The 283,502-nt window shown below is 48.4% G+C and overlaps 8 protein-coding genes across 14 annotated transcripts in view; 2 read left to right on the plus strand and 6 right to left on the minus strand.

The window, feature by feature from the left end:
- The first annotated feature begins 10,133 nt into the window (after positions 1 to 10,133).
- CLCF1 (cardiotrophin like cytokine factor 1) lies at positions 10,134 to 19,709 on the plus strand. 2 transcript variants are annotated; one of them, XM_055308509.1, is made up of 3 exons: positions 10,134 to 10,281; positions 16,258 to 16,424; positions 18,268 to 19,709. In XM_055308509.1, exons 1-3 carry the CDS (start codon positions 10,266 to 10,268, stop codon positions 18,760 to 18,762), a joined length of 678 nt encoding a protein of 225 aa, XP_055164484.1. In that variant the 5' UTR covers positions 10,134 to 10,265; the 3' UTR covers positions 18,763 to 19,709. The 2 variants fall into 2 exon arrangements, with proteins under 2 accessions (XP_055164484.1, XP_055164475.1); XM_055308500.1 differs by lacking the exon at positions 10,134 to 10,281 and adding an exon at positions 10,842 to 10,913.
- A 7,400-nt stretch (positions 19,710 to 27,109) lies between these two features.
- Positions 27,110 to 28,926, plus strand: POLD4 (DNA polymerase delta 4, accessory subunit). Its single transcript, XM_055315211.1, has 4 exons — positions 27,110 to 27,410; positions 27,630 to 27,719; positions 27,936 to 28,047; positions 28,422 to 28,926. The coding sequence occupies exons 1-4, from the start codon at positions 27,314 to 27,316 to the stop codon at positions 28,444 to 28,446; spliced, it is 324 nt and encodes a 107-aa protein (XP_055171186.1). The 5' UTR covers positions 27,110 to 27,313; the 3' UTR covers positions 28,447 to 28,926.
- A 21,314-nt stretch (positions 28,927 to 50,240) lies between these two features.
- Positions 50,241 to 58,313, minus strand: SSH3 (slingshot protein phosphatase 3). 3 transcript variants are annotated; one of them, XM_055312307.1, is made up of 14 exons: positions 57,959 to 58,310; positions 57,425 to 57,462; positions 56,608 to 56,839; positions 55,590 to 55,708; positions 55,437 to 55,508; positions 55,026 to 55,091; positions 54,746 to 54,934; positions 54,566 to 54,659; positions 54,026 to 54,154; positions 53,899 to 53,945; positions 53,058 to 53,204; positions 52,665 to 52,865; positions 52,296 to 52,569; positions 50,241 to 51,237 (listed from the first exon to the last, which is right to left on the minus strand). In XM_055312307.1, the coding sequence occupies exons 1-14, from the start codon at positions 58,022 to 58,024 to the stop codon at positions 50,965 to 50,967; spliced, it is 1,947 nt and encodes a 648-aa protein (XP_055168282.1). In that variant the 5' UTR covers positions 58,025 to 58,310; the 3' UTR covers positions 50,241 to 50,964. The 3 variants fall into 3 exon arrangements, with proteins under 3 accessions (XP_055168282.1, XP_055168273.1, XP_055168289.1); XM_055312298.1 differs by having other exon boundaries at positions 57,425 to 57,465; positions 57,959 to 58,307; XM_055312314.1 differs by having other exon boundaries at positions 51,101 to 51,237; positions 52,296 to 52,471; positions 57,425 to 57,465; positions 57,959 to 58,313.
- Positions 58,314 to 59,107: 794 nt separating this feature from the next.
- On the minus strand, positions 59,108 to 69,259 carry ANKRD13D (ankyrin repeat domain 13D). Its single transcript, XM_055312320.1, has 15 exons — positions 69,012 to 69,259; positions 68,365 to 68,500; positions 68,125 to 68,249; positions 67,348 to 67,393; positions 67,124 to 67,267; positions 66,679 to 66,868; positions 62,460 to 62,526; positions 61,962 to 62,043; positions 61,697 to 61,758; positions 61,465 to 61,595; positions 60,455 to 60,612; positions 60,242 to 60,364; positions 59,998 to 60,161; positions 59,828 to 59,919; positions 59,108 to 59,480 (listed from the first exon to the last, which is right to left on the minus strand). The coding sequence occupies exons 1-15, from the start codon at positions 69,099 to 69,101 to the stop codon at positions 59,267 to 59,269; spliced, it is 1,824 nt and encodes a 607-aa protein (XP_055168295.1). The 5' UTR covers positions 69,102 to 69,259; the 3' UTR covers positions 59,108 to 59,266.
- Positions 69,260 to 72,098: 2,839 nt separating this feature from the next.
- On the minus strand, positions 72,099 to 91,054 carry GRK2 (G protein-coupled receptor kinase 2). Of its 2 annotated transcripts, none has more exons than XM_055314863.1 (21): positions 90,716 to 91,054; positions 80,816 to 80,892; positions 78,987 to 79,060; positions 78,774 to 78,875; positions 78,591 to 78,665; positions 78,403 to 78,464; positions 77,572 to 77,623; positions 77,165 to 77,256; positions 76,711 to 76,810; positions 76,538 to 76,616; positions 76,318 to 76,448; positions 75,951 to 76,045; positions 75,734 to 75,841; positions 75,467 to 75,533; positions 75,089 to 75,189; positions 74,486 to 74,552; positions 74,311 to 74,406; positions 73,996 to 74,158; positions 73,717 to 73,853; positions 73,486 to 73,599; positions 72,099 to 73,374 (listed from the first exon to the last, which is right to left on the minus strand). In XM_055314863.1, exons 1-21 carry the CDS (start codon positions 90,826 to 90,828, stop codon positions 73,210 to 73,212), a joined length of 2,070 nt encoding a protein of 689 aa, XP_055170838.1. In that variant the 5' UTR covers positions 90,829 to 91,054; the 3' UTR covers positions 72,099 to 73,209. The 2 variants fall into 2 exon arrangements, with proteins under 2 accessions (XP_055170838.1, XP_055170832.1); XM_055314857.1 differs by lacking the exon at positions 90,716 to 91,054 and adding an exon at positions 89,684 to 89,798.
- Positions 91,055 to 101,955: 10,901 nt separating this feature from the next.
- KDM2A (lysine demethylase 2A) lies at positions 101,956 to 217,340 on the minus strand. Of its 2 annotated transcripts, none has more exons than XM_055310134.1 (21): positions 216,842 to 217,340; positions 215,522 to 215,644; positions 151,163 to 151,301; positions 150,296 to 150,374; positions 149,567 to 149,613; positions 143,966 to 144,144; positions 138,967 to 139,073; positions 138,535 to 138,628; positions 136,770 to 136,923; positions 135,884 to 135,999; positions 130,046 to 130,172; positions 127,487 to 127,881; positions 116,693 to 116,776; positions 114,573 to 114,842; positions 113,868 to 113,999; positions 111,583 to 111,672; positions 108,953 to 109,665; positions 106,852 to 107,015; positions 106,290 to 106,448; positions 105,503 to 105,718; positions 101,956 to 105,090 (listed from the first exon to the last, which is right to left on the minus strand). In XM_055310134.1, exons 2-21 carry the CDS (start codon positions 215,561 to 215,563, stop codon positions 104,909 to 104,911), a joined length of 3,489 nt encoding a protein of 1,162 aa, XP_055166109.1. In that variant the 5' UTR covers positions 215,564 to 215,644; positions 216,842 to 217,340; the 3' UTR covers positions 101,956 to 104,908. The 2 variants fall into 2 exon arrangements, with proteins under 2 accessions (XP_055166109.1, XP_055166113.1); XM_055310138.1 differs by lacking the exon at positions 216,842 to 217,340 and adding an exon at positions 209,595 to 209,716.
- Positions 217,341 to 247,265: 29,925 nt separating this feature from the next.
- On the minus strand, positions 247,266 to 257,462 carry RHOD (ras homolog family member D). 2 transcript variants are annotated; one of them, XM_055314688.1, is made up of 5 exons: positions 257,308 to 257,462; positions 252,654 to 252,741; positions 251,553 to 251,662; positions 249,696 to 249,805; positions 247,266 to 249,110 (listed from the first exon to the last, which is right to left on the minus strand). In XM_055314688.1, the coding sequence occupies exons 1-5, from the start codon at positions 257,437 to 257,439 to the stop codon at positions 249,008 to 249,010; spliced, it is 543 nt and encodes a 180-aa protein (XP_055170663.1). In that variant the 5' UTR covers positions 257,440 to 257,462; the 3' UTR covers positions 247,266 to 249,007. The 2 variants fall into 2 exon arrangements, with proteins under 2 accessions (XP_055170663.1, XP_055170656.1); XM_055314681.1 differs by having other exon boundaries at positions 249,671 to 249,805.
- A 4,880-nt stretch (positions 257,463 to 262,342) lies between these two features.
- SYT12 (synaptotagmin 12) overlaps positions 262,343 to 283,502 on the minus strand; it is a 23,328-nt gene continuing 2,168 nt past the window's right edge. Inside the window, exons 2-8 of the mRNA XM_055308928.1 lie at positions 278,476 to 278,532; positions 274,171 to 274,364; positions 270,962 to 271,354; positions 267,612 to 267,827; positions 266,841 to 266,961; positions 265,844 to 265,977; positions 262,343 to 264,466 (exon numbers count right to left, since the gene is read on the minus strand). Of these exons, the coding sequence (XP_055164903.1) occupies positions 264,293 to 264,466; positions 265,844 to 265,977; positions 266,841 to 266,961; positions 267,612 to 267,827; positions 270,962 to 271,354; positions 274,171 to 274,364; positions 278,476 to 278,532 (1,289 nt within the window). The 3' untranslated portion in view covers positions 262,343 to 264,292. The remainder of the gene's footprint in view (positions 264,467 to 265,843; positions 265,978 to 266,840; positions 266,962 to 267,611; positions 267,828 to 270,961; positions 271,355 to 274,170; positions 274,365 to 278,475; positions 278,533 to 283,502) is intronic.

Raw genomic sequence — 283,502 nt, forward strand, 5'->3', positions numbered from 1 at the left:
GGGTCCCTCTCTGTCTCTGCAGCTGTTTCCTCATCTGTACAACTGTGGTTGGTGACGTAAGATGCTTACCCAGGTTGTTTCCAACCTTGATGTGTTGTGATCTTGACAGGGCCCTCGGCTTCTCTGGGCCTGTCATCTGGCCACAGCTCTGGAGAGGATCTGTAATTGGCATCCTGCTTCCCCAGACTGTGAGACTGGAAGGTAGATCTCCTGTCTGAAGCTGGGCAGCCTCTCCCAGTCCCAGCTTTCAGTTGGCACAGGCAATGATGTCTTTCTGGTCCAGACAAAGGAGGCACAGTGGAGGATGAGGGTCTCACAATGGTAAGAACACTTTGTGTTGGGAGAAGGATAGGTATGGGAACCCAACGAAAATTTGGGGTCTGTGCAAGAGGTGGAGAGACCTGGCATAGCTCCAGCCCCATTCACAGAGAATCACAAGCGAGCCAAGGCCATCCCTTGAGCCTGTTTCTTCCTTGATAAAATGAGAGGGTTGCATGAGATGCTCTCTCAGGATCCTTTCAAACCCCGAATTCTTACCTCGCACCATATTCAAGATGGTCTCCTACAAGTACATAAGCATATGGGTATTGGGGCATATGTGTGTGGTGAGGTGGATACGGAATGGAGGAAGGTCATTACCATTTCAAACTTTTAAAATAATTATCTGCTGGGAAACTTCTTCTCTTTAACCACTTCTTACCCAAATGGTTAAGTTTAAGAATGCAGGAATTCAGGGTTGCCTAGCTGGCTCTGTCAGAGGAACATGCGACTCCTGATCTCGAGGTTGTACGCTCGAGCCCCATGTTGGGCATAGAGATTACTTAAAAATAAAATCCTTGGGCAGCCGGGGTGGCTCAGCGATTTAGCCCAGGGTGTGGTCCTGGAGACCAGGGATCGAGTCTCCTCCTCCTCCTCCTCCTCCTCCTCCTCCTCCTCCTTCTTCTTCTTCTTCTTCTTTCTCCTCCTCCTCCTCCTCCTCCTCCTCCTCCTTCTTCTTCTTCTTCTTCTTTCTCCTCCTCCTCCTCCTCCTCCTCCTCCTCCTCCTCCTTCTTCTCTCTCTCGAATAAATAAAATATTTTTTAAAATAAATAAAAATTAAAAAATAAATAAAATGAAATCCTTTTTAAAATGCAGGAATTCCCGGAGCTCAGTCATTCATTTATTTAACCTGTATTAGACGCACTTCTCTACGGGAAGAGAGAGTGCAGGACAAAAGTCCCCGCCCTCAGAGGCTTCCACTCCTGTGGAGAAATACTGAGTAGAGAGGGAACTGTGCCAAGGCTCTGCAGGAAGTCCGCTGGGCTGTGCACACACACAACACAGTATACGTGTGGTCACTCTGGGGTAAGGGAGCTGCAAGCTGCCGGGGGCGCGGCACTGGCAGAGCACCCCTTGCCCGCCTGTGACACCAGGCACTGCCAGCCCCCTGCACACAAGTGCTGCTCAGGCCTTCCTTGGTCTCCGCCATCTCTCCCAGCAACCAGAACAAGCTTGGTACAGAGCAGCAGCTTAAGAAGCATATATTGAACGACCAGCGTCTAGCGTTTGGTGACTTTGCAAGACTTGAACCCAGACTATCTGCTATGGTGGACTAAGGGCACTCCAGGCACCAGCCTGCCAAGACAGGGCTCCACCACTTGCAGGGTGTGTGCACATGGACAGGTTGCTTACCTTCTCAGATTCTCACCTACAGCTTGGGCAGGGTGGTACCAGTCCTTCCCTCAGGGACTGTGGTGAGGGGTAGCCCCGCCAGGGTCCACAGAGCTCCTAGTACACACTGCCAGTGTTACTGTTAGTAGGGTTGTGTCCTGCTGCCTCCGTCTCTGGAGTGCACCTTCATCACACTTTAGGGTCAGGACTGGAAACAATGTAAATCTGCATGGACAAGGGCACCTGGGTGCCTCAGTCAGTTGAGCATCTGCCTTCGGCTCAGGTCATGATCCCAGGGTCTGAGATCAAGTCCCCCATTAGGCTCCCTGCTCAGCGGAGGAGTCTGTTTGTCCTTCCCCCTCTGCTCCTCCCCCTGCTCTCTCTCTCTCAAAATCTTAAAGAAAAAAAAATCCACATGGACAGAGCCCCAGTGAATCCCACTAGGAACCTGTCAGGAAAGTCCCCACAGAGAAACATTCCAGAGAGAGGCCCAGAGGCCACCAGGGACTGGAGGATCAAAGAAGGGCTCTGGTAGGGGCAGAAGTCAGCCCCAAGAAGAGAGGAGGTGCGGTGGAGGGAGGCTGCAGTGCTGCCACGTGCCCAACCTCAGTGCGGAGCCCGGAGCCCTCGGGGGCCCTCGGGACCCTCCGCCTCAGGAGGGGGTGGGGACTGCAAGTCCTGCTGTCCTTGCAGGCTGCCAGAGGCTGGCTCCGGGTAATGACTGTGCTCATGCGGCCCGAGGAGAGACCGAATCTCTTCAGGCTGCAGGGTAGAGGCAGAAGGGAGGTAGGATGGAAGTTCTTAAGCCCACAGCAGGGATGCGAAGGGGGAAGCTCCAGCTTGTTCACTAAAACCTGGCATGCTGGAGTTATAGGGCCCCCTTGGAGCACAAGTGAGGTAAGTTTAGGACAAATCAAAGGCAGCGTGCTTCACCCAGCAGGGGAGGACACCACCGATGGAACTCATTACTCCAAGATGTGGTCTCGGCTGGAAATATAAATAGCTTCACAAAAGGTTCAGATAAATCCATGGATGACAGTTCCATTCAGGGGTTGGAAGGGGAAGGAGGCTGTTTGGGGCCTGCTGGTCTGTGGGGAAGGCACCTGGGAGGCCACCCCTCGGGGCCGCTGTCAGAGGCTGGCTTCAGGCTTCCAGACTCAGGAGGCAGGGTCGGTGTTCCTGCTGAGGCTCCAGCTGTGCCTGAGTCCCCGGGGCCCTTCCCTCCACCCTCCAGTACTCAGCATCCTCCGTCTGGGGAGACGTGGATGCCACCAGCTCTATGGAAAACATCCTGGCCAGGCTGACCCTTAAGGGACCAGCAGAGGGAGACAGACACCGTGTACAGTCCCAGCTTCCAGAGCGGAGACTAGGCAGCTCAGCCCTGAGTTGGGCAAGCGAGTGCATAAGGGTGCCAGCTCAGTGTGCAATGCTATGCTACGGCCCAGGGAGGGAGGGGATGAGAAGCCATCCTCCCTGGCTGTGGTAGAGGGAGAGGGCAGAGAGACCTCAGGCACCTGGGGTAGGGCAAGGAGGAGGCCACTCCTGAAGAGCAGGGTGGTTCTGGAGCCACTTGCCCACCATGCCAGCAGATCTGGGGCCCCTGGGGGGCAGGGTGTGGATCTCTGTTGGTCCACAACGTTCCTCCTTGAGGTGCCTAGACAAGGGACTTCTGAGAACAGATGGGCTGCTGTGCCCCACAGGCCTGAGCACCAGCTCTCCCCGCCACCAGACATGGATTCCAGGCCAGACATGGCCTTCCTCTCTTTGCCATCCAGGCCCTCCTCAGCCCCTTGCGATCCCTCCCGGCCCTCTCCTCGCTCCACACAGCTGCCCTAGGTACAGCTTCTTGAACTCCTGAGCTGCATATCTTGTCACACCTCTTGCAGGGGGGCAGCAGCTGAGACTGGCTGGCGCTCAGGGTGCTCTGGTGAGAAGCACACAATGGGACCTCTGAGAGGTGCCCCTGGGGACCACAGAGGGGGTAGCTCCTCGAAGACCCAAATCTCTCATGTCTCACAGAGGGACGCACGGCCAAGAAGCCCAGATGCGCCCAGCTCAACCAGGACAGGTTTATGCTCTTATCATCCCCTCAGAGCTTCCTGTGCCCTGAGTGTCCACCCTGCCCCTCCAGCCCTCCTTTGATTCATGGAACCCCTAGGAGGAGGCTGTCAGGGTACAAAGGCAAATGCTTAGGAGTTGGTGGGAGGAGAGTTGAACAAGGAATGGCCCAACTCTAGAACTCTCCAGTCTTGTGTAGGTGCTCTATAGGGGGGTGAGTGGCTTGTGGGGACAGGCTTTGGGAGGAAAGTAAAATCTAAAGACATGTGGGCATGGGGACTTGGAAGGGGAAGGGCATCATTAGCCGAGACAGGAGGATAGGGTATGGGGAGCAGGTAACAATAATATTCAACATAATCAAGTGCTGAATGCCAGAGATTTGACTTGTATTAATTCAATTGCACTTCTTCGGAGGAAGGTATCATTATCATCATCCTGTTCTATGCAAGAGAAAAGTGAGGTGTAGAAGGGCCAAGTGACTTGCCCAAGGTCACATGGCTGGTAAAGATGGAGGGGCACCTCGCTCACTTTACTGTCCTGACAGCGCTGGGATGGCAGCCCCTTGGGGTGGGACTCTGAGTCGTTCCAGGGAGGTGCTGTCTGTCCTCTGACCTGTGGGGCCCCTGAGAAACCCAGAAGCTCTGGAGAAAGCCTGAGAAGTCTGAAGGAGGGTGGCTGGTGAGGAGGGAGGGGACAGGGCGGGAGGAGCCGGCAGTGACTCAGCAGGGCAGGATAAGGATCTCCCAGCCCAGGGAGAGGTAACCCCGCTTCTCTGCCAGGGGAGACAGAGTCACTGAGCCCAGGGCATGGGTTGGCCAGGGCAATGGAACATCCTGGGAGGATGGCGGGGAAAGCTCCTGGCAGGCAGGGGAGGAGGTGAGCAGGGGTACCCCTGCCTTCCTCATGCACTCATCACCCAGACATCCTTGCAGATGGGGAGACAAAGCCTGGGTAGGGCAGGGGAGAGGCAGGCCACAGGACTGGGTTCCTCTCAGCCTGGCGGGGAAAGCTGAGGGCAGGTAGGTGTGGTGTCCCCCGAGGGTTGAGCCAGGCCAGGTGTGGGTGGGGAAGCAGAGCAGGGTAGGGCCTTGACTGAGGTAGGAGGAGGTCCTGGGGCCGGCCCCCGGGGTTTCCGCTGACATCACTGCCAGCTCAGGGTGAGGCAGGGTCCTCTGGGCTCCTGCCCACTAGAGTGAAAGGGAAAGTGGACAATGGCCCTGCTGCCTGTCCTCCCCCTTCTGCTCTTCGTGCCCCCCCCCACACACACACACACTTGGTGGAGTATGCTGGGTGGTGATGGAGAGGAGGCTGCCTCAGGGAAGCGGATCCCAGGGAGCTTCGTCTGGCCTGGCAGCCCAAGCAGGGCCTCTGAGCCTCCCTAGTCCTCGCACAGCAGGCAGGATAGTCAGGCCCTCCAAGCCTCGGGAAGCCCTCACCCTGGCTGGGGCAGGTGGGTATCTAACACCCAGTTCAGCCTCATTCAGTGATTCAAACATGCTTACCTGCTCATGGAATCTATAATTCTAGCTGAGGGGAATGGAGCACTTTCCCCTCCCCAGGAGGGCTCAGGTCAGGCACCTGACCCAGCATCACACAGGCAGTTTGTGTCAGCCATGGGTGATGGGTGGAGGGCATGAGAGCCCAGGTCTCCAGCTCCAGGTGCAGACGGGGACGGGGGGGGGGGGGGGGGGGGGTTGGAGGGGCTCTCCTTCTTCCCAAGGTTCTTCTTAGTGTCCTTTAAAAACAGGCTGGCCCCAGGTGAGATACCTCATAGCCAGGGGGCTCTGACAAGTCCTGCTGCCTCTGGAGCCAGTCTTTGGCACCCAGCCTCTTCCCCTTTTAGGACCTCCCTCCCCATTTAGTGCCTGAGTGGTGTAGTTCAAATGGACCTTGAGAGCTTGTTTGGAGGTTTTAGCAGGTGAGTGCAGCTACTCATATACCCTTGACCAAAGAACGGTCCTCCTCTATCAATGATGGTCATCTTCTTCAACCAAGCCCTCAGCTTCTGGAGGGATGCACATGGAATGGGTGAGGGAGGAAGGAGACACTCACCTAGCCAGCCAGATCAGCCGAATCAACCCTGGTGATCAATGGGGTGACAGATGTCACAACCAGATCACCCTTACATCCTGAGTGGTATAGTTCAGAGGGCAGACAGTGCTGGGTTCCAGTCCTGGTTCTGCCCCTTGTGTGACCTTAAGACAAGTGACTTCACCTTACCAAGCCTCAATGTCCTCACATATAAAATGGGTAAATCATAGTTCCTATTTTATAGGGTTACTGTAAGAACAAGATGGTATCGTCCCAAAAAACCTTAGCACAGGACCCAACACAGAGTGAGAGCTCAGTATGTTTAAACTATTGCCAGTATTTAAGTCTTAGAGTCCTAAAAGGTATAAAAGTGTCACCATGAAATGTCAGGCATTGCATCAGGCACTGGCAGGCCCCTGCCTCTCCTGCCTGCACATTGGTCAGCCTCTAACCCTCATTTGATGGCCCTCTGGGGCTCCTCACTGTCTACCCAGGAGATGTTTGGTGAGCACAGGAATGAGTTCACAAGTGCCCTTACTTACCTCTGTGGGCTTCTTCAACAACATACTCTTGCTGATGGGTAACATCAGGAGGGGATTGGACCAGAAGTCTCCGTAGTCAGAAATCATGACATCCTCAGGGCTAAGACCCCCTCAGTGCCAATTCTGCAGCTGTGTGGGTCATGGTGTTTTGGGGGTGTCTGGAGTGCCTTTCCTGGGGATACCAGTTATGGGTGTAGCAAGGGAAGGGAGAGGGAAAGGAGGGGGTCTAGCCTGTCCCTGAGCCAACACTGACTCACCCCCACTCCTGTGGAGGACAACTCAGGCATCACCCAGTGCCAGCCCTGACCCCCTCCCAGCCACACTCCTTGGGGCCTGGTCTGCCACTCCCTGTGGATGATAAGGCCTGGAGTCTGGAAGGCAGAGTGAGCACCAAAGCAGTGTCCTCCTCGTGAGCTCACTGATCTCCCGCCATCCTGAGGGGGAAGAGGGCCTAGGTCGTCATAACTCATTCATGAAGGGGTGATGGCTTATCCCAAGGCCACACTGGGCAACCGGAAGGAAGCCCCTCACCCTGACTCCCAGCCTGGCGACCTGCAGAGATGCAGGGAGCCGGGTAGGCCAGGCCAGGGACTACCTCCATGCCTCTTCCTATGCTTGCCACTGCCCCTCCGGCCATACAGCTGTATTTCCACCCTGAAGCTCCACCTCCTCCTAGAGCTCTCCTGCCCTCTCCGTCCTCTGATCTCAGTTTAATGAGTGCCTCTTGTCACAGGACCATGAAATTCTTCAAGGCAGGGTTGGGTTTTCCTTGTCCCCTCTGTCCTCTGCAGTGCCTAGCACCCAGCAGGGGTTCAGGAAATGCCTGTACCTCCTACCAAGACAGATGGCTCTGGGGCTAAGGGGGCTGGAGTCTGCTGTAACCTCTGCCCTGCCCTCAGCAGCAATGCCAGAACAAGAATCCCTTGGGGGGGGGGCACGGAGGGGGGGGCGGGGGGCAGGAACCTGCGTGAGGATCCTAGCTGGAAATCAGAGGGCAGCCACCTATGTCCCCATCCCCACAGAAACGCTGGAGGGGCTATTCCTGCTCTGCTTCTCCTTTCTTCCTTCTATCCCACTCCCCCGAGTTCCAACAGCCCACCCTATTTGGGATTTGGCAGCAGAAAGGCTCGGTCTTTATTCCAGCCCCCACCCCAACCCAACTGGCAGCTCCTAGCCTGCTGCCTTTGCCCAGGCATGGCAGAGGGGCACTGGCAGCTTGGAGATGGAGCTGATTTTCCCTTTGGCAGTGGGAAAGATGGGGGGGGGGGCTTGGCCACCCCTGGGTGAAGGGAGAGGGCTGGCATGCAAGTCTAGACAAGAGGCAGAAGGAGAAGGGGACTTCCCCAGTGTGTGGGGTCAGTGTATCAAGCTGGGAGCTGGGGGTCAGTGTGTAAAGCTCATTGTCCCTGCACCTACTTGGCCTGGGTCCCCATTTTGGAGCCACGGCCCTCCGTTCCTGCAGACCAAGTTTCTGGACTCCTGAGGTGAACATTTGCTGTTCAGGGTGAGGGGGTGTGCAGCGTGGTGAGCTTCTCTCCCCTTCCACCACACACCCTGTTCCTCTTCCTCCTTGGGCTCCTGCCTCCTCCCCTCCTTCCCACTCCCACCCATTTATTTGCCTCCTTGCCTCTCCTCTTTCCTGCCCTTTCCTTCTCCTTTTCCCTCCTCTGCTCTCAGCCCCCACCCTCCTCCTTTGGCTCCCCTTTCGCTCTTTCCCCTTGCCCCCCTCCTCCTCTCCCGTGTGGGGGCTGCTTTCTCCCTGACTCAGCAAGGTGCTTTATAAGGTGCTGAGGGGGCTCAGCCAAATCCAAACCACATTGTCTGTGCAGACACTCTCCACAAGGAGCAGGCTGCAAACCAGGGAGAAGGATGGATAGTACCCCCCCTTCCCTTTATGGCTCCCTCCCTCTGAAAGGGAGGCACTCGAGGACCTCATGGCTGGCTTCAGTGCCAGTCACTCACTGGGCATCTGCCTTCTTGACCTTGGCATGGGCATCAAAAGATCGTGGGGCTCACCCGCCAAGAATGTCATTGAAACTCCAGAGTACTGGCTGGGGTGGAGGGGTGAGGGGGAAGAGGCCCCCCCAGCATTTTTCAGCAGGACACCCCCACACACACCCCACACACCCCCCGCAGGTTTCATCAGAGCTGCTACTGATGCCCCGGAAAGCCCCCTGCCCCCAACCCCGGACCAGCTCCCCTTTCCCAGCTCTTTTTCTCCTTGTTTAGAAAGAAAAAGGAGAAAGAAAGAAAGAAAGAAAGAAAGAAAGAAAGAAAGAAAGAAAGAAAACCAACAACAAAGTCTGTCCCACTCCAGTGAGGTAATTGAAAACAAACTTCTTCCCCACCCCTACACCCCCCCACCTCAGTCTGCACAGTGCAGAAAAGGGAAGAGCTGCCCTGGGAACCCGGCCCTGGTCCTGACCAATCCGCCGGCTCTGACCTGCAGGCTGGAAGGGCTGTGGCAGGGCTGGCAGGGTGCCTGCCTTCCTTTCTCTGGGGGCACTGGGGCAGGAGTGTGGAGTGAAGAATCTGATGCTATTCCAGAGAGAGCAATCACTTTCCAGGGCTGGCCCACCACCACTGCCTCTCCCACTTTGAAAAAACAAATAAACAACAGAAGCAACTTATTACCAAATGATTTAATTGGTGGTCTGGATCTAGAGCACTCAAGCCTTGGAGACCAAAGGACTGTCCCCCAAGAAGTAACCAAGAGGAGACTGTCTGCAAGCCCCAGATGGGAGAGAGCCATTTCCTCTGCACTCACTCTCCCTGGCAGCTCTCTGTAGGGAGGAAAGGGGGTGGGAAGGAGACCCTCTAGGGAGGGTCTAGGCTTATGGGTCTCCCAGGTATCCCCCCTGCAAGTCCTAACCCAGGCCAGAGGGAAGGAAGGAGGGAGAGCACTCTGCAACCAAACCACCCCTACCCCACCACTGGAAACACCAGCGACCCCAAACCCCAAAGGCGAGAGAAAACCAAAAGTCTTTTGGGGGAAGAATTTCACAAACGGGGACTCTTGGTCTGTCCATCGCCTTGAATGGGAGTATTCCCGCTGAGTCACCCCTGCAGCCTCTGGTGTTGAAACTGGTCCGGTGCCTCGTGCTGATTAATGAACTACAATTCCCCCACCCATGTGCACACTCCCGGCCACTGGGAAGGATGAAGGACCTTGTGAACCTGAGGCAAAAACCCTCCGCCAAGTGCCCTCCACTCTCCTTCGAGCTGGCCGGTGGGACTGCGGTGCCCTCTGCCGCCCCCACCCTAGGGGGCATAGCGAGCCGGTTAGTCACCTGCCCCAGCCCCAGCGCCTCCCTCAGCCCCAGCTTTTGGAAATGGGACAGGCGGCGGGACAATAGGCAAGGGGGGCGGCCAGCCCAGACAAAGGGCAGCAGGAAAAACACCATCACTCGCTACGGAGCCAGCTCGCTGGCATTTGGGAGAATGTGTCATTGCATTTACTCGGGGGGAGGGGGAGGGGAGGGAAGGTTAGAGATGAGGAGGCAGAGGTAGGGTGAGCGCCGGGACCCCACACCCCAGGTCGACGCCGTCCGAGGAGTACAGAACCGGGCGGCTCACTCCCCTGGCTCCAGGACTCTGCCGACGGACAGATGCCCTCCCCGCCCCCTCCCCCAGGAGGCCCAGGGTGGTACCGCCGCAGCCTCGCCTCACCTCACCCCCCCTCGGTGTTGTGGGAGGGAGAGGAGCCCCAGAAGCCCTCCCTTCCCTCCTCCCCCCCTCCTCCCCCCACCCCGGGGAGGGCCGCTACAATTTGTGGTTACAGCTTTACACGTCAGAAAAAAAAAAAAAAAGTTTGCAGAATGTCCCACACCGAAAAAAAAAAAAAATCCGAAACCGAGCGAAAAAAACCTGCGAGTGGGCCTGGCGGATGGGATTATTAAAGCTTCGCCGGAGCCGCGGCTCGCCCTCCCACTCCGCCAGCCTCCGGGAGAGCAGCCGCGCCCGGCCGGCCCGGCCCCCAGCCCCATGGACCTCCGAGCAGGTAGGAGCCCGGCGTCCGAGGCCCCGGCCCCCGCCTCCGCCCGGGAGCCGCGAGATCCGGTCCCCGTGCTCCCCCCACCCCCCGGGAGCCGCGAGCCGGGGCCGGGTGGGGAGCGGCAGCTACCCCGCCGGCGGGGCTCGGGCCGGGGGAGGCAGGGCGGGCGCCCTCGAGAGGGGCCGGGCGGGGACGCGGCATTCCTCAAGTCGGCGCCGGGGGCCGGAGCGCGACCCGCTGACCCGGGGAGCCGGCGACCTGGAGCCCCGCCAGGCGGGGTCCCGGGGCTGCCGGCGGAAGCAGTCCCGCGAAAGTTGGGGCGAGCGAGTCCGCGGCGGGGCGCGGCGGGGCGCGGGGGGGCGCGGGGGGCGCGGGAGGAGGCGGGGAGCCGAGGCCGCGCCGGCGGCAGGCGCGGGGAGGCCGACACCTCGGGCCGCCGCGCTCCCTCCGCGGCCCGCGGGGAGGGGAGGGCGGGAAGGAGGGCGGGCGGGAGGAGAGGAGGGCGGAGGGCGGAGGGCAGAGCCGGGCCGGGCCGGGCCGGGCCGGGCCGGGCCGGGCCCCGGGACTCGCGGCTTCCTCGCTGCGCGCCGCGCGGCCGGAGCCCACCATGCTGCCCGCGGCCGGCGAGCTGGCGGCAGGTAGGGGCCGGGCGGCGGCGCGGGCGGCGGCGGCGAGCCCCGGTCCGGCCCGCCGTGGCCTGGGAGTGATTAGTGCGGGGGACGGGCGCAGCCGCGCCGGACCGGGCGGGAGAACGTCGGTCGCCGGCCCGGGAGCGGGGCAGCGGCCGCTCGGCCCCGGCGGCCCGCGGGAGGGCGGGGAATTGACGCGCGGGAAAGGGCAGCGGCCGGGCCGAGCCCGGAGCCCGGCGCCCCGGACCCCGCCCCCGCCCCCGCCGCCGGGAAGGGAGCGACCGGGCGGGAGCGGGCCGGGGGCGGGGCCGGGGGCGCCGGGGCCACACAGGGGGAAGGCGCCGCCGCCGCGGGCAGGGGGCCGGGGAGCGAGAGGTCACCGCCGTGGGGAGGGCCAGCGAGCGGCCGCCGCCGGGGGGCCCGAGCCGAGCCCCTCGAGGGAAACCCCCGGCGCCCCGGGCCTCGCCGGAGTCCCCTGGTCTCTGCCCTCCCCACCCTCCTTCCCAGTGACTCCACACTGCGCCCCAGAAGGCCTCACCCCCACAGACCCCCGTCCCTGAGGACCCCGTCCCAGTTTCCTCCAGCGCCGGCCCGGCCCGGCCCTCCCGGCGGGGGCAGGAGGGGAGGGGCGCCGGGGGTCCCCAGCCTTGGAGAGAGGCTGTGGGTGACGGTACTGGACACACATCTGTGTCAGGCACTGTCTGACCCTGACCCTGACCCAGAGGGGCTGACACCTCCCGGCTTTCACAACCCCCACAGACCCCGTTTCCGGCTCTGAGCACACACTGCCCCTCCCTCGGGACCCAGGGACACATTCCTCTGACACACCAGACCCTGCCCCCACCCTTTCGCAGTTTGGCTCTGCCACCCTCACTGCCCTGGAGACACCCACTCAACCAGGGGAGAAAACAGGCACCAGGCAGATGGCAACAAGTGTCACCTAGCAGCCCTCCCTTCCCCAGTCTCTCTTGCAGACTGGTGTAATGGCTCCCTCTGCCCTCCACAGAGCCCTGCGCTCCGGCCCTGTTCACACTTGTGCACACCACCAGGCCACACCAGCTACTCTATTACTGACACTTCACATTCCTCCCCGCAATCCAATCCCACCTGCCTATTCACACCCTGGCTCCTGCCGGCTCCCTCCCAGCCCCTCCCACACCTCTGAATACCAACACCCTTTCAAACTCACCCACACACTTGCCCAGACTATTTCCTTTTCTTGGTCCCCTAGTCTGGCTCTCAGCTGGCTGCCCAGCACCCCCCACCCCCCATCCTGCACCCCTTGGGAACACCCAGGGTCCTCTTGCAGCACAATCCGGAACCCTCTCACCCTGACAGCTCAACTATATCCATATTGACTCCACAAGGCAGGGCAGCCGGCCCACCTGTCTGCTTCCTTCCCTGGGCCTCAGTTTCTCCTATCATTTAGGCTGGAAGAGAAACAGAGGGAGGGAGCTGTTGCCGACGACAGCAGAGATGTGGCCCCACACGGTTCTGCTTTCACGGGTGCTGCGCAGTGCAGTCCTCACACAAGCCCAGTCACCTGATGGGTTGGTGGCCAAGCTCAGGCTCCTGACTTCTGGGCCCCTGTGTACTCACTCACTAAGCACTTCTAGGAGACCTGGGGCATAGGAAACCCAGGAGAGGATGGAACGGGGATGGGAGAGGAGACGAGGGGAGGGCAGCCAGCCCAGTCTGGGACAAGGAAACATGGGCTGTTTCTGTGAGCTTTTCCCTGAGGAGGCAGGTCAGGAGGAGCCCCCAAGGGCCACTTCCTATAGTCTCAGTGCCTGGATCTCACACTACAGTGGACACACAGCCCCGGAATCCACTTCCTTACCCCAGTTCCCCTCAGTAGATCCCTCCAAGGTCACCGGGATGCTGGTCGGTATGCTGGTCGTGGGCAGGCTCCCACATTTTTCAGCACCTCTGGGGCTTTGTGATGCCTTCTTGGCTTCTATGTTTTTTGATTGATGGCTCCTATGCACCAATCCCAGGTGCAGTCTCCTGGCTGATTCGTCCTACCCATCCTGACTGCTCTGGCATAGCTGCCCCACTGAGCCCCCCACCCTCACTGAATGGGGTCAGCCTGGGCAGACGAGGGATCAAGGGGCAGCAGGCTGAAGACATGCAGATGAGGGTCTGCCTGCCTGTGCAGCCTGTGCAGTCGTGTCAGGGTGGCCATGCGCTTGCATGGGCTGAGTGTGTGTGTGTGTGTGTGTGTGTGTGTGTGTGTGTGTGTGTGTTCATGAGGGGAGCCTAGGTTCCCAGGGCCCAGGGATCTGGATGGAATTAGGGACCGCCCCGGTGGGGGCCAGGATGGGGGGTGGGGGGCTCCAGCAGGAAACGTGAGCTGTGCTCATTAGCTCCTCACGTGCTCAGCCGGATTTATAAACACAAGGGAAGACGGGATGTAAACAATCAGTGGGCAGCAGCCGGAGGCAGAACTGGGGTGGGGGCTGGGCTAGGGGCCAGGACTGGGGGGAGGGGGCCCAGGACGCAGCCCCCAGGGGCCAGGTCCACCTGCACACACACACAAGGATGGAAGAGGGCTCCAGGATGCCCACCCAATCCTCCCTCCTAGTGATGCAGGCAAGCTGCAGGCGGCTCAGAGTTGCACTACTTACAAGTAAGCCACAGGTGTTCTTTGCCCCAGATGGCTATCAGTTTGCTGTCTGAGATATGGGGACATCTTGCCCAGAGTGGAAGCTGTTGTAGTAGAGAGCAGAGCCCAGTCCCCTTTCTCCTGTTCTAGCCTCTTCTCCTTCTAGACACCTGAGACTCCTTCCTCTTTCCATGGGAGGGTCAGTCGGATCCTTCTGCTCCTTCCCCTGCCCCCACCCCACCCCCTGCCTGCAGTGACACAGTTACCTCAGAACTGAAATATTCCTGGAAACACGGGCCTCGTCTGGTCTGGTTAATTTCATGAGCCGTTTTTCTGCCCAGATGACTTAGCTCTTGTTTATCCAAAGGCTTCTCCCCCTGTTGTCCCTGCGTAGGGAGCCAGTTCTCCCCAGGGATGTCCTACAGACCCAGAAGGGGAGACAAAACAAGACCAGATTTGGGTTCCTGACCCTGTGCTCCACCTCTCCCATGGCGAGGGCAAAACCCAGTCTCAGGAGTCTGGCCAATAGGGCTGCCCAAAGCAGGGTGGGGGAAAGAGGTGAGCCCAGCTCCCAATCTGAGTTTCAGCTGGGACCCTCAGCACGGCTGCTAACTCAAGGCTGGAAGGGCCACTGCCCACCTCGGCAGGTCTCCAACCTCCAAAACCAACCCCATGTTGTACCCTTAGGATCTTGGGAGTGACTCTACCAGATACGCAGACTGAGGGCAGCCCAAGGCTTGGCATAGAGGAGCAAGGCCTGGAATCCTCTTGGCATGTGAGGAACAGTGGATGGAAGGGAAAGCAGTCAGCAGAAGCTAGGTGTGGAGAGGCAGAATGAGGAAAGGGGTGAAGCCGCGGGCTGCAGATGGGGATGAGGACAAGAGGGTCAGTCATGTGCCTGATCCTGATCTCTGACTTAACATGCAGCCACCTACGGTCTCAAACCAAGAGCCCCTCACCCCCAGGGGCAGGGTCTCTGAGCCTGGTGCACTCTCCCACCCTGCCCGTGCCCAGACACCATCAATAATGTTGTAGCCAAGCCTCTGAAAGGGTCAAGACTGATGGATTGGGCCACTGCAGAAGTCCCCACCTGACTCCTCTGCCCTGTAATAGACATTCTATACAGTTTGAGTCTTCAACCCTCTCTAAAACCCTGACCCAGCATTACGACTAGCTCCAATCTTCCCCTCTAAGTGCGGTCAATTTGTCAAACCCCGTGTCCAAGTCATTTCTAACTATCACGGCAACAAATGTCATTATAAAACTTTGAAAGTAGAAAATAGAAAGCAGAAGAAACTACTCGTGATCTCACACCTACTGGAGCTTAAAACCCAAACGAGCCCTACTCTTAGTGACGTACTGTGTGTTACCCCATCTGACATCTAAATCAACACATTCACAAACCTTGGCCCCAGCGAACCCTGTGCCTGTCCAAACCTAACCACATCCCCAGCTGGACTCAAACCTCAACCACACTCAATCAGCCAAATCCCAATAAACTAACCTGAAACTTTAAAAGTAACCCAGTCCTTAAACCTAACCTAACCCAATGCCCATTATAGCCTCACCCCAACCTAACCCTAATTGCCTTTACCCAGCCCCGGTGCCCACTGAATCCTAGCCTTGTTCTCTTCACCTTGGACCTCACCTAAAAGCCAGGAAAATCATGTTTCCCAACAACCTATGTCTGTCGTCATGGCACTGACCCCTGGGCTCTGGTATCCCAAGATGTCCAAATTCTCCAGCACCATTGGCTGACAAGCCAAACCCATCCAATACATCATATTCCCTCCCCTCTCTCACTTACCCCATCTCCACCCTGTCTCCACTGCAAGCTGATCAAAGGACCTCATTCAGGGGAGTGTTTGGGTGGCTTAGTTGGTTTCTCATTCGACTCTCTCAATTTCGGCTCAGGTCATGATCTCAGGGTCCCCCTCATGGTCCCCCAGTCGGGCTCCATGCTCAGCAGGGAGTCTGTTTCTGCCCCCCCGCCCCTCCCCCACTCATGCAACCCCCCCCCCCCTCTGAAATAAATAAATAGAATTTTCAAAAAACCAAACCAACCAACCAAACAACACTCATTCAGGTCACTTTTCCCCATCCAACCTCCTAGATAAGAATGGGGCAAATCTCCACCCTACCAGTCCATGCCCAGGAATCCTATGCTAGAATGTACCCACCACTGACTATGAGAGCCAGCCCTATGTCCTTCAGCCGGACCCTGGGGATCTAACCCTAGCCCTTGCCTCCTGTGGCTCGGCTTGGACTTGTCTTGGGGCAGCCTCTCCCGTGCCCTTCCCAGGGCTGCCTGCTCTCAGCTGGCAGCGGGGATATGTGCTGTTTCCCACCCCTTGGCTCCAGTGGGACTGGGAGGCTGGGGGAGGAGGCTGATCCCGGGAACACTGATTCACAGACCCTAGGCCTGGCCCCATCCCTCCACATACGCACACATACATGTTGGCATACATATGGTGACTCTTTATTAGCTGACACATTAATATACTCTCCAATATATACTGGTAGATGCACACACAGAGGCCAAATCCTCATCCACACATACGTGCCTCTATACTCACACACCCAGGACAGACATGCTCCCCTCCTCCTTCCCCCCTGCCTCCCATCTGGCGGCCCCCCACCCCCCTACCCGGCCCAAGGTGGGGACAGACACCCAAGGGGCGGCCAGCTGCATTGTTGTCCACTGGGCCTGGGCCTGCTCTCATGGCTTCTTGCCCGTCCTGTCCATAGGGGACTCGTGGGGGATGTTAGCTTGCCTGTGTGCTGTGCTTTGGCACCTCCCTGCAGTGCCAGCCCTCAATCGCACTGGGGACCCAGGGCCTGGCCCCTCCATCCAGAAAACCTACGACCTCACCCGCTACCTGGAGCACCAACTCCGCAGTTTGGCTGGGACCTACGTGAGTACCCGGGGCAACGGCAAGGTCTGGGAGCTGGGCAAGGGAGAGAAGAAGTTGGTGGGAGAGAGACAGGATGGTGGAGGGGTCCCGGTGGGCAACAGTGACCAGGGGGGCCCTTTGGTTCCAAACGGTCCCCATGTCTGGCCTATTGCCTGCCCTTCCCTCTTAGGTGCCCCCCTCCTCCCCATCCCTGGCCCCAGGACTAGGCATGTGGGCAGGCCTCGCACCCGCCTTGGCCCATTGCCCCACTGGCTGCCGGCCCAGCCGCCCGCCTCCCCCTGGGGGCTGGGGAAGTCTCTTCTGTTTACACCGTGTTGTGGTGTCTCTTGCACGGGCGGGGCTGGGTGGGGATGGAGGGGCCCCACCTCCCATGCCTGTGTTCCAGCTCGCCTCTGCCCCAGACCTGGGGCCCTGCTGCTCTGGACCCATGGGCCTCCCTTCTGTCTGCCTCTCCCATCCTAGCTGGGCCTCCTAGGGGGGACTTGGGGGAAGGGGGCTGCAGGAAAGCCAGGCCAGCAGTGCAGGAGGTTCAGGGTATGAATGAAAGTTGTGCCATAAGGATCTGGGGTCAATCCAGAGGTGTTCAGAGAGCCCAGGAGAGAAGAAAAGGGGGTCAGAGTTGCTGAGGACCATGGGGAACTGGCCCCCTCTTCCCGTGTTCCTCTTCCACATCCCAGACCCTACTCTGGAGCCAGGGAAAGAAAGGGGAGGAGGGTGGCGGGGGAGCTGGCTCCAGCCCCAGGATACACCGAGGAAATTAGTTTGTCTCTGTGCTTGTCAGCGTGTGAACCTCCCCCTGGGCCCTTGCCTATCCCAGGCCTCGCCCCACACTGCTCCCTTTCTCTCCAGCTGAAACGTCCCCCTCAGCCCTCTCCCTGGGCCCCAGGCCTCTCCCTTGAGGGTTGGCAAATCTCTGTCCACTTCCCCAGACTGCCTCCTATACCCTTCCTCCAGCCCAGTGCTAGAGACTGCCTCAGTTTCTTCCTTCTGCAGCCCCTGCTCCCATGAGCCCTGACTTGGGGTCTTCGTGTTTAGTGAGTACTGTCTATTCCCTGCCCTTCTGCGGGTAGGACCAGGCATGTCAGGAGGCCAATGGAGCTCTGATTCCCACGGGCCCCTCTGCCTTCCCACTCGCTTTTCCCTTCCCTGGCCAAAAACCTTTGCTTGACTCTGCTACCCCCTCTAGCTCCCGACCCTTTCTCTCTCCTGGCTTTCCCTGCCAAATTTCTCGAAGGAGTGGTCTACACCCTCTGCCTCCGCTTCCTCTCCACCCACTCACTCCTTAACCCCCTGCAATCTGGCCTCTAGGCCACTGAAACAGCTCTTTCCAAGGTTGTCAGGCACCTCCTCCCTGCCAAACCCAACAGAATTTTCTAAGGCTCATTCTCCTTGATCTCTGTTTTGCAGCCATACTGCTGAGCACTGCTGCCTTCTGAACTCCTCTTCTTGGCTCTGCACTCTTCTGGCCCACCTTCCACCTCTGCAGCCTGGCCTCCTGGGTCCTCCTGGCTCCTCTTCCTCTCTGCCCTGCCCCACAGTGGGCACATCCCTCGGCGGGCACGTCCCTCGGCTTACACACACAGCCAATCAGCACGTTCTCCCTGAGCATCTCCTGTGTGTTTTTCTCTTTCCACACCTCTCCATAGGAGAGTTCATCACCCCCACTGCCCCAGCTGTCACCTCCATACAAATGACATCCCTGGAGAAACTTAGGGGAGACCCTGGAACAGAGAGGGGCCCAGTGTCAGGGGACAGGGGACATAGAAGCTCTGGGGGCAGGTATCTCCTGGTGGCCGCTGGCTCTCGGCCCTCCCCCTTCCCCATCGCCCTCTCCTTTTCACAGCTGAACTACCTGGGCCCCCCTTTCAACGAGCCTGACTTCAACCCACCTCGGCTGGGGGCAGAGACTCTGCCCAGGGCCACGGTCAACTTGGATGTGTGGCGAAGCCTCAACGACAAACTGCGGCTGACCCAGAACTATGAGGCCTACAGCCACCTGCTGTGCTACTTGCGGGGCCTCAACCGCCAGGCCGCCACGGCTGAGCTGCGCCGCAGCCTGGCCCACTTCTGCACCAGCCTCCAGGGGCTGCTGGGCAGCATCGCGGGCGTCATGGCGGCTCTGGGCTACCCGCTGCCCCAGCCCCTGCCAGGAACTGAGCCCACCTGGGCCCCCGGCCCTGCCCACAGCGACTTCCTCCAGAAGATGGATGACTTCTGGCTGCTGAAGGAGCTGCAGACCTGGCTGTGGCGCTCAGCCAAGGACTTCAACCGGCTCAAGAAGAAGATGCAGCCCCCTGCGGCTGCAGTGACCCTGCATCTGGAGGCCCACGGCTTCTGATCTCTGACCTTTACCACCTCCACCCTCCCTTCCTCCTTCAAACCCTGCTCCTACTCTGGTGGGGGGGAGGGTGGGGAGAAAGCTGTGTGCCAACACCTGTTGAGCCAGGAGACAGAAGCCATGAGCCTTTGGCTCTCTCTAGTCTTGGAAGAGGGTGTGATGCAATAAGGCCTGTCCCTTCCCTGCTTCCCAGAGTCCTGCAGGTCTGGGGAAGAGGTGCAATAGGCCTGGTCCCATTTCCACAGGAAGGAGTGCTTCAGGGAGCTCTAAGTGGTTCAGGTTGGTGCAAAGACTCTCTTGGCTTCCTGCTTCCTGCCCAGCACTCGCTAGTGCCACACAGCCCCTCCTGTAGCACTTCCAGGAAGCATGCTTCTGGGGCAGGGAGGGGGGCCACTACAGTACATGCCTTTCTGGGGTGAAACCCTTTGGCTGCCCCACTCTTCCTAGATGGGGGTTGCTCCCCTACCCCCAAATAACTCAGTACACCCAATTCAGGAAACAGACACAATGGCAAGTCCAAACAGGAAGAGATGGGCTTTGAAAGTAGAAGAGGTAGGGTCTGCATTGTAGGTCATACCAAAAACATAGGGGCAGGGACAGACGGGACCCAGGGCCGTCGGTGGCACAGGATGACAGCCAAAAGGACCTTGCCTTGCATCTTGTCATTGGCGTCATGGTGCCTCCTCCCCATCCCCTTTCCAGGCTGTCTGAGGGTTGCCCAGGCTGGGGAGGGCAACCAGAGCCACAGCCACAGGGTTCCCTGAAAGTTTACATTGCAGTAGCATTGCGAGGTGCGGGGGGGCAGCTCCCCCAGGCCCTGCCCCCCAGCCTCACCCACTCATGACTCTAAGTTTGTTGTATTAATATTTATTTATTTGGAGATGTTATTTATTAGATTATATTTATTGCAGAATTTCTATTCTTGTATTAACAAATAAAATGCTTGCCCCAGGACTCCACTGTGGCCTTGCCCCTCCTCCTGGCCCTTCCCCTCCTGGGCTCCTGTGCGCCCAACTGGCTTGGAACCTGACAGTCCGGGGGATAGCTCAAGAGGCAAAGAGCTAGGGGGAGAGGCTTTGCTCTGTCCACAGGGAGGGTGTGCACAGCACACTCTGCTCCTCCACCCACGGCCTGTTCTTTTAGTCCTTCCAACATCTTGTCTTCCCCCTCGCAGCCTTTGCTCAGTGCGCCTCACCTCTCAAGATTACTTTAAGGGTCTTATAGGTCTGTCCCCTGCAGAGTTGTGCACCTACCCTTTGGATGGGCCATGCGCATGTCAGCCCTCAGCCTTACCAGGACCCCCACCTGTGGCCGCCCACTGGGGCCCCCAGCAGTGACCCTCACCTCAATCCCCTTGGTCTGCTGGGGAACATGATGACGGCGGGCCAAGTCACAAGTCTCAGCTGTGACTGCTTCCTTTCCAGTGTAAGACAGCAGGTTAGGAGGCAAGAGAAAACCTCAGATTGGTCTGCAAGCCAGTGGGGTACATGCTATTCAAAGGATGGCCTTAGCTCCAGGCCCAGCCTTGTAGCCTCCTGGAGTGACTTTGGAAAAATTACTTAAAGCTCTCTATTCTCCAGCTTCCTCATCTATAAAATGGGCATAATTAGATAGACTTCTAAGACTTTTTGAAGGATGAGAGAAACGATAAAGGTGAGGTGCCTGGCCACAGCAGCAGTGATTGGTAATCATAGGTTACTTGGGACAGATCAGCCTGCCATGACCCTCTAGTGAAGAGCCACTGGGTTAGTTAAGGGGCTGACTGCTCCCAGGTAACAGAGGTATTTTCCCAGGGCCTCCAGGAGATGTGTCCTAAGCAAAGCAAGTAACAAATGAAGCAAGTAACAAATGAAGCCAAGCAATTGATAAATACTTTAAAGACCTGCCCACCATTATGCTAATGAGTAGGAAATCCAGAAGTCTGAGACCTAACTTAGCTTCTGCTCTTGCGGAGCCTGCAATCCATCTGGGGAGAGAAGACCTGCTCACCTGAAATCACCGACGAGTGCATGAGTGCAGGTGCAGGAACTACTGGACTTGCTTGTGGGCGAGCTGGGTACTGCTGGATGTCCCAGAGTGGGAGGGAATATGCCCCGTAGAGGGTTGCAGCCTATTCCAGCAGGGATATCTGCCCAGGCTCTGTCTAGATATCCTGCCGGCCTGCTTCCTGCCTAACGAGATAGGAAGGAGGGGAGATAGGAAGGAGGGGGCATCTGGGCTGTCTCCACGCTGGGGCAAAATGAGTAGCAGCCTGCAATGTGTAAGGCACCAAGCAAGCTATACAGAGTACAGGGAGGAGGAAGGCATATCCTGCACTCCTGTACTGCAAGCTCCTTGCAGGGCAGACTCTGAGTTTTCCCCATCTCTCCATCCCAGTTTAGGCGCAAGCTTAAAGAAGGTGTTGAATTAGTTCGTTGAACAAAACAGCCTAGAAAAGGGATCCCTTGTTCTAAATGCTAAAATCTAAGGCAGGATTTGATTAACTACAGAAAGACCCAGGCGAAAGCCCTGGGAGTCAGGGAAGGGGTGATGGTGTCCCTCTGGGGAGGGTGCTGGTCTGTAAGCCCTCTAAGGGAGGCAGTGGTGTCTTCGGTCACCAGTGCCCTTCCAGCGCCTAACGCAGTCAGTCAGTCAGTGCTTCTGCATGGCCTCTCCAGGTAGGATTTGGACAAGGGCAGGACAAGGGTCAGTTCAGTATGTCTGTCTCCCTTTTAAGCTGACAGTGTCTCCAGGGCGGGTTTCACGATTTACTCATTTTAGTGTCCCTATGGCATTTTAGCACAATGCCTGCACCCCACTAAAGTATTTGATCATTTAATGTAAGCTGATTTAGAGAGTGTCAAGACAATGGTGTATGAGAAGTTAAGAGAAGAGAAGTGCCTCAGAAGCGCTGAGGGAAGAACTCTGGGGAAACCCACTGGGAGATCAGGAAGTCTCAGGTGACCTTTGCAAGAGCAGTTGGGCGGCAGACATCAAATTCTGAGCTTAAACGAGGTGGTAAGAAAGAGGAAGGGGTTGGTGGCAAAGGGAATACCGAGGCAGGTAGCAGGGTCAGGGAAGGTTTTTTTTTGTTGTTGTTTTTAAATTTTATTTATTCATGAGAGAGAGAGAGAGGCAGAGACACAGGCAGAGGGAGAAGCAGGCTCCATGCAGGGAGCCTGACGTGGGACTCGATCCCGGGTCTCCAGGATCACACCCTGGGCTGAAAGCAACGCTAAACTGCTGAGCCACCCGGGCTGCCCTGGGGAAGGTGTTTTGTGTGTGGTTGCCTGGTTTGCTGTTGTTTTTAAACAGGAGATCTAAACATGAAATTGCTGCAGGAGCTCTGGCAGTTGGAGAAGCATGTAGAGCCTTAGAGAATGGAACCAGGGATGAGCGGAGAAGGGGAATCAAAAGCATTGCTGGGCTGCCATGTGGAGCCAGGTGACATCAGCACACACACCTCTGTCATGGACTGTGACATTCTCTAGCAAGCCAGAGATGACCAGAGGCAAGGACAGAGAGAAGACAGGGTACTTTCCAAGGCTGAGGACTGACAAAACAGGAATGGCAGAGAATCGAGGTTCGAGACTCCAGAGGGCTGGAAATGGTGCTTTTGAGTGTCTGAGAGCCACAGGGCACACAGGACTGGCAGCAGAGGGGAACAAGGGAGGAGAGTGGCCGGAAAGGATGGGCCAGCACTCGAACTCAGTCCTGAGGAAGATGCAAAGGAGGTGCCCTAGGCAGCAAGCTGGGGGAGGTGGACATGGGAGGGCCAAGTCAGAAACCGAAGCATTACAGAGCTTGAGTTCATGAACTCTCCCCCAAATAGCTCCCTACTGATGGTGGTGTGGGGGTGTGAGTCACTCCTTTGGGTTTTGGAGCCGTGGACTATGAGGCAGGTAGCTCTTGGTCAACGACAAGCCAGGTGCCACGTTTTACATACAGCCTTAGAGTCAGGGGCCCACCCATGCAGAGGTCAGCCTAAGAACCTGGGGTGCCTGGGGCCCTGCAGTCCTCGGGGAGGAGGACACCTCTAGAAGTCCTTCAGCTCCAAGAAAGCTGGGAAGGGTGTGAGAGAGCGAGGGAGGGAGGGAAGCCTCTCTTCCCCATCACCTCCATCCAGATAGCACAGGGTGGATTAGAAATCCCAGCATCACCTTGGGTATCTGGAAACTGGGTATGACAAGATGTGCAGAAGGTAGAGAACTGTCACTTGGGGGAAGCAACTTTGGAGGCAGGGGTAGGAATGGGTATAGAGAGGTGGAGGGTGGCAAAAGGGTAGTTAATGCCTTGCCAGCTTCTTGCTTTTGCAAAGACTGGCCCAACACCCAAGGACTTAGGGCCCTCTCAGGACATGAACAGACTCATTCAAGCACTCAACTTATGGACCCTGTGCATGCATTCACCCACTGGCCACAGCCAACCCCAGATGGGGAAGGGCCAAGGGAAGCCCTTGTTCCCCTTAACCTACGGGGTAAGGGCCAGTGATCCAGGCCCCTGGCCGAGTGCTCTGATGGATGGCTGCCTCTCAGCTCCCCCTTCTTCTCTGGAGCCACAACTGTCCCTGCCTTTGTCCCTTCAATTCTTGAGCTCCCTGACTCAGCCTGGTTCCCCAATTCCCAGCAGTGGACAAAGCCCTTGTCAGTGAGGTGGGGGTGGGGACAATGAGGGAGTAGCTTAGAACTGTAGGACCAGACTTCCAGCCCTTTCTTTCCCTCAACCTTCAAGGTCTTTCAGCCTCCTGAGTTCAGAGATCTCCTCTAGGCCCCTTCCCAGCTTGCCCAATCTCTAGGGCCCGGTGGATAGGGTGGAAACTAACTGGATCTCCCACCCAGCTAGGCAAAGTCTGACACCTGGTGGCCAAGGTGAGAAATGGCCAGAAGGATCACTGCAAATCTCCCCAGTTTCTAAGGAGCCAGGCTGGCCAAGGTGAAAGGGGAGGTAATGGGAGCTTTGGAGGGGGTGGTTAGCTGAAAAGACAGGCAGTGGCAGAAAACCCCAGGTGCACGGGAACCTGTGTCTTCTACCGGGTTCCTGCCCCTTAAGCCCACTAGTCTAGAGATCCTGGAACAGGGAGAGGTGAGGTGTCTGGGAGGGTCAGGATGGACTAGGAGGAGCTGCCTGAAGGAATTTTTGCCCACAGGGTGGGGAATGGGGCCCAGGGAGTGTGAATATGTGGGGGCTGGGGATATGAGTATGGCTGCCCAGAATCTCCAGCTCAGGGTGGGTGGCAGGGCCTGAAGGCCTGAGGAAAGGGGGGTGCTGGGAAGAAGGAGGACAGCAGGCTACGCCCCATAGCCTGTTGGGCCCCAGGCAGCTGCTTCCTTCCCTCTACCTGCCCCCACCTTCCTAGCTGGAGCTGGCTCCCTTCACAAGCCCTATTGTGAGCAGGGGGAGGGGGAAAGGGCTCCCAGGGCACCTGCGCCTGCGCAATGCTGAGGCCCCCCCACCCTGCCACATTGAGCTAAGCCAGGCCTAATCCCCCTTCCCCTTGGAGCAGTAGGCAGTGGGCCTCAGCCTTCAGGAAGGTGCTGGGCTCCTGTTCCAATTCTTTGCTCTGTTTTTCTCTTGGGTTCTCCAGAGATGTTGGCAGGCAAGCCCCTTGAGTGTTCCCAGGCCCAGGTGCAAAGGTCACTCCTGCCAGTCCCATCACCAGCCTCTGGGGGGTCAGAGCTGACACAGAAACAGGCTCCTGGGTCTCAGGAAATGCCCTGACCCAGGGAGAAGGTAGCTCCCAACTCAGACCTCTGGCCTGGCCCTCCAGCCTGAAGCCTGACTTGTGATAGTCCCCATGTGACAGCAGTTTTGGGGACAGGCCAGGAGGCTGCCTGAGTAGGGAAAGGGGTTCCAGGAAGAAAGGTGAGAGGAGGCAGACGGGGTTGGACGAGTGGAGAAGGAAAAGACCTGAGGATGGGCAGGCCCAGGTTCTAGTGGCCGGCACACCCCAGGGATCAACTTGGTGAGATACCGAGTTGGGGAAGGATGTCTATTTGACAGGGGTGGCTCCAAAGCTCCCAGGGGGCACTCAGTCTCACTATTGTCTGACTAGGACAGGAGGGCAATGCTGCCTGTGGAGAGTTCTCTGGACTCCAGGGGAGAAACCCAGCCTTCGGGTGCCTGCACTTGAGTTGACAACCCTGATTCTTCCCCGGGACTGGGGGGACATCTTCCAGGCCAGGTGGGAGAGGCTAGCCTGGCCCGGGCCAGGCAGAGCTGGGGGCAGCTGGCAGGATGCCCAGGCAGTGCCCACAGAGCAGGTCAGGGTGCCAGAGGAGAGAGGGAATGAGCTCGGGCGGCAGTAGGAGCCACTGTGGCCGCCCAGCGGCACACCCCATTTCACGCTCCCTGGGCGGTGGCAGGGCCCCACGGCTATCAGCTTTCAGGGGTGGGAAGGATCAGGAATGAGGAGGGGTCTGCCCCACCCATGGCTTCCTACTCCCCCAGGGCTCTGTGGACTCCGGAGTGAGGTGCCACACACCTCTGGGAACACCCTCTGGGGAGAGGAGCCTGGGCACCGTCCCTCTGTAGAGTGTTTAGTGCCTGACTGGACACAGCACCTCAGCCCTCCCTGGGCCTGGTAGAGAGGGCCTCCTGTGTTCCTCCCCAGTGCACCAGGCCCCTGTCTCCCTCCATATGGGCCCCACTTAGTCCATGAGGCAGATGGGGGATTAGGCCAGGCCCAGCCCAGAAAATAAAGCAGGGAAGGGCCCTCCAGCTCTGTGCAGTACATTCATGAGCTCTGACTCCCACTCAGCCCTCCTCAAGGAAGTGGATAGGGAGAGCCAGGCAGGAGGAGGCCGTTGAAGACATGGCTGCTCTTGCTCCTTCCCTTTGGTGGTCTCCTCTCCAGAGCTTTTCCTCTCTTATGCCCACCTTACTTGTATCTTAGAGCACCCAGAGCCCAGAGCAGTTGGACGAGGGTGTAGACAGAAACTTCTGAGTGGACCCTTGTACTCCTGGAAGAACCAGATAGGATCTCTAAAGGGCAGTTAGAGCTGGGCTGGTCCCTGTGCTGATTCCCAGACTCCCACTGACCAGCACTTTTGCCTGCTGCCAGGAAGTTGGTGAGGGGGAGGCGGGTGTAGGGGTGACTCAGCGATGACAGGAGCCCAAGGGACAAAGGTCATGGGTGGAGAATTGAGAGACACTGTTTACAGCAGCCCGCCTCCTCCAGGAGGTCTTCCAGTGTTAAGCTAACGCTGTGGTCCAATTCCTCTCTGACCCACCCTTCTCCCCTTTCCTGTTTCTTAGTAATTTTGTCCTTGCATTGACAACTTGTGTGTCCCATCTGCCTACCCTGTTAGCCTCTGAGCTCCTCTGTGGAGAGGGCACAGAGGGCCTGTGATTTAACTGGGGCCCCACAATGCCTGTGACGATCAGCACTTCCTACTTTCAAAAACCATTTTATGGGGCGCCTGGCTGTCTCTGTCTGTGGAGCACCCAACTCTTGATCTCGGATCATGAGCTCAAGCCCCATGTTGAGGGGTAAAGATTACTTTAAAAAAAAAGAACTTTTTTTTTTTTTTAAGGAACCATTCATTTTACATCTATTTTAGTTGAGTGAGTATGTGGGAAAGCGCTGAGAACAGTACTTGGCACACCGTAAGTGCCATGTAAGTGTTTAGTTTATAAGGTTGGTATTTTCTGCTCTTACTGTCACATTGGTGAGACAGGGCAGATTTTACTGATAAACAAAAGTGGGGACACAAACACGCTGGCCTCCTGCTCAGTGTGGAATCTTCCTGACTAGTAGGGTGGGCATGGGCGCGCTACGTGACCCCAGGAGAGTCGACGAGGCCAACGCTTGCCTGGACTGAGAGTGGGCAGGGTCTTTGGGCACAGACTGTGAGAAAGGAGCTTTGGAACCCATGGGCTTCTCCAGCCGGGTCTCCTGGGGCCGGTGGGGGTGGGGTGGGAGCTGGGAAGGAAGGGGCTGGATTAGCCCAACGCTCCTCGGACCTCCAGACCTGCCCCCACAAGGCTCTGCGGGACAGGGGGTGGGAGTGGAGGCTCCAGCTGGACTCTAGGGAGTTAGCGAGCGGCCACGGGGATTACTGAGGCTGAAAAGCACATTTGCCTAGGAAGGGAAAAGGGGAAGTGAGAGGCCGAGGATAACGCTCTATTAGCCCCCCGAGACCCGCTGCGGCCCGATGGGGGGGGCAGCAGGAGGAGGCGCAGTCTGGGGCATCTTGACAGGTCCCCCACCCAGCCTCACCCCTGCTCCCCAGAACACAGCTGTGGCAGGCGCCCCGCCCCCTCGGCCTCCGCCGCCTGCCATTGGCTGGAGTCGGGCCCCGCCCCGCAGAGGCGGCCAACCATTGGCTTAGGTCTCTGCTGTTTGTGCGCCCGTGGGGGTGGGGACACGCGTCATTCCCTGGAACCGGCGAACTTCCTCTCGGCTTGTCTGGGTCGCCGCGTCTGCCTGTCGCTGGCCCCAGGCTCGCTCTCTGGCCCCAGCCCTCCCCTCTCCTCTCTCTCCCTCTCTCTCTCAGCAGCTGTCTCTCTCGTGCCCGCTGGCCTCTCTCCTTTCCCGCAGCCGCCTCCTTCTCTGCCTGCTTGGGTGGCCGCCATGGGCCGGAAGCGGCTCCTCACTGACGCCTACCCCGTAGTGAAGAGGAGGGAGGGCCCCGCTGGGCACAGCAAGGGGGAGCTGGCACCGGCGCTAGGTCTCTTCCGTGTGCGGGGGGCGGGAGCAGTGGACACCAGCGAGGGGCTTGCGAGGACGCGGGCGGACGGGGGTGCTGGAAGGGGAAGTGAAACATGTCCTCTACTTCCTACTGCAGGCCTGGCAGTGGCCGGCAGAGGCAAAGGGGTGGGGAGGGCCGGGGAGCAGTGGGGCAGCTGTGAGGCCGGGGGCAGGCCTGAGGAGCCGCATGTCATTGCAGGGGAAGAGCCCCAGCCCCTGAGCGTGGATGAAGCAGAGCTGGAGCTGCTGAGGCAGTTTGATCTCGCCTGGCAGTATGGGCCCTGCACAGGTGAGAACCCTCTCAGGCCCCAGGAACGCATCCTGGAGACAGTCCTGTCACCTGCAGGTCCCTGAAGCAACCCAAGCCCCTGCCTGACCCTCTCGGGCACTGTCTCCTGAGACTAGGGGGTGTGGAGGCCCTGACACACCCCTCCATACACATTCTCTGGCCTGAACTCCTCCCCACCCCCCATGAGGTGCCAGTGTCTTCTTCTCACTCCGGCAGGGATCACACGGTTGCAGCGCTGGCATCGGGCGGAGCAGATGGGCTTGGAGCCTCCCCCAGAAGTGCGTCAGGTGCTACAGACCCACCCTGGAGATCCCCGCTTCCAGTGCAGGTCAGAGACAGGCCAGGAGGGCTGTCAGGGGGGCCAGGGGTTTCATCAGGCACCACCAGCCTGCTGGCCCACAGGGTGGGGACTGCCCTGACCTGAGGAAGAAATGAATGTGGGCTTTGGGGCCTTGCTGAACAGGCAAGAAGGTGATCTCTAAGGTGCTTGGCTCAGGAAAGCAGAAGATTGCTTTAATAATCCTTATCTCTGAGCTAATGGTGGGGTAAGAGTGCACCCAGGACCCAAGGGACTATCTATTTAGTACAGAGGGGTTGGCCAGGGACAATAAGCCATGGCCAAGAATTGGGGCTGGTGAAATCAGATCAGGGACTTAATTGTCTCTCTCTGGTTTCTCTGCCCCCACCCCTTCCCTTGCACAGCCTCTGGCATCTCTATCCCCTGTGAGGTACCACCTAAGACTTCCTGCCCACTATCCCAGGACCTCAAGACACAAGTGAGAGCCAGTTGCTGCCCCCTTGGCTCAGTTCTGCTGTGAAGAACCTTTAGTAGGAAAATAATCTTATAGAGAAAAGAGGCTGAATCTGGAGGTCTCTGAGGCTCAGCCCTCCATCTAACCAGCAGACTCCTGGAGCTCCCTCTGAGAGCCAACACAGCTGAAGCTTGTACTTCCTACATGGAAAGTTGTCTCTGAGGATAAAGACTTGGCCATGACCCTCAGATGCCTGCTACACACCTCTTCAACCATAAATACTGTGGTCCTGGGAACAGTGTGGCAAATAGGCACAGCCTTGGACACCGCTAGACTCAGGACTCAGGCAGATGTCTAAGAGGCAAAGATGCACTCTCTACTCAAAGCTGGGAATCTAAGGGCAGAACTGGCAAGGGGTTCCTAATGCTTATCAATAAAGAACACTGAGTCTGGAAGCCTAACCTCCAGTCCCTTAATGTGGCCCTGAATGGGCTGCCAGCAACCAGCAAGCTGACAGGTGGGAGAGAACCAGCACTATGCTTTCCCTTTGCTGCCCAGCCCTAGACCTTGGCCAGAAGAAAGACACCTTAAAAGACCGTGGGACAAGTCCACATTAGAGCTGATCGGCCTCTGGCGCCCCCTGGTGGTGGACAGGGAAACAACTCTTTAGTCACCTTCGAAGACCAGCCAGAGAAAACGGACCTGCCGGGCTACCTAGCCTGCCCAGTGTGGCCCACCTCACAAAAATGGGTCCTTTGTCAGAGGAGAATCCATAGGGTTCACACCTCATAAGGTCCACACCTACACATTCCCGCCAAGCACCTCTGCTTCCCACACTGGGGCCACCTGGATCCAAAGCAGGGTTGACGAGGCTCTCAACCTGCAGGTCCTGCTCAGAGATGGCCATCATCTGGTGGGCTTTGGTGGGGGAACTGGGTAGAGCAGAAACAATGTTTAGGGGCCCCTGGGATGGTATCATATGGAGAATGGAGTCCGTGTTCCTCACGCTGTGTTTATCTGTACTGGCTGTCCAGCTCTGCATCCTGGGCAGAGACAGCACTGCTATTAACTCCTTGGGGACAGGCCTATAGAGCAGCCAAGTGGCCTCTCTAGCCCCCACTGTACTCGCCACTGCCCGTGCCTCAAGGATCTTAAATGAATCATCTCTAAAGTTCCTAAAGGGCTGTTAAGGTAGATTTTATAGAGAAGGAGCCTGAAGCTCAGAAAAGCTGTGTAGGGTTGCTGGGCAGCACTGGCAGGCTGGTGGTGGTACAGAGACGAGAGGCCATGTGCACCAGGCTCTTCATGTCTACAGCCATGCCCCTGCCCATCTGCTGGGTACTTGCTGTGTGCCGGGCTCTAGAGGTCCTCTTGGGTGTTGTTAGTGGTGAGGAGACAAAAGAAGACATACAGGTAAGTATTACCTGTATGTGGTAATGAGCCATGTGGTGGTCAGTGGTAGGCAAAATTAGGGATAGAGATCAAAGAATGCCGGGGGTGCTTAGAGAGGTTGATCAGGCAAGCTCTCTGACAGGGTGGGATCTCAGCAGAGATCTGAATGAAGTATAGGAATGGGACTGGCACCTATGGGAGAGCTCTGGACAGAGGAATACCAAGCATACTTCCCAAGAGAGGAGTGTTTACACCCTGGTCCAGGAACAGCGTGGAGGCCAGTGCACCCAAGGCAGAGGGAGCAAGAGGAGTATGCTGGGAAATGAGGCCAGAGAGGTAACAGGTCGATCCCACAGGCCTTTCAGGCTGAGATAAGGAATCTGGATTTTAATCTGAGTGAGACAGAAGACATTGGTGAGTTGTAAGCCAATAAATGACATAATCAAGCTTCTGTGTTGAAAACATCACTCTGGCTGTTTGTGGAGAACAGTTCCTGGGGTGAGGGAAAGAAGAGGCAGCAAAACCACTCAGGAGGCTTTTGGGGTTGGCCTCGAGAGAGGCGATGGTGATTTGGACCAGGGTTGGGAGATCAGTCGGCTGTGGGTCTGAGAGGTGCCAAGGAGAGAACTCCAAAGGTTTTGGCCTGAGCAGCTGGAAAGCCAAAGCTCCCATGACTAAGATGGGAAAGACCATGTGAGGGGCAGGGGATGCTGGGGAATCAGGAGTTCACACTTGACACCCAAGCAGAGCTGGGGAGTAGGTGGTGGATACTCAAGCCTAGAATTCTCGCGAGCTCGGAATTTGAGAATGTAAACATCGGCATTTTTTTATGATGTTTAAAGCCCAGAATGTGACTGAGGTTACCTGAGGGGTCCAAGGATGAGCCTACACTTTCTACGCTTAGAGGGGAGGGAGAAGGTGACAGAGAAGGAAGGTGGTGGGACTGGAGGAAAATCTGGAGGCATGGGCCTGGGAGGCCTGGGCAGGAGGTACTCCAGGGTCTCAGATACTTTGGAGAGGCTTGTAAAATGAAGCCTGAGGGCAGAATGCTGGACTTGGCAATGCAGAGGTCACTGGGGACAAGAAGTTTCCATGAGTGCCAGTATAAGAGTCTGCCAGAGGGGGTAGCCCCAGGGGCTCAGCAGTTTGGTGCCGCTTGCAGCCCAGGGTGTGATCCTGGAGACCCAGGATCGAGTCCCATGTCAGGCTTCCTGCATGCAGCCTGCTTCTCCCTCTACCTGTGTCTGTGTCTCTGCCTCTGTGTGTGTGTGTGTGTGTCTCATGAATAAATAAATAAAATCATTTTTAAAAAAAGAGTTTGTCCCTTAACTGACTGGGTTACCCAGGCGCCCCTCAAGGGAGGGGTTTTGATGTGTCATTTTGTCTTTTGTTTTGGATAGAGTGACACTACAGCATGATCACACAGTTAGAGAGTGAGCCAACAGGGAGGGTACCGTTGCCACAGGAGACAAAGGTGGGTGGTATGAGTGAGGCCTTTGTGAGAGAGACAAGGGCTGGGCCCAGGGCCCAGGGAGAGGGTGGCCTCAGGTAGGAGCATCCAGCGTGACAGGAAGGGAGGCCAAGGATGTGGGAGTAGATGCGGGTGGGAAGGTATGGTATCAGTGGGAACATTTGAGAATCTGATGTTTGCTGAGAGCCTCGTGCAGCTGGGAGGGGTCTGATGTTTACTAAGGGCCCTCCATGCCATCTGCTGGGCTGTTGTTTGACCAGAGTGACTCAGAGCACTGTCATTAGGTAAGTATTCTGCCATGGTTCACAGATAAGGAAACTGAGGCTGAGACTTGCTCAGTCAGGAAACCCTAGGGCAGGACTCTCAGCCAGGGTTGCCTTCCCTACTGCATCGCCCTACACCTGCACCACCATCCCGAGCCCCAGGTGGCTCAGGGTGCTGCTAAACAGAGATCTAACTGCAGGGAAAGTTAAAAAACAAACCAATGTAATACACAGGCTATGTTGGGGCAACTAGGTGTGGTATGGATACTGAGTCCTCAGGAAGGAGAGGGCAGCACGTGTTAGAGAGACCCTGACTCTGGGGACCCTGAGCACAGGACAACTGCCTCCCACTGCCATGGTTCTCCCTGATTTCAGGACCTCACCCCTTCCACTCACCACACCCTTCCTCCTCAGACCCTCCTGCTGCAGAATGAGTGCAGAGCCCCCTCCCAGGGCAGCTGGAGGCTGACCCAAGACACCTCTACCCTAAATATTCTTACTACTTGTATCTTTTATCTTCAGCATCTCTGGCCAGTTTTGTATTCTGCTCTGTGATATGTCTGAGTAGTTGCCACAACATTAAAAATGGATGAACTTACTTACCAAGTAAAATGACCCGTCCAGAGTTGATCTACCCCCATGCACCCACCACCACCCAGCCAGCTGGAGTAGCACTGCAGGAAGTGGCAAACAAGTGTTTATCGGAAGCAAAATGGGAGGTCAGTGGCCCATGAAGGGCGAGTACGATCAGGTGGGCAGAGAAGAGTGTTCTAGATTGAGGGACTGGGCTGAGCAAAGGTAATGAGGAGAGGCAGATGTGTGCGCCCAGGGGAGAGGTGTGCAGCTGCAGCACTTGCTTTATGAAAATCAGGGCAATGAAAAGCTAGCGTTGCAGTGCTCACTACATATCCAGCAGTGTTCTAATTGCCTTCTCTCCTCACAGCAATCCTAGAAATGATGATACACTTTGTATAAAGAGATTTTAAAGAGGAGATTCAGGCATAGCGAGGTTGAAAACCTGCCCAGGGTCACACAGCATGTAAGTACCAGAATAGAATCTGATGCCTGTGGGCATGTCATGTGAGATAAAGCCAGCAAGAGGGGCTGGGACTAAACATAGGGCCCGGAGTTTGAGGCCAAGGAGTCTGGACTCATCCATGGTGATGACAGTGCCAGAAGGCTGTTGAGCCAGAGGCAAATAGGATAAAAAGAATCATTCTCGAGAATCTGGCTGGCCAGATAGAAAGAAGGCTACAGGAGAGTGAACTGCAGGCAGGGAGACCACGGGGGAAGCTATTAAATATTCAGGACATGTGGCATCTGGATGGCTCAGTCAGTTAAGCATCTGACTTTGGCTCAGGTTGTGATCTCCAGCTCCTGGGATGGAGCCCCACATCGGTGGGAGTCTGCTTGTCCCTCTGCCCCTCCCTCCACTCCTACTTGCTCTCTCTCATAAATGAATAAATAAAATCTTAAAAAATATTCAGGACATGGGCACTGAGGCCTGGATTAGCAGACAGAATGCAAAGGATATTGAGCTACAAGAGATGTTGCAAAGACAAGTGGCAAGGCTTGCATTTGGGACGGGAGGACTGGGGAGGAGGTGTCAAAGATGACTCAAGATGTGAGCTTGGGTGGGTGAGAGAAGGCTGATGCCATGGGCAGAAAAATGGAAACTGGGAGGAAAGGCAAGCTCGATCTCACACGTGTGCAGTTTGAGATGATGACAGGACTCCCAAAAGGAAACATCCAGGAAGCAGTGGCAGCCCAGAGGGCGAGACCAGCAGGGAGGTCAGGGAGAGGTGGCATCCAGGGCACAGGGGGATCACCTGCATAGAACTGACACTTGAGCCCATGAGCATGGATGAGTTCTTAGGGGGTGAAGAGAAACAGGAAAAGGGCGTGAAGACAGGACCAAAGATGGCACTCGTGAAATCCTCTCTAGAAGGTGGAAGACCAGCAAAGGAGAAGGGAGTGGAGAGTGGCCGCATGGCAGGAGAGCCAAGGTAGCGCAGAGTCTAGGAGGTTCCTGGGAACTTCGAGAGTGGCTGGTGGCATGCGGCCAGGTATCAAGGGAGAGATCACAAGGAGATGGAAAGGAAGATGGCCTGCCCCAACTGTTCTCACATTTCCTGCGTCCCTCTGTCCCCATTTTGTAGTTCTCTCTGGTATCCCCAGTGGCCACAGTGACTACCAGTGCCACATCCACCAACAAAGGTCACACAATTCCTTCTCTATTTTTTTTTTTAAGATTTTATTTATTTGACAGAGAGTACATGAGCAGGCAGGAGAGGGAGAAGCAGTCTCTCTGTTGAGCAGGAAGTCCGACATGGGACTTGATCCCAGGACCCCAGGATCATGACCTGAGCCAAAGGTTGACACTTAACCAACTCAGCCACCCAGGGGGCCCCCAATTCCTTCTCTACCGATTCAGGTGTGGCAGCACTTATCTGCCCTCAAACTCAGACAAATGCACTAGTAAAGAGAAGGCTTCAGGAGCTAATTTGCCAAGAAACTCAAGTAAACAAGGGAAAGGAACATGTTTCTGAGCTGCTTTAGAAGTACAGCGAAGCCACAGCAGTGGCAGCTTGAGGTGGATTTGGGTTAACACGACCTCTAGGACTTATGTGATCCTCAACATGACTGCTAGTTTTCTCCATAGGTAGATCTCCAGTGCATTCACCCGAGTCCTAAACTAGAAAACAACTCTGTACCAGTTGTGGCATGTGTGATGGTCAGAACCCAGTGCCAAAGCTCTGAGAGCTTCCCAGGGATGGGGGTGGGGGTAGGGGGCGGGAAAGGACCTGCAAGCAAACTTTAAACATGGCCATGAGATGGTGTGAACGTGACACTGTGGGGACTCGAGCTTCCCGAAGACAGCACTGTAGCTAAGGATTTTATAACGAGTAGGGTGGGCACAAGGTGGGTGAGGGTACCCTTGACTACATGCTGTTTCTCTCTGTGCAGCCTCCCCAGGAAGAGTGAAGGATTTCTCCTCTGCTTTCTGCAGTAATGTTTCTATTTTTATGAGAGCACATTGCTTTGCTACATTTCATTGTCCCCTCTGCTAGACTGTTTCATCCTGGAGGTGTGTGCCTAGCACAGGGTTGGCTACATAGCAGGCACTCAAAGCTGTTAGAACCTTCCCACTTCACTCATACCTCCTGTTTGGTCCTGTCCAGCTTGTGAGAATCATTTATGCGTCAGCTGCGTGAAATCTCCTCCACTTCTGGGGGTTGTGTGGCCTTGAATCTGTTCCGAGAGCCTTCTCAGCAAGGGACGCATCAGAGCTGTCAACTTCACAAGTGGGCTCCTTTTCACTCCCTTGTTTGAAGCCTCTGGCTTCACTGGGCCAGCCCACGGAGAGCTCATCTAAGGTCCTCTCAGGCACAGAGTAGAGGAGATCATCACATCCAGAGTACACAGGGCCATCCAGCCCTACTCCTCTACACACTCTTGGGAGGATGACTGCCCAGGACCCTCCCATACAGTCAGTCCCCACAGTGCAGGGGTGTGAACTGGTACAACTCTGAGGATGTCTATTTGGCATTATTTGTCAAAATTACAAACGCACATATCCTTTTCAGTCCATAGCTAGAAATTTATCTTACAGATACACTTGTATGTGTATTGTATGTTATTTTATAACAGATAGAAGGTTATTTATTATCTTACCATTTGTAATAGCAAAGACTATAAACAGCCTACATGTCTATCAGTAAGATACCGGTAAAGGAAGTCATAGCACGCGATGGATACAACACTGAAAAAGTTCAAGCAAGCTCTGCATGTACTGGTATGGAATAGAATGAACTCTAAAATATATGTGAAAAAAAGTGAGGTGGGGGGAAAAAGGATTTATAGAACAGTGTGTATAATATGCTACTATTTGGGTAAAAATGTGTGCATTTACTTACAGTGAGCATAAATATCTCTGAAAGGACACTCAAGAAATTGACACCATTAGTTGCCTTTGCGAGGAGGTAACTTGGTGGGTTGGAAACAGGGAATGAGGGCATATTTTCTAACAGGGCTTTTGAATTTCCAACTACATGACTATATTACCTATTTAATCAATCAAGAAAAACGGTCTTACCATGTTCATGTTGACGTATTTAACAAGTATCAACAGTACTAGGGACAATTCAAATAGGGTAAAACAGCACTCTGCCGTGTATTGCAATGGCTTTGTGGATGTCTCTGGACTCACAATACTGCACTCTTTATACTACATTCCACTGGGAGAGAGGGTCTTCTACCTGTCTTTGGGGGTGGGGGCGCCGGCAGGAGGAAGGCCCATCTCCTCTTGCCCTAGACCTGTGCCGGGCACTTGGCACTGCCCACACTGGGACAAGAGCCAGCTGTCGTGGCGATGGGTTTCACGATAGTCCAAACACGATGAGTCTAGCAGAAGTCCAACCAGTTTGTTTCTTTACTCATTCAACAAATACGAGGCACCGTTAGTATGAGCAGTATGTGGAATAGGCAGCTTGGGTCTCCAGCCTCAGAGAGTTTCCAGTTCACCCTTAAGCGTAGGACAAGATGCCCACCTCTAAATAAGATTAGCAAAAGCTAAAAACCTTAGGCAGTATATTCTGTTGGCAAGGCTGGGGGGAAACATGTAGGAGCATAACATTGGCACAGCCTCCCAGGGAGAGGAATTTGGTAGTGCTAATAAGACGACATAACATTTACCCTCTGACGCAGCAATGCTATTTCTAGGAATTTATCCCAAAGATTCACTTCCACAGACATATAGCAACATATGCACAAGCTTACTCACTGTGGTATTGTAATAGCACGTTGGAAACTACCTAAATTCCCGTCCATGGAAGCTAATTAAATAAACCCACCAGTGCAATACTGAGTAGCTATTAAAAAGAGAGAGAGATTTCCATTATCTGATACAAAGTGATTTCCACGATAAATTGCTAAATATGTAGTGTGCTACCTTTGTATAAGAAAAAAGGGAAAAGAAGATACAAATCTGAAAGAAACATAGAAAGAGTAAACTAGAATAAAATGGCTACTTTTGGGAAAAGGTAAAAATGGAATGGAAGAGAAGATGGGAGTGAGATTTGTCTAAGTTTTTTTATTTATTTATTCATAAGAGACACACACACAGAGAGAGAGACAGAGACATAGGCAGAGAGAGAAGCAGGCTCCATGCAGGGAGCCCGATGTGGGACTCGATCCGGAACTCCAGGATCTCGCCCTGGGCCAAAGGCAGGCGCGAAACAGCTGCGCCACCCAGGGATCCCCCAAAATTACAGGTTTTAAGCATATATAGTTTTGGTAAATATATACATTGGTGTAACCATCAACCCAATTAAGATCTAGAACATCCAATCAGTCCAAAAGTTTCCTTGCTCTCCTTTGCCCCTTTTCGCCTTTTTGTTCTCAATAATTGGTAATTTGCATTTTCCCTCCTTTTTTTCTTAGTCTTGGTAGGGGTTTGTCAATTTTATTGATTTCTTTCCCAAAGAACCAACTTATTGTTTTGCTCTCTCTGTCCTTTGTGTATTTCCATTTCACTAATTTCTCCTCTCATTATTTCACTTCTTGGGGTTTAACTTGTTCTTTTTTTTTAAGCTTGTTTTATTTTAATCTTTGAGATATAGCATAATACATAAAATTCATCATTTAAAAGTATACAAATCAGGGTGGTGGGGCACCCGACTGGCTCAGCTGATAGAGCATGCAACTCTTGATCTCGGGCTCATGAGTTCAAGCCCTATGTTAGGTGTAGAGATTACTTAAAAAATAAAGTAAAAGGGTACAAATCAGTGGGTTTTGGTATACTCATTACATTGTACAACCATTGTCACTAATTCCAGAACATTTCCATCACTCTGGGAAGAAGCCTTTTTTACCAGTTGGCCCAACCCCCCCTGCCAATCACTATTCTACTTTCTACCTCTCTGGATCTGCCTATTCTGAACATTTCATACAAGTGGAACCACATAACATGTGGTCTTTTGTATCCAGCTTCTTTCACTTAGCATAAGGTTTCAAGGTTCATCCATGTTGTTACATGTAACTACTTCATTCCGCTTTGGGCTAAATAGTATCCCTTTGTGTGTATAGACTGTTTATCCATCAGCGGGGGGACATTCAGGTTGTTTCAGCTTTTTGGCAATATGACTAATACTTTTACAAATATTTGTGTACCAGTTTTGTATGAATATATGTTTTCAGTTCTCTTGGGTATTATATGTTTAGGAGTAGAATTACTGGGTCATATAGTAAAAATGTTTAACTTTCTGAAAAACTGCCAACCTTTTTCTAATGTTTTAGGGCAGAATCATAGAATATTGATGTTAAACGTCTCTTTTTCTTGATATAGGCATTTAAAGTTATCAGTTTTCCTCTAAGCACGTCTTCATCTGTACTACACAAATTTTCTGTGCTTTCGTTTTTGTTCAGTTTGAAGTATTTTTCCTTTTTTTGAAAGATTTATTTTTATTTTTTAAAAGATTTTATTTATTTATTCATGAGAAACAGAGAGAGAGAGGCAGAGACACAGGCAGAGGGAGAAGCAGGCTCCATGCAAGAAGCTCAATGTGGGACTCAATCCCAGATCCAGGGATCATGCTCTGAGCTGGAGGCAGATGCCCAACTGTTGAGTCCCATCTTTTTTTGAAAGATTTATTTATTTGAGAAAAAGAGAGTGCAAGAGGGGAAAGGGGGAGAGGGGAGAGGAAGAACAGAAAATCGCAAGCAGACTCCCCGTTGAGTATAGAGCCTGACACGGGGCTCGATCTCACAACCCTGAGATCAGGACCTGAGCCAAAATCATGAGTTGGACACTTAACTGACTGAACCACCCAAGCACCCCCAGTTTGAAGTATTTTCTAACTTCACTGTGTTTTCTTCCTTGACTCATTAACTATATAGAAACATATTCTTGGGGCACCTGGGTGGCTCAGTGGTTGAGCATGTACCTTTCATTCAGGTTGTGATCTCGGGGTCCTGGGATTGAATTCTGAAGGGAGCCTAATGCAGGACTTGATAGCAGGACGCTGAGATCATAGCTTGAGCCAAAAGCAGATGCTCAACCACTGAGCCACCCACGTGCCCTTATTTGTTCATTTCTAATTTAATTCCATTGTGATCAGTAAACATGTTCTGTGAGATTTTAATCTTTTTTAAAAAAAGATTTTATTTATTTATTCATGAGAGACACACACACACACACACACACAGAAGTGCAGAGACACAGGCAGAGGGAGAAGCAGGCTCCATGCAGGGAGCCTGACATGTGACTCGATCCTGGAACTCCAGGATCAGGCCCTGGGCTGAAGGCAGTGTTAAACCGCTGAGCCACCCGGGCTGCCCAGATTTTAATCTTTTGAAATTGATTGGAATTTACTTTTTGCCTAGGATATAATCTACCTTAGGGAATTTCCCGTGTGTGCTTGAAAACACTGTGCATTCTGCAATGATGGGATAGAGTTCCTTTAATGACAATTGTGTCTGGTTGGTTGGTTGTAGTGCTCAGATTTTCTATATCCTATTGCTTTTTTGTCTAGTTTTTCTATCAGTTATCAATGAGGAGTTTGCCAAGTTCTATGATTATGCATTCGTCTGTTTCTCCCTTTAGTTCTGGCAGTTTTTACTTCATTACTTTGTAGCTCTGTTATTAGGTGCATATACATTGAGGGTTATAGTTTCCTGTTCAGTTGGTCCTTTTCTGATTATGAAACGTATCTCTTTATCTCTGCTAATTCTCCTTGTCTGGACATTTACTTAGTCTGATATTAATGTAGTTGTACCAGCTTTCTTGTGCTTTCTATGTGCCTAGTATACCTTTTCTCATCCTTTCAATTTTCTGTGTCTGTAGAAAAATTATATTTCCGTTACATCTTATGTCGTGGAGTCTTGACAAGCTCTGTGTTTTAATTGGGATGTTTACATTTTAATGGAATTATTCACATGGTTAGGTTTAAGTCTGTGTTAGTTTGCTAGGGTCGCCATAACAAAATATCACAGACTGGGTGGCTTAAACAGCAGAAATTTATTTTCTCAGTTTTGGAAGCTAGAAGTTTGAGATCAAGGTGTTGACAGAATTGCTTCTTTCTGATGGCTGGGAGAGGATTTATTCCAGGCCTCTCTCCTTGGCTTGTAGATGGCCAAATTCTCCTGGTGTCTTCATGTTGTTTTCCTTCCATACATGTCTGTATCCATATCTCTTCTTTTTTTTTTTAAAGATTTTATTCATCTATTCATGAACACACACACACACACACACACAGAGAGAGAGAGAGAGAGAGAGAGAGGCGCAGAGACATAGGCCGAGGGAGAAACAGGTTTCATGCAGGAAGCCCGATGTGGGACTTGATCCTGGGACTCCAGGATCACACCCTGAGCTGAAGGCAGACACTTAACCACTAAGCCACTCAGGAGTCCCATATCTCTTTTTCTTTTTTTGTTTTAATTTTATTTATTTATTCATGAGAGACACAGAGAGAGGAGAAGCAGAGACATAGGCAGAGGGAGAAGTAGGCTCCCCACAGGGAGCCCAGTGTGGGACTCCATCCCTGAACTGGGATCATACCCTGAGCCAAAGGCAGACGCTCAACCACTGAGCCACCCAGGCATCTCTTCTTCTTCTTTCTTCTTTCTTCCTTCTTCCTTCTTTCTTTCTTCTTCTTTTTCTTTCTTTCTTTCTTTCTTTCTTTCTTTCTTTCTTTCTTTCTTTCTTTCTTTCTTTCTCTTTCTTTCTTCCTTCTTCTTCTTTCTTCTTCTTTCTTCTAGATTTAGCGTGAGTGGGGAGGAGAGAGGGAGAAGCAGACTCCCTGCTGAGCAGGGAGCTTGACTTGGGGCTCAATCCCAGGAACCTGGGATCATGACCTGAGCCAAAGACAGATGCCTAACCAACTGAGTCACCCAGGTGCCCCCAAATCTCTTCTTGTAAGGACACCAGTCATACTGGATTACGATCCAACCTAATGACCTCCTTGTAACTTAGTACCTCCATAAGCACTCTAGCTGTAAGAATAATCATCACATTCTGAGGTGCTAGGGGGTGAGGATTTCATTTTTTTAAAATATTTTTTTTATTTATTCATGAGAGACACAGAGAGAGAGAGAGAGAGAGAGAGAGGCAGAGACACAGGCAGAGGGAGAAGCAGGCTCCATGCAGGGAGCCTGACGTGGCACTGGATCCTAGGTCTCCAGGATCATACCCTGGGCTGAAGGTGGAGCTAAAGTGGCACATAGCCACTGGGCTGCCCTCCAGGGGTTCCAAGGTGGCCTATTCAGTTAAGTGTCTGCCTTCAGCTCAGGCCATGATCTTGGGGTCCTGAGATTAAGCCCCATATCGGGCTCTTTGCTCAGCCAGTCTGCTTCTCCTCCTTCCCCTGGAGGTGCCTTCCCTTCCTCTCCTGCTCATGTGCTCTCTCTCTCTCTCCCTCAAATAAATAAATAAAATGTTAAAAAAAAGAAGAAAGAAAGAAAGAAAGAAAAGAAAAGAAAGAAAGAAGAATGAAGAGACATGAAAATAAAAGCAGTCTGTGATCCCTGACTGGGCCTTGAATCTTTTTTTTTTCAAGATTTTATTCATTTATTCATGAGAGAAATAGAGAGAGAGGTAGAGACACAAACAGAGGGAGAAGCAGGCTCCTCACAGGGAGCCTGATGCGGGACCCAATCCCTGAATCAGGATCACACCCTGAGCTGAAGGCAGACGCTTGCTCAACCACTGAGCCACCCAGGCATCCCTTGAATCTTTTTTTTTTTTTAAGTTGTAATGGAAAATTTGGGGATATTTGGAGAAATGTAATTATGGTAGGCAATCTAGATAATGATATTGCATCACTATGAAGTCTCTCGGTCACTATGAAAACAGTTTGGCAAATGCTCAGAAAGTTAAATATAGACTTGCCATATGTTCCAGCAGTTCTGCTTTTAGGTATATGCCCTAGAGAACGGAAGCAGGGACCCAAACAGACACTAGTACACCCATATTCACAGCAGCATCCACAGTCACCAAAAGATGTAAACAATCCATGTGTCCCTCAGTAAATGAACAGCTAAACAAAATGTGGTCTATCCATGTGGTAGAATGTTATTCTGCCTTCAATTCTGGCACACGCTAGAAGCATAGGTGAACCTTGAAGATATTATGCTAAGTGGTGTGAGCCAGATACATAATGACAAATATTGAATGATTCCACTGATGTGAGGTATGTAGGATAAGCAAATTTATGAAGATAGAAAGTAGAATGGAGGGGTGCCTGGGTGGCTTAGTTGGTTGAGCATCCAACTTTTGACTTTGGTTCCGAGCCCCATGTTGGCTCTGCACTCAGTGAGGAGTCTGCTTCTCTCTCTCTCTCTCTCTCTCTCTCCCTCTCCTCTCCTCTCCTCTTCCCCTCTCCCCACTCTCATTCTCTATCCATTCTAAAAATGGACAGTGGTTATAGTGCACAACATTATGAATACAGTTCACGCCACAAGCTATAGAGGTCTCCTAGGCCTTTGGCAGATGGGAGTCAATCCACCAAACCAAGAAATGAACTGCACAGCTGTATGTGCTTCCGGGGTAGACAGGCAGCTACTGCCCTGAGCATGCCCACCCAGTTCCAAGCCTTCTCGGGCCACATAAATTTTGTGGGATACATATAATCAGCTCTGTCTCCCTGGCCTTTTGGGACATCTTCCTTCACCCAACCTGTCCCCCACCCCCACAAGTAAGTCTGACTTGAGTTAGGCCAGCAAATGGTGCCTTGCTTGCATCCAGGCTTGTTCCATGTGCCCCTTCCTGCCACACCTACCTACCCATCTTTACCTCTGAGGCTCACTGAGCTGCTGCCAGGTGTGCCAATGGAGTGGAGTGTGGCATTTTTACTGAGGCCAGGGAATCTCACCGGACAAACTTTGCTGACTTGCCTCCCCACCCAATGGGAGAATATCTTTGTATTCTTAGTCCTCCAACCAGATACAGAATCCCCTATGGTGTCCCAGTGATCCAAGGTGGCTACCTAGGAGCAGGCCAATCTGGCAGAGTAGGGGGAGGAGCACTAGCCTGGTGTGACATGCTGCCATGGGAGCAAGTCAGTGTCTAGTGAGGGCATGAGAGTGAGAGACTCTGGCCAAATACATCTAATAACAGAGAGCAGCTGGGCCAGGCTGGAAAACTCAGGAAAATGGGTAGGGAACTCTGGTTGAAATGGGAAGAAAGGGGAGTACAGGTCTACTTTCAGGTTAGCTTAGGACCATGGCCTTACGAGGAGGCAGATGGCACCCCTTTAGTTATAGCCAAGACAGTGGGAAGATTGCTGCTCTCAATGCCACCATTTGGCTCTTTGGTCTATAACCTAAAAAACTCAGATCCCTCAGATGGGAAAGGGAAAGTCATAATATAAGACTTTCTGGCCGCTGTAAACTGTAAAGGACCAGCATGTCCCTGAAGCAGGCTGATGTAGGCCCCCAAGGCAGGCACTGAACTGTGGTAACCTCCTCTCAAGTGCCAGGTCTGGAGTGAGTAAAGCTTCACGTGGCCCTTAGTTACACAGGAATCCTGACACACCCAGCAGACACCTGCATCCAGTGGGGTGGCAAACTGGAGCGACAGGACAGAGAGGAAGAACGGGACTCTAGGGTGGGAGCACAGGGTGCCAGGAAGATGATATAACTGCTCACTATGGGTCTCCTGTTTGAGAAAAGGAGCATCTGTAGCCTCCAGAATTCCTGCACCATCCCACATCTAGGGACAAATAGGCAGTCAGTTGTGCTCCATCCCTTCTTTAGTTGAACCCACTTAAACTTTCCCCAGCTTTCTCATTCTGAGGATGACTTCACCCTTTGTGAGCAACAGAGGATCTCAGAGGGGAGTCTATTTTTTTTTAAGTTTTTTTAAAAGATGTATTTATTTATTCATGAGAGACAGAGAGAGAGAGAGAGAGAGACTGAGAGAGAGAAGCAGGCTCCATGCAGGGAGCCCAACGTGGGACTCGATCCCAGGACTCCAGGATCACGCCCTCGGCATGAAGGCAGACGCTCAACCGCTGAGTCACCCGGGCTGCCCTCAGAGGGGACTCTAAACAGGACTTGGGAAGGTTTGCCCTGTCCTCAAGCCATTCTCCTCTAGATATTCTCTGCTTTGCCCTCCTCAAGTGACTCCTCTATCCCGGGTCCTAAGGTTGTTCTCAGCTCCCAGGGTCACTGGACAGCTGTTCTGAGTGGTCCGTTTCAGTGCCAGCTCCTGGCACAGGGTCAGCCCTGGGCAGGACTAGAAGTATGGGGCCCAGAAGTCAGCCTCAAGATGGCACTGCTGAAACCAACTTCATTCCTTTGCAGCTGCTATAGGCCTTGGCGTGGTGGACCCGGTTTCCATTCCCAGGTGGGTCATAGATGGGAGAGAAATTTCTTTGCAGGGGGAGTGGGCCACAGACAAAGAAGAGCCAAGAACAGATACATATAGCACTAGACAGACCCAAAGGGTATCCATCACTGGACCTCAAGACCTCTTCATAATCGTGTGCTGAGGTTTCTTCCCCTTGTGGTTGTTCAGCTCAAGTCCAGGGAAGGAGACTCACAAACCTTCCTACCCATTCATGAGACCCTATTCACTTGGCTCCCAGTTACGGTACTAAATTTGCCAACAATATGGTCCTTGCCCCATAATCACCTGCCTGTTCACATCCCCCTGCAACCCCCGTCACCAGAATGGTGTCTGTAAGACAGCATGTAAACTTAATAAAAGGGTCTCAGGATAATGCAAAGACCATATCTTGGCTCATCCCTGCAGGAAACTCATAGCTCTTGCTCCTTCACTAATATCTCCCGCAAGCTACCCACATGCCACGTTAGGAGTAAAACTGACCAAACCACAGTCGCTGCCTTCTCAGAGCTCACATCTAGTTAGGGTCATTGACATTTCTCTGCTGGGTCCCAGGGCTGCCGGGAGGGGGCCCACGATAACTTTGCCCTGTTTATTGGCATATCCACATTGTCCACATCCCAGGTCTGGCTGAAATGCTGTCTGTTCCTTGCTGCTCTCATGACAGCCACTTGGCAATGGTTTCTCCTGCCTCTCAAATGTGCACAGCAGATACCTGTACTTCTCTCACGACACATCACTTTCCTCTTGCATTATATGTTTTGTATGCATAACTGATCTTCTCTATTCACTGTTTTTTTTCTAAGTAGGCTCCATGCCCAGTGTGGAGCTTAATGAGGGACTTGAACTCACCACTCTGAAATTCAGACTCAGACACCTAATCACTGAGCCACCCAGGTACTCCTACAGACTGTTTTCTTGAGGGCACAGATCATTTCATACATCTTTCTATCCCCCAGACTAACCTACACGGTACCACGTATATAATAGGTAGTCATGAACTACTCATAGCACATGGCTTCCACATAAAGATGCCTGTTGGATGGGTGAAGACTTGTTTGTGAAGGCACTGGGAGTTCCCAGACTTAATAAATAAAACATTTTATCACTAATAAAAATTATAAGGGTTTTGCCAATTAATACAAAGTTTGAACTCAATGCAAGTAGCACAGGATTCTCATGTATTCCTTATAACTGTGTGTGTATCCAGTTCTATGTAAATGTTACATAAATATAATTCAATATTCAGCTGTTTTTGTATCATAGCATGTAAGTGCTCACATCCTCTGTGAATCTTAAGGAAGGAAAAGTATCTTCTGCACTGCGTGGTGTTGGGCTTTGCACCCTCCTAGATGCTGTGCAGTAATGATATAACCCAGACTACAGCTGAAAGGAGGAGATATATGCAACTTAAGCATCCAGTTGTGGATAAGACTTCAGGCTTCCCTGTTGGAATCAGCCTATAAAACCCTCCTGTCTAGGAAAATGGATTTGCCCAACAATAGGTCTCACAGTAGCTAAGGAAGGTTTCTTCAAATATCAGAAATGGGGGCACCTGGGTGGCTCAGTGGGTTAAGCATCTGCCTTCAGCTCAGGTCATGATCCCAGGGTCCTCTGATCAAGCCCTGCCTCCAGCTCTTTGCTCAGTGGGGAGCCAGCTTCTCCCTCTGCCTGCAGCTCCCCCTGCTAGTGCTCTCTGTCAAATAAATAAATAAAATCTTAAAAAAAAAAGTCATCCGAAATGATGGCTGGGACTTGGGAGAACACTTACTAGGTGCAGGCCTGGGCTTAAAAACTTCCACGCATTGGGCAGCCTGGGAGGGAGTGGTTTAGTGCCTGCTTTCAGCTCAGGGTGGGATCCTGGATCCTGGATCCAGATGGAGTCCCACGTCGGGCTCCCTGCATGGAGCCTGCTTCTCCCTCTGCCTGTGTCTCTGCTTCTCTCTCTCTCTCTCTGTGTGTGTGTGTGTGTGTGTGTATCTCATGAATAAATAGATGAAGTATTAAAAAAAAAAAACTTCCATGCATTATCTCATTTAATCTTCAAACACCTGAGCTGGCACTATCACTAACCCTTAAGAGATGTGATGACTTTGCCCAAAGTCACAAACCCAAGTTGCTCTGACTCCAGATCCTGAGCTGAGATTGTCGTTCAGACCATGCAGTTCCCTTTCTTTCTTCTTGCACATGGTGTGCAATGAGGGGGTAATGACCCCATATCCTCTAGAAGAGACCATAAAGATCATCTGTCGCAAACTCTCTACAGAGGAGGAAACAGGCTCAGAGAGATAAAGGGACTTGTTCCCGGGGTCGCAGAGAGCCAGAGGCTGCCCCTGCAACGGGATCGTAAGGTGCCCTAGAATTCCGCCCAAGCCGCACCGACAGCGGGGGACTGAAGCCCGGAGCGGTGAGCCCCGGGTCCCACCCCGGGCGCGCTCCCTGCCCTGCCCTGCGAGCCCTTCTCCACGTCCATCGGTGACGCCAACCATCCCCAGAAGTACCTGGCGGCGGCGCGCAGGCTCTCGGCCGGGCACTGGCCCCGCCAACCCGGGCCTCCCCGGGCCACCTCGCCTCAGAACGCCGAGGCCCCGGGAGCGCGCGGACGGCCGGACGCCAAGACTTTGGGAGTGCTGGTCCGGGTGCCTCCTCTCCTCAAGCCCCCTACTCTGCCCCTCAACTATCTGCAGACTCCGTCCCAGCTGGAGGGCACCGGACGGGGAGCGCGGCCACGCGGTCCTCCAAGTTACGAAGCTAGTGCCCCGGTGGCTCAGCGGTTTGGCGCCTGCCTTCAACTCAGGGCGTGATCCTGGGGTCCCAGGATCGAGTCCCGCGTCGGGCTCCCTGCATGGGGCCTGCTTCTCCCTCTGCCTGAGTCGCTGCCTCTCTCTGCCTCTCTCTGCCTCTGTCTCTCTCTCCCTGTCTCTTTCTGCGTGTGTGTCTCTCATGAATAAATCAATAAAATCTTAAAAAAAAAAAAAGCCAGGTTCCCATGGAAACGAGGGGCCTCTTCGCGCCTGCGAGGCACTGTGGGAACCGTAGTTCCCCGTCCGCCCCCCGGCGGCCGAGAGAACGGACACGAGATGGCGCCCGCGCGTCGTGGTGTGTCCCGCACCGCCGGGCCCACCGGCCCGGCCCCGGCCCGCTCCACCCCCGCCTGGGCGCTCGCCGAGTCGGGGAGGCCGGGGAGGCCTGGAAGGTAGCTTCCCGTTACAGCCGCGGCTCTGAGGCGTCCGGGGTGCGGGGTGAAGCGGCGGGAGCGCGCTCTCTTCGGCGTGAGACCTAGTCGTGACCGGGGGCCGGCCAGGCCGACCCGAGCCGGCGGCGGCGGCGGCGGCGGCGGCGGCGGCGGGCGGGCGCCGCGGAGGTGGGAGCTGGCCCGGAGGCACCTGCTGGCCGAGGGACGCACGGGGGTTCACGCGCCGAGAGGCTGCTGCCCCCGCGGGGCCCGCGCAGAGCTGGTGACCCAGGGCGAGCCCGCCTGGAGCTGCCCGGCCCGGCCGTCCGAGCTAAGCCTCCGACCCCGACCCGAGAGCTAGAAAAACTTAGCATGTGTCAGGCCCCATCAGAGATCCGGTGACTTCTCGGGGCCAAAACGGTGGTAGCTGTGATGCCTGCTCTTGGACTCCGGGAGTGTTGCAGGGTTCGCTGGAAATGACATCGCCGTGTTGTCGGCCCCACAGTCCTCTAGGGACGTAACAGGCATTCCCATTTGCTGTACGTTGGTACAACTTCTTGGAAGGAAATTAGGCAAAGCTTTTCAGAATTAAATGCATATGGGCTGTGCTTCAGCAGTTCTAGAAATATGTCCTACAGGTTTCATGGCATGTGTGCCCAAGGAAGTATATCGAGAGGACTTAAACGTTACTTGGAATGAAAAAAATTTCACGAACCACCTAAATGTTCATCGGTAGATGACCACTTAAATAAATACTGGAATCCATAGAACAGGATATGTATTGGGGCATCTGGGTGGCTCAGTGGGTTAAGCATCTGACTTCAGATCAGGTCATGATCTCAGGGTCCTGGGTTCTAAGCCCGCATCAGGCTCTCTCTGCTTCTCCCTTTCACTCTCTTTGTGCTCCTCCCCCCTCTCAAAGAAATAAATAAAAATAATTTATTTTTTTATTATTATTTTTTAAAATTTATTTATGATAGTCACAAAGAGAGAGAGAGAGAGAGAGAGAGAGAGAGAGAGGCAGAGACACAGGCAGAGGGAGAAGCAGGCTCCATGCACCGGGAGCCCAACGTGGGATTCGATCCCGGGTCTCCAGGATCGTGCCCTGGGCCAAAGGCAGGCGCTAAACCGCTGCGCCACCCAGGGATCCCCAAATAAAAATAATTTATAAAAAAGAATATATATGATTATTTTAGAAACTAGGTAGGTCCTGAACTGATATCCAACTGTCTCTGCTGTGAAAAAGGTTTTCAAAGTGCAGAATGTTAATAGGCTATAATTTATGTTTTTAAAAGAATAGATAAATATATTTTATGACATAAGCATTGGAGTGTCTTTGGAGGGACTGCCTCAGCAAGAAGATGTAACAGTGGTTGCCTGTGAAGGATTGGAAAATAAAATCAAACGTACTTTTTTTTTTTTTTTTGCCTCTTTAGCAATTTGTGTGAGATCTCTGTGTGTTTCTAAGTCATTTGCATTTTTCCAAAGTAATCTCTACACCTAATGTAGGGCTTGAACTCACCACCCTGAGATCAAGAGTCAGATACTCTCCAGACTGAGCTAGCCAGATTCCCCTGTCTGCATTTTTTAAAAAACGTTTTATTTATTTATTCATGTGAGACACAGACAGAGAGAGGGAAGCCAGCTCCTCACAGGGAGCCTGATGCAGGACTCAATCCCTGAACTGAGATCATGCCCAGAGCCATGCCCTGATCTGCCCTGAGGCAGATGCTCAACCACTGAGCCACCCTAGTATCCCCATCTGCATTTTTGATGCAAAGTTTCCCCTTCAGTTTTTGTTTCCCTCTGTGCTGAATTCTTATTTCTCAGAGTTCTCCACAGATTCTGGTCAGCCCAGGAGCTCTGGGTTCATGAGAGGACCCTCCCTCTCAGTGGCAGAGGCTGCAGGAGGGCAGGGCCCTGCCTCGGCTTCCTCCTGACACTGTTGCCCTACCTGCCCCTAACCCCAGCTTAGGACTACTGAAAAGGCAGTCTGGATGGGGCTCATGGCTGGCTGTAGGATGGCAGGTAGCCCCCACTGTTTGCTCAGAAGAGTGGACCAGCCAAGTGGTTCAAGCTTTCTCTGGACCCTACCTGTGACCCTAGGCACGTCACCCACAGATAGATACAAATTGTTCCTCCTCTAGAGAACATGTTGAGGGGGAATTCTATCAATATATAGATGACATATATTGTTAAAATACCAAAGTGGGGGGCACTTAGGGATTTCGTGGTCTAATCCATTTGCTTTATAGAAAGAAGCAGAGACTTGAGGTGGAGTAACTTCTGAGTGGCAAAGCTAGGGCTAGAACCCAGGCTCCCTGCCCCTTGGTACTCTAGGGTTAGAGCAGTGCTAGGGTCCTACCAGGGCCTGGATGAGATATGCCCTTAAAATGGGGCGTGAGTTCTCAATCAGTGAGAACATTTGGTGCTAACTCCTACCTCTGAGTCGGCTTTGAAGGAAGGAGTTGCATACCCACCCCCAATTCCAACCGAAGTAGTGTGTCACAGGGCAGAGAATATGATCTTGGGAAGACAGGATAGAAGTGACCAAGATGGAACCACTTACTCTTCTTGAACACTAAACCTGACCAAAAAGAACCCCTACGTAGAAGGCGAGGGCCCATCGAGGGGCCTTCTTCCTCAGCAGTGATGGGCTGGTTTGGAAAATCAGGCTCCATTCCATGTTAGCAGGAGGAAGATTCTTGGGACCCAAAATGTGCTCGAGAACCATCATCAAGTATCCAAAAGGAGCCTTAGTGTCTCAAACAGGTTTGGTCCTGTCCAGATAAGTGTTGGCAGCTCCCACTTTCTCATGGGTAACTCCCTTCAGCTGTCTCTGTTGAGCACTTGCTGCCCAGTGTAGACGTGCCCCTCCTGCCCCTTGCCAACCTGCCTGAGGGGTGCATGGGCAGCTAACATTTATCCAGGCCCTGCCCTCAGAGATGAGGGAGACAGCACCGGTCTCCCCTCTTCTCTTCCTCAAACCCTCTCCCTCCTCCCCAAACCCTCCACTCCCCCAAACAGGCCTGTCACAAGACACCTGGGAGCTGTGAGCAGACCCGGCGGGCTAGGAGAAACCAAATTCCTTGTGTAACCAGAGAAGGATCAGACTAACAGGCAGATAGTTTTATCATAAAAGTGAAAATAATATGAAAATGTTTATTATTTCTAAATACAAAGCCCAATACTATGAAGAAGACTGTAAAGGACAAAAAGAAGACTCTCTTTGGCCCGGTGTCCTGTGACCCAGTGCAGTGCTGCGGGGGAGTAGTGATAAGTTTGGGGCAGCAGCAAAAGATCAGCTGTTGTGGAGTGTGGGAAGGAGGCCCACCCGCCAGCCCCATCTGTGGGCCAGCTCTCCACTCCTCAGCGCCACCAGGACTGGGGACTGAGGTCACTCTCGGCCTTTATGTGCTGCTGGTTCTCTGGCTTAGTGGACCCCAGGAAGGAAGGGGACGGGTGAGGCAGGTGGGAATGGGTGAGGGAGTGAGCATGAGCCTTTCTGCACTGGGAAACTCAGTCTTTTTTAATTCTGTGGCTGCAAGAGGATGTTTCGGGCAGCAATGGAGAATGAAAACAAGGTGCTCTTGCCCTCAAAGGTATTGTCAGCGTCGTCTCTGTCACATCTCCATTATCGACAGAGAAGGTCTTGAGCCCTTGGAAAGATGGACATGTCTGAGACTTAAGGCTGTAGCAGCTGAGGCTGTAGTGATGGAGTCTTGGGGTCACCTGGGGAGGAGCTAAAAGGAATGTGGACAGGCGGGCAGGAGTGAAGGGTGCTCCTCCCAGGAGCTGTGTGCGGTCCCCTCTATTTGTGTCTAGGGGGCCGTGGGCATGTGTGAGGGCTCAGGCCTCACCCTCCTCCCCACTGCCATCCACGCTGGCCTGCCTCACCACCTTCCCTCGGAGCCTGGGTGTGGAGGAACCACCAGCCTCCCCCTGCTCCTGGAAGGCCTGGGTCCGGCTGGCCACCAGGGCGGCGCTGTTGAGGGCAACCACAGACTCGCGGGATTTCAGGGCAGGCCAAGGCCCCCTGCCACAACACCGGCGTCCCTTGGCCTTTGAGAGCTGAGGGAGAGGCTCTGGAGGGTCTTCCTCTGAAGATTCATTTGAAAACACCTGGCAGGGTCGGAGTAGAAGAATCATGAGAAGTCTTTCCAGGGCAGAGGCATTGAGCACAAAGCCTGGAAAGGGGCAAGGGTGGAATGTTATGTGAATGCAGAAAAACTGAGCTTCCTCATGTGTCACATTTCCACGGGAAAGAAGACAGCACCCCAGCCCCACTGTCCCTACTCCTCAGCCTTCACCTGTCTACAGCCTTTTGGCCCCAGAAGCCCTCCTGAGCTTTCCTTGCACCTGCCATATCCTTGGCACCCCCCTCTGCCTTTGTACGGTCATTCCTGAGAGCCTTCCAGGTGCTGGGCTCTGAGCCAGGTGCCAAGTGAAGACACTCTGACTTTAGGAACACCCACACTCATCCACAACCATCCATACCCAGTGCCACCTCCTCCAGGAAGCCTCTCCCAAATGTTCCCATGTTCCTGCCCTCTGTGACGAGCTCCTTCCTCCAGGTCAGCCACCTTGCCTTGAATCATGGGGTGGGGATGGGGATGGGGGTGGGGATGGGGGTGGGTTCTGGCTTCCTAAGGCAAAGGCCAGCCTCTGGTCTTCTACTTGTGCCCTGCAGCATGTAGCACAGAGATGATGCTCAACTGTGCAGCCAGTACTTGGTTGTGTGGATGCCATGACCCCTCTGCACCCATCCTCTGATAGGTTGCCCCTCAGATTTGGGAGGGGCTGCAAAGATCATCTCATCCACCTTGTCTAGGGTCAAATGTTGGTTGTTCAGCTCCTGGCCTGGGGGAGGATGGCTGGGGGGTGCCCTGGCCCTTAGGAAGCAAGTCTGTTCCTCAGGCTGAGAGTGCCTGCAGCTTCCAGCCCAGGGCTGGCTCGGCCCGGAAGCCCATGCGGATGCCCCCGGCCCCATGACGCTCTCCATTTCCCACAGAGGGCAGCGCTCACTGGCCTCCACTGGGTCTCCCTGGCTGCTCTGAGGGGACGAATCAGAGCTGCCTGGGGAGTGATCCCCATGGGAAATGAAGCACCAGTCCTGGTCTGTCTCCTTCCTCCAGCCATCTTCCCCCTCTACTCTTGTTCCCCACGTGCCCCAGCCTCACCTCTGGCAGGTCACTGTCCCCTGAGGTGCCTTCCAGCTCGGGGGGAGGCTCCAGGAGGCTGATGGACCTCATGACCCCCCGGAGGTTGATACGGGGCCGTGGCCCAGGCTCTTCTTTCAGGGCTGCCTGGCTCTCCTCCAGACCCAAAGCCTTCACCTCCCCACTGCCCCCTGGTTCTGGTGGAAGAGGTGGGAACGGTATGGAGACATCGGGGGCCAGGGGCTCCTCTGGGGAGGCCCCACCCACTTTCTGCTCCCAGACGTGGCTCTGCCGGCTGTAGGGAGGTAGCCCCGAGTCAGCTTTGAGTGACCCAGTGGCCACCCAGCTCCCACACACCCCTACTCTCTTCCCCCTGTCTCCCACAAGTACCTGGCAGTCAGGATGCCCTGGTAGGTCTGCAGCTGGCGCAGAAAGCCCGGGTTGGGGCGGGCAATGGGCCGGAGCTCCTGCACGTGGCGCAGGGCCTGCTCCAGGCTCCAGCCGTACTGCTTCATGGCATAAGCGATCACCGTGGCAGCTGAGCGGCTGACGCCCATCTTGCAGTGGACAAGCACCCGAGTGCCCTGCGCTCTGTGGAGGCAGAACACGGTCAGCTCTCTGGTCCCTGCCCGTCAGGTGCCTTGCATCATGGGAGAAGGCCAGGCAGTGGTCCACCCAGGGCAGAGCAGAAGGGGGAGGCCCTGCCGGCCAGAAGGGGTCCTAGAGCTGAGAGCAAAGCCAGCAGAATGAGGGCATGGGGACACATGAAGCTGGGGAGCCCACCTTGCAGCCTCCACGAAGCGGTGTGTCTCCTTCCAGTGGGGGAGCAGCTGGGCTGACTCCTCATCCCAGAGGCGCACGTTGTGGTAGATGAAGCGCTCGGGGTAGAAGTTGTCAATCTCTCGGGCCATGTTCAAGATGTGGCTGACCCTTGAGCAGAGGGCAGGAGGCCCACTGACCAACAGCCTGCCCAGCAGCCCTTGGCTGGTTCTGAGAGTCAGGCGGGGCGGGGGGGGGGGGCGGGGGGAGGTGGCAGCTGTGACCCTGAGCATCCTGTTGCCCTGCCCTGCCGGGGTTGAGATTTCCCCTCTGGCCTGACTAGCTGCTGGGCTGACGGCAGCACTCAGCCTTCTATTATTCTCAAAGGTCAGTCAGAGAAGAGCTTGAAGCAAAGCTGAGACTGGGTGGGTCTGTGGCAGCAGGGTGACGGGGCCACAGTGAGTTTCCCGGAAGCCCATGGTGGGCAAAGGGCAGGAACCTGTGAAAGCAGGCAACCGGGTCCCCCGGGGAGAGTGCCACGGGCTTCTCCCTCTAGGGGAGGTCAGGTGGAGAGGAGCTTTCCCACTGCCGCCCCTCTGCTCTGCAGGCCGAGCCCCTCCATCCAAGCCTTGTCTGGTGCTTGCTTCACACCATGGGGGGCCAGTGGACCCAAGGGAGCCCCCAGCAGGCCTGTCTTCTCTCTGCCTGAGGCCTCACAGGGGGAGCAGCCCCGGGCAGGGCGGGCAGTGGAACTAGCAGCTCCTGGGGGTCTGGGGGCGGGTCTGGCCAAGTTGCCCCTTGGAGGGAGGCCAAGTGAAGCAGGGAGACAGAAGGTGGCCAGTCCTGGGGGAGCTTGTGGCCCTACCTGTTTCTTTGTAGCTCCTCCAGGTTGGCTGCATTCCACTCTGAGCCCTGCAGAGGGAGAGAAGCATCCTCCTCCGTCCCCCAGAGGTGCGCCCTCCCACCCTGCCCTCCTGCACCCCGCTGCTCACCAGGTAGAGGTGGGGGAAGATGCGGGAGGCACGGTCTTGCTGGGCCATGAGAAGCAGCATCTGGTTATCAATGAAGTCTCGGTACTGCTGGAGCGGGCGGCCCAGGCGCAACTCCAGGGCCTGGCGGATCTGCAGGCAGAGCCCAGCAGATGGCGCTCAGGGGGGGTACCCTGCAGGCTCCCCGAGGCCCCACCCTTCCCTCTGGGGCCTCAGAGGACAGTACCTGTCCCATCTAGACAGAGGAGCTGAGGCCAGGCGTGGGGGACTGGCTCAGGAGCGGAGGAAAGCAAGGTGGGAAGGAAGAGAGGAAAGCTCTGGCCCAGTTGGAGGACCACCCCCCCACCAGACCCCCCGCCCTGCCAGGGACCGCTCCCTCCTCACCCCTGCTCCTTCCCAGCACCAGCCCACCTCTTTGGGTTTTTTGGATTTGTTCTTTTATTTAACATAAGCTCTATACTCAGAGTAGGGCTTGAACTCATGACCCCAAGATCAGGAGTCCCATGCTATAGGCCTGAGCCAGCCAGGCATCCCCCAGCCCACCTCTTTGGAAGTGACGCTCTCCAGGTCACTGGTGTCCAGCACCTCCCACAGCTCAGCCCGGATCGCCTGCTCCATCTGCTCCTGTTCCGAGGGCCTGGGAGCCGAGCCCATCAGTCCACAGACCCTTTCCCCAGGAACTCGACCACAGCACCCTCCCGCTCCACCCCTCCCCACACTGACCGGCCAGGCCCGGGACTAGGAGGCCGCAGAGATTCCAGGTCGGCCATGGCCATCCACTCGTTGAGGCAGCTCTGGTCAGAGCTCAGTTTCTCCTGGTAGTGTGCAGCCCAGGTCAGGGCATTGCCCCCTGGCACGAGACCACTGCCGAGAGCCGCCTCGCAGGCTTGGTGCAACACCTGGAGCGTGGCCCTGGGACAGAGGAGACTCTGGGTCCCACTGACCTCCCTGCTGCCCCGCCCCGCCCCTGCAGCCCGCTCTGAGGAAGCATGTGAACCCTTACCACATGGTCTGGATGGAGATCGGCTTGAAGATCCGGCTTTGCCCACCGGACGTCACACTGAAGCCCCTGAGGGAGATCAGGTGGGGGTGGAACCCAACTCCAGGCTCTGGGACAGAGCCCCTGGGAGGCCCACCAAAAAGCTGCCTTAGGAGGCTGGTCCTCAGAATATGTGCACATCCTGGGCTTCAGGATAAGCCCCATTTACCAGATAAGGGGCAGCTGAGGCCCAGAGAAGGTAGGCAACTTGCCTAGGATCGCACAGCAAACCTGAGGCAGAGCTGAGTAGGCCCAGGCCCAGGTACCAGCCTGGAGTTCACCTCCTGCTCCCTAGCGTCTAGATGTCCCATCACATGCATCACCCTGCTGGCCCCACCACTCCCCGTCCTCCTCCCTCTGGCTGCCACCTCTTACCCGTCTCCATCTAGGTACACCTGGGTATCACTCCAGAGTGGCAAGACCAGGCCTAGGGTGCAGCTGGAGGAACTGGCAGGGGACAGAAGAAAAGCCACTGTCTCCTCAGCATCTCCCTTCCTTGCCCCCCTCCCCTGCTTTCCCTGCTCCCACCTGCTGTCAGGGAAGTCTACCCCCAGAAGGATTGTCTCATTCTGGCTCAGGTGTTCCCTTGTGGAGACTACCAACAGGTAGCGGAGCCGGGGGGGCCGTGCTGCCTCCAGCTGTGCTGCCTGGGGAAGACAAGGTGGGGGAAGCCCAGGGTGACAGTGGCCCAAGAAGACCCTCCACCCCTGCCCCCACTGGACACACACCTAGGCCTAGAACAGACCTGCTGCCTGCCCTTCTCAGACACCAGACCATGCTTATAATCCAGGGGTTCCCAACTTTTGGATTTCATGGTCCAACAAAATGTTTAAGAAGATTTTTCTTAAAGGGGGTATATGTGGGAAAAAGGAGAGAATGGGCCTGACACAGATAGCCCGAGTTTAGCTTCTGCCTAGGAAGGAGGCTTAGAAACAGCCTTTTTACTCAGCCATTACCATCATTCAATTCCAGAAAGGTTTCTCACCCCAGAAATACTAAGGACATGATCCCACAATGAAGGACGATGCTTCTGTGGAATAAATTCAGCTTTATGAATGGCTGCCTGCATTTTGTCTTGCCGGTCTTGTTGCAGACAGTGCAATGCCCCAGAGGCATCTGGGAACTGGTCCTCAATCCTCAAGCTCCTACCTACGCCCCACTCCCACCCCCGTGGTGCCTGGCCCTCCTCCAGCTCAGCAGGACCTCCAGAGCACCAGGCCAGGCCTTCAGTACGGGGATGGACAACTCACGGTGTCAGGAAGGACTTGCACTCGCCTCTATAATTACCAGCTCTTGGCCCTAATCTGTCCTACAGGCTCAAGCAGGACGGACCTCCCCCTGTAGTTTCCCACACCTCCGGAGATCTGAAAATATGACTGTGCCCTGCTGAAACGGCGATTCATTGGGGTTTGGGGGTTCCTATTACCTTGCCCCCATACCACTGTTCCCCAGGCAAACACACATGTTAGCTCCCTTCCACCCTCTCCCTGCAACCCCCAGCTCTCTCCTCTCTCCCCTTCTCAGAGGGCTCTGGGTCACTGCTCACCAGGCGCATGTCATCCTGTGGCCTCAGGAGCTCCACCATGAGATGCAGATGCTGACTCTGCTCCTGCTTCCTGGGACTCTGGAGCCCATGCCCATCATCTGTCTGGTCCCCGTGGGGCTGTTTTTCACCCAAGGGTCTCTCCACTGCCTCCGGGCCAGCCTCAGCTGCTTCTCCATTGTCTTCTCCATCCTGCAGTCCCAGGACAGCCCCACGGAGCACTGCAAAGCTCTGCCTGGCAGGGCAGCAGGGAAGGCATTATGATCTGCCGTACCCCTCAGGGCAGGTGCACCAGAATCACCCACCAGGCTTGTAAAAACAGGTGTTGGGCGCCATCCTTGGAGAGTCAGTAGGTCTGGAGTGGAGCCTAAGAATGTGCATTTCTAACCAGTTCCCAAGTGCTGAGGCCATGACCACATTTTGGAAACCACTGTCTCAGAGGCTCTCAAGCCCTCAACCCACTTGTCTAAGGGGGGCAGGGGGCCAAGGGTTGCTCCCTTTCCCTTCCCACCCACCTAATTCAGGAGATGCTGTTAATCTGGTGGTGACTCAGGAGTCTTTGGGCCCTGTTGTTTCACCCTGCCCTTTGGCTTGTGACTACCGGCCTGAGCCAGGGTCCATGATGGTGGTGAAGGAGGGGGGTGATGAAAGCTAAGGGTAGCCAGGTCAGTGCTACAAGGCAACTGTGCCCACTGGCCATGCCCTCTGGCAACACTGCCCCGCATATTCAGTAGCTAGCTTTGGCTGTGAGTCCTGCAGGATGGCAGCAGCCAGGCCTGGCGGCTGGATGTAGGCGTCTGTGTTGGGGAGAGGTGCTCACCTTCGCTGGAGCCGGCTTCTCCGCTTGGATGCCTGGCCCTGCTGAGAAAGCGCCCCCCAGGGCAGAGTCAAGTAGGCAGTGGCAAGGACTTTCCTCTGTTCTCAGGGTTTGGAGGTGTAGGGGGGGATCTCTCCCCCACCACCACCAGGGACTGGAACCAGGAAAGGTGTCAGATCCCTTCCCAAACTAGTCCACTCCCCACCCAGAGGACCTGGGGGAGCCCGGGCCCAGGTCCAGGTAGGGCAGCTGGGGTGAGAGTGGGTGGGGGTGTGAGAGGTGTCCAAGAGTTTGGCCCAGTTCTGGGCCTGGAAGTGGGTAGGGCCTCCGCAGTCTGGGCTGGAGCTTCAGGCTCCAGATCTTCAGTCTGAGTTCCTGGGAGCAAGACCCCCTTATAATTCCCTCCAGCGTGATACTTGGGGTCTGCTTCCCCACACCCCCAGGCTCAAGGGGAGGCTGGCAGTGGGCAGGGCGCGCTCCCCTGGGCCCAGCTGGCAGCCAACTGCGTGGGCCGGACCACCGCAAAGCCAGACTTACCGTGGGCCCCACGGGCGTGGAGTGGCCGCTGGCCGGGGGGGAGCGGCTCACTGTGACCAGGGCCATGGGGCCAGGCCGGGGACACCTGGGCCGGTCAGGGCACCGTGCCCTCCCACGGCTCTACAGACAGTCCCTGCCCCGCAGGACCAGGAAGGAGAGACCGGAGCAGCCAAGGCCTGGCACCTCCTCGGGGGCGGCCCTTAAAGGGCCAGGCGCTCGTCCAGCCCGGCCTGCGGAGCCGGCGCCAAGCGGCCGCCGCCCCTCCCTTCGCGCTTCCAGGGTTCGGCTGCCTCGCCCCCGCCCGCCACCACGTTGGGGGCGGGCCCGGGGCGGGGCGCAGGTGCGGAGCCAGGCTCCGAGGGAAGTGGCCAGAGGTCCTGCAACTTGCAGTCTTTGTTCCGGGGTTCCGGAGTCCCTGCCCTGCCCCCCTGGCTCCGCCCTCTTAGGTCAACCAAGCCACTACCTAGAGGAGATGAGACCTAGGGAGGGAGGCCTGGGGACAAGGTCTTGGAAAGGATCAGACACAGTGAGTGCTAAATTGGGGGGCACTCCAAAATTACTTCTTGCTGATTGGCCCTCATGCTTCCACTGTCTGCACGAATCATTGGGAGACATGAAGAGCTTCAGGGGAAATAAGGCTGGATTTAGATCTAACCCTTGAGGCTCACAGTGGATCCTCAGGGCCACCTTGGAGGTGAGCAGGGCAGAGCTGCAGCAGAGGGAAGTGACTTGTCCAGAATCACCGGATAGAAAGGAACCCAGGCCTGGGGTGCAGTGGCTGCTCCCTGCTGGCTGGGAGTCATCTGGAGGCCCAGCCTCTCCATCTCTTGGGCAGGTGCACAGGTGGGTTCTGGGAAAGCCCAGTGAGTGGCAGAGGGACCTGGGTCTCCAACAGGTGGAACTGGCTCCAGGAAATTGATGTTTCCGGAGCAGCTACTCTGTAAGGGACCTGACCTAGGTTGGTTCATTTCACCCTCCTGACAGTCCTGGGGAGTGGGAAGCAGTCTCATTTTACAGCTGAGGAAACCGGGGCTCAGAGAAACTAAACGGGCACAGCCAGGATTCAAACCCAGGTCTGAGGCCATTGCCCACTGCATCTCCCATCAATGTCGCCTCCCCAGCTCATCTCCCCAGTGAGCAGAGTAAGCCTGCTGCTGAGTCTCTTTATTTTCACCTGGTCTCCAATGCAAGCCCACCTCCAGGGCTCCAGGCCCCAAGCTTGGCAGCAGACAGTTTATAAATAAATAAGTTACAAAAGCACGTGGGGGAGCAGCGTAGACCGCCCTCCCAGGGCTGGGTGCTGGGTGCTCAGTGCTCCGTGAGCGAGAGTTGCAGGATCCTCTGTAAGTCTTCCTCCTCCTGCTGCCCCCGTCGTTCCTGCTCCTCCTGCTCCCTCGAAGACAACTCCAGGGCCAGGCGAAGCTGTTCCTCAAAGCTTGGGGGGGCCCGGGCCAGGGGTGTCCTGTGAGGGGATTCTGGGCCATTGGGCTCTGCGGACATCTGCAGGCTTTCTTGGAGAGCCCTTTCAGACAAGGTGTGACAGGGAGGACAGACCAGTGAGTGCTGAGACTGGGGAAGAAGGCTAAGGGCTGGGACATGGCTGTGGAGGACACGGACAAGGAGACGGTGGCTGGGAACCCAGGAGAACCAGAGAAAAGAGGCAAGGCAAGGGGCCCCATTCCCCCCATTCTCATGCTGCCTCTGGTATAGGCAGCGCTGCTGATGAGGATGGCCTTGGAGAGGGCCTGGGATCCTGGGACCAGCACCTCCCCACTACACACCACCAGCAGCCAAGGACCCCCTGGCTGGGAGGGTCCTTGGGGCAGGACAGGCTGAGACATTGTCCTAGTAGGTTCTAGAGGGTCTCACCGCTCCAGCTGAAGCTGCTCCTCATAAGCGATGGCTTGGGGAGGAGGGTGGGTACCAGGCCGGGTGTTGGTCAGGGCTTCCCAGACAGTTACCTGTGGCAGATGAAGCCCCGAGCTGTCACATCTGCCACCCCTGCCAGCACGCAGGGGCCGGGCCTGCCTGTGTCCCACCTGCTCAGCCTCTGCGCCTGCCTCCAGCAGGCTCTGGCGGATGGCAAACTGTAGCAAGTCATCATCTTCATCACGAAGGGGCTCACTGCGCTCCGCGCCCAGCACACTGTACCCCTCGGGCACCTCAAACACGGCGGGGTCCACCTCACATGGGAAAGGGCTCCCTACGCAGGAAAAGAGCTGCACTCAGCCCCAGGGCCTAGGGCCGGGGAGCAGCACGGGCCCCCTCCGTCCTGTGGAGTACCTGATGTGGTGCCACCAGAGCCTGAGCTGGAGGTTGGCACCCACACCGAGTTCAGGGGCTCATCACAGCCACACAGGTTGCTGAAGGTGATGCGGGCATTGAGCACATGGAAAAGGGGAATCTCTGTGGGGAAACAGTGAGGCTGAGCCACCCAGGGCCAGAGGCCAGCCCCCACCCTATCCCACCTCCCTGGTACCCCCTACTACCCCTCACCAATCTTGACTGGGAAGCCAGGGGGAAGGCGCAGGGTGATGAAGTCGCGCAGCTTGGCAAAGTGAGCGTTGCTGATAGCCATCAGGTCAATGATAGGTGTCACCTGGTCACCCAGGGAGAGCGGGTGCTCCTCACTCAGCCACAGTGTTGCCTTGAACCTACAGTGGATGTGAGTCAGGGAAGCTTTGGTGGCCCCCTGCCTTAGCCCACCCACCCACCGTGGACACCTGCCTCTGCTCCTGCCCTCTGCCAGGCCTGAGCTGCCCTCTTCTCTGCTCAGCTGCCCTCACCTGTCTCCCCCAGGAGCTTATGTCTTTTGGCTCTGGAGGGGCCCAGGCTGGGGCCTATGGTAACCTGTGCCAGCTCAACTCATCTGGATGTGGAGGGCGGGCTGGGCTGCTGGCTTCAATCAGGACCTCATTCCATGGCTCCATCCTCCTCCATACCCCATACCTGCCAGTGCCTCTCACTTTGCCATATTTTGGGGTCCAACAAAGCCCAGAGGTCAGGACTACTGGGGTCCGAATCCCTGCTCCACCGCTCTGTGCTGAGTCTACCTGCAGTCCCTGGGACAGTGCTGGGCCCATCATGAGCTCATCAGAGCCTCCTAGCATCCTTGTGAGCAGGTGGCTGAGTGTGACTGTTATTTAACTGATGAGAATAGACTCTCGGAGGGGAAGACATTTCCTTGGACCACAAAGTCAGATGATTGAGCTGTGAGCCCTTCTCCTCTGCCACAAGCTGGCCTCTAGTAGGTGCTCGCTCATTCAATGGAATAGAAAACCATAAATGGGCGGTGGTGCTCATCACTCATTCATTCATCAAAGAAGAATAACCAGTCTTCTGGGCCAAGCCCTGAGCTGGGTGCCAACAACCACAGATAAGACGGACCTGGCTCCTGACCCCAAGGACAAGAGTCTAGCAGGAAGCCAGCTGGCTGAGTGGGTCCCCCACCCTGAGGGGGGTCCCCCACCCTGAGGGAATTCCCCAAACCAGCTCCAAGACCTCACCTCTGCACTTTGCTGGACATCTCAATGGGGCGGCCAATGTTCCTCGACTCCAGGCTGAAGTTGGGGTCGAAGTACTCACTGGGGGATATGGCTGTGGGGTTGGTGGGGCTGGCGGCCTGCTGCACAGGAGCCTGGGAGGACCCCAGGACCGCGCTGAGTGTTTAGGAAGGTGCCTGCCAGGCTCTGCCCGGCAGCCCCCTGCCCATGACCCCCCACCCTGGGCGTGGCTCACCCCGCTGTGGGAGGAGTGCTGCTGGGCCATCCCGAGGAAGGACTGGAATGGAGTTTTCCCTCCTAAGGAGAAAGGGTGGGAGCTTATTAGGAGACTTTGGGCCACTGCCCCAAGACGGCCCCCACCCACCATCCACCCTGGGAGTCTCTTATTGAGACAGAGCACGTGGGAATGGGGAAGGCTTCCCAGCTTAGCCCAGACCCCAGACCAGGGTGACCCCAGCAGATGGTGTGACTGGACAGCAGGCAGGCGCACCTGGGTTTACCTTTGCTCTTCGACTTGTCCTGATCAGAGAGGTGCTCCGTGCGAGTGCGTGTCACCAGCTCCACATTGGTGGCACTGTATACCTGGGGAGCAGGGAGACACAGGGGGAGCTGAGGGCTCAGAGCCTGTTGCCCACACTCAGCCTCACCAGTACAGGACCAAAGTCCTCCTCTCTGTAGGGACAGATAGGATCTTGCCCCCCCCCCCCCAAAGTGGAAGAGGTGGCAGGGTCTGAACCACAAGGGGACTCAGTAACGAGGGGAAAATGCTCCCCGTTTCATCGTTTCATCTCGGTAACCTGGGTTGGGGCCCGTGCTGGGGTGATCCCTATGTGCTTGGCAGGGCCTGGGCACTAGGGCCCCACTGAGTTCCCATGGCCACAAAGGGCTTACGAGTCCACAGGCTACTCTGTCTCTCCTCCACATGAGTGGATGTGGAGAAGTGGTGGAGTTCCTGGGCCTTGTCTCCTACCCCAGCCCCCACCACTAGCCTCTCCTGCCTTGGCCTCGTAGCCGCTAACGGTTTCCATCTTCTCAGACCGCCAGCCCCAGATACCACATTTGTTCCTGAAACAGACCAAACAGGAGCTCATGAGGACCCGTACCCCTCAACCCTAGCCAGAACCTTCCCTTCCAGAGACCCCTTCCAATTAGCCTTCCCACTGTGAAACACGCAAGGGCCTTGAGAGGTTGCCTGGACAGCCAGGGACAATCCAACATGGACTGGGGATACAACAGTACTAGGGAATCATCATTAATTTTGTTAGGTGTGACAACGCGGCGTTGGGGCTGGCTTTATAAACAGCCTCACCTGGCAGAGTCAGGGACAGAAGCATTTACTGTTAAAGCGATATGACATCTGGGATGTGCTTTAAAATAGTCCAGGGAAGGGGCACCTGCATGGCTCAGTTGGTTAAGCATCTGACTTCAGCTCATGTCATGATCCCAGGGTCCTGGGATCGAGCCCCTTGTCAGGCTCCCTGCTCAGCAGAATTTGCTTCTCCCTCACCCTTTACCCCTCCCCCTGCTTGTGCTTGTTCTCATTCTCTTTCTCAAATAAATAAAATCTTTTTTTTTAAGATTTTATTTATTTATTCATAGAGACACAGAGAGAGAAAGAGAGAGGCAGAGACACAGGCAGAGGGAGAAGCAGGCTCCATGCTGGGAGCCCGACGTGGGACTCGATCCAGGGTCTCCAGGATCCCACCCTGGGCTGCAGGCGGTGTTAAACCACTGTGCCACCAGGGCTGCCCCTCAAATAAATAAAATCTTAAAAAAAAAAAAAGTCCAGGGACAGGGTGCCTGGTGGGGCTCAGTGGGTTGAACATCTGATTCTTGATTTCTGCTCAGGTCATGATCTTGGGGTCATGAGATAGAGCCCCATGTCGGGCTCTGCAGTGGGCATGAAGCCTGCTTATGATTCTTGCTCTCCGTCCCTCCCCCCACCTCTCTCTCCCTCTGAAAAAATAAAATAATCTGAGGAGGGATGCCTGGGTGGCTCAGCGGTTAAGTGTCTGCCTTTGGCTCAGGGCAGACAAGTCCCATATCAGGTCCCTGTATGGTGCCTCCTTCTCCTTCTGCCTGTGTCTCTGCCTCTCTCTGTGTGTCTCTCATGAATAAATAAATAAAATCTTTAAAAAAATAGTCTGAGGAAAAAAGAAAAGAAGGAAGGATAGATTCAACAAAATTAACAGAATGTTGGTAAGTGTTGGGCACTGGGCGATGAGGACATTCTAACTATTCTCTCTTCTTTTGTACATGTTTAAAATTTTACAGACTAAAAAGTGAAAAATAAAAGTATGTCTCACTCAACAATAATAGTTTCATGACATCAATACCCCACTTTTGACAATGGATAGGACAAGGAGACAAAAGATCAACAAGGAAACGTAAGACTTGAACAACCCTATAAACCAGACCGAACAGACTTTCTTAGAACACTCCACCCAACAACAACAGAATACACATTCTTCTCAGGTGCACATGGAACATTTTTCAGGACGGAGCATATGCTAGGCCACAAAGGAAGATTCAATAAAACTGAAAGGAGGGATCCCTGGGTGGTGCAGCGGTTTAGCGCCTGCCTTTGGCCCAGGGCGTGATCCTGGAGACCCGGGACCGAATCCCACGTCGGGCTCCCGGTGCATGGAGCCTGCTTCTCCCTCTGCCTGTGTCTCTGCCTCTCTCTCTCTCTCTCTGTGACTATCATAAATAAATAAAAATAAATAAATAAATAAAATAAAACTGAAAGGAAAAAAGTGATACAAAGTATGTTCTCCAACCACAAGGAAATGAGAAAAGAAGTCAATAACAATATAAAGATTTGGGAAACTCACAAATGTTTGGAAAGTAAACACGCTCCTAAATGACAATATTAAGAAAAAATGAATAAATAAATAAAATCTTAAAAAAAAAATTAAAGGGGATCCCTGGGTGGCTCAGCGGTTTACCATCTGCCTTCTGCCCAGGGCGTGATCCTGGAGACCCGGGATCGAGTCCCACATCGGGCTCCCTGCATGGAGCCTGCTTCTCCCTCTGCCTGTGTCTCTGCCTCTCTCTCTCTCTCTCTGTGTCTCTCATGAATAAATAAAATCTTAAAAAAAAAAAAGGAAAACAATTAAAGACCTAAGTAAGTGGGAACTGATCTTATGTTCATGGTAGAGGACACTCAACATTGTTATGATGACAGTATGCTCCAAGCTGAGGTCCAAATTCAATGCAAACCCTATCAGAATCCCACCTGATGACTTCTTTGTAGAAACTGACAAACTGAATCTGGCATCCTGTGAAATCGCAAAGGACCCAGAACACCCAAAATAATCCTGAGCAAGAAGAACAAAGTCAAAAGACTCACACTTTCCAATTTCAAAACTTACCACAAGGCAACACTTACTAAGATAGTGTGGTATTGGCACAAAGATCGACATATAGGTCAATGAAATAGAACTGAGAATCCAGAAAGAAACCCATGCATCTATAGTCAACTGATTTTCCACTAGTGTGCCAAGACCATTGCATGGGAAAAGAACAGTCTTTTCCAGAAATGGTGCTGGGACAAGTGGGTCACACATGTGAAACTAGTGAAGGTGGATCCTTTCCTCACACCATATACAAATATTAATTCAGTGGATCAGAGACCTGAACGTAAGAGCTAAAACTATAAAACTTTCAGAAGTAAACACAGGGAAAAATCTTTGTGCCTTTGGATTTGACAAAATGTTGTTCGATATGATGCTAGAAGCACAGGTGACAAGAAAAAAATACATAAATTGTGATTCATGAAAATTAACATGTGCTTCAAAGGACACAGTTGAGAGAGTGAAGAGTCAGCCCACAAAACGGGAGAATATTTGCAAATCGTATACCCAAGAAGGGACTTCTATCTAGAATACATAAAGAACTCCTGCAACTCAATAGTAAAAAGACAACCCAATTTTTTTTTTACAACCCAATTTTTTAAATGCACAAAGGATCTAAATAGACACTTTTCCAAAAAAGAGATACAAGTGGCCAATAAGCACAGGAAAAGGTGTTCCACGTCATCATTAAGGGAACGCAAATCACAACCACAACGAAATACTACTTTTCACACCCGCTAGGGTGATTATAATCCAAAAATAAATAAATGAACGTCAATGTTGGTGAGTACAGGAAGAAACTGGAGTCCTCATACACTGCTGGGGGGGGATGTAAAATGCCTCAGGCACCTTGGTAAATGGTCCGGTGGTTCAATCAAACGTCCGGTTACCATGTGACCTAGGAATCATACCCCCAGGTGTCCACCTTAGAGAAACGAAAACTTTAGTCCACACAAGACCTTGTACACTAATGTTTACAGAAACGTTATTCATAACAGGCAAAAGGTGGAAACAATCCTAACATCCGTCAGTAGGTGAGTGAAGAAACACAATGTGAGCTGGTCATACAATGGAGCCACGACAGGAATGAAGCAGTTATAGGTTACAACCTGGATAAAATTTGAAAACATTCTGCTCAGTGAAAGAAGTAACAAGAAAGCATGTACCATATGGTTCCATGCACATAAGAGTCCAGAATGAGGAAATCTATAGAGAAAGTAAATGAGTGGTTGCCTAGGCTGGGGAAGGGGGTGAGGTCATGGGAGCTGATAGCTCCTGGATTTCTTTTTGGGGTGATGACAGTGTTCAAAAGTTGACTGTGGTGATTGTCACATTTCTGTGAACAGACTAAAAACCACCAAACTGTACGCTTTAAATGGGTGATCTGTAAGGTATACAAAATTATATTCCAATAAAGCTGTTTGTTTGTTTTTTCAAAAAGGTATCTCTGAAGTCTGTTCTGGGAACTGGGACATATGTTGTCAGAGAGAACAGCCTGGCCGGTAGGGTCAGATTCCTAGACTACCCACAAAGGGCTCTGGCCCAGAAACAGCCATACTACTGAGAAACCCACACTGGGCCAAAGAGCTACCCCGAACCACAGCCTAAATCCTTGTTAGGGGAAAACACGTGAAAGCAGGAGTCAGGCCCCTGGGGCCCCTGACCTAGCTTCCTCCCCAGGGAGACAGCTGCCCAAGGAAAGGCATGCAGGGGCCTGAAGGTTGCCATGGGACCTGCAAGCAGTCTGGGTGAGACACTGGGCCCGCAGGGACCCCTGCCCCCATCTGAGTGGCCTCTGTGGGTGGTTCACCCTCCCAGAGGCTTGGACCATGATCCACAGTGTGGCCAGGTCCCAACTGACCTCTCAAAGGCCACATTGCGAGTGTCCAGGTGGGTGGAGACGATAGGAGAGGTGAGGCGACTGGCCACGTGCTCTTCACTGGGCCGCATGGCGGCCAGCAGCGCTTCTGGCTCGTGCAGGGCAAGCCCCAGTGTCTCGGTGTGTACCACCTGCCGGTCGTGGTCCACTTCCATCACCAAGGCGCCTGCCTCTGCCAGCCGGTATGGGTGTGTGAGGGGCACAAATCAGTGCTGGGCTCCAGCCGGTGGGGAAAAGGCCACCACGGTGCCCACAGCCACCTGCTGCTAAGTGGGTGAGGCCCCAGCCCCTTGGTCCCCTCCACCCTCAACCTCAGTTTCCATATCTGGAAAGCAGAGAAAAAGAACTGCACTGTCCTCACAAGCCAGAGGAGGGTCTGGGAGGGTCCGGCCTGCTCATGCCCACAGGGAGTCCCCCCCCAGCTCACCCTGGCCCTTGAAGATAAAGCTTCTCCTGCCGCGCTGCCAGGTCATGTGCTCGAAGCCCAGAAGACTGGTGTCCACTCGCAGGCTCTCACCCCGCTTCCACACTCGGTACACGTCACTGGGGCACATCTTAGACACGAGGGGCACTGTAGGAGTGTGGAGGTCACCGTGGTTCTTTCCCAAGGATCCCACCCACACCCCTAGAAGCCAAGCGGTCCTCACTCACCCCAGCTGGTGAATTCCCACTTCATCTCCACGTAGAAATCGGGGGCCTGAGATAGACCAGAGCACCTGTCAAGGCCTGCCTGGTACCAAGGATCAGTGTGCCTAGGGGGCTCCTTGTCTGTAGCCCCGCTCTGGGAGTCCAGCCCATCAGCAAGTCTTAAAGTGCTATGTCCCAGGTACACCCCCACTACAACCAACCGCCTCCCAGAAAGGGTGAGCGAAGTGGGGTCCTGAAAAGGCCTTGGAATAATCAGATTATAAGTATCTGAAGCCTGGAGGTCAGTCTCTACCTGGCCACTAGCCTGCTGAGAGGCCCTGGGGGAACTCCTTGCTTCCCCAGAGTCCCAGAGTCCTCATCTGTAAAGAGGGTACAATGACCCCCTCTGGGCCTGGTGGGGGGAGGGGCACAGGGACAGACAGGTATTCCAGGGCACCAGGCCACAGAGTCAGGAAAAACTCTCCCCCTAGGAAATATGCATTTGCCAGGAGACCCACATCCAAAGCCCCGTTTAGATTTCTGTATGAGGGACCCCTGATGTGGGCAATGGCTTTTCTCCTAAAGGGCTCAGTTTCACCCACCTGGGTCTGGACTCCTCTCTTTCCTACATGACCCTGGGGTAGGGTCAAGATTGAGGATGTTGTCGACAGTGTTGGGAGAGCATGCTGCACAGACTGAGTGCGTAGTGGGTGACCAGAGTGACCCCATGCGGCCTGTCAGGGCCACTTGACGTGGCTCTCCACCCCTCCTTACTGGCCATACCTCTGTACCCTGCTGTACCTGGCGGAGTTTGTTGAGCAATTCTGGAATGCCAGCCAGCCTCTGTGTGGCCCTCTGGTAGTCCCGATACTGGAGCACCAGCTGTACCATCTCTGGGTCGCCAGTGCTGACTGCCTCCTGCAGGACTAGGGGCACCGGGCGCTGAGGGGAGCTCTGTCAATGGCCCCTGGCCTGGCCGTTCATTGCCGCGCACCAACCCCACTGCCAGCCTCAGGGGAGCCCCTCTGCCCCCTGCAGTACCTGCCCAGCCCTGGCAGCTCTCTTTGCCCACATTGGCATTGTGTCGAAGGAGGACTCTCACGGACTCCAGGTTCCCCAGGGACACAGCCAGCTCCAGGGGAGTGCGCCCCCGGGGGTCCTCCTGTTCAATGTCGTGCTGGGGGAGATGGGACATTCAGCACAGGGCAAGTAAAGAGAAGCAAGAAGGCCACTGGGCTGAACGTGGTTGGGAGCCATTGCGGGGAATAAGGACAGCACACAGGCCATGGACATGGTTGAGGGTGGCCTGTGGGTCCTCGTGGGAGGAGGGAGGGAGCAGGTGGGGAGGGCCTGCCCACCTCTCCTGCCTTCTGCCAGGAATAGAACTGGGGGTCCCGCAGAGGGGCCTGGTCAGGCAGAGGTGCAGCTGCAGATGTCTAGAATTGGAGGGACCTGGGGACGAACCAGGTTGCTTGTCCTCAGCCTGGCTCAGGGGTGGGGTGGCGCGAATTCGGGGACTGGATGCAGCGTGAAGCGGGGACACTGGCTGGGCAAGGCCCAGCGCTGGAAGCCGCGGCCGGAGGCTCAAGCGAGAGGGGCGGGTGACCCGGGCTTCGCATCAGGCGGGGCACAGACCACGGCTCTGGGCGGGCTGCGCGGAGGAGAGCCCGGGTGCCCCGCGGTCTCACCTGGCGGCTGTGCAGCGCGGCCTCCAGTTCGCGGTGCCGATTCGCCCAGACGAGCCGGTGCAGCGGGAAGGTGGGGCCCGGGCCGGCCATGCTGGGCCTCAGCGCCGCATCCCCGTTGGGAGGGCGGGCTCGGCGGGGGCGGCCCGGCCTCGCCTCGGCTTCGGGTCTGGCGCGGCCGCCTCGCCTCCGGGCCGCGCCGCGCCGAGTTGCGCCCACCGCAGCCCCCGAGCCCGGCGGCAGTGGCGGCGGCGGCGGCGCAGGCGGCGGCGGCGCAGGCGGCGTGGAGGGCGGGCCGGGCGGGCCGGGCGGGCCGGCAGGCGGGGCTAGCCCGGGCGGGGCGGGGCGTCGGGCCGCGCGCCCCCTTGCCTTCCGCAGCCATGGCAACCGTGGCCGGGCCCGCGCGTGCTCGGGGCCGGACGAGGGGGGGCCGGACGACGGGCGCCGCTTAGTCGCCTTGGGAACCGCGTCTCGGGGACCCCGGCTGCAGCCGGGCTTGGGTCGGCCGGGGGGCGGTCTGGTGGGTGGGTCCTGGCTCCGGATCCTCTCGCGGCCTGCAGGGGGCGCCCCAGGCCCAGCGCATATCCCTGCTTGCGGGTCCGGAAAAGGAAGGAGGGAGTCGGGGGGCGGGGCGGGGTTCAGCCAGGGGCGGAGCCTGGGCCCCTGGGACGAGCGCGCGCGGGTGCGCGTGCGTGCTCCGAGGGCCACGGTCCGGCTTCCCTTGGGTTATCCGCGTTTCCCCAGCAGCCAGCCCCCCGTGCCCCGGACTTCCTGTCCCAGGCGTACTGCCCCAGGCCTCGCGGCTGCCGACCATCCTGAGAGCAGATGAGGCGGGAGACCCTGGCTCCCCTTCTCAGCACTTCTAAGACGTCCCTAAATGTTGGCCAAGCTTAGCATAAAGCACCTTCCCCAGCGACCTGGGCCGGTGTCTGGCGGTCGCCTCAGCACGAGCTGGGCCCAGCGCGGAGGAGACGGCTCTGCCAGGTCCCTGGAGTCAGGGATGGGAGCATTGGGGGGCGGGGCCCCGCGCCTGGCTGGAGGCAGACCTCTCCCAGCGGACCTGCCACGTCCAAGGCTGCCTGCACCCACCGCACAGATCCCTTTCGCAGAGGCCGCACTTTGCTGCCAGTGTCGGGAGAGGAAGGAGTTTCGAAATCCGGGCCAGCCCCTCCACCCACACCGGAACTAGGGTGCAGGCCTCAGGCGCCTGAGCTCTGTGGTCCTTGTTACTCTAGCCTCAGCCTGGGGTCTGGTGGTGGTGGGTGGTGAGGCAGCCGCGAGGCTGGGCCAAGGTTTGCCCTCTACCTGGGTCTCCCTATTTGTAGAATGACTAACTGTATTTTGGTCTAGAAGTTTGAGCCGAATCTCTGGGCGAGCGTTTTCACCCTGCCCTCTCACTGTGGCCAGGTGGCTCCTGTGCTGTCTGGGGTTACTGTGCCACTCCTACCTGTGGTGTCGTCAGGTCACTGTGATGTCCTTGGCTCTATTGCAGCTCGAAGGCCTCCTAATGTCCAGAACTGGACACCCGGCCACCCTAGCCCACCGCAGCCTTCACAAGCCTCCACCTTCCTTGAAAAGGGCTCTCCCCTCCCCCAGCTCCTTCAACCCAAATCTAAGGACACTTTCTCAGGCCCCACCCCTCTTGACTTCTGCAGTCTTGAACACAACTCTCCACCAGGGTGAATCCTAATTCCCTTGTCTTCTCAACCCTCTTCCAGAACCCCATCTCCCTCTCCAGCCCCAAAGTAGGGCTCCCTGCACCCCCTGCCCCAGCTAAAAGCCTGTTGTGCCACCCCCAGGACTGCATTTTAGCTGCCTCTGGGACATCTGTGTGCCTGGTATCCCATGCTATCCCATTAGCATTACCTACAATCAGATTTGGTCACATTCACCTCTTTCCCCCAGGCTGCACTCCCTGGCTGTCCCGATTCTGAATGTGCTATAGAACTCGCTGTGCGCCCTCTTGGGACTCCTACCTCTTTCTTGTCTCCAGGTGTGGCCCATTCTTGGTGGACTGTGTTCTTCCCAGCTGGCCTCTCTTTGCATTTCTTCCCTGGACAGAAGCAGTGGCTCCTAACCTGTCTCCCTGCCTCCTATCCTTTGCCTTCCTCCATGCATCAGCATGTTTATCAGTGACTTGTTCTATAGCCGGCCCCATCACCCAGCCTGTCCAGAGCCTTGAGGCACTTCCCAGAGCCTATCCAAGTACAGACCCCATGTCCATTTTCATCTTCGTCACTGAGTACGCCCTGGGCTCTGCGCCAGGTTCAGCCTGGTGTTCAGGGCCTCCCAGGCTGGCTCCTTCCCACAGAGCTCCTAACTGAGCCACTCCTGACTGCCTGGCCATTCCCCGCATGAGGAACATCCACTGCAACTCCCCACCCCAGTGCTGCGGGCCCAGCTCAAAGGGCTTTCCTTCCCAAGACTCAGCCACTACCCCCAGAGCATCCCACCCTCAGCAGCCTTCCTTTTCCCCCTGCCATGCTGTGCTCTGCATGTAGAGGCCCCTCCTGCATGGAATGGACAGCAACAGACATCACCCACAGAGGGCCCGAAGGGCAAGGACATAGGGGAAATGAAGTTGATCAGAGCCTCCAGGTAGCGGCCCAATGCTGGGGCATCCCTCAGGCCCTCCGGACCCTTCCTGGGGATGGTGCAGCAAGGCAAGAGAGGAGGCTAAAGCCAGAGAGGTCCAAGAGCTCAGAGGCTGCTGTGTGACCCCAAGGGCAGAGGTGGTTGTCTGCCTGGAGGGTGTCCTCAGCACAGTGCCTGGTGAGCCGGGGTGCTTGCTCAATCAGTCCAAATGCAACACCAGGCACTGAACTGCAGGCACCTCTCTCTGCTTCCCTGGACAGTGGGCAGAAGACCCCTTCTGCTCCCTGAGGGTGGGAGGATGAGCTGGTGGGGTGGGAGGAGAGTGGAGCCCCTTGCCCCACCCCAGAGAGGGAATGGGCCAGGGCAGGCTGGCTCCGGATGCCTGATGTGGCAATGGAAGGGAGCTGGTGCCACCAAGACCCTCTTTCCTAGGGGCCCCAGCCCAGTGGTAGCTGAAAATGGTCACTGGGCACAAAAGAATCGGACACAGCCAAGTCAGGCACCATTTTTTTATAAAAACGCATAGTCTCATTTTCCACTCTTTAAAATCACATTCAAAAATCGGCAAAGGAACGCCCCAGGGGGTGAGTAGATGGGAGGGGAGGGTGTGCCAACCCAGCCCCAGGGGGAGAGGGCGCGACACCACACACGGCAGCGCGACTGGCACAAGGGGGCATGCGGCGGGCAGGATGGCACCCTGTGGGCAGTGGCATGAACGGGATGTGGGGCTACGGGGCTGGACAGCCCGGGAGGCACACTGACCAGCCAGGGGTGGCGAGAGCTGGCCCCACCTGGCTCCTCTCGCTGTGCTGCCCAGCCTGTCCAGGCTGGTCCCCCATGGTCCCAGGCACACAAGGCCTGGCCTGGCCCAGGGGGCAGGGGACCTCGGGGCCAGGCAAGGCCAGTGTAACATGATCCACAGCTGCCTTTCTGTGGTCCCTGAGCCCGGGCGCTTGGGGTGGAGGAAAGGGGTACTGCAGGGAAGGCAGTGGGACTTGCTGCCAATGCCACCCTCCTGGCCGAGCCCCTCAGCGTCCAGGGAACTGTGGGAACGGAGGCAGCCAGTGACACAGGGGTTCTTCCCGAGCAAGGGCACCAGAGCTCAAGTCACTGCTGCTTGGCCCTGGGGTCGGGGAGATACTGGGCCCCTCCTCCACCAAGTGGCTGGAGGACACGACAGTGCAGGACTATGCCCCTGTGGCAGGAGGGGCTGCGGTGGGAAAATTCAAGTACTATCCCTGTGCTGCAGCCTCCCCTGGAGTAGGGGGCACCAGGCCACCCTCAGAGCACGGCCCAGGGCCTGAGGGGGCACAGCTCAGTGTGGCATCATCCCTGGGGAAGGGCCAGGAGGGCTGCCGGTCTCCTCTCCACACGAAGACACCAGGAGGGGAGGCCCCTGGAGGGGCAGGGCTAAGGGCAGCTGGACAGTGGCTGGGTTGGTGGCGGCAGGAGCCAAGGCAAGCGGGCCCCCCCTGGGGGCTGGGCCAGGCTGGGGCCACAGGAAATCACAATAATTACAAAATAAAACCTTTTCCGCTTTGCGGGAAAACAAATAATAAAAATTCGACAAAATAAATTAGAGGTTTATAAAAGGCGGGTGGGCGGGTCAGAGGCCATTGGCACTGCCACGCTGGACGAGCGGCACCTTGCTCAGCTCCACGACGGGTGAGCGTGGCTTGTTCTTCATCTTGGGCACGCGCTGCACGAGCTGCTGGGCCTCGCGATAGGCATCGCGCAGCTCCTTCTTCCACTGCACCAGCTCGGGGTCACTCTGCAGGGCACCCAGGGGCAGGGGGCTGGGTGTCAGGCCGGAGTGCTCCCCAGGGCACCCTGAGGCTCTGGTCCCAGTCTGCCCCACCGACTGGCCCCTGGCCCCACTCACATCGCACTGCAGCACGAATTGTTTTCCGCCTCGGATCTTGAGAAGGAGGCACTTGCGCTCCTTGATCTGAGTCTCCTCCACAGACTGGATCTCCTCCATGGTCAGCAGGCTCTGCTGCGGGGTGGGAGGGGCCGGGCGGGGCAGGGCGGGGCGGTGAGGGCACAGGACAGGCCAGCCAGCCCCCCTCCCCCCATCCTCTCTTGCGCTCCCTGACCCCAGCCTTCTTCTTACCGGGGCCTCGCCCTCGCCCCGCCACTCCAGCCGGTTGGGGAACAGGTAGAAGTACCGCCGCTGCCACTGAGTCAGAAAAGGGTTGCCCATCTTGGACATGTAGCCGTGCATGATGCAGTCCTTGCCCAGGGCATAGTCTGACACGAGACAGGGAGAGGTGGACTCAGCCAGGCCGGCCGGGTCGGAATCCTGGTTCGGCCACTCTGGCCGTGAGCTCCGGTGGCTTCCTAAAATTGGAGCCTATTTCTCCATTCTAAAGCGAGCAGCGGGCAACCTCACCTTCCTCATGGCCCAACTGCTTATTTTTGGTTTTCTTGCGGGCCTCCATTCGGTCCGTCTCAGCATTGATGGTGTCAAAGACTGTCTCTGCCACTTCCTGCTGCCACCGCTCGGAGATGGTGAGGGGAAAGTTGCGGTAGAGTTCCTGGTCACTGTCCAGCAACTTCGGGGAGCAGACAGGGCCATCCATCAGCCATGGGCCTGCCCACCCCCAGCCAAGGCATGTTTGGGCAGGGGCCTGAGGCCCAGCAGCTGACAAGAGCCCTGCAGGCCAGGATTAGGGCTCAGGTGGGAGAGGCTGGGGCACCCCTGTACCTTGATTCCTTTTGTGTCCTCCTCATCAAAGGAACCAATGTCGAAGGCATCAGCAGCATTCACCTCCCCTCGAGGGGGGATCAGCGGGGGAGGGTACTGCAGTAAAACAAAGGCTGGGCATCAGCACCGGGCAGGGGCTCCAGGGCGCCCACCTGGCCCCGACCCAGGCCAGTACCTTCTGTAAGAAGACCATCTGCCAGTCCAGGGAGCGGAAGAATGGGCTCTCCTTCACCTCCTGAGCCCTGTGGGAAGACGCGGGTCAGGAAGCTGGGGCTAAGTCTGGGTGCTGGAGCAGGGGACCCAGGCTAACTCCCAGGGCGACCATTCTCTTGCTGTCACCTTGGGCAAGTTCCTTAAACCTCGGCCTGTTTCCTCATCTCTAAGATGAGGAGACCAACAGTTCCCACATCATAGGGCTCTTGTGAGTTTTCATATTTGTAAATCTTGCAACGTCATGCCCAGCACTTAGTAAATGTTTAATAAACATAAAAGGCTCTTGTCAGCATCATTATCATCACCATCTTTGTTGCAGGGGCTTTTCTGGAAGCTGGTCCCCAGCCAGCTCCAGCAGCTCTGACCCCAGGCAGCCATCCCCCCAAGAACACTGGAAGGGGCTGGTTATGTCCCACCCTGTGAGCCCCTGGAAGGCAGCTGGCACCAGGAGGGGGTTCCAGCAACAGGACATGGCCCTCATCCTCAGGCTGGCCTAGCGGCATGCCCACATGACCCTAGCAGGGAGGAAAAGCCTGGGACTGTGGTCCTGGTCCTGGGCACTCACCCTCGGCCCAGGCAGCCTAGTCTCCGGTTGACATCCCTCTGCAGCAACCCCTCCAGCAAGGAACGGAGTTCAGGGGAGAAGGAGTCAGGCAGCTCCACAGCCTGCAGGGAGGAGCAGACGTTGGCAGGGGCCCAAGAGGAGTCCTGGCCCCCAGCACAGAAAGAGACAGGGCATAGCTTCCTCACTCACCCCAGCAGGCATGTTTATTCTGACAACACAGGGATGGGGAGCCTCTGGGGCAGGAGGCCAGAGTAAGGATGAGTGGCCCGAGTTTGTTGTTAGTTGGTAAGAACCAAGAGTCCACAACCCTAACACACATAGGAGACCCCAGCCCCACCACAGGCCCCCAAGGACTCCACCCAGCCTCCCTACACTCACCATTGTCAACGTCATGCGATCGATCTCATGCTTATCTTTGGTCTTGTGCTGCCGGAAGGGGCTGTGCCTGGGAAGAGACATGCAGTCAGAGGACAGGAATGGGGAAACTGAGGCAGGCAGCCACAGTGATCTTCACCGAAACCCAGGGATGGTGCCACCCTAATACTCAGGCCACTGTATGCTCCCCTCCCCTAGGCCTCTAACCTGGACGAGGAAAGAACTCCTCTCCATTCCCTCCCACCCACCTGCCTGGGAAGGCCCACTTACCCCCGCAGCAACTTGAAAAGCATGCAGCCCAGGGAAAACCAGTCAGCACTGCTATCGTAAGCCACACCCTTCTGTAGGACCTCGGGGGCCATGTACCCATGGGTGCCCCTATGGAAGTAAGGAGGCGAGGCCGTGAGTGGGTCTGGTGGATTTTGTGTGTGTGTGTGCGTGTGCGTGTGTGTGTGTGAGTGTAGGAGGTAGGGGGCTGGGCACTCACACGCTGGCGTGGGGCTTCTTCTTGGAGAAGTCACAGGCCAGGCCCAGGTCTGAGATGCGCACGTGGCCATGCTCGTCCAGAAGGATGTTGGCTGGCTGTGGAGGAAGCCTAGTGAGCTGCCTCTGGGGTGGCTCAGGATAGGGTCTGGACAGGCAAGATGCTGCCTAGGTTACCATCCTCATTCTTGAGAATTAGGGGGTCCAGGGGCAAAGTCCCAGGAGTGGGGGGTCTTTTCCTCCTTCCCCCAATGACAATGTGAATCTAGAAAATGGCTTGGTGGTAGGGAGGGAAGGAAGGCAGCAGCTGGCCAGGTCCCAGAATGCCCCCTGCCAGGTGTGCTGAGGGGCTGGTGGGGCCAGAGCCTTACCTTCAGGTCCCGATAGACCACGAAGCGGTTATGCATGTGCTCCAGGCCCAGGATGATCTCGGCAGCATAGAAGCGCATATCGGCCTCAGAGAAAACCCCGTGCTGGGACAGGTGGTAGTGCAGGTCCCCACCTGAAGAAGGCAGCCCCGCAGGGTGGCACTCAGCTCCTGGGCCCAGCCCCCAGCCCCATGGTCCAACTGGGGCCAGGCCACACACTCACCATTCATGAGATCGAGAATGAAGCTGAGCTTGTCCGGCGTGTGGAATGCGTAGGACATGCAGACAATGAACGGGCAGTCCTAGGAGGACATAGGAGGACAGGTCAGCAGAGGCTGCACCCGGTTCCGGAACCAAAGGCTGCAGCAGTAACCAGCCTGAGCCCTCCTGGCTCACCCCAGTGCTGACAAGGGATAGCATGATGCGCTCGTTCAAGGCCAGGGTCTCCCCCTGCTTCATCTTGATGCGTTTCTTATCCAGACACTTCATGGCATACCTGGTGGGGAAGGGGGAGGGTGCTGGTCAGTTAATCAGCCCAGACGGACCTTCAGAGCCCGGGGCTGCATTTGGGGGGGCAGGCCTCAGGGCTCCTGTAGTGAAGACTAGACACTGCGACAAGCATAAGACACATCAGAGTCAAGAGGGAGAGAGGGCAGGAGCAGGTGCTGGGGAATCAGGGGCTCTGGGGGCCTGCGGGATGCGTAGCAGCACAAAGACAGGATGGAAGGGAACGGCACCCTCTGCAGAGGTCTGTTCACTCAGTACCTGGGGGCCCCCGGTCCCCACTGACATCCCAGGGGGCCCTCCCCTCCCTCAGGCATCCCACTCGACACTGTGAGCCGGTGCTCACATCTTGCCCGTGTCGGCCTTCCGGCACCCATAGACCTCGCCGAAGCCCCCTCGCCCGATGATGCGGTGCACGCTAAAGTCGTTCATGGTCAGCTGTGGGGGTGGCAACAATAGGCGTCACTGTGGGCTGCCCAGGCCCTGCCACTGGGCAGAGACACCCAGGCAGCAGGGGGCCAGTCCCATGCTGGGGGGCAGGAGTCCCCATATGCAGGGCCACCCACCCCATGCACTTACCTGCCCTGAGCCACCCCCCTCTAGGATTCTGGCACTGACCCCACAGCTACTGTCTTAGGGGCTGAAGGGCAGACTCCCTGGACCTCCCTGGTCCCAACCGAGCCTTGGTGCCTGGCCCTCTGGGGAGGGCAACAGGCAGGGAGCACAGTCCTTCATGCCCACCAGCCCACTCACATGGATGTTGAGCTCCACATTCTTCCACTGGCAAAATCGTGTGAATTTATCACTGTAAGAGCAGAACACCGGGCTCCAATGAGACTCAGGAATCAGGCAAAATGATGCTAGGTGCAAGCCTACTCCATATCATTCTATCGCCTGGGGTCCCGAGCCTTAGTGTCCTCTCTGGGACTACACGGGAAGAGTGCTTGCCCAAGTGGGGCCTGGCCACCTGCCTCTGGGTTTCAGATAAGCTTAAAGAAGAGGTCCTACAGTCTGTTCCAGACTTCTGGCTACCCCATCTCTGACAATGCCCATCCCACCCCTGCTTGCATGCCTCCAGTGGCACAGCACTCACTCGCCTGAAGCTCTCACTCCACGGCTTGGCAGCTGGGACTCTAAGAAAGCTGTTCTTGACATCAAGCTGAAATGAGCCTACAACTCCCACCCACCAGGCCAGCTCTGGCCATGAGGGCCATAGCAGAGAACAGTGTGCCCCTTTGTGTCTACCTCAACCATCACCCTGATGCTTCTCAGCCTAGGTGGGCCCAGCAAGGTGCTAAAACAGTCCACGAGAAGGAAGGTGGACTAGGTGGTCCCTCACTCCCTGGAGAATCGCCTGGGGCAGGCTCAGAGATGCCTGGTGCTAAGAAAGGCAGGGCAGGAGTGTGGAGAAGGTGATGGCTAGGAGCCTGTCTGACCTGAGGAATGTTGCACAGGGCCGTGAGTGGGCCAGGTACCCGAGTGCCCCTGGCTGAAGCAGGCTGGCTTCTCTCCCACACACCATCCACACCCCTCTCACAGTAGCCTCCTCCTCCCCTTCCCCTCTTACACATGCCCCGCTCTCACCTCTCAATGAATTTCTGGAATACATCCCCTCGGAGGTTCTGACAAATTTCTTCGATGTATGGCTAAGGGAAGAAGCTAGGGTTTGGTGACTGAGCCAGACTAAAAGCTGACCAGACTCTGTGACCTCAGCTGCCCAAGGATGCCCCTGGCTGGGCCAGGAAATAGTAGGGAATAAGCCCAGTACACACCTGGAAGAGATCTGGAGGCACCTGTTTCTTCACCAGGTGGCCCTGGACATGCTCGGTGGCACTTTTGGAGAAGGGCTGGAAAAGACAGAGGTGGTTGTGAATTCTCTGCAGGGTCCTTTCTTTCCACCCCAACACCCAGGCCAGTCTGGGCCAGCACCTGGGTCTAGGCCTAAGGACACTCACATGTGAGCAGGCCAGCAGCTCCTTCATGATATAGGTGTCGAAGACCTCCCGGCTGCGAGCCAAGCGTTCTTCTTCTGTCTCCAGCTTCTCATATTTCTTGATCTAGAGGACAACATCCCCACAAGTGGCATGAAGGCTCCAATGCCAGGCATCTTGCAGATTCAATGAAAACAGCCCAACCTCCTTCCCTCTCTCCAGGCAGCTGGGCCTTACCTCCTCGTAGAACTCCACCAAGGGCTTGGCCTCCTCGAGGTGTTTCAGGCAGAAGTCTCGGAAGAGCAGGTACCCTGAAAGCCGAGGTGTCAGGTCACACAGAGCCCCACCCCCTGAGGCCTTCCATCATGGTGGGCAGCATGGGCTTGGGGCCTCCTGAGCCCGAAGGAGGAGGTAGAGGTGGTTTCTGCCCCAGGCAGGGACTGGGCAAGGCGGCCTTAAAAGCTGCCACCAACTGAAGATTCTCAACTCTGGGGTAAGGAGTGCCCGTGTCTCTAGCCATCCCAGAATCTACTTTGTCAGGCGGTGGCTGGAATGTGATGGGCATGCAAGTGAAGCAAAGGCTTGGGGCTGACTCTGGCTCCAGGGCCTGGACCTGCTGCTTGAGGGCAGCACCCGTACTGGGGCAGGCCGAGTGGCTTCCCAGGGGGCACACGCCCCTCTCCCTGGACCCCCTCCCATATCATGCCCCCTCCACATCTGGCTGCTTTTCACAGCAGCCCTGAGAAAAAGTTATAGAAACAGACTTTAGGGAGGCCTGACAGGTGGGCCTGAGTAGAACCTGGGGCTCTTCTGCGATTGCAGGTCCTGGGAAAGACAGGCCGGGGGTGGCGCCTTGAAGGGCATAAGGCCACTGGTGAAGGTAAGAGGTAGGACGAGCTGGGGGAAGGGCTCCCAGGAATAAGACCCCCCCACCCCGGGCAGGCCAGGCCTCACCCCTTCCAGGTAATGGGGGCCTGAGGCCTGGCTCCAGAGCAGCCCTGGAGGTTCAAAACAAAAGTAAGAGCAGTTCCCACTCCCTCCAGCCTGACATGGGTGACCAGGCTTATGTTGGGTGGCTTCCATGCCTCTTTGGGGGCACTGTCTGGGCACCTCTACCAGAGCACACAGCCATCACCTCTGGTAAAGGTGGCCTGGCCTTTGAGTAACTTGTGACCTGGGTTTCCCAGTGGGCAAGGGGCTTTCACTGAGGTCACCTCATCTAGCCTTCCAACAGACCTGAGCAGCAGGGCATCTGATTCCTAATTCCCAGGTAAGGACACCAACAAGCTCAGAGATGTGAAGTGACGTGCCCAAGGTCACACAGCACAAGCCAGGGACCCAAACTATGTTTCATGATATACTGACTCCCCAAGACTGATCTCCAGTGCCTGATCTGGCCAGGCCAGGCCAGGCCACTCCCATTTCAGAGCTGAGATCCTGCTCTCTAGAAGGCCAGATCAGAGCCATGTGCGTCTGAAGGCTGCTTCCCTGGGATCCACCCCAACCCAATCCTGCCCTGTGGGCCAGGTCCGCAGTCCAGATACTAGTAAAACAAGGGCACTGGATGAGGAGGATCGGAGGGGCCGGCCAAAGCAGGTTGCTCACAAAGAGGGCCCATGGGGGAGGGGGTGGCGACCACAGCTCTGGCAGGCGCCACAGGAAGGGCCCCGCCCCTTCCTGTCAGTTCTACCAACGGCCCAGAGCAGCTGTGCCTGGGCCAAGGGGAAGCTGCAACTCTCAAAAACAAAAACCCCAAGGAGGAACTTCCCCGGCAGCCCTGGAAGACTGCTGGGCCCCCACCCCCCTTCACAGGGCTCCCAGGGCCGGCAGCCAGGGGCTGGGAGGCCCAAAGGGTCATGGCCCTAGCAGCCTTGCTGCCATCCCGGGAGGTGGGGTGCTCGCTGGTGCCCTGCCCCATCGGCTCGGAGGCCAGACCTCCAGGGAGAGAGGACGGGAGGCCAGCCAGCTGGGGTGGGGTCAGGAAAGCAGCCCCTGCCTCCCAGGGCCCGGGGAGCTGGACAGTGGTGGGAAGCCCTTGAGGCTGACAGAGCTCCTCATGGACTCACCCAGCTTCTGGGAGAAGATCTTCTCAAAGGTCACCTCACCCCGGTCCTCCAGGTACTTCTGCATGACACTGCGGATGCTGAAAATGGGGGGGCCTTGGTGAGCCAGAGCCCCCATGGCTCCTGCCAGGCCTGCTGGCCCCGCTGCCCTGAATGCCCGCCGCTTCCTCTCCCGGAATCCAGAGTGTCACTGCTCCCTCTGGGAAGGCAACCACCAGCCAGGGCCTTCCCACTCAGGCTCTGTCCCTAAAAGCTTGGGTGGCCAGCAGGTGGTTGCTCAGGAGTTTGGTCCCGGTACTGCCTCATGCTGGCTTCAGGAACCTGGCCAAGCCTCAAAAGCTAGGCCTCACCATCAGCAGATGATGGGTAACCAAAATGGGCCTATCTTTACCATATACTACTGCTTGGCCATAAAGTGGGATGAAGCACTGATACATGGAAATGCTACCACACAGATGAGCCTGAGCAGGCTAAGTGGAAAAAAAAAAAGAGTTACAAGAGGCCCCAAGTTCTATGACTCCACTTAATCGCGTGACCAGACCAGGCAAATCTACAGACACAGAGAGCAGATTAGTGGGGGCCAGGGGAGAGAAGAGGAGTGATAGGTATGGGGTTTCTATTTAGGATGATGGAAATGTTCTAGAATGAGGTAGGGCACAGGTGGCACAACACAGAGAACATACAAAAGCCCCCTGGATTGGACACTTTAAAATGATGACTTTTATGTTACGTGAATCCTAGCTCAAGTTTTTTACCTAGTAAAAACAAAACAAAAGCCAAGCCTCAGTTCCTGTGTCCCTAACATCTGATTTAAAAATGTGCCCCCTACCCCTGGGTTACTTGGGAGGGCAGCAGGGGAGCGGCTGGCCAACATGACCACCCAGCACTCCCCACCAGAAGAGCTCACCCTCAACACTAAGCTATCTGGGCAAGTAGCATGGGGCTATCCTTCATGCCTCAGACACACCTTGCTACCCCCTCCTACACCTTCCTGGGCCACCGTGGTCCAGCCCCACCAGTGCCTGTCATGATGGCTAGCTGTAATCATTCTGGCCTTCATGAGCCCGGGCTCCTGAGAAACACTCCCAGCCCTATACTGAGGACCATGCTGGGCAGGCACACCTGAGCCTGTGCAATGCTCACACGGCCTGTAGGATATGTGGGGCCGCTGATAAAAGACACTGCAACTGGCGAGGACCAGTATAAGAAAGTCTGGGCTCTGCACACCCGCCTCACTGCATCCCTTCTGGAGCCCAACGCGGATCCACCAAGGCCTGTTGGACATCATTGACTGGAAGGTTCCATGGACCCCTGCCCTCCAGGCAGTCCCTCTCAGGGCCCAATTTCTACATCTGTGGTTCTAAGACATCAGACAGTGTGTGACAAAGCCTGATGGGAGCCACGCAGGAAGGGAAGAGTATTCTGGACTGTCAGGAGAGGCTGTGTGGAGGAGGAACTTCACTGGGTTCCTCAGTGCAAACCAGATGTCAACAGGTGGCAAAGCCCAGGGCAGATGGGTGGATGTGGGGACAAGCAGGGGAAGACCAAGCCAAGGGTGAGCAAGAGGCTGTCAGGAGGGAACTCAGCAGAGGACATCTGAGGAGCTTGGTCCAGAGCAGACAGTCTACTAGAGGCACCAGATGAGGAAGCCCAGGTGATGACAACACACGGGGGATGACCAATAAAGAGGGAAAGAAACAGGGTGGGTGGGGGCAGGCTCAAGCCATCAAGTAAGCAGAAGAACTGACTGGGCCAGCCGATGGCAGGCCAGGCCGGCCAAAGTTCTGCCCATGAAGAGGTGCCCGAGGTGAGAGGGCTCCTAGCAGGGCCAGTGCTGTCAATGAATGTTGCCCAGCCTCTGGGGGACCCCTGCCCTTTCTGCTCAGCACTCTCCTTCTACGATGGTCTGGGTGGAAGCCCAGGCTCCAGCTCTCCCAAGCCTCTGTTCCAGTTTGAGCCACACAATGTAACAGGGGAGCATTCAGAGCTATTGTAAGCAAGGTCCTTAAGCAGTGACTCCCTCCCTTGCACCCCCACCCTTGAAAGCTGGAAGATGCCATGACCTCCTCCAAAAGCTGTCGCTAACAGGAAGACAGGTGCTAATGACCAGGACTGCTGTCCTATGTCCCCATCCTCTGACTCCAGCCAATGAGAGTAGAGTTCCTGGCTGAGGGCCAGTGGCTCAGTGGCCCCTTGCTGCCACTTCAGAGCTGGTTCCCCTGGGGAAAGCAAAGATGGCTCCAGGCAATGGGCAGGGCCTCCAAGGACAGCATGTGGCCCTCACCAATGCCGATGCTGGCACACACCGGCTCACACCCACCAGCCTCCAGCAAGAACATCTCTGCAGTCTCCTGGGACTCACAAGCACTCAAGAAGCAAGGCTAGATTCCAAGGCCCACTCTGTGCTTCACACATGGCAGAAGCTTGAAAAACCTGCCCTGGGGCGGGCCTCCAGATCAGAGACTGGAGCCCTACAGTTCCTCTCCCTGCGAGGGAGCACGCAAGACCTCCGTTTTGGAGGGCAGTGGTACCAGGCAGGGGTGGGCCACGGTGCGACACAAGAGCAAGGGCCCAGTGCAAGGCAGCAAAGGCCCGGGAGCCAAGAGTTAGAGGCTCGGGGCCTTGGGAACCCTGGAAGGGCCAAATGGCTGAATTTCCCTGGGAAGTGGACCAGGAAGGCTGGATCCTCACCACCCTTGGTTCAGCTCTTGGCACTCCATGCCTGTATCCAATTCTGTGCTTTGGGACAATTCTGGACAAAGTAATAAAGTGGGAAAAGATATCACAAACATCAATCCTCCATGGAGGCGAATGGTCAGATCGTGGTCAGTTGTGGTAAGGAGGGATGCCCAGATAAGTGGGTGACAGGCAAAGTGACTGCAGCCTGTGAAGGGTGACCCCAGTAGCCAGCTGGGCATGACCCGTGCGATAGGCACCGGGAAGCCCTCCTGAGCCCCAAACTGGCTTCCTGGGAACCAGTGAGACTGGCACCAGCTTAGTAACGGCAATACAAAGGGAATGCCCACCACTTCCCACCATGGGCCTTGGCGGCCCCAACAACAGCTATGAACTAGAGTCGCTAGGGAACTACACTCTTGACCAGGGACTGCACACGAGAGAGCCAGGATGGGTGCTTCTTGGGGAGCCGGCCTGCGGCACAGCCTTCTCCCTTCCCAGTGGCTCTGCTGTGGGCTCAGCCCAGGAAAGAACAGAAAGTGGGGCCCGGGTGGCCAGACCTTGCCTCCCCTCTGAAGCTGTATGTATAGGGATGGTAACAGCTCTCTTCCCAGCCCACAGCACTTCACTGTCTTCCTTAAAAAGAAAAAATGTTTTCTAAATAAAATAAACACCCCCCCTCCAAACACGAGATCAGACTGAGCAGAGCCGTTGAATGGAAGGCCCCCAAAGCGACAACGTTAGGGTTTCCTGTCTGTTCTCGTGGGGCTGGCAGCCGAGGCAGCTGGCAGGTCAGAAAAATGTGTTACGGACATACTCTCACCAGGGTGGCAAGTACAGGCTGGCATGGGAGGCGGCGGCAGCCTCCTGGGCTGGGTCACCTTGGTCTCCAACACCCGCTCCCAGATACTGGTGGAGTCTAGAGTGGCGACCAGCCCAGAGCAGCATTCCTGCCCCCACCCAGGCCAACAACGCCGATATCTCAGAGCACATGGCTGCCAGATCAACTCCGGGTTGTCAGGAGAACCAAATGCCTGCATCTTCTCCGCCAGAAGGACCCTAAGGCTCCCAGCCTCTCCGGGGAAGGGCCCCAGCCCCAAATTCCAAATGGCTCTCCTCAACCTCCCTCCCTTGAGGCCACGCCTGGTCACAAACTTTTAAATGCCCAGTTTCCTCATTTGTGAAATGAGGATGTCGACAAAATGCTGAATTGCCACCACCATGCTGGCCATTTAAAAAGCCTGAGGACACAGCAGAACTGTCCCAAGATGTCAGCCTTGCTGCGAGTGCTGTCAGCTCAAGACCCCTCCTGGGGGCAGCCCTCTTCCTGGGATTCCACTGCCTGTGCCTCTTCTAGAACACCATCCCAAGCTACTGGGCCTTGTGCAGGACTCTGTTCCACACTTCCCAAGCACGGAGAGGGTGCGGCCTACATACTCAGGGGGCCTCCTGAGTCAGGTGAATGGCTGCAAGGCCACCCTTCTCACAGACCAGCCTCACACACTTATGCTGATCAGGTGCAGGGGCCCGGGGGGGGGGGGGTGGCAGAGCCTGATACCTGCCCCAAGAGAGTAGCGAGGGCCCCTTGGCAGGAGGGCCTGCCCTGCCATGACAGGGAGCTGCCAGACCCTGCTGCCTACAGCCAGGGCTGTTCTCTCCAGCACCAGCTGCTCTGAGGAGCAGGCCAAGCCTGACACTGAGGTAGAGGGCACATCCTCCCTCCCAGCCTGGAGTGCGGGTAGGGGTGACAGGAAGGCAGTGAGGGCTGTGGGGGAGAAGTTCCGGTAGCTTCTGGAACCACGTGTTTCAGAAGAAAAGCAAGGTCCCTTGCTGTGTGGCATAGAGGCCTGATGAGCTGACCTGGGCCCTCACAGGTGACTCCCACAGAAGGTCAGAGACAGTAGCTTGTGTGTAGACTGGGAGAGAAAGCAGGGGTCAGAAGCAAACACACTTGTTTTGATGGTGAAGAAGTCTAGGCTAGAAGCTGAGCAGCTTGCACAGCATCCCACCCTGCATTAGTGGCCAGAAAACAAGAAAGCGTCCAACTCTCCCTGAGAAAAGTTGTCCCACCAGGCAGGGGCCTCCCTTCAGCCTCTTCAGGAGTTGGATGCAGGGTCTCAGGGGACCCCAGACTCCTGCCCCGCCTGCCTTTCCCTCCATCCCCTGCCAGTGCTGTGGGCAACGGGCAGCATCACTTCCGGGAGCCTGGCAGGCTATGGGCAGCTTTGGCCAGCACCTGCCAGGCCGGGGCCCTGGATCCTATGCTCCTGTGTGACAGGGATGCCAGAGTCATGAAACCCCAGGATGGAGTGAGCTGGCATGGGGGCCACAGGCCTGGCGGGTCTGGTGCGGCCACACCTCGAACAGCCACGCTCCAGGAAAGGCCAGTTAACAAGCCAGTGGAGCAGAGGCTGTGGCTGTAGCTCCTCTGTGGCATTTCCAGGAAACCTGGCACGGAGGTGGCAGCAGTAGGAGGAAGTCCCCTGGGGCTTCTTATTAATATTTCTCAATGACTCTCCCTGGGGCTCACAGTGTCCTCAGAGCTCAAGAACAGGGGAAAGCCGGAGCCCTGGGCCTGGGAAGAAAAGATGACACCCACCAGGCAGCACACACACATAGCCCCTGCACGCATCTGAAGGAACAAGCCAGGCTTCCAACGCTGCGGCAGCCACAAAGTGGCTCCTTGCGGGATGTGCGGAAGGGGGCATACTGGCAGCCTTGTCACATGTCACCAATTCTATACTAGCACAACATGAGGACCACACCCTGCAATTTACTGCTATTATGCTAAAACGCACCAAGAACAAAGTTCTAGGGCTCCTTGGCCCATGGTTCCCAGGAAGATGCTGTCCCCCACCCTGGCCTGGACGGCCTCCAGGGTCCGAGAAAGCCCCACTCAGAGATGGAGCTGCTAGCACTTCAACACCAGAAAACGCACTTCTGCAACCCTGCTCCTCTGCCCACATAGATGCTACTCTTTGAGGCAGCAGTGATGCAGAGAAGGAATGTTATTGTTTTGGAAGAAAGCTGCAGCCAAATGGGTCATTTTTAGGGTCTCTTGTGTGAAACACATTAGCGATAACTAGAACACAAGTCTGTCTTATATAACCAGCAGAGGACAGTGGTCCCTCGGGGCCTCAGGAAGAAGGGGGCAGGTGTGATGGAGGCTGCGCGTTCCTCAAAGATTCTCACATATTCCTGGCTTTTGCTATTTGTTCCAAGGCAGGAGCATAATATCCTGGAAGCACCCGCCGTGCGCACGCAGCCCCTGGGTGCCCGGGGCGGGGAGGAAACGCCGGCTGCAGAGTGCCTACACCTGACGTCACCAGGAATTTACTACTAGGAATTGATCGTGCATTAATAGGACACATTATTCCTGGTTTGACAGAGCCCAGATTCCCCTGCACAGATTCCAACCTGTAATGCTCACACTCCCTTCAAATCCACTTACTGAGGGAATGGCGGGAGGGCGAGCAAGCGACTTAATGACAAAAATGTGAAACCGTGCGCTCTGGAAAGGAGAACGAATGGGAAGAGAAGTCCCAGAGACCCATTCCTGTGAAGAGCAGGAGCTTCAAAGGCCCAGAGGGAACAACTAACTGCTGACCGCAGAAAGGATCATCTTGTTTGGGGGCTGGGGAGCTGAGGAGAAGAGCTGCTACTGGGGTGGAAAGTTCTGGGTAAGGGTAAGACTGGGAACAACAGGGCTTTGCTGGTGATGGAGAAGTGGAGGAGGAAGGGAGGAAACCTTCCCCTGTACCCCTTCTCCCCCCCACCCCCAAATCAAGGACAGGAAGTCCTGGAGGCAAAGAGTTAACAGGAATGAAGAAGAAGCAGAGGAAGAGTGGCCGGGTCTGGGAGACAGGCAAGCCAGAAAAGGACAGGAAGGAGGAAATCCATGGTGGGGGAGGGACCAGGAAAGAGCCAAGAAAATCAGAGGCTGCAAGAGGCACCGGGCTCAGGCAATCTGCTGCTGGGGCTGCCGCTGTCCCCAGGGAGGGCAGGGGTATCTCCTGGGGCCGCCCAAGCTAGGCTCCTCAGCCAAGAGCCCAGAGATTAATTACACTCGGCCTCCGTGGTCATATTAAGCAAATGACAGTAATTACAGGACCGCTGCTGGTGAAGGGAGATAGCAGCTCCTTCAGGGAGAAGCACAGACCACAGGCCTGAGAGCCAGGGGAGCACTGAGAGGGCATCTGGGAGCAGCCAGCCCCTGGCTTCACCCCACTGGGAAGGGAGGTGGGCGCAGTCAGGAAAAGAGCCGTGCTGGTGTCCCAGCGGGATCCAAAGCCGGGTCCTCTGGCTTCCGGCTACACGACTCTGCCTCGCTCCATGAGAAAGCAGAGAAATGGGTGTGTTTCCTCAGATTCTATAGGGTGACAGAAGGGGAGGACCTTGTGCCAACTCGAAGTGGCACTGTGCCTACCTGCCAGCTCTTGTTCCTAGCTCTGAGAAGTCAGAGCTGATGCCAGCCCCCAGCTCTGGGCCAAGCCACAGCCTGGGCGCCAGCTGCAGAGAGGCTGCCAAGATGGACCACCCCGAGGCAGGAACAACTCCAAATGGCACCTTGTCGTAGATAGACCACGACCTTTCTCCCTGACCCCGACCTCACAGGTGAGGGGAAGACATAACCCCAGGCAGGAGCTGCCTCCTCTAGGCACCAGGTTTGCCAGAGCAACTCTGTTCTGTCCCAGATGGCAGGGGCCAGGGTGCTGAGCCTCGTGAACCAGGGCAGCTGACAACAGAGGGGGCTGAGGTCACGGAGCCCAGATAGTGGTTCCCTGGACACGGGATGCCGGAGGCGGGGTAGACACGTATGGGGGCATGTGGGGTCCGGAGACCTAAGTTCAAATTCCAGCCTGCTTCTAGGACTCAGCCTCCTCCCCTTCCCCAGTCTCGGTTGCTTCAAATATTAAATGGGAGAATACCACCTGCTGTTCCTGCTTCCCACAGTTGCAAGAGGAATAAAATGGAGTGAAAACCGCTTTGCAAACTGGGAAGCAGAAGGCAAACGTGAGAAACAGTCATTGTGACCTTCCAGAGCAAGAGGCATCTAGCCCACCGGGTGTGTGAAGCACAAAGTAAAAGGCGGCATGTCCTCTGAAGTAGGAGAGGCCTGGCCTTAGCTCACTGACAGGCACTGCCAGAACTTCTATCCATCTCTTAGATGTGGGCAATCTATCCAATGTTGTGCTGCTGGATGGTAACTCTGTTTGAGAACCCATGGCACCTGGCTCTCGGTCTCCTGCTGTTCCCCAAAAACTGACTCACAGGCTGGTTTCAGGCATCATATAGTCCTGACGTTTCTTGAGCAACTATTACATGCAGTGCATGGCCCTGTCAAGCTCACAGGTTGGTTTTTGGATCAATTGAGATGACAGATGTCATAATAAATAATAAATTATTATCACTTCTACCATCATTCCTATCAGCGCCATCACTACCACAGATGGTAAAAGGGACAGGAAAAGAGGAACAGCTCGTTTCTCAGGGTTCTAACACCTGCAGAGCCAACCCAAGGCGGGGCCCCATCAGGAGCAATGCATTCTGGGGAGAGATTACCCAAACACAGAGAGTTCCAGAAAACGCTCTGCCTGACACTTTGTAGAAGTCCAACCTGCAGGAGGGTCTCAAGGCCACAGCCACCAAGAAGAGCCGCTGTGAGTCCCAGAGGTTGACTCTCCGTGCTTCCTCCCTCGTGGCTTTGTCATTTCTGAACTCATTTTTGTTCTAACTGTCACTGCTCCCTGGACAGCCCCCAGCTGACAGTCAGCCTGGTTCCTGTTTTGAGAAATCTGATTGCAAATGTCTTAGAAAAAAAAAAAGGGGGGGGGGGGAGCCTCAACGGCCTTTTCAAAATGCAGACCAATTTTCCTCTCCCAGGGTTGGTGTTCAGTCAATCCGAAACCCAGTGAACAGGGCACAGAGAAGGGGGCCAGGGAGGTAGGCATGGCACTCCTTGCAGCTTTGGGCTCTGCCTCAAATACTTAGGGCACCAGAGGGTCCCAACCCCCCATTTCATGCTATCCACATTTCACAGAGGAGAAAACTGAGGCTCAGAAACAGGAAGGGACTTGCCCGAAGTCACATGACTCGACCATGGCAGTGAGGACAGGCCCAGGTTCCCAGGCCAGCCAGGGTTCCAGCATGCCAACTCTCGGGTATGAGCTATCACAGTGGGCACACAGCTCTCACCCATGCAGAATGGTCGGGCGCCGGCTCAGGCCTGAGTGGTAGACATGATGTGGAAGTGGAAGCCAGAAGCCCTGACCTGGTGACTGGGCACCATCCTGGATTACCTGGGACACTGGGCAAGCCACATCTGGGGCTTCGGCTTCCCCACCTGTTCCAAGGAGACAAAACCGCACCTGTCCTATCTGTTCACAGGCTGCCAAGGGGCTCAAACAATGAGAAAATACTCTAGAAGCCATAACATGCTGGACAAGCCTCAGCAGTGGTCCATATCCTGAACAGAATGTGCCTACATCCTGAACAGTTTAAACTTTGATACCAGGTGCAGTGACATCAGTTGTCTCACAGAGAGGTGGCAGCCGTGGTCCAGCTGCTGCAGAGGAGCAGGGATATCCCCTGGCAAACAGCACCCACAGGGCACCACATACAGGGCCCACCAGGGGAGGAATTCGAGGACAGAGGGGTAGTGGGTGCCTCCCCGCCCCCCCACCGGGCTGGGGCACACACCACACCCTGCGCCCCACCACCACCAGCCTGGCCCCCAAAGCACTCTCAAACCCTACTCCGGCCGGTGACCCACCGGGGAGACCGAGAGGGTGGGGGAGACCGAGAAGACTTGCTGTCTCCCCCAAACCTCACGCAAGTGTCGACCAGAGGGGGCTAGGGGTGGGGGCAGCGGAGCCCAAGGCCGGGTGCTGGGAGTCGGGAGGGCAAAGGGATGGTGATGTAGCCAGGCCAGGTGGCCGGCGGCGGGCAGAGGAGCGGGGCCCCCGTGGGGAAGGCAGGGGCGCGGGCTGAGGAGGCGAGGGCAGGCGGGCGGCAGGGCAGGAGGCACTGCACGGCTCGCTCGGGGCCGGGGGCCGGGAAGCCAGGCGGCGGCGCTCGGGGTTCCGGTGCAGCGGGTCTGGGGCTCAGGGGTCCGTCGGGGCTGCCCACCCCGCCGAGCGGAGGCTGGGGAACGGGGTGGGGCGGGGGCGGGGGCGGGGGGTCACGGGCCGCGGGTTCGGGAGCGGGCCCGGCCGGCGGCCGCCTCACCTGGGCTCGGGCAGCAGGATCTTCTTGCTGGCGCGCGCGGCCGGCGTGGCCTTGCTCTTCTCCATGGCCATCAGGTAGCTCACGTCGGCCAGCACCGCCTCCAGGTCCGCCATCTTGGCGGCGGCGGCGGCCTCTCCCGCCGCTCCGCTCCGCTCCGCTCCGCTCGGCGCGCTCGGCCCGGCCCGGCCGCTCCGTCGGCCTCGGGCGCCGCCGCCCGCCTGGCCCCCTCGGCGCCCGCGGCTCCGCTCGCCGCGGCTCACAGGCGGCGCCGCCCCATGGCGCCGGCTCGGGCCCGGCCCCGGCTCGCTCCGCTCCCGCCGGGACTGCAGTCGGGCCGCCGCCGCCGCCGCCGCCGCCGCCGCCGCCGCCGCCGCCGCCGCCCGCGCCCCGGAGCCGCCGCCGCCTCCGGCCCCGCCTGCCGCGCACAGCGCCAGCGAGCCCGCAAGGGGCCAGGCGGGCAGGCGGGCGGCGGCGCCCCCTGGAGGCCGCGCGGGCTGGCCCGAGCCTGACCCCCGCGGCCGCGCGAGACCCTTCCCTGGGCCCGGCCCGACCCGACCCGGCCCGACCCCGACCCGGACTTGGACCGTGACGCTGACCCCAGGACCTGGAATCCGCCGGGCTCCCGGGACCGAAGTAGACCCTGGGCCCAGACCTCGGCCACACTTCGGATCCCAGCTCGGATCCCACACTCCACGGTAGACCATGGCCCTCAACCCCAGACTGCGGCTTCAGAGCATGCTCTTCCGAACTTGGCCCTCAGACCCGGGACATAACCCCTGACTTCTAGGCCGTGGCCGAAGTCCACGACCCGACATTAGACCTGGATAACATTCCTGACCCGGGCCTCCAAACAGGACCCCAATCCCAGACCTTGGGCCACTGTCTTAGACTCTGTGAAACGAGATCACAACCCTTTGTCCTGTCCCCCTACCACCCACACGATGACCTCAGACCCCCCAACAGGACCCCAGATCTAGTTTTTGGACCATGACCTCAAATACTGATCCCATCCTGGTTACTAACCCCAACTTTGAGTCCAACACCAGACCCAGACCATGATCATGACCCTAAACCCTGGACTTAGGAATGAGGACCAGACCATCTACCTCAGACCAGAGCTCCAGACCCAACATCAGGAACTCTGAACACAGACCCAGGACTGGGATATCCAACCAGGGACCCAGTCTGGACCTAGAACACCTAACAGGTCACCATGAATTTGGGGCTTGAACAATTGCAGTCACGCTCCAGGCCCTACCCCAGCCCCATTCCCCATCCCTCCTGCTTTTGACCCAGCTCTTGCCTCAGGATTCCTATGCAGGACGAGGGAGTCTGCACCAACCCCCATTCTCTGTGGACCAGCTTGTAGACCCAAGTCCCTGGCCTGCACCCCCACCCATCCATGAAATCTTTATGGACTCATCATGATTCCACAACATGGAATCAAACCTCTCTCAGCCTGGGAGGACATAGGACTGTCAGTGCTGCCTGGTAAGGGAAACTCACTGTATCAAGAAGACTCTGGGGGTGGGGGGTAGGAAGTTCCATGTGTCTCAAAGCAGCACCCCCTATCTCATCTCAACAGATGACAAGATCGCTTCCCAGCCCTGGGCACATGGGGCTCAAGCCTCATGCTGATCATAGGCCAGGATCCAGGAGCCTTTTGCAAAGCAGAGTTCCCTCCTCTGCGCGTTTCTCAGGCCACCTTCTGAGATCAGAACCAGAGCACATCAGAAATAACAAGGTCCCTTCTCAGTGGACAACACTACCATCCTCCCAGATACTCAGGTCAGAACTCCAGGCATCATCCTTAATACTTCCTTCGCCCCTGGCCTAATCTCTCACTACACCCTCTAGTCTGGCCTGAGAATCTTCTTAAACCTGCCCACTTCTCAGGATCCCCTAGTTGCTGCCCTGATGCAGACCCTGACCAGAGACACCTCTCCCAAATCTAGACCTGATGGAGTTACCAAGCATTTTGGGAGCTGCTGAGAGTGGGGAGCGGGGCAGGGAGTCCTAGGCTCTGTTTGCCTTCTTCCCTGGCTAATGACTGCTCATCCACCTCCCACCAGGTAGCCTCCCCCAACTGCCTGACCCCAAACTGTGCACATCTCCAGTTATTTTTTTTTAAGATTTTATTTATTTATTCATGAGAGACACTGAGAGGAAGAGACATAGGCAGAGGGAGAAGCAGGACTCCATCCGAGGACCCCGAGATCACGCCCTGAGCCAAAGGCATACATTCAACCACTGAGCCACTCAGGCATCCCTGTACGTCTCCAGTTCTGCACTTAGCACCGCACCTACTTTCTTGATTTGAAAACATCATTATTTGCAAAATGTATCATTTCAAGTGTTTGATGGGGTGGGGGTGAAGGAGTGATTGAAGTTTTCTTAAATGTTTATATCAATTGGAAAATGGATCCTGATATTGGAAACGCTGATGTAAAAAAGCAAAAAGAAGGTAATACAGTCTCCAACTGTAACTGATGCTCCCAGTTCACTCTTGCCCCACTGCCCACAACAGGACCAGACACAGAAAGGCAAAGCCCGTGTTTGATGAATGAATGAGTGACTGATTGAAAGAGCTCCAGGGCCCAAGATGGCACACTGAGTTTGGGGCAAAATGGAGCTGGAGGCACACAAGGATGCCACAACAGGAGGCCTCTAACCTCCCCTCCGCCCACCCCATCCCGACTCTTCAATTCTTAGGGACTGACTACAGCCACATACTGGCTTGGGTTTCCTGGAGCAGACCCTATTTTAAAAATTCTTCCTGAGAGCACCTGGTGGGCTCAGATGGTAGAACATGGGACTCTTGATCTCAGGGTTGTAAATTCAAGCCCCAAGTTGGCTGTAGAGATTACCTAAAAAATAATAATAAGGGTCACCTGGGTGGCATAGTTGGTTAAGTGTCTGACTCTTGGTTTCAGCTCAGGTCATTACCTCAAGGTAATAAGATTGAGCATTGCATTGGGCTCCACACTCAGAGGGGAGTCTGCTTAAGACTTTCTCTCCTCTCCCCTCTCCCGACCCTACTCCACCACACCCCAGAACACAAGCTCTCTCTCTCTCTCTCTCTAGCTCTTACTCTCAAATAAATAAATATTTTTAAATTTAATTAATTAATTAATTAATTGATTAATTAAATTCTTCTTGATGAACTTGCCCCTGTGGGCAGCTATCCTAGTCCAGGAGATGGATCTACCTTCCCCCCACACCTGAAAACCCCATCCCCACTTCTGCCCGGGGCTCCAACAACAACCCCAGCAGACCTGAAGCTGAGATCCTTTGAGAGAGAGCCGGTCTTCTCCAGGGCAGCCCTCAATGGTTACCGGAGCCCCAGAGAGCAGCGCTGGAGCCCTGGGCAGGAAGAAGTTGAGGGGAGTCCCTGGCCTTAGGGAGGCTGGTTTGGGGGATGATGCTGCCCCCTGGTGGTTGAGGGAAGGCTGATTATAAATTTGTTTCTTAGGGCTAGCTTCAGTTGTTTCTCCTCTTAACCAACTTTGTCAGGTCTCCAGACCTTGTCAGCCTCTGGCTGGGATTGCTGGGAGTGAAAGAGAAGTGGAACCCCATCTTTGCCCAACTGGCAGACCCATGGACACACCATTACCTGGCATCTCTCCCAGATGACTAATAGGTGTTGCAAACTTAATGCATCCCACACACAGCTCCGGCTCCTACACTCAGCCTGTCCAAACTGCTCCTCTCTCCCACCTACCCATACCAGTCATGGTTCCTCCTTCTTCCAAAAACCTGGGAGTCACCCTTGATTCTTCACTTCCCTTACCTGCCCCTGCCCCCACTCACACTCACACTGTCATGCAGCCTGTCCTGTTGACTACCTAATGTGTCTGCTTCCAAAGTATGCCCTGAATCCTTCCACTGTGCCCTGCCAAGCTTGATTCAAGCCCCACCACCTCCTGCCTGGTGCTGATACCTGCACCAGCCTCCTCACTGGGCAGTTTTTACAAGCTTGAATCAAACCCCACCACTAATGACTACCTTTGCACTAAGGAAAGATATACCCCATCCTCCATGGCCTATAAGAGTTACAGTGTCTGGGGCACCTGGGCGATTTAGTTGGTGAAGCATCTGCCTTTGGCTCAGGTGATGATCCCAGGGTCCTGGGATTGAGTCCTGCATCAGGCTCCCTGAAGAGCAGGGAGCCTGCTTCTCGCTCTCCCTCTGCCTGTTGCTCTTCCTGCTTGTGCTATGTCTGTCAAATAAATAAATAAATAAATAAATAAATAAATAAATAAATAAATAATATTTTTTTAAAAAAAATTATTATAAATAAATATAGGGGATCCCTGGGTGGTGCAGCGGTTTGGCGCCTACCTTTGGCCCAGGGCGCGATCCTGGAGACCCGGGATCGAATCCCACGTCGGGCTCCCGGTGCATGGAGCCTGCTTCTCCCTCCGCCTGTGTCTCTGCCTCTCTCTCTCTCTCTCTGTGACTATCATAAATAAAAACAAACAAACAAACAAAAACCTTTTTTTAAAAATATTATTTATTTATTTATTTATTTATTTATTTATTTATTTATTTATTTATTTATTTATGATAGACATAGAAAGAAAGAGAGGCAGAGACACAGGAGGAGGGAGAAGCAGGCTCCATGCAGGGAGCCCGACGTGGGACTCAATCTCAGGACTCCAGGATTGTGCCCTGGGCCAAAGGCAGGTGCTAAACCGCTGAGCCACCCAGGGATTCCCCCCATAAATAAATAATCTTAAAAAAAAAAAAAGATGTACATGGTCTGGCTCCTGCCTTTCTTTCTTCTTCTTTTTTATTTTTATTTTTTAAAGATTGTATCTATTTACTTATGAGAGAGAGAAAGGCAGAGACATAGGCAGAGGGAGAAGCAGGGTCCATGCAGGGAGCCTGACCTGGGACTGATCAGTGGGACTGGATCCTGGGTCTCAGTCCTGGGTCTCCAGGATCACGCCCTGGGCTGAAGGTGGTGCTAAACTGCTGAGCCACCGGGGCTGCCCCCTGCCTGCTTTTCTAACTTAACTCTATCTTCCCTTCCCCTAACCCCTTAGTCTCTGATCTATCTGGTCTTTCCTCTGTTACTACAACGAGCCAAATTCATTTCCACCTCTGGGGTTTTGACTTTATAATTCTCCTTGCCTGGAATGACTTTTATTTTCCTCCTTTCTGGCAAGGAAAGCTCCTGTTCATTCCCTATCTTTGATGAGATTGGGCACATTCAGGGTGGTATGGCCATAGACTCACTCCCTATATCTTGAGCTGAGAGGTTCCTGCTCAGGGGGCTCTCTCGTGGTGCCCCTGTTTGCTGTGGTCACAGCCAGGTCACGCTGTCCTCACATCCAACATGGTGCCTGGCACAAAGTTAGGATTGCAAAGAGAAACAGGATTTAGTGGTGGCCCACTCCTGTAGAGACAAAGAGCTTTAAATCTATACCTCCAGTTAAGCTGGCAGAGCTATAGTGTAAGGAGGGGGTTGTTCAGAAGAAGAGAGTTAGGGGAAGTGTTGGAGAAGGGTCAGGGAGGGCAGGGAAGAGATGGGGAAAGTCTTGAACTTTTGACATTGTGTGCATGAAGCATGAGTGAGGTTGGAGTGAGGACTGACCTGTGCCAAGACTCAGGAGTACCAGTTACCTCCTGCTGGGGCCTCCTAGGCTTTGAAGCTTGGGGTCCGGGCCCTTCCCTGACCTCACCAGGTTGTTGGGATTGATGGGGAGAAACTCCTGCCTCACATGGACAGCCACCTCTCTGATATCTGGGGCTTAGTGCCAGGCTCTGGCTGGAATGCTTGGAGCTCACTCACTCATCCAACAATGTTTGTTGAGCTCACTCACTCACTCACTCACTCATCCAACAATGTTTGTTGAGCTCCTACTACATGCTGGGCACTGATGCTTGGCCTTGGGGATCCAGTACAGGGAGAGACAAACAGTGAACCGTGGAGCCACCCAGGAGTCCCAATAAATAAGTCAAGGAAACCTCCAAGGAAGGGCGGTTTTGCCGGAGCCAGAAGGATGGGAGGGAAACAGCTTTGTTCCCGGGCAGGGAAAGGGCTTTTCAGGCGCGGAACAGTAAGTAGGTGCGAAGGCCCTGAGGGAGGAACCGGCTCTAGGTCTCACGAGGCTCCACTCTCCAGGACGACGGTCCAAGGCGCTTCATGGCCCGCTCTGCCCCCAGGCACCTGGCCACGATCCCGGATCCGCCGGGCCCGCTTTCTGGAGCAGCGCCTCTCCGTGGAACCCTCCAAAAAGTCACACAGTCCCCGCACTGCCCCGGGTCTCTGCCTCCCTTCCCGCCTCAGGAAGAGCCTTAGCCCGGACTTGGGCTCCGCCGGTGGCCCCAGGCTACCCTGGCCATGGCTCCGCCCCCGCCCCGGCGGCGCCCCGCCCCCAGCCTCCGGGGCGCCTTGGCCCCGCCCTGGCCCACCAACCTCCGCGGCCGCGCCCGCGCCCCCCCCCCCCCCCCCCCCCCCCGGCTCTCTAGCGCGCCTGCGCTCCGCCGCCCCGGGTCGGCCTGGCGCCGGAACCCGCTGGGTGCGCGCAGAGGGTGTGTGTTCTTGGCCCTTCTGGCTCGTCTGTGGTTGAAGCGTGGTCTCATAGTCCCCACGGGCCTCACGGTGTGGCCAGTGGTACCTGCTGTATCGAGGAGAGGGAGGATGTGTGTGGAAAAGACCTGGAGTCAAATACTAGTGTGACCTCCTACTGCCCAGGCTGCTTGCCCCAGCCAAGTTACTTAACCTTTCTGAGCCTTGCCTTTCTCATCCTTGCCCTCCAGCCTGACTTCACGGATTGCTTTGAGTTAACGGAGGTGCTGTGTGTGTGTGCAGTGGTGGGCTGGAGAGATGGCTTGCTGCGTGGCCATTGTCACACGTGGAGTATGGGGGCCACACTTGTATCTCCCTCTAGGCATCCTCTGTGGCCTCTTATCTCTCCTTTCTCCCCTCTCCCTCTTTCTCTACTTTTTCTGGATCTTTTGGGGTGTTCTCTCTCTGCATCTGTCTTTTTCTACTTCTGTCCTTCTGTCTTACCATCTTAGCACTCTCATGACACACTCTGGGGGGACAGGGCAGCTGGACCTTCCTGCTCTCTGTAACTCTCTGGAATGGGCAGATGGCAGAAGCAGAAGCTAGCTGAGCGCTAGGCTGAGAGCAAACCCACGTGCTCCCGACCTCAGGTGCCTGCTCACACTATTTCCTGCCCACTTGGGTGTCATTGCTGAGCTTTCCTTCTGGGCCCGGGGAATGTGGAAAGGTGGAGGTAGAATGGGTTTCTCCAACCAACAAGTGCCAGGCCTGCTCTGCTGCGGGCCTCCCAAATGGCACTTAGCACAGAGCTGGCCTGGGAGGGAGGGAGAGATCAAGGATTGTTCCTCCCCTCCAAGGCTAGCTACATGTGCATATACTGCAAATGAAATGCAGGGATTCCTGGTTCAAAGATTAAGAATTCATGATAAGAAAAAAAAAAAAAACCCAAGATGGCAATAGAGATTAAGCTGAGCGTGGGGTCCTTCTGAATGCAGGGCCCTGTAACAGAATGGATAGCTTTCCTATGAGGTAGGTTCTGCCTCCCTTTCCCTTAACACCCACCTTTCATTATACCCAGTAAATGTCCTTAGCCTACTACTCCTGGAACAGATGAGCAGGGAGGTTGAGCTAGCTAAGGCTAGCCCCACCCTCAAGGAGTTGGAGCCATGGGAGAGGGGTGGGTGCTAAGCAGGCCATGAGAGCTAGGGTAAAGTCTGTAATCCCTGGCCTAGTGTTCACATATATCCCAGCTCTGCCACTGACCTAGAGCCTTTGCTTCACCTCTCTGAGCCTTGGTCGTCATCTGTAGAATGAGGGCACCTGCCCCCTGGGCTGGGGTGTGAATGAAATGTTATCACATATACACAGAGAGGCTAGGGAGGCAGGTTGATAGGACTGACTCTAGGGCTAGCCTTAAGGTTGGTTTTATTAGCCAAGTCACTTCAGCTAAGATGTTCAATACCTATAACTCAGTTCCTCACATTTATTTATTTTTAAAGATTTTCTTTATTGCTTCATGAGAGACAGACAGAGAGAGAGAGAGAGAGAGAGAGAGAGAGAGAGCAGAGACAGGCAGAAGGAGAAGCAGGCTCCATGCAGGGAGCCCGATGTGGGACTCGATTCCGAGGCTCCAGGATCATGCCCTGGGCTGAAGGTGGCGCTAAACTGCTGAGCCACTGGGCGTGCCCCATTTCTTTAAAAAAAAAAAAAAAGATTTTATTTGAGAGTGAGAGAGTGTATGTGTGCCAGCTCATGAATCCGGGGAGGGGCAAAGGGTTAAGCAGACTCCCTGCTCAGTGGGGAGCCCACTATGGGGCTTGATCCCAGAACCCTGAGATCATGACCTGAGAAGTCAGACACTTAACCAACTGAGCCACCCAGGTGCCCCTCAATTCTTCACCTTTATTTTTTTTAAGATTTTATTTGTTTATTTATGAGACACAGAGAGGCAGAGACATAGACAGAGAGAGAAGCAGGCTCCATGCAGGAAGCCCAATGTGGGACTTGACCTCAGAATCCCGGGATCACGCCCTGAGCCAAAGGCAGACACCCAATCATAGAGCCACCCAGGTGTCCCAGTTCTTCACCTTTATATTGAGGACACCAATGGTTGGGTTGCTGTGAGGATTATATATTACTACATGTAAGTGCTTATAGCAGTAACCAACACGTAGTAAGGCCCATTAGGTGCCAGCTACTTTTATTATACTGTTGTTGCCTACAAGAGGCACCGAATGTCCAGGTTAGTCTGTTTCGGGGGTAGTGGAAATGAGAAGGGCTTCTGGAGGAAGAGGTTTGAAGGAAAAATTTTTTTTAATATTTTATTTATTTACTTATTTTTAAGATTTTGTTTATTCATAGAGACAGAGAGAGGCAGAGACACAGGCAGAGGGAGAAGCAGGCATCATACAGAGAGCCTGACGTGGGACTCGATCCCGGGTCTCCAGGATCGTGCCCTGGGCCAAAGGCAGGCGCTAAACCGCTGCGCCACCCAGGGATCCCTTAATATTTTATTTATTCATGAGAGACACACAGAGAGAGAGAGGCAGAGAGGGAGAAGCAGGCTCCATGCAGGGAGCCAGATGCGGGACTCGATTCTGGGACTCCAGGATCATACCCTGGGCCAAAGGCAGACGCTTAACCACTGAGCCACCCAGGCATCCCTGAAGGAAAATTTTCATCTTAAATACAAGCCTGAGCACCACAAATGGGTCATTCAAGTCCTCTTAGAGGCACCTATCATGTGCCATTTTACAGATGCCAGTGGCAGGATGAGTTTACCAAGTTTAGATGTGTACCTAAAGGATTATTTTTAAGATTTTTGTGTGCGTTTTAGGAAGACTAATTCATAGCTGGATGTTGGTTAGATTGGATAGAGTCCCGCCCCTCCCCAAACGAAGAGGCTGGTAGCATTAGTACAAGAAAGAAGTGTAAAGTTGTAGGAGGTCGGGAATCTCTGGGTAGCTCAGTGGTTTAGCGCCTGCCTTTGGCCCAGGGTGTGATCCTGGAGTCCCGGGATCGAGTCCCACATCAGGTTCCTTGCATGGAGCCTGCTTCTCCCTCTGCCTGTGTCCCTGCCTCTCTCTCTCTCTCTCTCTCTCACGAATAAGTAAAATCTTAAAAAAAATGTAAATATAAATATATAAAGTTGTAGGAGGTAATGGGAAAAGTGAGTTTTGAGAAGGTGGCAACAGACTGCACTGGGAGGGCTGGTCCCTGGGGGTCCCAGCTACTGGGAACATCACTTATTAGTAGCAAGCTCTGCACCAGCTGCCGTGGTTGATATGATGAGTAGCATGACTGACCTCTCCTCTTGTAGCTTCCTGGCTGGCTGGGGAGATGACCTGGGCATCCTAAAAGCTAGTAGGATACTGTGGGAGCATAGGACTAGTTTTTAATAGGGTCGGAGATGGCTGTCCGGGGGAAAGTAATGGTAAGTTGAGGCAGGTGAGCCAGAGAGAAAATAGCAAAGGTCCAGAGAGGGTAGGACTGAAAAAAGGTAGGTATGGGTGGAGAGGATGCTCATCAAGCAAATGGGGATGAGGAAACTTGAGGCTTTTGTCCTAAGAAACACACTGATGGGTTTTAAGCCAAGTCAAAGCTGTCTTGTAAGAAAAATGTTCTGGCTCCCAACATGGAAGACAGGGGTTGGTCTGGAGGCTGGGAGGCAGTCAGGGCTCTTGCTATGGGCAAGGTTCCAGACAATGGTGGCTTTGAGTGGAGTGGCAGAGATGAGGTAACCCAAGAGGCAGATGGGTTTCTGAGATACGATGCAAAACAGACACTCTTCCTTCTTTCCCTGGCAACATCCAAACATGGCCACATCCATATCCATCCTCAAAGAAACCAGTATGAAAGCAACTCCTCGTCCAAGACCCTGTCCTTTTCTAGAATGTGCAGGTCCTTCACGGTCAGCTTGGGGAGTAGGGTGGTCAGGGATTTCCCACTCCCTTGAAGGTAGTGGTGGAAGCCTACTCGGGACCTCCCAGATGGGGTTCAGCTCTGAGGTGCTGCCATCAGGGGTGAGGTGGTGGTCGACTGGCAGCACCTAGTACACCCATCTAAAGGCTAAAAGCTTGTACTCACCAAGCCAAACAAGCAGCAGCAACATGCGGTGGAACAAATGCTGACTGCAGCCTGTCTGGTCCAGACCTGGCCCAGTGACCTTGAGCAGGCACCCTGAAGTGCCAGTGCTGCAGCTTTGGCAGAGGGAGTTTGGCCTTGAATCTCCAGGGGATGGCAAGATTAGAAATCCCCAGGTCTTCTCAGGACAGCACTATGGAAGGGGCTTGGGGACTATGGTGAATCAGGCAATCGCATTTGCACATCCATTAAAAGTTTCACCTTGATAAAGTAAAATAGTATGGTGTTTCTAGAAACAAGTCATGCTTTTTGATATAAAAGGAAAAAAAAAAAGGAAAGGGAAGTAGTACAGGGACATAGCAGTTCTGCTGCTTCTGCTCAGAGAAGAATGAAACAGGTAAATCTTGGCCTTGGCCCCCAGCACCAGAGCCTGAATGACCTTCTGACACTTTCACACACTCACACCAAGGCAGAAAAGGTTTTTAGTTTTAGTTTTTAAAGCCGTTTTATTTAAGAGAGAGAGAGAGAGAGAGAGAGAGAGAGAGAAAGAGAGAGAGAAGCAAGGAAGGAAGGAAAGGAAGGAAGGAAAGAACCCCAAACGCAAAACACCCAAATCAAAATATTTCCCACTGGAGGCTAGTTCTTTTTTGTCTTTTAAAAATTTTATTACACAAATATCTCCCATTCCCATGTGTCAGAGGAAAGATGTCCTTGCTCCTTCTAAAACCAATAGTGGAGAACGTTTAGAAAACAAAAGTCCAACAAGCTTCCCTCCTTCCCTGGCCCAAAATAACCCCAATGTCTCAACTGAGATAGCAGGACTTGTCCCCTTAATGCTTACATTTAATTTAAATTTTTTAGCACAACATTGGAGATTGACTCTAAATCAGCAACAAAAAATATATATTTACAATATTTCTCCGAAAAACAAAAAAACACAACCAAACCCTTTAAACATAGTGACTTTAGGAGTTTTATTTATGTAGCAGTTATTTTTTAATCACCAAGTGATTTTATATTATATATATATAAATTTTCTTCCTTTCCTTTGTGGTTTTTCGCCCCGGTGCTTGGAAAGATGGAGGCGGGGTGTCTGGCCCTGCGTTCTGAGGAGGGCAGGCTCTCCTGGCAAGGCCACATCTCAGAGCAGATTACAGGAAATGCGATGGGACTCCCGGGATCCTCTGTCCCCAGAGACATTTCTTTCCTCCACAGGGACTAATAACCCTCACCTCTAAAAACCATTTCCCCCCACTCACAGTCCTAGAGAAAAAGGAAACCCAGCAAGGGCATAGGTCCATCTGCTACCACTCCTGGGCTCCCTTTCCTGCTGACCAATTTACGTGTGCGGTAAAAATGCTTGTTTTCCCAAACCAGAAACAAACAAAAATAAAAACTGTCCCCCACCCCCCCAACCATCATCTTGGAAATTTCTGTGGATGAAATGTCCCAAAGTCAGAGGCACTCTCCCGGCACAATCCCTGCTCTGAAGGGGTCTCTCCACCTCCCCTTTTATAAAAAGACAACAAAACGAAACAATCTTTTCAGTACTTTCCACAGGAGCAACCAAAAAAAGGCAGGAAGCTTCCAATTATAGGTCATTAACAATAATATTAATAAGGTTTTTGCTCAATACCCAGGGTTCTTTACAGAGAAGTTCCCCTAACTGAGGCACTCTGGAATAAGTCACTGGCATTTCCTCAAAGTTTCAGCCCCAGCTCACCGGGGCCTGGAGACCAATGGAAGGGGCAGAGGGTCATGGGAGCAGACTGCTGCTTTTAAAGGTGCAGCCAAGACAATCAGCAGATTGGAAGAAACAGACACGATGCCATCCCTTACCAGGACCCAGTTTTCTCTTAGGAGGCCAGTCAATGCCAGGCTCAAAGCTGGGCTAGGTGGCAAAGAGGGGGTCCCTCTGCCTCTATTGCTTTGGAAGTGGCAAGTGTGCAGTTGGCGTCTCTCCTCAGGGTGGCTCAAACTTCAGACCCCTGGTGCCTGGGCTCCTTCCCCTCCCCTGGAGGGTTTCAGGAGGAGGAGAGCCTGAGACTGGGCTGCAGGAAAGGGGCCAGAAAGGGAGGGGGTTGGAGGATGAGAAGGCGGGGCTCGGTTGTGCTATCGCTATCCTCACAGATGGGGAGCAGAGTGCAAATCCGCATCTATCATTTATAAGCTCTTGCCACAGGCTGCTGCTATTGAGCATCTCCTCACACACTTAAATATTGACCCAAAAGAAATTCCGACCGACCTTTCTTTTTTTTTCTTCTTTTCTTTTTTTTTTTTTTTTAAAGTGCAAAAAGCTCTCTGCTGCCCTAGAGAGAGGATCTTTGGACAGGCCGTTCAATGCAAAGTAAAAGGGGGCAGCTGATGGGGCTTGACACAGGGCGGTGGAGCGGGAGACACCATGCTCCCCTCCCTCCCTCCCTCCACACACACGTGTAATACACTCAGCCACACACACAGAGGCACATGCACACCCCCTTCCACGGCTACAGGCAGAGGGCAGGTGACTGGCTTCAAAGCAGGACCCCCCACCCTGCCACAAGGTGCCAGATCAGTGAGCCATTGGGCTAAACACAGGCCTGGGCTCTGGGGGCTACACCACACTGGACGCCCAGAGCCTGCTGGGAGGCAGGTGGGGATCTAGCCAAGTTCTCTGCTCTCCCCAGCTCGGGGAGATAGGCTGTTCCCTCTGAGGACATGCATCCTGGGAAAGCCCTGTCCAGGCAGGAAGGAGGAACATGTGGAAAGGGCAGTGGGAGGCTGAAGAGGGAGAACAAGGAAATGGTGCCTGTCTCAGAATCTGCCTAGGAAGCAATAAAATGGGGGTGTCCCTGGGGTACACAGTTCCAGCTCCTCTAAAGAGCTTCAACCCCAATAAGTGCAATAAGGACCTCATAGAGACTAGTGGGCAAGTCTGGGGTGGGGTAACCTCATTACGTGAACTACCACGGGCATCAGACAGGATCAAGCTAAAGGAAGGGGGAGAGCATGGACACGGATGAGAGGTTTTAGACACCTCAACAGCACCAGTATGATCGGCACGGGTCTGGCCTTTCTGGGGCTGCTGGCCCCTCCTGCAGAAGCCGGGAGAGTGTGGTGGAGGAGAGACACACACTGGACACCACAAGGAGAACCTGGCCACGGAGACAGGGCCGCTTTCTTCCCTGGAAATTTGCTCAGAACCAGGCACAGCTGGGGACCATGGATGGGGAGAAGGGCCCCAGGACCCGGCACAGATGACGGTTGCACAGACACCCCGAACTGAGAGCCCGGCCTCCTGGCCAATGAGCGAGCAGGCGGACGGGCAGGGGAGCAAGCAAGCAGGCACCATGACTGCACACAGCCTGTGCTTTCCCCTCAGATTCGGATCAATTTGCTACTCCTTTCTCCTTGGGAGGGAGAGGAGCAGGCAGGTAAGCCTGGTGTCTACCACCCTCTCTGCCCCGCCTGTAGGGGAAGGGCTCAAGGGACAGGAGAGCAGAGAGGGAGTGTGACGCTGGCCTCAGAGCCCGTGCAGGGTCAGGGAGAGAGGCTCTCCTGGCTGGGGAGTCAGGGGAAGATCGGTTTCCTGTTCAGTCTGGGCTGCGTGTATTTTAGCTGATCTTCTGTATCAGCTTCTCGTCAGACAGGCAGTAGAGACTGTTGATGGACAAGTCTGAGATGAAGTGCTCGCAGGCTTTTCGAGTGATCTGCTTGCATCCTCGAAGGTCGATCAAGGTGACATTGGCGATGCGCCGTAAGTAGATCAGGGTCTGATCTGTCAATTTATTGCAACCTGTGGGGAAGTGACCACAAGGACAATGCTGTGTACACACAGCCACAGGAGCCTGCATCTGCTGCTCAGTTCCCAAGCTCTTTCCCCCCTTAAAATGCTAAAGCAAAAGCCCCCTTAGTTTCTTAACTACTCGGCTCAAAGACCAGAAGGATCTCATGAAGACTCCCTCACTCCCTGCAACACAAGGCTGACCAAACCACAGCCGATGATGGCCACCTAACCCTTGGGCACCAGACAACTATTTGAGGTCTCCATCCCCTAATCAGTTAAAAGAGAGAGAAATCCATGTCCTTGTCCAGATATGAGGAAATGACATAATTTAGTTCAATCAACAGATCAGGTTCTCTGTTTTACTGGTCAAGCTCCAGGCAGAGCTGGGCATGGTCTGTCATGAAACATCACAGTAGCATACCTGCCATGTTGAGCTCTGTGAGGGAGTAGCGAGTGGAAGACCCGACAGCGGTGAGCAGATTAGAGGACTGATCTGTCAGGTGGCTGCAGTGACTGAGGTCGAGTCGAGAAAGGAGGGGCATGTGGCGAATGATGAGGCGAAGTGTGGCGTCTGTGATGTCAAGGCCTGCCAGCCGGAAGTCGGTCATGTTCCGGAGTTTACTGCGATTGTCCTGACCTGCACAAGCAAGGAGAGAACCTAAGTCAAAACTCTTCCCTCTAGTCTGGCTCCAAAATTGCAGACAGCTCAGCTCCTTCCTAGCCAGGCCTCCTTGCAGAGGTTAAGCAGAACTGCCCACACCCAGCCCTGCCTGCAGGGAGTGAGCGGTGTGTGGGGGCAGTTTCTAGGAAACCAGACACGTTTTCTTTCTTCTCAGCTGCTAGATTATGCCTCACTTACACAGTGAAAGGGTATGTGTGCAACGCTCCACCCCTCTCCATACTCCCACGCTTTTTTAGACCACTTTTAATGTCCTACCTCAGCCATGAAGCTTTCCTGGACTTCCTCAGGATTATACTATCTGGGTCCCAAACTCTAGTACCTCCTAAGATGTATTCCCTCCTTTGTCTGTAGGCAAGTAGATGGATGTAAACAGTAACCTGTACTTATACACAGGCCATCACTCTGTTCTCCATTTGCACATACCCACAACATCATTTCTGACACTTCTTTAGTTTCTGAGGACAAAGTCTATTGAAAGACAAAGCTACCCTAAGATGAATGCAGAGAAGTCAAGCCCAGAGCTTACCTGGTTTATCAGCTGGTGGAGTCAGCAAGTCCCGAATTTGAGGGTCCTTGATTCCTACTGCCCACCGAAGATCAAGGGTCCTGAGAAGGGGGCAGCTGGAGGTGCTGAGGGCAGAGACTGCAGACCAGGAACAGCCTGCTAGGAGGAGGTCTTTCAGTCCTGCAACAGGAAGAGATATAGACATGCAACCATATACTCTATTACACTGTCTTGCTTTGGTGGTAAAACCAATTACTCAGTTCCTACCAGAGCAATGTGGTAAGTGTGAGGACTTCCTATCTTCCTAAGACCTCAAAATGCTGAGGGGAACAAGGCATTCCTATGGGCCCGACCATGGCAGTATCTTACTCAAATCTCTTCAGTGGTTGTGCCTACTCTCTTCACTGTCTGGGGTGATAATCGTCTAGTCCAGCTAGTCTGGAGTGGTGCTTTGGGGACTGGCAGTTAGGGGGTCCTGGGTGAAGCCCCTGCTAAAGCAGGAAGAGGACAATGGCATGGGACTGCTGCCTGAAACTGCCCTAAAGCAATTTTAGGTAGCAATGCCTACAGCCAGCTTGCTCACCTGGCAGCCTGTTGACAAGCCACGTCAACTGTTTCTTGGAGATGTTGGTCCAACTGAGGTCAAGGCTGACTGGCTGCCTCTTGATGATGCCACTGAGAGCCTGGGGTACAATAGCCTTACACCTACTCAAGTCAATTTTTGTCCAAAGTCTCTTGTCGCAGCACCTGTGACAGAAAGAGAACTGGCCGTCAATAACCCAGTACCCCTTGTTGGAGGAGCTCCCATCAAAGGGTGCTGCAGGCTTTTGGATAAAGAAGAGTGCCTAGAGAGCTACCCTGCCTATGCTCTTCTACAAGCAGACAAGGACCATTCCCTATTGTTTTTTTTTTTGTTTTTTTTGTTTTTTTTTTTGCCTCAGAGAAAAGGGCTTGCCCTCTACGGCAACCCTCTAGGTTTAAATAGTAGATAATGACCAGTTAACCAATTTACTCTGGAAGGGTTAAGAACACAATTGTTAGGAATACACAGCAACCAATATACTATAACCCCTCATTTGCAGTAAAATGGTATGGCTCCCACCAAAGCTTGTGGAAGTTAAATACTAAAAAAAATGATTTACTGCCTGAAGTCTTAGGCTTGCTTCCATTTTCTCCCTTGTCAGTCACAGCCAGCTGCCTGGGATGCAGGGCATTCCTCGGCACAGCTACAATCCATCCTGCCTTAAGCTCTACAAAGAGCCCGTTACTGTATCAGGCCAAAAGAGGCTCTTTATTATCAGGCCAGGAGAGTCTTCTCCCTGTCTTGGGTTTCTGCTTCAGTGCTGTCCTTTTTATTTTCTGGTCCCATTCAGGAAAGAACTAGAAGGGAAAGGCCTGCCTTTCCACTGCAATCTACAGTCCATAGGCCACAAATAGCACTGCAATATGCAGGCTTCTGTTTAATATTTTACAGCCCTTGCCCCCAAGGCCAGCTCAGAGTCTGGTTAGCAGGGGAAGGGGAGACAGCATATAGTACAAGTCTTATATGGCTTGGCCTGGAAACTGAGGGATAGAGCCAGGCAGACCCATTGGCCCTACAAAGAGAAAATATTAGGAGAATTTAGTTAGGTCATATATTAATTCAGTTTTGGGAAGTAAACTTGTGTTTGCAGAGAATGATGTCTTTATTTAAAGACTGAAAATATTTCACCAGTGGCACATGAGACTTGTATGGCAAAAACAAGCTATTAATGATAGAGTAGTGAAGCTCAGAGTTTAACACCTATCAGAAGCCCCTGGAAAACATACAGATTGCCTGGCCCCACCCCCAAAGGTTCTGACTCAGGAGTACTGAAACAGGCCCCCAGAATCTGCATTTCTAACATGATCCCAGTAAGGACAGTGGTCTACAAGTTGTCTAATAATTACTTACGCTCTAAGAATTACTGTAATTGGGTTCGACCCAGACACAAGGTATGGGTTATGTCCTAGGGTCTAGGAGCTGCAGGGAAAATAAGGCCCTATGGAAACGTCTGTTTATCATCTTGAGGGACTTTTCCCCCTAAATGTTTTACTGTTTAACTTGAGAAAAAATGGTAGGTCTCGTTAGGAAGGACGAGTTAAGTCTTAAGTTTCAAAACTGGACCCTGCTTCCTGGAAAGGAATTCTGGGCCAGACTTGGGGGATAAGAACAAAACCTGGAAAACTGTGAAAACATTCACATTTTTTGGAAAGCATGTCCACCTCTTTCACGAGACAGAGAGGTAACTGAGGCAGGGGCTTAAAAGCAGTCATCAGTGTCACCAGCAAAAGAAGTGACTGGCACAGAGTCACACTCTCAACAAATGTGTGATGAGTATAGCCTATTTGAGGGGGAAACTGATGACTGAAGTTTTAGCAAAACTGTAAAAAATCCATCCCCCAAATCAGTTTCAAGTATCCAGTGAAGAGAGATGGGAAAGTATGGAGCAGGGAGAGAAAGCAAAGGGCCAAATTTTCCTGAGGATACCTGTAGGCACAATGGCCACATCTTTAATAGGACCCACTGTCTAGGAAACAGATGGATTGACTCAATCTTTTGGGACCCAGCAAGCCTCCAGATGCCAAGACACATGCAGTTCTCATATGGAAAACCTGCCACCTACTCCCGTACCCCTACTCCTGATCCCTGTATCCCTGCTCACCATTTATACCACGTCTTGCACACTCGCATACATTCACAAAGTTCTCTGCGGCTGAGGTAGCGGAAGACAGACATCCAGACCTCCCGCTGCATCCAGCTTTCGTCTCCATCCTGAGCCCAACTGCCCCGGCCATTCAGCCTGGCTGCACCCCCCTCCTCTGCACTGTCATCTTCCTCCTCCTCCTCCTCCTCTTCCTCCTCCTCTCCCCCCAGCCCCTCCTCGTCCCCACGCTGGGGGGTTCGGGCTGGGCAGTGCTGCACTAGCACACGGGGGGAATGGCGAAGGTTGGCAGATGAGGCCGTGATGGCCTGCAGCTTGGGCACAATGGATGTCCCGTGGAGCTCTTTGGTGGGCCTCTGTAGCGTGACAGTGAGGTACGATCCCCGGATCTTGGCTTTCTCAACTTCAGACAGCTCCTTTTTGCCGCTGGGATTGTTCTCCTTTTCCCGTACCATGGTGCGCTCTGTGGCCTGCAGCCGCAGCAACTGCCGCCGTTTGAAGCGCTCATCGCGGCTGGCACTGTGGTGGTCGCTGGGGCCAGCCCCAGGGGATGACCGAGTCACCATACCCCGGGGGGAGACTGGGTCATGGATGAGCTGCAGCATAGAAGTGGGTGAGTGAGGCGGGGGTGTGAGGGGCTCGTCGCAGCTCCGCAGGGGCCGCAGGACTTTGGCTTGCACGGCTTCTTCATCACTCTCTTCAATTTTCCGCTTCTGCAAAACAGGTCCCCCAAAGCCCCATCAGTGCGTTACTCCAAAACCCTCTAGATTTACAGTGAGCCTCACTGTTGTTCTGAGGAGACTAGAAGACAGACTAGACTGCTTCTCTTCTATGGGGAAAGGGGTACCTGCATGCTAGAGGGTGGTCACCTCCTTGGAGTCTGCAATATGCCTGGATCAACAACTGTGCTCAACTCTGTGCCGGAGAAAGCTGATTACAGAATAAACCCTTCAAATAAGTCACTTGGGAATCTACCTGTGACAGAAAGGTTTGTGTCCAAGTACAGAGGAGTGAGATCTAAATTTGGGCTGCATGATTCCACAGCCCACTTTATTCATCTCTTGCCCCAATTTTTGGATTATAATTCCCTGGATAAAGATATCCTTTAAAGAGGCCACAACTTTACCCCTATGCAATCTGACCATTTTAAATTCTGTCTCTAATTTAGCTCCTTCACCCAGGAGATGCTTCTGATTGTAGATGCTTGTGGTAGAGGAAAAGCATCCTACATATACCGTTTGAACTAGGACACAGAATCTGACAGCAGTAAACACCACTTTCAGCTCCACCAGCGTCTGAGCCAGGCTGCTGCTTCTACTCAGCACCCCACCCTATCCCTAGAGACCAATTGCAAGTAAGATAAAGCAGAGAATGAGAACCTCTGTGAGGAACTGTGATGCTCCAGAGGAATCTGTGCTGGATGAAGAAGAGGAATTTGGGTTCAGTGAAGCCAACATTCCATAAAGGCCTACAACCTCATCCTATGACACCTGTCTTGTCCTGGAGCCCACCGTGACTGATGTGATAATGCGGAACCAGTGTTCCACTAGGGATCAGCGAACAGTGGTTCACATTTTCCTCAAGGAGACAGTTTCTGTCCCTCAGCAACAAGCCCGCTCCCTTTTCTCTGTACCTTCTTAGAGCATTATGGTTGGAAGAGAATTGATCATCTTTTAGGTGCTGGCTTTTACAATGCAAGAAGGTTAACACTAAAACACAGCATCCATCAACCCACCTGCTGCAGGAGGGAGGCATACGCCCACCACTGGTATGCCAATGAAAAGAGATATAAAAGCTCCCAGTGTAAGGAGCAGGGGTAAGGAGAACTTCAGCACTGGTCAGCTCTAGAAATCTCTGCACTCCAAGAGAGACTGAAAATTCAACTACCTCAGCGCACAAGTGGGAAGAAATAGAAGACAGGAAACTTGTCCCTACTCCTGTGCAATGCACCTGGAGGAGACCACCAGGGCCTGGATGGCTGCCACTAGGCCAGCTGCCTCCTCCATATATGCCCTCAACGGGTCTCGTTCTTGCTGGCCTGAGTAACTAGAGTCCTTTTGGCCCTCTGACATTATCCATCGGGCCAGCAACCTCAGCTACGCAGGGCCAAGGTTATGGCACTGGTCCCCTTGCAGGGAGGGGCTGCCTCCGTAGGACATGTTTGGGCACATGGGTGGAGCTTTCTGCAAGGCCACAAAGGTGAAGAGGACAAAAATGCTGGGTTTGCTTAACTGGAAACTCCAGCACACGACTGTACCTACCAGCTGCCTCAGGTTACTGCCTTCCCTCTAGTTTCACTCCTCAGGAACAACTGTTCTTGCCTCACTGCTCTCTTCACACAACTCAGCTGTGCTACCTCTTTTTCTAGGATCCCAGAGTATAAAAAGACCTCAGCAATTTGCAGGCCCCAAGTAGAACAGTATTCAGTACTACAAAAAAGACAAACACTAAAAACTCAAAATAAAAGAAAAATAACCAAAGGAGGGAAGAAGATGTCAAACACAATACAAAATAATCTGTGGGTCAGAAAAACCATAAGAATAAAGTTGCAAAAGCAAATGTATTCTAGCCATCCCTAAGCTTGAGGTTTCCTTTTTTCTCCAGTGGAAATCTGGAAAAAGCTCCCTTACCTGGGCTTTCTCCGAGCTGTCCTCCTGGTAGCACTTTGGACACTCCCAGCAATTTGGCAATTCCTCATTAAGCAGCCCCTCTCCATCCATCTGAAAGAAGACAGAGATGTTAAATTAAAAAACAAAACAAAACAAAACGAAAAAAACAAATGCCCTTGTTTAAGTCTCCTTTATCAGACAATAACAGCCACATGGTTGAGAAAAATCTGGAAGTTACCCATTCATAAATGCATTGGCCCACCGGAGGAAAAACCCAGCCACAGGGAGAATGGCCACCCTCTGTCTTGATTACTTGATCAACTTAGATTCCATTAGGAGATTCCCAAGAGTTTGGGTCAATCTGGAGTCTCTCCTGACATACAAATATATATATCTCATTATATATATATATGGGGGTGTCTGGGTGGCTCAGTAATTGAGCATCTACCTTTGGCTCGGGTCGTGAAACCGGGGTTCTGGGATTGAGTCCCGCATTGGGCTCCTGCATGAAGCCTGCTTCTCTCTCTGCCTGTGTCTCTCATGAATAAATAAATAAAGTCTTAAAAACATTTATTTTCCTGAGAGTCTCATGCCACTTTGCAAAAGGAACTGATCAGACAATTTGGAAGGTGCCAGACCTCATCTTGATAGTGGGGCATAGTAATTATGACTGCTTGGGTTCAGACACTAGTGGCCTAGTCTCTGTGACTCTATGTTCTCATCTGTAAAGTGGGGGGTAAATAACAATTCCTATCTTATGGGATTGTGGTGAGCATTAAATGAATTACCTGTTAAGTGTTTAGGAAAATGCTTGGCATATAGTAAACACTTTTTTTTTATCAACATGGAGATGATATCCTATTTTATTGATCCTAAAATGCATATTTTTTCACACTTGAATATTTCTAAAATTGGGCTGCTTCTCACAATTAACAGTATCTTACAATCCCTGTCAGCCAGGTGGCAGTCATGATATAGTTGTCACCTTTGGAAAAATCAACAAAATATCAGCAACCAATGTTCTTTAAATTGAAAGAAATATGAAGAAATAGGGTAGACCTAACTTCACAGGGCTGTCTTAAAGATGTAAACAAGAGAGGTGCCTGGGTGGCTTAGTCATTAAGCTTCCGACTCTTGATTTTGGCTCAGGCCATTATCTCAGAATCGTGGGATTGAACCCTGCATCGGGCTCCATGCTCAGTGAAGTTGCTACTTGAGATTCTCTCTCCTTCTCTCTTTGCCCCTGCTCATGCACTCTCTCTCTCAAATAAATAATCTTTATTTATTTTTTTAAAGATTTTATTTATTTATTCATGAGAGAGAGAGAGAGATAGAGAGGCAGAGACAGAGGCAGAGGGAGAAGCAGCCTCCATTAAGGGAGCCTGATGTGGGACTGGATCCTGGGATCTCGGGATCATGGCCTGAGCCAAAGGCAGATGCTCAATGGCTGAGCCACCCAGGCATCCCTCTCACATAAATAATCTTTAAAAAACCAAAAAAACCAAAGCAAACAAACAAAAAAAGGTATAAACAACAGAATGCACGTAAAACAGAGGTTCCCTGGAGGCCCTGAGTGGCTCAGCTGGTTAAGTATCAACTCTTAATTTTGGCTTGGGTCACGATTGCAGGGTTTGAGATAGAGCCCTACACTGGGCTCGGAGCTGGCAGGGGAAGCCTGCTTAAGATTCTCTTTCAATTAATCAACCAATCAATCATGGTTCTCCACCCCAACTACATCTTAGTATCACTTAAGGAGCTTCTGCACAGGGTCCTTGCTTTAAGAGTTGATTGTGACCTCTTAGAGATTACGTCAACTTCCCTATTACTTTTTCTTAGAGGTCTTCAAGTGCATACCAAGACTGCTACAGAATAAGCACTCATTAAGTGTTAGCTGATACTATTCCTCTCATCATCTTTCAGGAACTAATATCCAGAGATACAGAGAAGTACGTAGTGGAGATGATTAAAGGCATGAGGCATTCCAAAACAGACCTGGCAGTTCCACAATGGCCTGGAGACTCCAAATACACTCTTTGGAAGCCAGACTGCGAGCTCCATGAGGACAGGAACAGGGACTACTATTTTGTGTCCTGAGCTATCCTCAGAGTCTAGCACAGTGGCTGACACACAGTCTAGACATCTGAATCAAGGCCAGATGTTAGACCATGACATGACCCATAGCTGACAGTCCAAATTAGGGATGCTGGTAGCCTCTTATGACAGATTCTCACACTCCTCTGTTCTACTCAGTGCCTTCAGACATTCTACCAGCTAAGGCCTCAGAGGCCCCTTAGGCCTCTCCTCACCTGGAGGCAGCCAGGATGAACAATCTCATTGCAGATACAGCATTCCATGAGTTTCTTCTCGAAGTCCTGTGTCTCTTCATTTTGATCCACCTCTCCACAGAGGGAACATGTGACAGAGTGAGGCAGTCTGGGCTACAAGAAGACGAAGATAGAAACCAAGAAAAGAGCAGACTTAGATCCTTATCGGTCCAGCTTCCCTTTAACTCAAGATGGGTTCTTTGTTTCCTGTAATTCTCTTGGGAGCACTCAGGGAACATGGAAACCAGTGGAGGAAGAAGACAGGGAGAACGAGAAACCTATAGAGACCAGTTTATTCTCCCCAGTCTGTCATAGGCCTTATAGGTCCCTCCACTTGAAGAGGGATGGACAGCAGTGATGTGCTCCTGGAATACTGTGTTCTCATCTGAAAACTGGGTGAAAAAGGATGAAAGATTAAATAGGATCATTTTTAGTATTAGGTATCTTCCTTCTGAACCCTGAGAGAAAAGGGACAAAACAAAGCAAGCCAAAGAGAATAACTTCTCCTTTCCATCTCTGGAGTCTCTCAAACTCTCACTACCTATACCTCAGCCCCTTTGGTACCACCCCTCCAGGTCTGGATGTGAAATGTGAAATGTCCATTCACCAGAATGGATCTATTCTTATCCTTCTGGCCCATCCCCCCTCCAACTCTCCCCCAAGGTCTTTACTCAGCATGCCACTTACTGCCAAGCACTGCCGAAGGACACAGGACTGCTTCATGCGGCCAGGTCCCCCAAACTTCTTCATGTCCCTGCAGTAGTGGCAGACACCACACTCTCCTTGCACACATGCCTTGCATTTCCGACAGCGTACTCGTCTCCGCCTGGCTCCTGACACTATAGGGGAGGCGGCAGCTGGCCTCACGGGTGTTAACCGAGGAGCTGGCTTCATAGTGTGAGGCTTTGTGATGGGGATGGTAGGAACCCGCACCTTTGGTCGGGCGGGGAATTTAAGCTGGAAAGAGAAAACAGTGAGGTCAAATATATCAAGTTGCTTTAAGGACTGGAAAAGGTAGAAGATTACACAGCCTGCCAAACTATGGCCCATGGACAAATCTGCCCACTGCCTGTTTTTGTAAATGAAATTTAACTGGAACAGAGTGATGCTCAGCATGGTCTACGGCTGCTTTCACATGCAGTGGCAGAGTTGAGAAACTGCCACAGAGATTCGATGGCCTGCAAAACTGAAAGTATTTATTATATTTACCTTTACAGAAAATGTTTGCCAATCCCTTCAGGCTATTTATTTCAGCTACATCCCTCTCACTCTGTTGAGCTGTGACACTTGCCCCTCCTTGAAGCTTTCTATGTGCCAAAGTCACTCCAAGGGCCCTCCAATATTTCCTTATCCTGAATATTATTACTCAGAAGATACTCATAAAGAAGACTATAAACTACTTCAGGGTGAGATGGATCTTGCTTATTTATTATTCTGAATCTGGTACATAACAGACACTCCAGTAGACCTTTAAGTTTAGAATACATCTCTCAGCTATATATTTATAATTTTATTACTTGTATTTGTCATAGTGATCTTTTCGAGAACAAGGACTGGATCTTTTAGTTCTTTAATTTTCCATGGTGCCTTAAACATGTTTCTTTCTTTTCTTTCTTTTTTTTTTTTAAAGATTTTTATTTATTTATTCATGAGAGACAGAGAGAGAGAGAGAGTGAGAGAGAGAGGCACAGAGACACAGGCAGAGGGAGAAGCAGGCTCCATGCAGGAGCCTGATGTGGGACTCGATCCTGGGTCTCCAGGATCACGCCCTGGGCTGCAGGCGGCACTAAACTGCTGTGCCACTGGGGCTGCCCCCTTAAACATGTTTCTTACACAACATATTCAACAGCCAGAAATGACTAAACTGTATAAAGGCAGTCTCATGCAGTCAAGCATAGGTTAACTGGGACTCCTCTACCTAGGAAGTGGTTCTTTGTCTTTTAGAGCGATATACCTTAACACTCTTGGAATGGGATGGCTCTGCAAATTTCAACTGGGAAACACCGAAGAAGGACCTTCGTATTTGCCAGACTCATGGACAGGATCAGAATTCTTACTTTTATTTAATAACCTTGACAAAGGACAATACGGGAAAAAATTATATGGGACCTAACTGAAGAGGCATGAAAATTCATAACTGGCAATTTATTAGCTAACAGGTAATTCCTTCTTTTTTCCATTTGATACTGAAAAATCCAAATTAAAGGTTTTTTTTTTAGTGTGCATTCATTCCATCATAGAAACACTCCCATCATTTAAATATATATGATTACTTTAACTAGTTAAAAAAATATATCTGTGAAATAACTGAATCACAGGGCCAAAAGGATAAGAATAGATCCATTCTGGTGAATAAACGCACACTTTTGCATCCAAACCTGGAGGCAAGTTCCTAGTTTGTTGTTTTTTTTTTTTTTAATTTTTATTTATTTATGATAGTCACACACAGAGAGAGAGAGAGAGAGGCAGAGACACAGGCAGAGGGAGAAGCAGGCTCCATGCACTGGGAGCCCGACTTGGGATTCGATCCCGGGTCTCCAGGATCGCGCCCTGGGCCAAAGGCAGGCGCCAAACCTCTGCGCCACCCAGGGATCCCAAGTTCCTAGTTTGATAGTTAAGAGAGTCACTTCCAAAGATAGTCAATTACCCTGACCGAAGAGTTAAAACAGAACCGAAAAATGATTTCCTGTCAGTTTATATTAATGCACCAAAAGCTGCTGCCTCTAGTTCTTTTTCTTTTTGGAATGGTGATAGTCAGCCAGCAACATGCTTCAGCAGCCTGAAGATCAAAAAGAATCATTTCTTACCTTATCCCTTTTTGGCCACTGTACTATAGGGACTCCAGTGAGGGCTAACTTGGGATCGCTGTTGGCAAGCTCCTCCAGCAAAATCTAAGGGTAGGATAGGACAGAAGAGGGGGAAGAAAGCAGGAACAGTGAACAAAGAGCCAACCACTCCCAGCAGCATTCAGACTTAGCCTCAGTCCCCAAGAGCAACATGGGAAGGGCAGGCTGGCAACTGTGTTTTCCTTTCATTTAGAGACTCACTGCAAAACAAATAAATTGAAGATGAAAGAGAAAACTCAAACTAGTGTGGTACTATCAAGACTTGTAATTTACCTTTGCTCCCAATCCCACACTTGTAATACTCACTGTACTGTTAGTATGTATGCTGAAGTAACTAGCTACATGGCGACAAGTGTTACTTGTCACCCAGTTCTATATATGGCAGTAAAACTTAATATTGCCCCTTTACTTTTCAGTATCAATGAATATTATCCAGGAGTACTGCCTTCATTTTGCAGATCTCAGCAAAGTGGCAAAAAAGGACTGGCTAATACTGGATTAATAGTATGAAAGGCAGAGTCTTAATGTATCGATTCAACCCAGAGTCATATTCTTATTTTATTTTATTTTATTATTTTATTTTATTTATTTATGATAGGCACACAGTGAGAGAGAAAGAGGCAGAGACATAGGCAGAGGGAGAAGCAGGCTCCATGCACCGGGAGCCCGATGTGGGATTCGATCCCGGGTCTCCAGGATCGCGCCCCGGGCCAAAGACAGGCGCCAAACCGCTGCGCCACCCAGGGATCCCGAATTATATTCTTCTAAGGCTGGTTATGGAAATCTCAACTTCAAATCAACCACTCAATCAATCTCTCACACACACATAAAGTAATTATTTGGCTTTATTCTTATAAATGGAACAGGAACAATCTTAGGGGCAACAGTTTTGATGGCTTTAACCAATCTAGTTTGAATGACTTGAGGACAATGCTACAGTAAGAAACTGCCACTTAAGTGAATCATACTAGTTGAGTGTTTTTTGGAAGACAGTCTTTATGTTTTAGACAGAAATTTCTGAGTCCCAAACCTTCTAGCAGATTGAAATCCCTCTTCCTTTAACCTCATGAGCCCTAATGCAAAGGTAAAAGCAAAAGAACACAAATCCAGAAGACAAGTTACAAGATTCCTTTCAGGCTGCCCTAGTATATTAATTGTTTCAACAAAAACTAAACTTTGATCCTGGACAGTGAGCATGCCTGAGCCATTTTTAATAATCATTTCCATAATCCTATGGGCTCTATGCCTAGAGACCAGGACTTTCTGAAGCATGAAGCCCTTTTCTCCAAGCATTTTCATTCTTAAGCAAAGGATGGTAACCTAAATCCCAGAGTTGGAACTCAGAAAGACCCTTTAAAACTTACACCCAGGAAGCTCCTCCACGAAGATCCCTTTTGCCAAGGCTCCAGATGCCTCTCACCCTCCCCCAAACTGATTTCATTTGCAGACGTTTTATTTACTTCAAGTTGCTATGGCATCCTATTCTGAAGCCTCCTGTTTAACACCCCACAGTGTGGGGGTGAAGAGGCGAGGTGCGGTGCCACGTGGGACTAGGCTCCAGTAGGGGCTCCTAATCTCCCTAGGGTGAAAAATTCAGGTTCATTCAAAATGTGTGCTAGGGAGTGTACAGTTCCCCTCCCCCATGTCGTACAGCCGAGGAGTAGGACTCTGCCCATTTCCTCTGCCGGAGAGCACTGAGCTGTCCACAAACAGGGACTTTCCACTTTCAGCAAAACAGACCGCACAGAAAGATCTGCGATTGTTTAAGAGGAGGAAAGGAACCTAACTGTTCACCAGAAGCAGTCTAATTCTACCTGCAAGATTTTTTGTGGGGGACAGGGAAAGGTAGGTGGAGAAACTGTGTCTGCGTGGGGGTGGGGGCAGCTGTTCACACATAGACGACATAGTTACTGGGGTCTGTGTGGGTGTGGAGGGAAATGCAGATTTCCTTCCAAGCCTTATTTTGTTGGGGCCATACAACCAAGCTCACCCAGCTTCATCAAAAAAGGCAGACTCCAGATGAGGCCCTCCAAGAAACCATATAAAGAAGCCACCACCCTTCACCAGAGGGGGTTTGGGACGGGGAGCAGAGAGCGGGGGTGGAGTGCGGAAAGGCTGACGCCTATCTAGGCTCCTGGCATTCGGGAGAACATTCAAACACAAGCCCACACCCCACACATCACAGGAAGGGGAAGAGAACAGTGGGCGTCTGGACAGAGAAGGGAAAAGGATTCCCAAAAGCCAAGCGACCCAATTCTGAAGCACATCCCACCAGGAGAGGGAACAAGTGCAATGACGGCTCAAACAACACTAAGTAACCTGAGCATTGTCCTGGACTTGCCCAGTAGGCTGTTCTTCTGCCTCTTTGCTGAGACAAAGTCCCTACAGTTACACACACCCCAAGCCAGAAAGGGTTTGCCGCCCGCCCGCCTGACCTTGTGTTTCTCGTCGCTCTGGAGCTGCCGAGGCTCTCGGTTGAAGTTTCCCCAGCGTCTTTGTTTTGTTTTCTGTATTGGAAGTTGTGCTGAAGGAGTTAGGTTTTCTCCCTCTAGGAAAATCCCAATTTACTTGAAAATTCTGGAATCTCCCAAAGTACATCAGGCAGGGCAGTCCGGCTACAACCCCTCAGGCTACCCAGAGGGAGCAGCGTGTCGTGCTCTGAGCTCCTTCTCGAGCCCTTCAGCTCAGCCGCGGCTTCCTGTGCCTGCGAACAATGCTGCTGCGTCACCCACATGCAGCTCCCAGAAATGCTTTGCAACGGAAGATGGCAGGAGGGGGAGCTGAGCTCGAGTGAGCGAGCCAGGCAGAGGGCCCAGCCGTCCTGCTGCAGAGTCGGGAGGGGTGTGCTTGGCGAGGGCTGTCGGGCCTGTGATTGGAGGAAAGGCTGCCCGGGAGGCGAGCTGGGCCGCGCCCCCCCGCCTCCTCCCTCCAACCACCACTGCAATAGGAGAACCAAGGCCGGCCCTGGAGGGCTCCCTCTGGCCGACTTCGGAAGGCGCCAGCAAAAGGAAAGGCTTTAACCCATTCGGCATCTGGGCCCGAGAGCGTCCTTGTCTCCATCCACACCCTTCCCCTCAGGGTCACCTCTTATTGTTACAGCCAGCACTCTCTCCCGCTGACCCCCCCCCCCACACACACACACGCGCGCGCGCGCGCGCGCGCACACACACTTCTCCCTCCTGCTCTTCAGGCAAACGGCAAGTCGCCCGAAGTTCAGCCTGTGCAAGAGCCAGGCAACCAAGTTGAGCTCCTCTGAGTTTCCTTTCTGCTGGCACGCCCGCCTGCTTCACCTGCCCTCACTCTCCCAAACCCAGAATCCAGAATGAGCATACGTGTTTCCAGAAAAACCTTCAGGAACGACACATTTTAACCAATATTGACATATTCAATACATATGTCTGTTTAATAACTACGTCTACAACAGATGCCTGCCTCTGGTTGGGATTGGGCACTCCACCACCGTTAACAGAAATGCCTAGGCAGCTCTTCTAGCAGCTCCATCATGACCAAGTCAAGCTAGCTGAGGCTAAATCTCAGGTTAAGGTGCTTTATTTTTCTGCCTTGGCACCAGCTCAAGAAACCACTGAATTTGTGTCCGCCAGTCTCCTGGGACCCTGCCCCTGAGACTGCTCCCACTCCAGCACTCCTGAACCTTTCCAATTCATTTTCTATTCTAGTAGTTTTGCCTGCTCCATTCTTTTTTTTTTTTTTTTAGATTTAATTTATTAGATATATAGAGAGAAACAGCACAAGGGAGGGGGGCAGCATAGGGAGAGGGAGAAACAGACTTCCAGCTGAGCAGGGAGACCAGGACCTGAGATCCCAGGACTCCTGGATCATGACCTGAGCAGAAAGCAGACGCATAACTGATTGAGGCACCCAAGCGCCCTTGCCTGCCCTATTCTTGGCGTTCCCTGAATGAAGCAGCAGACCCTGCATCTTGTCAGACATCTTGATGCCACTTCTGACAGTCCCTCAAGTGATGTGTGTCACAAACTCTCCATACACTAATTGAATCAGGGTGAAGCTCAGACTGAACAAGCAGTCTCAGGCTACAGTGCACTGTATTTTGGAGCCAAATTTATGTAATATTTAGATTCTCATAAATGTATGTGGCTTTTCCAGAAATTACAGAAGTTGCTTTGAAATAAACATCTCAGGCCACTAAGAACCTAGCTAGGAAACATTCTTATTTCCAGGACAGTTGTTTCAGTGAGTTTCTGGTGCAGAGTCAGTGGCTAATAGGCTCATTTATGAGGCCTAGGCTTTGCCTGGAGAGACTACATATTTTAATTTTTACAGTAGTTTACCAAGGAAAGGAGGGAGGTTCTCTGCTTTTTGACCAAGCTCTTCCTGAAAGTTTCTATGACCATTCTAATCCTAAACCTCTCATCTGGATTTATCTTAAGACTCAAAGACCAAGTGCAATCAGCCTATTAATGTCTGAAAAGTTTTCCTTAATAGTGTGAAAGGTCTTCTTGGAAAATCCGTTTTTCCTTTTAGATCTATCTAACCTGGAGGGATGATAAAGAACCAATACTTAGGACAAACATGTTATCAAGTTGTAGCAAGTGAAAACCCTAAAGGCTACCAGGAAAGAACAAAAACCAGAAAGGATACTAGGGAACTGACTCCCACTAAATTTCCAAATCATAAATTAAACAAGATCAATTTTTTTCTACTAATTTAGAATAAAAGATAGGCAACAAAGATCAGAATTAGTAAGCATGACATTATGTAATATAAAAATAAAAACTTTGAAGAATTATGTGTATTTTAACCTAACCTGATATGCCTTGTAGCTGTTAAATTATTTAAAATTTTCTATTTAGGAGCCCCTGGCTGCTCAGTCAGTGGAGCACATAACTCGGTACTGGGGTGGTGAGTTCGAGCCCCACATGGGTTGGAGAGTTTACTTTAAAAAAATAAGTAAACAAAAACAAAACTTTCAGGGATCCCTGGGTGGCGCAGCGGTTTGGCGCCTGCCTTTGGCCCAGGGCGTGATCCTGGAGACCCAGGATCGAATCCCACATCGGGCTTCCGGTGCATGGAGCCTGCTTCTCCCTCTGCTTGTGTCTCTGCCTCTTCTCTCTCTCTCTCTCTCTCTCTCTCTCTATCATAAAAAATTAAAAAAAAAAAAACAAAAAAAACAAAACTTTCTACTTAGTAATAATGTGTGAATTATTACAAATAACAGTAAAGACTGAAAATGGAGTGCCTGGGAGGCTCAGTCAGTTAAGCGTCTGCCTTTGGCTCAGGTCATGCATGATCTTGGAGTTCTTGGACTGAGCCCCCTGCTTTGGGTGGGCTCCCTGCTTGGCAGGGAGTCTGCTTCTCCCTCTGCCCCTCACCCCACTTATGCTCACTCTATCAAATAAATAAATACAATCTTAAAAAAAAACCCAAAAAACAAAAAAATTGCAAATTAAGTTTCATATATAGAAGTTGCCTCCCCCCCCCACCCCAATCTGGCTTCATGGATTAAGATCTAATATTGGGTCCTCTACCAATTCTTCTCTTTAACTAGTGGTAGAATCACCCCCCAAAGTGTCAGATGAAGCAAACCGTTTTTTAAAGATTTTATTTATATAAAGGTTTTAATAAAGATTTTATTTATTTTATTGAAAGAGAGCATGAGAGTACAAGCCGGGGGAGAAGCAGAGGGAGAGGGAGAAGCAGGCACTGTGCTGAGCAGAAAGCCCGATGTGGGAGTCCATTCCAAAACTCTGGGATCATGACCCGAGCCAAAGGCACACACTTAACTGAGCCAACATGGGGTGAAAACTCATGACCCCAAGATCAAGAGTCATAATGCTCTTTCGACTGAGCCAGCCAGATGCCCTTTAATTTTTGAATGAAGACTTCCCTTAGGGCAGAATTCAGCCATCTATACTCCGTGTTCACTCAGCACTTTATGTCATGCATGGTACCTGTAAACCTAGAGTGTACTTATTTTCTCAGTCCATTTATTTTTATTTTTTTAAAGATTTTATTTATTTATTTATTTATTTATTTATTTATTTATTTATTTATTTATTTGAGAAAGACACACAGAGAGAGAGAGGCAGAAACACAGGCAGAGGGAGAAGTAGGCTCCATGCAGGGAGCCTGACGTGGGACTCGATCCCGGGTCTCCAGGATCACACCCTGGGCTGAAGGCAGGCGCTAAACCGCTGAGCCACCAGGGCTGCCCTCTCAGTCCATTTAAATGCCTGCTTCACCAATGAATAGTAAGCCCCTTGAGGGCTTCATCCATAACATGTTTGCATATTTACACTCAGTTTGGTTCCTGGCACAGAGGCTAGGCAGGCATGATTCAGAGTAGTGGAATAAATTAACTCATACATTTGTAACATGTATTTTGTTTTTTTGCAATAGTGATTTGGCTTATTAAGTACTCTACTAACATTACCATTAATTTTCAGAATAGCTCCACTGAGGTAGATGTTATTTTACAGAAGAGAAAATAGGCTTTCATACATCTAGTACCTTGACCAAAAATCACATGTTTGCCAAGCTTATCAAAATAGCTTAGAGGGACACCTGAGTGACTCAGGGCATAATCCCTGGTGCAGAGATCGAGTCCCACATCGGGCTCCCTGTGAGGAGCCTGCTTCTCCCTCTATGTCTCTGCCACTCTCTCTATGTCTCTCATGAATATACAAATAAAATCTTAAAAAAAAAAAAGTTTAGAGAGGGACACCTGAGTGGCTTAGTGCTTGAGCATTTGCCTTCAGCTCAGGGCTTCATCCTCGGTCCCAGGATTGAGTTCCATCTTGGGCTCCCTGCAGGGAGCCTGCTTCTACCTCTGCCTATGTCTCTGTCTCTCTCTCTCTCTGTCTCTTGTGAATAAATAAAATCTTAAAAAAAAAAAAAAAAGCTTTGGGAACCAAGAAAATAAATATACAACACTGAATTTGTTTCACTAAGCTGGGCAGCCAAACACATTGATATATTAAAAACTTTTTATCTATGTACATATATTAAGAGTGACTTTATGACCTAAATAAATACAAACAATAAGGTCTAATTAAAAACTCAGTCTTCCAACTGACTGCTACCACACTGCTGTGACCCACTGTCAGCAGTTGAGATGTCCCTCTCTCCAGCACCCCTGCAATGCACATACAAAGAGACTTTTTCTCACATTAATGGGATTGTACTATACACACTGCTCTAGATTCTGTCTCTTTATTCACCATCTATCAAGCACAAGACTTCTCTATTTCAGAGATTCAAGATTATCTCACAGTGGGAGAGAATTCCATTCTACCTTTAGTACACTTTTAAGAGTCAAAGTTACCATACATTCCCAAACATACATAGTGATTACTTTCCCCTGATCTTTATCAATAAGTAAAGGGGATCCCTGGGTGGCTCAGCGGTTCAGTGCCTGCCTTCAGACCAGGGTGTGATCCTGGAGTCCTGGGATCGAGTCCCACATCAGGCTTCCTGCATGGAGCCTGCTTCTCCCTCTGGCTGTGTCTCTGCCTCTCTCTCTCTCTTTCTCTGTGTATCTCATGAATAAATAAAATCTTTAAAAAAAAGTCAACACTTTTTAATATCCCCCTTTTTATCTAATCCCTTCCAACTTTATATTCTATGATCTTTCTCCAACAATGCAGAATTTCACATTTTAGAATCTTCAAAGCCTTTTCCTACCATTACTAAAATGGCCTTTTCTTTCAGGGATACAGAATCATGGATCTTTCATCTCACCACTTTTGGTCTCATCTCTTCTGCTAGTTCTTCATGAGAGCCATACAGGCTGCAACAAGGAACAAGAAACAATTCCTCTCTCTGAAGGAAGAGTAAACTCTGGGCTTGCTGTTATCCTCTACTGCAGTGCAGGCTCCTATGCTACACGCACCAAGTTCTCTAGCACTGCAGTCTCCAGCTGTGCAGTACTGGCACCTACCCAATCCAAAACTTCTCTTTTGGATGATGTTCAGATTCTCAAAGTATTGAAGCTCTAAACTCACTATTGTCTGAAGCTCAGATTAAACACAAATGGTCAAATGTAGGAATAATTTAATCTATTTGATCTTAAGTGAAAGTACCTGCAGAGTTGGGATCTAAATCTGCTGTCTTCTGGTATCAGCTGCATTTTAACTATGTTCTTGGGTAAATAAGACAAGGTGTGGACAAGCCCCTGCAGGAATAATCAAACACTGCCAGCCTACTAGTCATTCTGGTGGCCATTCCTTCCTCATGCTCTGGTCTCTATGCAACTCTATCTTAGACTGTGGTGGCTGCCATGTTTTTCATGATTCCTGACAAATAAAAGGAAGCTTTCTCTAGATACTTTTCATAATGCTAAGAGCCCTCTTTAGAGATCTTTTTAACTCATTCCCTTTCTTGCTGCCTCCTTTTATTCTGCTTAGTATTTGATGCAAATTTTTCTACATTTTCCATCACTCTGCCTTTTTTTTTTTCACTCTGCCTCCTTAAATATCTTAACTATTTTAGTAAGGGAGTTTATGTACTTCTATCAGGATACTTGACCTTGTACAACTGACTAGTGGATTATAATATGGCTTCCTACAACTGGATTCAATGGAGTCAAATCCATTAATCTTTTTTTTTTTTTAAGATTTTATTTATTTATTCAAGAGGGAGAGAGAGAGAGAGGCAGAGACACAGGCAGAGGGAGAAGCAGGCTCCATGCAGGGAGGCCGATGAGGGACTCGATCCCAGGACTCCAGGATCATGCCTTGGTCTGAAGGCAGGTGCTAAACCACTGAGCCACCCAGGGATCCCCTAAATCCCTTAATCTTTTTAATGAAATATAGATATCTGGACCAAAGGAATGTCAGTGAGATATAAACTTAGAAATCTTTCTTCTTATGGATCCTAAAGGCAAGTTAATTAATGTTTCCTACATGTACCTATGATGGAATAGCTACATAAAAAAGAAACTTCTGAGGAAAAAAAGGAAAGATGCTAGAGTCAAACTCTCAGGAAAGTAAAAATACATATGTCCTATTATCACAATAGAAAAGAAAAAATTTAAATGTTCTTTGCTCATTCAAGGGTGGAAAGTGAATTTGGAATCTAGTTTATGAGTCTGGAAAAGTATGGCTAAGTTTATTTTGCTGCACATCAATCATTATAGAACTATCTGGAACTTTATCATCTCCTCCCCTAAATACAAGCTACAATGATAACACCTGTCTCTTATTTTATCTTATCATTTTATTTTATTTTATATTTTTTAAGATTTTAATTATTCCTGAGAATCACAGAGAGAAGCAGAGACATAGACAGAGGGAGAAGCAGACTCCCCACAGGGAGCCTGATGTGGGACTTGATCCCAGACCAGGATCACAAACTGAGCCAAAGGCAGACGCTCAAATGCTGGGCCATCCAGGCGTCTCAACACCTGTCTCTTTTAGAACAAACCTTATAAAACCAAACTATAAAACCAACTGTCCCATTTCTATCACTACTAGAGAGGACCAACCTCACCAGATACCACTCTTTTTTAGCCTCTTTAGTTTTTTACCCTTTCACTGATGCATAAATGATAAGATACAATTAAACAGTTTACCATAAAAAGAAAAAGCAGAAAAAAAAAAAAAAAAAAACTTCAGGTCCTATCCTGGAGATCAGAATTCTTTCCTGAGGTGGATGGCAGAAGTGGCCAAGGAAAAATGTGAATAAGGAGTCAGGGATGGAACAGACATACTGAAATATTTAGCCCATCTTTCTTAGGGCACATAAAATTATTCAATATAAATTCTTCTGTGGCTTAAAATAATCTGTATGATAGGTTTTGAAAATAAACACATATTACCAATTGCAAACCAGTTTTCTAATTCACATGCCCTGTACCCAAAATGTAGTTCCAAGTGATGATTTAAAGAGAATATTAATATTCCCAGCTTTATACTTTTTGGTATTCATGGTAATGGTTATTTGTGAGGAAAAACTTAAAAGACCTTCCTCCAATTTAGACAGCTGAAATCTGGATTCCTGAAAAATAAGTTCATTCCTTTGAGATCAATACATGAAGGTTGGAATAGGCTCTGAAAAGAACTAATACTGGGAGAGCTCTTGAAAAAGTAGAAAAAAATATAACGTGAAGAAACTTGATAAAGCAATAGGATAGGTTGTTATGTTTGTCTTTTCTTAAAATCTCTATGCCCAATGTGGGGATTGAACTCTCTACCCTGAGATCAAGAGCCGCATGTTCCACTGACTGAGCCAGCCAGGCGCCCCAGGACAGATTATACTTATAAAGATACTTCTCAAGCTGTCTTGATGTATTTAAGTCTTTTTTTTAATTTAAATCTTAGTAGTAGATAAATTTGAAACTAAATATGTGAAACCTATTCAACAACACCCAGCATAAAAAAAGCTTCTTGTCTGCTTGGGGTGAGACTGCTAGAGATGGCTATTGGCCACTTTTATTCTGAAACAAGCCTCTATCTGAGGATAACTTGTTTAAATTTAGTATTTCCTAATACTGATACTTTCTTAGGTTCGCCTTTATTTTTAGGATGTATCTGAAATCTGCATTTTTAAAACTAAATTTAAGTCCTAACTGAACATACAAGTGTCAGTATTTTCATAGCAGGGACTTAATCTCATTCTAGGAAATCAAACACTGTACAACACACACACTCACACATATATATTAACTTCTTTCTGAATGCACCAGGGATTAACCAGAATTCCTGTACTTTCTAAGAATTGAGAAAATGCCTGCCCCAGCCAGATCAATGGCTGTTATACAACATAACCAACCCTTACCTTCACGTCAGCAATAAGAGCATCTTCATCTTCTATTCCTGTGGGGACACATTTCTTGTGCAGTGGCAGAGACTCCAACTTATCTACAAGACAGCGAAGGCCTTCAAGCTCAAAATGGGTCAGATGCACCTGTCTGTCCTTTCGGGGACTACACTGAGGATCCCACACTTGGCCATTGTGGGAGCCCCGGCTAGAGTCAGAGGATGAGTCCCCTGACAAGGTTTTCTTCAGACTTGGAAGACTTCGGCAGGTTTTGCCCAGTCCGTCATAATCCAGGTTGACCCCATTGGCTACAGGGCTAGTGAGGACAGAACGCCTATTGCTCAGGCGCCTTGGTTCTCGATCCACTGCTTCCTCATCCCCATTTCCAGATTCCAACCCATTTAACTCCAAATCTGCCAGTAGGAAGAAAAAATATAGTAAGAACATGACACTTGACCATGTGATCAACAAGAGAAAACAGCAGCATGGGAGGGACCCTGAGGTTATAAATGATGAGGCTGTGACATTTTAAAATGGTCTCTCCTTATCTCAACCCATTTTGCCCACTGCTGAAAATCATAGTTACAGGTAAGAATATGTTCCTGAGTCAGAAGGACAACTATGTGAATGATCAACTGATTTTTCAAAAGGTTGGGGAAGAGTCCGTCAACTGTGTGCTAGAAATAAGTCAGCTGAAAATGGCTGTGAATTAGTTTCAAGTCCAAACTGAAATTTGAGGTTATGATTTCATAACTTTTAAAAAGCAGATAGTATGAAGCACATTACTCATAGTTTTGTTAAAAGTTCTGGTCATAAAATTACAAACTTCAGAATTGAAATCCTATCAATATGGCTAACAAAATAAAGCAAGTATTTTTTTAAAAGAAAGATTTTGATAGTCAAGTTTTAACAAAAGAAAAATTGTTAAATGTTCACTGATTCTTTATTATGAAAGTAATACAAGAAACAGATTCTTAAACATACAAACAAACTGATGGTTACCAGAGGGGTGGTGGGTGGAGGTATGGGTGAAATAAGTGATGGGATTAAGAAGGGTAATTGTGATGAGCACCAGGTGCTGTATGAAGAGACGAATCACTATACTGCCCATTGAAACTAATATTACACTGCACTAACTGGAATTTGAATGAACTGGAAATTGAATAAAAACTTAAAAAAAAGAAAACTATAAAAGTTAACCAATCCAAATGGGAAAAAAGATAATCTATATTTACTATTAATTTTGAAAATATAGGATGGTGCAAAGAATAAGTCACCTCTTATCCCTCCATCCTTGGATAAAACGTCAACAGCTGATATATTTTCTTTCCATCTTTTTCTTTCTCTCTTTTTAAAAATTTTATTTATTTATTTGACAGAGAGAGAGAGAGAGACAGAGAGAGCAAGAGCGAGCATGCACAAGCAGGGGGAGCAGCAGGCAGAGGGAGAGACAAAAGCAGGCTTCCCACTGAACAGGGAGCCCACTGAACAGGGAGCCCATCCCAGGACCCTGAGATCATGACCTGATCTGAAGGCACTTAACTGAGCCATGCAGGTGCCCCTCCATCTTTTTCTAAGCATATGTGCATGACTACGATTGCACTGGGATTATGCTGCATATACAATTCTGTATCCTGCTTTCATGTACTGGGTGGTCATTTTTTATTTTCTTTTTTAATTTTTTTTTTATTTATTTATGATAGGCACACAGTGAGAGAGAGAGAGGCAGAGACACAGGCAGAGGGAGAAACAGGCTCCATGCACCGGGAGCCCGACGTGGGACTCGATCCCGGGTCTCCAGGATCGCGCCCTGGGCCAAAGGCAGGCGCCAAACCGCTGCGCCACCCAGGGATCCCCCATTTTTTATTTTCAAACAAGAATATAAACTATCTTCAAAGGAAAATACTGAAGCAAAAAAATATCTGGCTTAGACTGAAGATTCCATGGAAGATGTGACCACAGGATATTTCAGTCTTGGCTCCTCTGCACCTTAGAGCATGTAACAGCCTAAAAATGTATAACTGAAAGTATCTTGCCATCTGATAAAATACTTCTCTTGATATAAATTGGGGAAACATTAAAGCATACAGGTTAAGGATATAGACTTTAGAGTCTTACCAACTTGATTCAAACTATAGCTTTCTCACTTATTAACTATAAGATCATGAACAAGTTTTTTAATCTCCTTGAAACTTAATGTCACCATTTGTAAAATGAAGATTACAGTACCTACCTCACAGGTAATAATCAGAACTTAATGTATGTAAACTGCTTAGTAAAGTGCCTGGAATATAGTAAAAGTTAGCATGAGGACATGTTCTTAGTGTTTATTGTGCCAAAGGCCATTCTTTTTTTTTTTTTTTTTTGCCATTCTTTATACAGTAACACATAGTAGACAAATGATTATCTTTCTTACAGAGCTAAAATTAACAATTCAGACAAAGGAGAGATCCAGATATTTCATTTTGCCTAGTAATTCATGTCTGGGTAGGAGATCAGTTGTAAACAGCGTTGAACTTCAATGAATGAATTTGGTAGTTCCAAGCAGGTAAATTCATGTTTATGCAGAACACTTACCCATACTGAGGGACTCTTTTTGAAATTCCTTAGTTAGGTGGGAGCGGTTTGTTATGCAGTACACATAGCGCTCCAACACGTACCAACACATCTCATAGTAAAATGGATAACGGAACTTATTTGGAACCTATGTGGGAACAAAATAATGAGAAAAACAAGCTGATAACAATTTACAAGATAAAAGAGTAAGACAAATTGAATCACTGCAAAAATAAACCTAGGGAAGATACTCTAGTCAACAGGTAGGGTGGCATTTGGAACAAGAACCTAACTGGATCTGTCAACCTAAAAATTGCTGGTCTTGGGAAACAATCACTAAAATTAAAAGGTATTTAAGAACCACCAAAAAGGTGTCTTGGGAAAGTATCAAAAAGTAAGTTCTGGGACAGAGTAAAGTGTTAAGACACAATATAATTTTTTTTTAAGATTTTATTTATTTATTCATGAGAGACACAGAAAGAGAGGCAGAGACACAGGCAGAGGGAGAAGTAGGCTCCATGCAAGGAGCCTGATATGGGACTCCATCCTGGATCTGGGATCAGGCCCTGAGCCAAAGGCAGACGCTCAACCGCTGAGCCACCCAGGCGTCCCTAAGACACAATATACTTAGTTGAGAAAACCGTTTCAGGGTTCTTAGGATACAAAGGCCTGCCAAGCAGTCATGCCTTTACTACAAGTTTTAACCCAGAAGGCCATGGGACAAAGATCTAATGGATCTAATGGATAACAGGTTATGAGATGAAGTTATATGCTTTAATTATGTTCTTACCTATAGAAAAGTATGATTAGAGACTCATTCTCAAGCTATGTCTAGTTTAGGACATACAAGACTGCATATTTTCCCACCATCAGCTCTCAGCTGATCTGTACAGTATTTTGCAGTCTGCCCCAATGGCAGGTCCACAAATTAGATTGCTGCTCCACAAGGCCTAATCAGCCACTGCCTTTAGTTCCTTTCATTCTCTCCAGAAGCAGCATGAGATCATTCCAGCTGAATAATAATAAAAAGAACTGCTCTTCAGATCAAGCATAGTTGAAACAAAGGCAAATCAGCATGGATTAATCAGTGAGGAAGACTAACAATGGGGACTACCCTATATATATATTTTGCCATCTTCTTTTAGAGAGGACAACTTTCAAAAGGAGAACCCAATAATACGTTTAAGATTGTTTTGAATATGCAACTGAGAACATTCTCATCTTCTTTTCAAAGCTCCAGATCAGGTAGTATTCCTAAATCATGGAGATCTGGATGCAAGACCCTTTTCAAAACCCTTCACCAGGTCACAGAGCATGCCTGGAATGAGGAGATTACTTTCCTTATTGCAAGGCAAGAGAGGCATGTACTTTTCACTAGGTTTCCAATTTAGAGGAACTAGGCTCTGAAACTATCTTAAGTGGCTACAGTTTTAACAACTAAAAGACATTTTTCCTCCTTTATTTTAAAGTCAAATTAGGGGCACCTGGGTGGCTTAGTAGTAGAGCATGTAACTTGATCTCAGGGTCTTGAGTTCAAGCCCCACATCAGGCCTAGAGGCTACTTAAAAATATATAAATAAAAGTTTATTTTTAAGAAGGTCAAGTTAAGGGATTCCCTGGGTGGCGCAGCGGTTTGGCGCCTGCCTTTGGCCCGGGGCGCGATCCTGGAGACCTGGGATCAAATCCCACGTTGGGCTCCCTGCATGTAGCCTGCTTCTCCCTCTGTCTGTGTCTCTGCCTCTTTGTCTCTCTCTGTGTGACTATCATGAATAAATAAATAAAATCTTAAAAAAAAAAAGAAGGTCAAGTTAATTTACTTTGGTAAGGTGTGTGTGTGGGAACCACATAATTTTTTTTTTAAAGATTTTACTTATTTATTCATGAGAGACACAGAGAGAGAGGTAGAGACACAGGCAGAGGGAGAAGCAGGCTCCATGGAGGGAGCCGGACGTGGGACTCGATCCAGGGTCTCCAGGATCACATCCTGGACCAAAGGTGGTGCCAAACCGCTGAGCCACCTGGGCTGCCCAGGAACCACATAATTAGTAGATATTAGGTACCCCCAAATTATAATACACAGGTCTCTTTGTTCATCTTTTACACATATTAACACTTTTCTGGAAGGGTTTTTATTAAAAGTTCAGGACAACCCAAAATTCTGAAGCCCTCTAGGATTCTGTTGAGAGCTAAGTAAAATACTGACAGTTAAAAAAAAAAAAAATAGAGCACTAAACCTTTTATTTTTTACTTAGAACTCATCGGAATGCATTAACAACAGCCAAGATATCACACACCCAACCTACCTTATTATATTTTATCTATGTTGCCAAACACTACAGAGTATATAAATTACAAGACTGGGTTAGAATTTTTGGGGGGAGGGGATTTTTTTTTAATCCTCCTTATGAATTATTAAGCTTTTAAGTGCTATTAGTAGAATAATCACCAACACTCCAGTTTAAATAGTATGGTATTTCCACACTGGCATGGCAAAAGAAACCAAAAATATTGTCTTAAATTCACAACACACTTTATTTTTGTAAATTAACATATTAAATGGATGCCAGATTGCTATTGGCACATAAAAGGTTGGTGTAAAAAGCAATAATAATAATAATTTTTTAAAAAACCCACTGTGTACATTATGCAGGTGACTCAGTGAAATTTTTATAGAAACACAGAGGAGTTCCTTATTTAGAATAAAAGAATTAAGCTATAGAGAAAATGGAATAATATGGTGGTTAGACTGAAATTTGACATTTCTTGATACACAAAGTCTAGGAATATTAATCAAGATCAGTTATTAGAAGTTTAACAGTCTGCAAGAAACTTCATGCACAGATAACTCATTTCACCTATGTCAATGAATATACATTTTCCCTTTCTTCCTCAGTGAGCAACTCAGCAATTACGTCAGTAACTCATGGGCATAATATAGTAGTTTTTAGCCAAAAAAGGGGAATACTTTCTAAAACCTGATTTTCAGATTAAGTAAATAGGTAGTATCATCTCTGAGAACCATGGAGTTAAGTAAGAGTACTTTACTATGAAATTATGTAATTTCTCTCTTTTGAAACATTTTACCTATTATCATTATTACAATTTCAAACTTATTACTTTCTTGTAGTTTCATTACTCAACAAATAGAAATACACTTTCTTAAAAAAAGATTTTATGTATTTGAGAAAGCATGCGTGAGAGAGGAAACATGAGAGGGGGTGCACGGAGAGGGGGCAGCAGAGGGAGGAGAAGCAGATTCCCTGCAGGGGCTTGATCCCAGGACACCAAGACCATGACTTGAGCTGAGCTGAAGACACTCAACCAACTGAGCCACCCAGATGCTCCTATAAAATTTATTTTAAAAACACTGCAGCATCAGCATCTTTTTTTTTTTTTTTAAGATTTTATTTATTTATTCGTGAGAGAGAGAGAGAAGGAGGCAGAGACACAGGCAGAGGGAGAAGCAGGCTCAATGCAGGGAACCTGACGTGGGACTTGATCCCGGGTCTCTAGGATCACGCCCTGGGCTGAAGGTGGCGCTAAACTGCTGAGCCACCTGGGCTGCCCCATCATCTTTTTAAAAAGATTTTATTTATTTATTTGAGATTGAGCGCTCAGGAGCAGGAGGGACAGAGAGAGAAGGACAAATGGCTAGCTGCTCAGCAGGGAGGGGAGCTTGATGCAGGGCTTGATCCCAGGCCCCTGGGATCATGACCTAAGTTGAAGGCAGACACTTCACTGAATGAACCACTCAGGCACCCCATTTTTTTAAAGATTGATTTATATATTTGAGCACAGGAGCCCCATTTAAAAAAATTATTTATTTATTCATTAGAGAGACAGAGAGAGAGAAGCAGAGACACAGGCAGGGGGAGAAGCAGACTCCATGCGGGGAGCCCGACATGCAACTCGATCCAGGGTCTCCAGGATCAGGCCCTGGGCTGAAAGGTGGCACCAAACCGCTGAGCCACCCGGGCTGCCCAGGAGCCCCATTTTTTTAGGAGCCCCATTTTTAGGAGCCCCATTTTTTAAAAAGACTTATTTATATATCTGAGAGAGAAGTGCATGAGCAGGGGAAGGGACATGGGGGAGACAGAATCCCGAAGCAGACTCCCCACTGAGCATGGAGCTGGATTCCAGGACCCTGATATCCTGACCTGAGCCAAAATGAAGAGTTGGCTCCTTAAATGACTAAGTCACCCAGGGGTCCCAGAACTGCATCTTCTTATTTCAAATAGGGTAATCCCTATAACTCCAACAATGGTACTCCTGTAAGATAATAGGTAGCTCCTAACCAAAATACAGGTTTCAAAACAGGCACTAAAATGGCTAAGCGACCATGTTCACAGTAAGTAAGTCAATGATCATTCTTTCTAAAAATTGTAAATTCTTCACTACTTGCAATTTTTTAAATTTAACTTTGAAAAATTTCAAATTCATCAAAAAGTTTTAAGAACAGTATCATGAACAGTGCCTAAAGCATTATTCGAGATTCACCAGCTATTAACACTTCCCCACATTTGCTAATCTCTATTCATATATACTCATTATTATTCTGCTGAATTACTTGAGAGCAAATTGGGAACAGCACTGCCCTCTAAAGACTCTATACTCTAATTTCTGTTTAAGGTCAATACCATCTATCTATACCATTCATTTAAGATTTTATTTATTTATTCATGAGAGACACCGAGAGAGAGAAGAGAGAGAGAGAGAGAGAGAGAGAGAGAGAGAGAGAGAGAGAGGCAGAGACACAGGCAGAGGGAGAAGCAGGCTCCATCCAGGGAGCCCGATGTGCGACTTGATCCCAGGTCTCCAGGATCACACCCTGGCAGACGCTCAACTGCTGAGCCACCTAAGCATCCCTATACCTTAATCATCTGTAATTCAGCCCTTACCAGCTTGGGTTCTGCTAAAGAATTAAGCCCTGTTTCCTTATGACATGGGTTGACCAGCAAACAGCAGCTAGTGGATCTGATCTATTTTTGTAAGGCCTGTGAGGTAACAGTGTTTTCACATTCTTAAATGACTAAAAAACCCAAAACAAACAAACACCCACTAAACTAAAATTAGAGCATTTTGTGATACGGGAAACCTATATGAAATTCAATTTCACTGTCCATAAATAAAATTTTGTTTCATTTGAGCATGCTCATTTATTTAAGTATTTCATTCTACAAGGCAGTGAAGTACTTGCAGCAGATATTGTATGGCCCACAAAACCAAAAACATTCACTATCTGATTCTTTATGGAAAAAGTTTGCCAACTCTTGCCAGGGCATCCACTGCATTGTAAGGAATTAACTTTTTTCATATATATCTAGAATGGTATCGGCTATGTACCCTCCCACAGAAAACTAAGAGAGTAAGATGCACAAATCATTTTCTAAAGGACTTCACTCTCTCAAGGAACCCCAGCTGGGAAAAGCAGTATCATATTGATTTATTCAAGCACAACAGTTTGGGTGCTGGACAGTAATTGGAGTAAAGAAAGATACATGAATTCAAAGTCGTAAAAAAAAAAAAAAAAAGTCGTGACTCCTAAATTGATAAATCCCATTATATCTAATTATTCTAAGAGCATAAAAAATAAAAACATGGCTCAAGAGATTCCCCAATGTTCACTTCTAGCCCTATAAAAATCCAAGATACCAAGAACCTCAAAGAATCAGAGGTCCCCAAACCAAGCAACGTAGACCTCATTAAAGCCTTCTTCTCAGCGCCCCTGAAATGTCAACACTGCATTTTAACTCACAGAAAAATCGAAGTTTTGAGATAACTACCAATGAATCTCTTATAATATCTGTCTTAAATGGACACAATCTTTTTCACATCCAGTTGCTACACAGAATTACTTACCCGTGTCCGATCTTCAATGTTGTATATTTTTAATTGCATGGGGATATTGAAACTATGCAAAAAATTGCCTCCAAAGACTAATGTGTCTGTAGGAGTATACACAGCATGAATCCAGCCTAGAAGAAAGGGAGTGGAGGGCAGTGGCTTAAGCACATGTTATAATACGGGTCTCTCAGAAAACTAGACTCCTAGATCACACATTTTACTCTGATTCTGCCATTTAGTGGTAGATCAAGTTATTAAATCTCTTGCAGCCTCAATATCCTCTATAAAACTAATGTGCTCTATAAAAATTAAACTTTATATGGTTGTTAGCATTAAATCAGAAAATGCATGTAAAGTGTTTGGCATACAGCAAGCTTAACAAATGTTGCTTCTATTTATGGGAGCACCTACTGTGAAGACACAGTACAAGAGAGTTTACATGTATTTCCATTTACCCCTCAAAACAAAATGTGACAGAGATTTAAGTATTTGACCAACATGGTATCAGCAGGTAAACACATAGTCAGAATTCTTTTTTTTTTTTTTTTTTAATTTATGATAGTCACACACAGAGAGAGAGAGAGGCAGAGACATAGGCAGAGGGAGAAGCAGGCTCCATGCACCGGGAGCCCGACATGGGACTCGATCCCGGGGCTCCAGGATCGCGCCCTGGGCCGAAGGCAGGCGCCAAACTGCTGCGCCACCCAGGGATCCCCATAGTCAGAATTCTAATACATGTCTGTGACTCCAAAATCTGTGCTCCCAACTACTTATTTTATAAATAGTGACCTGATAAAAAATATCACTAATTTCTGCACTCTAGCACTTGCAGCCATCCCTTAAGAGAATGGGGAACAATCAGAATAGTGGCTAAACAACCCATTTTTCCTACCTTGCTTACCTGAGGGAATGACGAAGGTATAGCCCTGCTTGAGCTCAATGCGCTGGCAATCTGACACCCGGTCACCCAGAAAGATGTCTCCCTGTTTCCCTGACAGCAGCCAATTCTCGTACAGCTCCAGGTTGTGGGCTGTAGGGGGGATGAGCCAGAAGACCTGTGAGTTAAAAAACTTCAGTCTGTTAACAGCCATTGACATGACCCAGTCGTCTCCCTCAACAGGCACAACATTAAGGCCAACAGATAGAAGAGCAGAAAGCAATTCTCCTAGCATATAGAACCTGACCTTTTGGGAAATTCTAAAGGCTCTAACGAAGTAGATCTTTTCTGTCCTTCACTTGTGGAAATGGCATTAGAGCTTCCCTGGGGTTTGATTATGGAGTCTAGAACACACCCAGGACTGAGAGAGAAGAGGGGCATTCAGTTTGTTACCCAGGAAATCCCTTACTTGCCCCTAGTTGTCTGGCCTCTATAGTCCTAAGAAATACAGTTAGGTACAATATCTTCAAGAGATAGGCCTAGGTTGCTTTGTTCCAGGATAGCAACCAAGACCAAAAGGACAAAACCTTTTTTTTTTTTAAAGATTTTATCTATTTATTCTTCTTCTTTTTTTTTTTTTAAATCTATTTATTCATGAGAGACACACAGAGAAGGCAGAGACACAGGCAGAGGGAGAAGCAGGCTCCATGCAGGGAGCCCGATGTAGGACTCAATCCCAGAACTCTGGGATCACGCCCTGAACCGAAGGCAGACACTCAATTGCTGAGCCACCCAGGCATCCCAAAAGGAAAAAACTTAAGAAATCACTGAAATGGATCCAAAATATACAAAATACTTTTGGATTTGGAGGAGGTACAGTTGTTCTAAATTAGGACCTCACATTTTATTTATTTTTATTTATTTATTTGTTTGTTTATTTATTTGAAGGTTTTATTTATTTATTCATGATAGACACAGAGAAGGGCGGGGCAGAGACACAGGCAGAGGGAGAAGCAGGCTCCATGCCTGGAGCCCAACGCGGGACTCGATCCTGGAACTCCAGGATCATACCCTGGGCCAAAGGCACACGTTTGCTAAACTGCTGAGCCACCCAGGGATCCCCAGGACCTCACATTTAAAAGCATTATATTTTCAATCCAGTTCTACTTTTTCTTTCACAAATGTATCCACTTCTAGCAAAGGGGAAAAAGGATAACAATAAGAGTATAATAGTATGAACCTCTGACATTAATCCTTCTATTCTCACATAGCATTTAGAAACAATCTGACAAGCTTGTTTGAACGTAATTCTTTATGAATAAAAATAATCTTTCAAAATCTATTCATATCCTTCCTTGGAAAGGAATTAAAGGCTTCCTTTGGCCACAGTTCAGATCAATGCCTTCATAATTTGTTGGTATCATTGTGAATCCATGCAAAATTTGTACTGCTTTCTATTACATTATTACATTTCCATGTAAAGAAATTAACTTGTCTTCCTAAAACCACTTCCTTGCTTCATGTGCAGAATTCTGCCCTGGGAATCTAAAAATAGAGGACTGTTGAGGTTTACTAAGTATTGCGCCAATATTGGTGTAATGATAGACTAGAAGAGTATCAATTCCTACTGAAGTCTAGCCAAGAAGGTCAACTTAATCTACAATTCTCTCTAGAATAGAGGACAATTCCCTAATAGATTAATTTCCAGGGTATATTAAGCATGCATGAACTGAAGCAGAATCATAAAACCAGCTTCAGATTCCAACCCCCATCATAACTATGACCGTACCTTTCCCCCTTGATGGATATGATACCAAACAGAGGTACCACCGAAGTCCACATGGAAGTCAGTATAGCAGCCTCGAACACTCATTAGACAGTACCTGACCCGAAAAAAGCAGTTATTAGTGCACTGATGAAAAAAAGAGAACCTGCTTTACCACAATGCCACATTCTCCCCCTTTGCACGCATTTTCTACCTAATCAATTCCAAGTGCAAGGAACACAATTTCAATGTACCAGAGAATACATTTTCTTTAAACTATGTAATCATGGTTATGACACACTCTTCCCTTGGGAACTGTAAAGCCTACTGTTTAAAGAATTAATTCATCTTTTTGATCATTCAGGACACAGAGCAAGGCTCCGAAGGCAGGAACCAATCTTTGCTATCACTTTGGTTTCCCAATGCACCTGAGGATATGCAGGGAAAGCCACTTACTTCTGTACTTTGGGGTACTGCATCTCCAAGATGGCATTTGTTGATTCAGTCTGACTTTCCTTCAAGTGCCTTGGCCACATGTTGTCTACCCAGTCAATGAAATCCACCTTGAAAAAGAAAGAAGAAACATTTAGGATTCAATGGAAGGATGGGGATTAAAGAGAACTTTAAAGTCAAGAAAAATAGAATTTCTCAAAACACACACTGAAAGACTATGACTTCTTTATTTAATTTACTTTTTAAAGTAGGCTCCACATCCAGCATGGAGCTCAATACAAGGCCTGAACTCATGACCCTGAGATCAAGACCTGAGCTGAGATCAAGAGCCCAATGCTTAACCGACCGAGCCACCCAGGAGCCCCTGACAAACTATAATTTAATTATAGACAATCTGCTGGTGAATCAAAGGGTCAGTAGGCAAACATAATTATTCGGTGAAAAAAAAAGACTAATGGTTCCATGAATATGATCATAAAGGTAGCACTAATCAAAATGATGTCATTAAAAACACAGTGGTATCTCTTCTGTGTCAATACTGGTATAATCAGCTGTCCTTTTCTGATTCAATAAAAGGCTTAGTCTGGAAAGTACCAATAAACTTACCAAAAGATGTAACTCTGTTAGAGCAGCTAAGATATCAAAACTTAAAAAAAAAAAAAAAAAAGAACAAGAAAAAGGAAAGAAATCCAATGGAGATTTGTAGACTTGCACAACAATGTGCTATAGAATCTACTAGGTTAGGAATCAGAAGTTCCAGGCCTGTCATGTTCTCTCACATGCAAGTCTCTGGAACTCATTTGTAAAAGAAGGATGATTAACTCAAAATGATATTGTGAGGACTACATGTAATAGATGCTAAAACTTCTTAAGATAATATTACTAGAATTTAGTAATCTATTTTATTTTTTTCAAAGACTTTATTTATTTATTCATGAGGAAGAGACAGAGGCAGAGACACAGGCAGACAGAGAAGCAGGCTCCCCACAGGGAGCCCAGTGTGGGACTTGATGCCAGGTCTCCAGGATCACACCCTGGGCCGAAGGCAGGCGCTCAACCGCTGAGCCACCCAAGCGTCCCTAGGAATCTATTTTAAATAATATGTGCTCAAAGAAAGTTACAGCAGTATGAACTTATCTGCACTTTACAATGAGTTGTAGCATGTCCTGTACCTTCAAATGTGTGTACCATCCAACCACTGACCTCCAAGAAAGTCTCAGGGAGATAAAAATGTGAGCCAAACCATGTTTCCAGTACAGTACTGACATTACAAATACCTAACTTAAGGCTATAAACACATGTATTTGGTAAGTTTTAAAACAAAATCTGTATTTGATTATTTATTTCCTATATAGACCTAGATAAATGCATACAAGCTGTGTATAATGTTACAAGGCAGGTGGCTAGGGAACACTCAGATGTAAACTGTGTGAGAGTGGCTTGAAGGGATCACCAATGACATGCAAGTCATTGTCAAGAGCAATTATGAAGCTTAACTTGCGGCTCTACTTTAAAGGATTTCTGTTCAGAAAGCCAACAGTTTTAACCAAGCATCCACTGGGCCTAGAACACTCCATGAACTCCACCTTCCTTTCTTTCCCACAAAGTCTACTTTCTGTTTTCTTCACGTAGTGGTCGGCATCTCTCATCTCCTGGTATTCTCCTTTGGAAAGCCTTTAACAAAATAATGAGTATCTTACTTGTTCAAGACACTATAAGCTCTTATGTCTGGATGGGGAAAGGAAGGGTTAGGAACACATGGATTTTTTTTTCCCCCTTAAGATTTTTATTTGTTCATGAGAGACAGAGAGAGAGGCAGAGACCTAGGCAGAGGGAGAAGCAGGCTCTAGGACCCTGGGATCACAACCTGAGCCAAAGGTAAATGCTCAACCACTGAGCCACTCAGGTGCCCCTTGGCACCTCCTTTTAATTGGTATTATTAGGTATCATCTGACTACCAAGAGAATATTGTGTTAAGATATTCATATTTTTCTCCTTAGGTTAATCTTTAAGCTCTGGATAGGCCTTTTGCTAAATGGCCTGATCCATGAGAGAGCAAGTCTCCAGTAGAGGTAATCACCAGTTTCTACCTGTTCTGCATCAATACTAGGGCCAAAATGGTAAGAAGTCCAATACTTAGGACCTAATCTATTCATATGCTGCACAAAAAACCCCCCATGCCTTCCATGAATTAACTTTCCCATTACCAAGCAAATTTGCACATTGTTTATGTTGTTTTTCATCTATCTCTCAGGTACTGATAGAATGACAGCAGAAAATAATCTCTCCTCACCACAGAATCCCTCTTTATGCTAATAACCTATAAAAGGCACTTAAAGGTTGCCCACTTTCCTTTCCTTGCTCCTACTTTTTACACAGACTACTCCTGCCTGGAATTCTGGTTTTCTTTCCCTTTGCCTCCTCGTTTCCTTTATGTCAAGCTTAGCTATCACTTCCTCCAAAGAGCTTCCCCTCCTTAATTCTCCTCCAGTTATGTTAGAGGGGTCCTTCCTATTGCTCCTACAGTACTCTATTTATTCACATTTAAGGCACTCACCATTATTGTAGTTTGCAGAAATGTCTATCCTCTGGTCTTTCTTCCCTGTGAGACTCTAAGCACTTTGAGAATGAGAAGGACTTTATTTTCCATAGGTCCTCTAGCACCTAGCATAGTGTTCAGCATGTGGCAGGCACTTGAACAAGTAATAAGCTAATTCCGAAGGTGTGAATGTCATAGAGAACAAAAGATTATGTAGTTTATGTGAAAGATTATTACATGAATAAGTGTATTTGTTCAAACTCATTGAAACGTACACTTAAAATGGGTATACTTTATTGTATGTCAATTGTACCTCAATAAAGTTGGTTTTCGAAAAAGCATTATTGAGATATATTGGAAAAGACTTAGATAAATGGAGGGATACACTTCAGGGAAAAATAATCCCGTAAATAAATAAATAATGCCTCAGCAGAATAAGCATACTGCTGCTTACATAGCAAGGTCATTAAAAGTTTTCCTGCTTTCAGGTGACCTTGGTAATATCTCAATCTTTCCAGCCATGTTTTAGGTCCCTAAAAAATACTGGTTCATTGTTTTCTGCCCACTAGAAAATTTTTTCTTTTAAGATTTTATTTGATAGAAAGAGAGCATGCACACACAAGCAGGTGGAGCAGTAAGCAGAGGGAAAGAGAGAAGCAGACTCCCCCACTGAGCAGGGAGCCCAGGACTCTGGGATCATGACCTGAGCTGAAGGCAGATGCTTAACTGACTGAGCCACCTAGGTGCCCCATCGAGAAAATGTTCTATTTCTTTTTTTTTTTTAATTTTTATTTATTTATGATAGTCACAGAGAGAGAGAGAGAGGCAGAGACACAGGCAGAAGGAGAAGCAGGCTCCATGCACTGGGAGCCCGACGTGGGATTTGATCCCGGGTCTCCAGGATCGCGCCCTGGGCCAAAGGCAGGCGCTAAACCGCTGCGCCACCCAGGGATCCCAGATAAAGCTTTCTTAATGAGAAATTCTGTTTGTTTGTTTTTCTTCATTTAATTAATTATTTTTGAGAGAATGAGAGAGCAAGCAGGGAGGGGCAGAGGGAGAGACAGAATCTTAAGCAGGCTCTGCTCAGTGTGGAACCCAACACTTGGGCTTGATCTTATGACCCTGAGATCATGACCCAAGGTGAAATCAAGACTCAGATGCTTAACCAATAGAGCCACCCAGGTGCCCCATATTTTTTATTTATTTTATTATTTTTTTAAAATATGGGACCAGGTGTATAGCCCAATGCAGACTCAACACAGGGCTTGAACTCATAACCCCAAGGTCAAGACCTGAGCTGAGATCAAAAGTAGGAGGACATTTAAGTGACTGAGCCATTCAAGCACCCTGAGAAATTCTGTATTTAGTTGTAGCATCTTCAGTAATAAGAAGTAGTGACAAAAAAATTATACTGTCTCTTCAGATAATAGTGAAATACTGAGAACATTTTCTTGCTGGTCTGTACATAACAATTCTTAGTGATGATAACAATGCAACTTACTAGTAAGCTAAATGTAGGTGTATATATAAAATAACAAAATAAAAGCAATCATAATTTAACTTTGAAAGTCAAAAGGTATAATTAGGATAATTTAAATGAAGAAAGAATAAAACACTGAGATCTTGACTTTTTTTTTTTTAAGATTTATTTACTTATTCATGAGAGACACAGGCTGAGAGGAGAGAGGCAGAGACATACAGGCAGAGGGAAAAGCAGGCTCCTTGCAGGGAGCCCAATGCAGGACTCGATCTCGGATCCCAGGACCACGGCCCAAGCCAAAGGAAGGCGCCCAACCGCTGAGCCACCCAGGCGTCCCTGAGATCTTGACTTTAAAGGAAATGATTAGAATATTACAAGTTCTGCTGTTGTAGTTGAAATATGTAACTCAAGTGAGTTCTGAGACAGGAATTAAACGACTAGGCATATTTCAAAAGCGAAATAAGTGTTTCAACAGTCTGTAGACAGCCACTACTTTGCAAAGAGATGAGCTAAATCAGTATCTTCAGGAGAGCTAAGGATAAAAAACAACTTTTTCTTAGGATGGCTTGTCAGTTTATTGATACTAGTCATCCAGTGGAATCTGCTCAAGAAACCATCTCATAAAATTGATCACTTGTCTCTAAACTAGTTTTCCCTCAATCTTTTCAGCAAGTGCAAACCCACAAGATAAAATTAGTCAAACTTCATACTGACAGTTCTTTTAAGAGTGAATTTCAAGACACTTTTCCATTACATGCAAAGACCAATGTTCTTAAATTAAGTTACTGGTAAGCATAATTAAATTGCCCGTCTCTATATAAAATTAAGTGATATAAAAATGGTGAATTTTCTAAAAATGAGTTATTATCAAACTATTTCATCAATTTCATCTTGGTATGTATAAAAAGTTATAAATTCTCCCCATTATATATAAACAACCCTTTGGATGACAATGATAATGTGGAAAAAATAATTAGACTAACCGTGGAGGGCCTCTGCACCATGTTCTCCAGCCTGGTGTGGCTGAACTCTAGGCTGATGACATTATAGAGTTTTTCTCGCTCCTCCTCTGGGGTTTCATAATAGCGTGTCCACTGAGCCATGGTCATTTCAATGCCTTTTTGTGTATTCACATCCATGACATCCACCATGCGACGACTCCCTGCCATGAAAGACGTATCAATCATCTCTACTGAGCCACTACTATCCTTAAATATATTAAGAATATAAAATACAAGTGGAAGGAAACAAACTATCCTCTATTTAAGATATTCAAGTAAAAAACAAAGACAGAGTTGTCACTTAAGAGGATAATCAACAGAAAATCAAACCACAGAGAATGGGAAAGATAACAGGTAATATTAAAAGCAATTTCCTAAAAAAAAAAAAAAATAAATAAATAAATAAATAAATAAATAAATAATAAAAAATAAAAGCAATTTCCTATGGCATATTTCATTATGGTCAGGCAACGAATCTTCTATTCAATAACTCACTCAATTCCAACAACTCTAAATGTTAAGTACTAATCTCCCTCCATTTCATAGATGAGAAAACAGGTGTTATGTAACTTGCAGGACAAAATCCTGGAACTCTAGACCAACTCTAGAATCAATGCTCTTATCTACTGAGCAACACTGTTTTGAAGCAATTTTGAGGACCTAGATCTATCCCCCATAATTTGAATAAAGGATCCACTATACAGTGATACATTTTTTTTAAAGATTTTATTTATTTATTTGAAAGAGTGAGAGAGAAAGTACAAGCAGGGGGAATGGTGGGCAAAGGGAAAGGGAGAAGCAGACTCCCTGGGGCTCAATCCTAGGACCCTGGGGATCATGACCTGAGTTGAAGGCAGACGCTTAACTGACTAAGCCACCCAGGTACACCAATTCTTTTGTTTAAAAGGGTTATTTCCCAAACCTGTTAAGCATTTCTTTTCTTTTTCTTTTTTTTTAAATTCATGAGATATATATATAGAGAGAGGCAGAGAAACAGGCAGAGGGAGAAGCAGGATCCCTGCAAGGAGGCTGATGTGGGACTTGATCCCAGATCCTGTGATCACGCCCGGAGCCCAAGGCAGACGCTCAACCACTGAGCCACCCAGATGCCCCATGCATTTTTTTTTTTTTTATGACAGTCACAGAGAGAGAGAGAGAGAGAGGCAGAGACACAGGCAGAGGGAGAAGCAGGCTCCATGCACCGGGAGCCTGACGTGGGATTCAATCCCGGGTCTCCAGGATCGCGCCCCGGGCCAAAGACCGGCGCTAAACCACTGCGCCACCCAGGGATCCCCGCCCCATGCATTTTTAATATAAATCCGCCTTTTCATTAATTCAACAAATATTTACTGAATGATAAAGATACTATGATGGGCACAAAGATCTATATCAGATTTTCAACCAGCTACAACAACTACAACACAAGGCAAAATACATAAAATAGCATGGGGGGAATAACAATAGCTTTAAAGCCAAAGATACCCTAAATTTAAATATCAGCTCTAATAATAGTTGGGAAAGTTATTTAACTTCTCTGAACCTTATTATCTTCTACAATTTGGGAATAATATCACCTTGTAGGCTGCTATGTGGATATAGTCAATGAAGTAAAATGTTCAGGATGAAGTAGGTGTCAATTAAATAGTAGTAATAAATGGAAAATATCTTAAAATATATATATATATATATTAGACTGGCTGGAGAAGACTTTTTATAAAAAAGGAGCAAGAAGAGACATTTAAGTTGGGACTTGAAGAATAAACAGAATCTCAACAAGAAATATTCAACAGAAAATTACAAGCATAGGTAGGATAGCTAAAAAGTTAGGATATAGTGATCAAGAAACGGGGAGAAAGAATAAAAACCTGCTGGTGAAATACTAAGAATACTATTCAATTTGTAAGAAACTAACAATAATACCTACTATATAACTGGTCTTCGTGGTTATAACCAGTGGTATATATAACCTGGTCCCGGGACACCTGGGTGGCTCAGTGGTTGAGCACCTGCCTTCGACTCAGGGCCCGATCCTGGAGCGCGGGATGGAGTCCCACATCGGGCTCCCTGCATGGAGCCTGCTTCCCTCTGCCTGTGTCTCTGCCCCCCCCCTCATGAATAAATAAAATCTTTAAAAAGGAAAGAAAAGACCTGGTCCCCTGCCTCTAAGAAGTTTAAAGTCTAGTCACAGATAAGAGATAATAGGAGGACAAGAATATGGCCACAATAAAGTAGACATGGCAGAATACAATAAATATAGCTGATAATACAAAATAATAAACCACACCCACCCTTCATATTTTGGAAAAAAATGTGAATGCTAAATCAAAATTGCCTTGAATACCATTTTATATCCACTGTGATGGCCTTAAGTCAAAAAAAAAAAAAAAAAAGAAGGGGAAATTAGTAAGTGATGGCAAGGAAAACTGGAACCCTCAAGACTTTGCTGGTAACAATGTAAAGCGGTGCAGCTACTATGGAAAATAGGGTGGTGGTTCCTCAGTAAGTTAAACAGCAAATGACCATATGATCTAGCAATTTCCACTCCTAGATATGCATCTAAAGAGTCAAAATCAGATGTTCAAACAAGAACTTGTACATGAATGTTCATAGCAGCTCTAGTCACAATAGTTAATAGTTAAAGGATGGAAACAGGAGTGTCTGGGTGGCTCAGTTGGTTAGGGTCTGCCTTTGGCTCAGGTCATGATCTCAAGGCCTTGGGACAGAGTCATGTATTTGGGGGGGGTGTCCCTGATCAGCGGGGAGCCTGCTTCTCTCTCTCCCTCTAAAGGATGGAAACCCAAATGTCCACTAATAAGTGAATGGATTAACAAAATGTAGTATACTCACGATGGAGTATTATTCAACACTAAAAAGGAATGAAATGCTGTTACATGCTAGAACATAATACATATATAACAGACACAAAAAGCTACATATTTTATGATTCCATTTATATGAAATACCCACAACAGGAAATCCATAGAGAGTACAATAGTGGTTGCTAGGACTGTGAGTAGCAGGTAATGGGGAGTGACTAATAGATATGGAATTTCCATTTCAGGTGATGAAAAAGTTCTAGAATTAGATACTGCTGATGACTGCATATTGTGAACATACTTAATGGCACTGAGTTGTATACTTTAAAATTATTATAATGGTAAATTTTATGTTATTTGTATTTTACCACAATTTAAAAAAGTGAATGCTTTTCTTCAAGAATGCAGATCAAAGCAAAAGCAATTCCATTCTGCCAATGGTACCAGAGCATCTAATACTCTGTATGTACCAGAGCATTTAGATAAAATAATGAATTGTAATAACACCTAACATTTACTAAGCATGTACTATGCGTCAGACACTATTCTGAGCACTTCATATTTAAGTAACTTGTCCAAGGTTATACAGCTAGTACTTAGTAGAGCTGAAATCTGAAACCAGACAGTTTTGTTTGATTCCATACTCTCAACCAATATATCCCATCACCTAAAGTGTACATGATAGATTGGTATTATTCTTTATGGGACATGAACTGACACTGGAAATGCAGCATTTTACGTTAGGTAGAAGTGTGGATTAGCCAAAGTACATATACTGATAATGGATTATTGCAATCACCAATATTTTGTTCACTACATTTTGACAATCATTAGTTATCCAAGAAAAAAAATCTGGACTTCAAACAACTTGGATGGGTGTAAAGTCAGGCATCAGCTGAAATTTATAGTAAGTCTATTAGGTTAGATACAATCACTGCTCTGTTTTAAAGATTTACTTTAGAGAGTCAGAGAGTGCACACACGCATGCGAGAGTAAGCAGGTAGAGGGGCAAAGGAGGAGAATTCTTTGAGTAGACACGCCACTAAGGATGGAGCCTGATGCGGGGCTTGATCTCATCATGGCCCACAAGATGATGAGCTGAGCCAAATCCAAGAGACAGATACTTAACCAATTGAGCCACCCAGGTGCCCCACTGCTGCATTTTAAATCATGGCAAAGATATCTACGATCACTCAAAGGTCTATTTGTTAAATATAAGGTTATGAAGGGCTTCCAAAGATCATTATTAGCAGTGAACATCTTACTGAGGAAATAGGGAAGTAGGGAAAAATTTAAAAGGAGACTAGTGAGTGAATAAGTGACTAAGTCCTTCTATTTGTATAACTCAGAAATGTGGATACTCTTGATGGGATCCAGAAGACTTTATTTTTAACAAGTACCACAGATAATTCTGAGGCAGAGCATTTGTGGATCACAAACCATAAGAATGCCTGACCAATAGAGAAAAGCTATGGTAGCCCATTAACTTATTACTACCCTGGAACTCTGTTAGGAAAAGAAGCCCAGTGATGAACCTGTAAGTACTCAAGACTTTCTGAGGTCCCCTGAGTGAGCCCTGCTTTGTGAAAAGTGGGAAAGCATTTTAATTACTCAACAGATTTACTGAATACCTACTATACTCCAGAGATCTTGTAGATAGTAGGAAATACACAGTGATAGGTAGATAGCTGCAATCTAACAAAGAACTAGTGTGGAAGTAAAAAATACAGGGAATTAGAGAATTTTTCTCTACCTGAGCTATATGTAGGACTTTCACCTCTTGGATAAACAAGTTATCCAGATCCCTAAAAAGGGCCCTCAAGTGGCTAAGAGACAGTACTGCAAATACTTAATTTCCAAAGCCGAAGGTTGCACTGGAACTTCAACATAGAGGACAAAACTTAATAGAAGTTGTAATGTTGGAAGGAAAACATCAGAAAAACCTCCTTTTGTTTCATGACTTGCTGGAAACATTTCCAAGAGGTTTAAATCCACCTTATTACTTAATGTGTATAGGAGAGTGACCATATCTGAATTCCTAAGGATCCTGATGGGTCTCAGGACTACACTGAATATGTATCAAATGATCTGTAGAAAATTGATCTGAATCTTTACTGACACCAGAAAGCTGTCTTCTTTAATTAAATTAATCTAATTTGCTTTCCTTTCCTAAATTTTGAATAAAATATAAATCATAAAATATAAAGACTCAAATTAACCAGTCACTGATAGAGATTTTAATATATCTATTTCTTGGCTTACACAGATTTAAAGTAATCTCTCCACCCACCATGGGGCTCGAACCTACAACCCCAAGATAAAAGAGTTGCATGCTTCAGCTTACAAAGTTTTAAATGTTAGCCAAATTACCAAATGTAGCATTGGTGAAAATTTCCTGGAAATTTCTCTACTGCTTGTCAGGAAAGAATCACAGATATGAAGTTTTATTCTTGATTCAGAGATAGAAAATGTTCTGGAATAGGCTCTTCATGGAAAGAAGGAGGGATGCACAGTGATAAAACAGTAGGTGTGAAAGAAATAGAGTTCTACGCCTAATGAGTACTCAATGAAGCTACTGTGTAACTCCCTTTGAGAAAATTCTCAGTTGCTAATAGTTTTTATTAAGGAACTACTTCATGTAGTATACTTCAATCAAATATGTACTTCCATAGTCCTAAGCCTTAAATCTTAGTCAGAAATTTAGAACTCCGTTTCAAGTCTTATATCTTTGACTCAATGACACAAAGGCCACAAGCTTAATACTTACCCACACACATTTTGACATCATTCACAGTGAAGTCTGGATCTGGCATCCTATGAAACAAACATCAGGAAGTATAAATGGGAAGCACACCTTCTTTAGTCAGTGTGAGTTTTTTCTTAGAGTACTAAAAACTTTTTTTTTTAAAGATTATATTTATTTATTCGTAGAGACAGAGAGAGAGAGGGGCAGAGACACAGGCAGAGGAAGAAGCAGGCATCATACCGAGAGCCTGACGTGGGACTCGATCCAGGGTCTCCAGGATCACGCCCTGGGCTGCAGGCGGCGCTAAACCGCTGCGCCACTGGGGCTGCCCAGTACTAAAAACTCTTAAGTTGAGACATATAAAGACTATATTTAGGTTTAACAATATATTTTAAATATATATAAAACTATATTTTAAATATAAATATAAAAAAGAATATCAACAAAATGCTAACAAGTGGTTATCTCAGGGTAATAGATTTTTTAAAATTTTTAAGATTTTTATTTATTTGTTTATTCATGACACAGATTTTAAGAGATTTAATTTATTTTTTAGCTCAACCAGTATTTTCTCATTTAACTAACAACCACGAATTGTTTTTGTAACAATATAAGAAAAATACATCCTTTTAAAATCTAAATGGGGGATTATTTTCAATTACTGCTTTGTGTTATCAATACTGCATTGTCTATAGCTCTGCTGTAACATAGTCATTCACAATCACATCCAATTAGGCTGAGAATACTTACTTTATTCCAAGTCCATCAGAATTCTTGAAAATCAGAGGGTCTCTTAAGCCACCTCGCTGGATATATTCTACATTAAAATCTGTCACCATAGGAAAACAGTTGTTAGAAAGGCAAGGGGTATCGCTGGAAAAAGATACAAGGACCATAAAAAAGATCCTAAGTAAGATGGTGGAAATAGTGTCTGTTGTTTCTGTGTATACAGTTTTGCTCAGACAATACACGCTTGTTATTAAGAAGCATGTCTCAGGATACAGGAAAAGCACACTGAGAGGCAGGGCTCAAAGAGTTTTGCTAAGTCTATATTTCCACAGTAAATTCAGAATTTAACCAACAGGAAGTAGTACTATTAATGAGTCATCTTATAAATCCTAAGCTGAAATTATCATCACCATGTCTCTTAATAGCCAAAAAATCCAAAATAGGCCAAAAAATGTAATTCTGTCCACTACAATACATACTATGACATCCTTGTCAGTTTGCCAAGGAGCAAAGCTACATGGTACACGTGGAATCCCACTTCTGGTTTTGTTTGGGGGAAGAGGGTACATGCATAAAATAATTTTTACTGTATTATTCTTAATTACATCTAAAACAAAGGATAGGAGAAGAAGGAAATGGTTTTCAGGGGAAAACCCCTGGCCCTGCTTGTTTCTTCTCATATAGCAGAGAATGACTCACAGGGTGGGAGGATTAGGGAAGGGTGGGATGTGTGTGTGTATGGCATTGTATTGTGTAATGAGAGAAAATAGCATCACAGAATCAACAGGCAATATTTTAGTTGTACAGATGCTGAGCCCAGTTCCCAGAATCTACAACTTCTGACCTTTCCCCTCCATAAAAGTAACAAAATTTGATACTGATACTGACCTTTTCCCTCCATAAAAGTAACAAAATTTGCATTATATTTGTTGGTGTGGAGCTTCTCTTCCAAGTCAAAAGTTCTTTTCCCTTCAATTTCATCATCTGAAATGCCATCATCTTCATAGCGTCGTCGCATGGTACCACGCTGGGGAGAGAGGGACATAAGGATCAATCTTGTACTTTTTCATGCCTCTCTAAAAGCTCATTAAGCACACTTCAACTTCACAAACTTCCAACTTCAGTTATTATATCAAACATCAATTTTCCTTGCCTTATATATCCTTCTCTCAACTAAAGGTCAGCTAATATTCTCAAGATGTACATAATATAACATAATTTTGATAAGTCACTGGTTCCCTACTTGTGAATTTTACCTATGCTGACTCTTTGAGTCTAGAGATACAAACTTAAAATAGAAACAGGTCAAATAGGGTCCACTAAAGATTAGGGACAAACTGACTTTTTAGATATTTCAGGTCAGAATACAAAATACACCATTTTCATAGGGGAAAAAGCTAGACCTGCATTAGCTTTCTTTTTTTTTAATATTTTATTTATTTATTCATGAGAGACAGAGAGAGAGAGAGAGAGAGAGAGAGAGAGAGAAAGGCAGAGACACAGGCAGAGGGAGAAGCAGGGTCCATGTAGGGAGCCTGATGTGGGACTCAATCCTGGGACTCCAGGATCATGCCCTGGGCCGAAGGCAGGCGCTAAACTGCTGAACCACCCAGGGATCCTCTAAGATAGTCTTTAAAAAGAGAATAAAACATTTTAATTAATGAAGCCAAAAATCCTTTACATCAGATAAAAGAAGAAAAGTTAAACAATAGCATTTCAAATAGCAAACCATCAGTATTCAGCTTTGAAGATACCTCCCTAAAGAAAATACACACAGGTGCTAGGCTGGCTCAGTCAGAAGAGCATGTGACTCTTTATATTAGGGTCATGAGTTCATGATGTTGGGTGTAAGGATTACCTAAATAAAACTTAAAAAAAAAAAAGAAAGAAAATACACAAATGGCCAATGAGCACATGAAAAGATAGCATCATAGGCATTAGGGGATATGAAATTTTTTTTTTTAAAGAAAGGTTTTTTTTTATTTTTTATTTTTATTTATGATAGTCACAGAGAGAGAGAAAGAGGCAGAGACACAGGCAGAGGGAGAAGCAGGCTCCATGCACCAGGAGCCCGATGTGGGATTTGATCCCGGGTCTCCAGGATCACGCCCTGGGCCAAAGGCAGGCGCCAAACCGCTGCGCCACCCAGGGATCCCTGGGGGGGGGGGGGGATATGAAAATTAAAACCACTTGAGACACCACTTCACATCCACTAGGATGGCTATTATCAAAAGGTAGACAATAACAAGTGACAGTGAGAATGTAGAGAAAATAAACTCCTTGTACTTGCTTGTGGGAATGTAAAATGCTGCAGCCACTCTGGAAAAGTTTAGTGGGCAGCCCGGGTGGCTCAGAGGTTTAATGCTGCTTTCAGCCAGGGCATGATCCTGGAGACCCGGGATGGAGTCTCATGTCGGGTTCCCTGCATGGAGCCTGCTTCTCCCTTTGCCTGTGCCTCTGCCTTTCTCTCTCTCTGTGTCTCTCATGAATAAATGAATAAAATCTTAAAAAAAAAAAAGTTTAGCAGTTCCTCAAAAAATTAAACATAGAATTATGTCCAATAATTCTACTTCTAGGTACATATCTGTATCTGGATATGTTAAAAATTAAAAACCTATGTCCACACAAAAACTTGTACAGAGATGTTCATAGCAGCATTAACCCAAATGTCAATTGATTAATGAATGGCTTAAAAAATGTGGTATATTTACACAGTGGAATATTATTTGGCCATAAAAAGGAATGAATTCTGATATGTAACTATAACACAGAAGAATCTTGAAAACATTATGCTGAGTGAAAGAAGCCAAATGCAACAGAACACATATCACAGATTATATAATTTTATTTATATGGTAAATCCAGAATAGGCAAATTCACAGAGCACAGAGACAGAAAGATTAGTAGCTGCTAGGGGCTGGGAAGGAAAAGGAAGTGACTGTTAACGGTATGGGTTTCTTTCAGGAGTGATGAAAATATTCTGTAATTAGAGAATGGTACAACTCTATGAATATACTAAGAAGCCAATTAATTATATACATTTAAATGTGTGAATTTTACAGTATATAAATATATCGCAAGCCATTTTTTTTAAAGATAACATATTGCTTCTGCTGCAAATTTACTTTCTAGTGTATTTACTTTAGCCAGTGTCAAATTCTGCTGAAATTTCTTGCATACCTACATACAGAACAACCAGTGTGGGAGTGGTAGAGGCAAGGGTAAATATAGTAGCCCTACCCTAGGATGTGTTAAGAACAATCAAACCTGGAATTTAACGTTAGATACTGGGAAAAGGTCTTTTGGGGACTGGGAGTTAGGGATGGGGCAGAAATGAGGCCTAAGAAATAAAAATGACCATTACATACCAGAGGACAGCTAGATTCAACACACCAGGATATGTTTGGGTAGAAACACCGAGGTATATCTGGTATCTTTTCCAGATTTGGCAAAAACTTCATAACACTCTTACCTAGCACCTTTGCTACCCTAAGTCCCAGTTCAAAAACCAAAAGAAGACCTAATTTTGGTAGACTTTTTCACTTATTTTAATAATGCCATCACTGCTCAAAATACTTTCAAAATGCCCTTATGAAGGGCAGTATTTTCATTGACAATTTCTAACATTAGTTTGTTTTTTAACAAGCTTTAATTCACTTTATTTTTCTTATATAAAACTATGTGGTAGCCACATCTAGAGCCTGGATCCTCTGCATGGAAACTCTCATGTGGGTCTATACAAGACAGTCAGTGCATTCCTGACAGGGAGACTTGGGTGAACATAGTCTCTTTCCAGAGGTCAAGGGTGAAATAGCTTGTAAGTCTTGGAAATGGCATCAAAAGCGGCCTCAGCAACGTTGCCCAGCATGGCAGTACTGTCCCTGGTGGAGGTGTAACAGTCACCAATAACGGCCACTATCAGAAGCCTCGGAGGCATAGGGGCTGAATGAATCTGTTTTTGTAAAAGATATTCTCAGGGTGCCTGTTAAGCATCTGCCTTCAGCTCAAGTCATGATCCAAGGTCCTGGGAACAAGCTCTGCTTTACGACTCACTGCTGAACTGAGAGTCTGCTTTTCCCTCTCTCTCTGCCTCTGCCCCTCCCCATATTTCATGCTCTTTCTCTCAAATAAATAAATAAAATCTTAAAAAAAAAAAAAAGATATCCTTAGTTCCTCACCTTACCATACTTCATTTATGTGTCTTTGAAGAGAGCTCCAAAAGATGAATTCCAAGTTCTCACAGAGCAAGGACAATACCGTCGGAATAAATGCAGATGTCCCTCCCGAAATTTAGAAAGTACCCATTTGTGCTGTAAGTTCTTATATGCTTGTCAAAAAAATTCCAGTCATGTTTTCAAACTTCAACTTTTCCTAGGTCTACCATTACCATTCTTCAGTAAGGAGGACGACGTGATCATCCTGATTATTCCAATATTTCTAACATGGTAGACAGAAGTTCCCCCAACCTTCTTTTTTCTTTATATGCTTTTTCCCATACTCAAGAGATTCCTTTTTCTTTTTTTAAAGATTTATTTATTTATTCATTCAGAGACAGCGAGAGAGAGGCAGACACACAGGCAGAGGGAGAAGCAGGCCCCATGCAGGAAGCCTGATACGGGACTCGATCCCAGGTCTCCAGGATCACACCCCAGGCTGCAGGCGGCACTAAACCGCTGCGCCACCAGGGCTGCCCAAGAGATTCCTTCTTCCATTTACACTTCCAAAATAGAGAGTATAAGGATATAGGGATGGGCAGCCCAGGTGGCTCAGCAGTTTAGTGCCGCCTTCGGCCCAGGGCGTGATCCTGGAAACCCAGGATCGAGTCCCACATTGTGCACCCTGCATGGAGCCTGCTTCTCCCTCTGCCTGTGTCTCTGCCTCTCTCTCTCTCCCTCTCTCTCTCTCATGGATAAATAAATTTTAAAAATCTTAAAAAAATAGGGGAATATTGGGGTGGTTCTTTTCCAGCCAAGCCACTTTAGACAACAGAAAAAATGAACCTGGATTGTTCTCTTTGATTATTGCAATTGGAAAGTCAGCAATAATGTGAAAATTATTTGTATTGGTTTTAATATTGTCAAGAATGTTCTTTTTTTTTTTTTTTGTCTGACCCCATCTTAACACAAATCTTGGTCAAAGTAAACAAACATGTAAAACAAGTCTCAAAATGCTTTAAAAATATATTCAATCCTGGGGCACCTGGGTAACTTCAGTTGGTTAAACATCTGACTCTTGGTTTCAGCTCAGGTCATGATCTCAGGGGTCCTGGGATTGAGCTCCGTGTCTTTTCCCTCTGCCTCTGTCCCTTTGCCCTCCTCCCAAAAATAAATAAATCTTTTTAAAAAGCACGAAATATTTCAATCCTTGAAACTTTAAACCTGGAAATCAGTAGGCAATAACACAATCTCCTACAGGTAAAACCCAAAAGGCAAGGCCACTTTAATACTAAGGAAAGCAGCCACCAATCTCTAGCCCACCAACATTATCAAATAATTCAAAATGGTTTACCAGTGTGCTGTGCTTTTTTATTCTAGGTGCTTTCCATACAGGCAATTTTAGGCAGCCCAGAGGAAGTTATTGGCTTCCCATAGATGTCAGCCCTGATTTTTTTTCTCTTTCCCTCTCTCTCTCTCTCCCTCTGTCTCAAATAAAATCTTTTAAAAAAATGTTTTTTACATCTTTTTTTAAAAGATTTTATTTATTTATTAGAGACAGAGACACAGGCAGAGGGAGAAGCAGGCTCCACACAGGGAGCCCGATGCAGGACTCGATCCTGGGACCCCAGGATCACACTCTGGGCCGAAGGCAGGAGCCAAACCACCGAGCCACCCACGGATCCCTATAAGATTTATTACATGGGACCCCTGGGTGACTCAGTCGTTGAGCATCTGCCTTTGGCTTAGGGCGTGATCCCAGAGTCCGGGATCGAGTCTCGCATTGGGCTCCCTGAGGGGAGCCAACTTCTCCCTCTGCCTATGTCTCTGTCTCTCTCGCTCTCTCTGTGTCTCTCATTAATAAATAAACAAAATCTTTAAAAAAATATTTATTATTACAATGGCAAATTGACCTTCAATATAATCTCTCTTTTTTTTTTCAATATAATCTCTAATGAAATCCCAGGTGCCTTTTTTCCTGCAGAAATTGATAAAATCATTTAAAAATTCCTATGGAAATGAAGGGAACCAGAAGAGCCAAACAAATCTTGAAAAAGAATAAAGTTGGAAGATTCATACTTCATCGTTTCAAAACTTACTAGAAGGCTATATAATAATCAAACCTGTGTGGTATGGGCATGAGGACAGACATACAGATCAGCAGAACAGAACTAAGAACCCAGAAATAACCCTTTATATTTATAGTCCATTGATTTTCAACAAGGAGGCCCAAACAATGCAATAAGAAAAGGAGCCTAACACGTCGCTCAAACTCACAACCTTGAGATCAAGACTTGAGGTGAGGTCAAGAGCTGGACACTAAAAAAAAAAAAAAAAAAAGAGCTGGACACTTAGAACCCACTGAGCCACTCAGGCACCACCAGAACAGAGTCCTTTTAAGAAATTGTGCTGGGAGGTGCCTGGGTGGCTCAGTCAAGCATCTGCCTTTGGCTCAGAGGCCTGGGATGAAGCCCCACAAGCTTTTCACTCTTTTCTCAAATAAATAAAATATTTTAAAAATAGCAAATCTTGGTAATACCAGAATAGGGTCTGATGTAGATTAATTCAAGACACACTGCTTAATAATGTTTTTGATAAAGCACAGTTTTTTCCTAAACAGTTGTCATAACCATTTTAGTTGATTTTATATGAATAGACAAATGAGGGATCCCTGGGTGGCGCAGCGGTTTAGCGCCTGCCTTTGGCCCAGGGCGCGATCCTGGAGACCCGGGATCAAGTCCCACATCAGGCTCCCTGCATGGAGCCTGCTTCTCCCTCTGCCTGTGTCTCTGCCTCTCTCTCTGTGTGTCTCTCATGAATAAATAAATAAAAATCTTAAAAAAAAAAAAAAAAAGAAAACAGAAAATCTTCAAAACATCGGATTTCTTAGAACGCCAAAAGAAAAAGAAAAAAACATACTGGAAATTAAAATTAAAAACTCTGGTACAAAAGATATTTTCAGCAAAGTGAAAAGACAAACTACAGAATGGGAGAAAATATTTGCAAATCATATATCTGATTATAAAGGATTAATATCTAGAATATATAAAGAATTCTTAAAACTTAACGAAAAAACCCAATTTCTAACATGGACAAAGGACTTAAATAGACATTTCACCAAAGAAGATAAACAAATGGCCAAAACAGGGGACCTAGGTGGCTCAGTCAGTTGAGCATTCAACTGTTGGTTTCAGCTCAAGGTTATGACATCAGGGTTGTGAGATCAAGGCCCCTGTCAGGCTCTGTGTTCAGGGTGCAGTCTGCTTGAGATTCTCTCTCTCCCTTTCCTTTTGCCCCTTCCCTGGCTGTGCATGCACTTATGTGCTTTCTCTCTCTAAAATAAATAAATCTTAAAAAACAAAAACAAATGGCCAACACACACAAAAAGATGCCCAGCAAATGCAAATCAAAACCACAATGAGATATACTTCACATCCATTAGGATGTCTATTATTTAAAAAAAAAAAACAAAATGACAAGTGTTAGCAAGGAAAGAGAGAAATTGAACCCTTTGCATTGCTGGTGGGAACATAATACAGTGCAGCCTGTATGGACAATAGTAAGGCAGTTCCTCAAAAAATTAAACATAAAATTACCGCATGATCCAGTAATTCCACTTTTAGATATACCCAAAAGATTGAAAGCAGGGACTCAACAGCTACTTTTACACTAGTAGTCATAACAGCATTATTCACAATAGTCAAAAGGTAGAAATCAAAATGTCCACTGACAGATAAATGGATAAAGAGAATGTGGGATATTGATACAATGGAATATTATTCAGCAATAAAAAGGAATGGAGTTCTGATACATGTTGCACCTTGGATGAACCTTGAAGACATTATGCTAAGTTAAATAGGCCAGATTCAAAAGGATATTGTATGACTCCACTTACATGAAGAACCTAGAACTTCATGTAGGTAAATTCATGGAGACAGAAAGTAGATTAAAGGTTATTAGGAGCTGGGGGGAGAAGAAATGGGGAGTCACTGCTTTATGTTCAGAGTTTCTATTTGGGGTAATGAAAAGGTTTTGGAAATAAACAGTGGTGATGGTTACACAAGGCTGTGAATGCAATTAATGCCACTGAACTGTACACTTAAAAACAATTAAAATGGCAAATTTTATGTTATATATATTTTGCCACAATGTTTTTAAAAATCACACAACAGGGCAGCCCGGGTGGCTCAGTGGTTTAGTGCTGCCTTCAGTCCAGGGCCTGATTTTGAAGAACCAGGATCGAGTCCCACGTTGGGCTCCCTGCATGGAGCCTGCTTCTCCCTCTGCCTGTGTCTCTGCCTCTCTCTCTCTCTGTGTCTCTCAAATAAATAAATAAAATCTTAAAAAAAAAATCACATAACATACCCAAAACCACCCCTAGAGAACCAATGTACAATTTTTATCATTTTAAATTCTGTATTAAATAGTTTTTCTTGCCTAAGATAATCACTCTATGAAAGGAAATAGGATGGTGTTATTTTACAAATGAAGAAAAAGAAAGGTAAAATTGACCTAAGTTTTTTTGGATGATAGGAAAACAAGAAAGCAAAAGTGTCTAAAGGGAGACCTTATCTGTGTCAATTCTATTACTACTTTGCCATGCGATTTTAGGTAGTTAAGTAAATATTTAACTTCTTTAGACCCTAGTTTTTTCTTGGATGTAAGTAATTTAAGGTTCCTTTGTGTTCTCTACAATCTGGTTGTAGATCTTAGCCTTGCTCCCATATAAATTATACAATGTGGAAAATTTGCTACATACCAAGTCCCCAGGTTGTCTCTCTTTATTCAAAGAATATCTAATTTCAGAATCAGCTCCCTGTGTCCTGACCAGGGAGACCTGGCGGAGTTTGGCAGGGTAGTCCTCCTAGGGACTTCCACATCTTCCTCATATTCCCCACAACCCCTGCCTGCTCCCATATTAAACAAACCTTCACATATCTCAATCTACCAGATGTCAGAAGTAGTTCTTTTTGGGGAGCATAGGCAATTCCCATCCCCAAAGGCACAAAGAAATCAGAGAGAAGGAATGAGTTGCATAAACTAGGAAAAGGCTGTTACTATTAATGACACGCAGATAGGCTACTGCTCTAAAAGCAAACAACATCCCTATAAGATTACTCTCTCAGGGTGCCTGGGTGGCTCAGTTGGCTAAGTGTCTTTGGCTCAGGTCATGATCTTGGGGTCCTGGGATCAAGCCCCACATTGGGCTCCCTGCTCAGTGGGGAGTCTACTTCTCCCTCTCCTCACCCCACCCCTCATGCTCTTTCTCTCTCTCTCTCTCAAATAAATAAATAAAATAAAACTTTAAAAAAGAAGAAGAAAAAGAAGAGTATCATCCTCCCTACTTTACAAAAAAATGAAGGACAGAAATAACTTGCCCAAGTTACAAAGCTAGTAAAATTAGTGTGAATGGGATTTGAACCATGACACTTTGGTTCTAGAACCAATGGTCTTAACTGTTAACTCTATGCTGACATTTGGAATGAAAACTTCAGCCACACCAATAACTTGAGGCAGCTGGAACAAACTGGCAAAGGAAAGAGACTCCAGACAGCTGAAACAGCTCTGGCAGAGAGAGGTGAAATGGTGGGACCTGTCGGAAACAAATGAGACTCTTCTATAAATTAGAAAATTGCTCTGTATATAGGAGGTTAACAAAGGATCTTCCCCAGGGTGGGAGATTTCTGGTGTTTGCTAAGGGACACTATATTTCTAGCTCTGCCACTGTTTATTCTACCATTCTTGATTGATTGATTGAGATTGATTTTAACACTTTTATAATTTTTAAGCAATCTCTACACCCAACTTGGGGCTTGAACCTACAACCCCAAGATCAAAAGTCACAGGTTCCAGCGACTGAATCACCCAGGTGTCCCTTACCATTTTAATTCTAGTTTTTACTTGACAAATTATGTTACTGGTCATTCACCTATTCTGGCTGAAAAATATTACTATTCCTAATCAGAAACCATTTTATATCAGAGTGCTTTGAACTTAGTGTATTTATTGTGTATGCTATTAAAATTTGTTCTTATTCTCTAAATTTGTAATCAAAGTGACATTTATTACACACCTTCTGTAAAGATGAAATTGCCAAAAAAAAATTGCCAGTATTTTTTTTTTTTTACCAAGATTAATTGTTTGTCTCCTATTTTCTCTAGGATTCTGATCTTACTCCACTGCCTGAGGAAAAAATTTTAATTATAGAACCTCTGCTGGTGATGGTCTAAGAAGTCAAGAAACAACTAGATTTTCCATGTCCCACATCATGATACTGTTATTAAAAAAAGGTTTGAGGGTATATTTTTATAAATGTATATGGATTAAATCTGAATTTTTGCAACATATACCAAATCCCCACTTAATTAGCCTTAATACACATTTATATACACTTTAAAAGAAGAAACATGGGGATCCCTGGGTGGTTCAGCAGTTTAGTGCCTGCCTTTGGCCCAGGGCGCGATCCTGGAGTCCCGGGATCAAGTCCCGCGTTGGGCTCCCGGCATGGAGCCTGCCTCTCCCTCTGCCTGTGACTCTGCCTCTCTCTCTCTCTCTCTCTCTCTCTCTCTCATAAATAAATTTTAAAAATCTTTAAAAAACATAAAAGAAAAGAAGAAACATACTCAAGCTCTCATCCTCCCCTACCCTTCACAAACATATGATCACATATCCCCCAAATCCAGTGAACTTTAAAGTGTTGTTCTCATTCTCTTTATTCCAGGTTTTTGAAAAATCAACATTATCTATAGCAAAGTCACACACACACACTCCGACAGAATGCTGTCTATACCCCCCCCAACTGTCTGGGTGTGTGTACCATAAAAATTATTATTTGAACATTTATTCATTCATAAAACAAGACAGACTGAATATGGAATAATAGCCAGATGCACCCCAAAGAAAAAAGCACAGTTCTAGCCCTCAGGAAGATTGCTGGCCAGTAGGGGGAGACAGACGTGTAAATGAATTGTAGTATTACAATTCAATGTGATAAGTAAGACAAGTAGATACAAGTGTTATTAAATGTTATTAAAGCTCAGGAGGAAGAACTAGCACACAGGAGTTGACTAAGGCTCCACTTAAGAACTGATATAAGAGAAATTAATTAAGTATAACTTTACTACATACCTACTAAGTTACAAAGAATACAGATTCTATGTTGTTCCTCTATCCAGGTGACCTCTTCAAACTTTTTTAGGCCTCCCCCTCACCCTAATGGATTTCTCAGTATCTCATTAATAAGATACAGGTAGAGAGAGCCAAAAGAATTTTTCAAAAATAAAAGGTTACAATCTTGGGAGACCTAGGTGGCTCAGTCAGTTAAGTGTCCAACTTCAACTCAGATCATTATCTCGGGGTTCTGGGATCAAGTCCCCACGTCAGGCTCCACCCTAAGTGCGGAGTCTGCTTCTCCTTCTCCCTCTCCCTCTACCCCTCTTCCCATTCTCTCTCAAATAAAATATTTTTTTTAAAAAAAAAGGTTATAATTTTTTAGAAAATCTGAGTAATTTCATTATTTATTAATGGGGGATTTTAATGGGAACATCCTAAGGTAGTACAAAAATAGGGGCAATCACTGCCTTATACGTTTTTTAAGATTTTATTTATTTATTCATGAGAGACACAGAAAGAGGCAGAGACATAAGCAGAGAGAAAAACAGGCTCCCTGTGGGGAGCTTGATGCGGGACTTGATCCCAGGATCCCAACTTGAGCAGAAGGCAGATGTTCAACCATTGAGACACCCAGAAGCACCCCCTTTACAGTTTTTATCTTTTCATCTATGTAACACTTACTGTCCCTAAAATAGTAAGAGACCTGAACACAACAAGGATTAGAGAACACACATTTAGTTTCTTTTTCTTTTTTTTTTTTTAAGATTTTATTTATTTATTCATGAGAGGTACAGAGAGAGAGAGAGAGAGAGAGAGAGAGAGAGAGAGAGAGGCACAGACACAGGCAGAGAGAGAAGCAGGCTCCATGCAGGGAGCCTGACGTGGGACTAGAGCCAGGGTCTCCAGGATCACGCCCTGGGCTGAAGGTGGCGCTAAACCACTGAGCCACCTGGGGCTGCCCCACATTTAGTTTCTTTAAAACAGAGCTGCTTAAATACATTACAAAGAATATGTACTGAACAACTGGCGTGGCTGAAAAAGCTTGCATTTCTTTCATTCATCAGCTATGTCAGCCTTCAAGTATTTTCTGGGCTGACTTAGATCAACTTCTGCAGAGATCAACAGTACATATAACACTTTCTATATATGAAAAATTTTAGGAGACCACACTTAATCCTAACAAAAAGACAAAGTAATCCATAAAAGGAAGATATTATCTACAGAATTTGGCAAGAAGCTTATTCACAGCTAAGTCTCTTGATTAAGGGGGGGGGGGACAACTGAGAAGGCAGAATGCTCAAAAGAAGAGGGATGTACAACACAAAGTGAACTTTCTCCTAAAAGTTCCCTTAGAACTAGTGTCAAATGCCTACTATATATAAAGAATGATCCTAAAATTCTCTGAAAGAGTCAGCATACACTTACCCTGACCACAAATATGCCCTCCACAAAACCAATTGGCTGAGAAACGAGTTAAAGTGCTGGATCCCTTCCATCAACATTGCCTGCTTTTCTACATACCATTTAGTATAATCAACTGTTCAGTGTGTTTGCTGCAAATTTAACCATGATATCACCACAATTCTGCAAAGGAAAAAACTGTGGCTACAAGTAGCAAAATCATCTTCTGAAATGCAGGATGAAGATAAGGCATCTCAAAAACATCCTGAAGAAAAATAATCTGAGTTCAGATGTTATACCAAAAGCACATTTTTGTTCCCTCAAAGGAACAAAAATTTGAATATACATACTCTTTTCCTTGGATCCTGGTAAAGAAGTATCAGCAGTATTACACTTTCTACCAACATGCAAATGTTTAATTAGTTTATCCACAAGTAGCTTGGCAGAGATGTGTAATTCCTCACTCTACCTTTTGTCTCATTCTTTTATATCTTTGCTTCCTTTTCGTCCTTTCCTTTTTTAAACTTACACTTTCACTATCTGATGTTTAAAAATTAGTCTAAGTGAAATCATAACTCCTTCCAAAACATAAAAGGTTTGCCTTTTCTAATTATTTACCTCCTAGAGCAAAAAGGAATTTTAGAAAGCTTAATTACTGGGAAATAATCTTTAAATTACCCATACACAACAAAAAATATCACCTACCAAAATGGAAACAATAATGAACTCAGAAATAGTTTGTTCCTCAACTCAACAAATTTCTTAACTTTACTTTTTTTTTTTTTAAGATTTTTATTTATTCATGAGAGGCAGAGATGCAGGCAGAGGAAGGAGAAGCAGGCTCCATGAAAGGAGCCCGATGTGGGACTTGATCTTGAGAATCTGGGATCACACCCCAAGCCAAAGGCAGATGCTCAACCACTAAGCCACCCAGGCATCCCTCTTAACTTTATTTTCAATAGCCAATGAACATCCACTGAGATTCAAATACTCCCTCAACACTTCTGTTTACTGATTTGTTTCTATAGCAACAGACACCCAGAACACAGAAACAAAGATAATGCCTAGTTTTTTCACCATCTTCTGTAACTGATGGAACTGATGCAACTGTAGGTCATTAGTATAATACATGGTGCAAGCCATGCCATTGCAGCTCCCAGAAGGTAAAGATTAGTATATCTGCTAGGCAAGAACAATTTATAGAAAAAGAAAAAAAAAAAAGCCCTAGAAGTTTATCTTAAATCTAAAGGAGAAGTAAATGATCTTTCTGTCTGTCACTGAGAAAGGTGCTGCAGACCTTAGAGGACAGATTGTTCTGAAAAACACTGACTTGAGACATTTGCTCAGTATATAACACAAACAATGAAATGTGCCACACATGCATCTTCTCCTAAGTCTTTCAGTGAGTTTAGAGAGATAGCAAGTAGTCCCTGGAAGCCAGATTATATAAGTGCACCTATTTCCAGCCTTGCTACATTGTTCTCATCAGGATGCTTTCCTCTATGTCCCTTTTCTTTAGAGCTAGCTATATGTTTGTTTGTTTGTTTGTTTGTTTAGAGCTATATGTTTTGATTCACAAAGGTCAATCTCTTAAGCAACATATGACCTTTTTCCCAAACTGTCAAACTTGAGATTTAAAGGGGTCATGAAATTTCATGTCTAGAAGTAGAAGCTCCAGAAGGAATTGGCAAAAGATCAGGAGCTGATATGTCCCCCACACATACATTCCTCCCTCTCCCATTCTCATGACTATATTATAATCCTGGCAAGACCTCTTTCCTTCTGAGCTTTCAGTCACCCATCTGTGCCAACTGAAGTTAAAGCAGAGAAAACTATGTCTTCACTCCTGTAACTACCTAAGAACATTAGTATAAGACTGGGAAACTGACCCTAAGCATTAAAAAGTCCAACAAGAAAATATTTAATAAAGCAATTATACTCAAGCTATCAAGAAAAACCAATAGTGCAAGTTAATGATCACATCTATACTAAACTTTTCTAGACTTAAGCATCACATCTAGAATATTACCAATCACCTTCCACCAACTTCAATTTCTTAGAACATTCAGGGGGTGCCTGGGTAGCTCAGTTGTTAAGTGTCCAACTCTGATTTGGGTTTAGGTCATGATCTCAAGGTTGTGAGACAGAGCCTCATGTTGGGCTCCATGGTGGGTGTGGAGCCTGCTTAAGATTCTCCCTCTCCCTCTGCCCCTCCCCACAACCCTCTCTCTCTCAAAAAAAAATTCACCTTCAGATATGACTCCTACATAATGAGAACAAAGGAACTGGAGTAAGAAGTGGATGTGGGCCTGGGTCTAAGTACCACATTGATAAGCTTCAAATTCCCTATGATGCCTTTCTCTTGGATGAAAATGTCAAGAACTTCATCTAATGCACAGGATTGTTGTGATGTTTAAATGAGAACATATGGAATGCCTGGGTGGCTCAGTTGGTTAAGTATCTGCCTTTGGCTGGAGTCATGGTCCTGGGGTTAAGCCCAGAGTCTGGCTTTCTGCTCATTGGGGAGTTGGCTTCCCTCTCTTCACCCTCTCCCCTCTGTCCCTCCTACTCATGCTTTCTCTAATAAAAAAAATATATATATATTTTTAAATGAAAACGTATGTACCAATATTCTGCAAACTAAGAAGTGCCCTATATATAAAAAGAGAGACTGTATAGAATAGTGGCAGGGTCTGGGATCAGGTTTCCAGGGTTCAAATCCTGGTTCAGCCTCTCACTATACATGAGCTACTTAACTAATAGAAGCCATCACCCAGGACTCTATGAGGATTAAATGAAATAAAAAACAAGGTAGCCAACACATGCTCAATAAATTAGCAACTGTGGTTTTGAACAAGAATCAAAATTGGGGGAAGCCTGGGTGGCTCAGCCTTTGGTTGAGCACCTGCCTTCGGCCCAGGGCATGTTCCTGGAGCCCCGAGATTGAGTCCCACATTGAGCTCCCTACGTGGAGCCTGCTTCTCTATCCACCTGCGCCTCTGCCTCTCTGTCTCTCTCTCATGAATAAATAAATAATCTTAAAAAAAAATCAAAATTGGACTGGGAAACCAACTATCTTCCCCAAAAAGAATGGTCTAAGTGACTAGAGGCAAAATCATACCTCACACGTCCCTTCTAAAATAGCATTAAACATCAGGTAAGAGTTTCTTCTTTATCATCCCAAGTAGGCTTCTAAAAAGTTTTTCAGGTAGCCCAGTTGGCTCAGAGGCTTAGTGCCGCCTTCAGCCCAGGGCATGATCCTGGAGACCCGGGATTGAGTCTCACATCAGGTTCCCTGCGTGGAGCCTGCTTCTCCCTTTGCCTGTGTCTCTGCCTCTCTCTCTCTCTCTCTCTCATGAATAAATAAATAAAATCTTTAAAAAAACAAAAATAATAAAAATAAAAAGTTTTCCAAGTCTACCCCTTTTAGAAGCTCTTTTTTGATGACATCATCTCTAAATCTCCTCACAACAAATGTCTAATCCTAGGGATGAAATTTTATGAAATCCAACAACTGCATCGTCTCCACCCCCCCTTCATTGCCAGTGGTTTAATATGAAGCGGTCATTTCTGGAAGGTGTTTATCTGGGAGAAGGCCTTGCTCTAACTAAGAGAATTGGTTCTGTTCTTGATTTCTGGGTAAACGGAACTTGAAGGAATGGTCAAATGTGAACAGCGGAGTGTTGAGCCAGAAGACAGAGTAGCAATGAATTTATACTAGAACAAGTTTCTGGACATCAAGACAGGTTAGAGCAGAAGGCTGAAAGCAGCCTCAATGAAGGAAGAGGAATGACTAATAAAAATAAAAGGCTTAAACAAAATTCACACCTGTTTGCCTGTGTTGCTCTAAATCTCAGAAGGTGCTTTAGAAATAATCATTATGTACACTTACAATCAAATTTAAATCATCCTAATCTGAATTATTTGGGATCTATTGTTATGATTGTCTTCTATTGTTGGAAAGTAATGAGAGAAACCCTGGTGAAAAGTACATCAATTAGGTTAGAATTTCATATCGCAAAGAGGTAGGAGATTAACCAAAAAAATAGATATTATTTAATAAATTATAATTTATCTTTCACTGTCCTTTTTTTTTTTAAGATTTTATTTATTCATTCATGAGAAACAGACAGAGAGAGAGAGAGGCAGAGACACAGGCAGAGGGAGAGGGAGAGAGAGAAGCAGGCTCCATGCAGGAAGCCCAATGTGGGACTTGATCCCGGGTCTCCAGGATCACGCCCTGGGCCCGAAGGCGGCGCTAAACCACTGAGCCACCCAGGCTGCCCTCACTATACTTCTTAGGAAGTCTATTCAGTAGTGGAAGAAAGTTCCTAAGACAGACTAAATAATAGAAGAGGGTCCTAAAAGCTCTTTCCCACCACCATCTTCATGAGAAGTGTAAGCCTGTGTGTCCCATGACCTTTGTATGAGGACTTAGACATCCTGAGTACTTACTACAGGCTGAGTAGTGTCTAAGACACAGCACAACAGAAAGAAATAGAAGAAAGCTGCTATTTTCAAGAAGCCCACAATTTGTTTTGAAAACAAAACCCATGGGGTACCTGGGTGCAGTTGGTTAAATGTCTGCATTCGGCTCAGCTGGGATCAAGCCCTGCATCCTGCTCATTGCTCAGTGGGGAGCCTGCTTCTCCCTCTCTCTGCCCCTCTCCCTGCTTGTGCTCACTCTTTCAAATAAATAAATAAAAATCTTTAAAATAGAAAAAGGAAAACAAAACGCAGATAAATTACGAATTAAGTCTAGAGGCAGAGGCAAGAGCAGAATGAGAACAAAAACTTGGAGGATGTTTAAACAATCCAATTTCACACAGGTGACTGTGGCCAAGAAATGCAACATCTAAATATCAATGTGGCTAGATGTTGCTACATATTCAATAATAGTAATAGCTAACATATGAATGCTTCCTAGGTACTAAGTATTTTCAAGGCCATTTTTCCAGCTCATTTAATCCTTATAACAGCCCTATGTAATAAGACAGTAAAATTATCAATTTTAGTTATGAAAAAAGTAAGAATCAGAAAGGTTCTTAAGGTAATTTAAGCCAGGATAATTTAAGTAGTGGCCAAATTGGGATTTCAATCTAGGTCCAACAGTTACAAAAAAGTCTACATTCTAGTCAAATTCAAAGAAGCAGAAAGTAAAATTGCCAGGGACTGGGAGGGAGGGGGAAATGGGGAGGTGCTGTTCAATGTTCGGATGTTCAGATGCTGTTCAAGATGAAAAATTTCTAGATTTACTGTACAACACTGTGCTTACAGTGAATAAGACACATTTAACAACTTATTATGGGTAGAGATCTCATGCCATATATATATATATTTTCTTCTTTTTAAAAATATTTTATTTATTTATTCATGAGAGAGAGAGAGAGGCAGAGACATAGGCAGAGGGAGAAACAAGCTCCCTGTAGGGGAGCGTAATGCGGGGACTCTATCCAGACTGAGGATCATGCCCTGAGCTGAAGGCAGATGCTCAATTTTCTTTTTTCTTTTTTTTAAATTTATTTATTCATGAGAGACAGAGAGAGAGAGAAGCAGAGACACAGGCAGAGGGAAAAGCAGGCTCCATGCAGGGAGCCCGACGTGGGACTGTGATCCTGGATCTCCAGGATCACACCCTGGACTGCAGGTGGCGCTAAACCTCTGCACCACAGGGGCTGCCCTATATTTTCTTTTTTAAACACACACACACACACACACACACCCCAAGTGTGACACCCTTCCGTCTCCCCCCAAGTCGACATTCTTAACCCTGAAACTTCTTAGTCTCAAGAACTTACATGCTTTTTTTTTTTTTTTAAGATTTTATTTATTCATGAGAGACACACAGAGAGAGGCAGAGACATAGGCAGAGTGGAGAAGCAGGCTCCTTGCAGAGAGCCTGATACAGAACTCGATCCCAGGACCAGGGATCAGGCCCTGAGCTGAAGGCAAAAGCTCAACGACTGAGCCACCCAGGCACCGGAACCCCTTACATTCTTAAAAATTACTGAGGATCCCAAACAGCTTTTGTTTATACAGGGTATTTATGTTAATATTTACTGATCACAAATGGAAAATATTTAGAATTCTCTAAATATAAAATTGCAAGACAAGGCCCTGTAAGGAGCCTGCTTCTCCCTCTGTCTGTGTCTCTCTCTGTGTCTCTCATGAATAAACAAATAAAATCTTCAAAAATAAATTGCAAGACAAAACAACAAACTGTACTTGTATTTCCACATAGACTCAAGGAAACCTCACTGGAACTCAATGAGGTTATAGAGATTACAGCATGTAGGAATACACTTGATCTTAGCCAAAAGACCAAGAAGCGATACAGCATGTAGGTATAAATCAAAAGTAAGAGCACAATAGGAGCACTAAAAATGGAGTTTAATCTCTGAAAAAGCACATTTATAGCCTACTACCTTAGGAAATTATAGAAAATACAAGAACACACAAATACACATGCCATTACTCCTGCAAGTAATGTCATCACTCATCATGTAGTTCTGGAAAACTCTGTTTCTGGAAAATCCCCAATTTGAGAATGAGAGAGAAAAAGACAAACAACATCGTAATTATTACTATGGAAATAGTTTTGACTTTGCAGATCCCTATAAAAGAATCCTGAGTATATACCATACTTTGAGCCACTGTTCCACACCAATCATCTTTAAACCATGAGTTACAAAAATCAATTTAGGTATTTGGGTTGGGGTGCCTAGCTAACTCATTTGGGAGATCCATGTAACTTCTGATCTTGGGGTCATGAGTTTGAGCTCCACCCTGGGTGAGGAGATTACTTAAATAAAAATAAAAAAAAAACTTAAAAGAAATCAATTTAGGTCATAAATGCATTTTTGAAAAATGAAATAATAAAACAATAAAATGGAAAATATCAGAAAACACAGTATGGGTAAGTTTCATTTCCTGAAACTTTTGTTAGTTATGTATACCCAGTTGTATGCAAAGTACTAGGTGGTATTACAGAATATATTTCCTATTGCAGGTCAGTCAACAATTGTGGAAAACACTGCACAACAACATAATTTTCCTACTCTGCCAAAGCAACGGCCATACACATAACCTACAATCTGAGACTGAAAACTGAGAATTTGTGATAAACTAGATATTCTCCAATAAGAAGGCAATTAAAGGTCACTTCACTGATGGTTAAAATTTCTTTAGACCTAAGAAAGTCACAGTTCAGGGACACCTGGGTGGCTCAGCATTAGAGTGCCTGCCTTCAGCCCAGGGCGTGATCCTGGAGTCCCAGGATTGAGTCCCACATCCGGCTCCCTGCATGGAGTCTGCTTCTTTCTCTGCCTATGTCTGTACCTCTCTGTGTCTCTCATGAAAAAATAAATAAAATTTTTTAAAAAAGTCACAGTTCACCTTACCATATCATCCTATTGCCTCAGCCATCAATAAAGCTTCTCCTACCGGACAAACAGTGTATGCTCTCACTCATTTGGGGAATATGAATAATAGTGAAGGGGAATATAAGGGAAGGGAGAAGAAATGTGTGGGAGATATCAGAAAGGGACACAGAACATAAAGACTTCTAACTCTGGGAAATGAACTAGGGGTGGTGGAAGGGGAGGAGGGCGGGGGGTGGGGGTGAATGGGTGACGGGCACGGAGGGGGACACTTGACGGGATGAGCACTGGGTGTTATTCTGTATGTTGGTAAATTGAACACCAATAAAAATTAATTTATAAAAAAAAAAAAAAATAAAGCTTCTCCTACCACCTTCTCTTCCACAGCCAATTCAGGGGAAAAAGACAAGAGAGGTTATCCAAGTTCATCAGCCCCAAATAAAGGTGTTCTTTCCTTCCCTCTAAACAGAGCTCTTGCTCTTAATCACAGGATTTACTTCCTAAGTGAAGGGCCTGCCTTCACAGCAAACGGGTCAACAATAACTTTGCTACGGGTATTATGTTCTCATCCAGAATCTAGAGGATTTCTTGGGTCAAAACTGCAGCATTCAGAACAGACAATGGTTCAAGTTGTAGATTTCCCTTGATATCATGGCAAAAAAAAAAAAAAAAAAAGCCTGCACCTGGTGAACTGCAACAAATGGAAACAGCACAGAGTGGAAGGCAAAGCCAACCTGCACCAACAGCTGAAGCTCCACCCACAGCCTGAGCACAATCCAGACACCTAGAGGTCTCAATGGTTTCCCTGAAAAGCCACAAAGATAAACTCTACTGGAGGCAGTGGGTGAAATATAAAATCATGGCCTCTTCCTCTCTATCAGAGCTGAACTACAGAATTTTATTTTTTTTTAATTTTTATTTATTTATGATAGTCACACACACACACACACACACACACACAGAGGCAGAGACACAGGCAGAGGGAGAAGCAGGCTCCATGCACCGGGAGCCCGACGTGGGATTCGATCTTGGGTCTCCAGGATCGCGCCCTGGGCCAAAGGCAGGCGCCAAACCGCTGCACCACCCAGGGATCCCCAGAATTTTATTTTAGAATTTTATTTCTCTGCCAACTAGTCCAAACAGACCAATAGGAAGCCTGATAAAAATTATCAAAGACTGAAACAGGGCTAAATTTAGTGATGTATCGTAATGGCATATACTTTTTAAAAAAGTGTGGTAACATGCATATAACATATGATTTATCTTTTTTTTTGATTTATCTTTTAAACTATTTTTGAGTGTACATTCAATGACATTAAGTCTATTCATATTGTTACGCAACCATCATACTATCTATTCTCCAGAACTTTTATTTTTTTTTAAATTTTATTTCTTTATTTATTTATGATAGTCACAGAGAGAGAGAGAGAGAGACAGAGACAGAGACAGAGACACAGGCAGAGGGAGAAGCAGGCTCCATGCACCGGAAGCCTGATATGGGATTTGATCCCGGGTCTCCAGGATCGCGCCCTGGGCCAAAGGCAGGCGCCAAACCGCTGCGCCACCCAGGGATCCCTCTCCAGAACTTTTATATGTCATCCCATACTGAAACTCTGTATGTACTGACATATACTTTTCAGTGATCTAATTTTTCTGCCATCAACATACCCTAAGATGCAAATGCATCCCCTATCTAAGGATAGACACAATCCCACTATCTTCTTGAAGCATAGAAAGATAAAGACAAATTCTCTCAGTAGAAGTCTTTCCTTTTACTGCTACCTACCACAGAACCTACCACATGCCTGACAAATATAGATTCAAATATTCATTTGTTACATGGCCCAAGTTATGACTCCACAAATTATTCACTTAATGTAAACGGAAATATACACTTTTACAATGGAAAGATCTGCCGGTTACCACTTTAACCAATCTTAACCATCACTACCAGTGGGACATTCTAGTACTGGGTACCTCCTTGGCTTGATGATTTGAAGTGCTCAATCACTCAGAAAGCATTCTTGCCAAAATGTCTCATATGAATCTAATCCTCTAGATCCAAGTTGCAGTTTACAAGCAATATGTTTTAGGAAAACAAACTATACAATGAAGAAATAAATTTATTTTAAATGATAATGTTACTCATACAAGTATAGTCAACTAATCTTTGACAAAGGACCAAAGATGATTCAACATTTCAATGTGGAAAAAAGGGTCTTTTCAAAAAGCAATTGGTGCTCGAACAACCAGATATTCATATCCTTCCCCCAAATTCAAATACTGACCATCTATGTTTCACAAAAACTAATGAAAATGGATCAGAGACTTAACATAAAACCCAACTATAAAATTTCTAGAAGAGGGGCGCCTGGGTGGCACAGTAGGTTAAGCATCTGACTCTTGGTTTCAATTCAGGGCATGATCTCAGCGTTGTAAGATAGAGCCCCACACTCGGCTCCACGCTCAATGAGAAGTCAGCTTGGGTTCTCTCTCCCTCTGCCAAACCCCTCTCCCATGTGCAAGTGTGTACATGCTGTCTCCCTCTCTCAAATAAATATTAAAAAAATAAAAATAAAACTTCTAGAAGATAACAGAAAACTTAAGTTTGGCAATGAGTTTTTAGCTGTAAGACCAAAAGCACAATCCATAAATGACAAAATGGTTAAGTTGTACTTCATTAAAATTAAAAACTGCTCCAAATAGAAAAGTCTAATTTAATTAAAAAATTTAAAACTGCTCTGTGTAAGACACTGTTAGGAGAATGAAAAGATAAACCATGGACTGGAAAAAAAATATTTGTAAAAGACTTTGGAAACATGTCTACACAAAAACCTGCACACAAATGTTTACAGCAGTTTTATTTATAACTGACAAAATGTGGAAGCAACCAAGGATGTTCTTCAGTAAATAAATGGATAAACTGTGGTACATCCAGATAATGGAATATTAGTCAGCTCTAAAAAGAAATGAGCTATTAAGCCATAAAAAGACATGGGACAAACTTAAAACGTGTATAACTAAGTGAAAGAAGCCAATCCGAAAAGACCATATATACATACTGTATTATTCCATGTATGACATTTTGGAAAAGGCAAAACTATGAACGGTAAAAGGGTAAATGGTTGCCAGAGGATATGGAGAGGAAGGAATGTAGGTAGGGCATAGGTTTTCAAGACAGTGAAAACTATTATATGTAAATAACTATAATGATGGACACATATCATTAAACATTTGTCAAAACATATACAGTGTACAACACCAAAATGTAAACTATAGACTTCGGGAGTAATGTCAATACAGCTTCATTAAGTGTTAATAAATATACCACTCTAGTGTGAGATTCTGATAGTGGAGGAAACTATGTGCACATAGTGGGGCAAGGGATATATGAGAAATCTCTGTACCTTCCACTCAATTTTGCTATGAATCCAAAACAGATCTAAAAAATAGCCTATTTTTTTTTAAAGAATGTCCATACAAAACCCACACACAAACATTTACAGGAGTTTTATTCATAACTGCCAAAAGTTGGAAGCAACCACGATGTCCTTCAGTAGCTGAATAAACTGTGGTACAGCCATACAATGAAATATGCATCAATAAAAAAAAATCAAGACACAGAAACATGGAGCAACCTTAAACGCATACAACTAAATGAAAGAAGCCAGTCTGAAAAGGCTACATACTATATTTGGATTCCAACTATATGACATGCTAGAAAAGGTGAAACTACAGAGACAATAAAAACATCACTAGCTACTGGTGTGAGGGCAAGAGGAAAGAGAGATGGGGAGGCATACGTAGATGGAACACAGATTTTTAGGGCAGTGAACTATTCTGTACGATATTGTAATGGCAGATGCATGATGACATACATCTGTCAAACCCATAAAATTATAAACACAGAGCAAACTCTAATGTAAACTATGGACTCTGGGTGATAATACCATGTCAATGTAGGTTCATCAATTCTAACAAATGTACCACACTAATCCAAGATATTAACAGGAGGAAAAACTGGGGGGCAGAAGGGTTATGTGGGAACTCTACTTACTGCTTATTTTTTCTGCAAACCTAAAACTACTTTAAAAATAAATTGTTGGGGTGCCTGGGTAGCTCAGTTGGTTGAGTGTCCGATTCTTTTTTTTTTTTTTATGGTAGTCATCAGAGAGAGAGAGAGAGAGGAGAGAGAGAGGCAGAGACACAGGCAGAGGGAGAAGCAGGCTCCATGCACCAGGAGCCCGACGTGGGACTCGATCCCGGGTCTCCAGGATCGCGCCCTGGGCCAAAGGCAGGCGCCAAACCGCTGCACCACCCAGGGATCCCCGATTCTTGATTTTGGCTTAGGTCATGATCTCAAGGTCATGGGATCATGCCCCATGTTGGTTTTCTACACAGAGTCTGCTTAGGATTCTCTCTCTTCCTCTCCCTCTGCCCCTCCCCCTGCTCATATGCTCTCACTAAAATAAGTGAAATCTTTAAAAAATAAAGTCTCATTAATTAAAAAAAAACCACTAGTCAATGTCACAAAAACAAAAAGATACAGCAACTGTTCAGAGTCAGCAAACTTTCACTACAAAGGGCCAGAGAGTAGATATTTTAAGCTTTGTGGGACATATGGTCTCCATCACAACTACTCTACTCTGCCATTGCAGCATGAAAGCAGTCATAGACAACACATAAATTAATAAGCATGGCTTTATTTATGGACACTGAAATTTGAATTTCATATAGTTTTCATATGTCATGGAATTCTATTCCTCTTTTGATTTTTTTTCAACTATTTAAAAACGTTAAAACCAAAGAACTGGAAACAGGTACCTAAACAAATATTTACACAGATGTTCATAGCAACACTATTCAAAATAGCTAAAAGGTAGAAACAATGCCAACATCCATTGACGGATGAATGGATAAACAAAATATGGTATACCTACATCAATGGATTACTATTCAGTCATTAAAAGGAATGAAATACTGATACATGCTACAATGTGAATGAAACTCAAAAACACACTAAGTGGAAGAAGCTGAACATAAAAAGTCACATATGGTACAATTCCATTTATGAGATATTCGGAATAGGTTAATCCATAGACACAGAAAGTCAACTAGTGTTTACCAGAAGCTGTAGGGAGAGGGAATGCAGACACTACTTAATGGTACAGGGTTTCTTTTTTGAGTGCTTAAAATATCTTGGAACTAGATACAGGTGACAGTTACACCACCAACTAAATATATTAAATGCCAATGAATTATACAGTTCAAAATGGCTAATGGTTTATGTTATGTGAATTTTACCTTAAAAATTTTAATGATATAGGAAAAAATGTAAAACTATTCTTGTCTGGTGAGCTGTACAAAAACAGGTGGCTAGCAAGACTTGGCACATGGATTATAGTATGTCGACCTCTGTTCTAGATAAAAAGAGACTAGAGAATCATAATTAAATTCGATGTCTAAACTTGGATTGACTCAAGAATTGAAAAAAGTCAGAAAAAAGGCTATTTGGGACATTTAGGAAAAAATTAATATTGGATACCAGGGAATTATTCTATTTTCTAACGTATGACAATAAATTTGTGGTAAGGTCATTCCTTATTCTTAGGAGAGGTATGCTGAAATATTTAGGGGTAACATGATGATGTGCAAATTATTTCAAATAATTCAGCTCCAAAATATACATGTAAAACTACAGAAATGTGGCAATTTTATAAAACAACTGGGGACTCTGAAGGATAGATAAATGTTCATCATACTATTCTCTCAACTTTTTTTTTTAATTTTTATTTATTTATGATAGTCACAGAGAGAAAGAGCGAGAGAGAGGCGCAGAGACATAGGCAGAGGGAGAAGCAGGCTCCATGCACCGGGAGCCCAATGTGGGATTCGATCCTGGGTCTCCAGGATCGCGCCCTGGGCCAAAGGCAGGCGCCAAACCGCTGCGCCACTCAGGGATCCCTCAACTTTTTCAAAATAAAAGAGTTTCAGGAAAAATCTATTTCATGAATGTAGAAAACTGGCTTGAGATGGCCCAATACAAAATCTGATAACATGTTAAAACTAATGTTCCACATTCCTCAGGAATAAGGGCTGATAAGAGGTGGGCTGAGGAATATACCTTGTGCAGAATACTTTTGAAAACCTGATGCTTTTCTATGGATAGGCTTAATCAGGTAGGAAGACTGGTAGGACCTGTGGTTGTGAACATGGGTATAAGATGCATCATGATCACTACAACAGGGAATTCCTGAAAAATAACATGCATGCATATAATCCAAAACACATGTAATTTGGCACTGTAATCCTATATCCCCACTGACTTATAAAATTAAATTAAAAAAAAAAAATCCGGGGGATCCCTGGGTGGCTCAGCGGTTTAGCACCTGCGTTTGGCCCAGGGTGCGATCCTGGAGTCCTGGGATCGAGTCCCACAACAGGCTCCCGGCATGGAGCCTGCTTCTCCCTCCTCCTGTGTCTCTGCCTCTGTCTCTCTCTCTATGTCTATCATAAATAAATAAATCTTTAAAAAAAAAAAAAACAGGTGCTCAAATATATATATATATTTTTTTTAATTAAAAAAAAAATCCCCCCCAGGCAGGGACGGGTTAAATGGGAAATAGGTATTGAGGGCACTTGTTTTGATGAGCACCAAATGTTAAGTGATGAATCACTAAATTCTACACCAACTGATATTACACTGCATGTTAACTAACTGGAATTTAAATAAAAACGAGGGCACCTGGATGGCTCAGTTGGTTAGGTATCTGCCTTCAGCTTGGGTCATGATCCTGGGGTCCTGGGATTGAGTCCTGTATCAAGTTCCCTGGCTGGCAGGGGGGTCTGCTTCTCTCTCTCTCTCTCTCTCTCTCTCTCATTCTGACCCTTCCCCCTGCTCATGCTCTCCCGTGCTCACATACTCTCAAAAAAAAAAAAAAAAAAAACTTGAAAAATTTCCCCCCAAGGGGGGGAAAAAATCTGGCCATATGGTGATTAAACGAGTGACGAGAGCTTAAACATTTTTATTGAACTAAAATATCTCAACATCTGGGTGGGGAGATGGGGTAACTAGGTGACATTCATTAAGGAGAGTGCATAAGGAGATGAGCACTGGGTGTTATACTATATATTGGCAAACTGAATTTAAGTAAGAGATAATAATTTTAAGACATTATTCAACATCTCTAGAATAACCCATATGAAATTTTACAGGAAGTAAAAAGTTATTTATCCCTAGAGCAGGTTGTTCTAGACAAGGCTCAAAAAGAAAGATAATGTCAGCTACATGCATCATTTTTTCTAAGAGCTGTATTTTTTAAGGTGAAATTAATTTTAAATATATTTTATTTAACTTAGTAAATCTATTCATATGTAATCAATAATATTATTTCAATATGTTATCATTATAAAAACATTTTGGAATAACTTACATTCTTTTTCCATACTAAGTCTTCAAGATTCACTATGTGTTTTATACTCTCATCTCAATTTAGATAAGCCATATTTCACATGCTCAATAGCCAAATGTGACTAGTGGCTTAGTATACTGAACAGGACAATCTAGCTCTTGGAAAAAGCAACAGAAACAGGGGATCCCTGGGTGGCTCAGCAGTTTCGCGCCTGCCTTTGGCCCAGGGTGCGATCCTGGAGTCCCGGGATCGAGTCCCGCATCGGGCTCCCGGCATGGAGCCTGCTTCTCCCTCTGCCTGCATCTCTGCCTCTCTCTCTCTCTATGACTATCATAAATAAATAAATAAATAGATAGATAGATAGATAGATAGATAGATAAATATAAATCTTTAAAAAAAAGAAAGCAACAGAAACAAAGCTTACAAAATAAGCTACAAGAAAGCAATTTAATGGACATATATGAATCTCCCAAGGCAACATATGCTAGAATTGCTCTATATTTTTGTATGATAATCAGGTAAACAACCATTTACCAAGGCATGGCCTACAAACTAATGTCAATCCCTGCTCTGGGGATCCCTGAGTGGCGCAGCGGTTTAGCGCCTGCCTTTGGCCCAGGGCGCGATCCTGGAGACCCAGGATCGAATTCCACATCGGGCTCCCGGTGCATGGAGCCTGCTTCTCCCTCTGCCTGTGTCTCTGCCTCTCTCTCTCTCTCTCTTTGTGTGTGTGTGTGACTATCATAAATAAATAAAAATTTTAAAAAAATCTTTTTTTTAAAAAAAATCCCTGCTCTGGAACCCTCCATGATACCCTCCAAGCAAAGAAGTTATCACATATCTCCATTCTAGGTAAGAGAAACTTTACTACACAGCCCCGCACACACATATACTGGATCAGGAGTTCTGTCCTTTGGCTTTCATCACCAGGTTAGTCCTGAAGATTAAACTGAAAGCTGAGTCTTTTGCTCTCTCTCCACCATCACTCTTCCAAAGTGATTAGAAATAACACCATTTTGGGGCACCTGGGTAGCTCAGTGGTTGAGCATCTGCCTTTGGCTCAGGGCATGATCCTGGGGTCCTGGGATCAAGTCTTTCATCGGGCTCCCCACAGGGAGCCTGCTTCTCCCTCTGCCTAGGACTCTGCCTCTCTCTCTCATAAATAAATAAAATCTTAAAAAACAAACAAACAAACACCATTTTAGGTTGGTATTTTCCTTTTTCCACTAACCCCTCTCCATATTAATTTTGTCTAATTGACTTCTAATTCCCCAGAGAAGACCAATCACGTCAAATCCATACTCTCTAACTCAGATCCCTGCTCCCAAATTAACTGTGGCCTCTTTCTCCTGACAGTCCCTTACTTAAAAAGAAAACTCAGGCAGCCCAGGTGGCTCAGCAGTTTAGTGCCGCCTTCAGCCCAGGGTGTGATCCTGGAGACCCTGGACTGAGTCCCATGTCGGGCTCCCTGCATGGAGCCTGCTTCTCCCTCTGCCTGTGTCTCTGCCTCTCTCTCTGTGTCTCTCAATGAATGAATGAATGAATGAATGAATGAATGAACAAACAAATAAATAAAATCTTAAAAAAAAAAGAAAACTCTATCAGAACAAGTGGCTTTAGGAGAACTAACATCACTTCAAGAAAAAGGAAGTGGCAAAATTTTCACATTTTTGAGAAAAAGAAGTATTTCTTACATGTCAGACCAACAAACAGTATCTCTGACCCGGAGCTGTGGAATTTAAGATAAAATGAGAGACAGCAACTTTCATAAGTTTTGATCTATTTAGTGCCCAGAAGAGCAAATGTACATTTTTCAGGTAAGCGGCTGAAGCTATGTTTATTTCTCCTGTCTTCTTCCCTTTGATTAAACCTTTCTAGTGTTATAAAACAACCCTATAATTTGGCTCAAGATCTGATATTACATAACAAATTGTTGAATTCTGCTATCGTTTGGTTACTGAGCCTATAAAATATAGATTTTAATAACTAATAATTGTAAATATTAAAAATTACTAATTCACTTTTTCTTTTTTTTTTTAATAAAGATTTTATTTATTCATGAGATACACAGAGTGAAGCAAAGACATACAGAGGGAGAAGCAAGCTTCCTGCGGGGAGCCTGATGCAGGACTCAATCCCAGGACCTGGGATTACGCCGAGCCAAAGCACTCAGCCACTGAGCCACCCAGGTGCTCCTATCTTTTTAATTCTTGATTTATAAAGAAAAAATTGTGTGTACGTAAAGAAAAAGACATGAAGATACATGAACTGATAAAATGGTTACTCCTGGGGAAGGGATTAGTATTGGAGAGTTCGAGGACCTCCTTAACCTTATCTGTAAAACTTTAATTTTCTGCAATAATACATTCATAATTTATTTGCATAATTGAAAAGCAGTCAGATTTTTAATATGTACAACTAGTTGGTTATATAACTTATGCAATTTTGAAAATTACCATACCATTTATTGAAAGTTCATTGTTTACAAAGCAGTCTGCATGAATTATCCCCTTAAATATTCAACCCTAAAAAGATTGCATTATTGCCCCACTCCCCATTTAGAATGAGTAAATTAGGCTCAGAGAGATTAGGAAGTACCCTGTTCAAGGTCATACAAATGTTGGGACCCAGAAGGAACTTCAAAACTACACTAAGGCAAACTCACAGGGAATTTAATGCATTGGTTATAATCCTGGAAAGGGAATACTGAGTTAATTCATGAGTAAAGAGAAAACACTTTTTAACTTTTGCCCTTATTAAAGAGCTCCAAGAGAAAATCTGCCGATTTATCTGTCAGCCTCAGTAAAGGAAGCAGTATGAACATTCTGAGGTATTTGACTGTCTTGTTAACCATGCTGAACATGGTTGTAACATCCTGAATCAATTGAAAGTTTTAAGAGATTTAAGTAGCACTGTAGTACTGCACTGGGTACTATACCTTAACAATAGACAATTCAGCTGGACTAGACTCTACTGTATGGATTATTTGTTTCTAATAAAGAAAAACTATGATTTGAGTTTTATCTACCAAGAAACCCCATAATTTTCTTTACACCAACTATAAATGATCTAGTAAAGACTAATACATTCAATCAATATGTATGTACCAAGTTAATTTACATCATCACTAAATCAGCTACGAGTCTTGCTAAAAGAATCTCTAATGTAAGGGACCTACTCAGTCCCTGGGGAAGCCCTTGATACCTGAAATTCTCTTTCCACCTTACTTAGTAAGGTTTAGCTATGTTCAATGACTCCTGAAATCCAGTAAATGGCCTATCTTTTAACCTGATCTTTCCCAGGACAGCACAAGAGATATGGTTAAGCCTGGATGAAATACACATAAGACTTATTTCTCCTCTAGATTCGTACACCAAATTTTCATAATAGCGTTGTTTTTAAGTGGATTATATACTCTGGACTTACATGACAGACATTTTAATAAATCATAGCTCTGTTTCAACTTCCATCTTGCATAGTTTTTCGGGCTATTTATATCTAGTTCAGGAAATCTTTACTGTTAGTGCTACAAATTAACTTTAGCACTCAGCCAGGTTCTGACAGAGTTTCAAACATTACCATGATCCTAAATGAGATCCAGAAAGCTATTACCTTTGAAAACGTTTATAATAAAAGTTATCCTCCAATTAAGGAATAAGTAGATAAAAACACACTAAAATGGGGCACCTAGGTGGCTCAGTCGGTTAAGGGGCTGCCTTCGGATCAGGTCAGGATCCTGGGGTCCTGGGATTGAGCCCTACATCAGGCTCCCTGCTCAGAGAGGAGTTTGCATTTTCCTCTGCTCCTCCCCCACTGTATGCGCTCTCTGTCTAATAAAGTCTTTTTTTTTTAAAACCCCACTAAAATGATAGGGAAAACATGGTATTACAATTTATAACAAATAATAAACTGAAGAGTTTTCTATGGCAAAAAAATAATAAGAGTAAATGGTTATTTTCCATCCACGGTTTTGGTATTGTTCACTTTATTATCAGTGGCATCAGTTCAAACAGTACATATACTGTTTCAAGTTCCTTTCCCAAACTCTATTCCCTGATCTACCATCTTTCCTTACAAATGATAACCTCACGACTTACTTTTTAAAGAACATCAAAACCTCAAAAGCTAGCAATTATAGTTTTGCTTTCCCGCCATGTTGAGGCAATTCCTCCCTCTTTCATCCTGCCCCCAACATTAAGGTACCTCATCACCCTCTCACTAGGTCTCAGTAAGTTCACTCAGATGTTAAACAACTAATTTTTATTTTAAGATTTTATTTAAACTTTATTCACTTTATATATTTAACAGTTCTAAAGTATTTATTTCTTGCCTTGACAAAAAATGAAAACTATAGGAGCACTGATTGACTCTTTAGGAGAAAAGGATTATATGTACAGTTACAGAAAGTTAAGGTTTCTCCTTTTACATACAAAAAAGTTAATAAAAAAGTGCTTCATTGATTGAAAAGGGCTAAGAGCTGCAAGCATTTATTCACACTGTACATCAGACCCAAGAAACCTGTACCATAACCCCTTGCTTGGCACCTGTCACTAGGAAGGGCACAATCTTTAATTAGACTGACTTCTTCCTACCTGCACCGCCAGACCACACAGAACGAGAAGAACTATACTCTTTCACTAAATTCAAACTCTGCAATCTGCTGCCACTGGGAAGTCAGAGACATGCCCAGATGCTCTTGGCTTTGCCTGGACTGAGCTCCAGGGAAGGCTCTGGGACATGTCTATTTTCTTTTTTTTTTCGTGTTATATTACTGTTTATTTTTTATCATCATTTTAAATTCCTGGTTTTCAGTTTATTTAAAACTATCTGCTTCGGGACACCTGGGTGGCTCAGCAGTTGAACATCTGCCTTTGGCTCAGGGTGGGATCCCGGGGTCCAGGATCGAGTCCCAAGTCAGGGCTCCTTGCGAGGAGCCTGCTTCTCCCTCTGCATATGTCTCTGCCTGTCCCTCTATGTCTCTCATGAATAAATAAAATCTCTTAAAAAAACAAACAACATTTGCTTCTTGAAGGACCACAAAGATTTACCCCAGGGAACCCTATCAGCACAAGTCATATTATGAGACAGAGAGAGCAAGAGCAAGAGAGGCAGAGGGAGAAGCAGAGTCTCTGCTGAGCAAGGAGCCCAATGCAGGGCTTGAACCCAGGACGGTGACCAGAACTGAAAGCTGAGGCTCAACTGACAGTCACCCAAGCACTCCAAGATAACTAAATTCTCTATATTGTGTTTTTCCACCTTCCTTTCTAAGATTATTATTTCTTTGGCTCTCTTCCCTCACCAGTTCAAGACTTACCATTCCCAGAGAAGCCATTATTTAATCCTGATTCCTGACTTCCTATCACTACAATCCATCCAGTTCTATCTACTTATAACCATGAAATAACTCTTCTCTTTTCTTTGCCACTACAACTAGACCAACAAAGTAAAGCTCAAATTCTGTCTTCTCTTTAAAGTTTCTACAACTAAAATAAATAAATAAATAAATAAAGTTTCTACAACTGATTGCTGTATTTTGTTTACCGATAACAGCAAAAAACCCTCAAAAAATTTTAACAGGCCAAATGTATGTGTGTATGTCTGTGTATGCTGTGCTGTGTTCTACTAGACTATAATAACTAAAATACAGAATAGTGCTTTTGATATACTTTATAGAATATACAACTCTAAAATAATTAAGAATTACTGAGGCGCCTAGGTGGCTCAATTATTTGAAATTCAACTCTTAATTTCAGCTTAGATAAGGATTTCAGGGTTGTGAGATCAAGCCCCACGTTGGGCTCTGGTGCTGGGTGTGGAGACTGCTTAAGATTCTCTCTCTCTCAGGATGCCTGGGTGGCTTAGCGGTTGAGCGTCTGCCTTCAGCTCAGGGCGTGATCCTGGAATTCCAGGACGGTCCCACGGGCTCCCTGCATGGGGCCTGCTTCTCCCTCTACCTATGTCTCTGCCTCTCTGTCTCTCATGAATAAATAAATAAAATCTTAAAAAATAAAAATAAAAAAGATTCTCTCTCTCTCTCCTTCAGGGAGCCTGGGTGGCTTAGTTGATTAACCATCTGCCTTTGGTTCAGGTCATGATCCCAGGGTCCTAGGTTCCGGCCCCATGTCAGCATCCTGCTCAGCAAGTAGGCTGCTCCCTCCATCTCTCCCCCACTCATGTGCACATCTATGTGCACTTTCTCTCTTTAATAAATAAAATCTTAAAAAAAAAAAAAAAGATTCTCTCTCCTTCTGTCCCTCCCCTCTTCTTTAAAAATTTTTTTAAAAAATTTAAAATAGGGGATCCCTGGGTGGCTCAGAGGTTTAGCGCCTGCCTTTGGCCCAGGTCAAGATTCTGGAGTCCTAGGATCAAGTCCCACGTTGGGTTCCCTGCATAGAGCCTGCTTCTCCCTCTGCCTGTGTCTCTACCTCTCTCTCTCTCTCATGAATAAATAAAATCTTAAAAAAAATTTTTTTAAATAAAAATTTAAAATAGAAAAAAAGATCTTACATTAAAAAAAAAAAAAAAAAACAATAAAGGGATCCCTGCGTGGCTCAGCAGTTTGGCGCTTGCCTTCAGCCCAGGGTGTGATCCTGAGGTCCCCAGATCGAGTCCCATGTCAGGCTCCCTGCATGGAGCCCGCTTCTCCCTCTGCTTGTGTCTCTGCCTCTCTCTCTCTGTCTCCCATGAATAAATACAATCTTTAAAAAATAATAATAAAAAAGAATAAAATAATAAACTAATTTAAGAATTACAAAGTTAAAAAAAAGAATTACAAAGTTATAAAAAAATAAAAATTCAATGGTGCCTTTGGACCTTTTCTTTTCTCTTGAGATCTAGTCCTCTTTCCTACAATAAAAAATACATTATTTAATTTTAAAATTTATGGGGTTCCTGGCTGGCTCAGTTGGTAGAGCATGCAACTCTTGATCTTGGGGTTGTGAGTTCAAGCCCCACACTGGCTGCAGACTATTTTAAAATAAAATTTAAAAAAATTTGGTGGTGGGGCTGCCTGGGTGGCTCAGTGGTTAATTGTCTGCCTTTGGCTCAGGTCATGATCCCAGGGTCTTGGGATCAAGTCCTGCAACAGGCTCCCTGTAGGGAGCCTGCTTCTCCCTCTGCCTATGGCTCTGCCTCTCTCTCTGTGTGTTTCTCATGAATAAATAAAATCTTTAAACCATAAAAGAAAAATAGGAATAGATTTAAAAAAATTTTTTTGCCTAACTTTTAAAGATTAAAGTATATCAGAGCAAGGAAAATAAATAGATGCTCAGGGAAATGTCGTTGGGAGAATCTCAAGTACCATACCACAAATTACTTCCTAATTTCAAAGACAAAATACATTTTTACAGGAAAGATCTGACAGTCATACCTGCAACAAAGTGATCAAACCTAGCACCACCATGAGTAAGGCAATCTGACACTGTCTCAGTAGGATGCAATACACAGTGGCAAAGTATTTTTGCCAAATATTTAACCTGAATCTAACCACCTAAAGCCTCATAAACTTAAACATAACTAAAATGCTCCTCTCCTGTTTTAGTCTCAATTTTGCCACTATCAAAAGGTCTCTGGGAGGACGCTCAACAACCCCCATAAAAAATGGAGTTGTAGGGCAGCCCGGTGGCTCAGCGGTTTAGTGCCGCCTTCAGCCCAGGGTGTGATCCTGGAGACCCGGGATCGAGTCCCATGTTGGGCTCCCTGCATGGAGCCTGCTTCTTCCTCTGCATGTGTCTCTGTGTCTCTCATGAATCAATCAATCAATCAATCAATCAATCTTTAAAAAAAAAAAAAAAAAGGAGTTGTAGAAACATATGGATTTGGAGTCAGACCTAATCCTGAATCCTGGATAGGCTACCAACTAAACTTATGTAAGCAGCCCTGGGCCTCAGTTTCCTCATCTATAAAATGAAACTGTATAATATCCTGCCAACTTCAGAGGCTGCCATAAAAATCAAATAACATATCTAACACATGTAAAATCTCTAAAATATTGCCTGGCATATTAGAGCTATTCAGTATATTTCAGTTGTAACCATAACAGACATTTGTTCTTTATGATGTGTCATGGTTAACAAACGATTTTTATATGCATACAGTCTCATCATCTGATCCTCCCTGTAAACCTAGCTACAAGTCAGTAAAAATGAATACAGTAACATAAATCTTCCTGCAAGGAATTAATCTAACATTATAAAAACCAAAGCATTTGTGTTCATTTGTACATACTCTTTATACCTGTAGTACTTGTTTTGCATACTCCCAATATCCACAAATTTCAGTTACCACAGTTTAGTTAGGTAACATCAGTCCCTCAGCAACATACTCCAAATTTTAATTACCATGGTATATGAACTGTTGGGTAGTTGCATAAACTAGAAACCTTACTGTGGGTTCCTCAGTCCATAAATCACTATGTAAACAACAGATGTGCACCATGATCAGTAACCAATCTCATCACTTCCTTCAAAGTCTCTTAGTGATGAGTTACTGGGCATGCTTTTCAGTTCATACACAAAAAGCAAAGTGTGTAGTAGTGTTGCCTCCGAGTCTACTAGGGATAAACCCATTTACAAAAATGGACCATCAAGAGAGGGAATTGGCCTACAAAGGTGAAAATAAGCAAAAAAAATGAGTGGCGCCTGGGTGGCTCAGTCAGTTGATCATCTGACTCTTGATCTCAGCTCAGGTCTTGATCTCAAGGTCTTGAATTCAAGCCCTGCATTGGGCTCCACACTGGGCATGGAGCCTACTTAAAAAAGAAAAAGAAGTGAAAAGTGATAATAATGGAAGTAAAATTTGAATAGAAAATAAATGGAGTTACATGCATCAGAGGAACTTAATATAGGCAAACTTTACAACATAAATGATTGTGACAAGCATGAAGATATCTCAGAGGAAGTGACACCAGCAAAAAAACTTAAAAACTCTCAAAAATATTACATGACACTGAAAATGCAAAGGATATATATATGATAGAAGCCATGGCATCCAGAAGATATTTGTTCCACATCATAAGTCATATAAGAAGTAGACAAGTACTACTAAAGTAGACAAGTACTACTTAAACTACTAGTAAGTTTTTAAAGTGTCTTTTTTTATTTTTATTTTTTGAGAGAGGGAAAGAGTATGTGTGTGCTCATGCCAGTGCAGGGTAGAGGGCAGGAGAGGGAGAGAGAGAATCTTAAGAAGGCTCCATGCCAGTGCACCCAACTCGGGGCTCAATCTCATGACCCTGTGATCATGACCTGAGCTGAAATCAAGAGTTAGACATTTAAATGAAAGAGTCACTCAGGTGCCCCTAACTACTCAGTAAGGTTTATTTTTTATTTTATTTGTTTTTATTTACTCATGAGAGACACAGAGAGAAACAGAGACGTAGGCAGAGAGAGAAGCAGGCTCCCTGTGGGGAGCCCAACACAGGACTCGATCCCAGGACTCCAGGATCACGATCTGAGCTGAAGGCAGACACTCAGCCATTGAGCCACCCAAGCACCCCTACCCAGTAAGTTTTTAAACTAAGAAATAAAACACTTTATTTTTTTAAAGATTTTAAGTAATCTGTACACCCAATGTGGGGGCTCACAACCTCAAGATTAAGAGATGCAACTGAGCCAGCCAGGTACCTCATGAAATAAAACTTTATTATTGATTGATTGGTTTTTAAGATTTTATTTATTTATTCATGAGAGACACAGAGAGAAGGCAGAGACAGAGGGAGAGGGAAAAGCAAGCTCCTCACAGGGAGTCAGAACTCTGGGATCACATCCTGAGCCAAAGGCAGATGCTCAACCACTGAGCCACCAAGGAATCCCTGATTGATTGATTTTTAAGTAGGCTCCACACCCAACACGGAGCTTCAACTCAAGACTCTGAGATTAAGAGTTGTATGCTCTACTGACCAGGTGCCCCTAAAACACTTTAATATTCCATATTTCTAATGCTTTAAATTAGTGTACCTAAATAAATCAAATAAGTATACCAAATATTGGCTTTATATACTTTTTCACTTCCTCATACATTTATAACCAACAATGAAATTGGTTTTTTTAAGTTTTAACAAAAAATTTAAAAAGTCACTTCATAATTTTTCCCATTGATTAATCATCTTGCATGGTTTCGGCTTACATGGTCATTTTAATAGTTTCACACTACCATGCAAAGTGAAGACGGTCTGTACATATGTATGGGGGCAGGGAGAGTTATATATTTTTTTCTTACTTAGTATCAAACCATCTAAGAGTAGTCAATTGCATAAATCATGAGTCTTTACCCCTAAAATACTTAAGTGTATATTGCCTAAGAATAAGAGTATTTTTTAATCTAACCACAGAACAGTAGTCAATTTAAGTTACTTTTCAGGAATCTATCTATTCTTCAGGGATGAAAGATGCAATCAATGCCTACTGTTCAAAGACAAAGACAGCAGCTATGAAATTTATAAATTAGTTTTTCAGATGTAATATAGTTCAGGCAATTATATAGTTTAACTTTGAAGTTTAAGACAATGTTAGTAGTAGAAGTAAATGGATAAAAATAAAGAAAATGCCAGGGGAAGGAGAACCGGGGTGGCTCAGTTGCTATGCGTCAGATGGAGCCCCACATCAGGCTCCATGCTCAGATTCTCTCCCTCTAATAAAAAAAAAAAAAAAAAAGACCATCCCTCTTCCCCCGCCCTGCTCACTCTCCCTTGCTCTTTCCTAAAAAAAAAAAAAAAAAAAAAAAAAAAAAAAAAAAGTAAACAGGGATGCTTGGGTGGTTCAGTGGTTGAGCATCTGCCTTTGATTCAGGATGTGATCCTGGGGTCCTGAGATTGAGTCCCGCATTGGACTCCCCACAGGGAGCCTGCTTCTCCCTCTGTCTATGTTTCTGCCTCTCTTTCTGTGTCTCTCATGAATAAAGAAAATCTTAAAAAAAAAAAAAAAGCAAATGGGTAAATAAAACTTCCTAAAGCTAGTCAAATATTCAATTCAATAATCTTAAACACTTCCTAGGTATATGGGGAATAAAAATCAATTTTTGTAACCCTTACTTTAAAACATATTACAATCCTGGGACGCCCAGGTGGCTCACTGGGTTAAGCAGCTGCCATCAGCTCAGGTCATGACCCCAGGGTCCTGGAATTGAGCCCCACATTGGGTTCCATGCTGAGCAGGTAGCCTGCTTCTCCCTCTCCCTGCCATTTGCTCTGTTTGAGCTCTGTCAAATAATTTTTTTTAATTAAAAAAAAAAAGTTACAATCCTTTCAGGGATTCCATAATCACAAATGGAACCTCATGATGCTACACAAAAATGCTAAGTTAAATACACAATAGGGTTTAAGTATACAGTACAAATAAATTAAATACACAATAGGGTTTAAATACACAGTACACAGTACTTGTCACAAGTAGTTAGGGAGAGAAATTTATTCATGTATTTATGTATGTACGTATTTCAAAGTAGTTTATTATTCTTATTTTAAGTAATCTCTACCCCAACACAGGGCTTGAACTCAGGACCCTGAGGATCAAGAGTCCCATGCTCCACCAACTGAGCCAGCCATGTGCCCCAAGAGAGAATTATATTTAATTGAATTCATGGCATTTTTTACCATCTGCCATGTGCCAGACATTGTCAATATGCTGGCTACTAAGTGTGGCAGGGCTCCTGCCCTCAGAACCTACAGAGAATATATGGAAAGACAATTAGGGTATTACCTACTATCTGCAGAAAAACCTGATGTTAGGAGAAGTGGAGAAGACGCACCTTATCTAGCAGGAAAGGAGAGAAATGCCAAAAATTTTCTAAAAAATATAATTCACATCTAGCTGAAGCTTGAAAGATAAACAGAATTAAAGAGAGAGGAAAAGTATCAACTCAGAAAGAACTGCATATGCAAAAGTCCAAAGTAAAAGAGGGCACAGAACTCTAAGGAAAAATAGCTGAGCACAGTATCATTTCCAGTTAATAGGAAAAGAGAAAGGGAGAATATGGTGTAATGGAAAGAAATTCAACCTGAAAAGACCTGGTTTCCAGGCTTTGCTCTACAACTTATTAGTTGTATAACTTTAAGACAAGTCTCTTTACTTCTCTGGGCCTCTTATTTCATAATGAGCAAAATGGGGACACTACCACATTCCCCCTTAAAAGGTTGCCTCCAGGATCAAGTTCTTTTTTTTTTTTTTAAGATTTATTTTTATTTATTTATTTATTTATGATAGACAGAGAAGGGGGGGGCGCAGAGACACAGGCAGAGGGAGAAACAGGCTCCATGCCGGGAGCCCGACATGGGACTCGATCCCGGGACTCCAGGATCGCGCCCCTGGGCCAAAGGCAGGCACGAAACCGCTGAGCCACCCAGGGATCCCCCCCTCTTTTTTTTAAAGATTAATTTATTCATTTGAGAGAGCAAGCCAGCGAGAGCACAAGCAGAGGGGAGAGTCAGAGGGAGAAGCAGACAACTCACTGAGCAGGGAGTCTGACATGGGGCCTGATCCCAGGACCCTGGGATCATGACCTGAGACAAAGGCAGATGCTTAACCGACTGAGCCATCCTGATGCCTCCAGGATCAAATTTTTAAAAGCATGTAACAAGCCATAAAAGCAAAAGAACGATAAAAAAAAGAATTTTGCTCACCAAAATATACCATTAAAAATATGTAATGTGGTAAATCACAGGCTGGAAAAAGTATTTTTGGTTCATACGTCTAGAAAGGACTTATACTTAAATATATGAAGAATCTACAAATCAACAATTAAAAAATGAGCCAATAAAAAGGGTGCAAAAGATCTAAACAGACATTTCATCAAAAAGATATACAAATAACCAATTTGCACATGGAAAGGCATTCAACATCATAGGCCATCAGACAAATTTTTTTTTAAAGATTTTTAAAATTTATCTATTCATGAGAGATGGAGAGAGGCAGAGACATAGGCAGAGGGAGAAGCAGGCTTCCTGCAGAGAGCACAATGAGAGATTCAATCCCAGGATCATCACCTGAGCCAAAGGCAGGCGCTCAGCCACTGAGCCACCCAGGTGCCCAAGAAATACAAATTAAAATGAGATACTATTTCATAATCACCAGAATGACCAATATCAAAAACCAAATGCTAGCAGGTATACAGAGCAAGGACAGCTCTCATACACAGTTGGTGGGGAAGAGTATAAAATCGAACAGCACTTTAAGAGTTTAGCAATCTCGGGGATCCCTGGGTGGCTCAGCGGTTTGGCGCCTGCCTTCAGCCCAGGGTGTGATCCTGGAGTTCCGGGATTGGGTCCCGCGTTGGGCTCCCTGCATGGAGCCTGCTTCTCCCTCTGCCTGTGTCTCTGCCTCTCTCTCTCTCTGTGTCTGTCATGAATAAATAAATAAAAATCTTAAAAAAAAAAAAAAAAGAGTTTAGCAATCTCAGGGAACCCTGGATGGCTCAGCAGTTTAGCGCCTGCCTTCAGCCCAGGATGTGATCCTGAAGTCCCGGGATCAAGTCCCACATCGGGCTCCCTGTGTGGAGCCTGCTTCTGCCTCTGCCCTCCCCCATCCCTGTCTCTCGTGAATAAATAAATAAAATCTTTAAAAAAGAGAGAGTTTAGCAATCTCTAAAGTTACACATATATTTTTCATATTGACCTAGCAATTACACTTTTGTCTATGAATACATGTCCATACCAACTTGCATAAGAATATTTACCACAAAAAAAAAAGAATATTTACCACAGCCTTATTCGTAATATCCCAAACAGAAAACCTATCAAAAGGAGACTAAAGAAATTTGGTACACACAGACAACAGAATATATTCAGCAATAAAAGGAACAAACTATGGAAACACATAGACAAGTCTCAAAAACATAATGGAACGTGAAAGAAGCCCCTTAAAAAGAGCATATGCTGTAATTCCATATATATATATACACACATGGACATGGTGTCCATATATACTTTACTTTGGGATATATATATATATATATATATATATATATATGAACACCAAATGGAAAACCTATTATGGTGATACAAGTCAGATACAGGGATGGAGAGAGACGCTAACTGCAAATAGGCACAAAGAACTTTCCATTGAGATGGAATTGTTCTCTGGGGGTGACTGGATGGCTCAGTTGGTTAAGTGGTTAAGCAGGTTAAGCGGCTGCCTTGGGCTCAGGTCATGATCCTGAGATCCTGGGATCAAGCCCTAGATGGGGCTCCCTGTGGGGAACCTGCTTTTCCCTCTCCCTCTGTCCTGATTCCTGTTTTCTCGGTCTCAAATAGAGTCTTTTTTTTTTTTTTTAAGATTTTATTTATTTATTCATGAGAGACACACACAGAGAAAGAGAGAGAGAGAGAGGCAGAGACACAGGCAGAGGGAAAAGCAGGCTCCATGCAGGGAGCCCGAAGTGGGACTCGATCCCAGGCCTCCAGAATCACCCCTGGGCCAAAGGCAGACGCCAAACTGCTGAGCCACCCAGGGATCCCCTCAAATAAATAGGATCTTAAAAAAAAGAAAAAAAAAGGAAAATGTTCTCTGTATACTGTTTTGAATAGCACTATACTGTGCTATTCTGAACACAAACTCACCAAACTGAACACAAGATTTGTGCACTCTAATGTATGTTACATATATCTCAATTTTTAAAAAATGACACCACAAATATACAATCAATAAAATCCAGAGAGTGGGAAATTCTGTAAGACAAGTAACCACATTTTTCCACCAAAAAAGAAAAATGGGGAGAAATGACCTATAGGTTAAGAGAGACTTCAGAGACATAGTAACTATACAAAACATGTGAATAATCTTAAAAAAAAAAAAAAGTGTGTGGGGGGTAATCCCTGGGTGGCTCAGCGGTTTGGCGCCTGCCTTTGGCCCAGGGCGCAATCCTGGAGGCCCGGGATCGAGTCCCAGGATCGAGTCCTGCATCAGGCTCCTGGCATGGAGCCTGCTTCTCCTTCTGCCTGTGTCTCTGCCTCTCTCTCTCTATGTCGATCATGAATGAATAAATAAAATCTTAAAACAAACAAACAAACATGTGAATGAACTTTGTCTGAAAAAGAAGACAACCAACCACTTAAAAAAAAAAAAAGATTAGGGAAAACTGAATAAAAATATTAAGAAATTATCCAGGGGCACCTGGCTGGCTCAGTCGGCAGAGCATGTGGCTCTTGATCTTGGGGTTTTAAGTTCAAACCGCACATTGGGTGTACAGGTAACTTAAAAATAAAATCTTAACAAAAAAATTTGTTTTACTGTGATACTGGTAATGTGGCTATGCTTTTGAAGTCTTTATATTACAGAGCAACATGATGAACCTCATAATATCAGGTAAAACAAACCAGAAAAAAAAGAATACATACTATACTATTCCATTTCTTCAAACCTCAAAATCAAAACTAAATTACAATGTTAGAAGTCCTTACTGGGTAAAAAAAACAAACTAGTGATTGGGAGAGGCATGAGGAAGCTTCTGAGGTGGTGGCAATTCCAATCTTGACTGTGTGATAGTTATAAATTTATTATAATTCAGTGAGTGATCAGAAAATGAACATCCTTGTATTTTGGGGCACGTGGGTGGCTCGGTGGTTGAGCATCTGCCTTTGGCTCAGGTTGTGATCCTGGGGTCCTGGGATCAAGTCCTGCAACAGGCTCCCTGCAGGGAGCCTGCTTCTCCCTCTGCCCCGTCTGCCTCTCTCTCTCTCTCTCTCTCTCTCTCTCTCTCCTCATGAATAAATAATCTCTTTAAAAATTTATGTTTTATGTTATTTTCTGTATTCGCATTATTCCTATTCACAAACAGTAATTTTTGCTTTTACTATTTACTAAAAACTTAAGATATATAGAACTAAAGTGTTTACAGATGAAATAAATAAATAACCCCATCTGGGATTTTTCTAAAAGATTTTGAGAGAGAAAAAGAGAGAGACAGCATGTACATGAGTGGGGTAGGGGGAGAAGCAGACTCCATGCTGAGCAGACAGCCCAACTTGGGGCTCGATCCCAGGACCCAAGATCATAACCTAAGCCAAAAGCAGATGCTTAACCAACTGAGCCATCCAGGTGCCCTATCTGGGATTTAATTTAAAATAACGGAGAGAGAGTGGAGGATACAGATGAAAGAAGAGTTCCTCATGTTAATAATTTCTGCAGTTGGTGAGAGGTACACAGTTCATCATACTATTGCTTACTTTGTGCATGTTTAAACATTTTCATAAGTTTTTTAATGTTTATAACCTCAATTACTATACTTCTAAGGAATGATAAGGATATACTGAGAGACAGAAAAACAGGGACACCTGGGTGGCTCAGTGGTTGAGCATCTGCCTTCGGCTCAAGTCGTGATCCCAGGATCTGGGAGTCCCGCATCGGGCTCCCTGTGAGGAGCCTGCTTCTCCCTCTGCCTGTGTCTCTGCCTCTCTCTATCTCTGTCTCTCATGAATAAATAAATCTTAGAAAAAAAAAAAAAGAAACACAGAAAAACAAATATATGATTAAGTTCACTTTGTTTTCATTTTGAATGCCCCCCTCAAAATGAATATAACCCAAAGCCCAATAACAGAAAAATGAGCAAATAAACTAGAGGCGGCCATGGTGTAAACTTTCACAAGACTTTTTAGTGACATGGAAATGATAGTGATAAACTTAGATATAAAATTAGGGATGTCAGGGTGGCTCAGCGGTTTGGCACCTGCCTTTGGCCCAGGGCATAATCCTGGAGGTCCGGGATCGAGTCCCACATCAGGCTCCCTGCATGGAGCCTGCTTTTCTCTCTCTGCCTGTTTATCTGCCTCTCTCTCTGTATCTATCTCTCATGAATAAATAAAGTCTTTAAAAAAAATAAAAAATAAAATAAAATATCAAGCATAATCTTAGCTACATAAAAATACTTTTATGTATGGGAACAACTAGAAGATATGCTGGTTAAGTGTGGGATCATGAGTGTCTTTCTAACGTATTTTTCACAACTAGCATATATAACTTCTATCACTACAGTGGGGGGAATCCTCTGAAAAACATTCTATCAGGGGAATCCCTGGGTGGCTCAGCAGTTTGGTGCCTGCCTTTGGCCCAAGGCACGATCCTGGAGTCCTGGGATCGAGTTCTGATCGGGCTCCCGGCATGGAGCCTGCTTCTCCCTCCGCCTGTGTCTCTGCCTCTCTATCATAAATAAATAAATCTTAAAAAAAAAAAAAAAAACACATTCTATCAAAGTTGAGGGAAGAAAGCAAAAACATTAATAAATTGTGGGAGAGTCATCAGTTTTACTTTCCAAAAAACTGATCAGTATGGAAAAAGGTAAAATTTTACCCATGGGAAAATCCTATCTGAATTTTTCTCAAGTCCTTTGTATTATCCCTGTATTTAATTACAATTCTAGGAGCCCTTTTAATATCAATTAATCCGTTAGTACAATTAGCCAATAAAGTATTTTTAGAATTTAATAGCATATAAAAAAGTATTTATACCCAAAGGAACGTCTTTTCAGAAACTGAATAGAAACTATTTCACAGCTAAGCCAGTGCTTCTGGTTTAAAGTCCTGTGGCAATGAACTTATCAGATGCTTGTGAAATGAACAGACAGATTTTGGTTCAAATGGACATGTGTCTGCTTGCCATTCTAGCCCCATTAGAGATTTAGCAGAAGCCAATGAATTTTATTAATATGAGCAGGTATACACATTCAAGTAATTATTCCGTAGAACAAGACTGAGAAATTTTAGCCAATAGGTTTCAGTTTTCAGATGAGTCCACCAAATGAGGAGATATACCTAGGTGATTAGAAAACTCTAAACCTATGAAAAATGAGAAAAGGCTGTTCTTACACAGGGAAGGCTGAGAGGCATAGAGATGTGCTACCTTCATCTAAAACCACTATGTACATTTGACCATGGCATTAGAAATTCCTATTCTACTTTTACCCAGTGGAGTTCTCTGGCTCTTTGTACCCAGTGGTACAAAATTCCAACTTGACTTAAGATGGCACAAGTACCAAGTGGGGCTTTCTTGAATGTGCTATTATAATGGCCACATGGACTCCATAAAGGGAGAAACTAAAAAAATAATAATAATGTATTTAGAATTACAAAAACATTTAACAAGGCTCTGTATAAAATTTTTACAAAAAAAATAAATTTTTTACAATGATTTTATAAAATTAAACTCTATGCCCAATCTGGGGCTCAAAGTCATAATCCTGAGATCAAAAGTTACATGGTCTACCAACTGAACCAGGTGACCCCCCAAATTTTTAAAATATAGAATCTGGAACAATTTTGTGTCACATATGAAGAATTGGTAAAAAAAATAAATAAATAAAGTACAAAAGAAAATGGATCTCCCCAAATGTTTGTGTCCTCCATAACATAATGTTTGGGGCAGTTCCTAATATCTTTATAAACGACATAGAGGACAACTTGGTGTAACACTGTGAACAAAGGGAGATAAATTGAGAAAGCTCACAAGCCAAGTGAATGAATGTTATATGATTAGCCTCAGACTTGGACAAGTGTCAGGTAAAAAGGCCTAGAAAAAATTAAGTAATTCATATAGTAATTAAAATAAAATGGTTTCACAACTAATTTTGCCCAACAAAAAGTCACCCAAATCTATTATGCTACCTCATGACATTAGCCAAGAATCTCTGGTAGAGTTTTTTCATTAAAGTACAATCATAATTGGTGAATAAAATAAAACTACACGATAACAGAAATGATTAACATTTAAAAAAATCAAAATTACACCTGCAGCTCCAGTTGTGAAAGAGGCTGACTCTGAGCTCAGATGGTTAAGGGCTGACTTAGTTTGTGCTCAGGCCACGATCTCAGTCCGGGATCAAGATCTGAGGTTGGCTCCTCACTCAGTGAGAAGCTGCTGGAGGAATTTGCACTCTCCTCTCCCCTTATGAAACTCTTCTCAAACAAATAAAAAAAAAAATCACATTGCGCATCAAAATGGCACAGCAGTTTACCCTCCAACTCTTGGTTCAGCATGGGTCATAATCTCAGCATTGGTCATGGAAAGCTTCAGCTTGATCCATGAGACTGATCCCCACACAGGCTCCACGCTCAGTGGTAAGGCTGCTGGACTCTCTCTCTCTCAAATAAATAAATCTTTTTTAAAAAATCAAAAAATATATATATATTTTTAAGATTTTATTCATTCATTCATATAGACTCCACAGAAAGAAAAGCAGAGACAGGCAGAGAGAGAAGCAGCTCCATCAGGGAGCCTTATGCTGACCTGGATCCAGGACCCCAGGATCACAGCCCTGGGGCTGATGGCAGGCACTTAAACCACTGACCACCTCAGGGGATCCCCCACCCAAATAGTTTCTTACCTTTGTATAAAAACCATGTATTCTCTCTTAGCCAATGGCACACCTATCAACCTAGGACTCAAAACAAGAACCTGCGAGTTATCCTCCTCTTCCAGAACATCTGATGAGATCACCAAGTCCCATCAACTCTGTGCCAAAAAACTTGATTCAGTCTAGCCTCCACCTCTACTCTTGGTACCAAACCTCTAGTTATCATTTCTTTCTGAACTATTAGATTCTTATTTCATTCCCTTGCCTCTGCAATTCTTCCTTCACCAGTCTATCCTCCACAACACCCTCCAACAGTGAAGTCTCTAAAACAGAAATATGATCGGGGTGCTTGGGTAGTACAGTTAAGTGTCTGACTCTTGGTTTCAGCTCAGGTCATAATCTCAGGGTCATGAGACTGAGCCCTACATCAGGCTCCACACTCAAATTCTGCATTAGACTCTCTCTCCGTCTCCTTTTGCCCTTCCTCACGACTCACTCACTTGTTCTGTCTCTAAAAAATAAGAAATATGATCAAGCCTCCCCCATGTTTACACTTCTTTTAATGTCTCCCCATTACCAATTGCATAAAGTATATACAACTTTACATGACTGACTCTTCACCTCTCCGATTCCCTCCCATTCTTATGTTCCAGTAACATTCAACTCCTGGCAATGCTGTTATGAACTTGTAACGCTTGTTTCAAACATATTTGCCTCTGGACTTGCTGGTTCCTCTTCTTTGAATTTCTTCCTCAGTCATTCCCTCCTTTCTCTTGCTTCTGTACTTTGTACCTTCTAAATTTCATTTATCACAGTATAGCATAATTATTTGTTTATATGGCTCTTATCAGACTATGAGAACAGGGTACAAGAAAACTCATTTCTGTATACCCAGTACATTCTTTAAACACCGAAAGTACGCCTGACAAGGTTTGTTGAATAAATAAATGAGCACAAAACCAAAAGAACAAAACTTCTGAGCTTATGATAATTCTTACAGTTTTGACAACCACACTAAGAAATAGTTAAAAGATAGAAAAAATGTGGAGAAAGGCAATTATAATAATTAAAAAAAAAAAGAAGTAACTTCCATTTAAGGAAAGACTAAAAAAAATAGGCTTCTTCAATTTACAAAGTCTGAGATGTGTTATAACTAATGGTACAGAAATTGTAAATGGAACAAATGATACTGTTTACCAAATCCTGGAAGCATTCAACCAGACAGCAACACTGTATCTTAAAAGGAGTTCTTTTCAGAAATTCCATTTCTAAAAGATTCCCTCTATTTAACAAAGTAAATTTAAACTCAAGGTATTAAGCCAAAACAACAATGGTCTAAGTGGGCCACATCTGAAGCACTTAGCATGGTGCCAAGCACAAAATATACATCTGAGATAAGCTATTATATGGATCCTATCAGTAAAGTATACAACTCCCTTTACAGGAAGTCAAGGAATACCAACAATAAGCACTTTCAGTCCACAATAACCTGTTGCAGGTAACACTGAGGCAAACGTTTACTGCTAAGAAAGCTTCTTGGTAATCACTATATTATACACCTGAAACTAATTTAATGCTGTATGTTAGCTTTGCAAGAACTAAAGTAAATAAAATTAGGGCAGCCAGGTGGCTTAGCGGTTTAGCACTGCCTTCAGCCCAGGGACTGATCCTGGAGACCCGGGATCAAGTCCATGTCGGGCTCCCTGCATGGAGCTTGCTTCTCCCTCTGCCTGTACCTCTGCCTCCCAACCCCGACCCCCGGGGTCTCTCATGAATAAATACAATATTTTTAAAAAATAAATAAATAAGCTCCTTGGCAAAGGAGGTTAAAAAAAAAAAGTATGTATACCTGCTACTACAAAAAAGCAACCTCTACTTTTTGATATGTCTAATTCTGCCATACCATTCTTTCAAGTCTGCCTCATTAAAGCCTGTACTTTACCATTCCCTTCCTTTAACCACTCATCATGGAGAAGTTTCCACGGATAACGAGGAAAAAAAAGCAGGTGTGTGTGTGCGTTAGGTGCACACATACAGATATAAATAAACACACATGTACATATTTTGTTTTGTGCAAGTGGCATTAAGCAGCAGTCTTCAAATACTTCTGAACTGAATGCCTCTGATTCAAATACTTTGGCTATACAGCTATGATCAGTAGTTTAGAAAAATGTCCACACGTTCAACTAGAAGGAAACACATGAAGAAAAGCTTTAAAAATAATTTTAAGGCAGCCCCGGTGGTGCAGCGGTTTGGTGCCACCTTCATCCCGGGGTGTGATCCTGGAGACCCAGGTCAAGTCCCACGTCGGGCTCCTTGCATGGAGCCTGCTTCTCCCTCTGCCTGTGTCTCTGCCTCTCTCTCTCTCTCTGAATAAATAAATTTAACAAATCTTAAAAAAAAAAATAACTTTAAGCTCTGAAGTTTAAATTAAGGTAGTTAACTTAATTTTTTTGAACACACAGAAAATAGACTGCTAAAATAATTCCAGTGGTTCCCAAACTTTATCATCTATCAGAATCACCTGGTGGGCTTGTTGAGCTCAGATTCCTAGGTTCACTCCCAGAGTTTCTGATTCAGTAAGTTTGGAGCTGGACCTGAGACTCTGCAATGCTAACAAGCTCCCAGATGATGTGGTCATCTTTGAAAACAACTAGTTTAGGGACGTCTGGGTGGCTCAGTGGTTGAGCATCTGCATTCGGCTCAGGACATGATCCTGGAGTTCCAGGATTGAGTCCCCCCCATATCGGGTTCCCTGCAGGGAGCCTGCTTCTCCCTCGGCCTGTGTCTCTGCCTCTCTCTCTCTGTATCTCTCATGAATAAATTTAAAAAATCTTAAAAAAAAAAAAAAGAAGAAGAAGAAGAAGAAAAAGAAAAAGAAAACAACCAGCTTAAACTATTAGAATTGAGAAAGACATGCAGATGAATAAAATAAAGCTTGGAGTCTTTCTGATTACCAATCTAAGGTTCTTTCCATTGTTAGCGTTCAATTTTTATGTTCTACAAATTTATGTATTTTAGAAAGTGCACAACACATTTTGTTCAATTCAACACTTTTCTGAACACTTAAATTAAGACATGATCCTTGTCTTAAAGATGTCTACTCCAGGGGATCCCTGGGTGGCGCAGCGGTTTGGCGCCTGCCTTTGGCCCAGGGCGCGATCCTGGAGACCCGGGATCGAATCCCACGTCGGGCTCCCGGTGCATGGAGCCTGCTTCTCCCTCTGCCTGTGTCTCTGCCTCTCTCTCTATCTGTGTGACTGTCATAAATTAAAAAAAAAAAAAAAAAAAAAGATGTCTACTCCAGCTGGATGGAAAGAGACTCATGGTCAAATAATTTTAACACATGACTGGTCCCACAACAGAAATGCATATAAAGTGCCTCAGGAATGTAACTGAGGAGAACTCAAGAGAAGAATATCTATGGGCTTGGAGGATAATTAGGAGCTTACCGAGAAGACAGAATGGGGTTGGAGGGAGAGCATTTTAGAGATGCACATTCACAGAAAAAAAAAAAAAAATTCATCTAGTACCTACTATGGGCCAGACACTATACCAAGCATGGGGATAAAACACTGAGAAAAGGCATCGTAGCAGCCTATACTTACAATCTGAAAGGGAAAAAGACAATCAAACAATTCAAGTAAATATAAAGTTGCAATTTTGACAGGTGTTATGCATAAGAAATATTTTATACTACAGAGAATTTATAACTGGAAGATCTGGTCAAGAAAATGCTTCCCTAAGAAAAGGGTCTGGAAAATGGTACCTTACCATTCTATATACCATGTTCAAACCTTTGCACATAGAGTGTTTGTAGACACTATTCTGTTAAGTGGACATTTTGTCTCCTGAAAGTTCAAAGGAGGAATCTTGGTAGGCTACTACTCAACTTGGCAAAAGGACTTTCAATTAACTTCCTCACAATGCCTAACACCGACAAATACTCATGCCTATTATCCAGGAAACCCATTTCCCAATATCAACAGGGGAACCAAACTAATTATGAAAGTAGCCCAGTGAACATAGTGTAAGAGCAAGGGTACAGACACCTGGGTGGCTCAGTGACTGAGCATCTGCCTTTGGCTCAGGTCGTGATCCCAGGGTCCTGGGATCAAGTCCCACAGTGGGATCCCTGTGGGGAGGCTGCTTCTCCCTCTGCCTATGTCTCTGCTTCTCTCATAAATAAATAAATAAATAAATAAATAAATAAATAAATAAATAAATAAATAAATAAATAAATAAAATCTTTAAAAAAAAAAAAGCAAGGGTAACTAGATGGTCTCAAGAAATAAGTAGCTTGTTTCTCCTCTTTTTAATGACCAGAACAACATATGGCAAATTTTTGTTCCTTGCCTTCCCTTCTCTTTGGTTCTATTCTAGACATTCTTCTAATAACTGTCAGCACTCAACCTCAGAATAAATTAATTTTATTACATTATACTTTGTCTTCATGAAAAGTTAACCAACCAGCAATGTGAGTCTCAATGAAGTAAACAATATTATGCTATGTGTGTGCCAGGGAAGTCCTGCCTTGTCCTCATGGAGCATATAATATAGACATAATTAAACTTTCTATCTTGTATCCAGTTAGACACCGTAAGAGGTAAGGAGGAAAAATTATGAGGATTTAGGAAAGAAGTTTCCTTCAATACACAGGACTAAGGAAACAATATTGCAAATAGGGTTTAGAAGATAAGAACTATGGTAGGGACAAGGAGACAACACAAGTGTGTGGGGAAAAAAACAAGAAGGTAGCTTGGTTTGGCTGGAACATACATGAATTAAGAGTACCTAATAAGACTGTAGTAGTCAACTGGGGCCTGAATATTAGGCGAAGAAGTTTGTGCCTACAATGGCAAAACCCTTCAATTTAACCAAGCACTTATAAACAATTTCCAAAAATTAAGTTTTATTTTCACTAATCCACACATGAAAAATTAAAGTTCATAGAAGAGGGATCCCCTGGGTGGCGCAGCGGTTTGGCGCCTGCCTTTGGCCCAGGGCGCGATCCTGGAGACCCGGGATCGAATCCCACGTCGGGATCCCGGTGCATGGAGCCTGCTTCTCCCTCTGCCTGTGTCTCTGCCTCTCTCTCTCTCTCTGTGACTATCATAAATAAATAAAAATTTATTAAAAAAAAATAAAATAAAGTTCATAGAACACCTGGCTGGCTCAGTCAGTAAAACATACAGGACTCCTGATCTCCAGGTTTTAAGTTCGAGCCCCATGTTAGGGGTAAAGTTAAGGTAATAAAATTTTTTAAAGTGTCAAAAAAAAAATTAAGTTCATCAAAGTTAAGCTTAATAAACTGAAATTCAAAGCTAGGTACCATGAACCAAAGTCCAGTGTCCATTCCACACCACTGACTTTACAGAATTTACAGAGGATAAGAACATGATCAGAACCTGAGAAACATGGGGATCCCTCGGTGGCTAAGTGGTTTAGCGCCTGCCTTCGGCCCAGGGCATGATCCTGGGATCTGGGTCCCAGGATCAAGTCCCGCATTGGGTCCCTGCGTGGAGCCTGCTTCTCTCTCTGCCTCTGTGTGTGTGTGTGTGTGTGTGTGTGTGTGTGTGTGTGTGTGTATCTCATGAATAAATAAATAAAATCTTAAAAAAAAAAAACCTGAGAAACACAACATTAAGAAACAATGGTAAAGATACCCACCCTCCCCCCAAAAAAAATCCAAGGAAGAGGTGACTATAATAGTCTAGACTAGGGATCCCTGGGTGGCGCAGCGGTTTGGCGCCTGCCTTTGGCCCAGGGCGTGATTCTGGAGACCCGGGATCGAATCCCACGTCAGGCTCCCGGTGCATGGAGCCTGCTTCTCCCTCTGCCTATGTCTCTGCCTCTCTCTCTCACTCTCTCTCTCTGACTATCATAAGTTAAAAAAAAAAAAAAATAGTCTAGACTAAGAGTCCAAACTGTTGGAGTGGCAGTGTAAACTACATAAAGATGAATATGAGAAATCCATCAGGTAATAGCTACTGATTAAATATGAAGGATAACACAAGAAAGAATAATAGATGATAGCACCATTAACAAAAAAAATACAGTGGTCTCTTCCATCTTAAAACATAACAAAAACATGAGAGAACCTTCTCTGGATCCAGCACTTTAACTGGTAACTATGACCTGCTCCCCTTCTCTCTTCACAGCCAAACTTCTCTACACTTCTCTTCATTCACTGTCTCTATTTAACCTCACATTTATTTTGAAGAATGTCTTCTGCTCCAAATTGCCACCGAAACTCCAGTTTAAAATCACCTCTATGTTGCCAAATCCAATGAAAATCTCCATCTTCAATATACTCAGCCTCTGGGTGGCATCCGTATCAGCTGACTATACCCTTCCTCTTTTTTAACACCATCAGTATGAAATGTTTAAGAATACCACCTGGAGGGATCCCTGGGTGGCGCAGCGGTTTGGCGCCTGCCTTTGGCCCAGGGCGCGATCCTGGAGATCCGGGATCGAATCCCACGTCGGGCTCCCGGTGCATGGAGCCTGCTTCTCCCTCTGCCTGTGTCTCTGCCTCTCTCTCTTTCTCTCTCTGTGACTATCATAAATAAATAAAAAAAAATTAAAAAAAAAAAAAAAAAAAAAGAATACCACCTGGAACTGGACAAACCTGGGCTCAAAAACCAATAACCTAAATAAATAAATAAATAAATAGATAGATAGATAAATAAATAAATAACCAACCAAACAAACAAACAAAAAACCAATAACCTCTCCAGTTGTTATCTGGTGGTCTTGGACAAATTATATAGCTCCATCTTATGGAGCTTTCCTGATCTATAAAACTGAGATAATAAAAGCACCTACTTCATAGTTACAAGCATTAAATGAGTAAAAACGTATTAACACTTAACACAGTGCTTGATAAACAGTAAGCATCACAATCCTCTGGCTTCTAAGATACCACTACTCTCTTGATTTTCCTCATACCCCCTGGCCCTCCTTCACTCCCTTTGTAAGCTACCCTATGTCTACCCAACTTTATTTATGCACATGTATGCCAACAAGACACAGGTGTATGCCAAAAAGCCATTCCTGTGGCCCAGAACCACAGCCCGTTACCTATTCAACAGTTCTAGAGATACCTCACATCCAATCTGACCAAACTTGCTCAAAAGTGAGCTTTATGCTCATCCCCTCAATCTCCAGACCTGCTTTTCCTCAGTGTGCTCTATCTCAATAAAAGGACATCACAAGTCATTCACATGAGAAAACCTTGAGAGTCATGCTTACATGAACCCCCTTAAAGTCACCCTCCCACACATCCAAGGAACCAATCCTGTGATTCTGTTTTCTAAATACTTTTCAAACCCTCCCTAATACCACTATCTGTATTCTCAACCATATTTCCATTGTATCTTACCTAAACCACTGCGATAGCCTCCTAATTGGCATCACCAAATCCATTCTCTCTCCCTCCCTGATCCTTTCTTTATACTGCAGCTGTTATTAGTCCACGCATATTACTCCTCTGCTAAACATGTGCCTTCCCACTGTCTTCAGAATAAAGCCCTACTTGACCTGACTCCTGACTACCTTGTCAAGATTTTAACTCTCTCCTGTACTTATTTCTCAGCAGTTTCACTAGCCTTTGTGGTGGTTGGTAGATTCTTCCAATAGGTCAGATTCCTTCCAACCACATATGCTAATCATTTCCTTTTTGCCTGGTTATCTCTTACTCATTCTTTAGGTCTTAGTTTTAAAAACTTTCTCAGAGAAAATGTTCTCTGATGCCTCCTCCCCACTCCTGAAGTTTAGATTAGGTCACTCTATCATATATTCTCACTGCAGCCTATATTTACTTTTGTAGTCCTTTGCGTAACTATAATTGACATTACTAAAAGAACTATTTAATTACTAACTTCCCCACCAAACTGGAAGGTTCACAACAGAGGGACCATGCCTGCCTTGCTGATTACTGTATCCCAAGATCTTTGCATGGTGTCTGACACTAAATTAAGTACTTATAATATTTTCTCATTCATACCACAGGGCTTTTTGCATTTGCTGGTCCCTCTACCTAGAGCTCTGCTGACCTAGATCTGGTCCCCTAAGCCCTCAAACTTTACAAGAATGACTCCTCATCACTCAGGTTTCAGTCACAAAATGCCATCTTCTTAGGGAGCCTTTAGTGACCATCCAATCTCAAAGAGTGATCCTCACCCTAAGTAGAGATGACTCTTGAACAACATCGATTTGAATTGCATGGGCTATCTTACATGCAGATATTTTTCAATAAATACAGTACTATAAATGTATTTTCTTTTCCTTATGGTTTTCTCAACATTTTTTCTCTAATTTACTTCATTATAAGAATATATAATTTATATAATATACAAAATATATGTTTGTTGACTTTGTAGTGTTATGGAATGCTTCTAGTCAAAATAGGCTATTAGTACTTAAGGTTGTGGGGGAGTCAAAAGTTACATGTGGATTTTCAACTGTGCTGAGAAGGTCAAGGCCCCTAGCCCCTGCTTATTCAAGGGTCAATTGTATATCATCGCCCTCTTAATTTCTTTCAGCACTACTTGAAACCACAGTATTTGGAAATTCTGAAAAAGTAAGGCCCAAGCAAAGTAGCTGCCACAGTGTAAGCACTGAACAAACATTTATGCGAATGAATCTCCTGAATGAGAAAAGATTACCTGGGGAACACCAAAGTTCATCAGTAAAACATATACAAACTGTCCTCCAACAAAGTTGAAAAAGAGGCAATATAGTTTAGAAGCCTTGGGAGCCAGACTGCCTGCTTTGAATTCTGACTCTTCTTAACTGGATAACCTCAGACAAGTTACTTAATTGCACTATGCCTCAGTTTCCAAACTAGAAAATGGGAATCATAGGACCTATGTCAAAGGGTTGCTGAGAAGTTAGTCAATATGTATACAGCGCAAGTACGAGGCACATGGTATACATTCAGTTAATGTGTGCTATTATCCATCAGATTAGGCTTTTTCCTACCTTGTTTCAAATATACAGGGTGTTGGGCAGCCCTGGTGGCTCAGAGGTTTAGTGCCGCCTTCAGCCCAGGGTGGGATCCTGGAGACCCAGGATCGAGTCCCATGTCAGGCTCCCTGCATGGAGCCTGCTTCTCCCTCTGCCTGTGCCTTTGCCTCTCTCTGTCTCTCTCCTGAATAAGTAAATAAAATCTTAATACACACACACACACACACACACCACACACACATATATACAGGGTGACTTTTTATTATCTTATTCACCCAAAAAGGCTCACCATTTTTTTTGTTAATTCACCACACAACTCCAAGGGCATCTGGAGTTGTAGCACCATCCTCAAGTTCTGGTAACCCTCCGGAATTATGATAATCAGAAGATATAATCAACAGAGAAGTACATTGGAAACTATAAAAGTACTATAAATCATCACTATATTTATGAATCTACATTCTCTTGAGGTCACTGTCAGAAGCAAGAGTGTGTTAGCTAGATTACTGCCCTGAGAGGACAGAGTTCCTAACTTCTGTGATCCAAGGATATAAAGAGATGGATTAAAGTTGAGGCTACATTAAATTCACAGAGGGCCACAACCAGCTCATGAAGTGCTCTCTTAAGAATGATCATAGATGGGATCCCTGGGTGGCGCAGCGGTTTGGCGCCTGCCTTTGGCCCAGGGCGCGATCCTGGAGACCCGGGATCGAATCCCACGTCGGGCTCCCGGCGCATGGACCCTACTTCTCCCTCTGCCTGTGTCTCTGCCTCTCTCTCACTCTCTCTCTCTCTCTCTCTCTCTCTGTATGACTATCATAAATAAATAAATAAAAGATTAAAAAAATATTAAAAAAAAAAAAAGAATGATCATAGGAGGGGCACCTGGGTGGCTCAGTGGTTGAGCATCTGCCTTTGGCTCAGGTCATGTTCCCAGCGTCCTGGGATTGAGTCCCCACATCAGGCTCCCTGAAAGGAGCCTGCTTCTGCCTATGCCTCTGCCTCTCTCCCTAAGTCTCTCACTAATAAATAAATAAAACCAACCTTAAAAAAAAAAAAAAAAAGAGAATGATCATAGGACAGGGGTACCTGGGTGGCTCAGTAGGTTAAGTGTCTGCCTTCGGGTCAGGTTATGCATGATCTCAGTGTTCTAGGCTCCTGTTTAGTGGTGAGTCTGCTTCTCTCTCTCCCTCTGTGAGCTCTCTCTCTCTCTCTCAAATAAATAAAAATCTTTTAAAAACATGATCATAGGGTATCGAGCTACAGGACAATTCATTATATTCCAATATTCGCTCACGTCAATACCACAGCTTTTATCTCATTTTTCTATCTGTGAGAGAGAGTATCAAAAGGAAGTTTCTTGTTCTAACTTAATTATTGATCTCACTACAGTGAATACTTACTTTGGTTATCCAAGTAAGTTGACCTTAGGATAAGTTAAAAGGAGTAATAAATCTGCACCTGGGTTGAGGATTTTCCATAACCATTTAGTTTTGTGAAAATTTGACAGCAACAAAAAACCCTTTATGCTTACTTTGGACAAAGCCCTGGGAAATGGAATCTGAGAGCACATTTGAGATGTTCTGCATTAGGCTTAAAACTCTAAAATTAAAAACAAAAAACTTTAAGATTAACAGCAGAAAATGAAGATGGAAACATACACAGAACCTATCTACGGAGTCCATCTACCTATCTTCTTTTTAGATTTTACCCATTTATTTGACACAGAGAGAGCACAAGCAGGGGGAGCAGCAGAGTAAGAGGGAGAAGCAGACTTCCCACTCAGCAGTGAGCCTGATGCAGGGCTCCATCCCAGGGCCCTGGGATCATGACCTAAGCCAAAGGCAGAAGCTTAACCAACTGAGCCACTCAGCACCTCTGGGTATTTCTTTTTAAACAGGGATTTTCGGGACAGCTGAGTGGTTCAGTGGTTAAGCGTCTATGCCTTTGGCTCAGGGCTTGATCCTGGAGTCCAAGGATCAAGTCCCACATCAGGCTCCCTGCATGGAGCCTGCTTCTCCTCTGCCTATGTCTCTGCCTTTCTCTATGTCTCTCATGAATGAATAAATAAAATCTTTTTTTAAAAATAAACAGGGGGGATCCCTGGGTGGCGCAGCGGTTTGGCGCCTGCCTTTGGCCCAGGGCGCGATCCTGGAGACCCGGGATCGAATCCCACGTCGGGCTCCCGGTGCATGGAGCCTGCTTCTCCCTCTGCCTGTGTCTCTGCCTCTCTCTCTCCCTCTGTGACTATCATAAATAAATAAAAAAAAATTTAAAAATAAACAGGGATTTTCAATCTCATACAGTGGACATTTTTTTTCCCCCAGTGGACATTTTTGACTCAGTAACTCCCAGCTAGGGGAATCCCTGGATGGCTCAGTGGTTTGGTGCCTGCCTTCAGCCCAGGGCATGGTCCTGGAGTCCTGGGATCGAGTCCCATGTCGGGCTCCCTGCATGGAACCTGCTTCTCTCTCTGCCTATGTCTCTGCCTGTCTTGGTCTCTCATGAATAAATAAATAAATAATCTTTTTAAAAATAAATAAATAAATAATTCTTGGCTTTGGGGGGTTGACCTGTTTAGTATTCTAATTGGGATACCTTCAGTAGCATCCTTAGCCTCTACTCACTAGAATACCAGTAGTACTCTCCTACTCTGACAATCAAACATGTCTCCATATATTGCCAAATATCCCAAGGAGGTCCCTGCTGAGAATCCCTGCTTTAAGAATCTGTTCCACTTTCCTAAAACATCCACCCGATGTTCTCTCCACTCCCTTTCAAAAATCCCTCCTGATCTTTCTGATAATCCAGACTTAATCCTAAAGTCCACCTTAATTCTTCATTTGCCTCCAAAATCCTCAGAAATCACTAAGTAGAACTCCTTCCGTGACAGGTCAGTTCTCTTGTTCAAAACAGCTGGTGATAAAGTTGATACTGGACTCAACACTCATGATCCTCAATGGAGCACTCTTTTCCATCATAACATGCTGCTATCCATCAGTCACCAAGTTCTGTCAGTCCTGCACTTTTCCTTCCTTTCCATTTCAACTAACTATACCCCAGAACAGTGGCTCTCAAACTTCTGCATGTATCGAAATCACCTGGCTTGTTGCAACGCAGATTGCTGGGCCCAACTTCCAGAGTTTCTGATTTAGTAAATACAGGGCAGGGTCCCCCAAATGTGCATTTCTAACATGTTCCCAGGTACCCAGAAAATACTAATACTGCTGGAGAGGGAACCACACTTCAAGAACCACTGCCCTAGAGATCAGGTACCTAATTACCTTAAGAGATAACTTATTTCAGTATTCTTTGAGCACATGCCTGACCTGAAACTGTAAAAATATTACTCCTAAAACACCGATTGGATCAAATTACTATTTGATTAAAAACAAATCATAATTTCCAATGGCTATTTTCAATACCTGACCTTCATAATTGTTTAAAATGTGTTCCCAACATTATCAACAGTGCCTCCCAAAATAAATCTACTTTAGTCCTATGAATCTAACGGTCATCCTCAGAATAGGCCTTATAAGCATCCCATTCCATAATAAAGCTTATGCTGTCTTTACCTCCTACAAGGCCACCCTCTTCCCTCCTCTTCTCTACCTACCTGAAGGAGGCCTTCACCACTGTATTTGCCAAAACCACTTGCTTGGTCACTATCTGCTGCCTTTTATCTTTACGGTTTAAGTTTTTACCAAGTACTCACAGATAGAGAAAACCCCCAAGAACCTAAAATTTAAAACAGAAAACAATGATATGAGTGAGATGCATAAATAAAAAGCTTGACATATACACAAACTGCACAAATACTGCTGTTTTACTAGATCAAGTGATAAGTTCAAAGTTCACAAAAAGAATGTGGCACCTTTTTCTAAACATGATGAAACACTGGCTGTCAGATATTTGTAGCTATATCACTTAGGATGTTAAGCAGACATCCATAAGGGAAGAAATTTTAAAAGTAGCAAAAAAAAAAAGCCTCAAAAAAAGAGAAAGGACTCAGCCTGCAAATTCCTACAACAGGAGTGAGTATCATTTGTTTTCTGTATGAAATAAGAAACACGGGGTTAAAGGTCTGGTTCCACTCAACAACTTTATGATTTCCGGCAAGTCACAGGCTAAAAGTTCCATTTCCATAATAAAAAAAAAATTAAAATTTAAAATTATACCATCTAATTTATAGGCCAGTTTTGAGCATTAAATAAGGTAATGTGTATGAAAGAACTACCCTAGTACCTGGCACATAAATACTTACTGAATTCTAACATCTGTTGATGCAAAAGCACAATGCAACAACATAGCATTATTTCAAAAATGAAATTACACAGAGTAAATTAATGAGACCTAGTCAAGAATGTCCATTTACCAAGAAGAAAAAAAAAATTTTTTTTAAGATTTTGTTTATTTATTTTAGAGAGTGGGGACAGACAGACTGGGGGAGGGGGGGTGACAAGCCAATTCCATGCTGATGTCACAACCCAGAGCTGAAACCAGGAGTCAGCCACTTAACCAACTGAGCCACTCAGGCACCCCAAGAAAAATATTTTAAAGGACATAAAATAATGGCATGTCTCTCTATATGGTATACAGTAAATACATCAATTCTTTGGCTTACTGGCCAAAACCAGGGCTTTGAGAATAACACAAACACCATCACTTTCAACTTCACAACTTTAAGATTATCTAAAAGGCACCAAAAATCTTGAAACAGAAGATTTAGGACAGGATTAGAAGTAGAACTTAAAATTCAGACTGAGCTTTTGAAGTTAACTAGACTTTTTTTCATTTGTTTTAATGGCCCAGATAATGTGTTCATCTGGCATGTGTGCTAAGCATACTTTTTTTTTTTTTGTCATAGCTTAAAGCTTCTGGTTCTGTCTATACTGCAAAACCTAATACCCAGATATTTTGCTCATCCCTAGATACCATACTCTTCTCCATTCCAGTGGCTTATTGCTAACTCTCAAGAAAACTGGTAGCAAAGAAAAGTATTTATCAGGGCTTTCAACAATATCAACAGATACTTGTCATGTTCTTTGTGTTGTAGACTGAATACTTTCTCTTTTTTTGAGGCTACTTACTGAGCACTTTCTATGTGTCAGACACTATTTGAGCATCCAGCCATATACCATAAACAAAACGAAGTCCCAACTCTCAAGGAGCTTACACTCCAATGGAGAGATACATACAAACAAAACAAACATGTATGTTAATAACAAGTATGATAATAATTAGTGCTCAGCAAAATAAAACAAGAGAGAATGATAGGACTTAAATACAGTTCTCATTATGGGCCCCCAAAATGTAGCTTATTGTGAAAGATTAATGCATAATAAAGAATTAGCTCCCTCATTATCCACATTTTGAATCACCCAAAAACAGGCAACAAGTTTTTCCTACATCATCAGGAAGGAGGCTACAACACTCAGAACAGTGTAACTCCTTCACTATCACAGATTGAAGGTTAAGTCTAATGAAATAATTATAAATAAGCAAATTCAACAATTTAGACCATTTATACTTTTTTCCCAGTTGTTAACAATATGACACTTTCATGCTAGGGGAAAAATGGCTTAAAATAGGATTTTATTTTGCCTAGTCCATTCCTGGTCAGAAAGACCTTATTGAGAGTGAGGTCATTCAGAGTGGGACTGTCTGTAAAAGGAATAATCTGGTAATTGCTGAATCTGCGAAGACAATTTTTAAGGGTAACCCCAAAGAATGGTAAGAACATCATTAGGGCTTCAGTGCACCTAGTTTCTTACAAAAGATAAATGATTTAGCTATTTCAAAGAAAATCATATGTAAGGAATATTAACAATATTGAACATCCAGTAGTGTAACAACATCCTTTAGAAAATCTCTTAATCTCATCATCAAGATTGACAAGCAAACTGAATTCTCAAGAAAATCAACATCTCTTCCTTCAGAGAACACTACTAGACTTAGGTGAATTCAAAAGAAAAAATACTCAAGTTATTTAAGTTCTTTTACCCTGAAGTATATCGTCTTCATTTTCTTTTACGTTGATTTAGTTGTCCATTTGTTTCTACAACTGCCTTTGGCAGGAGCTAATAAATTTTTTCCATACTAAATGTAATGATATGTACAATGTTATACATACAAGTTGAGGGACATATCATAACGTATCATGCTAAAATATATAACAAAGGTCATCTTTTCCAATAAAATTTTTTTTTAAAATCCCAGGTTAAAACAATATTACATAGCATAGAAATGTTTATGTAAGCATTTAGATACATGTTATTTTGTCCTTGATTTCTATGCAATAAGGATTACTCAGGATTGGTATGATTTCAAAAACCTAAAAGATCATCAATTATAACTGCTAAGGATTTAACATTTTAGATGAAGAAACTGTAAGCTATTGTGCTGAACATTCCCTACAAATAAACACACATGGACAGAAATAAAGATCTAAAACTACTCTAATTGTCTAACTCCTGAAATCAAATGAAGAAAAAAAGAAGATCTATCTTTAGTATTTGTCAACATTTCTCAATAAGGTCCTCCATCTAAATTTACTAGAAAGACTGAAATAAATCATCTTTACCTCAGGACAACCAAATAACACCCATCACTGAAACTGAAGCTTCTATCCCTCTTATGTAAATACCCTTTTTAGGTATATCAACTTGCCTTAGAGATCTGCCCTTGTTCTAGGAACCTATACATAAAACTACGAACCTTTTCATTAAAAAATAAAACAAAACTATGTCTTGCTTAAGAATAGTCAAACATTGTTCATTTCACATGCTGCAAAACAAGCATTCTAATTCCATAAAGCAGAGCTTACATCCCAAATCTCCATATATACACCATCTTCAAAGGTACAATTCTCTTCTCTATGTAATAGTAAATGGGTTAGCACAAGGCAAGCCAATTTTTTTTTAACTATTTCTGACTTTAAAAAATGACTTGTCACAAAGATGATATAAACATAACAAAATTTACCAAATTTAGCCTGTTCACTTGAAATAGCTATGTCAGTAAGAAGCATTAAAATGACTTAATCAATTTTAATAGTATTCTTACTAATAAGAATACAACTTTTTTTTTCTTAAAATTAGTAAAATGTCATGAATACAAAAAACTTCATTCCAAAATAAGTCTGGACTCAGGCTTTTAATACTGGTACTGTTCTATCTCGGGAGGTAATTTTGGAGGTATATCAAAGAGGGATGACCACTTAGGTATTGTCCCCTAAAACAACATGAAAGTAACATTTAATAATGCTATAATCAATATACTACATAATTAATTCAATTTGACAAATATATATTGTATGAAACCACACAAATTTTAATCACTAAGCCAAGTAAGTAAACCTGTCATTTGTGTCTTTCAAACTTTAAATTCTATTCTATTTACACAAAGTGTAAATTCTACACTTTGACCTACTTTAAAGAGAGACACAGTGTTAAAAAAAGTAGATAACTACTATAAATATTAGCCATTATGGTAGTCTTAAAATTCCTCAAATGACATCTAACTTAATCAATGAAATATGAAGACTCACTACAGAGACATTAAAAGTTTGGTAAGCAAACTTGTCACTCAAATGAGCTGCCAATATGCTCTCATATCAAAAGTTAAGTTATAGAAGAAATTTATACTTCAGATTTGATTTTGTCATGTAATCTTAGAAAGGAAAACAGACATCACTCACCCTAAATTTCAGAATTATTACCCAAAATTCTAAATTACGGAAAGATCCCTCAAAATATCTAATGCACTTTCTAATACAACACTGCTACAATAGCACATGAACCAAAAGAAAAAATATGCTAGATATGCAAAGGGCTAATATGTGCAACAGGCAGCACTTTACAAAAAAAGAAAAATCTTACCAGGATAAAAGTTACAGATTCCTTGGATCTCCTTACCACTATCTCCCTACCTTGTTAAAAAATGTGAACTTCTTCTAGCTGACTGAAAGGCTCTTCCTTTGAAAGACTGGATCCCAAGATCCAAGATCCCTCAGGTATTTATGTAACAGCTCAACAATTCTACAAGCCTGACATGATAAAAATGATTCCCCACATAGCTGGGAATAACCACCTGGGAAGAGAATTTTGCAGCATCCTCTTTCTTCTATGTTCCCAAAGTTTATTTTATTTTTAATTTTTTTTTTAAGATTTTATTTATTTATTCATGAGAGACACCGGGGGGGGGGGGGGGAGGCAGAGACACAGGCAGAGACAGAAGCAGGCTCCACGCAGCCTGACATGGGACTTGATCCCAAGTCTCCAGGATCACACCCCGGGGCCAAAGGCGGTACTAAACTGCTGAGCCACTTGGGCTGCCCTACGTTCCCAAAGTTTAATTTAACAAATGTCAAAACAAAAATAAATCCTAAGCATACAAAATTTCACTACTGACATACATAGTTTCTAAAAGTTAAAGAACTGTAGTTTATTTCTCAAAGAACTATATCCTCAATACATACATTGGGAGATGAGGCAAATCTCTGAAATAAGGCTTGCCAGAATATATGCCTACTGGATATACTTGCCAATGCACTCCACACCTTTCTAACAGTCACGTTTTCAAAAAGTAGCCTTTTCTCAAAAAGAGCAGAGATCATCAGAAAATGATTACAGAATCACTCATTTTTCCCCAAACTCAGTCTTAAAAACAAAGCCAAAGAAAACCATCATAAATTCCTCTCAATCCACCAAATTTCAAATAATACAGACAATTCTTTGGCTTTCCTTATAACTTACTCTACAGACACAAATTCAAATTTCTGAAATGAATATATGGTGAGAATATTAATAAACTTATCTTTGACTAGGGAAAACAAAAATCAAATTCTTAAACTTCAATAGGGAAACACTGAGAGGAAAGCAGGGCTTAAAGGAGCAAGTATTCATATGCACATATAAGCAAATTCCCTCCAAATCATTACTAAGTAAAAATTTCTTTCAACAAGATGTATCTCATACTTCCTTCCCAACTTATAAAATACAGAACTTTCAGTAGTCTACCTTTTCTCAATCAATCCCCACCAACTCTCTAAACCTATCAGTGTTACTTGTGTTAAAAATTTAAAAAGAAATCCACAGCTCTACTCTCCAGCTCAAAGCCACAAATTCTGACACACCATAATCTACAAAAATGACACAGAACTATCCTCCCTCAATTTTGCCCCTAAAATTTACATTCTAATCTAAATTAATCAGATTTATTACAATGTCAGTATTGCAAAATTAGTAATCCCTGCCATTTTGTAATCCACAAAATCCTTTGATTTACAATGGTTTCTATAGAAATTAAGGCTACATATAAGTCTATTTCCAAACAGGATAAACATTAAGGCCCTAAGTGCTTGGCCTAAAAACCAAATAAGATATTAATACACTTTCTATCCTCTGGTATACAGAAAAGCCACCTGAAAAGTTTTAATCACAGTAGGTTCACAAATGGAAACAAAATAGTTACTGTGCTTCAAAATGGAAAAAAAAAAAAAAAGAGAGAGAGAGAGAAAGAGAGAAAGAATAAAATACTAACCAATCTCTGGCTGTAACGAATCCTTTCTTCTTCGGGTTCCATCTCTCACTCTTGTTTAAATTACTGTAAAGAAACCACTCCAGGGCTGCCTTCCTCTTCCTCCTTAGGAACCAGGTTGCAACACTAAAGAATAATGATACAAGCAGAGATGAGAACTCAGCCCCAAACTCAAGCTTTCTTTTCACAGAAAGATTTAAGAAATATTTAAGTTAAAGGCTCTCTGACAAATCAGTTTCCTCTTCATCAGTCTGGGACCCCTCTGCTCTGGGGCAAGTGGTTCCATGCCATGACAAACGTTAATCACATTACAACAGTCAGAGGCCTAGGCAAAAGGAGATGATGTTGGTTTCAGTTCCTGGTGGATGGGCCACACCACTATTTCTCCCCACAGGATTACAATAAGCCCCCCCGCCCTTGATGGCAGCAGTAGCAAAAAAAAAAAAAAGGAAGGGGGAGGATTATCTGTATAGAGCTGACCAGGTGAAGCAGGCACTAAACAAATCCGGATCCCAATCAAACTCATTCTTGCTCACTGATATTAGAAACTAAAGAAAAAGGGGGCAGACTGTATTTAAAAAAGACAAGAAGTCTGGATTTAAAGAAAGATTCCAAAACAATTTCCCATACCCCTCTAATAAAGCCGTACACAATCGCCACTTTCCTTCCTAGATTCCCTGGATCTTTTCATTCCCAAACCAACACTCCACCCCAACAAGATGTGTACAACTCTTGAACAAATTCAAGAGAGTTGCAAATCAGGGACAAAATTCCATTAGATCTTTTTGGATAAAGTAATAAACTAAACGAACCCATCTATACAGAAATAAGTAAAAGACATCTTTTCCAAAAATTAAGACTGGTTTGCGCGACAGTCGATCCATAATACCAAGAAAGGTTTTCCTTTTTTCTAAATATTCTCAAGAATAATGGCTTCCATAGGGAATGCAGGGTGTTTTTTTTTTTCTTTTTTGCAACTACATTACAGCCACGTTATTAGCATCCTTTCAAAACTGCTACAAGACCAAAGGACCCAATGACACAGTTTGCAAGAGCAGTTCGTGGCAAGAGCCCTCCTAGAGGAAGCCCTAGTCCCAAGTCGGGAGGGAAAGAAGCCGCGTTTGCACCCCCTGGACGAGGACCGCCGGGGACCGAATGCAGCCAGGGCCGAAGAGGAAAAACAGCAAATCTCGCCGGGCTCCCCCAAGGAAAGGCGCTTCAATGGTTCACCCATCGGAAAAAGAAATAGAAACTTTACATTAAGACTTTAGATAACACGGTGAACCAAACTACCGGGGGGGGGGGTAGGAGGGGGAATCTCACCGGGGATTTTGCTTGTGAGTTCTTGTCCAAGTGAGAAGTAAAAGATTCCAAAAACTGAGAGGAAAAATTAAATCCCAAACGTCGTCTTCGTTTTTTTTCCGTGGACCAACCCAGTATCCAGAGAGGGTCACAGCGACCCGGAAAAGAGGAAACAGTTGCTGAATCAAACCTCCTCTTCAGGCTTCGGAGACCGGGAGTCGGAGGCGTCAGGAGAGGGGAGCGCGACCCCTCGGCGCCTCCCCCGGGGCGCCCCCGCCTCCCCCGGGCCAGCGGTCAGCAGCCCGAGTCCGAGCCCCGGGCCAGCCTCGGACGCGGGGAGCGCCCTCTTCGCCGTGCCCTCCGCGAGCAGCCGCCCGGCCGCCTCCGGAGCCCAGGAGCGGCGGCCGATCAGCTGAGACCGGCCGGCCCGAGGCTCCCCGCGCCGCCCCGGCCCCCCGGAACGCGGGCCCTGGCCCCGGGGGGCGGAGAGGGCGGGAGCGGCGCGGCGCGCCGGGCTGGGGGCCCGGGCTCCCCTCGCGTCTCCCCCTCAGCCCGAGCTCCGCGCTGCAGGACGAGCCCCCGGCTACTCCCCAGTCGCAGAGAAGGGATTCCGGGGGATGGGCCCCCTGGCGTTGCCCCTCCTCCCGGAGCGCCCCCTGCCCAGGATAGACGGAGCGGCGACAGGCCCAGCCGCTGGGAAGGTGCTCTGCGAGCCGCAGCCGCCGCCGCCGCCGCCGCTGCCGCCGGGGAGGGGTGTTGTTTCCCTCACACAGGAGGAGCCGCTGAAGCAGCCGCCGCCATTTTGAACCCGTCAGACTCTCACATACACACAGCTCTCCGCGGCGCACTGCGCAGGCGCCGCCCCCCCACCCCTCCTCCGGCTCGCCTCCACCCCCACCCCCCTTCAAGCCTCTCTTAGTTTCTTACCGCTCTCCCGGGCGCACGTGAACGCGCACGCGTCACTCCTCTCTAACGCGGACACTCCGCGGCGCGCGCACGCGCGGATGCGTCGGCCTCGAATCGCCCGCGCCCAGCGACGCCGACGCGGCTCCCCGCCCCCCTTCACGTCAGCCTGCCCGCCCTCCCGCCGGCCCACCGCCCCCGCTCCCCCCAGGGCCTTCTTCCTGGGCTTGGGGCCGACCCGCGGCTCGCGCCTGCGCGCTGGCTAGGATCCTCCTCCGCGCGCCCTCCCTTCCCACACGCCCTCGCTCGAACACACACATTTCGCCTCTGTGACCCCGCCCCTCGCCGGCCAGCTGCGCGGGCGGCCCTCCCCCACCTCTCCCGGGAGGGTGGTGACCCCCCCCCGGCCCCCCACAAAGCACAACAACCCCCCCCAAGCAGTAAGGAGAAGCGCCCCGTTCCCCTTCAACCGCCCTTTGCCCCAGTTGGCGCGTCACGGTCACACAACCTGAAGGCCGGGTGGCCTGGGCCAGAGCAGCCGTTGCCCGCCTCAAAGCGGGGTCTCCCGGGGTCAGGCTGCTGGGCCGGGCCGGTCCGACCTCTGCGCCGTGTTCGGGCCTGCCCAGGGCGAGGGGGCGCACGGAAGGGGCGCCTTCCCCCTAGCTGCCCTCCCCTTGCCCGCCAGCCGGTGGGCCGAGGGCGGCCCGCCCGCCATCCGCAGGCAGGCCCCAGCGCCCCCGCCGCGGGGCCGGTTCGCCCACGACTCGGGGGGCTCCTCGGTGTAGCGGCTCGGCCCCGCCTCACCCACTCCTCGCCGCTCCGAAGGGGCAGGAAACGGGAGTAGCATGTCTGTCCTGGGCTTGGCTCCCCCGGGGGAGCTCCAGGCGCTTGACAAGGGCGTCCACAGGTACCAGGCACGGGAGTGGTCTCCGCGACGGCCCGGGGGCGGCGGCGGCTGGCGCGCCCACTGCGGGCCGAGGCCCCCGGGGAGGTGGCCCTGCAAGCCCCCGCTCCTCGTCCACGCTCAGGTTTCCGCAGCGCCGGTGCCCTCGGCGCCCTGGGTGGGACGTGACCCCGCCCCCGGCGAGTCGGGGCGCCCCCCACGGAGGGGTGTGCGGGTCGCCACCACTCCGCGGGCCGACCCCGCCGCCCCGGGCTGCGGCGGGCGCGGGAGGCCCGGCTGGGAAGATGTCTCCTCTCGGTGCGCGCAGCTTCGCGCGAGGGTCAGCGACGGGGCAGCGGCCGCCCGAGCCGCGCCGGCCCTGCCCACGAACGGGCTCCCGCGGCTCGACCGCTGCCCGACGGGCTAGCCGGCTGGGGACGTCGACGGAGCCCGGCCAGAGGTATCTGAGCAATGCCATGCGAGCAGCTCAACCGCGATCGGGGCATTTCCCCAGCCAATCTGGTGCTTTGGGGCCCGTTTAAATTATAAATCCCATAAAGGACCGTGGTTTGGGCGTTAGGCATCCGGGTGGACGCTTGGCTTCGCTACACTCTTACTGAGAAGTGTCACACAGATCTTTTTCCCCTGCCTTCCTACTCTTTAACCTCTGATCCTGGGATGGGGGATTGCGGCGGGCGGGGGCGGGTAGAACATGGAGTGAATCATGTAACTTCTATCCACAACCTTCAACTCTTTTAGGAAGACGATCGAGAAGGACAGTTGGAATAACGACAGCTCCTATTTCTATCAAGGTTTGAACTCTAGGGTAAAGGCATTATGGACACCCAAGGTATTATTTATTACTATGGGATGTTTTTCTACATGAATACGTGGGGAATTTTAAAGTTCTTCTCTACTTTGTTTGACAGCATCCTTGGGAGTCAAGCTAATGTTTCTGGTAATATTGTATTCATTTTAAAGATAACTTAAGTATAGAAAGGTTAAACAGCTTGCCTGATTACTTGAACAGAGAGGAGTCCAGCTCTCTGCAATAGCGGACTGCAACACCCCCAACCACAAAAAAGGTTCATTAATGCACTTGTGATGAGCCCCTGGTGGTGTATGGAACTGTAGAATCACTGTATGTACACCTGAAACGCATTTACACTGTATGTAAACTGGAATTAAAACAAAAACTTAAAAAAATGATTTGTTATTATGGTCTGACCCTCTTGCATTCCGGTCACTGGGAAATATTCTTTGTTCTGATACTAGTTTTGTTCAGACTTCTTAGATTTTCAGGAACACTGATGTGAAGATCTTCATCAAAACCTTATCAGAGGGGGATCCCTGGGTGGCGCAGTGGTTTAGCGCCTGCCTTTGGCCCAGGGCGCGATCCTGGAGACACAGGATCGAGTCCCACGTCGGGCTCCCGGTGTATGGAGCCTGCTTCTCCCTCTGCCTGTGTCTCTGCCTCTCTCTCTCTGTGTGTGTGACTATCATAAATAAATAAAAATTAAAAAAAAAATCTTATCAAAAAAAATCTTATCAGAGGGATCCCTGGGTGGCGCAGTGGTTTGGTGCCTGCCTTTGGCCCAGGGCACGATCCTGGAGACCCGAGATCGAATCCCACGTCTGGCTCCCGGTGCGTGGAGCCTGCTTCTCTCTCTGCCTGTGTCTCTGCCTCTCTCTCTCTCTCTCTCTCTCTGTGACTATCATAAATAAATAAAATTTTTTAAAAAAAACCTTATGAGAACTACAGCCTTTTTAAGTCTTTCAGACTACAGTAAAATATATTTTAAAAGAAGCAGTCTTTCACACCAGCTTTACCAGATATGGTCCTAGAGGCAACTGGCTATCTGTAGGTATAGAAAAAGGCAGCAGCTTGTTTTAAGTGGAAGAGAAAGACTTTTGCCATTGTCAGTCAGATTAAGCAAGTGTTAGGCCTCATTGCTATTTGCAAAATACATGCCTTTATTTACTTCCCACCTGTCTTAATAATCCGTGGGATACTTGGGGGCAAAGAAAAGGAGGAGTTCTCGAAGTAGCTCAATGTGTCTTGCCCTTTTTCTTAATATCCCGAACCCCTTAAGTAACTAATCCTCAACTCTGAGTTGCTCATCTTCAGCTGTTGCCACCTACAGATTTAACCCAGGTAGGTACCATGGATGGAAACACAAGAAGGCTCTAAGAACAATAACAGTAAGACTTTGAACAGAACTGCAAGTAAGTAAAGGTTTGTCAGATTGCAACCACCTTTTTTCCAGTTGAAAACTAGTCTGCATGGAGGAGGTGGCATGAAAATAGCGTTTAAACAGATATACACAGGGAACCCTGGGTGGTGCAGCAGTTTGGCGCCTGCCTTTGGCCCAGGGCGCGATCCTGGAGACCCGGGATCGAATCCCACGTCGGGCTCCTGGTGCATGGAGCCTGCTTCTCCCTCTGCCTCTGTTTCTGCCCCCCCCCTCTCTCTGTGAGACTATAATAAATAAAATAAACAGATATACACAATGCATTTTCCACAAGCAATCTTTGTTAATATTTGAAAGCAGATGTACATGGAAAGATGAGAGATAGATGGCAGTGATGCCCCCTAAATCACAATTGGAAGGGTGTATTTTGAGGCTCACTGCTTTGCCCTAAAAGAGACATTTTCAATAATAAAGCTTGGTGATTCCCCAAGACGGGCACTAGAACTATGAACTGTATGACTTCAACTATAGCTGCAGGGAGATGGTGGATGCAGAGTGGTAAATGAGAAGAAGGAAAGAAAGGTGCCTTCTAGAAACATTGAGGGTAAGATCCCTGGCTGGAATAGGCTGGCACCTTAATAAGATATTAACAAATCTCTGCTTTTTAAAAAAAATTATTTATTTTTTTTAATTTATTTTATTTATGATAGTCACACACACACACACACACACAGAGAGAGAGAGGCAGAGACACAGGCAGAGGGATAAGCAGGCTCCATGCACCGGGAGCCCGACGTGGGATTCGATCCCGGGTCTCCAGGATCGTGCCCTGGGCCAAAGGCAGGCGCCAAACTGCTGCGCCACCCAGGGATCCCAAATTTTATTTATTTATTAGAGCACAAGCAAGGGGAGTGGCAGGCAGAGGGAGAGGGAGAAGCAGGCTTTCCACTAAGCAGGGAGCCCAGTGTGAGTTCCATCATGAACTGAGCCAAAGGCAGACACAACCAACTGAGCCATCCAGGCACCCTAAATCTGTCTTCTTGAGCAAAGCTGAGACCCAACAAATTCTAAGAGTCAAAATCCAGATCACTCACTTCTTTTGGGAGATTTTACTGGGTGAAAGAACTGCAGAGTCTCGCCAACCAAGTTAAACTATTTCTAGTTTCTCTTAAATGTTAAGGAGAAAATAGGGCTGTCCCAAACAGCGAAAGTCTAAATCAAAATAGAGAAGTTCCTTTCCTATGCTACCCTGTGAGGTAGCATAACCAGTGGTTAAAAAGCTTTGACATCAGAAACTACAGGTCTACTCTGCTACTATTTATTTGATCCTAATGAACTCCTCAAAGCCTCCATTTTCATCTAATGAAGTGAGAGAATGCCTGACTCTCGAATTATGTCTTAAAGCTCAATGTCTGGCACATAATAGCCTCCAATTATGAGCATTTACTATGTCTCTGACCTCTAGTTTTAAGGAAAGTTTTAAAGATGCTTCATTATTTTGGCAAATTGATGTGGAAAGTAAGTAGTCACTTAGAGCTTCTTCTCCTCTTTCCCTTTCTGGCGCCTCTTTCCTGAATTCTATCTACCTCTCTCTCATCATCACCCCACTCCTGAGGTTTCTTTCCATCACTCTGCCAACTCCTCACCTGCTGTGTCCGTTCCTCTCTCCCAGCTCTGTTGTCACCTACTGTATCCTCAGCAGAGCAGAACTTGCTTGCCCACTTCCCCTTACCCATCCATTTGGGGCAGTTAATCACATGCTCTCTTGTATTATTATCTCCTAAACATCTCCCTCCACCTCCTTCCACTAGGCTATAAGTTCCTTCAAGGCAGGAGCCAGGTCACATTTGTATGCATCAGAAAACCTTCCAAAATCAGTATCCCATACTCACTGTGTCAACCTTAGGAGAGAAAAAACTGAGTGCTGGGTGATTTTGAGTTTTAAGGGATAAAAAGTTTTCTTTTGAGTATGGAAGTAAAATATGAATTAATCAGGAGAAAAAAAGGAAGCCAGAAATGCCCTGAAGACTGTCATATCATTGAACATGAATAGCACATGAGAGTCTTGTAAGTTTCACGGACCATGGTTGATCCCTTCTGTAGGACTACCAGACCACCGCCCTCCCTGGCTCACTGCCTCCTTGCTGCCATTTTTTTCTGGGCATATAGCCTGCCTTTGTGTGGACCTGCCTCTCTTGACTTGCGGGGTTGACTTTGGCTTTTGGGGCAGTTACAGCAGCATCTGGGATCCACCTGCGCTTTTCTAGCCACCTTTTAGCAGCCTTGCTTTGCCTCAGGGCCAGGCCACCCTCACTTCCACTTCTAAAAGGGAGAACTGACTCCCTGCCTTTTCCAAGAGTGGATCTTGAAAGATGCCAAGCCCTGTGCCTCACTACACCTGTGCTTTGTTGGGGGCTGTTTCTGGAACCCCAAGGTTTCCGGGTCTATTTGCAACATTATGCTTGTTCACTGGCTAAACTCCTGACAGTTGACAGTGCTGCAGCCACATCCCCAAGGGGCTAGTTGCCTAAACACTTAGGCTTGCCCCTGGATCTGCCCAGTGGGTCTGATCTTTGTCCATCTTCTTCTTCGAGATGGGCCCAGGCCCTTAACCTAATAGGAACCCTGTTCTCTCCTTAATAAAACAGATTGGGACACCTGGGTGGCTCAGAAGTTGAGCGTCTGCCTTCTGCCCAGGGCATAATCCCAGAGCCCCGGGATCAAGTCCCACATCGGGCTCCCTGCATGGAGCCTGCTTCTCCCTCTACCTGTGTCTCTCTTCCTCTCTCTGTGTGTGTCTTCATGAATAAGTAAATTTAAAAAATCTTAAAAAAAAAAACAGAGAAGAATGACTCCTGCCCTGTTTCCTGCTGGGATTATTGTAGAATCAAATGGACTAATGCACATGAACACCCTATGGAAGCTAAAAGACAACACATTTAGACAGGATTGCTGGTTCTCCTATTTTTTCTCATTTCTTTTTTTTTAAACATTTTTTTATTTATTTATGATAGTCACACACACACACACACACACACACACACACACAGAGAGAGAGAGAGAGAGAGAGAGAGAGGCAGAGACACAGGCAGAGGGAGAAGCAGGCTCCACGCACTGGGAGCCCGACGTGGGATTCGATCCCGGGTCTCCAGGATCGCGCCCTGGGCCAAAGGCAGGCGCCAAACCGCTGCGCCACCCAGGGATCCCTTTTTTTTTTTCTTACACGAAAGATTTGTCATGTTATTGAGTACCTTGTGCCCAACTCTACATTGAATGCTTAGATGGAGACAAGAGATTTGAAAATTTAGAAAGCTTGGCTTTTTACTCTCGAAGACTTCACATCATAGAGGACATATCGTGAAGATGTGACATGGTGGGGGATCCCTGGGTGGCTCAGAGGTTTAGCACCTGCCTTCGGCCCACAGCGTGATCCTGGAGTCCTGGGATCGAGTCCCACATTAGGCTCCCTGCATGCAGCCTGCTTCTCCCTCTGCCTGTGTCTCTGCCTCTCTCTCTTTCTCTGTATCTCTCATGAATAAATAAATAAAATCTTAAAAAAAAAAAAAGATGTGACATGGCTTACAGAACAATCATCATCACAGTCAATCACCAGAAGATCATGTAGACAACAGAATCTGGAAAGAGAATTTCACTTGGATGTGGACCCTGGGGGATAGGAAACTTTGCACATTTTGTTCATTTTCATTGCTGCACCCCCAGTTCCTAAAATAGCGCCAGGCATAGCAGGCACTCGTTCGTCTGGGTTTATTGACGCAACAATAAAGCAGTGTAGCAACGCTTTCAAGAGACAGGAGTTGGAAGACTAGAAGGCTCTGAACCCTTGCAGGTAGTTTTAAATTTTGATAGAGTAAGAGAGGCACATGGCTTCTGGAGCAGAGAGTTGATGTGACAGCAGTTGTTGCAGGTGAACTATTCCTGCGCTGTCACTTCAGATGGAATAGAACTCATGGAACCTAGAGCCCCTACTACTGCAAGCCCAGCCAAGAGGTAAGGATGCAATTCTTGGGCCATGTGCTTCACCATCTTTATTCCAGTCTCTCTTATGATCCAGTCTTCCTGCTCCTTTTATCACTACCACCTCCAGTCCCTGGGAGTATAGCTTTTGATGTGATATTATAAACTTAATATCTCTAGTCAACTTTTTTTCCAAAATGCCTCTTTAATTATATTGTAATATTTGAAGAGTATAATTCTAAAATGACGATCTTTTTTATTTTCCCAAAATGCTTGCTAAATATTTAAACTCTGAAATGTATTCAGTTGTCTTTTTCTTTCTGGCTAAATCTATTTTTGCACTCTCTGGGGGAACCACAAGAAAATATTGACTGCATTTAAGGTGAGATTTTCATGTTGTATTTTTTGCAATTATACTTGATTTGCCACACAGCTTGGGGCCATGTTTTGATTTTGTCACAATTACTAGTTCTTCCTCTACCATTGATCTAATTATCTTCTTGTTGGTGAGTTGCATATTCTTAGTAAACTTTCTATTCCTGTATAATTTTATTGGTATGAGAAAAGTGGGAGACACTCTATGTGTATGCCTTAGCCTTTATTATTGAAACTGATGCAAGATTTACCAATGCCTTTGTTTTTAATGAATATGTTTGTATTGGTGAAGGCTTATGCTTTGCAAAAATGTTGGTATTTTCCATAACATATTTAAGCAATTTCTGTTTCATTTCAGTATTTAGTACGCATTTACTATTTCCTATATTTTATGCATTTTTATAGTCAACCAATTCAGAAAGTTGGGCAAATCAAATTCACAAATCCAGCTTACTAGAAGATAAATATAGAATCTGCAAGGTCTTTCTTTTTCTGAATCCACATTATTCCTCCTGAAGGGACCATATTTCTTTCTATATGCATTTAAGTTGCTCCTTAATACACCGGCATATAATTTGGCTGCTATTGATAAGAGAACAATGCCCCTAATTCCCAGTACTGTCTCTTCATTCTCTAATGTGCTTCTGATGAAACCTGCCACCCACTGTCTCACATTTGACTGGATCTCTGTATGACCATTAGCATCATCTACCACAAAATACATGCCAATTTTTAACTACCTGCTGGGTCCTCAGGATTTAAAATATAAAACTTGGACCTTGACCTCAAGGAGCTTACAGTTTAAAGAGAAAAGAAAAAAAAAAACCCAGCTACTTCAAAACTGTCATCCTGCATAGACGGACAACAGTATGACGAGGCTGGAAACAGAAGTAGAAGCACTTCCCACATACTTGAGGAGCTGCAGCAATATTTTCTCTCTCCCAGAACTTCCTGATGCATTTACTTGGTGCTGCGCTAACTTCTTCCTAATAATCTGTGAGGCCCTCATCTATTAGGGGACATTAGCATTGAATCACAGAACCTTAGAGCTGGCATGGAGCTTGGAGGTCATTTAATCCAACCCGCTCATTTTAAAAACTGGCAGTCTGAAACCCAAAGATGTTAAACAGCTTAGCCAAGGTCATGCGGCTAGTTTAGTCATGAAATTGGAACTATAAACCATGTCTTCTGATAGCTGATTTTTCTACTACTACTCAAATTGATGGCATTTTTAATCATCAGATCAAACATCATTCATGTGTTCCCTCCCCAGAAAGAGCACCAGCCTGTGCAGGACACCGTACTTGGCACTGGGGTTGATTGCAACATGAATGTGCACAAGACCACGTTGTGTTGGGGGGAGGGGGGGTTGTCAAATGACCATATAAATTATCCTCTAAACTGAGACCTTTTTAAAGAGTGAAAGGCTCTAATAATAACTATATGTACCTCAGGTATTAACTAGGACAGTGCCATCATGAACATCAAGTCTATGCAAGATACATACATGGTCTGTACATGATACTGTGAGGGCACAAAAGTGGGAGGGTCCAAATCTGCTGTGGGGGGAGGGGTGCCCAGTCAGGGAAGACTTTTTGGAGGAGATGATACTTGAAAGTTACTGGGGTTTGGGGACACCTGGGTGGCTCAGCGGTTGAGCATCTGCCTTTGGCCCAGGGCATGATCCTGGAATCCCTGGATCGAGTCCTACATCGGGCTCCTTGCATGGGGCCTGCTTCTCTCTATGCCTATGTCTCTGCCCCTCTCTCTCTGTGTCCTTCATGAGTAAATAAATAAAATCTTTAAAAAAAAAAAAAAGCAACTGGGGTTTTGATGTTAACCAAGAAGACAATGGAGGAAGGACGTAGCAGGACAGCTAACAAAAGCTGAACAAAAAAAAAAAAAAAAATTAAAAAAAAAAAAGAAGCTGAACCAGCAGAGGTGGGGAAATTCTATCCTAGAGGACCTCTCCTACCATATTCAGCAAGCAGATGGGGCACAGTGACCCGCAGTCTCCCTTGGATCCCAGCAGGTGTTTGGTCATCAAGGCAGCGATATTTACTGAGTATCTACTAGGTAGCAGGCACTGCTGTAGGCCCTGGGAATACCATGGACATGACAGGCAAGTGGCTGATCCAAGAGACAATGTGTTGTGTAGTCCTGCAGGGACCCTGGAAACGCACTGTCTGCATTCCCAGTCCAGCTGCATCGTGCAGCGAATATGTCACTTTGCTCAAGCCACAGAGCTCTTAGAGTTTCAGTTTCTTCATCTGTAAAATTGGGTGGTGTCCCTCCTCACAAGTGGCTAGAACACAGTAAGTGCTATACAAGTTTGTGAAATAAAACTGAGCTTACAGTTAATCAGTAGAACCACGGCAAATTATATATTAGGAAAACTCTATAAAGAAATTAGGAAGGCTTCTCTGAGAAGGTGACATTGGATTTAAGATCGCATAATCAAAAGGAACATTCCCGGGAAAGGTAACTGCTTGAGCAAAGGCCCTTGGTGGGAATAGGCATTCATGTACTCAGCAGCAGACCAGAGCGGCTGAGATGAAGAGTGGTATGAGATGAAGTCAGAGTGGCCAGGCTGGGTCACACAGAGCTTGCCACAAGCTGGGAATATACTCTCAGGGCAGGAGCAGCCCATGGTGGTCATGGACGCAAGGGGATGAGAAGGTCAAGAACTCTCATGCAAAAGCAGAATGCTGGAGAGAGAAATTCAGGTGTTCTGTCTATCAGTTTGAAAGAATTTGAGGCTATGGCCTCAAGCAGTAAATCTGGTATGGAGAGGAGAAAGGAGAGGTAGAAGGCAACTCCACAGGATCTGGTGACACAGACTGAGTGGGAAGTGAGGCAGAGGGAGGGGTTACTGCTGTGCTTTTACCTCTGTTGTATTTGCTCTGCCACTCCCACCTGAAGTGGGGAATCCAGGAGAAGCAGGGGCAGGGCCAAGAGGATGGGATGAGACTGGAGCTCAACCAGGGCTGGAATGGAGACGACTCTGCCCCCAGACCATGGGCGGAAGAAGAGGCCCACAAAGTGGAGGAGACCAGAACTGAAGGGATAAGTCTAGGAGGGCTGTGTCTGGCTCTTTGAAGTTGCTCGGTTATTGCTTCAAGAGAGAATCACTGTAGAAGTATCCAGCAAAGGAAGAGGAGCCCATGAAAACAGCTGAGAAGGAAAGACCAGAGAGGGAGAACCCAAAGAAGGAAAGCAGCATGGAAGAGAATGTCAAGCAGGAGGGAGGGATCAAGGGGAAAGATGCAGCTGGAAGCCAGCCCCTGGATGGGGAACAATTATGACATCACCTTTGACAATAGTGTCTGTGCAGATGGGGGTGGAGTCAGAATATAATGAGCCCAGCACAAATGGGAAGAAAAGGTGGCAAGGGTACACTCTTCCCTCTTGTGACTTGGCTGTGAAGACAAGAGAAAAGGAAGACAGGACTGGGGAGGCAAAGAGGGAGAAGTTGCGATGGGAAGGAAACAAGCTTGTGTGTGGCCTGCAAGGGACAGTAGAGAGAGAGCTTTGAGATGGAACCTGGAAATAAAGAAGGAATAGAGAAGGAGGTTCTTTGTGTGGAACAGCCAGCCAGGGTGGCGTGGCCCTGAGATTAGGTCTAGCTGAGACAAGATACCTTCCTCTGAACCTGGAAAGGCTGCACAGAGATTATTTGGAGGATGTGGGGGCAAGAAATTGATGCAGGTTACACCTGGAAACCCCTGGAATTGTCTTGGGAATGGAGAAGGCGGTGTGGTAGGTGTTAGAACTCCAATTCCTTTCTTTCTGACAGAAGCCATGTCTCACCACTCTTAACTGCCTTGGAGGCAGAAGGGGGTGGATCTGGGAAGCAGTAGGGTGCTTGCAGGAGGCCTATCTCCTGTGACCACTAGTCATGCCAGAGGTTGGTGAGGAAGGAGAGTTTGGGAGAGTCCAAAGCAGACCACGATGTCCTAGCAAACCAATAAACAGGTGTTTTTGCCTCCCTTGGGCTCAGCTCTCCTCTCCCACCATTGCCCTTGGACTTTTTTGCAAGGCATGGCTCTCAGCCCTTAGCTCTTCCTTCCCTCCCAGTATTCATTTGGTCTCCTAACTTCAAGTATCATCTAGAGGGGATTGACTCCTATGGCTCCTACAACCCTGACCTTCCTGGACTGCTTGGCTGGCAGCTTCACTGTTGGCACTTCCCCTGCACTCTCTCATGAGGAAAGAGGTCTCTTGCATGATTCTCGCCTCCAAACTGGCTCCCTCCTCCCTGGGCTCTCCTCTGCCCCTGGACATGCACACCAGGCCTTCCCTGCTGCCCCTGCGGATTCCCAAAGCGCTGTAAACCACTCACCTGGTTTGGCATTTACTGCATGATCTTTTGGGTTTTAAAAATCTCCATTGAGTATGTCTCATTCTCTTTCCTGGGGATAAGCCCCCTGAAGACTGGGGCTTACGTATGCTGGTTTCCTCCACTGTGTCCAGAATCAGTCTCGAAAACAGCCGTCTCCTTATTGATGCTGGTAAAGGTAATGAATGTGAGAGTAGGACGCTGTGTAGGGGCAGACAGCACAGGTACCAACTAGAGGGCTTGCCAGGGAAGAGGTGGAATTTGTAAAATAACTGTCAGAGGAGAACATCACAGACACCAAATATTAGCATCAGAGTGAAGACTCAAACTGAATGAAATGATGGAAGAGGCCTTCGAGTGACTTTGTCAGGAATGCCCAGACAGCAGGACAGGGGTTGGCGATGGAAGAGGAACAGGAGGCAAGGGGCCTGAGGATGAGCTGCTGGTGAGTTTAGCCCAGGATGGATGCTGGCAGCCACAAGAAGCACTAGAAAGGGTGGTGTCCTATACTCAAGGCAAGAGATAGGGCAAGCATCAGGCACCAGCGCTGGGCACCAGGTCAGCAGTCGCCAGAGCCTGATAATGGGGAGGGTTGGCGGTCACACAGTAGACTGAGGCAGTGATGGAGGAATGAAAAGAGGAGTGGAAACTAGGCAGAGAAAGACCAGTATGTGGCAGAGGGCATGGAATGAGGAGGGTGGCAGTGACTAATATAGTCTAAGCTTCACCCTGAGAGTGGGAGTAAAAGCATGAAGAGAGGCTGATGAATACTGCATTTTTTGGTGGTCCTCATCCAACTCTACTCAAAAGGGTTCGAGAGGCCTCATGTGTGGTCTCAAGGGAGAGTATGGTGTCTTCCTTCTGTGGAAGTTGAAGGGGCCAGCCCTCCTCCACCTCATCTGATGCAGTCTTGGCGGGTGGTGTGTGTGCGTGTGCGTGTGTGTGTGTGTGTGTGGCTTGTGACTTAGGTTTGACCCAGCAGATTCTTTCAGGATATTGCTCCTGAGCCAGGCGAAGTTCCCTGGCTTCCCACCAACCCAAACGTGTTTCTTCAGCCCCCAGTGAGTTCTGAGAGCCACCTCCGCCAGCACACACACACACACACACACACACACACACACTCACACACACTGCAATTACATTACTCTCTGCTTTGGTTAGCTGGAGTTTGTATCTCTTGCTTGTGACCAAGAACTCTGACTAAATCTGAGTCCAATCCTGTTGACTAAAGGTTGATAATGCTGTCAGATTCCTCTGTGGATGTGGAGTCCAAAGCATAATTCAGAAAAACCACAGGTTGGTTCACTGTTTTAGTTTCCTATGTGCCAGATACTGTGTGCTAGGTTAGGTACGGGAGATAGAAGGACAAGTGTGACATGTTTCTGGTCTTAAGGGTAAGCAAGTGAGCATTTCCTAGTCTGATTTTATCTGGAAGCAAAACCCAAACCAAGGATTCAAATGCAAGTAGTTTATGTGGGTAGTGGTCCTAGAAGTACTGATAGGGAAGTCAGAACATAAGACAAGGAAGAGAAGGCGGCTAGCCAAAGGTGCATCATCAAGCAAGATATGACAGTGGGTCACAGGAGCCTGGCTGGGGCCTCTAAGACACAGCAGAGAACAGGCCTCAAAGCTTCATTTACCCACCAGCAGCCGTCTGTCATTGGTTGACATGGCCTCCAGAGACCATGAGCTCCCCAGCACTTTCCTACCTTCCATATGTGCAGAGTTAGCAGCTTAAGTAGCCTTCGGGCAGAGACAGAATGTGGGCAGCTGAGGAGCCATGGGCAGGCTAGCGCAGAAGCTTCTGGCATCAGGGCCGTGGATTGCAGTGGAGGGAGAGTTCTCTGGGTTCTCTGAGAGAGCTGTGACAGGGACGGTGGGCATCAGAGGAGAGCAGTCAGTTTCTGAGAGAGAAAACATCCTCAGACTTGCGTCATGTTCTTCACTCAGGCTTTTTAGGCATGATGGGTTTTGAATTTGAACTGGTAGCTGTGGTAAAGGAAGTCCATCTGGAAAAAGAACCTGCTATGCCATGGTCCCCACCCCAGGAGGAGCCAGCCTGAGCGTGGACAGCCTGGTTGGCTTAGAAAGCAGGGAGGAATGAGGCAAGGAGAGTGGAGGCCTGCCAGGTAGCAGCATCTCACAGGCCTCCCCAGCCTTCAGTGGCTGCCAGAGATGCCCTAAGAACTTTTATTGGGGTGCCTGGCTGGCTCTGTTGGTAGAGCATGTGACTTTTGATCTCCGGGTCATGAGTTGAAGCCCCACACTGGGTGTAGAGATTGTTTAGATAAATACGTTGAAAAACAATACAGGTGAAGTCGTGTTCCTGCTTTTTTTTTTTTTTTTAAGATTTTATTTATTTGAGAGAGAGTGAGTGAGAGAACACAAGCAGGGGGAGGAGCAAAGGGAGAAGCAGGCTCCCCACTGAGCAGGGAGCCAGATGTGGCTAGATCCCAAGACCTGGGAAACTCTCAGAGGGCTGCTGGCTGCTCAGATGGCTGTAGAGGGCTTCTCCGAGGAAAGTGAACTTGATGGCCAGGCCTGAGTGAGTGCAGGAACATAGTGGGGAAGAAATTTCCCTGCACAGCAGACGGGGGGGGGGGGGGGGGGGCACTGCAAGGTAGAAGAAGGACTGGCCCTGCTGTCAGCCAAGACGGGAGTCACTATGTCAGGTGCTGGAGAGCACTAGGTTTGCAAAGGGTGAGGAAGACTTGGCCCTTTCTCTCAAACAGTATCACAATCCAGTGGAAGGATCAAAGAGCCACAATAAATGATGGAGGGAGATGACAGCTGCTGTGGCTGGGCGTGACAGCAGCCTGGGAATGGAGGAGGACATGGGAAGCAGAGAGTAGTGTGGCCTGATCCTGCCATGGAAAGGCAAGCCCTTCCTCCCGTATCCTTACCTCCCGTATCCACACACACCTCCCTCTTGCCTGCCGGCTCCAACCCACTCAGCACCCAGGCCCAGGCCACCTGCCTCCTCCATGGCCAGCAGTCAGGCCTGCCCATGACTCATGCCCCTTCCTCTCTCCTTGCAAGGTTCAGCAGGTTCTGGTTAACACAAATGAGCTGCAGTGCTAGAATAATCAGCCAGAAAATACCCCATGTCCATTGTCCTCTTTGACCTATGTTTGCATAAGGACATTGAGTTTCAGGCAGCAGCTGGCAGCAATGTGTTCTCAGGGGCCCAGATGGGGCCTGGGGGCTCATAGTCTTGTGACAAGTCTGAAGACAGCGATCCTCTTGGACGAAGCCCTGAGCCATCACAGCTCAGCTGTACCTGGGTGACACTGTGGCTCTTCGGGTACTGTGGTGATGCACCAGATAAAAAGCTGCTCCTCTCAGGGTGCCCTTCTGGAGGTACTTCGGAGTGCACAATTCAAGCTTTATTTCGTCTTGAGGTTCCCAAAGGTGGGCTTGTCAAGTGTGTTAAATTGAAGTTCTGTTCACTTCTGAGAGTCCAAGCCAGAGGTTAACGTGCCTTTCTTTCTCTTTCTTTCTTTCTTTCTTTCTTTCTTTCTTTCTTTCTTTCTTTCTTTCTTTCTTTCTTTCTCTTTCTTTCTTTCTTCTTTCTTTTCTTTCTCTTTCTTTCTTTCTTTCTTTCTTTCTTTCTTTTCTTTCTTTTCTTCTTTCTTTCTGATTTTTTTTTGTTTTTAAGCAATCTCTATACCCAAAGTGAGGCTTGAACTCACAAGCCCAAGATCAAGAGTCACGTGCTCCACATACTGAGCCAGCCAGGCACCCCTAAGGTGCCTTTTCTGTATTCCCCTCGGCAGTTGTGGCCAGGTGGGCTGGGTTTGTGCAGGGGCTGCAGCCAAGGGCAGACAGCAGAGGGAGGCCCTGCTTCAGGAAGGCTACTACATGCTCACAGGTACAGCAATGCCCAGTCTCCCTTGGGTCCCAGCAGGCTTCCACTGGGAGATCCTACTGGGGCAGAAGCTGGCCTCCCAGGGCAAGAGAGGAGGGAGTTGTGGCAGGCAGGGTGGCCAAGTCTGCAGGAGTCAGGGCAGCCTGTGGGCCTAGGACAGAGCCTCTCGTAAAAAATGGATACATGACTGTGGGGCCAGGGTTCCTTCCCAAGGGGAGATCTGTCCTGGGGCTTGCCCACAGCTCTGAGTGATGCTGATGTCCTAGGTGTCAGGTGTGTACTTGGTGGGAGCTGACAGAGCAGCTTTAGGGGAAGGGAGCCAGGCTGGGGGCATGAGCTGGGCCTTTCTTTGCTCCTTAGGTGAAGAGTCTCAATCCTGACCCTGACTAGTTTTCAACCTGAATATACACTTGGGCATCCTCCATCCTGCCTGTGGTTCTTGTTCTGCCCTGCTCTACTCTCAGCCCAGATGCAAAAATTCTCCAGGGTCCCCCTGCCTGGCTCAGCTCATCCTGAAATTCTTCCCTTACCACCACAACCCTCCATTCCAGGGCCCAGTCCCATGCACAGGTGACCACAGGCTACTGCCCTTGTGAGGCTGCATCGAGTAAAACTGCGACCAAAGGCTTAGAGGGGCTCAGGCCTAGTGAGTGCAGGGGTTCAGGGCCCCTGCTGACCACTGGACAGCTGTGCTTTGTGCCCCAGCTGCTCAGCCTCCCTGACACAGGCCCTGCAGTCTCCACCCCTCCCGGCAGGCTTTTATTTTAAGATTTTATTTATTTCTGAGAGACACACAGAGAGAGAGAGAGTCAGAGACACAGGCAGAGGAAGAGAAGTAGGCTCCATGCAGGAAGCCTGATGTGGGACTCGATCCCAGGGCTCCAGGATCACACCCCGGGCCAAAGGTGGTGCTAAACCACTGACCCACCCAGACATTCCCAGGCAGGGTTTTATTATTTTTTTATTCTTTTAAAAAGATTTTATTTATTCATGAGAGACACACAGAAAGAGAAGGGCAGAGACACAAGCAGAGGGAGAAGCAGGCTCCATTCAGGGAGCCCAATGTGGGACTCAATCCTGGGTCTCCAGGATCACACCCTGGGCTGAAGGCGGCGCTAAACCACTGAGCCACCAGGGCTGCCCCCCAGGCGGGGTTTTAATACCTGCCCTAATCCTTTCTGCTGACGTTGCCAGCAGAGGGGTGGAAAGAGGGGCCAGTGGGCTTGGACGGGCCCTGGGAGCTGTTCTGCCCACAACCCAAACACCTTAGGAGGGCTGTCCTGGGTCCTGACAACTAGTTTGTCTGGGACAAAGTACTTAGATCTGGTTTGAAACGGAATGATTGACTGCTGTGTCCTGGCTTCCCCAGACTCCTGGGGTCAGGGAACTTGGGCTTGGGCAGATAGGTCTGGTCTGAGAGTGAAACCCTGTGAGCAAGCCCATTAGGGGCTGTTTACATTTCTATTGTCAGCAGCCAGCTTCTGTTTGTTTAACCCTTAGGAGGTCTCCCCTGGCTCTTTCAGGTCTCTGCTTCAGTTGGGAACTTGAATTTCACAAGTCAGCGTGAATTGCACCCATTTATCTGTCCTGGCCTGGAGGTGGGACACTTCAAGCTTAGATAGCCCACCAGCATTTAATGAGCATTAAAGGCCTCAGAGGGAGGCCCTGGGGGGATGTCGCTAAACCCCTACGACTTTGCCATCTAGACACCAGTCGTGGCACAGAGGGTTCCAGCTCTGACAGCGTCTTTAGAGGCTCTCAGCTGAAAGACCATGAGGCCCTCACCCCAGCACCCATAATAGGATGTCCAATCAATACAAGATTTCTCCTGGTGACTACTTGGATTAATTTTGTAAATGCTTTTTTTTTTCCTAAAAGATTTTATTTATTTGAGAGAGAGAGAGAGAGAGAGAATGACGGGGGGGGGGGGGGAGGAACAAAGGGAGAGGAACAAGCATATTCCCCGATGAGCAGGGAGCAGGGAGCCCAATGTGGGACTCAGTGGGACTTGATCCCAGGACCTGAGCCAAAGGCAGATGCTCAACTACTGGCCACCAGGCATCCCAGCCTGGTATGTTTGTTACAATGTAATGAACCAATGTTTTGTTTTAGTTTGTTTTTTTTTAAGTAGGCTTCATACCCAACATGGGGCATGAACTCATGACCTTGAGAGTCCCTCTCTACTGATTGAGCCAACCAGACAATCCTAGTAATGAATGAATATTGATACGTTATTATTTTTTTAGATTTTGTTTATTCATGAGAGACACACAGAGAGAGAGGCAAAGACATAGGCAGATGGAGAAGCAGGCTCCCTGCAGGAAGCCGGATGTGGGACTCAATCCTGGGACTCCAGGATCACACCCTGGGCTGGAAGGCAGATGCTTAGGTGTCCCTGAATATTGATACATTATTTTTTAAAAGATTTATTTATTTATGATAGACACATAGCGAGAGAGAAAGAGGCAGAGACACAGGAGGAGGGAGAAGCAGGCTCCATGCAGGGAGCCCGACGTGGGGACTCGATCCGGGGACTCCAGGATCGCGCCCTGGGCCAAAGGCAGGCGCCAAACCACTGAGCCACCCAGGGATCCCCATTGATACATTATTAATTGAAGTCCATACCTTATGTAGATTTCCTTACTTTTTACCTAATGACCTTTTCTGTGCCAGGATCCCATCCAGGACACGACATTGCATTTGGCAGTCACGTCTCATTAGGCTCCTCTGGGCTGTGATACTTTCTTAGATTTCACTTGTTTTTTTTGTTTTTAATTTTTATTTATTTATGATAGTTACACACACACACACACAGAGAGAGAGAGAGAGAGAGAGAGAGAGAGAGAGAGGCAGAGAGAGAAGCAGGCTCCATGCACCAGGAGCCCGATGTGGGATTCGATCCTGGGTCTCCAGGATTGCGCCCTGGGCCAAAGGCAGGTGCCAAACCGCTGCGCCACCCAGGGATCCCGATTTCACTTGTTTTTGATGACCTTGTCAGTTTTGAGGAGGACCTGACAGATAGTTCGTAGAATGTCCCTCAGGTGGAGTTTGTCCAATGTTTTTCTCCTAATTAAATAGGGGCTCAGTTGGTGGAACATGAGGACTCAATCTTGGAGTTGTGGGTTAGAGTCCCACATTGGGTGTAGAGATTACTTTAAAAATATATTTTTTGGGGGATCCCTGGGTGGCTCAGCGGTTTAGTGCCTGCCTTTGGCCCAGGGCGTGATCCTGGAGTCTGGGGATCGAGTCCTGCGTCGGGCTCCCTGCATGGAGCCTGCTTCTCCCTCCTCCTGTGTCTCTGCCTCTTTCTCTTTCTCTCTGTGTCTATCATAAATAAAAATAAATAAATAAATCTTAAAAAAATAAAAATATATTTTTAATTAAAAATTTTTTTTAAAAAACAGATTTATTTATTCATGAGAAAGACAGACTGAGAGAGAGGCAGAGACACAGGCAGAGGGAGAAGCAGGCTCCACGCAGGGAGCCTGATGCAGGTCTCGAATCCGGGACTCCAGGATCACGATCTGAGCTGAAGGCAGGCGCCCAACCACTGAGCCACCCAGGCGTCCCTATTTTTTAAAAAATAAAATAAAAGGGGTGCCTGGGTGGCTCAGTTGGTTTTCTGCCTTTGGCTCAGGTCATGATTCCAGGATCCTGGGATGGAGCCATGTGTCAGGTTCCCTGGTCAGCGCAGATTCTGCTTCTCCCTCTACCTCTGACCCTCCCTGCTGCTTGTGCTCTCACTTTGTCAATTAAGTAAATAAAATCTTTATAAAGGGCGGGGGATGCCTGGGTGGCTCAGGGGTTGAGCATCTGCCTTCTGCTCAGGGTGTGATCTCAGGTTCTGGGGATCGAGTTCCACGTCGGGCTCCCCACAGGGAGCCTGCTTCTCCCTCTGCTTGTGTCTCTGTCTCTCTGTGTCTCTTACGAATAAATATATAACATCTTAAAAAAAAACAAAATAAAAAATAAATGAGGGCTATGGGTATAGAGGAGGAAGATCTCAAAGGTAAAGCACTTTGATTAATTTCTTTTTTTAAAGATTTATTTATTTATTTATTCATGAGAAACACACACACACACACACAGAGAGAGAGAGAGAGAGAGAGAGAGAGAGAGGCAGAGACACAGGCAGAGGGAGAGAGCCTGATATGGGACTTGATCCCGGGTCTCCAGGATCACACCCTGGGCTGCAGGCGGCGCTAAACTGCTGCGCCACCGGGGCTGCCCCACTTTGATTAGTTTCTAATATAAAAATCAAACTATTCCAAAATTGTTCTCCCCTCTCTCTGTCTCTGCCTTCTCTCCTATCTTCGCCTTTCCTTTTTCTTCTGCAGTACACCTGCTTTGCCTGCCTCAAACACTTCCTCCATCTCTTTGCTGGGTGGTGGAGAACTGGATGTGGCCATCTGAACTGAGGAGTTGAGGGGCGGGCAGGGTGCTCAGCGGGCCAGGGTGTGTGTGGAGGGAACACCTGGAAGGTCTTTGGGGGCAGGAAGGGCCAGTGAGGTGTAGCGATTGAGACATGGATTCCCTGGGTTCAAATCTCAGAGGGTCTTAACCTTTCTGCATCTGTGTTAAGAGCACCCACCTTGATAGGGTCATTGGGAATATTAATTGAGCTGGTAGTGAATAGATCCACTAAAGCAGGTGCTTGCGGTGAGTCCTAAGAGGTTCCGCCTGACTGGAGTGGTGGGAGGTGAGGAACAACACTCCCTTCCATCTCCTCCCCTGCCCCCAAAGGCCCTTTAGCAGCCCCTGCAAGGTCTGCAGCAGAAGTGCCCTCCAGGCTGGCTCTTTGCTGCAGGGCCATCACTAAGGACAGAGTGGCCTCCCTGGAACACCCACTAGGCTCCCATCTGCGGTGCACTCATGAGGTGCTGTGTTAAGTCCTCCCATACAAGATCTATTGCAACCATCAAGGTGGAGCGCCAAGGGAGGTACTATCACCACTTTACAGAGCAGGAAGCCGAGGCCCCACCCACTGATCTTAATCTGAGAATAAATCAATGTATCTGAAACCAAAAATGTCAGGGAGAAAGCCAGAATTTTTCCTTCTCTAAAACCTTTCTTCTCTAGTTTACTGATTCCTAGACTCCCTTTAACAATTCCAAATAAGGGGCACCTGGGTGGCTTAGAAGTTGAGGGTCTCCCTCCGGCTCAGGTTATAATCCCAGAATCCTGGGATTGAGTCCCACATCTGGCTCCGTGCTTCTCCCCCTGCCTATGTCTCTGCCTCTTTCTGTGTCTCTCATGAATTAAAAACAACAAAAACCCCACCAAATCAGTTCTGAATAAAAGCCATGCTAGCACCTCAATAAAGTTTCACTTAGAGAATAGCCAGTCAGCCTGGGATTTAGAGGCAGGAAAACCTAAACCGTATCTCTACCAGCCCTATGTGACCTTGGGCCCCCTATAACCTTTCTCCTTATCTGAGCATCTAGGTGTGTAGTGTGCGTGGAGGAGGCAATGGGCCACTGAGTAGTTAACACACGCTACTGATCTAGCGGGGCTACTATTTAAATAGAACTTGTTTTTTGAATAATCTTTTTAAAAAATAAAGAACTTGTTTTTTGTTTTGTTTGTTTCTTTTTTTTTAAAAAAAAAAGATTTACTTATGATAGACATAGAGAGAGAGAGAGGCAGAGACACAGGCAGAGGGAGAGGCAGGCTCCATGCCGGGAGCCCGATGCGGAACTCGATCCCGGGTCTCCAGAATCGCGCCCTGGGCCAAAGGCAGGTGCTAAACCTCTGAGCCACCCAGGGATCCCTCAGCACTTGTTTTTGAATATACTTTCTTATAATTTTCATTTCACTTTCCTTTTTTAAAAAAGATTTTATTTATTTTATTTATTCATGAGAGACACAGAGAGAGGCAGAGACATAAGCAGAGGGAGAAGCAGGGCCCATGCAGAAAGCCCAATGTGGGACTTGATCCCGGAGTTCCGGGATCATGCCCTGAGTCTAAGGCAGACGCTTAATCACTGAGCCACCCAGGCATCCCTGAAATAAGCTTTCCTATCTGTAAAACTAGAAACAATGCAAATAAATGTACAGCAGCTGATAGGTTTTAAAAAAACTTTTTAGAATATTCACTAGAGGAAATAATATGCAGCCACTAAAAATGATATTCGCCCAAGTGTACCATGCTATCCTGGATTGGATCTTGGAACAGAAAAGAGACATTTGTGGGAAAAACTGGTGAACCCCGAGTAAGGTCCAGAATTTGATTGTGTTAATGTTAATTTCTTAGTTTTGATAAATGAGTGTTAACATTAGGGGAAGCCAGGTGAAGGGTTTATGGGGACTTCGACTACTATTTTTGTAGTTCTTGTTTAAATCTAAGATTATTCCAAAATAAAAATTTTACTGATATTCACAAGCTGTTTGGAATAAAAGAATGTTTAGGCTAAATTTGGGGTTGTTTTTTTTTTTTTTGTTTTTGTCTTAGGCTAAAATTTTGAAAAAAAAAAGCAGAATTCAAAATTGTATGATGAAAAAAATTGTATAATGGTGTGATTACAACTATGTGTGTTTTCATAGAAAAAAGAGGAAAAGGAAATATGCAAATTATCAACAGTTGTTTTGGTTGACCATGATGCAGAGCAATTTGATTCTAGGACGTCTAATGTTTTCCAATTTTTCCTTTAATATGGGATCTCAACCACTCAGAGCTCTTCAGAGGCCGTGGACCTAGGAAGAGGCTGGTTCATTTCTTCAGAAAGGGCCTTAGGGCAAGGCTGTCTGGTCACTCTCAGGGTGAAGCCAGGGGAACAGGTCCCTACAGACCAGGTGACAGCCTGAGTGCTGGCCCTGGGCGGGCCACCCCTGCCCACTGTCTGCACCATGCACACATCTAGCCCAAGTTCAAATCCTGGACCCGTCACTTGCTGGCTTGTGACCTTGGACAAGTTTCCTAACCTCTCTGCCCCTTGTTTTCCCCATTTATTAAATGGGGCTGCTGACACTATTCCTACCTTGTGTGGTGGTTATGAGGACTGAATGAGTATGGCCGGTAGTGAGCTCTATATACTTAAGACAAAAAAATATTGCTCATGTCACCAGAATGAATTTAAATGTTCCTCTTTGTCTTCTCCAGATTCAAAGTCTTAAGTGCAGGAGGGACAGCAGGAGGAGTCAATATTGGTGATGTCCTAGCTGCCAGGTTAAGGACAGAGTTAGGGTCCATTGGGTGGTCCAGCTTCCAGAGAGGAAGGAGTGCTGTCTCCCCGTAAAGCTGCACACAGAATCAAGAAACCAGGGATGGGGGGGGGCAGTCCAGGGACTGGGCTGGGTGGTGCTCAGGAAAGGATGGTAGAGTGCATGAATGAATACGCAAGCAAAACAAACAAATACAACAACTTCAGGGAACAGAAAAACTAGTTAGGGAGGAGATCCCAGGAAGCAGGAGGAAGAAGTGGGGACAGCGAGACCAGAAAGAGAAGCTTTTCATGATGTGTCCCGTAAATCACCAGTGGGACCACGGGGGCATTTACGTCCTCCCCTGCACCCAGTGGTCAGGGTGGTCCCAGGCCCGGGCTGGGGGCAGAAATAAAGGTGAGGTGAATGGGAAGTTGCACACCATGAATCTAGGCACAAGGGCGGGGACAACAGTGTCTAACACTCTTTTCTATTTAGGGGTGGGGAATTGAAAAGAGTTGGAGAGCCCTGGGTGTCTGAGGTTGAGGGATGGGCCAGCGGGGAGCCCTGCCCTGTGGAGGCAGCCCTTTGTCACATGATAAAGTACTTTCATCAGGTGGGTGGGAGCATTGGAAGAAGACAGTCTCCACTCCACTGACCTTTCCCAGAACCCTCCCGCCTCCATCACAGGGTCTGGGTCTCCACCTGGGCTCATTCTCCAGCAGGAAGGATGCCAAGGTCCGCCAGGTACTCCCCTTCCTCCCTTCCCTCCTCCCACCAGACCCCCCCCAGGATACTCTGGTCACGTGGGGCACGCCCCCCCAGTGCCAGCCCACAGTGCCTTCCTTTCTGGGAGCCCTCCCTTGGGGTTCCTTGAAGTTCTGAAGTATTTTGATCATTTCCGACAACTATGTTATAAATTCTAGGGTAGGGTCAAGGGAGAGGAAGTCAGGGGCCGAGACCCCGTCTGCTTCCCCAGGTGTAGCACAGAGGAAATTAAGCAAGCCTGGGCTACGTGGCCCCATAAAAAATGCTTCGGTGGATGGCCTTCTTTGATCTCACTCCAGCCCACACGCTTGACCGTAATCCTGTGAAGCATAAGTGCTGGGCTGGGAGTCTAAGCCTAGATTCTTACGTTAGAACCCTAGCATGATTTTCACTTTAAGTCCACCCAAATTTGCTGGTGAAGTCACCTGGCCACTCTGAGCCTACTTTTTCTTCCATAAAATGTTGGAATGGGCATGGTTAGTGGGTGACGGCTGCTGGGAGTAAGGTGGTGCCCCACAGTGCCCCAGGTGGGGGTGATGGGACAGGTGTCCACTCCTGGGCCTCCTGCCAGCCTCCCCTGTCCAGGGGAAAGGCATCTCTCCTGGACCCTGCTGCCCTCTGCTGGTCAAGGTCCAGCCTCCTGCCCAATGCCCAGGGGAGGTAAGGAGCCTGGGCTGGGAGTCCCTTCCTGTATCCAGGAGCCCTGCTCTAATATTCACTGCTTTTTAAAAAAATATTTTATTTATTTATTTGAGAGAGACAAAGAATACAAACCAGGGGTAGAGGCAGAGAGAGAAGTAGGCTCCCCACTGAGCAGTCCCCCGATGTGGGACTTGGTCATAGGACCATGATATCATGACCTGAGCCAAGGGCAGATAGATGCTCAACAAACTGAGCCACCCAGGCGCCCCAAACATTCACTGCTTTTGGTGCAACTCTTTAGCTTTTTGAAACTGTTTCCTCCTCTCTGAAGTGAGGATGTGCAGAATGTCACCTATGGTACCTGGCCAGACAGCACTCTGTGATGCTTTTCTGGTGGGCAGATAGGAGCACGCATCCTAGAACAACTGTTTCAGATTTGTGGGTGGGAAGGGAGAACTCTTTGTGTGTGTCTTTCATTCAACAACATCCCCACCCCAACCCCAGCTCCCCTCCTGTTTATCTCAATGGCACAAGCAGGCTGCAAGTGAATGTCAGATGTTCCCTCCCCCACTGGTTGTGTCCACACTGGAACTCCCAAGGAGGATGGAGTATGGTGACTTGGAAGGCAAGGACCAAATTCTGCTCATTCCCACCCCCAGGCCCCGCTTGGTGTTCAGTATCTAGAACAGGGACCCCACAGGGTAGACAGCCAATATGTATTTCCTAATCAAACACATTGAGTGTCTGCCCTGTGATCGGCACTGGACCAGGCTTGGTGTCTCCACTGCTGAGCCCCCCAGGAAATTCCAGCCCATCCTCCTGCCTCCCTTTGGAGGATGGCCAAATCCAATCTGCTAAGGGAAGCATTTTGTTGGAGATCAAGCCCTAGAACGTGGGGTGGCCAGTCAGCTGTCCCACTCCTTGTGGGTCTCGCTACCCCTCTGCTCTCAGGCTTCGTTGCTTCCCTCTCCAGTGGCTTGGAGATGACTTCCTGGGGGCCGTGAATTCTCATCCTCCAAAGGAAAGGCCCCCAGGAGCCGAAGGAGGCCAGAGAAAACCAAGAGAGTGGCCCAGAGTTGGGTGATCTGGCCACGCTCCTCCCCCTCCTCCCCTCCCCCCCCCCTGCCCCAGCACCCAGGCACCCAGACGTGGGGCTCAGGGCACCACACAGGCGGAGCGAGAGAGGGAAGCTTCGTGACTCACCGAGTGTGCCACACCCTCCCGCCCAAGGATGCCAGGGAGTGGCCTGTTCTGGAGGAGGTGACTCGGGGTCCCCACCCCCCCTTGCCTTCCCAGCAGACAACCCCAAGGCTGATGAAGGCGGTATGGAGAAATGAAGACACTGTGGTCTGTGGTTTCTGGCTCCTGCTGGCCTCTGGGCTGCGTCTTCCCCTGGCTCCCACTAGTCTGGCCCCCGCCCTGCCCGGAGAGGGTGTAGGGAATTGAAAGAGGGGGCCTTGGCAGCTGAGGAGGAGGAGAACAGCCCATAATAACAACCCTGTCTTCAGCCAGGCATCTGCAAGGGCTGCCACTCACTGTGTCCTCCTGCGACACCTGGGATGGCCGTGCCTTCTCCCAGGGTCACCACTCCCGGGCAAGGGGCTCGCCTTCTCCAAGTTTCTCACGCAGGGGTGGGGCCTGCATTCTTCCCTCACCTTCAGCATCCCCACCCTTCCCTCCCTCTGTCCACCATGCCACCACCTGGGCTTCGCGGCCAGAAGTCACCCAGCCTTGACCTGTGCGGGCTTGTTTCTCTGTCGTGTCTGGATGCCTGCAGCAGCCGAACTGGTCTCCGACTCCCACCCCTGCTCTTCCGGCCATCCATCCTGCCTGGCCCACCACCAGGAGCCCAATCCAGCTGTTTGCACAGCAGGGAAGCAAAGCCCAGTTCCTTGGCCATGGGGCTGTGCAAAGACAACGGACCCTATAGGGTGCTTGCTTGATGGGGTCCACAGACTTCCTGGGCAATGAATGAATGTGGCGTCCAAGCTGGACTCTGAAGGATCTAGGGATGGAGGAGGATTTGAACTGGCAGTGATGGGGAGGAAGGGCATGACGAGGTGGGCCAAGAGCGTGAGCAAAGGATTGGAGGCTAGGACTGGTCCATGGTACTCCCTGGTGTGGCTGGGCATCAGGGGTCCGGGTGTGAGACAGGGCAGGGCAGGATGGCTGCCAGGTACAGGAGAGCCCAAGTCCCCAGCTGGGGAAGCTGGACGACCTTCCCTGGGTTGAGAGGCGGCAGGAGGCTCAAGGTGATGTAATGAGACTGGATCAGTGCTTTGGAGTACGGCTGTGCCTGCGGGGATGAGGAGGAGGAAGGCGGGGAGTTGACGTGGTAACCCAGGCAGGACCTGGTGTGAACCTCAATTCATGCAATGTGTATCTCTCTAGTGCTTTCTATATGCTGGGCACTGTCTGAGTTACAGGGGATTTCAACAAACCTGGTCTGTGCTTTGGGGAGCTGGCAGTCCAGTGGGGAGACCCACAGGATGGTGCCACACGGTGACAAGCTCTTGAAGAAAGTAAAAGAGGGCAGCCACAGGCAGCGTGGGGCAGAGAGAAAGCACATGTGTATTCCTGCCTCAGCTGCTCCCCTGCGGGGCACCATGAGGATGGGCAAGTGCCCACTTCCCCCCTATTCAGTGGCCCCAGAAGCCCCTTCCCTGCACACCACGGTATCTTCCATCTTCCTAACCCCCATCTTGCTTCCCCTCAGCTCAGAGAGCAGTTCTTCTGTGACTTTGACCTCCTTGCATGCATCCTGGGTGAGATTCAGGGAGGGTTGAGTCAAACTTCAGTCCTCCTTCTGGCCCCGTGACCAGGAATCCTGTCCTTTAAGGCCTTCCACTGATTGGATGAGGCCCACCCACATGACACAGGGTCACTTGCTCCACTCAAAGCCTGCTGATTCAAATGTCAATTACATTTACAAAATGCCTTTGAGGCAGCATCTAGGCTAGTGTTTGGCCAAACCACTGGGAAACATGACCTAATCAAGTTGACACACAAATTTAATCATTAAACCTGTGTATCTAATCTTCTCATTCCCGATAGAACACTCATAAGAAATAAAAGGCAAGGACTGGAACTTATTCCTCCCATTTGTCAGGTGAGAAGACAGAGACCCTCTCAGGACCAAGCACATCACTCCTCCTACCCTCTTGTTCATTCTGTCAGCCCCCTTGGCCCCACATCCCTTTGTCCTGCCTGCCTTGCAAGACTTGACACAGCATCTTGGGCTCTCAGGTCACCATGATGGGGCATATCATCCCCCATACTCACCCATGATCCTTTTCTCTCCAGATACCCTGAAGCACAGGGGATTCCAGCAAACCCAGTCTGTGCTCTTGGGGAGCTGGTGATCCAGTGGGGAGATACACAGGACCATGCCACATGGTGACAAGTGGTTGGGACCCCTCCTCTGTGCTTCTTCCAGGGTATTGCAAACACACCTGGCTTTGGGGGGGCACAGACCATGGTTCCCTGTGTAATATCCCTAGCCCTCGTCATAGTGTGCGGCACACCAGAGAGCTCCTGAGACACCAGGCTAAAGGAATAGATGACTCAGTCCCTGGTTATCTCAGGGAAGGAGCCCATGCCAGCACCTGTGTCTCCTGATCTCTTGTTCAGCATCTCACCCTCAAGTATAGGACATTCTGTCCAGCCCAGCTATTCTTCTTGCAAATCTGTCCCATGGTTCCTGCATCCTTCTTTCTGGCTGGCACTATACTAGGCACCTGACAAGTATTTTGTCACTTCCTTCCCACAGCAGCCCTGTAGGATGGATATGATTGTCCCCATTTGCCAGATGGGATATTGAAGTTCAAAGACTGTAACTCTTAAAAAAATCACATAGCTAAGGAAAATGGCAGCACTGACATCTGAACCCAGATCTGCTACTGACTCCAGAGATGCAATACTCAGTGCCAACAAGGCCAAGCCACATCCTCAATTAGGGGCCAGGGACAAAGAGATGAAGCAAACAAGGATCCTGAGTTCACGGAAGTTGAGATCTAGTGCAAGAAGAAGGATGTGCAAGGAGTCACTGTGAAAAGCATCATAGCAACATTACTCTCAGGGATCAAGGAATATATATTTTGGGAAATTAGAGAGCTGTCTGAGCTGGGCTTGGGGAGGGCAGAAAGGGGAGAATAGGGAACATACTGGGCACGGTGTATGCTTGACAGGGAGGAGCAATCAGGCTAGAAATCTAGGCCAGGAAAAGTTATTTCCCATTCCTGAGCAGTTTATAGTAAAACGCTGGAGTGGAGCCTGTAACCCACACGGGGTTTCTGGAGCAGGCCAATAACATCATTTCACCTGTCTCAGTTCAGCTCTGTAACCCAAGGCATGAGCCCTCACCTGGCACAAGGAGTCTCTTCCTTGTGCTGTTTATCTTTGTCTTCTTTTCTTTTCTTTTTTTTTTTTTAATTTATTTATTTATGATAGTCACACACACAGAGAGAGAGGCAGAGACACAGGCAGAGGGAGAAGCAGGCTCCATGCACCGGGAGCCCGATACGGGATTCGATCCCGGGTCTCCAGGATCGTGCCCTGAGCCAAAGGCAGGCACCAAACCGCTGCGCCACCCAGGGATCCCTGTCTTCTTTTCTTTAAAAAATTTTTAAAGGCTTATTTTTAAGAAATCTCTACACTCAACATGGTGCTTGAACTCACAACCCTGAGATCAAAAGTCCCATGCTCTACCAATTGAGCCAGCCATGTGGCCTATGAAGTAGTCCCTCCCTTGAGCTGTTTTAACTTTAAGAGAGGGAGAGAGAGTGTGAGTGCATGTACCAGTGAGTGGGGGTGGGGGAGGAGCAGAGGAGGAGGAGAGGGAGAGAATTTCCAGCAGATTCCATGCTGAACATGGAGCCCAGTGCAGGGCTCAATCCCACCACCCTGAGACCATGGCTGGAGCCGAAACCAAGAGTTGGATTTAACTGGCTGAGCCACCCAAGCGTCCCTCCTTTGAGCTTTTTTTTTTTTATGTTTTTAAGATTTTATTTATTTGAGAGAGATAAAGAGAGAGCATGAGTATAGGGAGGGGCAGATGGAGAGGGAGAGAATCCCAAGCAGACTTTCCACTTCCCTGACATGGGGCTGGATACCACAACCCTGAGATCATGACCTGAGCTGTAATCAAGAGTCAGATGCTCAACCAACTTAGCCACCCAGGTACCCTCTTACTTTTTTAAGACTTTATTTATTTGAGAGAGAGAGAGCAAGAGAGCACAAGCATGAGTTGGGGGCAGGGGCAGAGAGGGAGAAGCAGACTCCTCCACTGAGCAGGGAGCCCTATGTGGGGCTCGATCCCAGGACCCTGGGATCATGACCTGAGCTGAAGGCAAATGCTTAACTGACTGAGCCAAAGATTTATTTATTTATTTGAGAGAGAAAGAGCATGTGTGCATGGGGGGGGGAGGAGGAGAAAATGAGGGAGAGAAGCAGACTCCTCCATTGAGCCCAGAGCCCAATGTGGGCCCTGATCTCATGAGCCTGAGATCATGACCTGAGCCAAAATCAAGAGTTGGTCACTCAACTGACTGAGCCACCCATGTGTCACCCTGGAACTACTTTTTTTTCCTTTTCTTTTCTTTCTTTCTTTCTTTCTTTCTTTCTTTCTTTCTTTCTTTCTTCTTTTTCCCTTCCTTCCCTTTCTTTCTTTTTCTTTCTTTCTTTCTTTCTTTCTTTCTTTCTTTCTTTCTTTCTTTCTTTCTTTCTTCTTTCTTTCAATTTTAGGTATTTATTCATGAGAGATAGAGAGGGAGGCAGAGACTCAGGCAGAGGGAGAAGCAGGCTCCCTGTGGGAAGCCGATGCAGGACTTGATCCCAGGACCCTGGGATCGACCTGAGCTGAAGGTAGACACTCAGCCACTGAGCCACCCAGGTGCCCCTGAACTGTTTTTAATGAAACTGAAGGAGTGCGTTTTTGGGGCTGGTTCTTTGTGGGTGGGCCTTATCCAATCAGTTGAAGACCTTAAGAGAAATGACAGGTTTCTTGACAAAGGAATTCTGGCTCAAGTCAGCAGCACAGAAAGCCTGAGTATCCAGCCTGCTGCCCTGCAGAACTCAGATTCAAGACTGCGACATCAACTGACCTGAATCTCCAGCCTGCCCTACAGGTTTTAGACTTGTCAGCCCCCGTGCTCCTGTGAGCCAATTCCTTACAATTTCTCTCTCTCTCTACACACATCCTATTGGCTCTACATGGTTCTGTTTCTCTGGAAAACCCTAATATAATATTATTCAGTATATTACATCTATGCGATATTATATATTTATCATACATAAAAATAACACTTGTGAACCTTTTGTGAGCACTTACTGTGTGCTAAGCAGTTTGCATGTGTCTCATGATGTTCTTACTCATTAAAGGCTCCATGATATCATCTATGATTGGTCCCATTTCACAGATGGGGATACCAAGGCACAGAGGGTTCAAGTAATTTGCCCAAGGTCCTAAAGTGATAAAGCCAGGCTTGGATTCAGGTAGTCCCACTCCAGTGCCTACATGTGGTGGACTCTCATCTGCTGTGGAACATGTGTGTAAAGCAAAGCGCATGACATAACTGACAAGTGATGTTTTAGTTGTTACGGTCACTACTGGATGGGCAGGGGGGGAGAGAGGAGGGGCAGGGTGTGTGTTCTGGCCCTGGTCCTAGGACTGCCTGTTCCTGAACATGCAGCCCTGTGACAGCAGCGAGGTGGTGCCAGGCTTGAACAGGCTCTTCTGGATGTGTGGTCCAGGCTGGGAGCGGGGAGTCTGGTAGTCATTGTAAAGAACTCCAGGATGAGCCCTCCACAGGGCTGACAGGCTCTGGAACCCCCTTCCTCAGGCCTCAGGGGGGTTATGGTCTAGTCCAGGGATCGAAGCCCCAGGGTTGGGGACCCGGCCTTGGTAGTGTCCATCTGTTTGAGGTGTAGTACGGTGATCATGGTCTGGGGACTGGGTCCAGCCCGGCCAAGTGGGCAGCTCAATGCCCAGCTCTTTCCTGTGCTGCTGGGGTGATTGGGACAGAGAGGGCCTCAGGATGTCAGATCACCACACAAAAGGTCTGGGTAAGCCTCCTCCAGAAGTTGCGACTGCGGCTACTGAGGGCTACCTTGGCTGCCTCCTGGAAGACCGCGTGGACGTTTTCTTGGAGCAGGGCCGAGCACTCGAGGTAGGCCACTGCACCCACAGACCTCGCCATCTCCTGGCCCTAACAGAGAGAGTGGACAGGGCTATGTTGAGGCGGAGACCTCTGCGTGGCCTCACATCCTGCCTCCCCACAGCTCTCTTGGCTGTCCTAGGGAGTCTCCAGGACCAAACTGGAAGGCAAGTTTTTCTAGGACACCCACATCTCCTGCCCCCTGGCTTGACCAAGCAGTCTCATGGCTTCACTGGATTTCCTGCCTCAGTTCCAGGATGGGTCCCTGCCTCTCAAGGCACCAACTAACCTACTTCCTAGGCATGTAGCACAGAGGGGCCTGTAGACTAAAGAACTAGGGTTCCTCTCCAGGCCTCAGGGTCCCTATCTGTGAAGCAGGTGGGTAGGATTATCTGAATGGGCACATTACTTACTCTGCCTTTCATAGGCAGAACCTTTGAGAGTATTCTAGATGCCACTTCTAAGCCCAACCATTCCCAGATTACCCCTACCCTGACCCACCCCTCTGAGTGTGCTGGATGCCTTGAGCTGCTCAGAGGCTGGACGGGATCAGCATACCCAGAAGCTCCCCCTCTCAGGACCTACCCTCACCCCTGGGCTGGGTTTCCTACCCTGTGGTAGGTCACAGGCTCCAACCTATTTTTCCGTAGCTTCTTCAGCAGTGACTTGTCCTTGCGCAGGTCAGTCTTGCAGCCCACAACAATGATGGGCACCTCCTTGCAGAAGTGGTTCACCTCTGGATACCACTGTGGGGAGGGTGGCAGTGTGGGGCTGTGTGTTAGTCATCTGGATGCTGTCCCTTTCTGCAGATGGGGAGAAAGGGCCACCCTCTTGCTCCCCAGGAAGACTCCAGCAAAGATAATCAGTGCAGCCAACATTTAGGGAGAATTACTACTCTGTGCTGGGCTCTAAGACTTTACATTATGAACTCATCAATTCCCCCAAGTCTCTACAAAGCAAGTTCTATCGTCAATCCCATTGCACAGATGCAGTGACTGAGGCTCAGAGAGTCTATATAACTTGGCCTTGATCATACAACTGGAAGTGGCAAGATTTGAGCCCAGGGTTGGGCCCCAGAGCCCTGCACCCACATAGGCTAGAATCCTGCCACTCTGCAAGGTAAGGGCCCCCAAGACTGCCTCCCAACTGGGTGAAATATATAAAGAAATAAGTCATCCTTTAAAAATAAAGCAGTTTGCAAAATGGTTGGAGCAGCTGTTTGCCTGGTGGAGGGACCACTCCTATTCTGTGTCAGCTGCTCTTTGGAATGTGAGGCTCCAGGGCCTGGTTACTTCAGCCTGGACAACTGGAGAGTCTAGAATCTGGAGACAGGAAATTTGTATTTCCAGAATGAATGCCTACTCAGTTGGTCTGCTCAGAAAAAACCAGCATCAAACCGCCTGGCTTCTGGAGCCAGATGAGGCCCAAGTGGGATCCTGGGCAGACTCCCCATACTCTAACCCCTCCAGAAAACTGTGCTTGAGAATGGTCTTCACTGTGATTTCACTTTGTTTGATCTAACAGTGAACACTCAGCCTTTATCCTGCCTGAGTCCTGGCACCAGGCAAGGATCTCTCCCTCTTCTATAACCTAGTTGGCACTTTGCCCTAGGACTCTGCTCTCTTGGTTCTCTCCAGGTGACTTTCTCAAGTTCAAGGCTCTTCCCCACCAGCAGTTCCTAAATGGATCTGCCCAGCTGGGCCTGGCCCTCTCCTGGAAGCTGCACTCAGACCTCCATGCCTACCTGGCCTTCCCCTGAGATGTCTAACAGCCTTCATTTCTCACCTCATCCCCCACTTGCTCCTTCTCATCTTGGAAGCTGGCAAGTCCACATTCTACTTGCTCTGGTCAAAACGTTTCTCCCACTCCCAGTCTGGGGATAATACTACTATTGGCTCCATCAGGTTACCAGGAATAGATGAGTGAATGTGTCTAAGTGCCCAGAACAGTGTTTGGTACAAGGTAAGTTCTCAATAAATATTACTATCATTGCTGTGATTAATGTTGCTAATGCTGTCACCAGTTGCACTCTGAGGAATCCTGGTGCACAGTTTGCATGCCACTCACAGGGAGGCCCTGGAGCAGTGGTGTAGGAGCAGAACAACTCAAGGGACTATGTCCATGACACCTCTGAGCAGTGAGCAGCCTTGGGAATCCCTGACATACCGGGGGGGGGGGGCATCTTGGGAGGCTGCTGAAAGCTAGCAGTCACACAGAGCTGCCAGAAGCTGACCATGCATGCAACCTCAGGCAGGCCCAGCCTGGGGAGATGCTGGGGCCTCTGGGTCACCCAGCATCCTCAGGTAGGTGTCACGATGGAAAGAGCCATGGCATTCTGAGTCCAAACTCTGCCACTGAATCCCTATGGAACCTCTGGCAAATTGCTGCCCCTGCTCTGGTCTTCTGTTTCCCCATATACACGAAAGTTGCTGGACTTGATGTCATCCAGGCCTGGCTATAAGGGCTGTACCTCCCCAATCCCCCAGTACCTACCCGGTTAAAGATGTTGTCAAAGCTGGGTGGGCTGGTGACATCGAAGCAGAGGAGCAGGACACTGGCATCAGGGTAGAACAGGGGCCGCAGGCGATCATAGTCAACTTGCCCTGGGTAGAGTGGGGGTGATCACTCCCTTCAGATCTCCCCCAAGATCAGGGAGGTCATCTGAGCCTGGGTCAGGGCCTGTTTGTGTGCCTCATGGTGTTTAGGTGGCCATTCCACGTGAACACTTCCCCCTGGCTTGCCCGTGGGATGTGTTAGCCCTGGTCTGGGTGAGATTACTTGCTGAGATAGCCCTGTTCTGGAAGGAGTAGGGGACAAGGAAGGCAGAGGCCCAGCCTACAGGGACTGGGGCCATTGGTCAGAAGCCTGCTTTGCCCTGGGCTTGGGTGGTGAGGAGTTAGAAGCAGGTAGGACCCTGGACAAAGGCATCTTAACCCAGTAAGGGGGCTGCTAGGATACCCTGGGGTTAGCTTTCAGCTCTGGGGTGGATTTGACTGAACCCTATGTAGGTAAGCTCAGGAAGCTGGAGGGCAGAGGTCAAGTCAAGGTCAGGTAGATCCTACAGAAGTCAAAGCCAGGGGCAGCCCCGGTGGCGGTGGTGCAGCAGTTTGGCGGTGGCACAGCGGTTTAGCGCCGCCCCTGGCTCAGGGTGTGATCCTGGAGCCCCGGGATGGAGTCCCACATTGGGCTCCTTGCAGGGAATCTGCTTCTCCCTCTGCCTGTGTCTCTGCCTCTCTCTCTCTCTCTCTCTCATGAATAAATAAATAAAATCTTAAAAAAAAAAAAAAAAGAAGAAGCCAAAGCCAGGGTAGAATGCCTAGGAGACCAGGAATAGTTCACCCCTCAAAAGAAGAGAGCTCTGGATCCCCCCTTGTCTCCAGGGCATTGCTGGCTACCCTCTGTTGGTTGAAGGAGGCAGCAGACAGACACAGGCACAGAAGCAAAGAAGCTTCAGGTTCCCAGGGACCCTAATCCCGGCCAACACCTGTCCCTTGGAGATTGGTTGACCATGGTTCAGAAGGGAGTAGGGCTTGGCTCCTGGGCACGTGGGGCTCCTCCTCCTGCCCAGCCCCTCCTGTGGCCCCGCACACCCACCTGCTGTGTCCCAGATCTGGAGGTTCAAGGGTTTGCCTTTCATTTGCAGATTCACGGTGAGCCGCTCAAACACAGTGGGGGTGTAGCTCTGAGGAAGAAGGGGGCGAGGTGCAGGCTGTGAGGACAGCTTCTGAAGCAGGGTGGGCCCCAGTGCCCAAGCCAGAGCCCTCAGACACCTGCAGCACTGCCCCTCTTTGGGAGTCTGACGGTGGAGGGAGTTTCTGGGAAGTAGGTAGCCAGCGGGGTTGAGGGAGGCCTAGAGCTGCCGCCTCCTGCCTCCTAGCTCTCTGCCCCAGCATGGCACTCCATCTCCCTGGCCTTCTCAACTGTAAAGTGGGAATATTAAAAGTACCTACTGCAGTGTGTTGCTGTAAGGATTCAGTGAGAAGCTCTGCGCAGAGCCTGGCACAAAATAAGCACTCTACACATGACGGCTACTGTTATTTTTATCTTTGTCCCCCTGGATGGGGGACTGTTCCATTTCTGAGCCTTCCTTCATGCTGTCCCCTCCTCCTGGCATGACATTAACCTACATTTGTTTGTTTGATTGTTCGTTCGTTCATTCATTCATTCATTCATTCATTCATTCATTCATTCATATATTTATTCAGTAAACAGCACTTTCTCTGGTCCTGGATACTGGAGAGCAAGTAATAAACAAGACTTGCTATCTGCTCTGGGGAGCTTGTAGCTTTTGGGGGTCCCTGGGCCTCCCAACCTCTCATAATCAACCAAGACCCCTGCCCCGTGCCACCTTCCCCAGGATGCCTTGCTGGATCTCTTCCCATATCCTCTCCATTTCTGCCTTTCTTATTTTCCCTCTCTGGTGTCAGGAGGAAGTCACTCAGGCCACAAGCCCCTCCACTTCAGGCCTAGAGCCTGAGTGTACTCCGTCTTCATAAAGGCTGAATGAATGGAAACAGGATGGGTTTTGTATGCAGACAAAATGCAGGAATGAGAAGGGGGAACTTGTACACATAGGGTCTGAGCAACAAGTGAGAAGGTTTTCAAAACTCTATCACAAACAAAAGCCCTTTGCTGGAATGGCATGCGGGACCAGGCTGTAGCTGGTCCCCAGGGCTCGCTCACTTGCTCAGGGTTGGTCGGTGGGGTGGCAGCATGGGGAGCCCTTGTCCTCCCCATTTCCTATACCAGATGGGGCCCACACCTGCCCTGACTCAGGAGGATTTCAAGCCTGTCTGCCTGTCGGCCTGCCCACTGGCACTCACAGTCAGCCCCTGGGCTCCTGGTGTGTCAGTGTGGTCCTCCAAGCCACTGTGGAAGGTACAGGGGGAGGGTGGGAGAAAAGGTGAGTCCCGGAGTGGGCAGATAGAGAAGTCGAGGATGGCCCTGGGATAGGGGCTCAATCCGCCCTGGACTCTAGCCAGCTGTCACTCTCTCTATTAGTAGGTACAGACGAGGGTTCCATCTACCTCCCCAGCACCTGCCTGCCCAGGCCTCTCCTCTCAGGTCCTTTGCCTGGCGGGAGACATGGTGGCTAGAATACTGGCTTTGGGATCAGATGTTCCTGGCTTAGAACTGGCTCTGGCCCTCACCAGCTGTGTAACCTTGGGCCTGTCCCCTCACTGGTTAAAGGAGAAGAGTGGCCCTTTACAGTGTGATAGGAGAGACTGGCTGGCAGGTGAGGCTCAGCACAGATGCTCACTGCTTAGAAAGCTGGTCACCAGGGGCAGTGTACATGCCAACTGCCATCCATCCCTACAGGTGGCGTGCCCTGCCCTAGCCTGTCACCGTGGAAGGGACTGACACCTGCTGAGCTTCCACTTACCCACTCCCCTTTGGCAGGACCCCTCCTGATCTGAGGTGGAGGGCAGCTTGCCACGAAGCTTTTGGGAGACATGTGTCAGTATTTTGCAAACATCTGTGGAGATGACACTGTCATCCACATTTTCTAGGGATCTACTGTGCATAGCCCTCTACCTGTACTGTGTCTGATCCCTGTAACCTTGGGAAGTTAGCACTATCTCCATTCTCCTGATGGAGAGGGTTAGGGTTAGGGTTAGGGTTAGGGTTAGGGATGAGGACGGAGCAGGGAAATGACTTTCCCAGGGTGACACACTGGACAGCTGGCTAAGAATGGAGGCCAGTCTTCCTGGCTCAAGAGGCCAGGCTCTGTTCCAAGCCATTTGCTCTCCTGAGGTCACCAACTCTCTTAGCCACTGGTATCAGGAGTGGGCAGGAAAGCCCTATTCCAGACTACGGGGGTGGGTTGCTCCTATGACTCCCTGCTCACAACCCTCCCTGCCATAGACTTTGTCTATACATTCTGTTGTGTTCTTTGAACCACTAGGCAGGGTCACTCTGACCAGTAAGTGCCTAATCTTATCTGTTGAGCTATCCTTAGCCAGAAAGGCAGGGCAGGTCTGACCTAGACCAAGGCAGAGGTGACTCAGGCTTGTGTCTGGCCTCATGGGGCTCACAGACAGATCATTACAGGATAGGAGAACATAGTTCAATAAAGGAGAGTCAGGGGTTTCACACCCTGAGTTCCTATGTGACCAGGAGGAACTGAGCTGGTTCTGGAAGGTAGGGCTGGTATTCCCTGCCTGCTCCTGTTCCCACCCTTCTGTGGGACCCCTGGACTTTGGAATGGTTGCGGACCCAAATGTCAGCAAGGACCAAGCAGAGGCTGGTGTCCCGCCTGGACTTCCCTCTACCTTAGGAGCTCTCTCTACTCTGCTCCCCTGCTCTGAACTGAGGCTGGGCCACAGCCAGATAAGGGTCACTCAGATCCCTTCAATCCCAGCTCTTTGGGGGGACTCTGTATTCTAGCTGCTGGTTCCCTGAGCTTGGAGGCCTGCCAGGAGGAGGAGTGTAGGAGTAGGAGCAGAAGGTTGGTCTGGCAGGTAGAGTACTAGGGATCATAGAGAGTGTCCTGGTCAAGGGTGGGGAGATCTGGGCTCTTGACCTACACTGCCACTCCTGGTCCCTGCACCCCAGGGCAAGGCTGTTTCTCAAGCTTCAGTTTTCCCTCCTGTAAAATGAGGCTTTTCTGGAGCCTGGACTTTGTGATTCTTTTAAAAGAAGAGCTCTTTCTTGTACCTGGAGGTAGAGGGGTCCCCAAAAAGATTAAGAGCCCAGACAAAGTCAAGTCCATCTCCCGGTAATAAGCATGCCCTCCCTTCCCCTGGCCAGCCCCAGCTTGTCCTTCAAAACACACATTCCATCAACTTCCAGATGCCCGTTTCCATGTTCCAGCCTCTCTGGAATCAGGATGAGCCTTGCCATCCCAGGACACCTCTCCCAGCTGGTCTCCTGGACCCTGGCTGGCCTGGTCCCTCTGTGGCACTCTTCCCACCATGCCATAATTGTCGGGTTCCCATGTGCAGCATCTGAGGGCCCAGAAACTTGGCCTATCCAACTTAAGAAAAAATGTGACTGGCCAGAGGAGGTGATGTCAGCTTCACAAACCACAAAGCAAGAGTTGGCTGGATGCTGCCACAGTGGAGAGGGAGGTCTCACACTGTTACCAGGCCTGGTCTCTCCTGCCTCCCCCATCGGACTCCCCAGGGTCTGCACAAACTCAGGGGTTTGGAGGATGATGTGACAGGCATGAAGGAGAAGAGACCCTGGAAGCAAACCCGCAGACTCCCAAAACTAGGCTGAGAGGTGGCAGGGTAAGGGGCCCAGCCCCTATCGTGGTGCCTGTGAGCCTGCCTGGGCAGTTTGAGCACACCAGCCAAGGACTGACAGGTAATGTGCCCAGGGCGTCCAGGACATGCCAGGTAAACACATGCTGTCTCTTAGCCTTACCTAATTCCACCTCACTACCACTCTCAGGTCTCCCGCCCTCTGACGTTGTGTGAGGAAATGGGAGGCTCAGAGAGGTTAGGCAAGGTACGGAGGGACACAGTTTGTTAGAGGAGAGCTGAGCTGCCAACCAAGCTATCTGACTTGACTCTGGTGTGCTCTGACCCTCCAAGACAGAGCCCACCACATGACCGCTGTATGCACAACAGCTGGTGAAAAGACATTTGCGAAACTTCAGTGAGTCCTTCCTGCTGTAAGCTCAGAGCTGAGCCCTTGACCTGTATTAACTCTTCACAATGACTCTGGAAGGTGGGCACCATCCTTATTCCTATTATGTGGTTGAGAAAACAGGCACGGAGGGACACCTGAGTGGCTCAGTGGTGAGCACTGCCTTCCGCTCAGGGACGATCCCAGGGTTTGAGACTGAGTTCTGCATTGGGCTCCTTGCATGGAGCCGGCTTCTCCTCTGCTTGTGTTTCTCATGAACAAATAAAATCTTAAAAAAGAAAAGCAAAGAAAAAGGAGGCACAGAGAGGGTAGGGGATTTGTCCAAGGCACACAGCTTTCAGTGGCAAAGCCACGATGTGAGCCCGGGCAAGTCTGGCTCCAGTGTCCTCAGTCCCGCCTGGCCATGCTGTACCACGAAGTGCTCTCAGGATCTGCGGGGTCCCCAGGTCACTAAGTCAGTCCCCGTGACAACGATTCCAGGTAGGTGCCATTCCCGTCACTTTACAAATCTCGCTCCCGACTACGGAGCAAGACCCGCCTCTGGATCCACGCTGCGCTGGGAGACCCCTCGGGAGGCCGGCTGGGCGCCCCGGCCGCGCGTCCGGAGCTGCGAGGCAGGGTCGGGAGCGCCGGACCGGAGGGGGCTGGCACTCACCTCGGGGAAGGCCCCCTGGGCGAAGACCATCAGCAGCGACGTCTTCCCGCAGCCGCCGTCGCCCACCAGGACCACCTTGACGGACCGCGCGCCCGACGGCGCCTCGGCGCCCCCGGCCTGGGCCGCCTTCATCGCGCGCGGGCGGCGGGGCAGGAATGTGGAAGGGGCGGGGCGGCGGGAGGAAGTGCGCGCGGCGCGGCGGGGGGCGGGGTCGCGGGGCCAGGTGCGAGCCGGGGGCCGGGCGAGCGGCCCGGCTGGCCAGTCCGTCCGCGTCCCGCTCGGCCGCTCGGGGGACCCGTCTCGGGCCCCTACCGAGTGCGGGCGCCGGGGGCACGCGAGGGGGTCCCACACTCGGCCTGAGTCCTCGGGAGGGCACCGGGTCCGATGGGGAGATGACCAGGAGCCGGATGATGACAGTGTGACAGTGTGTAGGGGGAGGGTGGACAGGGAAAGGGGAGGACCTGGGCCACTTCCTCTGGGAAGAAGGAGGAGGTGGGGGTCGGCCAGGGGCGCCTACCAGCTCTGTAGGGATAAGAACTGGGTTCCTGGTGCCCAGCACAGGTGGGCCCTAAAAAAGCCAGTGACTTTGGATGAATGAATGAATGCGTGAAGGAATGAATGTGCACCCCCCCCCAAAAAAAAAACACCACAATCCTACCTCCAGATGTTTCAGGCCAGGTGGGAACGGGGTGACCCGGGCATGCCCTTATGGGTCAGTTGCTGGCCCTGCCAGCCTGGCCTGCCCTGCCCCAGCCAGCACCAGGAAGTTTCAACGCAGGTGGGTGGGTGACCACCAGTCTCACCTTTGGCTGGGGCATAATCTAAGGAATATGAGGGAACCTTCCACCTATAAAGTGCTCAGAGCAGGGGCATCTGGGTGGTTCAGTGGTTCAGTGTCTGCCTTTGGCTCTGAGCATGATCCTGGGATCCTGGGGTCCTGGGATGGAGTCCCACAGCAGGCTCCCCACAGGGAGCCTGCTTTTCCCTCTGCCTATGTCTCTGCCCCTCTCTCTGTGTCTCTCATGAATAAATGGATAAAATCTTTTTTAAAAAATGTGCTAAAAAAATGTGCTCAGAGCAGGGTCTGGTGCACTGTTGGTGACACTGTTAGTGATCCTTACTATTTAACCAACACCAATGCCTGAGGGCCTGGGGACCCTGAACCATTCCAGACGAGGTCCCTATCTTGAGAAGCCCACACCAAGAATGGGGGACAGGCAGGACATTGGTGTGGTAAGAGCTACAACAGAGGTGGGGACAGGGAGTGGGACAGGAGTAGGGAAGAAGGGCTCCTTACCTGGGGTGAGGGGTAGGGGTCAGGAAACCCTTCTGAAGAGAGGACCAGAGCCTTGAAGAAAAAGTGAAACAGTCAAATGGAGGAGGGAGCAAGATGCTCCAAAGTGAGGGAGCAGCACATGCAAAGTATGGAGGCAAGGGGGGGGTACTTTGCTGGGGTGCTGTGGTCCTTCTCTGTGATGGAAAGTGAGGGAGGGCAGGTCGGGAAGCTGGTGCTAGGAGAGGCTGAGGTTCAAACAGGGCCTGGATTGTGGAGCACTTTGGTGCTGGGAATAAATACAGAACTGAACTGAATTGAAATCTTTCGAAAATGGGCACAAGGCTCTTCCCAGATCCTTGACTGAGCGTTTTTAGTGAAGCTCCAAGGAACAGAAGGTAGTCTTTGGGTTTCACACACCCTCCCATGTCATGACATCATCCCTTGTGGAGTTCAAAGCTGGGCAGGTGGAAAAACACCTCAACCCGTGTTGAACTTCACTGTGGACCAAAGAGGCAGCTGGGGCAGGAGTCACTGTCCCCATTGCAAAGAGGCAGAGCCTAGACCCCTGACTCCTATTCTAAGCACAGCTGGGGCCACAGTTGGCAAAAGGAATGGAGCCTCATCTGGATGCCTCGAGGGAATATCTCATGACATCCCCACCCTTTAGGTGCTCTTTCCTCCCCGAAACTGCCAAAGGGCTGAGCAATGACTTGGCACTGAATTGGGTGTATAGCCACGGAGTAGGGCTCCCCGCCCCAAGGAGTGGTGGGGAGGGGCCCTGTCCCCCAACAATCAGCTGTCAGCCTTGTCATCCTCTCTTCTCCCCACTGCTGCTGTCATCAGGCTTTGGGTGACAAGGCTAGGAGGCAGGTGGGGCCAGACCGGAGGTGGAGGGAGCTGAAAGTCAGGCAGAGGCGTTTGGCCTTGGTTGCTATAGGGATAATCATTATAATGACATCCTTGAGGTATGTCATGCCTTACAGTTTCACTGAACATTTCCTAAGAATAACAGTGCCCATTAATGGGTGGCTAACTGTGCCGGCACTGTCCACTAGCAGGTGGATGAGGAGCATAAGGGGCAGAGAGGTTAAGTTCTTATCTAAGATCTATAGATTGTAAGAGGCAGAACTTGAATTTGAACCCAGATCTAGCCACACAGCAGGGCTCTCTCCTGATATCACACGTCATATGCATTATTCCATTCAGCCGTCAGACTGACAGACTGCCTGTGACACAGGCAGAGCAAGTGATCTGCTTCATTCTACAGGTTTGGGAACTGAGGCTCAGAGAAAGGCAGTGGCTTGTCTCAGACTAGTTAGACTTAGAGTCGGGATTTGGCCCCAGATCTCCTGGTATTAAATCCTAGCAGACATCGGGTGAGGGGAGTCTCCTCTGGTTGGCAGAGGATTTTCCTGAATGTCAGACATAGGCAGGCCCTGGACAGCAGTTTTTCTGGGGTTTATTTTGGAGGTGACCCAGGTCACAGTCTTCCTGGCCCAGGTGCCATTTACTGTTTTACTGTTTCCCGTGGGGGTCTATCCCTGAAGGCTTGTGGGTGACTCTGTCCCTTGAGGCCCCACTGGTGCAAAGCCCAGAGTTCTCTTGCCACCCCGCACAGTGGGCAACTGCTTTGCAGACCCCAGAACATCAGAAGTGGCCAGGCCAGCCCCTGGCCTGATGTGGAATCCTCAACTCAGGATGCAGGTGGCCAGGGAGGATCTCCTAGCCCCCAGCCAAGCCTAGAGCACTTAAAGGACAGGGAGCAAGGCCAACCTCTACGCCCCCAGATAGAAGTGCCTACCCCAGGCTGGCATCCAGCTGTGGCTCAGGGTGTTATGTCCAATAGACTGCCTGGTTGGACAAAGAGGAGAGAGGAAGGAAGATTCAAGAGAATAAACAAGCTGGAGACACAAAAAAGGAACAAAAGACCGCATTGGTGAAAATACAGCACACGATGTGATGGTAGGGGCAGCAGGCAGGTGACCATCCTCTAGCCTCCATTGGCTCCATCGTCTCCTGGCCTTGGTCCCCTTGCTGCATTTTTGACCCTCAGACCCCATCCTCCCGGAGGCCAGGAGTCCCCTGTGGCCCCAGCAGAGTCTCTGCTGCTGCCATGTGGCTGCTCTGCTCCCTGCGCCATCCTCTTGAGGGCTAGGGCTGAGGCAGGAGAGGAAGTGAAGGTCTGAGCGGCAGTGGGCTGTGGGCGCTACAGTGGCTCACCTTGCCCCATACACGCAGGTGTGGCCCAGTGTGGTCAGATATGGCCCCCATATCTGTCCTCTGGGGTGTGGCTCAGCCTATCCCTGAAGCCTCCCTGATGAAGGGGGCCTGGAACCCTCGAGGCAGGCCCATGGGCCTTGGGCTGGGAGGGGACATTGGGGGAAGGGGACTAGGCAGAAAGAGATGGCAGTAGGGCCATTTGGACTATGCTCAATGAACCTGAAACCTAAGGGCAACTTACACTGCTCCTCACTAACCAAGAGCAGCGCTGGCTGGTGTCCCTCCTCATCACTTCTAAAGCTGCTCAGAAGGTCCCCTTCCTCCCTCCCTCTGACCTGCTCCTTTGACCAGGCCCAGGACCCCTCCATGGCTCCTTACCACCAGCAGGACCAGGACATTTGGCTTCATCTTGGACATGAAGCCTCCCCAGCTCAGCCCCACGTGGCCTCTCCAGCCTCAGCTGAAGATGCACACATTCCCCAGACACATATGACACCAAGTTGTCCCCCTGCCTGGGAGCCCATCTCCCTCCTCTTTGTGTACAGTCCTCTCTGCACTGCAAGGCTAGTGCTCAGGCTTCCACCTCCTCCAGAAGCCCTTCCCTGGTGTTCACTTTTTTGTGATTCCTATCTTACTGGTTCCCTCTGTCTGTCCAGTATTGGTGGGGTACATGGGGGAGTCTTCACAGTCAGGCCCTGTGGTAGGCAGGCCTCCTAGGGGCTGCTGGTAATTCCCACTAGATCATCCTCCTACACTTACTGTGATCTTCCAGGGCAGGGGAGGGAGAAACTAGAGCAGCCTGGGATCCAGAGGGGCTTCTAGGCTGCCCCTCAGCCCACCTGGAGGAGTTGGGGAAGGGGGCAGTGTAGCCTTATGGTTAAGAGCATGGCCTTTGGAGCCACACAGCTGGAGCTTGAATCCCAGGTCTGAGGCTTTCTGGCTGTGTGATCTTCGGTGAGTTATCTAACCTCTCTGAGCTTCAGTTTTCATATCTGCCAAATAGGGGGATGACAACGGTAGGTAGTAGGGGTTCAGGGTTGCAGGCTGGCATCAAGCACTCACTGAACTTGTATGACCCTTCTCCCCTCTTGGCCTTTCTTTTGGCTCCCTTCTTCTCAGCCTCCCCCAAATTCGCTCTAGAGAAGTTGACAAATTGGCTAACTTTATGACCACTCCTGCCCTTTTGTGTATTGTTTCCTCTTCCAAGAATGCTATTTTTGGCCTTATCCATCTTTTTCAATCTTATGGTTCTTTTTGCCCTGAAGCCAGCTCAGCGACACCATCAGGGAGCCCTCCATGGTATCTCCTACTGCCATCCTCTCCACCAGGCCTGGCTCAGGGCCCCTTCTTAGAGCTTCCCAAGCTGTCTGATGGCATTGGTCCATGTGATGGTTTCCCCAGCCAGACAGCGGCTTCCTTTTCCTCTGGGTACCCAGAAGCAGGGCAATCCACTCAGAGCAACCCACACAGAGACCCAAGTCCGTGATTCCTGCAGAAGAGACGAAGGTGATTTGGGGCTGAGCAAGGCTCCCCAGAAGCTCCCTCCTTCCTGCCCCAGCTTTATTTTGGTTCTAGAATAATTCCAGTCAGCAGTCTCGGTCCCTACCATGCCCATCCCGAGTACACAGTCCACATTTCATGCAGTTAGAGGGAGGGAAAGAGGGGGAAGAGAAGGTGGGTGTAAATGGCCTGTACTGCATAGCCACTAGGGTGGAAAGAGTTTGTGGTCTCCTGGGATGCAGAGGCTCACCAGCTGTGCCCATGGACTCTGTGCTGGGGCAGGCAGACCTCCTGGTGCTGGCCACAGGGCTGGGCCACAGCTGTGTCAGGTGGGGAGACACCTCCAGTTTGCCTCCAGGTCCATGACCACCCTGGGCTCTCCCAGCATCACTGGGGGTAACTGGTTGGGCCTGGGTCTCCAGAGCTCATTGGGTCAGAAGCAGCCCGCCTGAGAGGCCATGCTCTGACCTGTGGGTGGTGGCCCCAGGAAGCAGAGGCTGCTGCATGCCCTCCCCCGCATGAACTGGCACCCACTCCCCAGCTGCCTGCTTCTCTGGGGCTGCTTTTGGCAGATGGGAGCTGCCTTAGCCAGTGACAACTGGAAGATATGCTTGCTCTTCCTCCAGCTGGGGTTGGGTGGTAGCCAAAGCCCTGTAGAGGTGAAACAGTCCAGCCCCTTTGCTCCTGGGCAGGGCCCCTCTGGGATGCTCCTCAGGCTACCAGGCTAGAGCTAGACACACTGGAAGCCACAGCTTGCTTAGCTTCGGCCCCTGCTCCACGGCTTCCCTCTCTCTCCGACAGTTTTCTCCAGAGGGCTCCCGGGCCCCTTCCCCATCAACCCCTTGCCTGAGAACCTCAGGGTCTGCTTCTGGAATTCGACCTAGGACACCCAATGCCACCTCCTTCCCAGTCCGGCATTCAAACCTGCCCCTCTACCCTGCCCTCAATCTGGATGCCCCTTGCCTTCCCCTCACTGCCCCTGCTCTGGCTGGGCCCTTCCTCCAAGGCCCACAAAGGCCTCCCCAACAGACCCCCTGCAGTCTGTGTTCTGGCTGTCCCGCTGCCCACCAGCTGTCCCTAGACTGAGGCCCCTCTCTTTCCTACGGAGCCTGGCCTGGAGGTACCCCAACAAACACCACAGAGCCAATGCCTAATTCAGTTGGGACTGAACGCAAGGACCTGGCTTTGGGCCTCTTTGGACCTCTGGGCCTTGCAAGGTTATTGTTCAAGGGAGTAGATTTCATAGAGTGTGACTCTGAAGCCAGTGTCCACCTGTAGGCCTCTGCTTTGCCTAGTCTCCTGGTCACTTCTCCCCAGAGAAAGGCCCTCGTGTCCACTGCAGTAGGCTGAGGACAGTCTGTGACAGGGTACTTCATGTCCCTGCCTTGCTTAGGCTGGCTGGCTGGCTGGGACACCTCAGGGCATGGCTCTCATCTTGTCCTCATGGTCCCCAGAGCTCTCCCAAGTCCGCATTCAGCACAAAGCAGATCCCCAGGGCAGGGGGGGGGGTCTTGTCTTCCAGACATCCTAAGGGTTGCATCCCATTCATGTCATGTCTGCTGGTGTCTAGCACAGTGTCTGACCCCAATACTCACTCAGTTCCGGTATATGACCCAGCTTAGCACTGGCATCCCAGCAGGGGTGGGGTGTGGAGAGCCCTAAGAGACCAAGCCCCAATGCCCCAGGCCCAGAGACAGGCCTATTGGGGATCTCAAAATGGGAGCACAGTGGGCCAGTGCCAGGGCCTTTCCTAGAGCGTTGCCCAGCCACAGCTGGTCCTCAGTGGGAGGAAGCCCAGGGTCCCTAGACACTTGGCCAGGCCCACTCCTCCACTGCAGTCTGGACAGAAGGACCAAGATGGCTCGTGGGGGCTCCAGTGGGGGACCCCAGCATTCATGGCTCCCGCTGGACTATGGAGGGGCATCAGAGCTGAGCTTGTGCCAGGCCCCAAGGCAGCTCTGTGCCCACCCTGGCCTGTTTTGCCAGCTGCTAGTTTCGCCGAACAGGGTGCCACATGGACACAGGCCTGCGCAGTGTGGCCAGCATCTGGTTCCAGTGTGTGGTGCCCATGCCACTGGCTGATGGCCCAATGATGACATGGCCCACGTTGTCCCCTCGGCCGTCGCTGCTGCTCTCAGCCACTGTCACACGGAGAGACAGGTCCTGGGGAGGAAATAACATGGGTACTGGGGACCACACGGGGTGTGCCAGGGGTCCTCCAGGCTGCTGTGTACAAGTGCCAGGCCCCCAGAGGTAGCTGGGTGTGGCCCCCTGAATCCTTATCCCCGCAGGCTTCTGCTGCTGTCTCCCTACAGAGTGACAGCACTGGATTGTCAATTGCAAACACTGGCCTCACCACCTGCCTTGCTATGTGACCTGGGGCAGTGACTTGGGCTGAACTTCCTACCTTAGCTCCCTATCCGTGACTTGGTAATTTAGTTCCTACCTGTTCTGGGAACAAAAGGAGTTAAAATGTGTCAAGTGCTTAGAACAGTGCCTGCACACAGAGCATTTTAGACATCTCATTATTCCTAATATAATCACATGTTAGACTTATGGATGAGGAAGGGAAAGAATGTGCTTGAGATCAAAGTGATTGCACTTCAACTAAAACTCACCTTGACTTCCCTCTTCCTCCTCCTCCTCCTTTCACCTCCTTGACCTTCTCCCTGGTCCCAAGAGGTCTCCCGCCCTTGGAGGCTGTGGAGCGGTAGCACTATGACCACCCAGGGGAAAGAGGGGACAGATGGACAGTCTGTCCCACAAGGGTGGCAGGACAGGGCAACAACACCCAGAGCCAATCAGAGATGCTGGGATGTTTGTCTGTATTGGAAACTCTCAGAGTGAGGCTTTCAAATTCAGATAGGGTATCAGATTAGGTGGGTTCTGCATAGCCCCATGATTCAGGGGCAGATTTCAGCTCAAGGCACAAAAGGGCTTTCTCACTGTCAGGAATGCCCAAGGATGGAAGGAGGTAGTGAGGGGAGGTGGTAAGCTCCCCATCCTCTGAGACATGCCAGTGGGGCCACTGGTGTGGTACAGGCCACATCCTCTGTTACCCCCCATGCTTGGTCTGTGATATCTGTGCCAGGAAGGGGGGTTTGCCTGGGGCCCATGACTTTTGGAAAGCCATGCAAGTAGGAGTTCAACAGAGCCTCTGCAGGTAGAGTCTCCGGAGATTTAGGGTCAGAACTATGGGTCCTTGGGTTAGCCCTGGCTCACCTCCCGGCCTTTGTAGCTCCTTCTAGTGGGAACTGTCTTCTCCCAGATCTCGGCTTAGCTCAGCCCTCCTGCAAAAGCCTCTGCTGACCGCCAAAGTCAGGCATGTTCTTGGTGGATCAGGATTGCCTGGGGACTTTCTACCTGTCCCTTGTGAGCACCATGGAAGCAGCACTCACCCTAGGGCTGGTACCTAGTGGGTGCTCCGTAAATACCTCTCCACTAGGAAAGTCAGGGCTTGAGGCAAACCATTGCCACCTGTGGGAGCCCGGAGAAGTGAGGCCAGAGTGGCTCCAGGCCCCTGAGCCATGTCTCCCTCACCTGGAGCACGATGGCTGGGACAGAGAAGATCATGGCCTCATTGAACACCGGGTTGGGGTCATCCCTCTTCACGGCTGTCTTCTTTTTGCTCATCTTCCTCCCATCCTGAAGCAGGTACACCTTGACGAAGGGGTCTGTGGGCCGGCGAGAGGTGGGGGTCAGGGCCAGTGCCACCCTCCCTTGCCATAGCCCTGCCCAGCCCTAGTGGCCTGCCAGCTCCAAATGCCTCCCACCTTCACCGCTGCTGGCATCCTCTGCCATCCTGCCATGGGGCCTTTATTTCTCTCCTATTTTACAGATGAGAAAACTGAGGCTCACATATGAGTCAGGAGAAGAGGTGGGCTTTGGGCTTGGGCAGCCTGCCTCCTGGCCCACACACGCAGTCCCCTCCTGTGGTGCTTGTCAGTGCCGGCAGACCCATCACTTCTCATTCTATAATGAGCACAGATGTCAGCCCTGAGTCACCCCCTGCACCCGCTCAATGGAGCATGACTCTGAAATAACAAGTCCCTCTCTGCTTGTCATCCTCCGCCCACTGGGTGTCCTTGCTATACCTGCCTGGACCCTGGGAGCCCCCCAGGCTCCCAGTAGGCCAGGTGCCCTGGCACTCTGTTTTCAGGTCTGCTCCTGTTAGACTGGGGGCATCAGGTCCTGCCTGGCACCCACGCCATTCTGGTCACCCTGTTTGGGATCTGGGATGCAGTCCAACTCCTGGGAATAGAGCCTCCGCCATGAATTCTAGTTCTGGGAAGTGGGTGTCCACCTTGGTTTCTTCCCAGTGCCTCAGCCTTCTGCTCTCAGACATCGTCTGTCCCTCACAGGGGTTCCCTGCCACCCTCTGCTGCTCTCAACTTCCTCACTGTGCATGGCTCCTGAGCTCAGCCAAGGCTGGGGGTGAGGGGCCTAGTGCCATGCTTCCAAATGCCCCTGGCTTTAGCGACTGGGCCACAGCTCCCAGCAGCCATGTGAAGGAGCCAGGCCTCCAGCAGGGCCTTACCTGCTGTGGTCTTGTCATTGGTCCAGATGAGATTCTTGGCTTTCACCACCACCACAGTGAGGCGCTCAGCTGTAGGGAGGTAGCTAAGGGAGAGCAGAATCTCGCCCACGGCGTCGGCAGCCTGGAGGACATGTGAGCAGCTCAGAGGGCTTCTGCTCCCTGGACTTGAGGGGCCCAGGGAAAGGCAGAAGCTTCCTTCTCCACCCAGAAGCTGTTTCTCTTGCCCTGACACCAGCACCAGGCTGGTGGGATTGAGAAAGGAACGCTACTCCCCCATTCCATGAGGTGTGCACCATCCCTCCCTCCTACCAGGTGTGCATCCTTGGAAGGAGGATCTGAGGTGGCCTGTCAAATGTAGCAACAAAATGCTGTTAGGGAAACTCCAGTCCAGGGAAAACATCCATGGTAGCAGCACATTGAGGTCCAAGTGGACTAGGACTGGTAGATCATTTGCTTAATTAACAGTGATGCTCCCCAAGCACTGCTATACTTAGAAAGGTGAGCTGCAGCTCGGCCTCTGAGATAACTCCCTTTACTGCCAGAGTACTTCCCAAACAGAAACCCTCTAGGAGCAGAGCTTCTGAAGTTTTGGTGGTGGGAGCGGTAGAGGAGCAGTGAACAGTAGTTGGAACATTTTTATTTCCTGTGGTAAACTGAGTTCCCTTGACCGTGGCTCAGGCCATGTCAGGGTTTAAGCTGCTGTGGAGGACAGTGGAGTCCCCTCGCCCCTGAGAGGTATGTATGTGACCCTGTCCTCATGGGTGCACTGACCTTGTTCTGGTCTTGTAAGTAGAGCCAGCCGCCAAAGGGCTGCAGCGGGAGGTCCAGCACAGAAAGTTTCAGCTCCACCACCCCTGTGCTGACGTTCCGCTCATCCTCATCAATGCCAAACACAGAGAACCGCAGGCTCTTCTCCTCCAGGGCCACAGGGTCCAGGGGGATGGAGAACTTCTCATCGAAGAAGATGGAATACGCATTCCTCTGGATCTGCAGAGAGAGAGGGACATGGTGTGCCACCCTCCCTGGGGTGGCAGCCAGGGACTCATGGGGCCATGGTGGAGAGAGAGCCCTGTCCAGTCTGGAGGCCTGGCTGAGAGTCCTGGCTCTGCTGCCCCCACAACCTCAATGCCAATTCTTCCTTTGCTGGCTCAGCCCTGAGGACTTTTTTTTTTTTTTTTTTTTTAAGTAGGCTCCATGTCCACTGTGGGGCTTGAACTTGAGACCCTGAGATCAAGAGTCACGTGCTCTACCAACTGAGCCAGCTTCCTCTCAGTGGTGGCCAATCTGGTGGCCTGGCATTTGAAACTTCTATAATCTGATATTAATTCCCACCCTCAGTGCCCATGGCTCCGTAGAACCTTCATGATGTCCTGGCTGAACCGGTCTCCTCCTTCTTGTGTGTGTTCACGTCCAGCTGTGAGCCAGGCATGAAGCAAGTACAGGTAATCATAGGGTTGGGAGCTGCTGATGCCCCAGCCCCCGCAGAGCCTGGCCCAGGATGGTCTGAATGCTGTGGGGTGGACAGACTGATGGAGTGACAAGGCAAGCCTGGGCAGACTCTGCTTCCAAGTCCAGTCCTGCCTGGTGGGCGCCTCTGGCCTCTTCCCAGGAAGCCGTGGGCAGGCCCCCTGGAAAGGTGCACTGGCGGGCATGCCCCCCCCCCTTCCGTTGGGGGCTGCTTTAGTCACTGCCTGGCAATATTTAGACAGGAGCTCTCCATCCCTGGCACCTTGCCTGAAGTCGGGGGGGGGTGCGGGGGGATGCCCAGTCTGGGGCAGCCACCTACTTGCTGGGACTAGCTGGGACTAAGATGCCTGCTTTCTTGGGAATAAATCCACCAACACCTCCAGGCTCACTGAAGCACACTCTCTGGTCACTGCCTGATTGTGGCAAGGCTTCTCTTCCACAGCTCCCTGGGAGCCACGTTCCCCACCCAGTTCCCTGCTTCAAGGGCTCCTTCTCCTGTGGGATAAAGTCTACCCCCTGATCTTGACCTTGGCATTCAGGGTTCTCATGATCCTCCAGGCCCATCTCTCCCTCCACTTTGCTGTCCCTTGCCCACAGGGGCTTGAGCTCCCTGACCATCCACACTCTCTGTATGTTGTGCTTTATGAGCACATGGATAGAGGAAAATGGGAACCCCAGGACCAAGTCCTGGATCTCCTGCTCATTTGCTGGGATTGTGTTGGGCAAAGCACCTTCCTGGAGCCTCTTCATCTGTAAGATGCCCTCGGTCCATCCCACTGGGGCTAATGAGAGGATCACAGATGTATGGACTCTGTGAACCAGGTTCTCAGCATACATAAGGTTGTTGTGGTTCCTGTCTGTAATGTTCCTCCTCAAGGAAGGTGTCCAGAACCACCCAGGATCTTCTAGGCAGTCCAGGCCATAGGCAGTGTGGATTCAGGCTCAATAGGGATACTTCATGGTCCAGAGATACAACCTAATTGAGTGCTTACCAGGGACGGGGCTGAGGACTTTGCATATATATTTTTAAGATTTTATTTATTTATCTGAGCAAGATAAAGAGAGAGAGCATGAGTGGGGGGGTAGGTCGGGAGAACCAGACCCCCCGCTGAACAGGGAGCCCAACATGGGGCCCCATCCCAGGACGCTGGGATCATGAACTGAGCTGAAGGCAGATGCTTGACTGATAGAGCCACCCAGGCGCCCCAGGACTTTGCATATATTAGTATATCCCCTCCTCAAGGATTATGGTGCCCATTTGACAGATGGGGAAACCCTCTCCCGACAGAGAGCTTACATGACTTATCCAAGCTCATGCTGCTAGGAAGTGGGAAACTGATATTTGAATCCAGACAGTGAGGTTTTAGGGTCCTGAGCCTCATCCCCCACTGGACTGCTTCTCTTGGGCCCACATGCACCAGTCTATGGTCAGTTGCTGACCATCCTAGAGTAAGGGGGACCGAGGGGGTGAGAGAGGGATGACAGTGTCCACCACTGAGGGTCAGCCAATTTCAGCATGGTAAGAGTGATTCGACACAGGTGGGTTTCTGAGGAGTCAGAAACTACTTGGTCCTGCAGGCCCTCAGGCTCCTCCTGCTCCAGTAAGAGGCCACAGGGTGTCAAACTTGCCTGCTTCAGAGAACCCCCGTTATGGCATCTGGACCCCTTTCCCCCCTAATCCAGCCTGGAGGAAAGTGTGTCTCTTGAAGGTTCTGTTCCCTCTTGGCAAGCTAGAGGGACCTGCAAGGAATAGCCTGATGTGGGAGGGTGCTAGGTGTCTCTCCTTGCCCTCCCCACCCTACTCTTGACCCCAGGGACTGACCTCCATTGGCTGACTAACAGGCTCCCTTGGCCTCTGGCTTCTGGTAGAGTCAGACTGTGTGGGTCACTCAAGAGAAACCAGAGGTAGAGGGAGCTGGGGTGCTTATTCCCTAGGTCCTTTTCTGCAGTACTGCTGTAGTCTGACTACATCGTGTCCTTTGACCAAAAGGCACAGCATTTATTAAGGTGGCCTCTCCACATGCCTCTCTCCTTTTAGGTCCAGTAGCCTCCTCTTCCCCTTATCCCTTCAGAAGAGGGTGCCACTCCATCTCTGAGGTCGCCCTACATCCCTCCATTGTTTTCTTTTTTAAAAAATATTTATTTTAGAGAGAGAGAGAGAGGGTGAAAGTGGGGGGAGAGGCAGAGATAGAGAATCTCAAGCAGACTCTTCCCTGAGCATGGAGCCCAATATGGGTCTCGATCCCAGGACCCCAAGATCATGACCTGAGCCAAAATCAAGAGTCAGATGCTTAACTACCTGAGCCACTCAGGCGCCCCTTACCCACACCACCCACACCATTGTCAACAGTCCTGTTATTAAGATCAAATTAACCAACCTAAATGTGTCATCCCCTTCTTGCCAGGACCCTCAGTTGACCCAGAGGATAGGTGGAAATGGACAATTACCCCACCCTGGGTTCACATTGTAGGGTTGCCCAGAACTTCGCATGATGTGGCTCCTAGGGTTGGTGGCACCTTCTCCTCTGGGATTAGCATCCAAAGCTGCCCTGCAGCACCCTCCTCACATCCAGCCTGGCCCTGCAGACCCACTCGCCTGCCTGGGGAGGACTCCTGAGAGCCCAGAGCACACCCCTGCCCTGGCCCCCACTTACCCGGGAGATGCCCACGATCTGCTCATCCGGCAGCAGGCTGACACGCATGAAGCAGGACTCGAAGCCGGCTTCTTCCCGCTCCAGGAGGTCCTTGCCCTGCAGCACGGCCACGTGGAGGGTGTGGGAGGCTGCATCGTAGTCCATGCTCACCTCCACCTGGCCCAGCGTGAAGTCCTGCCCGAAGGTGTTGCTCACAGAGGAGATGGAGTTCAGGGAGTCCGCCGACTGGGACTTGCGGAGGGTCCCAAAGGGGGCCAGGTCCAGCTCCCGACCCATCAGCTCCAGGGGCCCCAGCTCACTGATGCTCTCAAAGGTGTCCTCAATGCTGAGGCTGCCTTTGCGACTGTGTGGTCCCCGCGTGCTGGCCCGCTGGGTGTTCCAGGCAGGCACCCTCTGGGGGTGAGAGAAAGGGACACGAGAGCATCGCAAGTGCATGGCCTTGTGAGTCCTGTTCATTCAAGGCACCTCTAGTTCCTCTTTCACAGAAACAATCCATGTCTTAGTCAGGAAGTTCCTTATTTTTGTTTGTTTTTGTCTTTTTAAAAGATTTATTTATGTTCTTGAGAGAGAGGAGAGCACAAGTAGGGGGAGGAACAGAGGGAGAGAACATCTAAGCAGACTCCCAGTGAATGTGGAGCCCACTGCGGACCTCCATCTCTTGACCCATGGGACCAGGACCTGGGCCAAAACCAAGAGTCCAATGCGCAACCGACTGAGCCACCCAGGAGCCCTAGGAAAGTCCTTGTTTATTTTTATTTTTTTTAAGATTTTATTTATTTATTCATGAAAGACACATACAGAGAGAGAGAGGCAGAGACATAGGCAGAGGGAGAAGCAGGCTCCCTGTAGGGAGCCCGATGTGGGACTCGATCCCAGGACCCAGGGATCATGCCCTAAGCTAAAGGCAGATGCTCAACCACTGAGCCACCCAGGGACCCCAGGAAGGTCCTTGCTTAATGCTATTTTATGTCACTCCGTTTTCTCTCCCTAACCACGAGGGAAGAATGTCTCAAACATTGTCTCAAAATGTTTAGTGCCATGGACTGAATTCCATACATAAAGATGTTCACTACAGTGATGTCTATTAAAAGGGAAAGTAGGGCAGCCCTGGTGGCTTAGCGGTTTAGTGCCACCTTCGGCCTGGGGCATGATCCTGGGGACCTGAGATTGGGTCCTGCGTCAGGCTCCTTGCATGGAGCCTGCTTCTCCCTCTGCCTGTGTCTCTGCCTCTCTCTCTCTCGCTCTCTCTCTCTCTCTCTCTCTCTCTCTCTGCGTGTCTCTAATAAATAAATAAAATCTTTTTAAAAAGGGGTGGGGGGAGTAGTTAACAATCTAAGTTTCCAGCAGAAGGGGAACGGGTAAGAACACTTGAGTAGAGCTCCTCGACAGAGGACTGAGCAGCCTCGAGGGATGTTTACCAAAATATTTACACAAGTAGAAGTTTTCCATACTGGGTAACATGTACCCTAATATTCAAAGTTTTCTCCAAATTGACCTCAGGATTTGAGAAAACAAAAGCCTTTGTACCAGAAGCATCTATCATGCTGCCACACTGTCTTCATTACCATACTTTTTAAGGGAGCCCCAATCTGTCATCAAGTGGATTGGGGTGATTTACTTTACTATCCCCCGCCACTGTTGGACATTTATGTTGTTTCTTACTTTTCATAAATATAAATAACACAACATCAAATAGCTTTCTTAAAATCCTAGCTCTGAGAATATGGTCCTTTTGAAAGCTGTTGACACACATTGCCAAAATGCTCTTTGGAAAAGTTATGCCTATTTACAGTCCCCCCAACAGAATGGGAGATAGTCCCCCCTACACCCCAAATGAGTGAGCGTGTGGGGCCCCTACTGGTAACTGATTCTGGCTGTGCTCTCTGGAATGCTAAATGTTGTTAGAAAAATTCTCTGCCAAGTGTCTAACGATGAAACATTCAGTATTATATATTTAGAGCCCTAAAAATGTTCGTACTCCCTGATATAGTAATTCCACATCTGGGCATCCACTCAAAGTATATAATCCCAAATGAAGACAAAGTTTTACATATAAAACATTCACTGCATTATTTATAATGGCATTTAGTAAATCATGGCACATACATAAAAAGGAATCTGTCACAGCCATTAAAATGATCTTTCTGGGGCACCTGGGTGGTTCAGTCAATTAAGCGTCTGACTCTTGGTTTTGGCTCAGGTCATGATCTCAGGGTCGTGAGATCAAGCTCTGAATCAGGCAGGCTCTGTGCTCACCACAGAGTCTGCTTAAGATTCTCTCTCCCTGAGGTGCCTGGGTGGTTCAGTTGGTTAAGCGTCTGCCTTCAGCTCAGGTCATAATCCCAGCATCCTGGGATCGAGAGGGAGTCTGCTTCTCCCTCTCCCTCTGCCTCTTTTCTGCTTGTGTTCTCTCTCTCTCTCTCAAATGAATAAAATCTTTTTTAAAAAATTTTATTTATTCATGAGAGACATACAAAGAGAAGCAGAGACAGGCAGAGGGAGAAGCAGACTCCTCGTGGAGAGCCTGATGCAGGACTTGATCCCAGGACCCGGGGAGCATGACTTGAGCTGAAGGCAGATACTCAACCACTGAGCCACCCAGGTGCGCCTCAAATGAATAAAATCTTTAAAAAAATATATTAGATATTAAAACACATCATGCCAAGTAAGTGAGAGAAGCCAGACTTTCCCTCTCCCTCTACCTCCCCCCCCACTCCCTGTCCCACCCCAAAGTAAATGAATAAATCTTAGAAAAAATGATGTTTTATGATGGGGGCTCAACAATATGGGAAAATGCTTTGGCTGTGAGATAAAAAGAGCAGGGTATAAAATTTTATTTAGAAATGACACTCATAAAAAAACTACGCATGGAAAAAGGACTGGAAGGTAGATTAAAAGCATTGGAAAGAAATCAATCAAAATGTTAGTAGTTAAAATACAGTTAACAGTATTAATAAAGCCTCTGGGTAGTGGCATCTGAGGAGAGGCTTCTCTTATTTGTATTTTCCTGTATTTTTCACAGGATGGTTTTTAAAACCGAAAACCTTCATTTTCTCACCAAGTATTCACCTATTTCACAGCACTGGGCTATGTTGGAGACATGGAGGAGCACAAGGGTCCTGTTCACAGCAAGAAGTTAACCAGGAGAGAGCAAGGGAATACGGAGGGTTGGTCGGGGAGAGGCCATCTCCAAAGAGTGGAAGCCTCACCTTCTGCTTGGCCTCTGTGTAGGTCTCCCCATATTTCTGCTGGAGGTATCTGTAGTCGTAGTTTGGGAACGGGGATGGGCTGGGGAAGTTCCCCGATGTCCAGAGCTTCCACAGGCTCACAGCTGCAATTCCCAGCAGTGCCAGGGCCCCAGCAGTGTAGACACCCACCTCCCAACCAGGAGGGCTCTTGATTACTGCAAGGCAAGGGCAGCCTGTCATTAGTAGGCTCTGAGGTCCCTCGGTAGTTATAGACTCCCACCCAAGAAGCAGGTAGTTCAGCACTGACTTATTTATTCATGAACAAATATTTACTGAGTAGCTATTATGCGCCAGGCTCAGTGCTAGGTGCTAGGGGATCCAGCATTGAATACGACATATGTACCCTGGGATTTCTGTTTCTATCTCCTTTTCTACAAAAGCATACATTTCTACCAGAATAGGATGGTGGTGGGGACACTTGGCTAGATCAGATGAAGAGCTGTGAAAATGGTTAAACAAATAGGGTTATGCTTCCCTCTTTTGAATTCTCTGACATTATACCTTCAAAAGATCTCTTCCTTCCAGATAAACAAAGCAACTTTTTGAGGTCTGGGGGAAAAAAAGGAAGGGAGTTTGGGGAGAAAAAGAAATGACATTGTTTTTGCCTCAACCTGATCTAGAACAAACCAATGTCCATCAACTGATGGGTGGATAAATAAAATGTAGACCATTCATACAATGTAATATAATTTGGCAACATAAAGATACTGGTACATGTTACATGGTACACAGATGAACTTGAACACATCATGCCAAGTAAGTGAGAGAAGCCAGACACCAAAACCCACATCATATGATTCTATTTATATGAAATATCTAGAATAGGCAAATCTATACAGATAGAAAGTTGATTAGCGATTGTCTGGGGCTGGGGGGAGTTAGGGGGCAATGCAGAATACAGGTTGCTTTGGAGGATAATGAATATATATATATTCTTAACGTCAATAGTGTTGATGGGTACAAAATATGTTAAATCCACTGAACTGTATGCCTTAAGTGGGTAAATTGTACGGTATGTGAATTTTATCTCAATAAAGTTGCTACCACACACACAAAAAGAAGTCTGAGCCAGAGATAAGAGGTAGTTTTTACACTGTGCAGGGCTTGGGGACAAATCCAGATGCTCACATGCTTTCTCTCCAATGATAAGTAAAGAACTTTCCCTATCTGAGCCTCACTGTCCCTAGACATGTTAATTAACTGTCCCCTCAACTGTGTTGGGTGAGCTCTCACCTAGCAGAAGTGACCTTCTGTTGGTAAATATAATTCTCTAGACCTTTCTCAGTGCTGCCTCTATACCCAATTCAAATGGGGAAACTGAGATACACGAAGGATAAAGACCTTGTCCAAGGTCACAGAGCCAGGAAGGGGTGATACTGGGTTTCCAACTCTGGCAGCCAGACCTCAGACCAAGCCGGAGTAACCACTGCCCCACCCAGCCTCCACTCAGTACAGTTCCACAGAAGCTAGGTGGAAAGGGGTGAGGAGGGTACTTTAGGGGTAGAGATTTATCACTGCACATCTGTTGAACACCTACTATGTACATGCACCCTGGTGAGGGAATCAGGCCCAGGCCCGGTGAGCTACTTAGTAGCTCACAGTCTAGGGATGAAGTGAGTAGGCAAATAGGTAAGTAAAACAGAGTGATGAGAACTGTCCAGGAGGATTTCCTGGAGGAGACACATCTGAACTGAGATACAAAGGAGGAGCAAAACATGTGCCAGGACAAGGAACCAAGGACAAGGAGTCTAGGGCAAGAAGAGGAAGGGGTGTACAAAGCCCGGAGCACTCAGAGTGTCCAGTGGGAGAGATGGAGTGCGGCATTTGGGTCTGGGGAGCTCCTTGCCACCACTCCCCCAAAGCGGGGTTGCAAAGGTATCATGAAGCAGTGGCAGCCCCTCTGGCAATGGGAGACCTCAACCTGCCCCAGCTCTCCTGAGCCGACAACTCTAGCCAGAATCCACAACACTAACTCACTCCAGAGAAGGGTGGGGCTCAGCCCATAGCCCTGGCATTTAGCCAGCACTAAGTACCCTATGAGGTCCCTACCTCCATTTGTTAGAGGAGGAGAGCTGAGGCTGGGAGAGGCTAGAGAGCATGCCCAGCCATTGGCCCAAGGCCACAGGGTAAGAAATGCAGAGCCTGGCTGCCGTCTAGCCATTCTGAGCTTGAGCCTCCTCATCCAGAGAATGGAGATGACCACACATCCCCCACCAGCAGTCCCGCCCTGGAGAATTTATCTTGCGGAAAAAATTCCAGGAAGTTTTATATCTGGTGTGAGTCACTGAGGCTGTATTTATAACAGTAGAAATCTGGAAACAGCCTGAAGGGGTTAGTGGGTGCAGGTGGTGCTGATTCGGAAGGGAATATCACTAGCCTTTGATAATTGAGGTCATTAGGATGTCACTGTGGCAAAGCAGGAAAACGTTTTGGGCCTTGTTAAAAGGAAAAAAGAAAAGAAAGAATCCACAGCATGGTATAACCACACAACGTTAACATAAAAATCACACAGCCTCTGGACAAGGGCTGGGCAGGACCAGGGATGAATGGGAAATCGGGATGGAGGGGCTGTGAGCAAACCCTGTTTTCTCCTGACCTCTGTTGACAGAATGTAATTTGTGAGTTAAACCAAAGCCACAACAGAGATCTACAGAGGGCCCCAGGCAAGCCGGGCCGAGGCAGGAAAGTTCTGAGAGTCTGGTGGCCTGGGAATTAAGGGGTGGCCTGGGAATGGGCCTGGTAAACTGCAGTGTGAGTTGTACATACGAGGGGCCCCGGCCAGGATGCATCTCTGCTGGCTTCCAGCGGGGCTTGCCTGGGTGGTCACAGGGGTGGGCCAGTGGGTGGGCATGGGGTCTGAGGTCCCAGCAGATGATGGGCAAGGCAATGTGGCACAGCAGAGTCAGGCTCTCCGAAGAGTGCTGAGGCACTGAAGCCAGAGTCCTGGCTGGCAGAAAAACAGGGGGCACGAGAGGAAAAGCCTCAGGAAAGTGACACAAAATGACGACTATTAATGCTCATTCATTTATTCATTTTATTGACTACCAGACTCAGGTGGTATGGGAAGAATTCCCAAGGGAAGTGAAGTCTCAGCTGGGACCAGAAATGAGAAGGAGGAGGAGGAGGAGGCGGTGGAGTGGCAGGTAATAAAAGCTTCCTTTACTGTTTACGACTTGCCAGGCCCCATTCCAGCACTTGACTGTATATTAACCACTGAGCCCTCGGAAGCTGAGGGACAGAGGAGATACTCGCTGTCTGACAGTCTAGCTCCAGATCTATGCCTGGGACTTCCACACCAGTCTTGAGGGCTTAGCCACGCAGAGGCAGGCAAGGACTCTGGGCAAAGGAAAGGGCATGCACAACGGCTTGAGTTGGCACTTTTTGGAAGTTCCGTCACTCAATCTTCCCAGAGATTCCACCGCCCCCGTTTCGCAGATGAGTAAGTGGAAGCTCAGAGAGGTTTCATCACTTGTCCAAGGCCATTTCATAGATCCTGGACCAAGGCCTGTGGGCCTGTGGGTGAAAAGTGAGACTCCCTGGCTGGGGGCTGGGAAAGGTGGTCCCTGGCCCACCCTTCAGCTCAGCCCTGGGCTGGTGGGGGGCTGTGCTAGGGGAGCAGCTGGAATGATTGGGAGCACTGGCCTGGGAGTCGGGAGACCTGGGTTCACGTCCTGTGCTGAGCCCCCCTTCTCCCATCTGTAATTGGGGAGGGGAACCTATGAGACAAGAGGGCAAGTATATTTCAGATCCGACAACACCCACCATTAGGTGGAGAGTGGTTACTCTCGACAGATGGTGGCAGTTCCCAAGCTCAGCGCCCCCCAGGGCACACATGGGGAAGGTCAGAGCTGCTTCCCAGGTATTTGCCATCTGGGGACTGGGCCATCTCTGAGCTTATTGTCCGGTGGCTCTGACATCAACCTTCCTGGGGCTCTTCTTACTTGGCTACTTGACAAGCTCCAGGAATGGCCTCTTGTAAAGTGGATTCCATTCATGGTTCCTCCTTAGGGGGCAGTCAGACATGAGCCTCCTGGGGGACCCCTTCGGTCAAATGTAGGGAGGTGGTTCCACAGGAAAGAAGCACTGGAGCAGAAGGATGAAGAGACCTCAGACTGGTCCCAGCCTGGTGTCTCCAAGGCTGTGTGGCCTTGGGCAAGCCACTTTCCTTACTGGTAAAATACGGTGCTTACTGGCATCCTACTGATGCCCCCCACCCCAGGCCTGGTGGGAGGGTCTGTGAGATGACACACTTCTGCTGGGACTCACCGCTTAGCTGGTATTCTGACACGTCCATGGCCATGATGCCCACTGCAGCAGCTGGCCCTGGAACGGAAAAGAGAGTCAGCAGAGAGGGCTCTGGAGGGCTCACCAACCCTCATCCTACTCCTTGACCTTCCTGATGCCCAGGGGCCAGTCCAGAGCTCACATTTACCTGTGAGGAGAGCTCAGCTAAAGGTAGGTGGCTTTTAAATTACTTTTAAAGAAATTTTGTTTATTTGAGAGAGAGAGAGAGCACAAGAAGGGGGAGGGTCAGAGGGAGAAGCAGACTTCCCACTGAGGGGGGGGGGGTGCCTGATGTAGGACTCAGTCCTGGGACCCCAGGATCATGACCTGAGCCGAAGGCAGACACCAAACCAACTGAGCCACCCAGGCACCCTTTAAATGGCATTTTTTAAAAAATGGTGGGAAAAAAAAAAAGGTGTTTAAAGCTCTTTTCAACCACCCTAAGACCACCTTAATTTCTATGGTGATAGATAAAACACAGGATGCCCAGTGACATTTGAATTTGATTTGTTTTTAGTAAAAGTATGTCCTAAATAGTGTATGGGACATGTTCATACTAAAAAAAAAAATCATTGTTTATCTGAAACTCGAAAGTTCCTGGGCATCCTGCATTTATATTTGCTAAATCTGGCACCCCTACCTCATTTCCATCCTACCAACATCCTACAGACAAGAATTCTTTGATTCTTTGCGATTCATTACCATGGGACCTTGGAGTGTTTGCTAAGCCTCACTTCATGAGCTTTTGTTCTAATTGCAAAGGAAAGGCTGCATTTCTGCAATATCCTATTACCAGGCCTTTCACTGCTCAGGATGGTTTCCTTCTCACCCCACCCTCCAATTCCAAGTTTTATGAATGCTGAAGGTCTGATTCAGTTTTTCTAGAAAGGTCTGGGAGTCATACAAGCCATTACCTGAACCCAGGTGACTACTCATAGTTTTATTGTTGCTGAGAAGTAAATTTGTCTCACAGACATGCGCTAAGGGAATGGAAAAGGGAGGCTGGGATAACCCTATCTGCCTCAGCTCCAGGGACACAGGAGGACGGGATAGCCAGCGCCCCCACAGGGGTGGCTGCAAACAGATCAGGGTGTAAACTGCAGAGTGCTTGCCCACCCAAGGGTTGCTGCTTTTCTGTTCCCGAAGGAATGCCAACCTAGCATTGCTGGATCTTCTGGTTTTAAGATTTTATTTTTAAGATATTTAAACAACCTCTATACCCAATGAGGGGCTCAAACCTACAACCCTGAGATCAAGAGCTGCATGTTCTAGGGACTGAGCCAGCCAGGTGCCCCAATCTTCTGGCAGTTTATTTTATCTGTCTATTTACATATCTTCTAGCTTTTTATTTTTTATTTTTTAAAAGATTTTATTTATTTATTCATGAAATACACACACACACACACACACACACACACACACACACACACACAGAGGCAGAGACACAGGCAGAAGGAGAAGCAGGCTCCATGCAGGGAGCCCGACATGGCACTCGATCCCAGGTCTCCAGGATCAGGCCCTGGGCTGAAGGCGGCGCTAAACTGCTGAGCCACCCGGGCTGCCCTCTTCTAGCTTTTTTTTTTTTTTTTAATTTTTTTTTAAAATTTATTTATGATAGTCACAGAGAGAGAGAGAGAGAGAGAGAGAGACGTAGAGACATAGGCAGAGGGAGAAGCAGGCTCCATGCACCGGGAGCCCGATGTGGGATTCGATCCCGGGTCTCCAGGATCGCGCCCTGGGCCAAAGGCAGGCGCCAAACCGCTGCGCCACCCAGGGATCCCCCTCTTCTAGCTTTTTAAAGAAAAGCCAGATACCTGGATTTTTTAATGTACAATTTCTTGATTTTTATTTATTTTTAAAAATATATGTACATATATTTTAAATGTTTTATTTATTCATGAGAGGCAGAGATACAGGCAGAGGGAGAAGCAGGCTCTCCATGGGGAGCCTGATGTGGGACTTGATCCCAGGACCCGGGATCATGCCCTGAGCCAAAGGCAGATTCTCAATCACTGAGCCATCCAGGTGCCCAGTTTCTTGATTTTTTAAAAAAATATTTTATTTTTTTACTCATGAGGGACACAGAGAGAGAGAGGCAGAGACACAGGCAGAGGGAAAAGCAGGCTCCCTGCAGGGAGCCCGACGTGGGACTCGATCCCAGGACTCCGGGATCATGCCCTGAGCAAAAGGCAGACGCTTAACCACTGAGCCACCCAGGTTTCCCCAGTTTCTTGATTTTTAAATGTTGTAACCAACTCACAAAAAATGTAAACACTGTTTAGGCACAGGGTAAAAAGCTCCTGGACTGTGGCTTGGCTAACTTGTTCACAACCCTTGAAGTATTCTGTGGGCTCCCTTGGGGACTGGGGTCAAATCAGAGGGTAAACATTTTCCTGAATCCTGGGGTTCTCTCCAATCTGTGGCTCTAGAGCTGAAAAGTTAGGGCAGGAGACCTTGAGAAATGGCAGGTCAGAGCCCTGGGGCAAAGCTGTTGGTGGTCAGCTATCCTGATGATGCTCCTCTGAGATGTTGGTCTTTCATGGTGATGGAAGGGAGATGCTAACTAGGGAGGCTTCACCTATGCTGACTCGGATGGGAAGCTCATTCCTGGGACCCTGGGCTGCAGATCTTTTATGACAGTTAGCTTTGCTGAGCACTCCTTATGCCTGAGAGTGTGAGTCTAAGCATTCTGCATATATATTACCTCATTTAATCCTCTAACGACCCCAGGAGGTAGGTACTATTATCATTTTTGGCTTGCAGAGGAGAGTCTTGAGGCCCAAAGGTAAAATCATGTGCCCCAGGCCACACAGCTAAGAAACCAGTTCACTCAGGCCATCTGGCTCCACACTCCTAACTTCTGTGCTTTACTGCAGACGGGCATATGGTTTCAAAACTTTCCTAAGATCATGTAGGCCAAATTGGTCCCTGTGGACAAGTCCAAGGTGGCCCTAGTTCCTGGCAGAACAGGGTCTAGACACACTAACACACACGTTAAGGTGAACACAAATGTCACAGACTACCTCCGCCTTGCTGGGAATCCAATAATGCCATCAGCTTTCTTTCCTGCTCACTTGGCACAAGCTGGCTTCCAGAATGAGGCTGCACTGGGACAGCCAGTGCCAACAGCACACTGGCATGGGCTGGGTACACCCCTATGGCAAGCACACATGGTATAGGGCGGAACCCAATATCTGCCATATCAGACCTAGAACCGTTGAGGGGCCCCCAGCCCTCGGAGGCTGGTCCAGCTCAGACCCCAGACTATCACACTGCACACTTTCCCCACACCCCTCATTATAATCCCCCTAGGAGCTGTGATTTCTGTGAGCCTGTGAATGACTCTAGGCACACCCAAGCTCCAAGTTCTGGGAGTGGTCCTCAGAGAAGTGGCAGAAACCAGACCACGTCTGCCTGAATGGAGGGAGGAGAAAACTGGGGCGGGGAAGGGGAAAGGTAGCCTAAGCACAGCTCTGAATCCCAGATCTGCCCCCTCACTAGCTCTGAGCCTCAGTTACCCATCTGTAAAATGGGGCTCATGACTGCCTTAGCAGGGCACCAGGAGGGCAGAATAAGAAGTAAGTGCAGTCTGACTTGGTGAATATTAGCTGCTGTGGTTACTGTCCTGACAATCAGCCCAAGGGCCCCCTAACTAACCCCTAGGTTGAGCAGAATTGTGTGGGCAGCACTGCCAGCCTACAGATATGTTTTGATTTAAATTAAAGGGAGTTGCCAACGGTTAAAAATTGGGAAATTTCCCATTAAAAATAGATTTCTTAAAAAAAAAAAAAACAAAAAAGCCGTATTTACAGCTTTGCTTTAAAAGTTAGAAGATCTGGGGGATAGTGGATCTGTCTTCCCACACCCCTGCAAAAATAGCCAAATCTGGAAACTGAAGAGGTTCTGTCCCTTTGGATAGGGCATTTGTTCTTCAGGCCTGGTGCCTCCCATCCCTCCATTCACTTTCAGAACCTCCTGGTCCCTGGAGCATCTCCATTCATAAGCCTGGTAAGCAGGCTTTAGGATGAGCTATGAGAGGTTCGGAAAGGTAAAGTCACACAGCCAACAGTGGTAGAGCTGGTCCTAGCAGCCATGCCTCCTGCCTGGTCCAGTGTCTTCCATTCATAGCCACAGCCCCCGAGAATTTCATGTGCGTCTTCTCCATCACCTTCCCCAAGACTACAATGGGGGCACATTCTATTATTAACCTCACTCCATAGAGGAAAAGAATGAGGCTCAGAGAAAGGCAGTGAAGTTGTCCAAGTTTATCCAACCAGTAAGCAAGGAGCTGAGACTGAGCTAGAGCTGGCTCTGCAGCAAGTGCCCTTCTTAATGGCTTTACTCACTATCCCTGAGACCCCCTGACTCCATCTCGTTGACTACAATTCAGCAGGCTCCCACTGCCAGCCTGGAGGTCCACCAGGGAGAGGGGCTGTGGCTTCAGTTCGCAACCGGATGCTGACAAGGCACATTGGGAGGCCAGTGCAGCCTATGAGTAGAGGTTCCCTGAGCTTCTGACACACAGGAATGAGCCAGAGCTGCCGCAAACTCACACTCGAGCTCCTCAATCCATGTCCCCTTCTCTGGCATCCTTTCCCATCCAGTCTATTCATTCTGGCCCCAACCCCAGAACCTGAAACTGCATGGAGCTTGCTCATTTGAAACAACTCTAGGTTCAAATCCAGGCTTAATTATACCTACCTGGCAATACCTACCTACTGTTGTAAGCATTACACACAATATATGCTAAATGCTCAGCATGGTGCCAAGTTTGGACTAGGCACACAATACAGACATGATGCTTGACTGGATAAATGGGTCCCCATTTTATAGATGAGGGAGCCAGAGCCCCAGGTCACTCAGTATTTGAGTAGCAAACTGGGATTGGCGCCAGGGTATGATGGATCTGGGCCTGGGCTCTTGGCCATGATGCCACCTCCTGACCAGGCCTTTCGGGGGTGGAGGTGGGTGGGAAGAACTGTCACTGGCCTTGCTGGAATCTGACCACA

Source organism: Nyctereutes procyonoides, unplaced genomic scaffold (assembly GCF_905146905.1).
Source record: "Nyctereutes procyonoides isolate TBG_1078 unplaced genomic scaffold, NYPRO_anot_genome, whole genome shotgun sequence".
NCBI classification, from domain to species: domain Eukaryota; kingdom Metazoa; phylum Chordata; class Mammalia; order Carnivora; family Canidae; genus Nyctereutes; species Nyctereutes procyonoides.

Excerpts from the sequence above, each read along its gene's own strand:
- CLCF1 (XM_055308500.1), top strand. The coding sequence starts at position 10,883 with ATGCTGCCCGCGGCCGGCGAGCTGGCGGCAG. Across the intron at positions 10,914-16,257 it reads GGCCGGCGAGCTGGCGGCAG|GGGACTCGTGGGGGATGTTA; the intron begins GTAGGGGCCGGG and ends TCCTGTCCATAG. Across the intron at positions 16,425-18,267 it reads GCAGTTTGGCTGGGACCTAC|CTGAACTACCTGGGCCCCCC; the intron begins GTGAGTACCCGG and ends TCCTTTTCACAG.
- POLD4 (XM_055315211.1), top strand. The coding sequence starts at position 27,314 with ATGGGCCGGAAGCGGCTCCTCACTGACGCCTACCCCGTAGTGAAGAGG. Across the intron at positions 27,411-27,629 it reads GGAGCTGGCACCGGCGCTAG|GGGAAGAGCCCCAGCCCCTG; the intron begins GTCTCTTCCGTG and ends ATGTCATTGCAG. Across the intron at positions 28,048-28,421 it reads GATCCCCGCTTCCAGTGCAG|CCTCTGGCATCTCTATCCCC; the intron begins GTCAGAGACAGG and ends TCCCTTGCACAG.
- SSH3 (XM_055312298.1), bottom strand. The coding sequence starts at position 58,024 with ATGGCCCTGGTCACAGTGAGCCGCTCCCCCCCGGCCAGCGGCCACTCC. Across the intron at positions 57,466-57,958 it reads CCACGCCCGTGGGGCCCACG|CAGGGCCAGGCATCCAAGCG; the intron begins GTAAGTCTGGCT and ends GCGCTTTCTCAG. Across the intron at positions 55,709-56,607 it reads CACAGGATGACATGCGCCTG|GCAGCACAGCTGGAGGCAGC; the intron begins GTGAGCAGTGAC and ends TGTCTTCCCCAG.
- ANKRD13D (XM_055312320.1), bottom strand. The coding sequence starts at position 69,101 with ATGGCCGGCCCGGGCCCCACCTTCCCGCTGCACCGGCTCGTCTGGGCG. Across the intron at positions 60,613-61,464 it reads ATGTCCAGCAAAGTGCAGAG|GTTCAAGGCAACACTGTGGC; the intron begins GTGAGGTCTTGG and ends CATCCACTGTAG. Across the intron at positions 59,920-59,997 it reads CAGGCGCAGAGGCTGAGCAG|GTAACTGTCTGGGAAGCCCT; the intron begins GTGGGACACAGG and ends CATCTGCCACAG.
- GRK2 (XM_055314863.1), bottom strand. The coding sequence starts at position 90,828 with ATGGCGGACCTGGAGGCGGTGCTGGCCGACGTGAGCTACCTGATGGCC. Across the intron at positions 78,876-78,986 it reads TGGTGGAGTTCTACGAGGAG|ATCAAGAAATATGAGAAGCT; the intron begins GTAAGGCCCAGC and ends GTTGTCCTCTAG. Across the intron at positions 75,842-75,950 it reads AAGAAGCCCCACGCCAGCGT|GGGCACCCATGGGTACATGG; the intron begins GTGAGTGCCCAG and ends TTACTTCCATAG.
- KDM2A (XM_055310134.1), bottom strand. The coding sequence starts at position 215,563 with ATGGAACCCGAAGAAGAAAGGATTCGTTACAGCCAGAGATTG. Across the intron at positions 105,719-106,289 it reads TCCACCAGCTGATAAACCAG|GTCAGGACAATCGCAGTAAA; the intron begins GTAAGCTCTGGG and ends TTGCTTGTGCAG. Across the intron at positions 105,091-105,502 it reads CACAGAGCTCAACATGGCAG|GTTGCAATAAATTGACAGAT; the intron begins GTATGCTACTGT and ends ACTTCCCCACAG.
- RHOD (XM_055314681.1), bottom strand. The coding sequence starts at position 257,439 with ATGAAGGCGGCCCAGGCCGGGGGCGCCGAGGCGCCGTCGGGCGCGCGG. Across the intron at positions 249,806-251,552 it reads TTGACAACATCTTTAACCGG|TGGTATCCAGAGGTGAACCA; the intron begins GTAGGTACTGGG and ends CCCTCCCCACAG. Across the intron at positions 249,111-249,670 it reads AGCCTGTGACCTACCACAGG|GGCCAGGAGATGGCGAGGTC; the intron begins GTAGGAAACCCA and ends TCTCTCTGTTAG.